The 225765-nt window shown below is 40.0% G+C and overlaps 1 protein-coding gene across 2 annotated transcripts; it reads left to right on the forward strand.

The window, feature by feature from the left end:
* The first annotated feature begins 25240 nt into the window (after nt 1-25240).
* Nucleotides 25241-211074, forward strand: ADAM23 (ADAM metallopeptidase domain 23). 2 transcript variants are annotated; one of them, XM_062190286.1, is made up of 26 exons: nt 25241-25442; nt 26616-26833; nt 67688-67764; nt 111307-111370; nt 123231-123313; nt 124372-124435; nt 135184-135256; nt 136122-136195; nt 138366-138431; nt 145659-145730; nt 148031-148194; nt 149445-149529; nt 150430-150520; nt 153485-153533; nt 156098-156197; nt 161424-161495; nt 162082-162171; nt 163925-164005; nt 170974-171024; nt 173215-173278; nt 174740-174845; nt 177492-177611; nt 179496-179664; nt 187226-187337; nt 200459-200549; nt 207640-207783. In XM_062190286.1, the coding sequence occupies exons 1-26, from the start codon at nt 25241-25243 to the stop codon at nt 207686-207688; spliced, it is 2487 nt and encodes an 828-aa protein (XP_062046270.1). In that variant the 3' UTR covers nt 207689-207783. The 2 variants fall into 2 exon arrangements, with proteins under 2 accessions (XP_062046270.1, XP_062046262.1); XM_062190278.1 differs by lacking the exon at nt 200459-200549 and having other exon boundaries at nt 207640-211074.
* The last annotated feature ends 14691 nt before the right edge of the window (nt 211075-225765 follow it).

Consider the following 225765-nt stretch of genomic DNA (forward strand, 5'->3'; position numbering starts at 1 on the left):
CAAGTGCCCACCCCTCTTTATTTAGAAAGGAACAAGTACAAAAAGTCTTCAAAAATTTCATGGACAATATAGATTGTGAAAAAAAAACTAAGTATGGATTTCAAAATTTTCACACCAGAATGAAACCTGGTTTCAAAATCCATTTTCCATGAACTGAACTTGTGTGTATGTGTGCTGTGTGTGTGTGTGTGTGTGTGGTCTGTTTCTCTGGAGAACCTGATTCTAATATAGCTCCTCTCTAATAAGAACTATCAGAGTGCTGGACTGTGAGACCACCTTTACTAAACTAAACTAGATTAAATTTTTGATGTATTCTTCTAAAGTAATAGAGTATGTAAATGTTATAGCAGAATTATTTAATCAAAATGTATAATTTCTAATCCATAACATTGGTTTTGAATTTTGCCACACAGCAATGTATTTTTATGATTAGCCTAAATTTTTTAAACTTCTAGATCTTGTTTTCAAAATCTGGTTTAGAATCTACAACTAATTTGAGGATGAGTCATTTAAATTCTCTGGGACTCACTTCTCCTAGCTATAATACAAGATGGAACTAAATGTTCTCTGAGGTTTCTTTCAGTTATAATGATCTGTGGTATTTCCAGATCTCCCGAGTTGCAAAGGAACATGGTGGCCTGTATTTTTCATAGGTCCCAATAAATAGCTCTCCGGTTTTCTTCCCAGGTTCTATAGAAATTTGACAGACAGAGGCCAAAGCATCACTCTATTACTGATGGAAAATACTGAAAGAGGAATTCTTTTCTTTATGGGTAGCTCATTCCCTCTAGGAGAAAGGAAACCTGAGCAGGAGAAAAGAAAGCCGACGTGGGCATGCCCAGTTTATTGTCTCAGATTTACTCACCAGATAAATCACTTCTGTACCCTAGATGCTGAAAGAGTAAAGGGACAGAGAAAAGCTAGGATTATAAGCTAATAGACTTTTACTCCCTTGGAAAGAAAGGTCGGGTAGGGAAGAATCATTTCCTACTAACCCTATGTTAGATCAGAAAGTATAAAACTGGAGATTTAAATAGGTACCTGGGTTGGGCCCACATACTCCTTAAATGAAGATGATAGGGGGTCATTGCAGTGATTTGAGAAGGAGCAAGATGGAAACTACGTAAAGAAAAGCCTGACCAGGGATAAATGAGTAAACAAGGCGAGTAGAGTAGAGACAAACAAAGAGTAAACAAAGAGTAGAGAGAGAGTGAATGGAAGGATTAGAAAAGTTAAGAGCTAAGTAAGAGCTAAGAAAAGCTTAGGCATTGCTTTTGGAGGACATTTTTTTTCTTGAAGGTTTTTGTTTAATGAATGCAAATTTCATATGTACAGCTTTTAGGGATATAGTGTTTCTTCCCCCTACTCCCGCCCTCCCACCCCCACTCCCATCTCACCTCCCACTCCCTCTCTCATTCCATTTTCCATTAAGATTCATTTTTAATTGACTTTATACACAGAAGACCAACTTTAAACTAAGTAGAGATTTCAACTATTTGCACTCACATAGACATACAAAGTATAAAGTACAGTTTGAAGACAAGTTTTACTGTTGATTCTCATAGTACACCTCATTAAGGACAGAGATCCTACATGGGGAGCAAGTGCACAGTAAGTCCTGTTGTTGATTTAACAACTGGGACTCTTATTTATGATGTTAGTGATCACCCATGGCTCTGGTCAAGAGCTGCTAAGGCTATGGAAGCCAGTTGAGTCCACAAATCCATCAGTTTTTACACAAGGACATATACAAAGTGGAAGTTCTCTTGGAGGACATTTTAAGAAACAAAGGCGACAGCAAGTCTGTGTTGATCTATAGGTCAGAGTTAGAGCATTAAAATTTATTTCAATATGGGCTTGAGTTCAGCATAGGGAACAGCTCCAGATCAGAGCTGCTAAGATGTGTACTGGGACTACTAGAAAGTTTTTCACAGAGCAGGAATCCCTACTGTTTGCCAGGTCTGGTCCACATTCATGTTTTCTTTGATGTTGGACTGTTTTAAAACATGAGGATGAAGAGTTAGCATTTACAAACTTTAAAGTCACCAGTTCCTATTGAAAAATTTGAAAATGGGCCAGCACCATGGCTCACTAGGCTAATCTTCTGCCTGCAGCGCCGGCACCCTGGGTTCTAGTCCTGGTTGGGGCGCTGGTTCTCTCACGGTTGCTCCTCTTCCAGTCCAGCTCTCTGCTGTGGCCCAGGAAGGCAGTGGAGGATGGCCCAAGTGCTTGGGCCCTGCACCAGCATGGGAGACCAGGAGGAAGCACCTGGCTCCTGGCTTCGGATGGGCACAGTGCACCGGCTGTAGCGGCCATTTCGGGGGTGAACCAATGGAAGGAGGACCTTTCTCTCTGTCTCTCTCTCTCACTGTCCTCTCTGCCTGTCAAAAATAAATAAATAAATAAGAAAAATTTAAAAATGTAGCCGCACTGGGCCCATTTACCTAAAGACAATGATTGTACAGAGCTGTGTAGGGGCTGCCCTAATAGACAAAGTGTGTACATCCTTGTTTGCCACTGTCCCCAGTATTCACTACAATCTGGTACCTTCACTTCTTCATTATCTGCTTGAGCCCTGAAGGCATTTGACTTTTCAGCACTTGTACAGGGATTCCCTACATCAAGGGAGAAGACAAATTCAGTGACTTTTGATGCATAGCTTTTCTGATTCTATGACCTTTGGCTATTTTATCTAACTTTGCCTCATGTTAAATATCCTTTTGTGGTGTGCTATTTTTACAAAATTCATTTTCATTGTTCTAGTGATATTTCTTCTTGCTTGGGAACAACCATGGGAGTTTTTCATCTGGCAATAAGCACAAAAACGGCCAACAGAATCTGCAGACGGGTCTGATCCCAGGCCAAATGGGGATGGGGCCAACTTTTCTGAAGGCCTTGCTTCTTCCTGTCAGCACTCCCTGGCCGAGAATGGAGGCTTTCTTGGCTCCCTTGGGTACCTGCTCTGAGAGCATTGTTGTCCCAGTTTGCCCTCCTTAGTCTCTACTTAATATGACCTCCCAGCACCCTGCATGTCTCCTGATTGGCCTATTGAACTGCTTAGCATGGTTTAATTTCTGAGAAGTGATCCCGAAGTCATGCCAGGGAGGTACAGAACATCTGCGAGGGAGGAGGTAAGTCATATGAGTTCAGAGAAACTAGAAAGAGATGCAGAGGATGGTGGTCAACGAAGTGGGGACACGGCAGGGCAAGGGAGGGACAGGACAAAGGGTGGGTGCATCACAGAATGGGTGCAGGATTTGTTTCATCATCTAAGGATTCCAATCATGTTTGTCATCTTTATGAATAATTTGGAACTGGGCTGTAGGTGGGTTCCTTTTGTGTTTGTCTCACCTTGTTGAGCAAGTACTGCTTGTATTTCATATCCTTACAGTAATGGACAGAGAACCAACAACGTAGACAAACCCTTACTACTATATTAAAGGGGAAAGGAGCCCTAGATGCGCCTATCTGCCATCAGGAATATGTGTATCAATAAAGATAAAAACCAAACTTGTATATATGCAGATACATCAAAAAGTTCACAGAAAATGCAATGAAAAAATAAGTTTATCTTTGGGCAAGATTTTTTTTTGAAATTTGCACATTTAGAGGGTCTTGAAAAGAGTCATGATAAAATGCGTATTATGAAAAATCTATCCATGGACTTTGATTTTTTTGTGTCAAATTAAACTTATCTTTCAATCCCATTTCTCATGAACTTTTTGAAGAACCCTTGCATATGCAGTGTTTTATGTCATAACATGACTGTTTAGCTCTCAAATTTTACTTCACCTTCAGGAAATGTCCCAGAAAACAAAATATGTAAGATGTGAACAGTTGGGTATCACCAAATGATAGCCTGTCATTTGTCCTGTTGCTCACATTACAATAAAGCCTGGTTTTCTTTGATGGCATAAATACTATCAAACATTAGGGATACATGCCAAACCTGTTATTTCCTTTTAATACTTTATGTCAACTTGTAAAGTAGATTTAACTAAATATAAACTTCAAAATATAATACAGGACAATTTTGTAGTGTGTTCAAAATTAATGAGTCCTCTCATATGGGTCACTTTTTAATTCCCGTTTGAGACTGTGTTAAGACATGACCTTCACGCCTTTGATGCTGAATTGCAGGCTCCTGTCACTGTCCAGTACTGCCTGTCTGCTTCTCTCAGCAATTGTTGATTTTTGCTAAAACACATTTCCTATAAGCCTTTTAATAAAGTAAATCACCACAAAGTGAACTGTGCATTCCTAAAAGAACAATGCTATAATTGAGGGTTACCTTCTTGGCTTTAGAACATAGAATTTCATATCAAATAAAAGATTGACTATCAATATTTCTCTTTAATAAATAAAATGAATTTCATAAAATGGAAATTAGTATCTATGTTGATTACACAAGGGCTCAAATACAGGGGCCTGGTGTTGTGATGCCCTGGCTTAACTGATCCAGATCTCTTAATGTATCTTGGAAGGCAGCGGATGATGGCCTAAGTACCTGGAACCCTGCCACCTACATGTGAGACCAGGTTGGAGTTTCTGGCTCCTGGTTTCAGCTTGGACCAGCCACAGGTGTTGCAGCCCTTTGGGGAAATTAAACAGTAGATAGAATCTCTCTCTCTCTCTCTCTCTCTCTCTCTCTCTGTCACTCTTTCAAAAAAATTTTTTTTAAAAGGGCTCAAATATAAAGTCTATATTAAGTCCAGAAATGTGATGTCTAATGCGAATGCTTTCTGAGTAACCATTCATTCAATGTGTAAGATAGATTTCTGTATTTTTAAAATATTTATTTATTTACTTGAGATGCATAGTTACAGACAGAGAGAGGCAGAGACACAGAGAGAGATCTTCTAATCATTGGCTCCTATCAGCTGGTTCACTCTCCAATGCCTGCAGCCAAAGCTGGATCCAGGTCTCCCATGTAGGTGACAGGAACCCAATCACTTCAGCCATCCCTGCTGCCTCTCAGGATCTGCATTAGCAGGAAGCTGAGGTCAGGATCTGGAGGCAAGTATTCAACCCAGACTCTCCAATATGGGATACAGTATTTCCAACCAGCTTCGTAACCCCTAGGCTAAATGTCTTGTTCCACCTATGTATTCTAATGTAACAGAGTACAATAGTGATATGGTTGCAGGTTTTACATTACAACTTTTAGGAAATAACCACTTTTGTAATTTTAGTTTAGTATAAAAAATGAGTATCTGCCAATATATGAAAAAATTATTAAAATATACATATTTGTGTAAAATTGGATTTTTTATAAACCTCAAACAAAATAGCACGTTAAATATAGGAACAGACATGAAAATTTCAAAAAATCAAAGTTTCAAACAATCTGGTCTCTAAAATTTCCAGAAAATGCATCAGTTTTCTAATGAAACAAAGAAAGATAATGTAAGGAGTGGGCATTTTGCCTAATGTTTAAGACACTGCTTAGATACCCCCATCCCATATTGGAGTGCTTGTGTTTTGAGGCCCACCTCTGCCCCAGATTTCACTTTCCTACTAATGCAGACCTCTGGAAGCAGTGGTAATAGCTCAAGTAGTTGGGTTCTTGCCAACCATGTGGGGGACCTAGGTTGAGTTTTTGGCTCTAGGCTTTGGCCTGGCTCAGCGCTGGCTTTTGCAGGCATTAGGGAAGTGAATCAGTGGGCCAGGTCAATCAGGAGCCAGGAATTCAACTGGGTCTTCCATGTAGGTGGCAAGAACCTAAGTACTTGGACCACCAACTGCTGCCGCTTAGGTGCACTAGCTGGAAGCTGGGTTGGAAGCAGAGGTGGCGCTCCATCCTGGCCATTCTCAAATGGGATGCAGGTGTCCTAAAGAGCGACTTAACCTGCTGTGCCATAATGCCCACCCAATTACCAATATTTTAAATAAATTAATAAATTTAAGTTATTAAAGCTATTTCAATATAAGCACCAATGAAACATGCATTTTGTGATTTTTGTATTGTCCTTTTAGACACTGAAGAACTTCTGTGGGATTATTTTTCTGATCTATATTTTTCAAAAGTTGATTTAAACAGGCAGTGACAGCATCTGTGGCAGGTTGGGTTTTCTGGGAAGCAGATTTTTAGAAACAGTTTTGCATACAGGACGCTTTTTAGGGAATTATATTGGGAGTAGTGTCTGTGGAAGTGCAAGGAGGGAAGCAGGCAGAGGGAGAAGGCTCACTGACCTGAGAGCTGCTGGGGCACACTCTGTGAGTTCCGGAGTGAGAATGGTCCATTAGAGTTCTATTGCATGGAAGCAAATCTGGTGTCGTGAGATAAGAAACAGGCCACTTTCAAAGTCTGAATGGGACATTATAAAGGATTAATTGTTCATCAGAAATTCAAATTCAACCTGGGCACCTTTTATTTTCATTTGCTCCATTTGGCAAGCCTACCCCCAAATGGCCAGACCTTTACATCCTCACTTCAGCCTGTAAATGTATGTGGATAGCCCCAGGAATAGCGTGACCCTTGGACACAATGACTCTCACCATGGGAGCAGTCCCTAAAAAAGGCTCAGAACTGAGGGCTGTCTGCTTAACACCACTCCTAGCAGCTGGGCAATAAGTCCTCCCTCAAGGGGATCTGGGCAATCCACATCCACCACACCATCCTGTTGCTATTACTATTGCTTTTAAAATCTCCTTATAGCATCAGTTTGTACCCACACAGAAACACAAAGTGTAAAAATACTGTTTCCGTACTAGTTATAGCATCACTTCACATTAGCCAACACATTAAGGACAGATCCCACATGGGATGTAAGTACACAGTGACTCCTGTTGCTGACTTAACCATTTGACACTCCTGTTCATGGCGTCAGTAATCTCCCTAGGCTCTAGTCATGAGTTGCCAGGGCTATGGAAGCCTTTAGAGTTCGCTGACTTTGATCTTATTCCGATAGGGTCATAGTCAAAGTAGAAGTTCTCTCCTCCCTTCAGAGAAAGGTACCTCCTTCTTTGATGGCCCCTTTCTTTCCACTGGGATCTCACTCACAGAGATTTTTACACTTTGTGTTTCTGTGTGGGTACAAACTGATGAGATCTTGACTAATTATATACTGAATTGATCTTCTGTATATAAAGATAATTGGAAATGAAAAAAAAAAACCTGGTGTTAAATTGGAAATGGCATAGAAAATTAATTAATTTAAAAAAATTATGTAGGATATCTGTCTTTAATGTGCTATACACTGTTATTTAATTCTATAACTAGTACTCCAACAGTATTTTTTTCACTTTGTGTTGCTATATGGGGGCAAACTGTTGAAATCTTTACCTAATATATACTAAACTGATCTTCTGTATATAAAGAGAATTGAAAATGAATCTTGATGTGATTGGAAGGGGAGAGGGAGCGGGAAAGGGGAGGGTTGCGGGTGGGAGGGAAGTTATGGGAGGGGGGAAGCCATTGTAACCCATAAGCTGTACTTTGGAAATTTATATTCATTAAATAAAAGTTTAATAAATGAAAAAAAAAATCTCCTTATAGCAATCAGAAATACCAAAAAAATCACCAAATTACTTTACAACTATAATGAAAGTGAAGAGTATTCTTTTTCAAAGCAGTCCTTAATGCTCTAACAATGGGAACATGATTTCATAAGAATAGCCATTGTCCATTCCTCCCATTGTCTCTGCCAGACATTATCTCTGTGTTTTGGAAAGGACCAGTGGATCATGTATCTGGGTGTGTCCAAGACATGCCCGGTTTATGCCTCTTTTTTAAAAAATTTATTTATTTATTTGAAAGGCAGAGTTACAGAGAGGCAGAAGCAGAGAGAGAGAAAGAGGTCTTTCTTCTGCTGATTCACTCCCCAGATGGCTGCAATGGCTGGAGTTATGTCTATCTGAAGCTAGAATCCAGGAGCAAGGAGCTTCTTCTGAGTCTCCCATGCGAGTGCAGGGGTCCAAGAACTTGGGCCATCTTCTACTGCTTTCCTAGGCCACTTCAGAGAGCTGGATTGGAAGTGGAGCAGCCGGGACTTGAACTGTGCCCATATGAGACGTTGGCACTGAAGTGGCAGCTTTACCAGCTATGCCAAAGCGATGGCCCCAGTTTATGCCTTTAGTCCTGACTTAATCCTAAAAGTGTGCTGATGTGAAAGGTGAAAGTAAATTATCTGGTCTTTCAAATTAGAACCCTCTTAATGTTGCTCACAGCAGGTAGACATCATTCACTTCTTTTATTAATTTAAGGTACACAGATTTCATTTATTTCATATATACAGATTTAGGAGCATGGTGATACTTCTCACCATCCCTCCCTCCCTCCTGCACTCCCACCCTTCTTCCTCCTCCCTTTTCCATTTCCACTCTTAATTTTTACAAACATCTATTTTAAGTTTACTTAAAATTAATTAAGATTAACTGTACACTAAGTAAAGAGTTCAAAAATATTATGAAGAAAAAAAACACTGCTCTTAAACAGTAGAGACAAGGGCTGTAAACAATCATCAAATTTCAAAATGTCAATTTCACTCCTAAACATTACATTTTAGGTACTCTATTGGTTACTGCAGATCAGGGAAAGCACGGTATTTGGTATTTGTCTTTTTGGGACTGGCTTTTTCTTTTTCTTTTTCTTTTTTTTTGACAGGCAGAGTGGACAGTGAGAGAGAGAGAGAGACAGAGAGAAAGGTCTTCCTTTTCTGTTGGTTCACCCCCCAATGGCTGTTGCGGCCAGCGCGCTGCAGCCGGCACACCACGCTGATCCAAAGGCAGGAGCCAGGTGCTTCTCCTGGTCTCCCATGCGGGTGCAGGGCCCAAGGACTTGGGCCATCCTCCACTGCCCTCCCGGGCCACAGCAGAGAGCTGGCCTGGAAGAGGAGCAACCAGGACAGAATCCAGCGCCCAGACAGGGACTAGAACCTGGTGTGCTGGTGCCAGAGGCAGAGGATTAGCCTATTGAGCCGCAGCATTGGGACTGGCTTTTTCAACTAGGTATAATGGTTTCCAATTGCATCCATTCTGTTACAAAAGATTGGATTTCAGGCCGGCGCCATGGCTTAACAGGCTAATCCTCCACCATGTGGCGCCGGCAGAATAGCTCTGGGGTGAGCTAAAACCTCATTGTAATTTTGATTTGCATTTTGCTAATGGCTAGTGAAACTGAACATTTTTTCAAGTGTCTGTCAGGCATTTGAATTTCCTCTTGAAAAATGCCTGTTCAAGCCCTTTGCCCACTTCTTTTTTTTAAATTTTTTTCTTCATTTATTAAACTTTTATTTAATGAATATAAATTTCCAAAGTACAGCTTATGGGTTACAATGGCTTCCCCCATCCCATAACTTCCCTCCCACCTGCAACCCTCCCCTTTCCCGCTCCCTCTCCCCTTCCAATCACATCAAGATTCATTTTCAATTCTCTTTATATACAGAAGATCAGTTTAGTATATATTAGGTAAAGATTTCAACAGTTTGCCCCCATATAGCAACACAAAGTGAAAAAAATACCGTTGGAGTACTAGTTATAGAATTAAATAACAGTGTACAGCACATTAAAGACAGATATCCTACATAATTTTTTTAAATTAATTAATTTTCTATGCCATTTCCAATTTAACACCAGGTTTTTTTTTTTTATTTCCAATTATCTTTATATACAGAAGATCGATTCAGTATATAATTAGTCAAGACCTCATCAGTTTGTACCCACACAGAAACAAAGTGTAAAAATACTGTTTCCGTACTAGTTATAGCATCACTTCACATTAGCCAACACATTAAGGACAGATCCCACATGGGATGTAAGTACACAGTGACTCCTGTTGCTGACTTAACCATTTGACACTCCTGTTCATGGCGTCAGAAATCTCCCTAGGCTCTAGTCATGAGTTGCCAGGGCTATGGAAGCCTTTAGAGTTCGCTGACTTTGATCTTATTCCGATAGGGTCATAGTCAAAGTGGAAGTTCTCTCCTCCCTTCAGAGAAAGGTACCTCCTTCTTTGATGGCCCCTTTCTTTCCACTGGGATCTCACTCACAGAGATCTTTCATTTAGTTTTTTTTTTTTTTTCCCCATGGTATCTTGGCTTTCCATGTCTACAATACTCTCATGGGCTCTTAAGGGCTGATTCTGAGGCCAGAGTGTTGTTTAGGACATCTGCCATTCTATGAGTCTGCTGTGTATCCCGCTTCCCATGTTGGATCGTTCTCTCCCTTTTTTATTCTATCAGTAAGTATTAGCAGATACTTGTCTTGTTTGTGTGATCCCTTTGACTCTTAGACCTATCAGAGCCATCAATTGTGAACTGAAATTGATCACTTGGACTAGTGAGATGGCATTGGTATATGCCACCTTGATGGGATTGAATTGGAATCCCCTGGCACATTTCTAACTCCACCATTTGGGGCACTTTGCCCACTTCTTCACTGGATTGTTTATTTTGTTGTGGGTGACTTTCTTGAGCTCTTTATAGATTCTGGATATTAATCCTTTATCAGTTTCATTGCTTGCAAATATTTTCTCCCATTCTGTCAGTTGCCTTTTTCACTTTGCTAAGTGTTTATTTATTTATTTATTTTTTTTGTAGCACAGAAGCGTCTCAGCTTGTTGTAATTCATTTGCCAATTTTGGCATTAATAGCCTGTGCTTCTGGGGTCTTTTCCAAGAAGTCTTGGCCTATCCAATGTCTTGCAGAGTTCCCCCGATGTTCTTTAGTATTGGGTCATTGATTTAGAGCCTTGATCCATTTTGAATGGATTTTTGTGTAAGATGTAAGGTAGGGGTCTTGTTTCATACATGCACATGGAGATCCAATTTAACCAGCCCTACTTGTTGAACAGACTATCCTTGCTCCAGGGATTGATTTTAGCTCCTTTGTCAAAGGTAAGTTGGTTGTAAATGTGCATCTACAACTTCTGTAGGATGAGAAACAGAGCTACAAAGCTTTGTATCTCCATGGACCTTTATATTCTATTCTCCTTTCCCACTTCTAGTTTAAAAAAAAAAAGTCCCATGTGACTGTTGTGCACATTGAGCCAGTTAGGTATGGCCAGAAGATGAACAGTGAATGGTCCAGCTTGGTTCAGATGCCTGACCCAATGAAAAATGAATGAGCTATGGCTGTGCTTGGGAAGGAACTGAGGGAAACAAGACCATGAGGTCTAGACAGGGCCTTGGGACCTACTTCTTAAAATGTTTTCAGAAGTAGAGAGATACCTGAGCAGGTAAGGTTTCCAAAGAGGGATCCATTATAAGTTAATTCAGTACTGTGTTTATTAAATGTCATTTACCCATTATTTCTCCCCAAAATTTCAGATGCTACTCTTTTATTAAAATATCTCAAGACTTGGATAGTTATGTTCACCTGCTTTGCACTATTCATGATTTTAAAGCCAGTGAAAATATGCTCTCCCATTCTTTTTCTTGCCAGATGGACAGATTCTTACATATGTCAGCTGTTCTCATTTGGCAGCAGCTGGGTCACTTACAATGCTTTTCCCTAGATTGTGTTCAGTTCCTTTAAAGGGAGTGTACCTCTGAGTTTGGTGTAATTCTGATAATATATTCTACTTAGTTATCAGTATTACTGTGTTGGAAGTTTTAGATGAAGCAGTTTTATTCAAATTGTATTCAATAGCAACTCCAGTCTGTTTCCTATCTTGGAGCTGAATGAGTACAGCGTGTGTGTGTGTGTGTGTGTGTGTTTGCTTGTTGGAATTTGGTTGACAATCTGCATGCAAGGTGGAATGTGTGTATACCTATTTAAATATAGTTTGGATTACTTTTTTCCAGAACTTACTTGTTGATATTAAAACTCACTTATCAGTTTTTGGCCATGTCTTATGACCTCAGAAAAATCTGTTTATAGTTTATTCCAATTCACCCAAACATCTTAGTACATGGAAGAACTTAGTGTTTTTGGAAACACAGGGAAATTTACCGTGCAATCTTTCTCCAGATAATTTATCAACATAACAAATAAAAAGTCTTAGAACTAGAGTCTCGAGAATCCTAGAGTTTATCTTTTCCTTCTGGAGAACTGATTGTTTGTCTCCATCATCTGATTCCTGTCTCTAAGCTATGTCCATTTTCATGACATGAATCGTCTAATCCCATGGCAACATAACAGAAATAATATGGCTAGTTTAGCTTTGACCTACATGGTGCAATGCACTAAATGATAATAGATGTGCAAAAGCATGTGTGTGATTTGAGAAGCTGTTTAAATGTTAGATATTCTTTTCACTTTGAACGATAGCAGAATAAAAATATTTAATAACGTCTGCAGAGGATTTAAGAGTTCATAGTTATATCTTTAGAAATCTAAACAACTAATACTTTAAAAATTAACATTTCTTGATAGGGGTTGGTTAATACATTTAGCTAATTATAATTGATCCTATTAAATTAAATGCAATGGATGGCTACATTGGGTAATTTAAAATTTAGAAAAAATTAAATTCTCTAGGAAGTGAATTGGCCTTCTTTTGAGGAATGGTACTCCAACATAAGGTACAAACATCTGGGCCATAATTAGGTTTTGTTTTGAAATCATACAAATATTTGTATAGATTGGCAATATTCAAATATTTTTGATGTGAAGTTTAGAACATATTTCAGAACAATTCTGTTTGTGGACCACTGTGAGTGGTTTTAAACAGCCACAAATTAAGCTTAAAATTGTATTATTGGCCAAACATCATGATTTCAAAATGCTATATAGTTTTCTTGAAGAGGTTGCTTCAGTTCCTTTGGGGCTAAGGTCAAATACAACACCAATGTTTTTCAGCTCTACTTTTAAACCAAGTGAATTGCTATTTAAGCTTGGAAGAATTTTAATTGTTTTTGAGGTGTGTGTGTGTATGTGTGTGTAATTTTTATTTTTCACTTAATAGGCTGATAGTGGTTGTTGAGTCATTATGATGTGGCTGGGAGTTTATGCTTTGAAGTTAGGACTAAAGCTCTGCTTTAGTTTTTAGATAAATTATTTAACTTCTCCACTGCTCAATTCCCTCATCAGTAAAATGGTGAGTAATAGTAGTGGCTCTATCAAAGGATTGCATGTAGAATAAGCGAGGTCATGGAGCTCAAGTGTCTAACACACTATCTGGCACATAGTGTGTACTACATAAATATTCTTCTCCTCACTCCTCCTTCTTGTATTATTGTTATTATTATTACTTTATTTTTATTGCCCTCCTCCTTTTTGTTTCTTGCACAATTCAATACTAGTTAAAGAAAGATTTAAGAAGCTGCACAAGTTGAGTTTTTATGAAAAATTCACGTGATGAGAAAACTGTCCTTTGGAAACAGAAAAGAGAAGAGAAATAGGAGAAAAGAAGGTATTTCATTTAGGTAGATGACATGCAAAGATGTGTAAGACCTTCTCCATGGTTCTCTTCTTTCACCTTGGGCCACCTCCATGCTGCAGTATGAGACTATTTTATGCTGCCAAGCTATGGAACTGGGATTAAAGGAATTGATGATGTGGGGTTCCAGACCTTATGTGTGTATCCTTTTTTATCTTTGCAAAGCAGCATCATGTGGGAAATCAGAAATGAATTACATTGCAGACTGACTGGAGTTTTTGCAAGTTGAGTTTTTTAAAAAAGAAAACATGTAAAAAGCATGTAAACATGTGCATGTAAAAACCACAAAAAAGAAAGTACTAGAAATCCTGAAAAGGGGAAATTAGAATCTTGGCTGTGGCACAGACCTTGACAGTAGGATAAAATTTCTATCTTTGCTCCCATAATTGAGCAGCAATGGGTTTGGATTTCTAGATGATTTCAAAGGTGACTTCTGACTAAAATGTTTTCTAATTCTGTATTTTCTTATTTTTTCTTTTTTATTCATTATTTGAAAGTCAGAGTTATATAGAGAGATTGGTCTTCTATTCATGGGACTCCAACTGATATCCACTGGGGTGCTGATGTCAGAGGTGATGGCTATTCCACAACACCAGCCCTAGTTTTCTTATTTTCTATCATTCTTCCTTCAAGGTCAAGTTGTGCTAAGACAGAAAAAGGGAAGGAGACCTTTGAAACAGCATGTGTTTCTAATTCAGGGTTCTAATTCCAGTTCTGATGATATGCAGTCATGTGACATTGGGGAGAAATCTGCCTACCCAGTGATTCTGAACTTGGGCTGAATGTTCAGTTAACCAGGAAGATTTTTAATGGCATTGGTCTCAAGACTCAGTCTTGAAAAGTCTAAATATTTAGGTACAGATTGATTGTCAGAGTTCTTGGAGGTACAAACCAAAACCACAGTGAGATATCATCTTACATCTATCCTGATTGTTATTATCAAAGACAAGAGATAACATATGTTGGTGAGGATGCAGAGAAATGGGAACCTTTGTACACTGTTGGTGGGAGCATAGATTGGTGTAGTCCTTGTGGAAGCAGTATGGGGATTCCTGAAGAAGCTAAAAATAGAACTATCATATGACCCAGAGCTCTCTTTTCTGAGCATATGCCTAAAGAAAATGAAATTACCACCTCAGGACAATACCTGCACTCCCATTTTCATTGCTACATTTTTCATGATATGGACAACTAAAGCATCTGCCAACAGAGGAACAGATAAAGAAACTGGTGTATGAGAGTAATTTAAAAAGTTGGTGCATGTGTGTATGGGGGTGGGGGACTGGTGTTGTGGCTTAGTAGGCTAAGACTCCTCCTGTGGTGCCAGCATCCCATATGAGCACCAGTTCTAGTCCTAGCTGCTCTACTTCCAATCCAGCTGTCTGCTATGGCCTGGGAAAACAGTACAGATGGCCCAAGTGCTTTGGCCCCTGCACCGCCATGGGAAACCTAAAAAAAGCTCCTGGCTCTTGGCCTGGCCCTGTCCTAACCATTGAGGCTACCTGGGGAGTGAACCAAAGGATGTAAACTATTTCACTCTCTCTGTCTCTCCCTCTCTTGCTATAACTCTGGCTTTTGATAAATAAATAAATATTTTGTTTTTTAAAGTTAAATTTAGGGACTGGTATTGTGGCACTGTGGGTTAAGCCACCATCTGAGATACCAGCATCCCATGTGAGCACCAGTGTGTGTTCTGGCTGCTCCACTTTTGATCCAGCTCTCTGATAATGCACTGAGGAAGCAGCAAAGTGACTCTACTTGGGCCCCTACATCTACATGGGAGACCCAGGCTCCAGGCTCCTGGCTTCAGCCTGGCCTAGTCCCAGCCTATTGTAGTCATTTGGGAGATGAACCAGTGATGGACAATCTCTTTATCTCTCATCTTTTTCTAACCCTGCCTTTCAGATAAAGAAATTTTTAAAATAATTTTTTGGGTGCAAAAATTTTTGAAACCCAAGCACAGGTTCTTCATAATTTGCATTTTTCTTGAACTTTTAAAAGAGCTCCTCATGTATGTGTGTGTGTGTGTGTGTATATATATATATATATATATATATAGGAATTCTAATCAAAACAAAACAGGGATATCCTGCCATTTGCTATAAAAGATTAGACTGAAGCACATGTTCACTGAAATAAGTCAGACATTGCATGATCTTATTTCTCAGTGGAATCTTGGTTTTAGATTCAGTTCTGGTCCCTGATTCCAGTTTCTTGATAATGGGAACCCTCAGAGACAGTAATGATGATTCAAGTAATTGGGTTCCTGCCACCCACATGGGATAGAGACCTGGATTGAGTTCACGGTTTCCAGCTTTGGGACCATTGCAGGCATTTGGGAAGTGAACAAGTAGATGGGAACTTGCTCTGTCTCTGCCTCTAAAATTTAAAAAAAAAATTGAAAAGTCCCCAAAATAAGACATTAAAATTCCCCTGAGAGCCTGAGGGTCCTCACATGCAAGAATCAAGGAGCAACTCCTAAGAACAGTAGTAACTGCCCTTTGTTTCACAGCATTGTTAGCACATAAAATAGTGTAGATGAAAGCACTTTGCAATGTGTAAATGCACAGTAATTATTAAGGCAGGCCTTATTAAAGAACTTGGTCATCATTATTATGCAAATTATAGAGATTATCATTACCATATTAATTCTGCTGCTGGAGTTCTAACCTTTTTGGGTAAAATTCAGTCGCTATCTCTAAAAGTAGCCACCCCACCCATTAGTCCTCGGTAATGTATTTCTGCAGAAACTCCTCACGCACTGCTCAGCGATCCAGAGAGGGCATAAGCATTACTTGTTGTCTCAGTGATTATTCGTGATAAACACAATTCTCCCAAGGTTTGTGAAGCACATGTTATGTCACAAATCATCATGACATATTTGTTTACTTCTTTGTGCCACAGCTTGCAAACACAACGGACTGTGGGATAAACAAGCCTAATGCTTGTGAAGTGGGGGCAGAAATGAACTGTTTGTCAAATGTATCCTTCCTGTCAGGAGCCCCAGTTAACCTGCATTGAGTATCATGTCCTTCATGAACTTAACTTGTGGTTCCTTCAGAGGTTACCTTTGTTGGGCTGTTTTTATACTTGACACCTGTATACATCTTCGTTCAGTTCTACCACTGGAGATGTCTGGGACCTCTGCACTTTTGGCAATGAGGACTTTTCTTTTCCCAGTTGTGTTGGCGTCGGTCACACCAGGACTTCTGTAATGGTCCCACCGTGGTCTGTCCTCCAGCCTGAGCTGTGGTGTGTTTAACACAGACTTGCAGCTTCATTTTCCACAAACTTGAAGATTGCCAGTGGCATCGTGTGTGGCTCTGTGTCTGGAATGCTCGCTCACTTCCCTGCAGTCGCTCTTCAGGATTGAGTTTGAGGAGTCAGGCAGGTCACCCACAGTGACAGGCTTTGGGAAATGCTGTCAGGGCATGTGGTACTCCATCTTTGGAACTTTCATGGCTGTAGTATCCATTCAGCATCCCTCTGCTCACCAGAAGATAGAGCTTGGCAAAACAAAAGAAAAGTCTAGTATCTTTCCAACCTGTGTATATTTTTGGAGAATGATTTCTGACATTCCCCCCACAAAACAAAAGAAAAATCTAGCATCTTTCCAGCCTGTGTATATTTTTGGAGAATGATTTCTGACATTCCCCCCATTATCTAAGACTGAGAATTAGTGCTAAAAAGAGAAATACTTCTTTCCTTAGGAATCCCTTTAGGCGATGCACATTTTTTAAGAATTTAGGCACTACTCATTTCTTAAAGGAACAGTCCAATAACAACAAAGAACAAGCTTTTCTGGAATAAGAACTATGCAGATTATTGCACAAGCTTTCTTCACTTTCCCTGTTCATAAGCACAGGACATAATGGAGCTGATAGAAAATTATAGCTTGAAGAAATATACTTATGTACCAAGTATACACTTAGTCATGTATCACTTAATCATGAACTACATTCTGAGACATGCATCATTTGCTGATTCTGTTATATGAATAACATTGTATAAACTTACACAACCCTAAATGGTACAGGTTAGTCACTCAGTGTGGCCTCTTGATTCATTCAAGAGTGGTGATGCCATGTTCCTAAAGCTGTCATTATGAAGTGTATGAAAATTTGTAAATGTAAAGCTATGTAGTTCTGCATACATTCCTATGGATGCTACAGAGTTACTTCTAAGGGTATAGTTTAAAAAGTTGCCATGGAACCCCAAATCCCTTTAAACTGGGTGGTAAAAATACCATCTTAAGTGTTAAAGTGATCATATGGATAGGGTTAAGGGTCTGGTAATAATAACAGATAGAAATAAAAAGGAGTGAATGCTCCAACGTGGGAAGCAGTCCACACAGCAGACCCATAGAATGACAATTGCTTAAATAGCACTCTGACCTCAGAATCAGCCCTTAAGGCCGTCTGGTCTGGCTGAAAGTCAGGACACTGTGGCTAAAAATTTCCTTTATGGAGAACATGGGTGGGTGAGACCCCAGTGGAAAGAAGTGATCATCAAAGAAGAAAGTACTTTTCTCTGAAGGGAGGAGAATTTCCACTTTGCTTATGGCCCTGTCTAAATACTGACAGAGTTTGTGGATTCAAGAGGCTCCCAATAGCCTAGGCAGCTCATGTCAAGAGCCTTGGGTAATCACTTATGTCATACATAAGAGTGTTAATTTTAAATTAACAACAAGAGTCACTGTGCACTAACTTCCCATGCAGGACCTCTGTCCTCAAAGAGTTGTATTATCTTTTTTTTTTTTTTTTTTTGACAGAAGAGTGGACAGTGAGAGAGAGAGACAGAGAGAAAGGTCTTCCTTTGCTGTTGGTTCACCCTCCAATGGCCGCCGCAGCCGGCACGCTGCAGCCGGCACACTGCACTGATCCGAAGGCAGGAGCCAGGTGCTTATCCTGGCAAAGAGTTGTATTATAACTATGTCTAAGTGCTGGCAAAAGATGTAACACTCTTGGGTGCATCAAGAAAGTTAATTAATTTTCTAAAAAAAGGGCTGGCACTGTGGCGCATTGGGTTAACACCCTGGCCTGAAGCACCGGCATCCCATATGGGCGCCAGTTCGAGACCTGGCTGCTCCACTTCCTGTCCAGCTCTCTGCTGTGGCCTGGGAAAGCAGTAGAAGATGGCTCAAGTCCTTGGGCTCCTGCACCCACATGGGAGACTGGGAAGAAGCTCCTGGCTCCTGGCTTTGGATCGGCACAGTGCCAGCTGTTGCAGCCATCTGGGGAGTGAGCCAGCTGATGGAAGACCTCTCTCTCGCTCTTTCTCTGCCTCTTTTCTGTGTAACTCAAATAAATAAATAAATCTTTTTTAAAAAAAGTGAAATAACTTCAAGATGCAATGACTTTGAACAACCCTTCTATTGACTGCTGAGGAACAGTTTCTTTTTTTTTTCCCAATGCAAATTATTGAACTCTTTACTTACTATAGAGTTGGTCTCTGTGTGTAAAATTAATCGAAAAATGGATCTTAGTGGAGAATGGGACTGGGAATGGGTGAGAGAGGAGGAGGGGTGGGAGAGTGGGTGGAAGGGCAGATATGGTAACAAGAATCACTGTATTCCTAAAATTGTACTTATGAAATGTATGAGGTTTGTATTCCTTAAATAATTGGTTTCTTTGGGGGGGGGGAGTAGTGATACACACAAGATGCTGCTGGTGATGGTGTAAGAGGGCAATTCTTTCATTGAAAATATTTTCATTTACTTATTTTATTCAATTTATTTGGAGACAGAGAGACACCATCTTTGGTTCATTTCCCCAAATACCCCAAACAGCCAGGGCTGGGCCAGGCTGAAGCCAGGAGCTGGAAGTTCAATTTCAGTCTGCTGTGTTGTGGCAGGGACCCAACTAATTAAGCCATCCATCATTTACTCCCTCTCAGGATCTGCATTAGCAGGAAGCTAGAATTGGGAGCAGAGTCAGGAATTCCACACTCTGATGTGGGATATTAGCATCCCAAGCAATGTCTTTAGTACATCAAACGCCTGTCCCTATAGCAAGCATTTTTATAAGGAGAAGGAGCACACTCTAAAATACTAAGAAAAATACAGTGTAGTAAACACATACGCCAATCATGTAGTCTTTGTGATCATTATCAAGTATTATAACCTGTATATAATTATACTTGCTCTACTTTTACATGATTGATAGTGCAGTAGGCTTGTTTACACCAGAATCACCACAAACACGTAGTGTCTATGACATTAGTATGGCTACAATGTCACTAGGGGAAATAAAATCTTCTGCTCCATTATGATTTTATGGGACCATCCTTGCATATGCAATCTGTCACTGAGAGAAATGTTATTTGACATGTGACTGTGTGTGTGTATGAATGCATGCATATGAAGGATTAGTAAAACGTTCATGGCAAATACTTATGAAAAAGCTTTGCATGGATTTAAAAATTCTTTGTACCAAAATAAGTTTATCTTTTATTTATTTCTGCCTGTGTTTTATTATTGATTTTTAAAAATTTTGTGTTAAAAGTTTTTTTAATAAGATTTATTTTATTTATTTGAAAGACAGAGTTAGAGAGAGAGGTAGAGACAGAGAGAGAGGTCTTCCATCCACTGGTTCACTCCTCAATTGGCCACAATGGCCAGAGCTGTGCCAGTCTTAAGCCAGGAGCCAGGAGCTTCTTCTGGGTCTCCCACGTGGGTGCAGGGGCCCAAGCACTTGGGCCATCTTCTACTGCTTTCCCAGGCCATAGCAGAGAGCTGGACTGGAAGAGGGGCAGCCACGACTAGAACTGGCGCTGATATGGGCTGATACCGGCGCCGCAGGCAGAGGATTAACCTACTGCGCCATGGCGCAGGCCCCTATCTCTTAAAATGTTTAACATGTCTTTATGAATAAAACATCCCAAATCCTATCTTCTAGTTTTTTAAATAGAAAAAAATGCCATAAATTACCATTACGTATCTCCATCCTATCGTGTAATAGAATCCTAGAACTTTTATCCCCATCTAGGCATAACCCAATACTCATTAATCACTGTTTTCCAATCCTCCACCAGCTTTTTTTTTTTTTTTTTTTTTTTTTACAGGAAGAGTTAGACAGAGAGAAAGACAGAGACAGAGACAGAGAGAAAGGTCTTCCTTTTTCCATTGGTTCACCCCCCAAAATGGCCGCTACGGCCAGCATGTTGCGGCTGAAGCCAGGAGCCAGGTGCTTCCTCCTGGTCTCCCATGCGGGTGCAGGGCCCAAGGACCTGGGCCATCCTCCACTGCACTCCTGGTCCACAGCAGAGAGCTGGACTGGAAGAGGAGTAACAGGGACAGAACCCGGTGCCCCAACTGGGACTAGAACCCGGGGTGCTGCCACCAGCTTTTTTAAAAAATTCCTTTCCAGGAACTTTTTGAAGTTGCTTCATCTGTCTGTGTGTCTGTCTGTCTGTCTATCTATCTATGTATGTATCTATCATCTAGGTGGTTAGTTGCTAGTTGAAAATTGTAGATTGACAAACCAGGGCCAATAGGCACCATGGTTTTTCACATTTAAAAAAAAGATTTAAAAAATGCAACAGAGAATATGATCCACAAAGTCTAAAATATTTATTATCTGGCCCTTTACAGAGAACACACCTGATCCCTGAAGTGGAAAACATCAGTAGAGGAGTATACACGTTTTTCACTTTCACCAAGAAATGCATTGTTTTCTCTTAGAGTATCAATCTTCACTTGTAGAATCAGACCTCACAGGCATTCTAGAAATAGACTGTGAAGCCACCTTGGGCAGAATCTGTAGCAGCTGATGGATGCAAGGTGCATCTGAGCCAGAACTGCTGCCTGTGGCCTTGTTTGTGCTGTTGCTGTCACTCCTCTGGACCTCCTTACTCTCAACGCCACCCCCCAGTTTTCTGCACACTTTTTGATTTTGGCTCATTGGCCAAATGACTATTCCACTCAAATTTCCCTGTGAGTGAGAGGTGTTACCTAGCTCTCCTTTTGCCTTTTTCCACTTTCCAAGGCCCCTCTTCTCTGATGCCTCTTCCTGCCTTCTCTCACCATATCTCAGTCTGTTGAGACAGATGCCTTCCAAATCTAAGATTTCTACTCTTAAACTTTACTTACTCCTGTCCAGGCCCAGTTTTCTCGCTGATTTCAAAGTGGGCCTAGTTCTGCCACTTGAACAAGGTTTCAGCACAGAGAGGCCTGTTGGCATCCTCCCTTACCTGATTATTTTTCTGAGCAGTGCAATTACCCTTTCTAGACATTGCTTGTATGCACCCTTCATTGTGTTTACCTGGTGAGCACATCACCTGGTATAATTTCCTTCTCATGGACCGCCTGGCCACCTGCCTTCACTTATGACCACAGAAGTTTTCCACGTCCACCACTCTCACCAAGTCACTTCAGTGGTTCTCTGATTGCCTTGGGATCCAACACACATTTGTAACCAGAGCCAGCACAGCACTCAACTTCTGATCCATTTTTGCCTGCATTCCAGTCCAGCTTGCAGAAGCCCTAGTTTCCTGCCTATGATTCCCTGTCCACTCAACACAATTTATCTCATGCTGACTCCACCAGATAACATACCAGGTTCTGGGGTATTCAATGATGTCCAAGATGCAGCCTGGCTCTCAGAATTTTATGATGGGGGAAGATACTAAGCACACACGTGAACACAGAGCAAAGAGGTAGGTGGCAGGTGATTTAAAAAGTCACTAAATATCATCAGAGCAAAGAGGGAAACATTTAAAAGTAAACTCTATAACAATAAAAATTCCGAACTACCTCATGAGAATATTACTAAATCTAACAAATGGGCTCATTAAAGGCTATTTAATTTTGTTTTTCATCAGCTTTTTAATAAATGGTAAGAGACTACACTTCTAGTAAGTTATTAAAAGTGACTTACTTTCTTTGATGTACTATCTTATTTAGACCGACATACTATCTTGCCTCTAGCAATGTCTGTGAGCTCTGTAGTTTTGTAAACAAGTGCAGTCTGATGATTAGAGTGCAGAAGACATCCTCCTTTGTAAACACCCCTATTCCTTATTAGAAACCACACTGATGGCCGGCGCCGCGGCTCAACAGGCTAATCCTCCACCTTGTGGTGCCTGCACACCGGGTTCTAGTCCCGTTCGGGGCGCTGGATTCTGTCCTGGTTGCCCCTCTTGCAGGCCAGTTCTCTGCTATGGCCCGGGAAGGCAGTGGAGGATGGCCCATGTGCTTGGGCCCTGCACCCGCATGGGAGACCAGGAGAAGCGCCTGGCTCCTGGCTTCGGATCAGCATGATGCGCCGGCCGCAGCGGCCATTGGAGGGTGAACCAACGGCAAAAAGGAAGACCTTTCTCTCTTTCTCTCTCTCACTATCCACTCTGCCTGTCAAAAAAAAAAAAAAAAAAAAAAAAAAAAAGAAACCACACTGACTCCTCCTCCCAAACCCTGAAGCGCATGGTATGGTGGGTTGCAAGTGGTGTTGTTCACTCAGTCCATGTTGGCTGGTAGGTTTATTTATTAGACCAGGTTTTGAGAGCTTGTCAGTTACAAGAGATGCTTCTTAAATAATTTATATCTGGGCACCATTCACATTTCTCTCTCCCTCTCAGGCCTAGTATGTCTCCCTTCTGGCTGCCCATTCTCCCAGGTACACATCCCACTTTTGGGAAAACCTAGCGAGGATGTGCTTCTCTGGAGGTAAGCAGCTTGAAGAACATTGACCTGCAAGGAGAACTCAGGGGAGTTTGCAGTATTCACCAGCCTGTCCCACGTGTGAGTCCTGCTGATGTGCACCACCCACTCATCACATAACCGCATCTCCCCGGAGCTCTCCCTGGGCCTCAGACTCAGCGCTGGGGCCTAGGGACACAACGTGGAGCAGGATACAATGGTGACCATCAAGGAAGACTACTGCTACCCCCATAGTAGGGAAGTAGCATCCATTACAAATAAACATGTGATAAAAGCATCCCAGTGCTGAAACAGAAAGGAAGAGCCCAGATTAGTATTTGACTCCCTAACAGCTCAGTAATCTTGGGTCTCTGTGTGTATATGTCTGCCTGTCTTTGTCCCTCTCTTCCTGGTTGTTAAGCAGGGGTGGAGAAGATGGTGAACAGTTAGTCCTGTCATGGTCATAGTGCTTGACACCCTCATTCTTTCTTTTCTTTTTTTCCTTAAGATTTATTTATTTACTTAGTTGAAAGGCTGTGTGACAGAAAGAGAGGAAAGGGGGGGGGAGTCCTCCATCCACAGGTTCACTCCCCAAATGGTGGCAACAGCCAGGAGCCAGGAGCTTCCTCCGGGTCACCCACGTGGGTGCAGGGGTCCAAACGAGTAGGCATGGGCCATCTTCCACTGCTTTCCCAGGCACATTAGCAGGGAGTTGGATTGGAAGTGGAGCAGCAGGGACACGAACTGACACCCATATGGGATGGCATTGCAGGCTGTGGCTTACCCACTAGCCCACAACGCCGGTCTCATCTCATTCTTTATTTTATTCAGGAAAGTCTCGATACCCTTTACTCCAAATCGATGCTATTATCTCCATTTTAAATACAAATAACGGAATCACGACACTGTTATTCCCCAGGCTGTCACTGGGAGGGTGGATAAACGAATGTTTGTCTTATAGGACTGTGGGGGCAGAAACATGCTGCAGCCGGATTTTAAGCCCCCAGATTCGGTGACTACTAAGCCACCTAATTCAGGGACCCTAGACTTCCTTTTCCTTGCCTTTCTTTCTTTTTTAATAGCAGAGAAGAGAGAATCCTCCCTTTTCTCTGTAGAAGGCAGAACTGGATCTCAAAAATAGCAACGTGTCCTCCTAAATCTGTGCCAACCCCCCACGGTTGACAAACGACGGATTTCCCAAGATAGCTGCCACACACTCAGTATCTAATCTCCATATTTCCTCCCCGGGTACGCCCGGTCCCTCTTTCGGAACTTTTGCGCAAACACCTTCCGGCTTCCTGTGCCTGGTTCAAAGCCCCCGAACACAGACGGGGGGACACCAGTCCGGCGCAGTGGCCCGCGCGGGGTCTCCCGGGGCTCGTGCCCGCCGCGCGCAAACGCGCTGCCCCGCCCTCGCCCCACGCGCACCTGCCGAGCCGCGGGCGGGGCCGCGCTATTTTTACCTCCCCAGCTGCAACCTTTTATATTTATTTGTAGGACGGAAATAAATAAAGGATGAAGAAGGAAGTGCTTGTCCTTTTTTTTTTTTTTTTTTTTTTTCTTTCTCCCCTGAGCAGGACAGGGATGGAATATGCGAGGTCTGGGGTGGTGGAAAACGCAGGTGAATGTCTTCGGCTCATGGCGTTCTCCCTACCAAGCCTGTCGCGGCTCCGAGAGCCCCGCACTCCCCCTTCACGCCCTCTGGCTCCCCTACCCCACCCCTTCTTCGGCGGTGCTGCCGTCCCCTCTGATGCTGCTTGGGATGCTGCATCACCCTGCCGCTTTGCCTCCCTGGCCCCACAACCGGGCATGCGCAGCGCGTTCCGTGCCGGCGGCCGCAGCAGCAGCAGCCGCCGCCGCAGCAGCAGCAGCATCAGCACTCGGAGCCCGGTCGGGCGCGCTCCCGGGGGGCGGGGCGCACGCCCGCCCCGCGCGCCCCCGCGCCGCTCGCTCCCGCGCGCCGCCTCAGCATCCTCAGGCCCGGCAGCAGCCCCCGCAGTCGCTGGAGCGGCCGCGCCCGCCGCGGGGAGGGAGCAGCCCCTGGGGAGGCTCCAAGTTGGCGGAGCGGCGAGGACCCCCGGACTCCTCGGAGGCTTGCCCCGGGAGGGGCTGAGAGGCGAGGCGGGGAGGGGGCGCCGCGCATCCCCGAGTCCCCCACCCCCGCTCCCAGCCCGCGGCGGCACCATGCGCGCCCAGCGAGCGTGACCGGCTCCGCCCGCAGCCGGCCCGCAGCCCAGCCCGGCGCTCTCGCCGGCCACACCAAGCGGCGCCCGGGAGCTATGAGCCATGAAGCCGCCCGGCAGCAGCTCCCGGCGGCCGCCCCTGGCGGGCTGCAGCCTAGCCGGCGCCTGCGGCGGCCCCACCGGCCCGGTGCCTGCCCGCGCCCCGGCCCGCGCGCCGCCCTGCCGCCTGCTCCTCGTCCTTTTCCTGCTGCCTCCGCTCGCCGCCTCGTCCCGGCCCCGCACCTGGGGGGCTACTGCTCCCAGCGGTGGGTATGGCCCCGTGCCTTTTGCATTGCCTTTCCCGGTGGGGCCCTGCAGGGGAAAGCGAAGGGCACGCGGCTCGGTGCGCTCCGGACACGTCCTCGACCCGGCCTCTCCGTGTTCTCCCTGCCTGCCTCTCCACCCTTCTCATTCCCAAACCCCCATTCATTCCAGTTCACTTTTGGAAGTCCGTTTCTGTTGAATTCACCCCAAACCTGTGCAATTACTGTCTGTTCCACTGGAGGTATTTAGTGGATCCTGGGTCCTTTGGCGATCTTGAAGCAACTTGCGGAGGGGAAACCAGTAGGTGGGAAATGGAGAGAGGGAGCAAGTTGCTTCTTGGGTGCCTTCATGTGAATGCGGGGCTGGGGCGGGGGGGAGGGGCTGTATGAGGATACGAGGGGGCTAGGGGTCCTCTTCCCAGATCTCTGACCTGGGCTATCCACTGCTGTTGGAAGTAAGGTAGGGGAGGCATGCCTCGGGGACCAAAGCCCTGAAGTGCAGAAGACACTGTGCACGACCTTTGGGTTGGGGTTTCTCAATACTTGTCTTGATAATGAACAATAAGTAATGCAGTGTCCAGTCCATCGATGGTTGGGAATCACTGAAAGCGGGAAGCCTGCTTTGGAAGGAAAATAAGGAACTGGAAAATTGCCAGCCTCCGTATCCCTCTAAGGCAAAGAATTTGCTCATCTTAAAGTTAAAAGGGACCCGGACCATCTTGTCAAAAGAATCAATTGACATTCCATGTGCATGAATTCAGCGCTCAAGCCCTGTTCGGAGCGGCCCCGGCTCTCAGATGGGATGCCAGCAGGCAGAACACAGTTGAGCCTCTGTAGGCTCAGAGATGGGCTGCAGAGGGGGTCAGGACCTCAGAGCATGTTCATCTCCTGACTCTCCCCTCCATACTTAGAAGTGTAGATTTGAGCCCGACTAGAAAATGTATCTATAAGTCAGAACATTCACAGTGCGTGGTTGTTTAAGCCTTATTGGCTAGCCCCCTAGCCAGGCCTTTCCGTTGCTGCAATAGCTTGCTCTACTGTGTCTCCTCTTGTTACCTGCTTATAAATAGAAAACTTTGTTTTGTAATTAATGGAAAAATGTGTTTTTGAACTTATGCATTGATGGGGTATATATGTGTGTGTGTGTGTCTATGTTTGTATTTCCTGCCTCTCCAGCTCCGCATTGGAATGAAACTGCAGAAAAAAATTTGGGAGTCCTGGCAGATGAAGACAATACATTGCAACAGAATAGCAGCAGTAATATCAGTAACAGCAATGCAATGCAGAGAGAAATCACACTGCCTTCAAGACTCATATATTACATCAACCAAGATTCAGAAAGCCCTTACCATGTTCTTGATACGAAGGCAAGACACCAGCAAAAACATAACAAGGTAGGCAGGAGGCGGGGTGTGCCAAAGTAGCTGCCATGAAGAGTTTCCCTTTGATTTGATTTCCTGCCAGAATCTGATTTCACAATTGTACTGCAGCACTTTATTCATAAAGCGATGACTGTTACCATAGAGGAGAAACTGGAGGGAATTGACTGGGGATCTATTTCGATAGGACTGCTATTAGTTTCTCTTCTCTGACAAAACCCAAGCTGGGATTTTCTGATGCCCTTATGAGCTGAGCAGCTGAAACATCAGGTGCACCGGGCACTGAACAATAGTTAAGTGAACCTGTGTAGGGCCCTAACTTGTTTCTGTGGGGCTTTATGTAAGGGTGCAGTATTCTATTGCCCATGACTGTTGCAGACTGCTTTCAGTCTGCACACAAAGATTGCTGTAAGAGGCTGTTTGTGTGTACTTTTCCCATTAGTTTTTCTACTTTGAAATTGAGTATTTAAATTGAAAGACCCTCTTTCTGTCTTTAATGGATCATTAGAAAAAAGCATTTTTCCTGTTACATTTTTAGTAGGTAAACAGTTTGACATTTTGAAAGATTATGGTGAATAAAAACAAATTGCAAAATAGGAAGGCCAGTTTTGGTTGGCATTGTCCTTCAGTACTTAATGTGCATTCATTGTGAGCAGTTGCTTTACTTTTAAGTTGGTTCAGAAGGTGGCACTGATTTTTGAAAACATATTCAATGGAAAACCAAGGTGCTTAATAATGAAAATGGTTTAAGAAATGTTTTTTCCTGTTTAATAGTCTTTATTTGAATCAATATTTTGAACCCCAAACACGCTGACATAATAGATTACAAATTCTTCTGTTCATTATCAGGAGAAGAAAATAGAGTCTGTATGTTACATGTTTCACTTCAAACTCTACCTGTTCTGTTGAGAACAGCAGTATCTGTCTATACATTGAGACTATGAGAAAAGTGTTTGAAGTTTGCGTCATTGTTTGGTTAATTTTCTAAAATATAAGTAAGTGCTAACAGTATTTATGTCCAGTTTTCAAGTGGAGAGATAGAAATGTAAGGCTTTTGGGTGACTTCCCCAAGGTTTAGAGCAGCTAACCTAAAACTTAGGAAGCCTGAATATTTAATTTTTACTATGTTTTTACAAGTCAGGTCTCTGTTCCCCATTAGTGTGAAGTGGCTGCTGCCCACCTCTGTTCTCTACCAGACCCTTTCTCCTTGAGCTCTCTTAGTGGGTGGAGTCTTAATGTAGATCACGTCTATCCCTTTGTCTTATTGATAGAAGGTACAGATGTTGTCTTTAAGGAAGAAAAATCCAAGGTCCTCGTGATAAAGTGAATTGGGATCTGCTTTATAGCTTTTCATATAGGCAAGGCCTTTGATGGGGAACTGGCTAGTTCTCCAACGCCTGTGCCCTTACTTGGGGTGCTGGAGGAAGAACAAAAATCTGCCTCAAGGTTGTATTTCAGAGAATGCTCAAGCCTTTCCCAGCTGAGACTCATAGAAATTTCAGTGAAATTTCTTTATAGCTCAGGTGTTGGAGGTTGTGACTAGTGCTTGCCTTATAATCTAACTGTATGTGTCTGTTGTGTTTGGTGGGCCATGGTTTGACTACCATATAGCTGACTTCCTATGATAAGCAGTGTTGTGAAACCTTTATCCATGATGTAGAGGAGTAGGTTTATCACTGTGGAACACCCACTTGCACTTGGAATGATTCAACCTTCCCCACTCTCACCCTCAGAAACTCATGGTAGATGAGTTTCTTTTAATATTTGAAAATAATGTTTACACAGGAATTTTATTTGAAAGCATTTTCTTCTTTTCTGATTAGGTTAATTCAGTGCACATTTGTTGATCATTTCTCATGTGGAAGGCTTTATGCTAAGGATTCAAAGATGAGAGATAAGCATGATCTGTCCTCCTAGAGGTACAAAAATGAGATCAATTAGATTCTAAAAAGTGCTCCTGTTCAGGTACAAGCTGTGTTATTTTTATTTGGTGGATGTCCTGAAATTTCTCTCTGTGTAGTGCGATTTCCTCTGTGCTTCTGTTTTTAAGCATCTTTTGAACTAGTTGACAAAAATGTTCCATATGCCTTCTGCTCTTAGGATGACTTGCCTAATAACAGCAAGGAAAAACACACTTGTCGGTTCAGTTGCTTTACAAATGTTTCATTGAGAAAAAGTATACAATTTCATAACATTTGCTTTAACAAAAAGAAGTTTTGATTTTGTTTGAGTGTCTTGGACCTCCCTCCCCCCTCCCCTGATTTCCCTGCATGGAGGCTCATTTTAATGAGTGCTATAGAAATGCTGAATCACGGTGTCACTCTCCTGGATCCCTAGATTGGGGTAGAAGTGCAGAAGGGAGTTCCCAAATATAGGTTGCAAGGCTGAGCTCCGCATTTATGGCTGGATAAATTTTTATCAATATTCAGTGTTGGCTAGTCCTTATTTGCTTTATAGCTGTGAAAGTTAGAATGTTTATTAACTCTTTCAAAATTGGTTTGTTTAAAAGCAGATTGTGTAAAGCATCTATGTACCTACTACTGTTTCTGAAAACCTTGGGATTTCTTTTTCAAAGAATCTTTTATTTTAAAGATGGGGAAATATTTATTTGGTTGATTTAAAATTTTTAAAAAATACTCATTTTATTTGAAAGAGAGAGAGAGAGATCTTCTATCCACTGGTTTACTCTCCAAATGTCCTGAATAAATGGAGCTGGGCCAAGCTGCAACCAGAAGCCTGGAACTGAATCTGGGCCTACCCTGTGGGTGGCAGGGCCCCAAGTACTTGGACCATCATTGCTGTCCCCCAGGAAAGCCATTAGCAGGAAGGTGAAATTGGAAATGGGCCTGGGTCTTGAACCCAGGCACTCTGGTGTGGGGTGTGCGTATCCCAAGCGGTATCTTAACTGCCGTATCAATTGTCCACTCCTAGGATTCTCTTTATCTCCAGATAGAGTGATGTGTAATCAGTTGTTCAAAATGTTTCATTTTTGAGGGTAGCTACGTGAGGATAGTAGGTATAAGACAAGGTAGCCCGGAGCAGACAGGGAGTTTAGACAGCTCACATCTAAACAGTTATGTTCCTTGATTTTGGGTGCTTACTAACATTCAGATTTCTTCATAGACAGTTTCATTTTTTAAAAATGATTCATTTATTTATTTGAAATTCAGAGTTATGGGGGTGGGAGAGAGATGGAGAGGAGGAGGAGGGTGGTTGGAGAGAGATTGAGACAGAGAGCGATCATTATGCTGGTTCACAATCTACATGGTCACAATGGCCAGGAGTGGGCCAGGCTGACGCGAGGAGCCAGGAGCTTCTTCCATGTCTCCCATATGGAATGCTTGGGAGTACCTGAGCCATCTTCTGCTATTTCCTCAGGTGCATTACCAGGGAGCTGGATCAGAAGTGGAGCAGCTGGCACAGAAACCGGCACTTATTTGAGATAACAGCATAGCTATGCCACAGTGCCAGCCCCAACAGTTTCATTTTTTAAAGTTTTATCTTAGGTAAATTTAATTTTTTATTTGATATTATCACAGTGTACTTAAAATCCTCAGAATCTTTGTAGTGACAAAATGTCTTGGCCAGTGGCTAAAGGCCTCTAGACATCCTCAGGATGGGAGACTGGTCACCAGAAAGGAAAAGCAAGACCAAGAGACGGGGTGAACATCCAGCTGGTTGCCAGTGATCAGTCATGCCTAAGCAATGATGCTTCTATCAAGGAAAGTGTTCTGCCTTATGCTGCTTTCCGAAAGGAAACTGTCCTGGGAACTCTTGGAGAGCTGACCTCATGGAAGTTCCTATAGGGTTGTGCACCTGGACAGGACTTGGGAGCTCCAGGTCTCCTTCCCCATATTTTGCCTTATGAAACTCTCCCACCTGACTGTACATCTGTACCCTTTGTAACACCTTTATAATAAGTGAGTAAACATAAGTGATATTTTCCCCTGAGTTCTGTGAGCTGCTCTTAGTGAATCAATCCAGCCTAAGGAGGGGACTGTTGACATCCTCATTTATGTGGCATAGGCCACAACCTGGGGCTTGTGATTGGCATCTGAAGTCTTGTGGGACCGAACCCTCAACCTGCAGAATCTGATGCTATCTTCAGATCGATACTGGCAGAGCTGAATTATATTTGAGGACATCTAGCTGGTGTCTATTGTTTGGCGTGTGGAGCAAAACCCATGATACAAATCGTGTCAGAAGTGATGTGTGAGAATGGAGAAGGGAAAATACTTTGCTTTTTCTTCTCTCTCTTACTTTGATATTAAGACTTATCTTCCTCACTGGTGGAAACTTTTTAAATAGATTTTTTCAAAAGATTCATTTTATTTATTTGAAAGGCAGAGTTACAGAGAGAGAGAGAGAGGAGGGGGAGAGAGAGAGAGAGATTTACTATCCATGGTTTCACTACCCAAATTGCCGCAATGGCTAGGTTTGAGCCAGACCAAACCCAGGAGCAAGGAGCTTCATCTGGGTCTCTCACATGGGTGCATGGACTCCAAGCACTTGGGCCATCTTCTGCTGCTTTCTCAGGAACATTAGCAGGGAGCTGGATTGGAAGTGGAGCAGCCAGGACTTGAACTGGTGCCCATATGGGATGCCAGCATCACAGGAGGTGGCATTTCCCACTACATCACAATGCCAGGCTCACTTGTAGAGACTTTTGAAATAACAAATGAAATTGTATGATTACTAAGCAAGCATTTTATTTTTTAATTTATTTTTTGAAAGCTTTTATTTAATAAATATAAATTTCATAGGTACAGCTTTTGGAATATAGCAGTTCTTCCACCCATTCCCACCCTCTCATCCTGATTCCCATTCCACTTCCTACTCCCTCTCACATCCCATTCTTCATTAAGATTCATTTTTAATTATATTTATATACAGAAGATCAACTCTATACTAAGTAAAGATTTCAACAGTTTGCACCCACACAGACATGCAAAGTATAAAGTACTGTTTGAAGATTAGTTTTACCATTAATTCTCATAGTACAACACATTAAGGACAGAGGTCCAACATGGGGAGCAGGTGCACAGTGACTCCTATTGTTGATTTAACAATTGACACTCTTATTTATGATGTCAGTAATCACCTGAGGCTCTTGTCATGAGCTGCCAAGGCTATGGAAGCCTTTTGAGTCCACAAACTCCGACAGTATTTAGACAGGGCCATAGTAAAGTGCAAGTTCTCGGTTGGCGCCGCAGCTCACTAGGCTGATCCTCCACCTTGTGGCAACAGCACCCCGGGTTCTAGTCCTGGTCGGGCCGCCAGATTCTGTCCTGGTTGCTCCTCTTCCAGTCCAGCTCTCTGCTGTGGCCTGGGAGTGCAGTGGAGGATGGCCCAGGTCCTTGGACCCTGCACCCGCATGGGAGACCAGGAGGAAGCACCTGGCTCCTGGCTTCAGATCAGCGCAGTGTGCCGGCGGCAATGCACCGGCTGTAGCGGCCACTTGGGGGGTGAACCAATGGAAAAAGGAAGACCTTTCTCTCTGTCTCTCTCTCTCTCTCTCACTGTCTAACTCTACCTGTCAAAAAAAAAAAAAAGTGCAAATTCTTTCCTCTCTTCAGAGAAAGGTACCTCCTTCTTTGATGGCCCCTTCTTTCCACTGGGATCTCACACACAGAGATCTTTCATGTAGGTCATTTTTTGCCACGGTGTCTTGGCTTTCCATGCCTGAATTGCTCTCATGGGCTTTTCAGCCAGATCTGAATGCCTTAAGGGCAGATTCTGAGGCCAGAATAAGTAAGCATTTTCTTAACCATTAGTGGACTATATTAATACATTGGAACATTCATTCTGAGATATTCGTATGAGGTCTGATCCTAGGAAAGTTAACCAATCTTTTCCTGAAACTTTCTTATGGTCAAGAATTACTTGTCTTGTATTCTGTTCTCCTAAGGACTTACTTTCCTCTTCCAGTTGAGAAGGGGCGGAAGAGGTGCTATGCATAGACCCAGAGTTTGAACAGGAAGAAGTGGAAAAATCCAGACAATACTGTCTCCTGCCACAGACAGGCCTTGGGTAAACGGTGCAGGTTACTGAGATACAGGTTTAAATGCATTTAGACCATGGTGATAATTTCTACTTCCCACTCTACTTTAGAATAAGACTCTTCCATATTTCTTGACTTTCCAGAAACTGCTGCTTCATTGTCCTTGGTGTGGGACAACAGAAAAAGGAGTGTGGACAAGGGGTCCCAAGTGTCTGTCCCATGAGATGGTTTCATATTGTTTTAGAATTCTGAATTATCCATATATATGTATATATATATATGTATGAAATATAAATATATATTGAAACTTATTTATTTATCTGAAAGGCAGAGTGACAGAGAGGGCGAGGGGGCAAGACAGAAAGAGATATTTCATCTGCTCATTCACTCCTAGGAACAGCTTGGGCTAGGCCAAGTCAACGCCAGGCACTTGGAATTCCATTTGAGGCTCCCACGTATGTCGCAGAGGCCCAAATACGTGGATAATCTTCTGCTGCTTTCCTAGGAGCACAGTCCTGGCTGCTCTGCTTCCAATCCACATCTCTGCTCCTTGAACTGGTGCTCCCAAGTCACAAAAGGCAACTTAATCTGTTGCCCCACATACAGGCCCCTGGAACAAATATTCTTAAGACTCTTATTAGAGATTCATCTTAAAAGAATAAATAGGAAGTCCCATACTGTGTGTATGATGTGTGGAATGTGATGAAACATGGGGATTTTTTTATCCTTCAAGTTTCTTTCACAAATACAAGTTTTATTTAGCTAAAGAACTATTTGTAAAATCTTATACAATGGACATGTCCCTGCTTTGTCCTAATTCACCTGTATGAAGTTGATTGCTTGACAAGTGTGAATTGTAAGAGGACCATTTCTCAGATTTAATAGAGTAGCAACTTATGTATTGGAATCCACAGCCTTTCCATGTTTTCCAGTTTATAGTTTATATTATTTATAAGTTTATAGTTTATATAATTCAGACTTACAATGATTTTACTTGCAATACTAGGCATCAGGGGCCTTCAGTGACTATCTGTTGAATGGATTGATGATTGAGCACTCATAGCTTAGAAGGAGTACAGTGGCTCCCATGAAATGTCATGTTATAATCATAGTAAAATTCAAAAAGACCCTTAAGATACTAAGTATTTTTAGCACAATGCCAGATCAGCAGGAGAGATAATTTTGGTCTTGAGGTTTTTTTTTTTTTTTTTTAAATCATTTTATTTATTTGAAAGACAGTTACAGAGAGAGGTAGAAACAGAGAGAGGTCTTCCTTCCGCTGGTTTACGCCCTAGATGGCTGCAATGGCTGGAGCTGTGCCGATCCGAAGCCAGAAGCCAGGAGCTTCTTCTGGGTCTCCCACGTGGGTGCTGAGGCCCAAGGACTTGGGCCATCTTCTGCTGCTCTCCCAGGCCATAGCAGAGAGCTAGATCAGAAGAGGAGCAGTCAAGACTAGAACTGGTGCCCATATGGGATGCCGGTGCTTCAGGCCAGGGCATTAACCCGCTGTGCCACAGCGCTGGACTCTGGTCTTGAGTTTTAAAAATTGATTTATTTATGTATTTGAGAGAAAGAGAAAGAGAGTGGGAGTGAGAGAGAGAGTGTGAGAGAGTTCTCCCATCTTTTGGTTCATTCCCTACATTCTTGAAATGGCAGGGGCCTGGGCCAGGGCGCGGGCAGGAATCAGGAACTCAATGCAGGTCTCCCATGCAGGTGGCAGGGATCCAACTATTTGAGTCATCTCCTACTGCCTCCCAAAGTATTCATTAGCAGGAAGCTGGAACTGAGAGCAGAGCTGGGACTTGAACACAGGCACTCTGGTATGGATTGCAGGTGTCCCAAGCAGGCATGCCAAGCTAATACAAATGCTCGCTTTTAGTCTTGTGTAAACCACAATTACTGTGTTTTTATAGTACCTATAATAGCAAAAAAATCTGTATTAAAAACTCATATTATCCTCATCAATGTTGCCCACTGTTAATGTGCTAATCAGGAGCTGACCATGTGATAGTTTTTGTCATTGTTATGGGTTAGTTGCCCAATGGTAGAGTAAGATGTGTCTGTCTACTCATATTTTCTAATAAGTCATATTTACATCTATTAGGTGTTCAGTTTTATTTGATTCAGCAAGCACTTATTGAATACCTCTTTTAAATCAGGTGCTGAGCTGAACCCTGGAAAAAATGTGATGAGTAATATTTAGTCCTTACCTTTGCTTGGTGGAAGGATGTCAGAATTCAAGCAGTTGGTGGTGTGTGGCTCGTGTCAGCACAGTTGCTTGTTATAAGAACAGAAGGAAGTCTGTGAACACCCAGAGGAAAGATAAACTTTTGAGTAGGGAAGTAAAACAAAACCACGTAAAGGAAGAAAAATTGAACTGGCCTCACAGAGCAATTAGGAGAAAGGTTTGTGCAGGAGGTAGGGAGAAGATAATTCAGAGAGCCAGCAGAGCTGAGGCTCTGGGTACAAAGGCTGCCCTGCAAGCGAATATCCCTGTGATGAGCTTGAGAAGGGGAAACCCAAGTGTGGGAAATTTCAGAGAATCACATGTTCTTTTAAATTTGTAGTCAATTCAAAAATCTACCTAATTTCTTTAAAAACCTAATGATGTGGATGCTTATAGATGTAAACATCTATAAGGTTGAGATTTAGAGTTAATGTCTCTAAAAAGTACAAACATTTGGTGAGTGACAGACAGATTTTTCCTTCACAGAGCCCAGATAGGGTGTATTGGGAATGGCAAGAGGGTGGAGGTGGAAGGTTATGAAGACTGAAGACATGAAGTGTTTGGATTTATTCCATATTAAATGATGATCCTGTGAAGTCAAGAGGTGAGCACATCCTGATTGAGCAACAGTGGCTTGTAGGTAACTCCTCAGAGAGTTCACCTTCTAATACGAGGGGAGAGACCTTAAACATGTCAGCAATAGTAACAGCAACGCAAAGGTTTCAGATATGCTATAACTAGTACTCCAACAGTATGTTTCACTTTGTGTTTCTAAGTGGGTGCAAACTGTTGAAATCTTTACTTAATATATACTAAATTTGTCTTCTGTATATAAAGAGAATTGAAAATGAATCTTGATGTGAATGGAAGGGAGAGGGAAAAGGGAGGGTTGCGGGTGGGAGGGAAGTTATGGAAGGGGGAAGCCATTGTAATCCATAAGCTGTACATTGGAAATTTATATTCATTAAATAAAAGTTAAAAAACAAAAAAAAAGAAAAAAAAAAGGTTTCAGATATTGACAGGTGCTTAAAGGCGATAGAATAGCATAGTATGGTGGAGAGTGTTGGGTGCTGTGGTTTCTCTTGAAGCGTTAGAAGATTTGGCCACCTGCTGCTGAGAAGTGGCTCCTTTTAGATGGAGTAGCATGTGCTGTTTACTCGGCTACCATTCCTTGTGCATGGTTTGAATATGTCCCTTAAAAGATCATGTGTTGCACACTTAGTTCTCAAATCCATGCGAGTGGTGTTTGGAGGTAGAGCCTCTGGGAAGTAATTAGCATTAGATGACATCACAAGGGTGGGGCTCCCATGATGGCATTAGTGATATTTTAAGAAGAGGAAGAGAGACCCCAGCTAGCATGCTTGCTGTTCCAGCATGTGATGCCCTCAGCTCTCATCAGATGTTCCTGTTATGCTCTTGGACTTTCCAGCCATCAGAGCCATAAGCTAATAAACCTCTGTTTTTTTTTTTTTTTTTAACAAACTTCCCAGTCAGTGGTATTCACTTGCAGCAACAGAAAGTGAATTAAAACATATTGTTGCCCCAAACCCACCTTTCTTCATTTCTGTTACTTGCCTGCCCCTAGGGGTGTTTGAATTTGGACTGTAGTCATTGATCCTTTTCTTCCATGAAGTCTACACCATTTTTGATCATCTCACTCTGGAGGGTTTGACTTTTACTGTGCTTTCTGGTAGTTCACAACTGAGCTGTGCTGTTGAAAGTCTTCAGCATGTGTCCCTAAATAATGCTTTCTGCTCACAGGTTGACTCATTCCTGCTAACTATGTAACTACTAGTGTCATTCTGTCTTCATTTATCCTCCGGTTTTGTTAACAGAGCGGGTCACAGTCCTTCTCTTTACAGTTAGTCAAAAAAGAACGCAGGGGCATTTTCCCAGTTGCCCAGCAGCTCTGGCGCCATCCAGTATGACCGTAATCAGGCAGGAAAAGAGCTATCCTCCCTGCCTTCTCTGTTCTCAGCAGTACTGCTGCTTTCCCAGCCATCTAACAGTGAACCTTGGAAGTCGTCTTTGACTCTTTTCTCTCCTCCGTCTTCTGCCTATAAATAGTTGCTTATTAAGTCTTGACATTTCTCCCTTGAATGCATCCCTCTTCCTCCTTCTACATTGTGCTCTTGTCATTGCCTCTTCTCTCTCTCTCTCTGTCAATCCATCAGTCCCACTGCTGACAGATTAATTTTACTGGAACACTTATTTCATCACATGACTCCTTTTATGCACATTCAACAAGCATAATTTCAGCTGGATAGATTTTCCTGTGGAGTGAAGGAGAGGATGTGCAATTCTCTCCAGCAGAAATACTACCTTCTTCCATATAGATTTCCTCTTCCTTTTTCATTTCAATATTGAATTCTTTTCTTTAAAAATTCATTTTAGAAGGAGGAGGATGAAGGAGGAGGAAAGAAAGCATTCCCACCTGCTGGTTCATACCCTGTATGCTCATAAGAGCCAGGGCTAGGGCAGGACAAGCCAGGAGCCAGGAACTCAATCCTTTGTTTCCCACATGGGTGGTAGAAAATCATCTGAGCCATTATTGCTGTCCCCAAGGATCTGTATCAGCAGGGAGCTAGAGTTGGGACCCAGAGCTAGGGATTGAGCTCAGGTCCTCTGATGTGTGATGTGGGCATCTTAATTGCTGTGCCCACTTCCTTTTCAGCATTTTTCCAGGCCAGTTGACCTAAAGGTCAGTTTGTGGGAGGAGTTTATTTTTTCTGGGTGATTCCATTTGTATCTATTCAAACTCTGGTGTTAGTTGTGTAAAACCCTTGTGATCAGTAGCAAACCCTCACCCATTGGTAATGTGTCCTTGAGCTTTTCATTTCAAACCATGTTAAATAGCTGCTTCAGAAAATCCTGCCATCTCCATCTTTAAGACCTGAGTAATAAACTGCTCTTAGAGTATGAGTTTTCTGAATGGAAACATTTTACTCCTTTCAAGAATGTACATAATCATAAGGCTTTATTCATGCAATGTATTCAGTTTATAATTGATATGGGTACCCTTTAACCTCATGAAAGACCCAGTCATTCATGTAATTCATTCACTCAAAACCCACTGAGTTTCTGAATTTTACCATTTTACAAGGGAGTCTTTGTGTTTAGAATTTACATGAATTCAGTAGAATTTTAATCAAATCTGATGCTAGAAATTCTACTACGAAGAGAGTGGATACAGCTATCATATTTTATTCACAGTAATGAGTTAAAAGCAGCCATTTTTGTCCCGAGAAATTTGGATAGCATTCTCCATCACTGGGCGTGCTGTCTATGACAGAGCTAGGTTTGTGATTAGCCCACTGCTTCAAATAAAGGTTTATGATAGAGGTGAGTTCTGTGGCTGAAGAGTGAACCGAGGCTGATTTTCTCATCTGGAATATTACAGATTAATAAATTTGTAATCTGCTTTGAATTCTATTATGGAATGTATTTATTTGGTAATAAGATCTCCCTTATCACTAAATGTTTTTCTAAGTCTTCTGTTTAGAAATGAAAAGGATGGAAATTCAAATTCAAACAAGTCTCCTCTACTGATATACATTAATTATAGAGTAGTTGAGATCACATTCAGAGAAATATAAATATAAATATTTATAAATATATAAATATGTGGCCAGTGATTGTATTGCTTTATTTATTTATTTATTTGAAGGGTAGAGTGACAGAGAGAAAGAAAGAGAGTGAGAGAGAGAGATATCTTCCATCTACTAGTTCACTCCCCAAATGACTGCAACAGCTGATACTAGTCCAGGCTGAAGCCAGGAGCCTGGAGCTGCATCTGGGTCTTCCATTTGGGTAGCAAAGGCCTAAATACTTGGGCCATCTTCTGCTGCTTTCCCAGACTCATTTGCAGGGTGCCATATTGGAAGTGGAGCAGAGGGGACTTGAAACAGCACTCTGATATGGTATGCAGGTGTTGCATCAGCTTAACCCACTAAGCCACAATACAGGCTCCTGAATCGCTCTTGAGATTGGTTCTGTAATTTTATGGTTGGGACACTCACCTCTTGCTTGTCTGAATGGCAGTGTCCACTTGCAGGAGTTCTCTTGTGACATTAAAATTTATTTATTTATTTATTTGAGAGGTGAGGCCAGGGAGGGAGAGGAGAGAGAACACTCCCATTTGCTTGTTGGCTTCCTAAATACCTGCAACAGCCGAGGCTGGGCCAAATAAGAGCCTGGGACTGCGAACCTAATCCAGGTCTCCCACGTGGGTGGTAAGAACCCAACCACTTGAATCATGCTCCCAGGATACCCATTAGCAGGAGGCTGGAATTGAGAGAACTGGGATTTGAACCCAGGCACTCCAGTATGGCCCACCGGAGTCCAAAGTATCATCTTAAAACCACCATGTCAAAGACCTGTCCCCTACCACATTTTTCATCCTGGATGGGAGTGGGAGTGGATGGGAGTCACATGTTCCTACATTACCTCTTTCTGCCCTTAGTGGGGCTAAATATGCCGCTTAGAAGTAGTCCAATCCAAGCATAGCTGGATATGCATAACAACATTGCAGAGCTGTGGAGGAATTGGGTTTTGAGTATCGATTGAATTTCACGATCTGTTGCAGAGCTTCCCTTCCCTTAGTGTGGACATTTAAGAATTTGCTGTGTCAGGTTGTAGTCTGGATTGCTTCACTGGATGCTTTGTGCTGTGTTTGTTGTAAATAGGCCTGCTACATCATATACTATGGTAGTGGTATTACAGAAGGGCTTCATTAACAATGTAAATCAGTCAATGCTTTGGGAAGTCCTGGATCCCCTACGTATTTCCTTGCCCTTTACTTTTCCAGCTTAGTAGAATGCATTAAATCAATTTGTAGCTCCTCTCTCCCAGTGCCTTGGTATTAACACATATAATAGGTAACCTTTGTATAGAACCTAAACTAGTTTTTGAGCTATGTTCATATCTATAATCTCGTGTGGTCATCACAGGATCTCTATCAAGATGATGCTGATGATGATTTCTGTGTGATGAGGAAGTTAAAAGATACTCATTTGCTGCGTGTCTTGGGAATTATTAGCACTATGAGAATAATCCCAATCTTGGTTTGTGACTTCCATTCCTGTCCCTTGTCCTTTTGTCACACATCAGTGGGTTGAATAGGGATGTTTCTAGTCCATTTAGACACCTTCTCTCTTGATAGTCCTTTTAGAACCTATGGCTAATTACATCTAAACTGTATATGGACATGCCTCAAAAGGCTTGTAGAAAATGGGATTAAAGGATAAGTTTATTTTGATTCACAGAATTTTGAAATCCATGCATATGAGGGCTGCTTAAAAAGTTAGAGGGGAACACATGTTATGAAAAGGCTATGTATAGACTTCAAAAGTTTTGCATGAGCATAAAGTTTTAATTTCATTTTCCATGAATTTCTGAAGTACTTCTTTACATACCCAGACATACCTGTTCTGGCCTTCATCTGCAATCAGCTGGGATTTTTTTTTTTAAATCTCTCCACACCCCCACCCCCACCATGAATACTCCAGATCAATAATCTTGTTTAAACTGCTAGCATTTGTAGACTATTTTGCTTATCTGCTTGCTTTTCCATATCAGTCTTCTTCAAATTTCTTTTTCCTCTAGCATAATCTTCTTCTTCCTTACGTGCTGAGTGCGGATGGTTCTGTTTGGTGTTCCCAGATTGCATATCAGACATTTGAATCATTCTCAGAATAGCATTTTTTTTGGGAAAAATATTACCTAATATAGGAGTATGGAGCTTGAAGAAGTAGATCTGTGAAACAAGCTGAATTTAATAAGACCTAATTCATTTACCCTTTATTTTTTAGCAATTAAATAAATGATGTTACACCTAATTTAAACTTTTTGTCAGAAAGGGAAATGCTGTGTAACTAGCGTTTCTACACTGACCTGGTATTTCAGTGCAAAGCAAGGACAAGGGCATTTTAATGATTCAGTTTGGCCGTTTATTTGTGGGATAAAACGAATTGTTCTCGGCTTCAGAGATTGCTCTTTGGCTTCTCTTACTGTTACTGCTGTTGCCACATAGAAGAAGAATGGTTGGGGGTTAAGAGCAGAGGTCTCCAACAGATCTGCTGTTACCGGTTATGTGTATTTGTACAAGTACCTTAACCTCTCTTAGCCCCATATTCCTTACAAATAACATGGATAAGATAGTAGTGCCCAGCCCAGAGACTGCCTGGGCCTTAATGGAAGTACTGTTCACACAGTGCCTGGAGTATAGCTAGTACTCAGTAAGTGTTACCTATTAACTCTTGACCAAAGGCCTAGTTACAAACTGCTCCTTTATGAGTGAAGGGTTTCTCTCATAAAAATAGGACAAGGGATTAGGGCTAACTGTGAAGACAACTTTGGGAGGGGTGATTCTCAGGGTTTTCCTAACTTAATGGTTGCAGTGGGCCTGGCTCGTCCACCTCTCATGGAAGTGGACTTAAAGGGTAACCCCGTGAGGATGCCATGATGTCTTCAAGGCAGAGATCTCCTGACCCACCCTGAAACCATGATGTGTAAATGCACACGTGTGTCTGGGGAGTAGAGGAGTTTTCCCTAAACCTTTGCCATAATCAGGGCACTCCAGGGCAGGCTTGAACATCAGGAATTTTAAATGTTGTAAGGCGAACTGTTTTCATCTTGGAGTGAATTGCAGAAGTGGGTAGGGTGTGGTCTAAAATACTTACACTATTAATAGAACATGTTCTTATGATCATTTCCCAAGAAGTATCCCAATTAGACACCCAGCCACAACTCTTCCCTCTCCTTCAAAACCAAACCCAAGAACCACTTTCATCTGCTATTGATGGTTTTCAGATTTTGGAATTAAATGCAACACTTAGAAACCATAAACAACAGCACAGCATGTAGACCTTCCAATCAGGAAAAGGTTAACAAAAATACTATACTTACAATTCTGCTTTTATTTGGACACTAGGATATAATTGAACATACTAGGACCAGAATGTAAAATCTTGGCTTTGCCTCTTAACTGTCTTAACCAAGAAAAATTCATGGACGTATTCCTCTCCTCTTGTAATTTATGGCTAAAAACAGTGAAGTCTCACCAATTTTCTTGTTTATGACTATAATCTGTGACTGTGTAATGTAATGAACTTTCTTCTCTGCAGAATGTCCAAACTGTAGTTAGAAGCATTTATCACTATTAGACTGCATAATCACCATCACTTCTTCCCTTCAGAACCAGTAGGGGAATTGAGATGTGTGAACTATTTATTTTTGGCTTTACAATGGTGTGTAAAACAGTTTTTGGAAATAGATAATTATTATTTCTTCCCTTTCCTATTAAATATTTCTATATTCATTCTTTTATTTGGGCAGTAAATCCTTTTAAGTCCTACTGATGCATTTTGCTTATTTATTTAGTTTAAATATTTAATTATTTATTTGAAAGGCAGAGTGACAGAGAGAGAAACATCTTCCATGCACTGGTTCACTTCCCACATGCCTACAGCAGCAAGGGCTGGTTCAGGCCAAAGCCAGGAGCCAGAAACTCTTCTTCCATGTGGGTGGTAGAGGCCCAAGCACTTGTGCCATTATCTGCTGTCTTTCTAGGTATATCAGAAGGAAGCTAGATCAGAAATGGAGCAGCTGGGACTTGAACTGGCACTCCGATATAGAATGTGGGCGTCCCAAGCAATGGCTTAACCTACCGCACCACAATATCAGCCCTGTGCTGATGCATTTTAGGATTATTTCCTAAATAGTACGTTTATAAACTATCCTGTCTGTGAAATCTTGAAATTGTCTTTCCATTTTGGTTTTCTGGAGTTCTTAGATGTTTCTACATCCTAATCTAAGTTTATAAACTTGACTTACTTGTATGAAACATTTGTTTTGTTATGTAACATTTGAGAACCTTAGTTCTTTCACAGAGAGCATAATCTATCCCTTTATACTCAGACTTGTGTATTAAACTGTTTGTCTTGTATCCTCACTGTATCTCTATTAGTCAGCTTTTCAACACTAGAACAAATACCCAAGAGAAGCTACTTATGAGGGATGGAGGTTTACCTTGGTTTATAGTTTGGGAGGTTCACAGGCCAAGGCTGGGTGGGCCTCATTGGTTCTGCCACCTGGTGAGACTGGAAGATGGCAATGGTGGAACATGCATGGAGAGAGGAGTTCATGGTGAGCCAGGTGGCAAACAGAAGCTAAGACTAACTTGGCTTTTATAACCAACCCGAGTGTGAGAACTACCTTCTGAGGGTACTCCCTCAGTGACCTAAGGACCTCCCACTTGGTCCATTCCCTAAATGCTATAATTGGGTCAAATCTTCATCCTCTTTAATACTATTACCTTATAATTTTAGCATTTAAACATTTATGTGAATTGGTAGACCCAAATCTTTTTTTATGATTTTGTTTGAGAGGTAGAGTTACAGATAGAGAGAGGGAGAGACAGAGGAAAAGGTCTTTCATCCACTGGTTCACTCCCCAAATGACCGCAATGACTGGAGCTGGGCCGATCTGAAGCAAGGAGCCAGGAGATTCTTCCTGGTCTCCCATGTAGGTACAAGGGCCCAAGATCTTGGATCATTTTCGGTTGCTTTCCTAGGTCATAGCAGAGAGCTGGATAGGAAGAGGAGCAGCTAGGACACAAACCAGTACCAATATGGGATGCTGGTGCCGCAGGCGGAAGTTTAGTCCACTATGCCACAGCGCTGACGCCGGAGACCGAAATCTTTGAAAAAAAAAATTTATTTGATAGGCAGGTGGGTGGAGAAAGAAATTCCATCTGCTGGTGCACTCCCTGCGTGCTCAGAGAGGCCTTACTAGGGCTGAAGCTGAGAGCTGGGAACTCAATCCCATCTCCTCTGTGGGTGGCAGGAATCAATTATTGGAGCTCTCCCTGCTACTTCCCGAGATTTGCTTAGGTAGGAAGCTAGAGTCAGACTGGAGCTGGGAATTGAAGCCAGGCATTCTGATATGGGTTGTAGGCATACTGACACTTTAACCACTAGGCTAACTACCCAGGGTAGCCAAGTCTTGTTCAAACCATAGAAATATATAATAGGCAGCTCAAGCTGAACATGTCAAAAATGGAACTCTTGATTCTAACATCTCCTGTGGAACCTATCCATCCCATGTTCTGCCCATCTGAGATAATGGAATTTTTTTCATACAGTTGCTCAGATCAAGAGCTTTGTATTTTCTCTTTCTCTCAAGTATTACTTCAAGTTTTCAGTTCCAGAATCAACCCCTTCTCTATTGCTGCCCACCTGGGCTGGTTGTTTATGACCTCTCACTTGCATTGTTATGATATCTTCCCAACCCTGCCTTCTCTTGACCTATCTACTCCGTGCTGGCTCCGGTCTGTGTTACACACATCAGGAAGAGGGACCCTTCTAAATTCTCATTTAGATCAAATCACTCCTCAACTCAACAATCTCCAGGGGTTTCCCAGTCTTCTCAGAGTGACCTGTTTCCCCTTCCAATCATAATGTTGTCATTGAAGAAAAGTAAGCTATTGCTGTGATTATAGTTGGAAAGTAGGACGTGCTCTTTATGTTTGCGTGTCTAAATACATAATTTAGAAACACTAATATAATTTAAATAAGCAGAATTATCTTTGTCCCATTTATATTTTAATTGAAGAATTGATTTTTCTAGTTTCGAACCATAGTCCATACAACTAGAATGGCATAGATATTTTATTATAACAGTAAACAATAAAAAACCCCAAACATATTCATTGACCCAAACATATTCATTTCAAGATTATGTTTTGCTGTCCCAAAATGTGTTTGATGTGTGATTAGCTTGTCAAAGGATTACACTTGCTTATTTGACAGAAGAGCAGACAAGATGTTCCTGAGTTCAGTGGGCTAATCAAGGGTGGGACTGTTGCTGCAGTGGCTTTGAGTAGCATAGTTTTCCTTTCCATGAAAAGGGGAAATTGAGGCCAAACAGAAACTTCATGGGAAATTCACACAATTTTCAGAGGAGCAATTTTATGTCAGAGCTAAAGGAAATGGACTGTACTGCAGTGTGGTATAAGTGGAGGTCCTGAAAAGAAAATTGCTCAGAGGTAATATCTGGACATGCTGTGTGAGAAGCAGCTGAGATTTGGTTATACAAATAAAATAAATGTGAGTAGGTTTGAGAGGAAGAAGGGTGAGTAGGTTAATTTTCACATGACTTAAAACATTGCTTTATTGTGATTAAAATGGACACAAGACACAGTGTTTTCGACAGAAAATGTACAATTTTATGTTCCCACTAGTAAGACACAAATATTCTAGTTTCTCCATATTCTCACCTACATTTGTTATTTTCTGTTTTTAATTTTTTAATACTAGCCACCCTAATGAATGTGAAGTGATATCTCATTGTGATTTTTTCCTTCTTTTGAAAAGGATTTATTTTATTTATTTGAAAGGCATGATTTCAGAGAGATATGGAGAGGCAGAGAGAGAGAGAGAGAGAGAGAGAATCTTCCATCTGCTGGTTCACATCCCAAATGGCTGCTTTTTTCGGAGCTGGGCTAATCTGAAGCCAGGAGCCTGGAGCTTCTTTAAGGTCTCCTATGTGGGTGCAGGATCCCAAGGACTTGGGCCATCTCCTGCTGATTTCTCAGGTGCTTTAGCAGGGAGCTGGATAGGAAGTGGAGTGCACAGGACTTGAACTGGCCTCCATATGGGATGCTGGCATCACAGGTGGGGGCTTTACCCACTACACTACAATGCCCTCCTCCTTTAAAAAAAAGATTTATTTATTTATTTGAAAGTGTGGGCAAAGGTAGGGGAGGAGAAAGGGAGAGAGAGAGAGAGAGAGAGAGAGAGAGAGAGAGAGAGAGAGAGAGAATCATCTTCCATCTCCTGGTTTACTCACCAAAAGGTCTCAGCAGCCAGCCTGGGTCATGCTGAAGCCAGGAGCCAGGAATAACATTCTGGTCTACCTTATGGGTGGTGGTAACCCAAGTACTTGGGCTATTATCCACTGCCTTTCCACCGGATTAGAAACAGAGTAGCCAATACTCAAACTGACTTTCCAGTATAGGATCTCAGGGTCACAAGAGGCAGCTTAATCAGTAGAACCACAACACTAGCTCCTCATTGTGGTTTTAATTTGCATTTATATAATGATTAGTGTTGTTGAACATCTTTTCCTGCCCTTATTGGTCATTTGTACATTTTATTTTTGTAAGTATCTACTTATTTATTTAAATGGAAGAGCTTTAGAGATGGAGAGACAAAGAAAGAGTGAAAGGTTTCCATTTGCTGATTCACTCCTCAAATAGCTGTATCAGTCAGAGCTGAGCCAGGCCAAAGCCAGGAGCCTGGAACTTCATCCTGGTCTCCCACATGGGTGGCAGGGGCCCAAATACTTGGGGTATCATCTGCTGCCTTCCCAGATGCAGTAGCGGTCAGCTGGATCAGAAACTGAGATGCTAGGGCTCTAACATGGGATGCTTGTGTCGCAAGCAGTGACTTAACCCGAAGTGCTATAAAATCAGATCCCATTTGTATGTTTTTTTTTTTTGCATAAATGCCTATTCAATCCTTTCTCATTTTCTAATGTGGTCATTTACTATTTTTCTTTCTTTTTTGTTTTGTTTTGTTTTGTTTTTGGACAGGCAGAGTTAGAGAGAGATAGAGCGAAAGGTCTTCCTTTTCCGTTGGTTCACCTGCAAAATGGTCGCTGTAGCTGGCGCGCTGCGCCTATCCAAAACCAGGAGCCAGATGCTTCCTCCTGGTCTCCCATGATGGTGCAGGGCCCAAGGACCTGGGCCATCCTGCACTGCCTTCCCAGGCCACAGCAGAGAGCTGGCCTGGAAGAGGGGCAACCATGACAGAATCCAGCGCCCCAACCGGGACTGGAACCCCGTGTGCCCGCACCGCAGGCAGAGGATTAGCCTAGTGAGCCGCGGCGCCGGCCATCATTTACTATTTTTCAATGGCTGTTGAGTTGTGAGAGTTCTTTGTATATTCTGGTTGTCAATACCTTATCCACTATATAATTTGCAAATATTTTCTTCCTTCTGTGGATTGAATTCTCATTCTGTTGATACTGTCCTTTGATGCAGAAAGGTTTATAATTTTGATGCCCCAAATTTATCTTTCTTTTGTAAAGTGTCATATTCAAGAAATTGCTACTTAATCATGTTACAAAATTTTCTTTCTTTTGTCATATTAGCTCTTTGTATAAAATGTTTGACCCATTTTGAGTCAAATTTTGAATTTGATGTGGAGTATGGGTCCAGTTTCATGTTCTGATAGTCAGTTATCCCAACACTATTTATTGAGAAGACCGTTCTTTCCCATTTGAATGGTCTTGGCAACTTTGTTGAAGAATATTTAAATATTTAAGTGAGGGTTTATTTGATGCACTCTGTATACCTGTCTTTATGTTGCTACCACACTGTTTTGATTTCCATAGCTTTGTAATAAGTTTTGAAATCAAGAAGTGTAAGAAGAGCTTTATTCTTTTTTGAAATTGATTTGGTTATTCATTGGAGCTTGAGATTCTGTATGAATCTTAAGATGGCTTTTTCTGTTTCTGCAAAAAATGTCATTGGGATTTTGATACGGATTGCATTGAAACTGTAGATTGCCTTTAAAATATTTTATTTATTTATTATTATTATTTTAAATATTTATTTTATTCATTTGAAAGAGTTACAGAGAGGTAGGGACAGAGAGAGGTCTTCCATCCACTGGTTCACTCCTCGAATGATTGAAACTGCCAGAACTGGCTGATCCGAAGCCAGCAGCCAAGAACTTCTTCTGGGTCTGCACATGAGTGTAGGGGCCCAAGGTCTTGGGCCAACTTCCACTGGTTTCCCAGGTGCATTAGCAGGGACCTGGATTGGAAGTAGAGCAGCTGGGACTCAAACTGGAGCCCATATGGGATGTTGGTGTTGAGGCTGGGGCTTCAACCTGCTGTGCTGCAGTGCTGGTCCCTTATTTCTTATTTTTTAAGTTAACATTTTTAACTTATGGTCAAAGGCTTATTGGCTCTACTAGATAAAGAATTCAACAAATAAAAGTAAAAATACAGGAGGCACAGGCTATAAACAATAATCAAATAAAAAGATGTTCAGCTTCACTTATATAACGTAAATTTTAAAATACAAAATCACTAAAACTATAGTAGTATCTAACTCCTATCAGTTTGACAAAATTTAAAACAAAGTTTGGCAAACACTGTATTTGCAGCAAAACTGATATATTCAGGCATTTCTTCCCTCCTTCCTTCCTTCCCTTCCTCCCTCCCTGCCTCCATCTTTCCTCATCCTTCCTTCCCTTCCTCCCCTCCTTCCTTCCTCCCCTCCTTCCTTCCTTCCTTCCTTCCTTCCTTCCTTCCTTCCTTCCTTCCTTCCTTCCTCCCTCCCTCCCTCCCTCCCTCCCTTTCTTCCTCCCTCCCTCCCTCCCTCTCTCTCTCCCTCCCTCCCTCTCTCTCCCTCCCTCCCTCTCTCTCCCTCCTTCCCTCCCTCCTTCCTTCCTCCCTCCCTCCCTTCCTTTTTTCTTTCTTAAAGCTGCAACATATAAGAGGGAACATATGGTATTTGTCTGTGTTTGGCTTATTTCGCTTACCAAGATGTCCTCTAGTTTCCAACCATTTTGCTGTAAATGATAGAATTTCATTATTTTTATAAATAAGTAATATTTCATGTGTATATACATAAGTATATACACATATGTATATATAGTCATATTTTCTTTATTCATTCATCTGAAGATGGATACCTCAGTTGTTTCCATATTTTGGCTATTGTGAACAGTACTGCTATAAACATGATAGAACAGATATCTCTAATACAATGAACTCATGTCTTGAGTATATACCCAGTAGTGAGATTGCTGAATCATAAGTCTATTTCTAGTTTTTACAGAAGTCTCCATACTGTTTTCCACAGTGGGTGTACTAATTTACATTCATAGCCAACAGTGTATATGAGTTATTTCTACACATCCTCACCAACATTTGTTGCTCTCTGTTGGATGATAGTCATTCTGATAGGAGTGAGGTGATATCTCATCGTGGTTTTTTTTTTTTTTTATTTTGACAGGTAGAGTTCTAGACAGTTAGAGAGAGAGACAGAGAGAAAGATCTTCCTTCCATTGGTTCACTCCCCAAATGGCTGCTACGGCTGGCGCTGTGCCGATCAGAAGCCAGGAGCCAGGTGCTTCTTCCTGGTTTCCCATGCAGGTGCAGGAGCCCAAGCACTTGGACCAGCCTCCACTGCCCTCCTGGGCCACAGCAGAGAGCTGGACTGGAAGAGGAGCAACCGGGACTAGAACCCAGCCCCCATATGGAATGCCAGCACCGCAGGTGGAGGATTAACCAAGTGAGCCACGGTGCTGGCCCCTCATCATGGTTTTGATTTGCATTTCCCTAATGGCTAGTGATATTGAGTGTTTTTTCATATATTTGTTGGCCATTTGTATTTCTTCTTTTGAGAACTGCCTATTGAAGTCCTTTGTCCATTTCTTAAATGGATTGGTTGTTTTTTGTTGTTGACTCTTTTGAGTTGCTGATATCTTCTGGATATTAATCCTTTGTCAGATAGGTAGCTTGCAAATACTTTTTCCCATTCTGTTGGATGTCTCTTTATTGTTTCCTTTGTAGTGCAGAACTCTAAGTTTGATATAAATCTCATTTGCCTTTGTTGCCTGTGTTTTGGGGTCTTCTCCAAGAAGTTATCACCTACACCAATGTCTTGAAGTGTTTCCCTTACATTTTATTCTAGTAGTTTCATTGACTCAGATCTAAATGGAGGTCTGTGATCTATCTTGAGTTGATTTTTGTATATGGTGAGAGGGATAAAATTCCATTCTTCCATATATGTGCATCCATTTTGGCAGCACCATTTATTGAAGAGGCTGTCCTTTCTCCAGTGCATGTTCTGGGCTCTTTTGTCAAAAATCGGTTGGCTGTAGGTGTGTGGGTTAATTTCTAGGCTCTCTGTTCTGTTCCATTGATTACGCTCATACCATGCTGCTCTAATTATGATACCTTTGTAGTATGCTTTTTAAAATTTATTTTTTATTTTTTTATTTATTTGAGAGGTAGAGTTATAGACAGAGAGAGGGAGAGATAGACAGGTCTTCCATCCTCTGGATCACTCCCCAAATGGCTGCAATGGCCAGCGCTGGGCTCATCAGAAGCCAGAGCCAGGAGCTTCTTCCAGTTCTTCCATATAGGTACAGGAGCCCAAGCACTTGGGCCATCTTCCTCTGTTTTCCTAGGTGCATTAGCAAGGAGCTGGATCAAAAATGGAGCAGCCGAGACAAAATCACCACCCATATGGGATGCCAGCACCACAGGTGGAGGCTTAGCCTGCTATGCCGGCCCCTGTAGAATGCTTTGAAATCAGGCCTTGTGATGCCTCCAGCTGGATATTTTTCTTTCCTTTTTTTCATCCAGGATTGCTTTGGCTGTGCTGGGTCTTTTGAGATTTCATATGAATTTTTGCATTGTTTTCTCTAACTCTGTCAAGAAAGTAAATCATAATCTATAGATTGGTTTAGGTAGTATAGACATTTTAACAATATTAATTCTTCCTTGGGACTGACGCCATGGCTCACTTGGTTAATCCTCCACCTGTGGCGCTGGCTTCCCTTATGGGCGCCGGTTCTAGTCCCAGCTGCTCCTCTTCCAGTCTAGCTCTCTGCTGTCGCCTGGGAGGGCAGTGGAGGCTGGCCCAAGTGCTTGGGCTCCTGCACTCGCATGGGATACTAGGAAGAAGCACCTGGCTCCTGGCTTTGGATAGGAACAGCACCAGCTGTAATGGCCATTTTGGGGGTGAACCAATGGAAGGAAGACCTTTCCCTCTGTCTCTCTCTCTGTCTATAACTCTACCTGTCAAATGAATGAAATAAAAAATAAAAATAAAAAAACCAATATTAATTCTTCCAATTCATGAGCAAGGACTATCTTTCCATTTTTTGTGGATCCTTGATGATTTCTTTCATAGTGTTTTATTATTTTCATTTTTTAGTGAAATTCATTCATAAATATTTTATTTTTTGTGGCTCTTGTGATTGGAATTTCATTCTTGATTTCTTTTGCAACAAATTTATTATTGGTGTATAAAAAAATCTACTGTTTTTGTATGTTGACTTTGTAACCTGCAAATTTACTGAATAGGTTTATTGGTTCTAACAGCTTTTTGATAGAGTACTCAGTTTTTCCATCTACAACATCATGTCCTCTGCAGGCATGAATATTTTGACTTCCTGTTTTCCAATTTCAGTGCCCTTTATTCCTTTCTCCTCTCTAACTGTTGTTGCTAATTCTTCCAATACCACGTTGAATTTATCACCAAGAAGTTCTTGGCAAGACAGTTTGTGATGAGGAAACTGCATAGAACAGTGTTGAGAAATCAGAACAGAGGACTGTTACAACAGCTGACACTGAGAACTAATCTGCATACGTGTGTATAGTTATGCATGTAAAATTGGTGTCATGTGTTGTGTAAAATTAGTGGTTACTCCGATAGATTTGTGTTTCTGGTCTAAGAATTTAGACTATAAAGGTATAAAATTAAACGTAAAAGGTTCTCTCTAGCACTCTCCAAAGGCTTCTGTTTTTAGTTCTTCTAACATTAAATAATTTATCTTTGTCTTATTTTAAGATCCATCAGCCTAAAATGGTGTCTTTTGTGTGCCTGCTGTGAAAGGTGAGGAACATATCAAACTATGAGGTATACCGTCCTTTCTTTCTCTTCCTCCTGATTTATATTTCTTACATGTTTTGAATTTTCTGCGGGTTTAGCAAGCATTTTACAGTGAAAATGCACTTGGAAGGTTAGGGCTTAGGGTTGGAATTATGTGTTAAGATGTTGTCTTCTGCCTCTTGGGAAAGAAGGAAACTTGGAAACCCAGGAAAAGCAACTGCATCACAAGTACCCGGCTTGATGAGTTGCCAAGAGCTCCAGCTCAATGTACAAGGCCTGGGATGACTGATGGTGATGGGTAGAGAGACATTTTGTGGAGAAAAAATTACGTGTTTTCTGCTTTGTTACTTTAAAAAGTAACAAAGTTGGAAGTGACCAGAGGATGAAGAGCCTGTGAGGACTTTGTTCTGGTTATCCTGGGAAGCCACTGGTGGATTTTACAGAAGGAAATATATTGTCTGCTTTGTATTTTGAAAAGATCATTCTAGCAGCTTGATGGCAGACAAACTGTGGAGGGGTAAGAGTGAAAGCAGGGAGACCTGTTAGGAGGGGCTTGCAGCTGTTCAGGGCAGAGGCCAGGTGGACTGTGTGCACTTGGGTAGCAGCAGGGGAATTGCAAGATCAGTGGATTGAGGATATATTTTACAGGGAGAGTTCTCATACTGATGGTGATATGGCGGAGTGAGGATAGGCTAGAAAAGGAGAAAGCGTGTGGTAGAAAAAAGAATGCCCCTCTCCCCCCAAAGATGTCCACACCATCATCCCCAGAACCTCTGAATATGTTACCTTCCATGGCAAAGGGACTCTGTAGATGCTGCTAAGTAAAGAATCGTGCAAAGGAAGATTATGAGGTGACCAAGAGTTCAGTAAGGGTCAGAGTCCGAGCAGGAGACGTGATGCTGGAAGCAGATGTGAGGTGAGGAGGGGCCCAGGAGTGAAGAAGAAGCTGAAGACAAGGAACGGCCTCTTCCCTGGAGTAGGGGCCAGCCCAGCCAGCACCTTCCCTCTGCACACCAGACTTCAATTTTGGACTTTTGACCTCCAGAAGTGGAAGAGAGTATTTGTGTTGTTTAAAGAGCCATAATATGTATGGAAATTTGATAGGGCAGAAATAGGACCCTTATCCAAGAGTCAATCCTCCAAGAAGGCTTTTTCTTGGGGGATAATGCTACTGTTTCTCAACACGGAGTGGCTGGGGAGAAGCGTTCAGAGAAAGGCTGAGATAAAATGAAGCCTGCTCAGCCTTGGAGGACAGCTGATCTCTTTGTGTGTACTGATGGGCTACTTGGCCCAGTCTCAGAGGCAGGTCAGGATGAGATGGAAATATGAAAGTTGTCAGCATGTAAATGGTGTTGAGAGACCTTGGGATTTCACCACGGAGAGGTTGTTACATGAATGATTGAATGACAGCATAGCAACTTCCATTAAAAAAAAATGATTTATTTTATTTATTTGAAAGAGTTACAGAAAGAGGTAGAGCCAGAGAGAAGACAGAGTTCTGGTTCACTCCCAAAATGATTACAATAGCCAAAGCTGAAGCCAGGAGCTAGGAGCTTCTTCCAGGTCTTGGGCCATCTTCCACTGCCCTCCCAGGACATAGTAGGGAGCTGGATTGGAAGTAGAGCAACCGGGACTTGAGCTGGTGTCCGTATGGGATGCTGGCACTTCAGGCCAGGGCTTTAACCCACTGCACCACAGCACCAGCCTCATCATAGCAGCTTTCAAACCAGGGCCACATACAGACCTATTCCCTCACCTATTTACAGGTGTGTATGTGTGTGTGTGTGAGGTGTGTGTGTGTGTGTGTGTGTTTGGAGTCACCAAATACCATTTCAAAAGATAATAAGAGGGGCCAGTGTTTTGGCATAGTGGGTAAAGCCACTGCCTGTGAAACTGGCATCCCATATGGGTGCTGGTTTGTGTCCTGGCTGTTCTACTTCCAGTCCAGCTCCCTGCTAATGGCTTAGGAAAAGCAGCAGAAGATGGCCCAAGGTTTTGGGCCCCTGCACCCTCCTAGGAGACCCAGATGCACCTCCTGGCTCCTGGCTTTGATCTGGCTCAGCCCTGACTGTTGCAGCCATCTAGGGTCTGGGGAGTGAACCAGTGGATGGAAGATCGCTCTTTCTCTCTCTCTCTCTCTCCCTCTCTTTCTATAACTCTGATTTTCAAACAAATGAATAAATCTGAAAAAAAAGGTAATAAGAAGCTGCCACTTTGGAAAGAAAGAAAACATATATAAAGTTTTTTTCAGTTTTATAACTTTAATCGGTAATTCTCATTCACATTGCCAGTCTAGATTTTTGAAAGCAGTGACAGGGATGTTGGTAACCAAGGTCAGAGCTTGTTTGATGAATCTCCATCCTCTTTCCATTTTCTGGACAATCTCACATGGATGTGTTATGGGACATTCCTTATTCCTTTTGCCCAGACAGCTTTGTTGAGCCTGGCATGGGGTGCACATCTGGAGTGCCCAACTCCTTGAAGGCAGACTTCCTGAGGGGCACCTTTCTTGAAGCCTACTCCTTGGATACACTCGTGAGGATTGTTGGTGTACTCTTGGTCACCACTGTGGATGACAGAACAGCCGTTTTCTTCCTGGCACCCTCTTTGCAGGAGGCATTCTGCATGGCCCAGATTGGAAAGGAGAAAGCAAGCAACCTTTTTTAGAAATATTAAATTTCTAGACTATAGAAGTTATAGTATTAGCTCATTCAAATGTATAATTTAATTTGGGGGAATTTCTATGGATATGTATGTATGTATTTATTTATTTTAAAGATTTATTTATTTATTTGGAAGTCAGAGTTACATAGAGAGAGGAGAGGCAGAGGGAGAGGTCTTCCATAGATGGTTCACTCCCCAACTGACTGCAACCGCCAGAGCTGCGCCGTTCTGAAACCAGGAGCTTCTTCCGGGTCTCCCACGCGGGTGCAGGGGCCCAAGGACTTGGGCCATCTTCTACTGCTTTCCCAGGCCATAGCAGAGAGCTGGATCAGAAGTGGAGCAGCTGGGTCTCGAACTGGCGCCCATATGGGTTGCCGGCACTGCAAGCCAGGGCGTTAACCACAGCACCGGCCCCGGATATGCATTTTTATTTTATTTTATTTTGACAGGCAGAGTTAGACAGTGAGAGAGAGAGAGAGAGACAGAGAGAAAGATCTTCCTTCTGTTGGTTCACCCCCCAAATGGCTGCCATGGCCGGCGCGCTGCGTGGATCCGAAGCCAGGAGCCAGGTGCTTCCTCCTGGTCTCCCATGCGGGTGCAGGGCCCAAGCACTTGGGCCATCCTCCACTGCCCTCCTGGGCCACAGCAGAGAGCTGGACTGGAAGAAGAGCAATCGGGACAGAACCGCTGCCCCAACTGGGACTAGAACCCAGGGTGTCAGCGCTGCAGATGGAGGATTAGCCTAGTGAGCCGCGGTGCCGGTTGGATGTGCATTTAACTTTTGAATTACCTCAAGTCCTCGTTTTCTGTTTGTATCAGTTTTCTTCATGCTGCTTTTTTTTTCAAGGGCTTTGGTGGCAGCTGAAATTCAGCTTTGGAAATAAGGTTGGATTTTATTAAAGGCAGCACACTTAGAGGAAGCTATGTAAATTCCTACATCTCCCATACATCCAGAGAAGGGCTTCTGCACCAGGCATTTGGTCTCACAGGCAGCAGCGTCTGGAGACAGTTTTGGTTGTTACAGGTGAGGGTGAGAAGGCACAAACTGGATTGCTTTCCAACACACCAGGGCTCTCAGACAGCCCCTCGCATCGAAGAAGTACCCAGGCTGAGACATCGGGTGTGCAGGGGCCGGGAAGCCCTGCCATAGAACCTGTTTGCCTGGAAGTCAGAAGCGGACGTGTTTCTGTCACTCAGCACCGTTCCTCACGTCATGTCTATTTGCACACTAGTGTTAGTCTTGTTGCCCTGACAGCAGATTCTGTGATTTTTATTTTATAAGAAACTGACCAATATAGTGTTCATTGGAATGGAAGTGAGAAAGACAAGATAAAAGGGTTATACTTATAATCTTTTATTTTTGGAAAAATATCTATGTTCTATCAGTAGATTTTATTTTGGGTTATTCACCAGTTATTAATAATAGTAATTATTAATTACTATAATAGTAATGAACCAGTTATAGTTATTTGCTGATTTTCTATAATATAAAAATCACTTGAAATAATTAATAATTGAAATGATATAAAATTATGTAACTACTTCATTCCTTTCTTATTCTTTGTCACTATTAAAATATTTTGAAGCATTGTTATTTTTAAAAAATATATTCCAGAAAAGCATCCCTGTTATTTATTGAAATAAATAGCAACCCAGGTAACAGAAGTAAGAAAGGAGAGATTTGTAAAATGCAGTGGTGACTTTTTGTTCCTAGATTTCACCATGTAAACTTTAATCACTAAATTGGTTAAGAGACTTTGAGAAACTTATGTTACTTAGTAGGATGTGGGATATACCTTAATTTCTGTGACTTAAGAGCAAGCCTCTAGCATGGGACATAGAGATACTAAATTAAAATCTGCATGTGTACACTTTTAAAAAAAAATTCTGAAATGAGAGGCTGGTGTTGTGGTGCAGTAGATTAAGCTGCTGTCAATGGCGTCGACATCCTACATGAGCACCAGTTCAAATCCTGGCTGGCCCACTTCTAATCTAACTCCCTACTAATGTGCCTGGGAAAGCAATGGAAGATGGCTCAAGTACTTGGGCCCCTGCCATCTACCTGGATAAAGTTCCTGGCTCCTGGCTTTGGTGTGGCCCAGCCCCGTGCTGGGTGAATCAGTGGATGGAAGATCTCTCTCTCCTTTTCCTCTCTCTCTGTAGCTCTCCCTTTCTAATAAATAAATAAATCTCTCAAAAAAATTCTAAAATGAAGTACATGATACTGTATACCCCAAAGCAGTGACAAGTTTGAAATATTAAATGCAAAAAAAAGAGCGACTTCTAAATATGAAGATGGAATTTTAGAAAATCAGAGATAAGCACTGTGTTGTTTCTTAGACTATTTAATCAATACACATTCATGCACATGGTGGGGGGGCCTGTATCAGTGGATTCCACATCTGTGGATTCAACAACCATGGATTGAAAAAACAAGTCTATATTGAATATGTATGGACTTTTTTCTTGTCCTTATTCAATAAACAATGTAGCATAACAACTATTTAGATAGCATTTACATAATATCAGATATTAGAAGTAATCTAGAGATGATTTAAAGCATGCTAAAAGATGTATATAGGTTCTATGCAAATACTACCCCATTTTATATAAGGGACTTGAGCACCTGCAGATTTTGGTATCTGTTGAGGGGACCAATCCCCATGGATACTGAGGGATGACTCTACCTGTGTGTATACTTTTTTCCCCCAGTTATCTTAACCTTCTTATTTAAGTCCTAGGCATATCAGACAGTAAGGTATCTGCTGAATTGTACTCTCCTCCTTAGTTAGTTTTTTTAAAGATGTATTTATCTGAAAGGAAGAATGACAGAAAGAGGGAGAGAGGGAGAGAGAGGAAAATAAGGAGAGAGAGAGATAGAGAGAGAGAGAGAGAGAGAAACAGAGAGAGAGAGGAGAGAAGAGAGAGAAGAGAGAGAGGGAGGAGAGAAGAGAAAGAGAGTGAAGACAGAGATTTATCTTCTGTTCACTGCTTTACTCCCAACTGACCCATAATAGCCAGGTTTGGTCCAGGCTGAAGCCAGGATCCAGAAACTCCATCCGGGTCTCCCACATAGGCAGCAGGGGCACAAGTACTTGGGCTATCTTCTGTTACCTTCCCAGGCACATTAACAGGGTGCTGAATTGTAAGTGGGATAACTGGGACTTGAACCGGCTTTCCAGTGTGGGAAGCCACCATTGTGAGTGGTGCCTCAATCCACTGCACTGTTATACCAGCCCTCTCCTCCACTGGATTTTTTTCAGAAACCCAACATTCATTCACTTATTCCTTCATTCATTTATACACCTAACTATTTGCTTAGCCAATGTTTCTTAATCGACTCAATCACTGTCAATATTAATTAAAACATATCTTTAATTAGTGTCAAGAATATATGCTTTCCACATCACTCCTTGGGTATGTCATGTGTGGGTCAAACTTAGTACATCCCAGAGTCCTGTATTGTCACACCTCCTTGTGCAGTCTTCACCATCTCAATTCATTGTATGCTCCTCTGCTTAATCAGGCCGAACATCTTAGTTTGTTTGCTCTATATCATTCCTAACTCATTTCTGATCTGTGAGTCTCTTGTTGACTCTGCTCTCACTTCCCATGGACTTTTTGAAGACTACCTCCTATATTCCAAAGTGCTATTCATGTTTCTACTTGTCCTCAAGGTTCCATGTAACTTATGGGCTCTTGTTTGGAAGTGGTTTTTTTTTTTTTAAGATTTATTTTTTAAGATTCATTTTTTATTTATTTGAAAGGCAGAGTTACAGATTGAGCAGTAGACATAGGGGAAAGGATCTTCTATCCACTGGTTCACTTCTCAAATTATCATAACAGTCAGGGCTGAGCCAGGCTGAAGCTAGGAGCCTGGAGCTTCTTCCAGGTCTCTCGTGGGTACAGGGGTCCAAGCACTTGGGCCATCTTCTGCTGCTTTCCCAGGTGCATTAGAAGGGAGCTGGATTGGAAGGGAGTCAGACCTTGAACCAGCACCCATATGGGAGGCTGGCACTGCAGACAGAGGCTTAATTCACTGTGCCACAGTGCCAGCCCCAATAGTTTTAATAAACCTAAAACCTTACATGCATATGGAGAGCTCTCTCATTTGCTTTCTCAAATAGGTAGGACATTCTGTATAATGGTTAATATTCTAAATGTTAGGTTTTTATTTTTAAGATTTATTTATTTGAAAGAGTTAGAGAGAGAGAGAGACAGAGAGAGAGAGAGAGAGAGAGAGAGAGAGAGAGAGAGAGACAGAATCTTCCATCCACTGTTCATTCCCCAGATGGCTGTGACATGAACCGGTACCCATATGGGATGCTGGTATTGCAGGCCATGGCTTTACCCATTGTGTAACAACACCAGCCCCTAAATGTTAATTTTTTAAAAAAAGATTTATTTATTTATTTAAATTTGAGAGGCAGAGTTACAGAAAGAGAGAAGGAGAGAAGAGAGAAAGATCTAAAAATTGTGTGTATACTGGCTGAGTAGTTGCTGTTTTTCAGAATTGTGGAGACCAGGTATTAGAGAACATGAGGCTATATCAGTATTAGCTTTTTCACATCTTTTGTGTAGTTGCATGATGGTTCTGTTGAGTGAAATTGTGCAGCAGGTCAGTTGTGAGGCTCTGTGTCCAGAAGTGGCCATAACAGTGTTACCCAGGAAGTCTAAGCTCCTGCATTTTTATAAAATGGGGAAATTATTTTTAGCCAAATCTCCTGTTTGAAAGTTACTCTTTCCATCCCATGGGGCAGGATGCAATCCATCCCCGATCATAGATAAGGTCAGAAATCAGAGAAAAGGACAAAACGAGATGCATCTGAGGACCAGAGAACACAGAACTCTCTAACCTATTGCTGTGGTCTCTGGAGCGCACAGAGGCTCTGCCCTAGTCATCTGTGGCTTGTGACATGTGTCTTGCAGAAGGCAGGGAAGAAAAGCAAAGACCTCTTAAAGATCTCATTGTCAAGCAGCTGTATATTTTTAGGGTGAACTCTGAGTAGTATTCTAAGCAGAGCCTGAAACTTTTCTGCAAATAGAAGTAAAATGCTGGTGTAGAAGTATCAACAAAAATCACTGGGCAGGAACAGTATGAGATCCACCCATGAGGAACAGGAAAATCAAGGTATTTCGAGAGAAGAGAGAACCAACCTGCACAAGTCTGCTCAGCCTCCCTTGGTTCTGTGTTGTCAGTAGTTTCCTGGTGAGGGAGAACTGCAAATTAATATTTGAATGTACTTTATAGCATTTATGGTTTGCTGGATATAACAGTGCTCAAGTGGACTGTGTAATTACCATGCCACAATTCTCATTTTGTACTTCAGACTCATTCATTCTTAACTAATCCTTATGTGATCATCAAAAAGACCTACGTTAAAGAGCCTTTTTTTTTCCTTTGCCCTGGGTAGATATTTGCATTGATGTCAGTCCACTGGACCATTGTGGATCACATTGCAAGGACCAGACTAGACAGACCGTGGTGTCAGTTTCTTGTGGAGTATTGCCGTAGGGAGGTCTTTTCCCTCCTTTCAGGGTAGTATTAACATTACATAAGCAGATTTTAAAAACTGTCAGGTAATGAGTCACAGTCTTTAAGCAAGGAGCTTGATGTCTTTTGCTTTCTAAAATGTATACCTTCTTTCTATTCTTTTATTTAAATTATTCAGTGGGTGTTCAATAATTCTGGCTAGAAAGACAAAATATGTTCTTGCTTTATGGCAAAAACATTAGAAGAGAGAGAGTTGTGCAGTTTAGTGATGTGGGAATTGATGGAGAGAAAAAACAAGGTGAATCATACTTCAGCTACGAGATTAATGCATCAAATTAAATGTTACTCTTCAGGAAGGCGGCAGGAAGAAGCCACTTCCATGGTAACTGTTGTCATAGTTGTATTTTACTTGTCTTGCAGGAAATAGATGGACGTTAAATAATACAGCTGTAGTGATACTTGTAATGCTTTATGCATTGTCAAATCACAAATTTTCAGGAGGCTTGTGATGCAAACTCTCTCTTTAGTTGGTGTTTTCAGTTTAATAACCAGCAAATATTAATCACTAAGGTACATGTATGGAAGAAATTTAGAAATTACATGCCCAAGGGAGATTTGTCAGTGAACATGTATTGTTCCAGAGTGAATTGTTACAGGGTTGTTAAATAAGCACTAGGGAAAATCTTAGTTTGAGGCCACCCACCCTCCTCCGCCCCCATAATATGAAACAGAGATTTTCTTCTTTAGCTGGCCATATAGAGTTTTTAAAAATTATTTTTAGAGAGAGAGAGAGAGAGAGAGAGAGAGAGAGAGGTCTTCCATACAGTGATTCACTCACAAAGTGGCTGCAATAGCCAGGGTTGGGCCAGACTGAAGCCAAGAAACTGGAACTCCATCCAGGTCTCCCACATGCATGTTAGAATGCCAAGTACTTGGGCCATTTTCTGCTGCTTTTCCAGGCACATCAGCAGGGAGCTGGAATGGAAGCAGAGCAGCGGAGACTCGAAACATTGCTCTGATATGAGATGCCAGTGTCACAAGTGGTGGCTTATCCTGCTGCACCACAATGTCAGCCCCTCAAAAATTTTTGCTTCAAAATAAACATAACCACTTCCATGAACTTTTTGAAGTCTCTTCTAATGTGTTCACACTACTTCGTGATCTGGGGAAATGCTGCATTTTTATGATAAACTGTCACATTAAATTCTTACCACAATCCAAATTGCAGTTTAACACTTCTGAGTGGAAGGCATCCTGTGTTTTACTTTAAAAGCGTGTTTCTTAAGCATTTATTTGCTAGCAAACACTTAGAAACACCTTGGGATTTCATCCTGCTAAATCAGTCCTAGAGCTCTCTGAATGCTGTACATCTGTTGGTGCCGAGAAAGGCTTCCCTAAAACCAGCCCAAGACTAAGTCCATGTTTTTTCAGTCCCCCACATTTGTGTTCTTCAAAATCAAATGCACTTGTTGCCTCTACTCATAATTAAGGAATTAATCATTCTTAAGTCATATGGGGCATTTTCACAAAGAATTATCATTACATTATTATTTAATTTATGTATTTTTCAGTTTTGTGGTTTCTCATTTCATTTCCCCAAGCAGATTATAAGCTTTTTGGTGAAAATGCTAATTATGTATCTTTGTATCTGCCACAGTATTTCACACAAGGCAGGTATTCAATGCAAATTTATTAGTGGGTTAACCCGTAATACTGTGAATTGGAACATGCTAGAAGGAAACATGATGATATTCTCTCCCACGAGCTACCTATTTAAATGCGTTTTGGCAGGAATGTTCAGCAAATTACCTTAATTTGCAAAACTGCCTCCATCTAACATTTGCAGCTGTTCCACTTCTCATGAAAATGATTCATATTATTTCAAAGACACGACAACTTGAACAAGGTCAAAGCATAATACATAAGGTAATTAGCAATAAAAATGGGCAGATTTTTCAATGTATGAATGTACATTTGAATTTGCTAGAAGGGAGCCAGCTAACCTGGGGGAGAACTTTAAGGTGAGGTTGAATAATATCTTTTCCAAAGTGTTAGTATATTCTCCTTTTTTCCATTTCTCCTTTTACTTTGCTGTCCCCTTCCAAAATTATTGAGCTCTTTCAGTGTTGCCAGCTTTTCCTAGGAACTTTGTTTTACATTGTTGTAAAATTCAATCCTGTATACATCCTGTTGGTAAGCCATAATTATTTATATCTTAATGACCAGGAACATTGAAGCTTTGAGATTTAAGGACTTCTGGCATAAACTTGGTATCTTTTGTCATTGAGTTAAAGCTAACACCTTGTATTACTTCCTTTGATATGTGACCTTGGACCAAAAACATCACTTAACCTCTCTGTGCCACTTAAAAATGTTTTTGCCCTATAAAAGGATAATAAGAATGTCTACTATGTTATTCTGGAAAACACTGTTTTGAGATGATTAAAATACAGGACATACAGGCGTTATTATTTTTATTATAACACAAGTCTATTTGATCATTAACTATCTTAGGATAAGGCGTTATAACCAGATTGCAATTAGAAATATCTAGTGATATTTTCTTTTGGACTTTAGAAATTCCTAAGATATATTCATATAATTGGATTTTTTGTGTTATAAAGAAAAATAATCATAGCTTCACTTTCATGTTTCTCCAGCTGCAGGATGGATTAAGATGAGTCATCCATAGAAAAGTCTCTGCAATCTAAGATATGATTTATTTTCCCCAAACTTAAATTTGAACTCAACAGTTCATTTGATACAGGTATTCAGTGATTTGGATTTCTGGATTCTGTGTCCCCTGGTTTTGTCTGAGAAGGAAAACACATTGGTTTACCAGTTGGTAAAAGGCTTTGCAGGGAAGTGTCCTCTCACTCAATCCGTGACAATGAGGTAGGCTCCTTCAAGAATCTGATCAGATGATTCTTCTTCCTTCTTATTAATTGGTGAATTTGAAATCTGTGTTCTCTGAACCAGTATAAAGTGTCCTGAATGTCAAAAGAAATTTTGTTTGAGATTTTGTGAAATTTTTCCTCTGTGTTTGAAGAAAATGGAGAAGAAACTCCTTAAGTGTCTATGAGAAAACCATTAGAGTAAAGGACAGCACGGTATGCCACCAGATACAGGAGGAGACTACTCTGAAGGGGTGTGGTTCACACATGCATGCACATCAAGTGTGCACACAGACATGTACATACAAGAGTGCGCACACATACATGTACACATGCATCCAATATTTTAAGAATCATAGAATAAACAATCATCAAAACAATGAGGGAAATAAAAATGAGAAAAAGAGACTTCCAGTCTCACTAGTCGTCAACTGTTTCATTGTTTTGTTTTCCTGTGATTCTGCCCAGTAGAGAAGACACTTCCATCAAGCCTGGCTTCAAGGTCTAATTAGTGCATATTTCTGTCTCTAGCACCCTCTTTCCAAAGCCCATGTCCACAACCCTCTTCCCTTAGAAAGCTGAGCTTGAATCATTTCCCAGTGCTGGGTGGGGCTTGCTTGATACCCTTCGGGGCTTCCCACCTCTGTTTGTGCAGCATCTTCTTGTCTTGTTCATATGCCACCAGAGTGGCATTTCCTTTATTACTTAAATGTCTCCCCAAATAAACTGGATATATCTTAAGAAAAAGGAAACAACTTCCAAATTTTCTCCTACTTCCCTGGCCTCCTGTAGTGTAGAGAGTACTAAAGCAAAACACATGTTCAGAGGACGTGGTGATAATGTAGATACTCAGTTCTCCAAGTTGCTAAGTTTATCCAGAATTATGAAATCCGGGCTCAGAACATCTTCTGAGTGCTTGTAAAGTATAGAGTTCGCATTTCCCATTTTGAGTTCTAGTTACACATGCATGCTGCAGAACCCACAAATTCTTGCCAGGTAGTGAAGAATTCTGCTTGAACACCCATTTTATGTGAAGCATAGTTGCAAGAACATACGTATGCCATGAAAATGTTTGCCTTTTATTTCTGTGAATAGATAGTTTTCTATTGTTTTCATATCTGTGTTAACTATTCCAGAATATAAATTCCAAGAAAATGTAGTGATCTCTTCAGCTTATGTAATGTAACTTAGGCAAAATTGAACATGTATGGCTGCTTGATAACATACCATTGCTTGGTGATGGGCTACAAAGCCAATCCTAGCTATAATTTAATGTTATTCTCAATAGTCTTTGCAACTTATTTAATATGATGCCATTAGGTACCATCTAGTAGAAAGAAAAAACCAGAAAAACAAAAGCACATTGTGAAGATGTGTAAGCTGCTCCCAGTGAAGGAGGTTTGTGTATATAACTGAGTTTAGTTGTTTTTGTTTATGGAGCTCCTGTAATTTCCCCATGCCAGATTCTGAGTCAAAAGAAAAATAGCAAAATGCTTAGGCAACAGCTGTTCCCGGCCCTTCAGGGTGGTAATTCTGAGCCCAGGGATGCGCTCATTCTTGTGAAATGGTGCTCTTTGGCTATAAAACCCTGTATTCGTCCCCAGTGCTATTCCAGGGAATGTCTTTACAAAAAGACTGTTTAACATGTATCCCAAGGCAGGAAATCATGGGCTCTGCCCTCATGTGTGGTACACGAACTCTCCTCTAGTATTGCTGTGATCTGATTTGTACTGCCAAACACATTTCTAAACCTCGATGTGGAGTTCCTTCTTTGAAAAGAGCCGTCCTGGAGGTTGTCTGTGCTTTTTCAGTGTTGCTGTCAGGTAGTCAGCTCTAAAATCATATTGAATGGGGCCGGTGTTGCTCAATGAATTAAGCTGCTGCCTATCATGCTGGTATCTATTTGAGACTTGATTTGAGTCCCGGCTGCTCCACTTTCAAACCAGCTGTCTGTTAATGCACCTGCGAAAGCAGCAGAACATGGCCCAATTACTTAGTCCCTGCCACCTATGTGGGAGACCAGGATGGAGTTCCAGTATCCTGGCTGTGGCCTGGCCCAGTGGCTAAAAGATCTCTCTCTCTTTCTCTCTTTGACTCTCTCTGTCACTCTCTCTCTCTCTCTCTCTGACTCTTTCTGTCTCTCTCTCTCTGTCTCCCCACTACCCCTGTAACTCTGCCTTTTAAATACATAATAAAAATTAATGTTTAAAAAATAAAATTGTATTCAATAAACCCAAAGTAATATGGTTATATATTGAAAAACTCTACTCATTCTGGCCATTCTTCTAATTTTTCTATGTTTGGAAGAGATGGGCTAATATTATATTTAAAAAGTATACCCGGCCGGCGCTGTGGCTCACAGCCACAACCTGCGGCACTGGCACCCTGGGTTCTAGTCCCAGTCGGGGCACCAGATTCTGTCCCAGTTGCTCCTCTTCCAGTCCAGCTCTCTGCTGTGGACCAGGAGTGCAGAGGATGGCCCAAGTGCTTGGGCCCTGCACCCACATGGGAGACCAGGAGAAGCACCTGGCTCCTGGCTTCGGATCAGCACAGTGTGCTGGCCGCAGCACGCTGGCTGCAGCATGCCGGCCGAGGCAACCATTGGGGGGTGAACTAATGGAAAAGGAAGACCTTTCTCTCTGTCTCTCTCTCTCACTGTGCACTCTGCCTGTAAAAGAAAAACAAAAACAAAAACAAAAAAACAAAAAGCTATACTCAACAGTATAATGTATAAAACAATAATGATAAGGACTCAATTTACCTGATTTGAAAACATATTTAGAATGTACTTTTGCCATGACTATCTGGTGCTTTGCTAAAGAAGAGTTGATGAATTGAAATGGAATAACATGGAAATTAGAAGCTAAAAACTATTGTAACTGTGTCAAAGATTGGGCAGAAAGAATGACAGGGGAAAGTAACATTTGTAATTATGTTGGTATAGAGAATAATCTGTAGCCTATATACAGTTGTAGAATGTATAGCACTGGGAAGAGAAACAGAATATAAGCAAATTAATAACATACAATATTGTATTGAAATGACTTAAAGTGGAGACAAATATGTTAGATGAACATACTGTTTCCATTTGGTCTGTGTGAGAAAAAGATGCATTTAGTGAGGTAGCCTGAAATCCGTTTGTAGAAAAACGTCTTGCTTCTTCAAGTTAAAACAAATTGAAATGTTAAAATATTTTTACTGATACAGCTAACAAAATCAAGTGTTGCTGATGCCCTGGGGATGAAGAATTCATTCCAAGAGGGTGTGGGAAGGAGGCCTTCTGGGAAAGGAACGCAGTGGGAGGCCTTTGAAGGGTGGGCAGGGTCTTGATGAAGTGGAGGGGAGAGCAAGGAGGAGCATGGAGCGGAGTGGGAGAAGATGGGGCTGGAGGCCCCAGGAGGAGAGGCCTGGTGTGTCCCACTGTGGCTCAGGCATGCAGGTTGCAGAAAGTGCAGGAGGGACCTTTGTGTGTCAGAGCAGGTGGGGAAGGTGTTGCATTTATCCTTGTCCTCTTTTATTTGATAGAGTGACAAAGGAGAGTTTTACTTGGACCAGTACTTTGACAAAACTTCGTTGATTTGTTCATTTGCATCATTCCAGATGTTTATGCAAGCCCTACTAATCTTTAACACTTAGTAAATAAGATTCACGTTTGGATGGAATTCTCTTTGAATTTTGAATTAAGGCAAATGAAGACAGTACTGGTAAATGTGTGACTTTTTAAAAAAATAGTTTTACTACTTTATTTATTTATTTTAGAAGTAGAGTTACCGACAGTGAGAGGGAGAAAGAGAGAGTTCACTCCCCAGATGGCCGCAATGGCTCGAGTTGGGCCAATTTGAAGCCAGGAGCCAGGAGCCACATCAGGGTGTCCCATGTGGGTGCAGGGGCCCAAGCACTTGGGCCTTCTTCTACTGCTTTCCCAGGCCATAACAGAGAGCTGTATCGGTAGTGGAACAGCCGGGACTCAAAGCAGTGCCCATATGGGATGCTGGTGCTGCAGGCGGAGGCTTGACCTATTCTGCCACAGTGCTGGCTCCAATGTGTGACCTTTAAAGGGGGATATCAACTCTCAGTGTTCCCAGTGGACCAGGTTCTAAGTGTTTTCTGAAGTTAGGAGGTTGTGCTATCTGATTTTACTGTCCTGTTCTGCTGATACATCATGTAAGGAAAGTTCCAGAGAATTTCCAGAGCATTTACATGAGTTTTCACTTAGGTGTGCAGGAAGAATTGGTAAGGCTTAAGCATAAAATAGGCTGAAATCAAGCTTTATTAGTCAGACTTTTGCATAATTCATTATAGTGAATTTGGAAGTCCAGCAGGATATGTTCTTGATTTTGATCTCAATGGGTTCCTGTTAAAGGACTGGTTGTTTTTTCTTAGTTTTTCCCAGCAAAGAAATGGCGACACATCTGGTCTGTTAAAGAAATGAATTGCTAGCTGGCGCCGCGGCTCACAAGGCTAATCCTCCACCTTGCGGCGCTGGCACACCGGGTTCTAGTCCCGGTTGGGGCGCCGGATTCTGTCCCGGTTGCCCCTCTTCCCGGCCAGCTCTCTGCTGTGGCCCGGGACTGCAGTGGAGTGGAGGATGGCCCAAGTGCTTGGGCCCTGCACCCCATGGGAGACCAGGAGAAGCACCTGGCTAAGCACCTGGCTCCTGCCATCGGATCAGCGCGGTGCGCCGGTCGCAGTGCGCCAACCGTGGCAGCCATTGGAGGGTGAACCAACGGCAAAGGAAGACCTTTCTCTCTGTCTCTCTCTCTCTCATTGTCCACTCTGCCTGTCAAAAAAAAGAAAAAAAAAAAAAGAAATGAATTGCTACATAAAAATACATTTATAAATGATTTAAAACATGCAAATTTATTCCTGTTGAATATTATTCTTTATATGAATATAATAAGTCTAAGAGGAAAGTAAGTTAAGGTTTTTCTGTCTTTTTGAATTCTATAGGCTGTCCATCTGGCTCAGGCAAGCTTCCAGATTGAAGCCTTTGGCTCCAAATTCATTCTTGACCTCATACTGAACAAGTAAGTATTGGGCTGTAATTGTCTCAGGGAGCAGGTGCAATAAAATTTTCTTTCCATGACACTGGTTATTCAAAAATATTGTCTGTTGTTAAAGCAACTGATATTTTCTAGCTGATTAAATGTTATAAAGCATTTAAAGAGAAATAGAAAAGTCTGCATAGTGAATTCTATCTTTTTTCTTTTCCTGAAAGGACATTTAATATTTAGTTTATTAAAACATTTAAATAAATTGAAGATCTGCCAGAATTCCAAAAAAATTAATGTATTGAATAACTCAAACGTAGCATATTATGATTTTACATGGAATAAATAGTTGAAGTAAAACTTGTTAATTAAATATTAACTGTAATCATTGCTATACCTAAAATGATAAATTACCTATTCATGTATAATTAGACTTCACTCTGGAAATTTCTTCCATTTTACCTTTTATAAAGTGATTCACATAACTTCTGTAGGAAGAACAAAGTAAGTGATGACTTGTAAATAATTATTTTGAGGTGATTTTTTTGAGATAATTCTTAACTTCCTAATTTGCTCTAATATTATTTCCTAGAATTTTTGTTCCTGATGGAAAATTTACCTAATTGTTTCTGATCATGTGTTTATGTTGATATTTAAGTCCTGTTTCCCAAGTTGGAACCAGTTGTACAGATGTCTTTGTACAAAGTGTAAACAAGAGCTGTTGATTTAACCAGTGCTCTTTGGCCTCAAGTAGAGTTAGAACTGAGCCTTTCTTTGGTGAAAATGATTTACAGCATGACTTTATTTAGTTAGAGAAACTCTAGTCAGTATTTTAAACTCTTATCAGTATTTTTACCAGGATTGTGTCTTTGCAAGAAAATATCATGTAATGCTTTTGGACACTGTATTGTAGGTGACTACAGCCAATATCTGAGAAATTGCAAAGAACTATATAGAACAACTATTAAATTTCTGTATGCCCAATTTTGTGAGCTTTGCAGAAAAAAAATGCAGAATCAGTTTGGATTCTCCTAACTCAACTATTTTTGCAGCTGTAGGTCGGAATGAATCAGCAGAACTCAGAATTCCCCATATTAGATATTGCAGGTTTGCTTCTTTGGTTGAGTTGCATTAAAACATGCTGTGTCAGCAGTGTGCCTGCCTAAGAGGTTTGTCTTGCCAACTCTTAGGCTGTGTTGAGTAGCAAGAGATGGCTAATTTTAGTTTGTTTGAATCCTCTATTCCTTTAAAGCTTGCTGCAGTGGAGATCATCATTTCAGATTGTATCTTAATTATAGAACCAACACTTCAATGAGTTTTGAACTTTAAAATATCACAGCCATGGGAGAGCCCCCTAATCAAACAGCAGATGATTAAGAAAGGCTCATATGGGGTGTTCAAGGTGCTTAGCAGAACTTATTGATCACTAGCATTTAACATGCAAAGGAATCAAGTAGAGCACCTACTATGGATAGTCTTTATCTTGAGAAATTTAGAGTTTCAGGTGGAAGAGTTTGATAGATAAATATAAATTCAGATAAGTATGACATGTGTTTTGCTAGAATTCAGTGTGGAATGTTATGGTGGTACCAAGGAGAGGCAGTTCTACATACTGAGGAGTATGAAAAGGCATCTTGAGAAAGGTGATGTTTGAGGACAAGAACCAGTCAGGAAGCAAAGTGCTGGGGATGGCAGGATGTGGTTGCAAATGGAGAAGCATGCTCTTGGCACGCAGCATCATAGTGCATACTGTGGAAGCAGAACCATATTGCATTATGGAAAGCTAAGGGACTGTGAGACTTTTGCTGAGCTGCTTTGCAAATTATGAAGTTGAGACAAGGATAAATGAGTCAGGAGACGTAGGCCTTGGGACAGCTTTACTCGTGGAATATCTTGTATTTCATTCTCAGGTTCTTGACCCTAATTCACTAGAATGTGAAAATCAAAAAAGGTGAATGCTGTCATTTGATTATTATTTGCTGAATTTATGCAGCTGTCTGAACCCTAAAACCACAAGTTGATGTCAGTGAGAGGGAGTACATTTAATCCAATATGATGTTAAGGGTGTGGAAATCCTTAATTCATTGGAGGCGTAGCTTTGAGGTGGTGAGTAATTCTCATGATAGGGTGGATTATAAAAGCCTGAGTTGGATCCAGTCTCTCTCTGTGTGATGCTTGGCTTGCCATGTGATTTTCCTTCTCACATGTGCTACCATTGCCATCCATAACCCCTGTGGGAAGTCAAACCAATAGGGGTGCCCAGTCTGGGACTTGAACCTCCAAAACTGTGGGGTAAATAAATCCTTTCTCATAAAGTTAGTTGCCTCAGGTATTTCATTTTAGTGAAAAAAATTGACTAACACTAATAAACAGAGGTTCTAAGGAAGTGCTAAGAGGCATGGTGAGGAACTCATTTCAAGAAGTCTTCTGTTGATAAAAATAATTAGGATTACTTCTAAGTGAATGACAAAACAGAGAGAAGAGTTAAAGTCACAGAGGCACCTTGATTGGACATCTGGGTGGAAGATGGGATCAAGCTGAAATGAGAAATACCAGGAACAAACAGGTTACATGGTAAAGAGAAAAGAATATGAAGTTAGAATATACATAAGAGATGTAAGGGGCTTTGGAACATGCATGGGGCCATGTCTGGGAAGTAGTTGGGTATGATTTTTGGGGTGAGGGGGTTAAGGATAGTAAGCTTGGGAGATGTTTCCATGTAAATGCTAATGAAAAATGCAGCTGTCCATGTTTTAGCACCATGAGGGTGCTTAGCAGGGGTAGGTAGAGTGAGGGAAGCATAAACTGAGAAGACAGTTAAGAGGTAGGGAGAAGAAGAAGATCCCATGAAAGAGGTTTCAAATGAGTGCTTGGAGGGATAGGAGTAGTAACAGGAGAATGAATAGGAGTTTCAGAATAGAAAGATACGGTTTATAGCTTCACATGCAATAGAATGATCTACTGTCATAGGCAGTAGATTGATTTAGGGAGGTGGGAAGCAGAAATTGCCCTTTGGATTTACCAATTGAGTGGTCACTGGTGATTTGAAGGCAGCAATTTCAATGAAGCTCTGGTGTGTGTGTGTGTGTGTGTTTGTGTGTTTGTGTGCGGAAACCAGATCCTAAGGGGCTTGGAGTAAATGAGAGGTGAAATTGTGAAGACAGAAAGTACTCATTGAGGGGGTTTGGGTGAGAAGAAAAGAGCTAGAAGACATTGGTGTCAAGGCTGGCCTTTTTAGTGATAAGGACTAAATTAATAGACTGGGAGATGGAATTGCTAAGAGTTAAATGTTGAAGATACAAAGGAGAGTGGATATAATCCACAAAACAAAATCTAGGTTGAGACTCATGGAGTGAGATCAAAGCACAGGGTGGAGTTTGGTTTTAAGCTTATAGAGACAATTTGCACCGTAATGGAATGAAGATATTAGGATGAGTGCAAGTGGATATTGATTTGATATCTGATATTTCATTCTCAGGTTCTTGACCCTTATTCACTAGACTGTGAAAATCAAGAAAGGCAAATGCTGTCATTTGATTATTATTTGCTGAATTTACCCAGATATCTAAACCCTAAAATCGCAAGTTGATGTCAGTGAGAGTGCAGGTGGATATTGATTTGATATCTGATATTTTATTCTCAGGCTCTTGACCTTTATGTAGTTAAGGAAAAGCATCTCTGAAGATCTGCATCTTGGAGACAGTATTATCTGCTATAGGGATTGGGATGGAGAGGAAGAGTGGGTTGGGGCTTGAGGAAAATGATAGAGTTTAGATTGATAGCTCAGAGGAATGGATGAGGAAACTCATCGATGTCAAGTTAAAGAATTCATGAGCAAATTGCATTAGGAACCATATGTTATATGTTGGTCTTCATGTGTGTTGTTGTAATGGGGTATTAAAAATTTTTATTTTGAAAATACCTATTGCAGTGTAGATCCAGAGTTCAATCTCTGTGGTAGCACAGAAGAGCTACAGTGGAGGCAAACCTCTTTGAATTCTGGTGAATGACTTGGATAAAGGGTCAGGACCAGTTTGAGTAAGAAAGAAATGAGATCAAGAGGAGAAAATGAGGATGGTGAGGAGAAAAGTCAGCTTAGGAGGAGGGAAACTGTGATAGCTACAATCAGGTGTTTTCATCACGTGTTGCTACTGGGTGCAGCAAGAGTGTGCAGGACCCGTGTGGCCTGGGGACAAGGGAATTGTATTAGTGCGTGAGATATGTTGCTGGGGTGGATCTCTCACTTAAATGGCTTTTAATGTCAAGGATTAACTCAAAAAGTCTATCCTTGTTACAATAAACTTGAAGTCAAGTGAATGCTTACATCAGCCACCAAGGAACCAAAAGAGCTTCTGAGAAGAGAGATCTCATTTTCACCATATGGTGTTCATAGCCTCACTATATGCCACCATTTAAAATCACCAGAGGAGGGAAACAGCAAAGCTATATGGCGAGTGTGTGGGCTCAGTGTGGGAAGGATTGAGTGCATAGGATAACAGATGTCAGAATAAACCAGAGGGCTAGTGGCTTGGAAGACCAGCCGCTGTGAGGACTATGCCAAAGGGAGTTTTCGAGAGGAGAGCCTGGACTGAACAAGGAGGCCTTGACTTGCTGAGGCAGTTTGTGTAGTGATGTATGTTTTATTCATTTGTTCAGCAAATGTTGAGTGAGCATCTGCTATGTGCCTGGATTATGGTAGGAACTGATGTTGCTGAGACTAAGATAGACAAAGGCCCTGCTTCCCCCATGAGAGTTTTATTCTGGTGCGAGTGGGAAAGCAGACAGTGCACTATTAAATAAAAACCAGTGCATTGGGCTAGGAGATGGAGAGAGGCTGCATGGGGGGTGGCCAGTGTGATGGTCAGAAGAAGCCAAAAGGCCTGTCTGAGGAGGGACATTAAGCTGAGACCTGATTGTCAAAGTGGAGCCGCCACATAACTCCGGAAGGCTGAGGGTTCCGCACAGCTAGAACAGAAGACAGGTAGTGCTGAGGAGCAGGGGGAATGTTCAAGGGCAGAGGATGGTGTGACTGGAGTGCATGGAGGAGGAGGCCGTGGAGGACTGTTGAAATGAGAGCAGAGAGGAAGCCATGGGCCAGGCTCCGTAGGACTGTGGTCCATGGTGAGAGATTTGGGTGCACAGCCAATGGAGGGCAGAAAGCACAGAGGTGACATAGTTGGATTTGCATTTTATTTAGCCCCAATGTCCCAGTGTCCCTAGGTGTGGTCTCATGGGACCTTTAGTCACATCCCACTCTCCAGGATATTCCCCTTTGGAATTTTGTTGTGTTTTGTTTTTACTTTAGAGTAACCTTTGTTTCAAGTCCCAAAAGGTTCCAGAAGGATTACTAGGTTGATCATTTGTGTGTGTGTGTGTGTGTGTGTGAGAGAGAGAGAGAGAAAGAAGCAGCATTTAAAATTATTTTTGTGTTTGCATACTCCTTCCTTGTGGTATGATTGGCATGATTGGCATGAGATCACCAGTTTTCAATGTTTGTTGGTCCCTGGAAGCCGATGGGGTCTGAGTATTGTCTCCCTCATTTGTGTGGTCATCCAAAGGCCAAAACTTCTATTACCTATAATGATACTTCTGATGTTTTTGGCAGATGTTTACTGGGAATAGCCATAATCAAAGCTGTATGTTGACTGAGAGCACAGGTGCAGAGTTAGACAGACCTGTGTTTGAATCCGAGACCTGCTATTTGATATTATGTGATTTCTGGCAAGTTTCTTAGCATCTTCTTTTTCTTCCTCCTCTGCAACCACCATCACTACCACCCTAAACCGTGAAATTCACCTCTTTAAAGTGTACCATTAAACGGTTTGTGTTATATTCATAGAATTGTAGAGTTGTCACCACAATCTAATTCCAGAACATTTCAACACCCCCAGAACACACTCTGTGCCCATGGCAGTCATCTCCCATTCCCTTCTCCCCACAAGTCTGCAGAAAACCCCTAAACTACTTTCTGTCTCTGTGGATTTGCCTGTTCTGAGAATTTCATGTAAATGGACTCATAAGATGTGTGGCTGCTTTTATTTTAGCATAATTGGTTTTAAAGTTCATCCATGTTGCAGTTGAAAACTACACAATTGTATGGAGATATATATATATATATATATATATATATATATTTAACTTCTTAAGCTTTAGTTTCCTTCTTAAGTTGCAGGTTGCTGTAGGGATTACACGAGATCATGTGTGGTATTTACAGATGTTTGTTGATAGTCATTAGGGTGAGTATTTAGCCTAGTTATTAAGCTGCTAGTTGGGATGCCCACATACTACTTCACAGTGCCTGAGGGTGATACTTGGCTCCACTCCTGACAACAGCTTCCTGCTAATGCAGACCCTGGGAGGCAGCAGTGATGGTTCAAGTACTTGGGTCACTGTCCCCTGATGTGGGAGACCTGGATTGAATTCCTGGCTCCTGGCTTTGATCCATACTGGGGCCATTGTGGGCATTTGGGGAATCAGTTGATGAGTACTCTTGGTCTATCTACCTTTCAAAAAAATAAAAGAGTAACTGATCAAAAAGAGCTTATGATCAAATTTGATTGACACAGTTTTCCTTTTGGTTTCAGTCAATGTTTCTTTCTGACTTTAGTGAGTAAGGTGGGAATGGTACACTATGTGATGTTATCCCTGCTAAAGAAAAAAATTAGGAATGATTTGGCAGGCCCTTGGTTAAAAGGCTTTCAAGGCAGTAAGTATTAAGAATTCAGGTGACATTATTCTATTGAGTTGAATTTGTATTTGTGATACACTTGGAACTTTTTCTGTTGTCAAACAGCTGCTTACTGGGTGTTCATTGAGACATGGCAAGACATGCAGGCCATTGAATATTTGGATATTTTGATTTCCAGGGTCTAAGGTGGTTGGGTCTAAGGTGACTTCCCAGGCTCTTAGCATGTTCTTCTTTTTTTGTTAAATAATTATTTTATTTATTTGAAAGAGTTACAGAGAGAAGTAGAGCCAGAGAGAGAGGTTTTCCATTCTGCTGGTACACTCCGCAAATGACCACAATAGCCAGAGCTGAGCTGATCTGAAGCCAGGAGCCAGGAGCTTCTTCTGGGTCTCCCACACAAATGTAGGGGTCCAAGGAGTTGAGCCATCTTCTACTGCTTTCCCAGGCCATAGCAGAGAACTGGATTGGAAGAGGAGCAGCCAGGACTCAACCTGGTATCCATATGGGATGCTGGCGCTGCAGGTTGGGGCTTTAACCCACTGTGCCGCAGCACCGGCCCCAGCATGCTCTTCTATTACTTGAATTGAAATAAATGCCAGTGCTCCTTTGACCTCTGCCTGGTGCACAGAAGGCAGAATTCTCAGGATGTATCAGGGTAGAACCTTGGTTAACAAGGCAATAGCATTTTCCCAAGAGAACACTACTCCCATTAGGGTATGTAGGAGTCTTGAAAGCCTTTTTTGTGCTTTTGTTTTGGATGTTATCTGAGAGAGTTCTCTCTGAGTGAAACAGTAGATTTCAGCACTGGGTGGCTGTAACTTAAAACTGGGCAGTGGAACTGCAACTTGGAGAGTGAGGACGTTGCTTTGCTTTGTTAGGAATCAAGTGAGCTGAGAGAAACAACTCTGGCATGGGATAAGGAGGGGGTAGTGGATCTGAAAGTGTATTGGGCCAGCAGGCATCTCAGAAAAGGAAAACCAGTGTAGCATCCTCAGTTCAGAGGTGTGTACAGATCTCAACTGCAACACTCTACTATGCAGAGACCATCACACTGCAGGGAAGTGTTGGAGGTGCACAATGGTGAGGGTGTACAGGAGAAAGGTGCTAGAGGCTGATGTAACAATTCACGTGATTCAAGTGGTCTCACTGTTTCTGCATGGAAAACAGGGCCTTAACCAGCTAAGTAAGAATAGAGGTGGGAATAAAAGATCAAAGAGATACATCTAGGAAAGTAATTATGGATTGAGAAAAGATCTCTGTTTTGATTTTTCTGGGAATCAGAGTTCCTTGATTGAAGATGAATATCTAGAAAATGCCAACTCAAAATATATACACGCACAGTAATTTTCCCATTAACAGTAGTTCATGCAGTGCTTTTGAAAGAAGAGCCACACTGATGTAGTTTCAGTTAGAGTAAATAAAAAGCCTGGCTTTCAAGCTGACTGACTTGGTTAATTCACTCTTTGTGTGGTCAACAAACATTGAGTATCTAGTTGGTGTTCAGATGCTGTACTGAGCAACACAGAACATTCAGAGCTGGGTGAAGCAATCCTTGCTTTCCAAGAGACCATGGCAGAGAAACAAGACTAAAATAGCATGAAGACATGGTGGAAAGTGAGTGTGAGACCTTGGGGACTAGGGAAGGTTTTGGGGGCATGATGCAGATCCTAAACCATGTATCCCTGGTTATGGACATCCTGGGAGTGGACCCCAAGGCAAAGACTTGATGAAATAAGGGAGGGAGTGGAGGAGTGAGATCAGTAAGGAAAAAAAGCTGGGGAAGGGTGAGCACACCCACTGAGGAACCGAGGGAATCCGTGGATTCTGCAGCTCATGCCTGAGAGTTATTCAGTGTGTTGTCCACCAGCTGCCCCTCTTATTGGAGGAGGGCTCTTTACAATATCACAGCTTTGATTTTGAAAGACAAAGGAGGGAGAGAAGTGTATTTTCCATGTGGAGCAGCACAGAGAAGATGTGAGAGCTGGACAGCATCATGCTCCTGCAACAAGTCAGGACTGGTGAGCCCTCTGCCCAGGGCGTTAGGGCTGTCCAGCAGCAGGAGGAAGGTGAAGCTGCTGCTGCCATCCCCTGGACTCAGAGAGGGATTTCAGCTTTGCTCTGCTGAGGTTTTTTGCAGCTCTGCAGATTTGGGGATTTGAACTTAAATTTGGTTTGTAAGAAGAAAAATGTGGAGAAAAAGTGGGTCTCCTATTCCATTTTCCTCTGTGAGTGAATAGGATCAGGGATTAGGAGCCATTGCTGGCAACAGCATGGGGTACCTTGACCTGTAACCAGCCCAGGTCATGGTGGTATTGTTGGATTCATGCACTTAATGACTCCTAGACAGATTGGCCGACCATGGTGTTGGTGCTGGCCCTCAGTTTCTCTTCTGCTCCTCACCAATCAGTCTCCCTGTGGGCATTCCTCTCATACATCTGGGACAGGTGTCAGGGAAAGCAGGGGCCTGGGAATTTGGGATTCAGACTGCCCATCTCAGCTCTGCTGCTAAGGTTGCCCTCCAACTCACTCCAGGGGCACTCTCTCTGGACTTTAATCCAAAGGAATTAGATATGACCTGTCCCCAGGTCTCCACATCAGCCTGTGTGGGTTCACAATGCTGCTAACTCAGAGATTAAATGCTTTCTTTCCTGATTCTGAAAGATATGCAGAAGAAAGTCTTTCTAATGTGATGATAATGCTGGTGATAGACCCAAGGCCAAGCTCTCTACCCATATTCTCTTATTTGAATTTTTGTAATAACTCTGTGAGGAAGATGTGCTCGTCTCCGTTTGACTGCTGAGTAACCTGAGGCCCAGTGAGACAGTCATGTGCGGGGGCTCCAGCATGAGCTGCCTCCCTGGAGCCTCCTTCATTGCAGGTATTGTGGTCGCAGCACTGGATGAACAATTTACAAGTGAGCTGATGATTGCACATCTGTTCTTATTAAGTGGAGACAAGGAATGGAACTACTTTAGTCAATTTTTAACAATATAAAGAAAATGCAGAAGGCCCCAGTAGGATTTGAAATAATCCTCTTTGTTGATCAGGACCATCTGTCATGGACTGAATTGTGTCTCTACTCAAAATTCATATATTGAAGCCCTAACCCCCAGTACCTTAGAATGTGACTGTATTTAGGATCAGGTCTTTAAAGAAGTAATTAAGTTAAAGTGAAATCTCTAGGGTGAGTTTTAATTCAGTATGATTAGCATCCAAATAAGAAGAGGAAATTTGGACATACACATGCACGTGCACAGAGGGAAGCCCACATATAGACACAGTGAGAAGGTGGCCATCTTATCTGCAAGCCAAAGGGAGAGACCTCGGAATGAAACTAACCCGGCTGACACCTTGATCTTGGACTTCTATCCTCCCGCGGTGGGAGGAATAAATTTCTGTTGTTTAAGGCATCCATAAGTAGTATGGCACTCTTAGCAAATGAATGAATCATCCTGATTCCTCTGTTGCTTACTTATTGCAGGGAGACATTTAGCATTAACTGCTGTTTGTTAATGGATGAATGTGTTTTTCTTATAACTGGTAATATTACTATAATTTCCAAATGTTGTTTTGAGAGATTATGGTCTCTTGCATTTAGGTACTGTGGGAAGATTGGAATTATTTTGGCAGTTTTGAAATAGTTTCTGGTAAGTCTTCAGAGACAAAGGTCTCCAAAGTTGCCATGAATATTGTTGCCATGGGCCATGTACAACATGGTATGGATGAATTTTGCATTTTTTAAAAGATTTATCTTTATTTATTTGAAAGACAGAGTTGTAGAGAGGTAGAGCCAGAGAGAGAGAAGGGTCTCTGCTGGTTCACTCTCCAAATGACTACAATGGACAGAGCTGAGCTGATCTGAAGCCAGGAGCTAGGAACTTCTTCCTGGTCTCCCATGCAGGCACAGGGGTCCAAGGACTTGGGCCACTTTCCGTTGCCCTTCCAGATCATAGCCGAGAGCTGGATCAGAGGAGGATCACCTGGGATTTGAGCCGGGGTCCATATGGGATGCTGGCACTGCAGGCAGGGCTTTAACCCACTGTATCACAGCGCCGGCCCTGAATTTAGCATTTTATGTGTCCTAGAGGCCCCCTAGTATTCTAAGCTTTCCAGTACTTGGAGGGACTCGTTGCTGTGGGGTTTCCCTCCTGCAGGCATTCCTTCTTGTCTGTTCATAAACATTTTGATTCTATGTGATGGATAACTCTTCTTTTTGCCATAATTTCTTGTTTAGACAAGTACCTATCAGGTCTCATCATGAACACTCTGGTTGAAGTGTTAAACCTATCTTGGATGCTTTGGATATTATCATTATTATTTGTTTTGATGCATCTTTATGCTGGTAGACTATGCCCAGAAACTCTTAAAAATTTTTTAAATAAAATAAATATTTCTAGCATTTTAGTACATTTCACTCTTATTTATTTAGGATGTTTATCCCAACTCCATTATAAATAATTTGAAAATGACTTTCACAATTAACCATAACAACAGGAGCCTTAAAAATAAAATCACAACTACGTCATGATTTATATACTGATTCTGGATTTTTGTAGGTGGACTAGATCTAGCATAACTCTTGGGGATGATGAATTGTGCATCCTACAGATTCCTTCATAATAGAATTAGTTTCCTACCTTGAAGAGAATAGAGAAATGAAAGAACAAGTTGGGCTTAGAATAGAGAAATGAGGGAGCAAGTCCTAGATCGCTTGCTGACAATAGCAATATCACATGAATACTTAGCAAACAGTTTCAACCATTAGATAACAACTTAAGAAAACATTTATCAGAAGGTCCAATGCCTTCTATAAATTTTAAGAATCATGTATTTGAAAACACCTCTTAAATATCTAACATGGTGTAGTTTGTTTAGCCAGTAAACTTAAGCACAACCATCTAAAATGTTTTTAGTTTCTTTCTACCAACAAGTCTAAAACATATGATACACAGATTCAGGTCACACCAATTAAAATGTACCTTTGATTGATTTTAGCAGCTTAAATTTATGGACAATCTTTTCTATAAGCCATTTAAAATAAAACTCTTAATAAAATTTCCCCATGTGGACATACAATATGTACACACATATAACATAGCATAATAGACCAATATAGCAATTTTAGTAATAGCTTTTAAAATCTTTAACTCTTTTTGTAGATTGCCAATTGATTTGAATTGCTTTTTCTTTTTAGTAACCTCAGTTAACCATACTTTCTCTCAGTTGGTACTGTTAATACATTATTGGCTTCATCTGTTTACAGAGCCATCCCAAAGTACTGAATACAATAAAAGTGGCTGGAAAAAGTCCATAGGAACCTATAGGAGGACAGCTAAACACAGAACCAACAACGTTTTAGTTTTATGAGCAGCAGATCATATATAACTGTGGATGACAAAAGACTTTAAGTCGCCATGTTTAAAATTATAAACTCATCAACCAACAAGAGGCACTTGCTTACTTCACAGTATTTTTGAAAGCACCTGTAGGATTTTACAAGTATTTAACCCTTTAAGCCTCTGGGGCTTTCTCATTAAGATAACTATCATGTCTAGTAACACAAGATCATTAGACTTTTTATTTTTTATTTATTTTTTTTATTTTTTTTAATTTTTTTTATTTTTTTTTTTTTATTTTTGACAGGCAGAGTGGACAGTGAGAGAGAGACAGAGAGAAAGGTCTTCCTTTTGCCGTTGGTTCACCCTCCAATGGCCGCCGCGGTAGCGCGCTGCGGCCGGCGCACCGCGCTGATCCGATGGCAGGAGCCAGGTGCTTATCCTGGTCTCCCATGGGGTGCAGGGCCCAAGGACTTGGGCCATCCTCTACTGCACTCCCTGGCCACAGCAGAGAGCTGGCCTGGAAGAGGGGCAACCGGGACAGGATTGGTGCCCCGACCGGGACTAGAACCCGGTGTGCCGGTGCTGCAAGGCGGAGGATTAGCCTAGTGAGCCGCGGCGCCGGCCGATCATTAGACTTTTTAATTCGCAAACATTTGTATTAATAGCATTTTCCATTATAGAAACTTAAAGTCTGGTACCACATCACATCTTGACAGTACTTCTAATATACTCCAAATAGACTGATTAGTTGGTGTCTCTATAAGATGAGAGACATAGGTCCTTCGATTTTTTCAGTTGGGCCCAAACTGGAAAAACCAAAGTCCAGGATTTACTGGAAATTTTAGAGACCAGATTGTTTGAAACTTTGATTTTTTGAATGCCTGTCAAGAATGCCAAGAAGGCTCAAAATCCAAAATATCTGGTTGAAATAAGATTCCTTAAGATCATGACATAACATAGACCAAATTTGATCATTGTTACAAGGTGATTATTCAAATTTTTGAAAAAAGCACATATTTAAATAACCCATAGCTCTTAATAAAAATTCAGCTGTTTTTGAACAATTAGAATTTAACAGACATCAAGAGAACATAATAGATTACTTTAACACATTGCTTTAACAGAGCATCAGAGTTTACTTCTATGTCAAAGAGAAATTGAGCTTCCTGTGATCTTTTGCTGTGAGGTTTCCTTCCTTTACCTTCTTTCATATTGGTGACCGTGTTTCTGTGTTTCTGTGTGTAACACATCTTTAAGCATCTTTTGCAGGGCAGGATGAGTGGCAACAAATTCTTTCAGTTTCTGTTTGCTATGAAAAGTCTTCATTTCACCTTCATTCACAAATGAGAGCTTTGCAGGATATAATATTCTGGGCTGGCAGTTTTTCTCTCTTAGTACCTGGGCTATATCTCGCCATTCCCTTCTAGCTTGTAGGGTTTCTGATGAGAAGTCTGCTGTGAGTCTAATTGGAGATCCTCTGAGAGTAATCTGACGTTTCTCTCTTGCACCTTTTAGAATCTTTTCTTTATGTTTCACTGTGGTGAGTTTGATTACAATGTGTCGTGGTGAGGATCTCTTTTGGTCATGTTTATTAGGGGTTCTATGAGCTTCCTGTACTAAGATGCCTCTGTCCTTCTCCAAACCTGGGAAATTTTCTGCTAGTATCTCACTGAAAAGGCCTTCTAATCCTTTCTTCCTCTCCATGCCTTCAGGAACTCCTAGAACCCGAATGTTGGGTTTTTTAATAGTATCCTGTAGATTCCTGACAATATTTTTTAGATTTCTAATTTCTTCTTCTTTTCCTTGGTTTGCCTGTTTCCTTTCCTGTTCTCTGTCTTCTAAGTCTGATATTCTCTCTTCTGCTTCGCCCATTCTGTTTTTAAGGCTCTCTAATGTGTTTGTCATTTGATCTATTGAGTTCTTCATTTCATTGTGGTTTTTTGTCACTATCATAGTTTCATGTTCTACTAGTTGTTTCATTTCATTTTGATTCCTCCTTAATATTTCATTTTCACGAGAGAGATTTTCTATCTTGTCCATTAAGGATTTCTGTAGTTCAAGAATTTGTTTTTGAGAACTTCTTAATGTTCTTATCAATGTTTTGAGATCCGCTTCTTGCATTTCTTCTATCTCATCATCTTCATAATCTTGAATTGGGGTGTCTTTTTCATTTGGGGGCGTCATAGTGTCTTCCTTGTTCTTGTTACCTCGGTTTTTGCGTTTGTTGTTTGGCATGTTGGAGATATTTGGTTTCTTCACTGTGGTGTTTTTTCTTGTTACACTATGGCTCTATATTAAGTGGACTGTCTGCTTTCGGTGGAGCCTTAGAAGCTTGAGATAAGTGTGGACTGAGAGCTGTGTTTGGTTCTTCAGGGTTGAGGGTGTGTCAAAGATGACACTCCCAGGTTAGGCGTGGTAAATCTCTCTCTTTTTTTTTTTTTTGATTCAAAAGGGAAGTAATTCCGCACAGCTGAACGTAATTGGAGGTAGTTAGCAGGCGAATGATATACCCACAGGAGCCAGAGATCGGAAGCTCTTTCCCAAGGACCACACAGGGAATCTGTGCTGCCCTCAGTGTGGGCTCCAATTCTCCTGCAGTCTCCCACTGGATTGCCAAGTTAGATCCTAATCTCCTGTTATTTCACCCCTCCCCCCCAGAGTCAGGTTTTTCTGCTAGGCTCAGGGCCGGTGCAGACCTGAGGTCGCCCTGCTTATGACGTATGTCCAAAATGGCGCCTGCTCTTTGTCTTGCTCGCCTTTGAGGGGTGAGCAGAGAGAGAGAAACTCGTGTCCGTATCGGTCATTTTTTTTTTTTTCTCTCTCTCTCTTCTAGTTAGCCTGGTGAACTTTTCCCTACGGAGTTTCAAGCCTCGTTCCCTCTAGTCTCCTCTTTCCGCTTGCCCGCTGGTGTCTCGGGCTATTGAGGTTCGGCTCACCTCGCGTTCCAGCGCTGGTGCGTTGAGTCTGCTGCTGGTGTCCCGAACTTGGGCTCCCACACTCTCCACGCAGGTGCACTGTGAATCACTAGTTCCGGAAGAGTTTCCGCTGCTGTTTCATCCCCTACTCTTCCTTGACCCTGCAGTATCTCCACTTATATTAACCTGTGTGTCTTGCTGAACTATCAATGTGCTCCCTTCCTATTCCACCCCAGAGCACTTCTTGGTCTTTTGAAGAGAAAACAATGTATAATAATCTCAACAGAAGATAATCATGACCAGAACTTGAAAAGCACTATACATTTGAGATGGATTGATTATGGTAGTCACTGAATTTAGGTATTTTCTGACACTTAAATAAGAAAGCCCACATTCTGTGTTGTATAATTCTCATTATCAGGTAAAAATTTTTACCTGGATAAAGATATAAATGTTTTCCTGTTAAGAGGAGTTTATCCATCTGACGATGATTTAATGGGACATTCAGTAGCATAATGGTTAACATGTGCAACTACAATTTTACAAATGGCCAGAAGTGTTATTGAAATGGACTTCCCATGTTGACCCCCTGAATTACAAAGTGTGTAATATTCTTTCTTACCTCAGTGAGTTGATTGAGAGACTCTATAGATGGGAACCTTTTCTGAACCATTCCAAGCACTTGTTTTTCATGTTTGTTGAGTGCCTGCCCAGTGCCAGGCACTGTCCAAGTCGTCTGAGAGAAGCTCTTCCCTTATGAAGAGTACCATGATGGGAAAATACAGGGGGCTTTTGCACGTAAAGCCAAGGCACTTAACCCAGATTAATGATGGGAGTAGTTACGCAGCTAAAGGTTTAGAGTTGAACCTTGTTACTCAGACTTAGAACTTGTTTAAGAGTTGGCATGACACAGGTTTGTAGAAGAGAGTGTGCAGGCCTGAGGGTAAGCAAAAGAACGGGGCATGGAGAGACAGAAATGGTAACTCAGAGAGAGTAACACAGTCACATAGGCAGTAACTAAAAGAGCTGGAATTAGAACCCAGGGTTGCGCATTGTCAAAGCCGGTCAGAGTTGAGAGATTAGCATAGTCCGTTTGTGCTGATATAACAAGATACCATAGATGAGGTGACTTGTCAGGAATAGAAATTTACTTCTCACACTTCTGGAGCCTGGGAGGTCTAAAGTCAAGGTGCCCACAGATTCGGGGTCAGCTGAGGAGGGATCTCTGCTCCCAAGATTGTGTCTTGTGACTGTGTCTTCATGTGGCAGGAAGGCAAAGAGGATAGATGCTTTGTCCTTACATGGGGGAAGATGTGACAGGGCCAGGAAGCTCTCTAAAGCCTCTTTTATGCAAATATTAATCAACACTCATGCAGGCTCTGCCCTCATGACTGAATCACCCAAGGGCCGCACCTCTTACTGACATCACCTTGGAGTTTAAGTTCCATCAGGAGTGTATGTAAAACATACATTCAAACCAGAGTAGACTTTTTTTTCAATTAAAAATCCCACTGAAGTTGCATTTGAGAAGATTTACAAATGTGAGTTTGAGAGAAGTAAAAGTTTTCTAATTTTTTTTTTTTTTTGACAGGCAGAGTGGACAGTGAGAGAGAGAGAGACAGAGAGAAAGGTCTTCCTTTGCCGTTGGTTCACCCCCCAATGGCCGCTGCAGACGGCGCGCTGTGGCCGGCGCACGCAGGAGCCAGGTGCTTCTCCTGGTCTCCCCATGGGGTGCAAGGCCCAAGCACTTGGGCCATCCTCCACTGCACTCCCTGGCCACAGCAGAGAACTGGCCTGGAAGAGGGGCAACCGGGACAGGATCAGTGCCCCGACCGGGACTAGAACCTGGTGTGCTGGCGCCGCAAGGCGGATGATTAGCCTGTTGAGCCACGGCGCTGGCCTCTGTCTAATTTTTTTTTCCATCTTACTTTATTTTCACTACTATCTCTTGCATAATTCTGTCATCAAACAACTACTTATTAAAATTTCCTGTTGATTCTATGTAGATTTGTATAAAGTAGGGACTTGATGTCAGGTGATATGATTCAGTAAGATTTACTTTTCGTAGTTCTGGAGGTGAGAAGTCCAAAACCAAGCTGCAGGCAGATTTGGTGCTGGATGAGGAGTCTCTGCTTGCAGGTTACTTGCTACTACGTCCTCCTGTGTTAGGAAGGTAAAAGGGCTGAATGCTCTTTCCTCACACAGGGGAAGACAGGGGAGGGCCAGGCAGCTACCACAAGCCTCTCTTATTAGGGCGTTCATCAACTAGGTCCAGGACAGGCTGAAGTCAGGAGCCAAGAACTCAAGCTGGGTCCCCAGTGAGTGTAGGAGGGACCCAAGCACTTGAGCCGTCACCTGCTCTCTCCCAGGGTACACATTAGCAGGAAGCCGGAATGGAGAGAGGAGCCAGGACTCAAACTCAAATACTCCAATATGGGATGCGGGCACCCCAAGTGGTAACTTAACAGCTGAACCACCCACCCACCCATAGAACAGTTTTTTTTAATGATTTATAATCATAATGTAGAATCATTTCCGCAAATCTTCTAAAGTTAATCAAAATTAGAATTCCTAATACTAGAATTCTGATTATGATTTATTATGATTTGTTTATAAAAGTGCTTTCTTTAAAACATCAGTTCTAATTCATCTTCTTTGATGATATCCATGTGCTTTAGTATCCATATTGTTTTTAAAAAAGAAATCTATATAGGCTTTTATAGAAGCCCTTTCTGAAAAAAGTTTCAAGTCATTCCTTAAATTAAAATGCTTCAAAATATGTTAACCTTTTCTGCAGGGATATTTTCCCCACAAGAGTCTGAAAATCATGAGCACATCATAGAATACATATTTCATTTCTTCTTTTATTTTTTGCCCAAGTGACTTCACACATGTAATAAGTCAGACTGAACTATGTGACTAGAAGGGTCTCACAGATCCTCACAGTCTGAGGACAGACTATATCTTTTATAAATCCCTATAATTCCTTTAAAAAAAAAAAAACTTCCCAGCTTTATTGAGGTATGTAGTTGGCAAGCTACTGTTGTACGTATTCAAAGTGAGTCGTTCAAGGAAGAAGAATTTGGTACTTTTGAATGTGATCAAGAACACCGATTGTTTTTGAGCATGTTTATTTCTGTTGGTGAGCCAATGTTTGCTGGGGAGCATCTACTGTGTATACGGGTAATGGACCATGGACCCAGGGTAGCTGTTTTGCATCTTTTTTCTCACTAGTAGCTCCACCTGATACAGTTTTAACACTTTATAAACCGCAAAAATGTAAGATTGATAATTTCTTTTATAGATTAGTTCCAGGCTTCCTTTGCAATATTTATTTATTTATTTATTTATCATTTATCCGATAGGCGTATTGCAGGCATTTTCAGATAGAAGATTTATGTTTCTCTGAAGTAGTGATAATTTAACTGAGGCAAAATATGCATCTGTGCCGTATTCCTTTGGGACGTTTGGTTCCCTTTGTCCGTTGTTCACTTACTCATGACCAAATATAAACATCTGGTGGCAGCAGTACTTTCTGGAGAAAGTAATACATGTTTTCATTCAGCTTGAATTCCAGAATTCCTTGTGTATTTTTGATGTGGTGAACTTGGAAAAATGAGTGAACTATAAGACACCGTTAGATACGTTTTTCCATAAAGCAGTCTGAGGTAAGGTTTCCAGTATGTGGGTTAGAAGCAGCTGTTATTCCTATCATGAACAAAAGGCCATGCTACAGTTCCATTGTTTTAAGTTTATAAGCTCTCCTCAAGATATGTTGTTTGAAAGTATATTTTTATGATAAGGTAATGCATGACTTGCTTAAAAAGGTATTTTTGATGAAAAAAAAATTCTTTCTTCTTTTAAGATTTGCTGTAAAGTGCTTGCTTAATGCCTGGTTGTATTGTGTAACTATTGCTACCAGTGTAGAAGTCTCATACCCGTTGTCGTGTGTAGTACCTATCATTGTGTGGCCAAATCATATAGAAAGTCACATGAAAATCAGTACTTTGGGTACTTCCTGATAAATAATAATTAAATTACATGATTCTCAAGGTACAAAAGAGCCAAATGCCTTAGATATTGCTCAGCTTGTATGTAGTACAGGTGCGTGGGTCATTATAACGGACGATATTGCATTCATGAAAAGTGGGTGCTCCAAAGTGGCATTTAGGAAGGAAATAAAACGTTTTATGTAGCAGAATTTATCTCCACCTCAGCAGTGGAAGACACAGGGTCTGGCATCAACATGTTTTTCTTACCATACATAATTTGACTAAGAGTTCTCTACGGAATGCTTTTTGTAGAGCAGCATAGACGTCACCTCCTCTGTTTTATGCATGGTATGGAGGGGCAGTCTTGTCCTTGCTCTGCCCTTGGCATCAGTGGGGGTGTCAGGAACCCAAGGTTGTGTGTCTTTTGCGTGTGTCTACTGATGTCTGCTAACACCCGTGAGGAGAAGTCTTGGTAACTGGGGGACAGCATTGTTGATGCTCTCTCACCTTCCACCTCTGTAGGGCTTTGAATGTAGCAGCCTCTCACTTCATTTTTTTAAACAGAAGATGAAGTTTTCTTACAGTTGAAGAAAGCATGAACCAGCTTGTCTTTTGAGAGTTGGTTTTAGCCAAATTATATTTCCGATTCTGGTATTTTTCTAAGTTTAAAGTTAAGATACAAATTTCTTTTTTCAAGGTCTGCTTTCTAGCATTAGAAGAGGCTAACAAGTGAACTACTGCTTTTCTTTCTTTCTTTTTTGCTTTTTTGACTTGGTTAAGTGCGTTACTTTTGAACCTCTACTTTGAAGTTGGAGAGGTTTTGTAAAGTTTGCTGAAGTGATGAAAAGAGCTTTAATTTTGTCAACTTAGTGAAAATGGTTACATGTAAATTTCTGTATTTGATTTCTGTGTCTAAGAACAATTTGTAGCATTTTTCCCTCTAACATCGGGGTTAGATAAATCCTTTAAACTCATGAAAGCCAATTCTAGCAGATTCTAAAAATCCTTTCTTATTTGCCTTTGAGAAATCTTCTAGTGTGTTCCAGAAAAACTTCAGAGCTGAGGTTATTGACTCTTCGGCTGTGCTGCCTGCCATTGAGCCCCCTTTTCTGTATTTCTGCAACTTTTTATGCCAGGTTTCCAGTTTTTGTGTTTAAAAGCCTCTCACCCACATAGAAAATCAGACTACTCATTCAATTGTCAGCACTTTTGGAAAATTGGTTCCTGAGATGGCTATCGTCTCCCCCAAATAGCCAAAATCTCTTCATGTATGTTCACCTGAATACAAAATAAGAATATAGATCATTTTGTATGAAGAAAAGGTTGGAAAGTTATAAAAAGAATTTTCTAATACATGAAAAATACTATATTTTAAACATGTGAGAAGTTATTTCTAGTTCCTACCTGCCAGTGTTCAGTTATGTTAAACAGCAGGAGATTTTTGTAGTCCAGAAATGGGTATTTTGAAGCCTGTAAGAACTTTCTGCAAGGTGAAAACAATTTCAGGTTGAATTCTGCTTGACTTTTACTGTCTCAATATGTTTTTCCAGATGAGCTGAACTTAATACAGTCCATTACCATACTTTTGCTTTTATTATTTATTATATTTATCATCGTTATTACATCTACCTTCCAAATCTGATTGAAAACTTCCTGTTTCCGTTCACACAAAAGCAGCTGTGTATCCGGACAGGCTGTTTGAACTGGCCATTTGACCACTGTCTTTGTTCAAAATAGATCACCTTCTGCTGACTTTATGTAAAAACGTTTCATAAATAACTATAGTTATTTTCTCTTTTCTTACCTGTGAGGTAGTAGAAACTTTTCATCTGAGTTCATGCACTTAAAAGTGTTTTGTTTTTGTAATTATAACATTCCATTTTTTGAATCTCTAATATATAATATAAATATTGGTGGTGAAAATCAGTATTTTTCTGTTAACTTTGAAGAACAATGGAAGTCCATGACTCATGAGGAGCATGTTTTAGTGGTTATTAACTAATATTCCTATAGGTTTTAAATGAACTTCAGATATACAAGGTTGAGTCAGTCATCTTTCTCATTGATCAGAAAGGGCCCAATATTGTTCTTTCTTGTCAATCTCTAGTCCCTCTCTTATTTTCCCCTGCCCAAATTCTTTCTTTTGTTACTTTTCCTAATGAGGCAACCATCTTCATCTGTTTCACATAATCTTCTATTTATATGTGTTCATAAACTATATATGTGAGAAATTTAAAAAGTTCATGGATATTTCACATTATCTTTGAATTCCATTTCCTCACAAATGTTTAGAAGTGTTCTTGTATTATGATTTTGTGGGCATGTAATTTTATTTCATATAATGGTGTTATACTGTGGCTCTCTACTCAACATAATATTCAAAGACCTGTGTCTATAACCATGTATAACTTTTTCATTATGTTTAACTGTGACAGAGAATTCTATGGAATGTGCCCAACACTACTCTACTCCCTAAAGGGAGAACTCTACTTTCCATTTGGCCTTCTTATAACCACAAGCCATATTATAATGCTTATGTATAACTGAGCATAAGTATAGCCTATGGACCTGTGTGAGAATATCTCTGGTGTTCTTGGGAACAGAATTGCAGGACTACAGGACAAGTATATAATTAATTTGCTGGTATACTATAGACTTATTCTCAGAAAAACTGCACTGGCTTTTTCTTGAGTAAAACATGGTGCTTGGTAGAGTTCAAAACTCATATTCAGTTTTGGGGTGGACCAAGTGACTTTTTTTCCAAGCATACTTATTATCTATTGAGAACTTAATGACTTAATGGCTGATTTTTATTGGTGAATGATTTCATAACTAATGTTTATTCCCAATATGTTAAATTTTTTTTCAGAAAAGAATCACTTTTGAAAACAATCTTCTTCTTCTTCTTCTTTTTTTTTTTTTGACAGGCAGAGTGGACAGTGAGAGAGAGAGACAGAGAGAAAGGTCTTCCTTTTTTGCCGTTGGTTCACCCTCCAATGGCTGCCGCGGCCGGTGCACCACGCTGATCCGATGGCAGGAGCCAGGTGTTTATCCCAGTCTCCCATGGGGTGCAGGGCCCAAGTACTTGGGCCATCCTCCACTGCACTCCCGGGCCACAACAGAGAGCTGGCCGGGAAGAGGGGCAACCGGGACAGAATCCGGCACCCCGACCGGAACTAGAACCCGGTGTGCTGGCGCCGCAAGGCAGAGGATTAACCTATTGAGCCGCGGCGCCGGCTGAAAACAATCTTCTAAAATGTTCTTAGATAGATTGGATGTCATTAAATACAAGATTATTGTTTTGTGTACTTGAACAGTGATAAAATAGATTTTGTGGTTTTCTTGCTGTAAGCTGTCACATCTGCCCTCAGTGAACCTGTTGCTTCAGTCCAGCTCTTAGTAATGTGTTCCCCTTCAATATGTTAGAACCAGCATAAGAAATAGCCAAAAATTGTCAACATTTTATGCAAGTGAAGAATTAGTAACTTTCAGGGACTGGTGAGGCATAGTGGGTTAAGCCTCTGTTTGTGATACTGGCATCCCATAACAGAGTGTTTATTCAAGTCCATCTGCTCTGCCTTCCATCCAGCTTTCTCTAAAGTGCTGGGAAGACAGCAGAAGATTGTCCAAGCATTTGGGCCATTGCCAGCCATGTGGGAGACCAGGATGGAGTTCTGGGATCCTAGTTTTGGCTTGGTCCAGACCTGACTGTTGCAGCCATTTGGGAAGTAAACCAGCAGATGGAAAATCTCTCTCTCTCTCTCTCTCTCTCTCTCTCTCTCTCTCTCTCTCTCTCTCTGAGTTCTTTCTTTATAACTCTTTCAAATAAATAAATAAATATTTAAAAAAAGAATTAGTAATCTTGAATAAAGACTTGAGGTCTTCTCTGGCCAGGTGCAAGAGGTGCCCTGCCTTTAAAACAGTGATTTTGAGTGCTCTCTGAAACTGTTTTTTTTGTTGTTGTTGTTTTGTTTTTGCCTTGTGTCCTGGATGCTGGCCATGTTCCAGGTGCTTAAGGATTGAAGACATGTAAGGGCTGGAGAACAGGTTTTGTTTTACTTTATAGCAGGATAACTTTAGACATGTAGTTATTGATTTGACACATACCTTTTAATTTGTAGAATCATGGAATTTGCACCAGATTCTACATTTACAGGTGAAGACTCCTGAAAATCAGTAATGAACTCTTCTGCCCAAGGTCACCCTAGGATATGTTAAGTCCTAGAGCCCAGACCTGCAGACTTCCAGTCCATAACTCTGATTCCCCTTTTCTAACCTGGAGACTCTTGTCTGTGGGGTCTTATGTATATAATTATGTACAAGGAATTATTGCGCAGAGTGTTCTAAGTTTTCAGAATATTTAAATAGTATAGAGACAGTAGGAGAGATAATGAGCATGTAAGAAATTTGATGAATATTCTGGGACTTAGAATGTAGGTTTTGAGGTTAAATGCCGTATTTCATTTTTTCAAATTTTCCTCTCCTGAATTCACTCAAGCTGGGTGGCTTGCAGTGCAAGATGGGACTCTCAGACCTACTAATTATTTAATTTGCAAGCAAGATACATATTTGCAAAGTGAAGTTGTGATGATTTAGATCTGATTTTTACCTTCAGAATTACCAACAAAAGAATAAATAATTTAGCTTAGATGAAGCCAGCAGGACTTGAATTTGAGCAAAAATCGCCTTAATCATCTACTTACTGAGTATCTCCAGTGTGGTGTATGGCAGTGCACAAAGTCCCTTATGTGAGCTTACTCGTTTAATCCTTGCAATAACTCAGGAGATAGGTACTGCTATTGTCCCTGTGTATAGATGATGAAACTGAGGCATGGAGGAGTTAGTTGTGTTCACATCTGGCTGGCGACAGCCCTGGGGTTTAGTCAGGGCTCTGGCTCTACAGTTTCATTGACTTTTTAAAGAAAGGCCCCATCTGTAAGTGCAAAGGAGATCCAGATCTGCACCCAGCATTTTCCTGTCCTCTAGAGAGAGAGAGTTTAGTGTTCTGTGGGCAATGCAAATTCACAATGATTCCTTGGTTACTCTCATCTTTTTTAGATGTGTGTTGACTCTTTGTAAAATGGATAACTACATCAAGAAGGGTGAGGTTTAAAGTTCAGGGTTCTCATATAAGACAGAACCACTTCTTTCCTCTTAATCTTTTTTAAAGATTTATATATTTATTTGAAAGTCAGAGTCAGAGAGAGAGAGAGAGAAAGGGAGAGGGAGAGACAGTGAACAAGAGAGAGATCTTCCATCCTTAGCTGGTTCACTCCCCAGATAGCCTTACAGTCAGGGCTGGGCCAGGCTGAAGCCAGGAGGCAGGAGCTTCTTCCTGGTCTCTCACCTTGGTGGCATGGTCCCAAACACTTGGGCCATCTTCTTTGCTTTCCCAGGAACTTAGCAGGAAGCTGGATCAGAAGTGGAGCAGCTGTGACACCAATCGGCACCCATATGGGATGCCATCATGGCAGACAGCCTCTTTACTTGCTATACCACAACACTGGCCCCCTCCTCTTAAATTAACAAAGGCCTTTCCTAAGCAAGTTTTGCAGTTGAAAGGGCTTGTGAGAAGGGTTGAGTTACCACGTGCTGATTTGGACTGGATGGGATGGGGTTGGGGTAGGGTAGCAGTAAAGTGGAAATGGGGTGAGGTGTGCAAGCAATAGTAACTTCAGTGAAAAAATGGAACAGGTCCAGCCTGTGCTGGGTGTTTTGCTAGGTGGAGCAGAACTTCAGTGTAGGGTTCTTTTCCAGCACTAGTGCACCTGCTCACAATCCCAGCCATCACATATCTCAATATGCCTGGGTTCCCACCCTCTCGTCTTTAATCTTTCAAACATTTCCTCAGTAACAGACTGAAATCTGTACCCACATGTCAAGGTAAATAAATGACCAGGTCTGGAGTTTGCCTTCTAGGATTGCAGGTCCAGTCTTTTGTTCTTATGGACGCTTGCTGTCTGAAGGGTTAAGGTTCTTATTCTTTATTGCCATTTGCAAGTTTTTTTTAAAAAAATTCTCTGTTGCTCACAAAACAGTCTAACTCTTCAGCAAGTGTGTAGATATAGTCTTTAGTTTTCTCTAAATGGAATGAGAAAAGTCTTGTTTTTCAGTTCATCATGCTTTTATTTTGACATTGAACAGCAGGCATTTGTCAAAATTAATGGTTGTGTGAACCTAAAAGTGTAAGTGAAAGGGAGTGGGATGGCTAAAATCATTTTTTTAAAATGCAAAAAGGTGAACAGAGCATCTGAAAAACACTGAGATTAGATTGTACCTTATCTTACAATAAAAGGTGCTTCCATCTATTTTAAGGATGCTTGCTTTTAACAGTTGTGTAATGAGCGATGAATTCAGTGCTGTTATAACTATTAGAAAGTATGTTTAAAAGCTTTGACAATTGATAGAGCCATGACATTCTCTGTGAAAAGTTTAAGTCAGACTCCTGCATGGTAAGACTTAAACTGTGTGGCCTTTTCCCAGTTTTGTCGTTCAAAAGGGTACTTTTCTGAAATGGGATTTTGTCTGTCTGATGCTGTGTATTTTCCAGTCATACTTTCAGACTTGTGTTTGGTCTCAATGACATAAAAAATGTACCACGTGCCTTTTAACTTCTTAGGTGTCTTCTAGGAGGAGTATTTTTTTTTTTCCTGATAGATTTGATTTTGGTCCTTATACTGCTGTTATAAATGGTGTGCAGGTAAGGAGTGTAGAGCACAGATCTACAGGTCACTTATCATCATGCAGCCTGTTTGGTCTTGCTTCTAGGTCTGTTTTCTGGTGGAGGTAAGGAAATGGGGGAATGAGGAAGAGGAGGTTTCTCCTTTAAAAAAATCATCTAGTTCATCTTAAATGACTTTACTAACAGACCTTAGAAAAGCAAAGGGATCCTTTGTCGATATCACTTAATTAAGGTAAGACTGTAGCACTTATCAAGTTCTGGGTGCTGAAGTAGACATTTTGTATTTAAGTAATAAAGATCTTGCTTTATGTTTAATAAGTCAGCAGCAGCTTAAGACTTGTAACAGAGTAACCTTGTAGATTTTTGGATAATTCTCTCAAAGATGACTGGCTGGCTCCATCTTATTGACTTCCATCCAAATGCAAGGGCTCATTAACATGGAAGCTTGCCATGTTGAAGCTATGGATAGCCCAAGCTTCTTTTCCTTTTTTTTTTTTAAAGAAGGTACTTCTTTTTTTCTTTTTCACCTTCCCCCCAGGAACCTTTTATTTAAAGTATACAAATTTCATGCATATTACAAATACAAATTTAAGAATATAGTGATTTTTCCCATTCTACCCTTCCTCCCACCCACACTCCCACCCTTCTTCCGCCACCTTCTCCTATTCCCATTCTTATTTTTTACTAATATCTATTTTCAATTAAATTTATACACAGAAGATTAACCCTACACTAAGTACAGAGTTCAACAAATAGTATTTAAGAAAAAAAAAAAAAAAAGCCCTGTTCCTCAACAGTCAAGACAAGGGCTGTTCAAAGTCATCTCATCTCAAAGTGTCAATGTCACTTCTATAGATTACTTTTTAGGTGTTCTATTAGTCACTTCAATTTTTTTTTTAATTTTTAATTTTATTTTTTAAATTTATTTGACAGAGTTAGAGAGAGAGAGAGAGATAGAGAAAGGTCTTCCTTCCGTTGGTTCACCCCCAAATGGCCACTACCGCTGGAGCTATGCTGATCTGAAGCCAGGAGCCAGGTGCTTCCTCCTGGTCTCCCATACAGGTTCAGGTGCCCAAGCACTTTGACCATCCTCCACTGCCCTCCCGGGCCACAGCAGAGAGCTGGATTGGAAGAGGAGCAACCGGGACTAGAACCTGGTGCCCATATGGGATGCCAGTGCCGCAGGCTGATGATTAACTTAGTGAGCCACAGCGCTGGCCTATTAGTTACTTCAGATCATGGAGACCATATGGTATTTGTCTTTTTGGGACTGGCTTATTTCACTAAGTATAATGTTGTTAGTTGAATCCATTTTGTTGCAAAAAACACATTTTTTTTTTTTAATCACTGTGCAGTATTCCATGGTGTATATTGGGCTTTTTAGGTTTTCTATGTCTTCATGGCTCAATTTTGGTAGATTATCTGTGTCCAGGGATCTATCCATTTGTTCTGTGTTTCCTGATTTTTTGGCATACAGGTATTTGTAGTAATTCCTGATGATTCTTTTTATTTCCATGGTATCGTTATATTTCCTTTTTAATCTCTACCTTTATTGATTTGGGTCTTCATCTTTTTTTTTGGTAAAGTTGGGCCAATGATGTTTTCATTTTGTTTATTTTTTCAAAAAACAAGCTCTTCATTTCACTGATCATTTGTATTTTTTTTTCAGTTTTGTTTATTTGTTTCTAATTTTAATTATTTCTTTTTTTCTTACAAGTTTTGAGTTTGGTTTGCTGTTGTTTTTCTAGGTCCTTGATGTGCATTGATAGCTCATTTGTTATTCTAATTTCTTGACGTATGCAACAATTGCTATAAACTTTCCTGTTAACACTGCTTTTTCTGTATCCCATAAGTTTTGATATGTTTTATCATCATCTTAATTTGTTTCTAGAAATTTTTTTGTTTCTCTTTAGATTTTTTTCTATGACCCACTGTTCATTCAGTAACATGTAGGTCAGTCTCTATGTGTTAGTGTGTGTTCTAGAGATTTTTGAGTTGTTGATTTCCAGCAGCTTCATTCCATTGTGTTCAGAGAAGATGGATGGTGTGATTTTTACTTTTTTGAATTTATTGAGGCTTGCTGTATGGCCTGATATGTATGTGGTTTATCCTAGAGAAAGTTCCATTCACTGGTGAGAAGAATGTGTATTCTGCAACTGTAGGATGAAAAGTTCTGTAGATATCTGTTAGGTCCATTTGGTCTATAGTGTCGATTAACTCTGTTGTTCCTTGCTCATTTTGCCTAGTTTATCTATCCATTGCTGAAAGTGGGGTATTGAAGTCCCCCATTACTTTTGTATTAGAGTCTGTGTCTCCCTTTAGATCCATTAACATTTCTTTTAAATAGCCAGGTGCCCTAAGTGCATATGCCAAATACCTACACCAATTCCAGGTGCCCTGTATTGGTTGCATATTTGCTTATTATAGTCACACGTTCCTGTTGAATTGATCCCTTAATCATTAGTGTTCTTCTTTGTCTCTTTTAACATTTTTTGTGTTAAAGTGTATTTTGTCTGATATTAGGATGACTACACTAGCTTTTTCTTTGGTTTCTGATAGCATGGAATATCTTTTTCCATCTTTTTACTTTCAATCTGTGTGTATCTTTGAGGTGAGATGAGTTTCTTGTAAGCAGCCAATAGATGGGTCTTGTTTTTTAATCCATTCAGCCAGTCTGTGCCATTTGACTGGAGAGTTGAGCAACTTACTCCAGGTGACTATTGATAAGTAACAGCTTGGCCCAGACATTTTCCCATAAATATTCTTATTGTTTATTTTGTATTTCTTTTGTATTTTTACTGGAAGATTTTCTGCCTTCACCTTGTTTCTGTGTGTAGCTATCCTTAAGCATCTTTTGTATGGCTGCATGAGCAGTAACAACTTCCTTTAATTTCTGTTTGTTATAGAAGGTCTGTATTTCACCTTCATTCATAAATGAGAGCTTTGCAGGGTACAATATTCTGGGTTGACAGGTTTTTTTTTTTTTCTCTTAAGACTTGGAATATCTCTTGCTATTCTCTTCTAGCCTATAGGGTTTCTGATATGAGAAGTCAGCTCTGAGTCTAATTAGAGATCCTCTGAAAGTAATCTGGCACTTCTCTCATGCAAATTTTAGAATCTTTTCTTTATGTTTTACTGTGGAAAGTCTGATTATGATGTGTTGTGGTGAAGATCTTTTCTAGTCATGTTTACTAGGAGTTCTCTGTTCTTGCTGTGCTTGGACACCCCTTTGTTTCTCCAAATGGGGCGAGTTTTTTGTTATTTTTGCACTAAAAGGCCTTCTAATCCATTCTCTCTTTCCATGCCTTCTCGAACTCCTAAGTTCCGTTTTTTGGGTCATTTGATAGTATCCCATAAATCTCCAACATTGTTTTTAATTTTTCTAATTTCTTCTCCTTCTCCTTCTTCTTCTTTTGCTGATTGTAAACTTTCCAGAGGTTTGTCCTCTAACTTGGATATTCTTTCTTCTGCCTCATCAAGTCTGTTGTTAAGGCTTTCCACTGAATTTTTTACTCGATCTATTGAATACTTCATTTCTAATATTTCATTTTGATTTCTCTTTAAAATCTCAATTTCATGGGAAAAATTTCATTCTTATCATCTATGAATTTCTTTAATTCATGGATTTGCTTCTGATTATTTCTAAGTAATCCTACAATTAATTTTTTTGAATTCTGTTTTTGGCATTTCTTCAATCTCTTCATCTTCATATTCTAGTATTGAAATGTTATTTTCCTTTGGGACCACCATGTTGTCCTCTTTATTCTTGTTTTTTGAATTTCTGAATTTATTTTATTTTATTTTAAAGATTTATTTATTAATTTAAAAGGCAGAGTTACAGAAAGGCAGAGGCAGAGAGAGAGTGAGAAGTCTTCCATCCACTGGTTTACTCCCCAAATGGCTGCAATGGCCAGAGCAGGACTGATCTGAAGCCAGGAGCCAGGAGCTTCTTCTGGGTCTCCCATCTAGGTGCAGAGGCCCAAGAACTCGGGCCATTTTCCACTGCTTCCTGAGGCCATAGAAGAAAGCTATCAGAAATGGAACAACAACAACAACAAAAAAACGAAGTGGAGCAGCTGGGCAGCTGGGACTCGAACCAGTGCCCATATGGGATGCTAGCATTGTAGGCGGTGGCTTTACCTGCAGTTCCACAGTGCTGGCCCCTTCTGCATTTATTTTTAGGCATTTGTGGATATAATTCCCCTGCCCCATGACCTTTATCTTGTCCTATGCCTCTGTGGGCCAGTGGTGTGTCTGCTCTGTCAAAGAATACCTAGAGTCATGTGCTGGATGTGGCCAGGAAGCTATGTTCAGTGCTCCAGGGTGAGAGGAGTGTCCAAGGTGACAAGTTAGGGGTGGTAAATCTCTCTTTTGTTTTAATCATAGGGGAGTGTTTGATCACCTCTGTTGGTGTAGTCTCACACTCACATCCTCTCCTCCAAGGTGATCAGTGCCTGGATGTTAGCCCCAGTGAGTGCAATATTCATCCTGAACTATACAAAGGATCTGTGGTGTCCTCAGTGTGAGCAGGGATCCTGCAGCAATGACCTTCCCCAGTGATCTCTGAGCATTGGATTCACCCACGGCGACTGCCCAGAGACCCAGCCACACCCTGTGCCCTCCCACGCAGCCAGTGTTTTCACAGTCCCAGCACACATGGCTCCCACAGTCATAGGTTCCGAGCCCATTGTCAGTTCTCCCATCCAGACTCAGGCGTCTTCTCTCGGCTGCTTGCTGGGCATGTGGACGCAAGCTGGTACAGCTGTTAGTTACATGTCTCCAAAATAGCACCTGTCCTCTCTCAGCTAGTTACAGGACATTGTTGTCAGGTGGTCGGTGAGAGAGAAATGTGCCTCTTTTCCCCCTCTATGTTGGCAGGGACACTGTCCCCCACAAGGCTCCAAGCCGGACTCACACCAGGCTGTTCCCGCTGCTGTATCGCCGGTGGCATGGGCTCCTGCCATCTGGTTTCACCTCACTCCCTAAAGCTGATGCTGAAACTTTCAGTTGCTGGGGTCCATGTCTGTGCTGCATGCCCACACCCTCCACGTAGATCCACAATGTTCTTCTAACTTGCCTGGAGTTTCCACTGCGGTTTTTGAAAGGCCACCACAAAATACACCAAACACTGGAGTTAAAGGAAGCGTTTATTGTTGGGGGCAGGCAGACTGCTAGGCTGGAGGGAGAGGGTGAAAAAGAAGGCCCGAGAAAGCAGGTCTTGTTATAGCCTTGCAGCGATAATGAAGTGGGAGCAGAGAATCCCGTCAGGGTGGGGGTGGCGTTGACACTTGTGGTTGGGCCATTTGGACGGCTGACTTCTAGTAACCCAGGCTGGATTTTGGAAAGGCTGAAACTTCCTGTACAAGGTGGAGACTGGGCCAGAGCCTAAGATGGTGCCTGGAGCTTAGAATGGCACTGGAATCACTAACAGTTTTCTCCCTAACTCTTACCTGAGATTGCACTCTCTCTTACCTTTTTTCTTTTTCCAAAAAAGATTAATTGATTTATTTGAAAGGCAGAGTTACAGAGAGAAGGGGAGAGACAGAGAGCTCTTTCATCTACTGGTTTATTTCCCAAATAGCTACCACAGCTGTGGCTGGGACAGGCCTCAGCCTGTCTAGATCTCCATCCAGATTTCCTGTGTGGGTGGAAGGGGCCCATGTACTGGGCCATCTTTGGTTACTCTGCGAGGTACATTAGCAGGGAGCTCAATTGGAAGTAGAGCAACAAGGACTTGAATCAGTGCTTATACTGGATCCCTGCATGACAGGTGGGGCTTTAACCTGCTGTGCCACAACACTGGCCCCTATCCCGTGTCTTGCTCCTCCTTAATGTTGAAGTTATGGGTGGTTTGTCACTGAACTGTCATCTGGAAAGCAGTTCATGGTGGGTAGTTAGTTCCCTTTTCATTGTCAGAAATCTTTGTCCTGAGACACAGAAGAGTAGCTGCTAAATCAAAAGGGAGTTTTTGAAAGAAATATTCTATTGTTTTAATTAAATGATACCATTCAGTATAAAATTTTAAATCAACACAAAAGAAGTGCAAAGAAAAACAAAACATGGGTTACCATTGGGGCAGGCTTTGGTGCAGCAGCCCAGGTCATCTCTTGGGTCACCTGCAACCCACATGGGAGGGTCTTTTTTAGTTACCGGTTCCTATACTTTTGGTCCAGCTTCCAATTAATGTGCACTGTGGGAGGCAACAGGTGATGGCTCAAGTTCTTGGTTCCTGCCACCATGTGATAAGCCCAGATTGAGTTCTAGGTTCCTGACTTTGACTTGACCCAGCCCTGGCTTTTGTGGACATTTGGGGGGGGGGGGGTGAGTCAGTGGATGGAAGATCTCGCTCTTGCTCTCTGTCTTGTCTTTCAAATAAGATGAAAGTACATAAATAAAAAATATTTTTAAAAAGATCACTGCTGAGAAGTAACCAATATTGTTTTTAAATGTAATTTAGTGAACTTTCTATATATACTGATAGAAGCCTTGTTAGATAATTTACAAAAATGGAATTATTCTGTAATGATATTGTAAGTATAAATGATTAAATCTAATAAAATATGAATTTAATAAACATTAAGTTTTAGAAAATAAGTAAAATGAAAGGAATTGGTGAAGTTCAGATGAGTATTTTTTTATAACGATAGATATCACTTGTTTTAGAAAGTCCCAAAGTTAAGAAAAATATTGTTTGGATTTAGTTAAAAAGAAATGTCTCAAATTTAAAAGAAGAAATTTATATACTGGTAGTTTTTCTGTTTTCCTTCATCCTTATGAGTTATACTATGCATTTTATACTTTCAAGGTTTCTAAGATTTGCATTTTATTTAGTAACCACGATTCCCACAATAAGTATTAATTCTTTATTTAAAATAAGTTGAGGGGTGGGTGTTTAGCCCTAGTGGTTAAGATGTAGGTTAAGATGCCTGCGTCCTACATTGGAGTACCTGGATTTGATTTCCAGCTCCCACTCCTGACTCCAGCTGCCTGCTAATGTAGACCTTGGGAAACAGCAGTGGTGGCTGAAGTAATTGGGTTCCTTCCATCCATGTGGAAGAGTTTGATCGAGTTCCCAGCTCCAGGCTTCAGCTCTGGCCCAGACACAGCTACTGTGTGCATTAGGGGAGTGAACAAGTGAATTGAGCACTCTCTCTCTGTCTCTCAAAATAAGTAAATAATTAAAAAGTTACTTAAAAGACCCAAATGAATACTTTTATTTTGATTTCTCCTTTTTTTTCCTGAGTTGTGTTTTGCTTGACTGTATTAATTGAAAAATACATTGTTTGGGAGAGAGGGTTCAGTATTGTGTTTCAAGTTCCTGAACATTTGAAAATGTTTATTGCCTCAAGACTGCAGGAGTAACTTGGCTACATATGAAGCTTTTTTTTTTTTTTTAAGATTTATTTATTTGAAAGGCAGAGGCAGAAAGAGAGAGGGAGAGAGAGAAAGAGAGAGAGAGAGAGAGTTCTTCCATCCACTGGTTTACTCCCCAAATGGCTGCAATGGCCCAGCTAGGCCAATTCAAAGCCAGAAGCCTGGAGCTTCTTCCAGGTCTCCCAAGTGGCTACAGTGGCCTAAGGACTTGGGCTGTCTTCCCAGGCCATAGCAGAAAATTGGATGGGAAGTGGAGCAGCCAGGACTCGAAATGGAGCCCATATGGGAAGCCGGCACTGCAGTAGGCGGCTTTACCTGCTACCCCACGGCCCTGGTACTTATATGAAGCTTTTCAATCTTACTTCCCAGAGTCGTCATAGAAATGGCCCCACTCTGCTTGGGTTTGGGAGTTGCTATGGATGAGTCTGTGGCAACCTCTTTTTCCCTCTTCAGAGAGCTCCCCCCCCCCCCACCTTAGAGGGACGGGTCATTTTTCCTTGTTGCTCACTTCCCCAGGATTGATAACATTCTTTGTGTTAATGTTGCTTTGTCCATTTTCCTGGAACATGATTTGCCTTTGTGAATTGCAAATTCAAGTCCTTCTTTGACGTTAGAAAAGTTATGTCCTTTTACATTTTTGTTTATTTTTTCTACTCTATATGTTTGATTCTCTTATTCAGGAACATTAATAATGCGTACATGTTATTTTGTCATTTGTCATTTTTCAATCATTTTGTCATTCGTTCCTGTCTGTACTTTCATTGTTTGTGCTTTTCCTGTTTCTAACTTGATTTCCATCCTCAAAATATTTGTCATTTCATTTTTTCTCATCTGAACCTTGCTAGCTTCCTCTTTATCTTTTATGATGTTTCTTTGAACTCTGTTAAAAAGAAGTTATTTATATACTTGCTGTGGAGCCACAGTATTGAATGCATCTCCTCCATCTCCCCTGAGCTTTGGTGCTTTGCTTCTTTCCTCCCTCAGAATCTATGCCCGGGTCCATCTTCTTTTCTTTTTCATTGTGATTCAGCAGTTGTTTGTGGGGAGGAGAGTGCATGGAGACGGGAGGGAAGAACCAACCAGGACCTCACAGCTCCAGCAAGGCTTGCTACTTGGTTTTTGTTTGCTAGTCTTCGGAGAAGTGCATCTTTGACTGACTGTGGGCAGCACAGGGTCAACAGATTTCAGAGCAGAGCCTCCTTGGGGCTGTGTATGGTGAGTAGGGGTTGCACTTCCATCCTGCCTCACCTCACTTTGGAAAGGTCCTGGGACCTGCTCAAAATCTGGGGTCTGGCCAGCATTGTGCAGTGAGTTAAGCTGCTACTGCCAGCATCTCATATGAGTGCCAGTTCGAGTCCCGGCTGCTCCATTTCCAATCCAGCTCCCTGCTCATGCTCCTGGGAAAGCAGCAGAAGATGACTTTAGGAATTGGTTGCCTGCCACACACATCGGAGACCTGGATGGAGTCTCAGGAGCAGCCGTGGACCCATCCCTGGCCATTGCGGCCTCTTGAGGGAGTGAACCAGCTGAAGGAAGATCTTTTTCTCTCTTTCTTCCCTTCTGTCTCTGTAACTCTGACTTTCAAATAAAAAATCTGGGGAGGTATGTGTAGCCCCAGATGACACAAAATTTAACTTCCTAGGTTTTAGTAGCTTGAGATGAGGGTCATTTCTTTTGGTAGGAAATACGTAGAAGTTTTTTGATCCTCTTTTGAAAGATTCTTTTGTTGTTATTTTTGAGAAATTTTTGTGATTAAGGAATCTTTACATGAAGAAAATAAAAAAAGTCTAGGACAGTGAAAGGGAGGGAAATGTTTTCAGTCCCTGTAAGTATTTCGACCATTATTTGTTTCTCCTAAGTATATTACGTGGCAGTAGCCTTGCACTTGTAGGGTGGGTGACAGGGTAGCAGTGAGGGTCTGTTCCCTAGGATGGCTACTGAATTATCCAACACTAGGTAGAAATGATTGGGATTTGGGGTATTTGGGACATGCTTTAAATGTCACATGTGATGAAACTCAGGCAAGTCTGGGAAATGAAGCAATGTCTATGCAGATAAAGAGCTAAAGAGAACTAATGCCCTCATGCTCTTGCCTGCATTTATGGGATGAAACATTAGACTTATCTTTCAATTTTCTGAATAAGCTATTTAATATCCTCTTAAAGGATGAACTACCTAAAATTCTTTTCTACTTAAGAATTACAGGAATGATAGCGCACAAGGCTCAGAAAAAAGGAAAAAGGCCTCATTATGTCATTACTTCACTCATCCTTTGATTTTGGATTGCAGCTTAGAGTGGGTTTAGTGTTTAAATTATTAGTCATTTCACAAATGTCCTCTGGTTTCAGATATTATTAGTCATCTGAAAAGGCTATTAATTGCTATTCCATGGCCTTAAGATTTCAAAAGAAATCATGTAAAAACAGGGTAATTTATAATACTTATCTGACCTCTCTGAGTATGCCTGTGAAAACTCTCTGAAATAGCCCTCTTCAAAATTATCGGATGTTCTAATCTAACATTGAAAGACATTGTCTTTGATTATCTAAAGAAAGTTGGAACTCAGAGAAACTTTTCTTAAAAGCCTAACTCTTATAGCTGTGTGCCTTAGTATAATCATGATCGCAAGTTGTGCTTTTCCTTAGACACTCTGTTATCATCCATGAATTCTACCTTGTTGTGTACAAACATCACTTCATCTAGTGGAAAAATGTGGCAGTGAGAACGCATGACATTTGTTGTCATTATGAATTCAGAAATAGTGTTTTCAGTGACTATTGAAACAAATGAGATTAGTATTCTCCAGCCGTGACAGTTTTGGTGACGAAAATAAGATTTATGTTTTTTAAATTGCATTTAGGTTTGTAGGTTCTCCCAGTGAAGGATATAGGGTGCATCATTTTCGTCTTTATCTTGAAGCTAGTTTTGCCGTGTGCTGTACTCAGTGTTGCACCACCCACCGTCCCGCTTCTGTGTCCTGACATGGGAAACCAGTGGAGGGAAGCATTCTGTTTGTCTCACTCTTTTAATCTCCTGCCCCCTTGGCCGTTCAGTCTAAGTTAACTTTGTCAGGAAAGATGTCGGATATGGTTCAAATCCTGTCTGATGTATTATTTGGAGAAATTTCTAAATTTCTTCCTCGCCATGGTTTGCTATCTTCTAAGAACTTTTCCCTTTCTAAGTTGTAGTCTCTTAGTAGAAATGGAATCTTACATGAATGCTGCAGTCTAAAAGGGGCTTAATGGGCCTGCTATTCTTAGAGGAGGAGAAGGTTGCCTCTGTTCTCTGTGCCCTTCACCTCCCACAGGTTCCCTAGAGTTTGCCCTGCCTTGTACTGACAGCCTTCTAACTCCAGCTGCTTCTTCCCAGCCCTCTTTCTGGATTGGTGTGTCTCAGATGTCAGAATTAGACTGGGCTCTTCAATTTCTGTTATCTATAGGTATCCTGAGTTCCTTTCTCTCTAATTTATTAAAATTATGAAATATACTTATGAAGGAGTGGAAAATATACTTGTGCAGCTTAAACATCAATAATAAAAAAGACATTAGAATATTCTCTTCATCCAGATTGAGAAACAGAACATTCTAGGGTCTTAGAAGTACTCTCTGTCACTTGGGCTCCACGCCTACCTCCTACCCTAATTAACCTCTCAACTCAAAGTTTATACATAAAAAATTTGGAAATTTTCACCAAAAAAAGAAAAACAGTGATAAAAGCAATCAAAATAGACTTTTCAGGGTAAAAAAGAAAATATAGAAGGATGTTTGTTCCTAGCATTCCATAAAGAATTTGTTGAGGATTGAGGGAGAAAAAACACTTTGTCTCAGTCTGCTCAGGTTGCTCTCTCTCCCCCTCCTCTCTCAGATCTCTCTTTCTCTCTCCCTCCTTCCCTCTCCCTCCCCCTCCTTCTATCCTTCCCTCCCTCCCTCTCTCCTTCTCAAAATTTTAAAAGCAAAAGAAAACATGAGAATATTGCTCTGAAGGTGCCTATACCAAGTGTTGTGCATGTGGTACCTGCCTTCTCTACGGAATGGTGTTTGGAGTATTGCCTTTGTTTGTCTAGTATGACTGGCTGGTGTGACATCTGGCTGCTGTAGGGATTCAACTCCTCAATACCTCTTGACACAAGTTTTTCACTCTACAGGTGTTTAGTGTATGGGTTTTTCCTGGAGTAGTCCTCTCCATTTTCTACCCCAGTCACAAGTTAGCAGTCTTGATAAGGCTTTCCTGGATGTGAATCCATCCATTGAGAGTCCTGCTATTTTTTGATCACCTCCCATCGTAACGAATCATGATCTTGAAACTTATGTTAGTTCTTAGTGAATTTGCCACCTTGGCTCACATGCAGTTAATGTTAGAATTTCCACCAGGCTCTAAAAAATGTCTGGCTTTAAGATTAAACTAAAAATAGTCCCTCAGAAAGACCTAAATAGAATAGTCTCTCCATTTTTCTGTGTCAGTCTCTCTGGGATATGGCTGCTTCTGGAATCTTATAAAGGTTTGCTTTTGATCCAAACACTGAGAGGCACTTTGTGAATGTGAGTAAAATTTAAGGCCATTTAGCGAAAATTGTCTGGCTGGAAGATAAAAAGCCGTTTATAGAAATTGTCTGAAACTCTGATTTATAGATCTATTGTTCTGTATTTTCTACCACCAGTGATTTGTGTTTATTATTGTATGTCATATAAACATTGACACAGAAGAAACCTGTCTGTGTATAAATTATTTATGATGATGTTTTAGACACATATTTAGAACATTAAGTGCAAATAATTAATGATCTAAGTAGTTTTTAAAGGGTAAGTATTTAGTTTTACTCTTATGAAAAATGTCTGCACTTTGCAATTATACTGAAGTGGATTAAAATACTTATGTCTAATTACTATTTTATACATATCTTTCAAAGTAACATCAGTTATCATCCAGTTTGCTTATTGTAAGAAACTTTCCCAGGATGCATAGTTATTGTCCTGTGATAGTTTCTGTCTCTTACGATAAAGCATTCAGTATGATTCTTAGGTGTTTGTTTTAGTGGCAATTAAGTGATGCTTCGGTGGTTGGTTTGATTTTTTTGCAGATCAATTAAATAGGTTGGTGTTGGCACAGATGTACTTTTAGCAAATATGGATTAGGTCTCACGTTAATGTCTATGTAAGTTTTTTTGTTAAGTGTTAACTAAATCTGTAGAAAAATGTATCACTTTAATATCTTGGAAGTTTGAAGTACATAGAAATATGTAGCATTAGAAAAAAAAAAACCATAAACAACTCCTCACAGTATATAAATAACACAGATGGAGCTGTTCTTTCAACACCTTCTAGAAGGATTGGCCTGAAGTCATCCCTATACCTACAGCCGATTACTGACAAAACATGTACCAAAGAGACGGGATGTGTGCGCTAACAATTTCCAGGCTTCAGATTGGTGCTATGTATGCAGAGTGAAAGATAACAGTCATACTGACAGTCATGATTTGAGACTTGGAGTTTCTGTAGCTATCCTATAATACAGTTCCTGGTTTGTGTAAGGAACAAAACCAGCTCTACGGTTTTGGGGACTTAGCTCTGAAGTCACAGAGGCCATCAGCTCCTGGGTCCCTCTTAGTTGAGTCATTCTTTCATGGCTGAGAATGGGACAGCGAGCTGAAGGAGAAAAGCCCAATTTGTAATAAACTGCACTGAGTCTGGAAGTCCGCACGAGTTGGAAGAATTCCCCTTTCCAAAGAAGCTGCAAACTAACAAACAAAAAAGCAAAAAATGGATTTTTTCCCAATAAATTCTATACTATTTCGAGTTCTGTTATCTTGTTACTGTTTTGAAATGGTACATAATTTGAGAGAATAAAAATATCTTTAGTTGGGGAAATTAGTTATGCTTTAGGTAAATTGTAACCTTTTTTTTTTTTAAATTAAAGGCCCAGGGAATAATTTGAAAAACAGAATTATTTATTAAGGCATAGCAATATATATAGATAGAGAGAGACAGACAGACAGACAGAAATGGCACCCATCTGCTGGTTCACTTCCCAAATGCAAGCAACATCTGGGCCTGGGCTGGGGTCCAAGCTGTCTCTCAGGGTCTGCGTAGACCAGAAGCTGGAGCCAGGAATTAAACTCAGGCACTTTGATACGGCAAATAGGCATCTTAACCACTAGGCCCATCACCTGCCCCAGACCATTGCTTCTTATTGCAGACTGTTTTTAGAGTATTTAAAGAAATGGAAAGATATAGGTGAAATTAATATTTGATTTCTGTTAATTATTTTTAAAATTCTCATCAGTTTTTTTTTTTTCCTTTTCATTCAGTCTCAGCCATTAATTGAATGAGTAAAGGAAAGTTAAAGTACAGGTTTTCATATGTGGAAAGTCCCCTTCTTCATGTCTTTGCTCATTTCTTGCTGTTCTGTCCTGCTGCTAATGTTAATTACTTTGCTGATGGCTCTAATTGACCCAGTAAGAGGACTGTAGCTCTTTTCAGCCAGGGCTTACCTGATGCTCTGGACTAGAAAGCATTGTTCGCTTTTAGCTTTTAGAAATAGCCTTCCAAGTCCTGAGATCCTGTCCTAGAGTGCCCTTCCCTTTGCAGCTTCCAGTACCTTCCTTGCCTGTGTACTGTCTGGTTCCAAACTTGTCTCTCCAGCATCATCTCCCTTCTCACTGATGCCCTGGCCAAGCTGCAGTTCCCCTGAATATGCCGCCCTGCCTTTTCCTGGCTCCTGTGTTTGTACACATTGGTTCTTGTCTACAGGATCTGTCCTTTCTTGCCTACATTTCCTTGCCCTAATTCTGTCATGGAAACTGCACAAGCCCAGCTTCTGCACTAACGTTTCATCAGATTAGCTGAAATTAATGTCCCCTTTTAGGAACTGCTTGATGCTTTATTGTTTGTGCTGTTTACAGTAATGCTGTCTTGTCTTTTTTAGCAATGAGATTATAATCACCTTGAGAGTGGGGACTGGGTTTATTTCTCTTTCTGTCCTCAACCCCTCCTTCCATCATGAACACCCTGTGGTGCTCAGGCAATATCCATCTCATTGAGTTGAAGGAGATGCAAACAGTGCGCTGCCCACTGCTCTGTGCATGGTTGCTGTTGATATTGTGAATGTCTCTGATTCTTTTGCCTTTCCTGGAGCTGAAATTAGTTATCAGTTCCTTTATTAATGGAGGTATACTTCTTTTCATTAAAAAATACAGCTTTTACCTTGGCTTCTCATTAAAAAGGCAATACACATTTATTGTAAAAACTTTAGGAAACAGGCAAGTACAAGGAAGAAAAATTGACTGTTGCAGGTTCTATAGGAAACAGTAGCTGTGGTTAGATTTTGGAGTATATCATTTCAGAAGGTTTTCTATTTGTGAATATTTATATAAACACACACTTAAAATTCACCAACCATAGTATTCTCTCATTTCTTTTTTTCGTTGAGTGGTATTGAAAAGATCTTTCCAAATGTCTGTAAAAGTTCATATAAAGCTAATTAAAATATGTCTCTGTGTGTGTGTAATGTGATTGTATGTGTGTGTGTGTGTTCTGTTTGCTCACATTTTTATTGGGTTGTGTGTTTTTATTTGGTTTTGGTTTTTAAAAGCTCCTGATGTTAAGGATAGTCATGCCTTGTTTTTCATATATTTGGCAATTATTTCTTCTAAATTTTCCTTGACATTTTTATGGTATCTTTTTATTATTCACAAAGTTGAAACATATTTAATGTATTATCTATTTTTATGACTTCTGGTTTTAATATAGCACTTATAAGGCTTCTCTCTAATATTCAATTTGTACTTTTATAGTAAATTTGTTGCTTTATTTTAAAACATATGTAGCTTAAATGCTTATATCAGTCGTTGGTTATGAGACGTGATTGAGTGATTTAACTTTCTTTTCCCAAATGTTTACTCACTTGTCCCAAACATATTTATTGTTTCTTTTCTTAAAGATTTAAAATGGTATTATTACTATATAGTAAAATTTTTTAAAGGATTAATTTTATTTATTTATGAGTCAGAATTACAGAAAGAGAGGGAGAGAGGGAGAAGGAGAGGGAGAGAGAGAGAGAAAGTGCTTCCCTCAGCTGGTTTACTCCCCAGATGGCTGCAACATTCTGGGCTGAGTCAGGTAGAAGCCAGGAGCTTCTTTTGGGTCTCCAACGTGGGTGCAGGGGCCCAAGCATTGGGCCGTCCTCCACTGCTTTCCCTGGCACATTATCAGGGAGCTGGATCGAAGTGGAACAGCCAGGACTCGAAGTGGTGCTCATACGTGATGCAGCTTCGCTGCGGATGGCAGCTTAACCCTCTGTGCCACAGTGCTGGCCCCTAGAAATTAAACTTCTGGTATCAACTTGAAAGCTTTTCTGGACTTTCTGGTCTGCCCTTCAGTTGTCTATCTAATGAGATCACCACTGTAAAATTTTAGTTACTGTGCTAGTGCCTTTTTGTTACTCCTTTAAAAAAAATATTCGGGCTAGTCTTACGCATTTTTTACTTTAAGATGAATTTTCAAAAGTTAAAAATCTTTCTGAGATGTTATTTGGAATTACATTAGAACTGTAATTGGGTGAGGTTAACAGACATCTTCATGACACTAATGTTTTCCTGGAGAATCAGGGACTATGATTCATGTACTCGTGACTTCTGTGTTTCTCATGAGGACTGCCAGTTTATTTCAGAGTCACATATCCTCACATTCATTTAAACCCAAGTTTATTCTTCATTATTTATATATGTTTTAGAGATATGCCAGGGGTCTTCAATATTTTCATGAAAAATGGAATTAAAAGATAAGTTTATTTTGATGCAAAAATTGGAAATCTATGTATATTAAAAAGTGTGTGTGTGCAAATTGTTGAAATATTTACTTAGTATAAAGTTGATCTTCTATGTATAAAGTTACTTGAAAATGAATATAATGAAGAATGGGACTGGAAATGGGAGAGAAAGGAGGAGGGGTGGGAGAGCAGGTATGGGTGGAAGAATAATTATATTCCTAAAGTTGTACTTATGAAATTTGTACTCATTAAATAAAAGGTTTCTTTGGAAAAAAAAAGTTAATGAAGAAATGTGTATTGTCAAAAACTGCATGGATTTTACATAGTAAGAAAACAAACTTATTAATTCCATTTTTATGAATTGTTAAAATATGTGTATATGTGTATATATATTTTTAAAATATTTATTTATTTATTTGAGAGGTAGTGTGACAGAGACTGGGGGAGGAGGAGAGAGAGAGAATCTTACATCCACTTGTTCACTCCCCAAGTGGCTGTGACACTGAGCTCAATAAACTTCAGTGAAGTTTGTGCACCGAAGCATTTCAGTCATATGTAATTGAGTTCAAAATTTACCATCTTTATCTGGATTCAGTTTTCCTAATGTTTAAAATTTATTTTTGTTTCATGACATATGGGGGTAAAAGTAAATTGTAAAAGTGACCACAATTGTATTATTGAGGAATCACATAATTACTGCTGATTGGCAGAGACATTGGTAGCCACAACTAGCAATGTGTTAGCTACTTCATAGAGTCTGGCTTTATGGGGCAGGGAATTAAATGTATTTCATTTTTATTTAGTTGAAGATTTCTCTATTAGAAGGGAACTCTGCATGGGCTATTATTCTCTGATCCAGAGGTACAGATTGCCTGTTCCTGCTCAGTTGAGAAGAACTGAGTGCGTGTGTGTGGTGGGGCTGGGAACACATAGTTAGCTAATAAAATCTTGCTTTTCTTTCCTGGTATTTTTTTTATTACCTTGAAATGGTATATTGTAATTACCGTCTTAAATCATGTGAGGAAAGCTGGAAACACATTATTCACAAATAATATTCCCAAATCAAATCAGTTTGGTGCTGGTCTCCAAAAGAGAATACATTAAAGTCTTGCTTGTCTGTGTTGTTTGTCCATCATCAGGAAATTCAGTGATTTCAACAATACTTCAAGACTTGTAGCATTAATCCACTTTCAGGGAGATTATAAGTAATATCTTAGGGTACACATTTGCACTGGTTTAGCTTAATTTCAGTGTTAGGGGATTGCATTCTTCAATCTCATTTGTTCCAGCACGGGGGATGCAGCAGATGTTGGTGGATATTTGACCTGCCAGCAGCCTTCTAAGTGGTAGGCATTAGGCCAGGTACTGGGGACCCAGTGATGAGTGACAGAAGCAGTTTCAAAGACTGACAGTGGTCAGACAGAACAGAAGGATGGGGCTGTGTGCAGTTCTTCCTGCCTGCTCTTCCTCAGTGATGACATTTTATACAATTCCGATTATTTAGGGTATGGTTGTGGGACTTTTCTAGGGTCATTTCCTTTGGTTACTTGCCTTTTAGTTTGTTCCAGGTTAATTAGTATATCAATCTGATGTTCTAGCGTGTATAAAAGGATCACCTTTAAATTGTCTGTGTCTTGTCTCTTTTATTGGCAGATGAAGGAATGGTTTGTTATTGGATTCTGTCAGAGATTTTCATGATAACCTGTGTTTTGCTGTCTGGAAAACTGCAGCCATTTTTGGATTACATGTCCCTCACATCTTTTTATTGAGCTGACTATTATTAAAGCTCCAAGTGTCTTATAACACTGTTTTCTTTCCTTTGTAGTGGTTTGCTGTCTTCTGACTATGTGGAGATTCACTATGAAAATGGGAAACCACAGTACTCAAAGGTATGGTTGACAACGTGTGGAAATCCTGTACTATGAGTATATTTACCCTAAAGCTTCTCAACACACACCTACAATGCATTGTGCTAATGTCTGTCTCACTTAAGTCACCTGTGCTCTTACAAGGGTTCTCTTTTCAGTGGGGAGAAATTGATTAAAATTTAAAATGTTGGAGACGACATTAGAGGTCCTATACAATCAGTACTAGGCATGATTATTGTTTTGGTTACTCATACAATATCTGATATGATGCTATGAAGAGTGTATAGTTCCATATTCACCCCTGAAAGTGGTAGATAAAGAAGAGCCAGGTACCTGGGGTTAGGATTTGAATTGTGACTGGATGGGCTATTAGAATGACAAGTGCAAGAGACTTTGGTGGCCAAGAAGGATCCAGGACATGAGGGGACAGTAGGAGTCAGAGACTGCTTTCCTTTCTAACCTGCACAACAATTCCATGAGGTTGATACTATTATTATTCCCATCATTCAAAAGGAAAGCTGAGGCAAAGAAAGGACAAACAAACCTGCCTAAGACGACTGACTGCACGTTGTAATACAGAGGTAATTGGGGGGTTGAGTTGGTTTAGATTATAGCAAGAGACACTACTTGTGAGAAACAGTGGCCTCAATGGCAACAGAAAGAAACTCTGATTTTTAGGTAGGCAGCAGAGTGTCCTGAAACTGAACAATGCTCATGAATACCCCAGGAAGGGGAGAGGGGAGAAGCAGGGAAACAAAACAAAGTGGGGAAATGTCTTGGGGTTAGTTTTCTCCCCTCGATTGCTAGCAGTTGTCAGCATAAAGGAGTACTTTTCGTGTGTCAAGGTGAGTTGTGCAGAATAAGAACGGAGATTTCCAGTCTGTTAGCCTCGCAATGAATATTTACAGGTGGCCTTAACTGTAAGTCCACTCAGGGGGCATGGCATTTGGAGAGTTTATACCTGTCCAATTAACACTGGGCACCTTTGTAATTTGATGTGTATTTCAGTCTTTGACTCTTATGGCACCAATGAAGAATTTTCATAAATTATTCTTACTGTTTGTCAGTTCTTGCTGTAGGCTGCAACTTGGGGCTTGGTGAATCTCCCAAAAAGTTAGTGCTGTGAAAGTGAGCAGGGATGCTAAATCGAGTACAGGAATGGTGCTCCCTGGCATTTGTACAAACCAGAGCTGCTGTCAGCTGTGCCGGTGCCCCAAGCACTGCGGATGCTGACTCATGAGCTTGCCTGGAGGAGACAAGGCTGCTTGGGAACTTTATAGACTCAGCAGATGAGCACCTTGGCGGGTTGCAGTAACCTGATCCAAACCTCTCACCCTGAAGTTCAGCCCATTTTTTTAAGAAGCAGAACAGCCAACTGGCCTCCAGAGGTCATTTGAGGTGCCCAAAGTAGTCCTTGTCATTACTAAGAAGCACCAAATCTCACAGTGCTTACAACTAAAATTTAAAACAAAGGATATTTCAACTCTGGAAGAGAAGCTGTGTTCATTGCAGCTGATTGTTGTCTTCATTGCTTTTTTCTCATTTAAGACCCATTTTCTTGAAATAGCTATTATGCCCAAACTTACTTGCTTCATAGATTATGAATTAAAGGTAACAGTCTGTTTCGTGTTTGTGCTTATATATATATGTACCCTCTCCCAGGAAACCAAGATGATGCAATACACACGATTTCATAGCAGGATTTTAAAAATGTAACAGTGTTATAAGCATTTTATCATGCATTAAAAAATCTTCTAAACTTTTATCTTAAAAAATTGTATAATTGACCGGCGCCGCGGCTCACTTGGCTAATCCTCCACCTGCGGCACCGGCACCCTGGGTTCTAGTCCTGGTTGGGATGCTGGATTCTGTCTTGGTTGCTCCTCTTCCAGTCCAGCTCTCTGCTGTGGCCCGGGAGTGCAGTGGAGGATGGCCCAGGTCCTTGGACCCTGCACCCGCATGGGAGTCCAGGAGGAAGCACCTGGCTCCTGGCTTCGGATTGGCACAGCACGCTGGCCGTAGCAACCATTTAGGAGGTGAACCAACAGAAGAGGAAGACCTCTCTCTCTGTCTCTCTTTCTCACTATCTAACTCTGCCTGTCAAAAAAAAATTGTATAATATTCCTTGCCATTATTTGTTATAGTCTCTTTTTTATTTTTTAAACTTTATTTAATAAATATTAATTTCCAAAGTACAGCTTTTGGATTACAGTGGCTTTTTCCCCCTTAACCTTCTTCCCACCCTCAACCATCCCGTCTCCCACTCCCTCTCCCATCCCATTCACATTAAGATTCATTTTCAATTATCTTTATATACAGAAGATCAATTTAGCATATATTAAGTAAAGATTTCAACAGTTTGCACCCACACAGAAGCACAAAGTGTAAAGTACTGTTTGAGTACTAGTTATAGCATTAATTCACATTGTACAGCATATTTTTTTAACTTTTATTTAATGAATATAAATTTCCAAAGTATAGCTTATGGATTACAATGGCTTTCTTCCCCCCCCCATAACTTCCCTCCCACCCGCAACCCTCCCATTTCCCTCTCCCTCTCCCCTCCCATTAACATCATGATTCATTTTCAATTCTCTTTATATACAGAAGATCAGTTTAGTATATATTAAGTGAAGATTTCAACAGTTTGCATCCACATAGAAACACAAAGTGAAAAATACTGTTTGAGTACTAGTTATAGCATTAAATCACAATGTACAGCACATTAAGGACGGAGATCCTACATGAGGAGTAAGTGCACAGTGACTCCTGTTGTTGACTTAACAAATTGACACTCTTATTTATGGCATCAGTAATCACCCTAGGCTCTTGTCATGAGTTGCCAAGGCTATAGAAGTCTTTTGAGTTCACCAACTCTGATCATATTTAGACAAGGTCATAGTCAAAGTGGAAGTTCTTTCCTCTCTTGAGAGAAAGGTACCTCCTTCTTTGATGACCTGTTCTTTCCACTGGGATCTCACTCACTGGAGATCTTTCATTTAGTTTTTTTTTTTTTTTTTTTGCCAGAATGTCTTGGCTTTCCCTGCCTGCAATACTCTCATTCATGGGCTTTTAAGCCAGATCCGAATGCCATAAGGGCTGATTCTGAGGCCAGAGTGCTGTTTAGGACATCTGCCATTCTCTGAGTCTGCTGTGTATCTCACTTCCCATGTTGGATCATTCTCTTCCTTTTTTATTCTATCACTTAGTATTTGCATACACTAGTCTTGTTTATGTGATCCCTTTGATTCTTAGTCCTATCATTATGATCAATTGTGAACAGAAATTGATCACTTGGACTAGTGAGATGGCATTGGTGTGTGCCACCTTGATGGGATTGAATTGGAATCCCCTGGTATGTTTCTAACTCTACTGTTTGGGGCAAGGCAGCTTGAGTATGTCCCAAATTGCACATTGTACAACATATTAAGGACAGAGATCCTACATGGGGAGTAAGTGCACAGTGATTCCTGTTGTTGATTTAACAATTGACACTCTTGTTTAAGGCGTCAGTAATTACCCGAGGCTCTTGTCATGAGTTGCCAAGGCTATGGAAGCCTCATGAGTTCGCCAACTCTGATCTTATTTAGACATGGCCATAGTCAAAGTGGAAGTTCTTTCCTTCCTTCAGAGAAAGGTACTTCCTTCTTTGATGGCCCATTCTTTCTGCTGGGATCTCACTCACAGAGATCTTTCATTTAGGGATTTTTTTTTTTTTTTGTCAGAATGTCTTGGCTTTCCCTGCCTGCAATACTTTCATTCATGGGCTTTTAAGCCAGATCCGAATGCCTTAAGGGCTGATTCTGAGGCCAGAGTGCTGTTTAGGACATCTTGCCATTCTATGAGTCTGCTGTGTATCCCACTTCCCATGTTGGATCATTTTCTCCTTTTTAATTCTATCAGTTAGTATTAGTAGACATTTGTTTTGTTTATGTGATCCCTTTGTGTTAAAGTCTCTTTTTTAAAAAATTTTTTGACAGGCAGAGTTAGACAATGAGAGAGAGAGAAGAGAGAGTTCTAGACAGTGAGAGAGAGACAGAGAGAGGTCTTCCTTCCATTGGTTCACTCCCCTAATGACCTCCACGGCTGGCGCTGCGCCGATCCAAAGCCAGGAGCTGGGTGCTTCCTCCTGGTCTCCCATGTGGGTGCAGGGATCCAAGCACTTGGGCCATCCTCCACTGCCTTCCCGGGCCACAGCAGAGAGCTGGACTGGAAGAGCACCAACTAGAACTAGTACCTGGCGCCCCAACAGGGACTAGAACCTGGGGTGCCCGTGCCACGTGTGGAGGATTAGCCAAGTGAGCCATGGTGCTGGCTGTGTTATAGTCTCTTTTAAAACCCCATAGTAATAAACATTTATTAGATTTTCCCCCATCTTTCACTATGCAAATAACTTGAAAGAAAAGCTTTCTAGATACATTTTTTTAACATGTCCTTTTTTTTTTTTAATATACGGAAGATCAGTTTAGTATATATTAAGTAAAGATTTCAACAGTTTGCCCCCATATAGCAACACAAAGTTAAAAAAAATACTGTTGGAGTACTAGTTATAGCATTAAATAACAGTGTACAGCACATTAAAGACAGAGATCCTACATAATATTTTTTAAAAAATTAATTAATTTTCTATGCCATTTCCAATTTAACACCAGGTTTTTTTTTTCATTTCCAATTATCTTTATATACAGAAGATCAATTCAGTATATAATTAGTAAAGATTTCATCAGTTTGTACCCACACAGAAACACAATGTGTAGAAATACTGTTTCAGTACTAGTTATAGCATCACTGCACATTAGACAACACATTAAGGATAGATCCCACATGGGATGTAAGTACACAGTGACTCCTGTTGCTGACTTAACAATTTGACTCTTGTTTATGGCGTCAGTAATCTCCCTAGGCTCTAGTCATGAGTTGCCAAGGCTATGGAAGCCTTTATTACTTAAGGACTAATTCTGAGAATGTGATTTTTTGGGTCAAAGAGTTGACACATTTTTTAAAAAGGTTTTTGATATATTTTTTAGATTTATTTATTTGAAAGACAGAGTTTTAGAGAGAGGAGAGGCATGCATGCGTGTTTGCTCACAAAGAGAGAGCGAGAGCGAGAGAGAGAGAGTGAGGGAGCTCCCTCCTATCTGTTGGTTTACTCTCCAAATGGCCACATCAGCCAGGCTTGGGCCAGGCTGAAGCCAGGAGCTAGGAGTATTATCCAGGTCCCCCAGGTGGGATGCAGGGACCCAAACACTTGGGCTATATTCTGCTGCTTCCCAGGCACATTAAAAGTCCACACACACACAAATGTACGCACATACACAGTATCATTTACATCACTAGAGAAGAACAGAATCACAATCAGTTTGGCTTTGAAGTGATATGCATATAGAACATTAGTAATATTCTGGGAATTAGTTGCAAACAAAATGATGAATCCACTTTTTATGGTTTTCTATTTTTTTTCTCCCTTGCTAAAAGCTAGCGAGAGAGAAATTGTACTTCTAGCTAAGAAGAGATTATGTCTTGTCTTTTCCTTTTATTGACCAAGGGCTTCTTTCCATGTGAAATGAATACAGGACTATAGGGGTAAAAAAGTTTAAATATAATGTGGGTGCTAAGTATCAGTTGACACATTTGAAAGCTTTGTTCTGCATTTGACTGAGCAATGGCTTTTATTAGAGTTCCTATCTCAGCGCTTTGCACCTAATATGCAATAGGACAACTTTGTTGATTCTTTTTTACAATTTTTTTAACTTTTATTTAATAAATATAAATTTCCAAAGTACAACTTATGGATTACAGTGGCTTTTCCCCCCCATAACTTGCCTCCCACCCGCAACCCTCCCATTTCCCGCTCCCTCTCCCATCCCATTCACATCAGGATTCATTTTCAATTATCTTTATATACAGAAGATCAATTTAGTATATACTAAGTAAAGATTTCAACAGTTTGCACCTACACAGAAACACCAAGTGTAAAGTACTGTTTGAGTACTAGTTATAGCGTTAATTCACATGGTACAACACATTAAGGACAGATATCCTACATGGGGAGTAAGTGCACAATGACTCCTGTTGTTGATTTAACAATTGACACTCTTGTTTATGGCGTCAGTAATCACCCGAGGCTTTTGTCATGAGTTGCCAAGGCTATGTCTTTTTTACAGATTTTAAAGGTAACTTATTTATTTTCTTCTTTTCTTTTGCTTAAACCAGTTAATTGGTATATAATTTATAAACTATAAAATGTGCAATTTAATTTTTATATTTACAGAATATTTAATATAAATATGTGGATCAACATAATCTAATTTTAGGAGATTTTCAGCACCCCACAAAGAAAACCAAACCTATTGTCATTTACTCTCATAGCCACTAATCTATTTTCTGCTTCAATTTACCTATTCTGGAGATGAGTGAAATCATATAATATGTGGTGTTTTCTGAATGCTTCATTTTTTCCAGTTATATTACAAGACAAATGAAAAATGGGAATTATATATATATACATATATATAAATATTTAAGTTGCACAAAGCATCTTATTTCGATCTATTTTATAAACTGCGAAGCAGTCACCACACTTAAGCTAAGTAACACATCCATCACCTCATAGTTATTGTTTTTGTGGTTAGAATATTTAAGATTTATGCTGTTAGCAAATTTCAAGTGCATGATACAGTATTATTAACTCTGGTCATCATGCTGATATCCAGAACTCATTCATCTTCCAAAACTGAGATGTTGTACCCTTTGACCAACATCTCATCAGCCCCTAGCAATCTCCATTTTCCTTTTTCCTTCTGAGTTTAACTATTTTGGGTTCTGTATATAAGTGAGATCACGTCTTGTCTTCCTGAGCCTTGTTTATTTCACTTAGCATAATGTCCTCCAGGTAAATTCATGATATTGCAATTGGCAGGATTTCTTTCTTTTTTAAAGACTAAAAATTATTGTTATATATGTATATGTATATGTATACACACACGCACACACCCACACACACACACTTGTGTATGTTAGGGTATTTTCTAGTCTTTCAGTTACCAGTGGGTTTCTTTAAAAAGTTGCTTACCACTGGAATAGTAAGAAAATGAAGTAACAATAGGTAAAACAGAACTTCCCACTGTCAGCCACTTATATTAGATTCGTGATTATCAGTTATTTAAATTTTGAACTTAAAGTTGAAATTATTATTGTTGATGTTTCAAAATATTGCCCTGATTGATAATATTATGAGTACATTACAGTCTATGAAAGAAGCATGGGGTTACCAAATGTCTCCAATGGAATCAAGAGAACAGACAATGCTGGCTCCTCACAAAGCTATTTTAAGTTTGAATGGTATAATTTATATGAACTATTAAAAATTTATATAGCATTGGTACAGCCAAACTGTTCTAATACTTTATTAATTAAAGTACCACAGGAACATTTTTCCCCCGTTGAATTTAATGAAAGTAAATAATTAAACTGGTGTTGGGGTCTCAAGTTTCTCAATTCTCTGAAATTATTCTATTCATTTCCTTATTCTGCAGTATTCACATCAAGGCATATGCATCCAATTATGAATATTTTTCTTCTATTTCCCTTTTTCTGCTAGCCTACGGATTTTAAAAATAGATTGGCATGCCCTGCTAGTTGATAAATTTGAATTATTTAAAGATGTGAATGTAGAGTAATGATTTGAATATAGCATCACAGTTTTTATTATTGTATTCAGAATCTTGATATCATAATATACACGTTTCTTAGCTTAAGGCCTATGTATTAATTTTTAGATGTTTATCTGACCTTTAGGAATCAATGGAAAATATCAGTTCTTTGTCACCGTGTATGTTCAGGTTTCTGGAAAAATCTTAATAACTGATGGATGGAGCATTACTGAAGCAGATGAGATAATTAATTAAACTGAGACAAAAGTGGGACAATTAAAAAAAGTCAATGAAAACCATAGGTTTCCTGCTGTTTCCTCATCACAGGTCTATACTAAATCAGAAACTGCCAAGTTGCTGATAGTAGTTAATATAACTACAAAATTTAGATTGTAAACTTTCTTATTATAAACATTGGAGACTGGATAATACCTCAAGTCTCATTTTAGGTCTGGAAAATATGGTGATCCACATTCAAAAATACGGAGAACTCAGTCCCTTCAGATACTATCCTATCTTTATTCAGAGGTACCAATGACCTTGATGGTGCACATCAACCTTCAGTCTCCAATGCAAGTGAAAGCTTAAATCTAAGAAAGCACTTCAAAATATTTATAGGGAAAGGAGAATATTTTTAGTAAAATCTGGAAATAGCTTTTCTTAGAAAGGTCAAGTAAATATGATGGTATTTGCTCTACATTTACTTCTAATAATCACTTGACTTGAAATAGACTTTTGGTGTGATTTGGAGTACTAAAGAACGACTCTGATGAAATTTAATGTTACCTGTGGTTATTTTTATAATGTGAATAGTCTGAATTTAATTGTGAATCTTGACCTCAGTATTGATTCTCAAGCTTCTGAAATATGTGATGCCATTTGTTCTTATAAATTCTAGAGTTGAATATGCAAATAGAGCTTGGCATAACACATACATCAATATTTATATAAAAATTTGCTATTTGGGAACAGAAAAGCAATCCTTTATTTTATCCATATGTGTATAATATATGTGTGTGTGTGTGTGTGTGTGTGTATATATATATATATATATATATATGTAAGTATTTATGCTTATAGGTAAGGGTTATTTAATTCTGTTCCCTCCCAGGAACCAACTCACATGTAAGGGAGAAGAAAAAGATATGAATCCACAAGTATGAAGATAGGGGAAGAGAAAACAGCAGATGAGAGATCCATAAAATTTCAAGAGATAGAAAGCAGTTAGATGAGAATAACTGTCCCAGATTTTACCTTTTCTGCTCTGCCAAGTTCTGTTGGGGGGAAACCCAACAGAATGCAGGCCAACTCATATAACTTAACCCAGAGTAGCAGAGGAATTGAGGGTATCTAAAAACAGAAAGGTTGGTTGAAAGTGTATCTGGAGAGTGGTTAATTCCTGACTTACTCCCCACCCCATATAGCCAGTTGGCTATCTCTTTCCTAGTCTAGTAGAGAAATGAGTTATGGATAAAAATGGAAAGGTAGAAAGTATCAGAGAAATCATAATAACAGATAGCCTCCCAGCCCTGAAGTGCATGGTTTTCTTGATTACAAGGTATGACAGAGTGTCTGGGCAAAAGGAACAAAGACCTACACAAACATGTATCTTGGGTGTTCATTAAAATGGGGCTGCATAAAATTTCCTGAGGTGTACCTGAAGGAGGAAGAACATATTTTATAGAAAACATCTAACATTAGACTATTATCCAACATGTAACAGCAACATTAGACACTGGATGACTGTGCACATTGCCTTTAAAATGCTGAGGAAAAATCAGTTCTCTACCCATTCAAATTAAGGGTCCAGTGTGAAGGCTGAAAAAGAAATTTCATTCATGCAAATTCTAACCAAACTTATCTTCCATGAATACTTTTTCAGGGAAGTACTGGAGAATCTGTGCCTCCAAAAAAGGATAGCAGTGATCCAAGAATGGAGATGATATGGGACCTAAGATCCCATAGAGAAGGAGGGCAAAGGGAACTCTGGGAATAATGCTGCAGACAAGTGGATGGCCATTGGGCATGGGCCTAGAGAGCAGCTGGGTGGACTGAAGCAGGAGGCAGAAGGGAAATAAGAGGAGCATCTCCTGGAGCAAAGTAGGCACCACTGTTACATGATTCACTGGACCCTATTTAGAGGGGCTTTAGAGTCCTCTCAAATAATAGGGGTAGACAAGTACTCACTACATGGAAAAATAAGGAAATAACTCAGGATCACCAGCATTCAGGAAAATGCAAATCAAAACCATGATGAGGTTTCACCTTTCTCCAGTTAGAATGGCTTTCATACAGAAATCAACAAATTACAAATATTGGCGAGAATGTGGGGAAAAAGGTACCCTGGTCCACTGTTGGTGGGAATGTAAACTGGTACAGCCACTATGGAAGACAGTATGGAGATACCTCAGAAATCTGAATATAGACCTACCATATGACCCAGTCATCCCACTCCTGGGAATTTACCCAAACCAAAAGAAATCAGTGTATGAAAGAGTTATCTTTACCCCCATGTTCATTGCAGCACAATTCATAATAGCTAAGACATGGAGTCAAGAAATTATTGGATATATACACTATGGAGTACTGCTCAGCTGTAAAAAAAAAAAAAATGAAATCCTGTCTTTTGCAACAAGATTATGGCAACTGGAAACCATTATACTTAGTGAAATAAGTCAGTCCCCAAAAGACAGATACCATATGTTTTCCCTGATGCAAGGTAATTAACAGAGTACCTGAAATGCTATGTATTGGACTGAAATGGACATTTTGAGATTCCATGATTGCTTATAGCTTTTGTCTCTTCCATTGAGGAACAGTGTTTTTGTTTTGCTTTGTTTTCTTTCTTTTCATGCTATTTGTTGAACTCTTTTACTTAGAGTAGGGATAACTATATGATCATTAAGTATACTGAAAATAGAACATTGTAAAAATTAAGAGTGGGAATGTGAGAGGAAGGGAGAGGAAGGGTTAGAGCATGGGCGGGAGGGAGGGTGGGGGGGAAGTGCCACTATATTCCTCAATCTGTATATAAGAAATACATGAAACTTGTATAACTTAAATTTAAAAAATACAAAAAAGATTCAGGTGCTGTAGAAACATTATTTTCTATGTGAGGGAGCTTGCAGATTATGCTATTTCTAAAACTTATCCACTGTGAATGAACTGGTTTGGAACCACTGCAAACATTGGAAGGCTAAGATTGTTTTCTGAAGCATGTATTTATGACATTAATTAAACAGAATACAAGATGCTACTGGCAAAAAAAGAGAAGTAACTACTACTAATACTTACCATGTATCCATCTATGTATTTTCCTTTGTATTTGTGTTTGAATGTATTCCTGTGGGGTCTGCAAAAGTCTGTGAAAAATTTGTGTTATGAAAAAATTATGCATGGATTTCATAACTTTTACACCAAATAAATGTATCTTTTAATTCTAAAAGAAAAATAAGGAAATCAAAAAATGGAGCAAGTAAGAAATGTAACAGTGGTGGGATACCTGAGAACTGTATTGGCGTTTTAACATTATAAACATTATTGATCTCACCCAAGACTGGTTATGTGTATTCGAATGTATTGCGGACAGAAAAATGTTCAGTACTCTAGATTAAGAAGATAATTTCCAAGGTAGAATAAGTCAGGACTTAGCAGTATACATATTCTATTAAAATGCATAGATAAACCCCAGAATCAACAGCTAACGGGAAAATGGTTGCTCTGTGGAGGTAGGGAGGGAGAAAGGAAACTGCTGTGTATTTTAAAATGTAGTAATTTACAGTTTGTATTTTGTTTTGAAAACTAAGTTCAAGTGCTGTTTCTGAAAACTTAAAAAACTAATTTAAAAAGATAAGAAAGTAAATAATCAGTTTATGTATCATTTTATATAAAAATAATTATGAACAACACCTTAAAGTTCTCTTGTGCAGCAGTCTTTACTCCATAGCAACATCTGGTAGGGACAACCCCTGTAAGACAAGTTTGAGAGATGTGTATGTTTTATCATTCCTTTAAAGCCTTTTCTTCTGCACTCAATTTAATGCACACCTACTTGTTTTAGAAAATCTGAAATCTTGTTTGTGATTTCGTAAAGGAGGAGTTTCTAGGTTTATCAATACACACTGCAAACACATTCCCATCCTTGCATTGCTTTTTGCTTGAAAGAAGCATCCAAAGAGCAGACCATGATGTGGGAAATACAATCAATTAAATCTTCTTCTGCTTTGTAGGGTGGAGAGCACTGTTACTACCATGGAAGCATCAGAGGTGTCAAAGACTCCAAGGTGGCGCTGTCTACCTGCAATGGACTTCAGTACGTGGGAACCTCACGGGTCCTCCTGCCCTCCAGCTGGCTTTCTTCCAATCACCCTTTCCAGTTTTTCTTTCACCAATATTTATTTGTGACTCTTCTGTACCAGTCCCATGTTAGGGATTGGGTATGGAGTGGTGCACAGAAGGACAAAGTCCCTGCTCTCTTTAGCACTTCAGTTGCAAGAGATTCAGAAAGTAAACAGATGATTACACTGATTAATATTGAATTTCCATTTTGGAAGGTGCTTACTCTAGAAGGGAAATATGAGGGTTTATAGGGTGACCAAACTGGTCCACAAAGGTTTCCTGACAGCTGATCAGTTAGATTAGCTTAGAGATGAAGTGGACTAGCCAGACAAGAGTCAGGTAACAGGAGAGGAGCTCATGAATTGGCCTAGAGGCGAGCTCTAAAAATATTACCATTAGTCACCTTTTAGAGCTGAACACAGCAGCACCTTGTGTACAGATCTAATTTTGGCCATGTGTAGATCTTGAAATTCTTCTTTTTACCCTTATAAACAAAATTCTGTGTATTTCAAAAGTATGTGTGATTAATATGAAACAAATCATACTGCTTGAAGGAAATTCACAACTGACAAACATAAAAGTACTTCTTCTGGTATTTGCCTCTTCAGAATCAGATGGCTTTAGATTATTCTTATACATGAAGGACCTGTCTGTTTTCTTACAAATGGTACTGGATTTGCATAGTTATAAATTTATACTAGTTGTACATGGTTCTGGAATTATAACCTGAGGTACTACTGTCATGAATAGTCCTGGCCCAGCTTAGTCTTATGATTTGTCCAGTTATTTTCAAAGGCTGATTGTATCAGATATAATTTGTATGCACTTAGTGTATACTCTTAAACTTCATGTAATTGGTGTGCTGTGTTGGGCATAGGATCTCATATAGACATGTAAGTTTCATTTGGGGCAGTATAGTGGTGTTTGTTCAGTTGCACTCCTTGTAAAGACACAGTAACAAAGCAAACTTGCTGTTTCCTACCATTGGCTGTATTTGCTAATCCTTTCCTTGTGTGGTTTCTTATGCTACAGTGGTATGTTTGAAGATAGTACCTTTGTGTATATGATAGAGCCACTGGAACTGATTCATGATGAGGTGAGTCTGAGACATCCCTTTCTTTATGGTATTTAACTCTTCTAGCATCTTTGCCTTTAAGCAAGAAAGAGAAAAAAAATAAAGTAGTCCCTAACCATGGTTTCAGTTACCCACAGACAAAAAAATTAAGTGGAAAAACCCAGAAGTAACCAGAGAGACCATGTTTGTGTAACTTGTGTTCTAAGTATTCCATTTTATTACCAGTGATTGTTAATCTCTTACTTTCCCAATGTATAAATTCAGCTCTATCATAGATATGTATGTGTAGGAAAAAACATAGTTTATGTAGGGTTTGGTACCGTCATTGGTTTCAGGAATTCACTGGGCTTCTAGAACATATCCCTGGTGGGTAACGGGGGAGTCTAATGAGTTTGTTTCAAAGTACTTATACATGCTGTCTTATTTTAAACTTAGAGTTGTACCATGAGTTTTGAACTTCAAGCTGCTCATGCCAGGTCCACATACCTATAAAGATAAGAGGCATCAAACCCAGGTTTTCTGAAGTGAAGGCCAGTTGTTTCCCATCCATGGGGAGAGCAGAGAGATCATTGTGCATTATGGGAACCAACTTCTCCTTTATTAAGCTAGTCTTCATTCTCAGTGTCTTCAGTGACTGTACACATGTAGTTAACTTTTCCAGGCCTAAGACTCTTCAGTGGGGAAATTTGTAGTCTGAAATATAATTACATGATATAGTGTCTATTTTCTGTAGAGATAGGGAAGAAAACACTGTTTAGTTATACACAGGCCATGAAAAGAAATCACCTAGACAGGAAATCCCAATGTTTAATTGGATTGCTTGCTAATGGACTGCAACCAAACATAAAATCCAATATATATTAATCAAATATTGTACCAAGGATTTACTAAAGGACGGTACTATTTTAGGTGCTGAGATATGTTAGTGATAAAAAAGCCTGAGCCTAGTGGAGCTTTAAGTTTCCAGGACCAATGGAAATACACAGAGTGCATAAGTATATGTGGTGTATTAAGTATCGATACATGCAGAGGAGAAAAAGTGAAGCAAGGCAGGTGGAGAGGAGAGTCAAGGTTTTATACACCCTGTCCAGGGAAGGCCCCGCAGAGAAGATGAGCTTGGAATAAAGACCTTAAGGAAACAGAGCTGGAAGAACATTTCAGGAGCAAAACACACAAAGGCCTTGAAGCTTAGGTGGGGCCTAGTGTATTCCAGAATCTTTGGGGGACCTGGCTAGGCTGGAGAGGAGTGAACAGGGGGGAGTGGTGGGTGATGAAGCCAGGAGAGGTAACAGCAGAGAAGTCAGATCCATCAAAAGAGCTGCTAATGCTAAACAATGTAAACTAAGAGCAACAAAAGATAGGAGTGGGAGTTTGGCACAGTGGTTAATATGACACTTGGGATGCCTGCATCCCATATGCGAGTGCCTGAGTTTGAATCTCAGATCTGTTTCCAATTCCAGCTTCCTACCAACCTTAGAGGCAGGAAGTGATGGTTCAAGAGCTTAGGTACCTGCCAGTCTTGTGGGATACGTGGATTGAGTTCCTGCCCTCCGGCTTTTACCTGGCCCAACCCTGGTTGTTGGGGGCATTTGGGGAGTGAACCAGCTCATGGGAGATCTCTGTCTATTTTTCTGCCTTTCAAATAAAATGAAAGTAAATAAATAAAATTTGTTTAAAGATATATTCATTTATTTGAAAGAGCTACACCTAAGAGAAGGAGAGGCAGAGAAAGAGAGAGAGAGAGAGAGAGAGAGAGAGAGAGGTCTTCCATCCACTGGTTCACTCTCCAATTGGCCGCCATGGCCAGACCTACACCGATCTGAAGCCAGGAGCCAGGAGCCTCTTCCAGGTCTCCCACATGGATGCAGGTGCCCAAGGACTTGGGTCATCCTCCACTGCTTTCCCAGGCCATAGCAGAGAGCCGGATTGGAAGTGGAGCAGCTGGGTCTCAAACTGGCGCCCACATGGGATGCCGGCACTGCAGGCGGTGGCTTTACCCGCTATGCCACAGTGCCGGCCCTGATAATAAAAAAATTTTAAAAAGAATTGCTAGTGGGAGGAGGAAGCCATTGTAATCCATAAGCTGTACATTGGAAATTTATACTCATTAAATAAAAAAAAAGGAATTGCTAGTGAGAAAATTATATATATATATATTTTATTTTTTTTCCTTTTTTTTTTTTTTGACAGGCAGAGTGGACAGTGAGAGAGAGAGACAGAGAGAAAGGTCTTCCTTTGCCATTGGTTCACCTTCCAATGGCCGCCGCGGTTGGCGCGCTGCGGCCGGCGCACCGCGCTGATCCGAAGCCAGGAGCCAGGTACTTCTCCTGGTCTCCCATGGGGTGCAGGGCCCAAGCACTTGGGCCATCCTCCACTGCACTCCCTGGCCACAGCAGAGAGCTGGCCTGGAAGAGGGGCATCCAGGACAGAATCCGGTGCCCCGACCGGGACTAGAACCCGGTGTGCCGGCGCCGCAAGGCGGAGGATTAGCCTAGTGAGCTGCGGTGCCGGCCCGAGAAAATTATATTTTGAGATTAATAAAGTTGACGAGAAGCAAAAAATATTTTTTCTCTTTAATGATTTCAAATTTAGGTAAAATAAATTTTATAACATAATATTTAGGCTATTGATAATAATAGTTTAACAGATGAACATTTTTCTTAGCTGTAGCAATGTATGTGTGAATATTGGATAAATATAAAATTTGATATAGTAAAGGAAATTTAAATTGTAAATGGTTGATATTTGAATATGCCTACGAGTTCTTAAATAGTAATTATAAAAGTTACCAGGTAATGCAGGCAAGTCAACTTAGGTAAAGACATTTTGATTAAGTAAAATCTTTTTCCTTTATTCACTGTTAGGTAGGTAACTTGCATGTGGCAAAATTATTTTAGTCATTCAGAAAAATATTTGATTTTAATTTCTGGTTTTGGTTAATGGCCTTGTTACCACCGTCCTCCCACCAGATCCCAAGGAGCAAAAGAAAAAATCCAAGCCTGAGAGGTTTTTTTAAATGTTTATTTATTTATTTTTTATTTTTTTGAAGGCAGAGTGGATAGTGAGAGAGAGAGAGACAGAGAGAAAGGTCTTCCTTTACTGTTGGTTCACCCTCCAATGGCCACCGCGGCTGGCGCACCACGCTGATCCGAAGGCTGGAGCCAGGTGCTTCTCCTGGTCTCCCATGGGGGTGCAGGGCCCAAGCACGTGGGCCATCCTCCTCTGCACTCCCGGGCCACAGCAGAGAGCTGGCCTGGAAGAGGGGCAACCGGGACAGAATCCGGCGCCCCGACCGGGACTAGAACCCGGTGTGCTGGTGCCGCTAGGTGGAGGATTAGCCTGTTGAGCCACGGCGCCGGCCTTAAATGTTTATTTTTATCTACTTGAAAGGCAGGGTGATAGAGAGAGTGAGAGATTTCATTCATCAGCTGGCTCACTCCCCAAATGCCTACAGCAGTGGGACCAGGAACTCCATCTGGGTCTCTCCTGTGGGTGGCAGGAAGTCAAGCACTTGAGCAACTGCTGTTTCCCTGGGTGCACTAGCAGGAAGCCGGGTCAGAAGTGGAGGTGCCAGGGCTTGACCTGGCACTCTGATATGGGATGCAGGTGTCCCAGGTACTGGCTCAACCCTCTGTACTACCATGTCTGCTCCCTGAGAGTTTTTTAAGTGTAAATGAGCTAATTTTGCAATGCACCCCATTAGAGCAATTTTGCAGATTCAGAGAATGAATGAACATATGTGACAGTGTTTGTTAAACTGTTGACAAGATTTATAAACTATCACTATTGTAGTGTTTAGCAAACATTTTGCATGTTACACCCATGAGCATGGTGTTCAGGGGCTGATTGTCTCCTCCTGCCTACCTTTGTTTGTATAACAATTTGTTTTCATCCTCCCCGTGAGGGAAAGGAGCAGTGCTTGAAGCTTTAAATTAGTTTTGAAAATTGTGTTGCTGATTCAGTTGTGAGTGTCATTATTTTAGATATCTTTTCACCTGAATTAAGAGCCTAATATAATTGAATTTTTGGGGGGAGTTTATAAATTATTATTAATTTTAACATGCTTTATGACCAGTTAAGTAGTAAGGATTAAGGATAGGATACTTTTTTTTTTAAGAATTATTTTTTTATTTTATTTGAGAGGTAGAGTTACAGACAGTGAGAGGGAGACAGAGAGAAAGGTCTTCCTTCCGTTGGTTCACCCCCAAAATGGCCGCAATGGCCAGAGCCATGCTGGTCCAAAGCCAAGAGCCAGGAGCTTCTTCCAGGTCTCCCATGCAGGTGCAGGGTCCCAAGGACCTGGGCCATCTTCTACTGCTTTCTCAGGCCATAGCAGAGAGCTGGATTGGAAGAGGAGCAGTTGGGACTAGAACCAGTGCCCATTTGGGATGCTGGCCCCGCAGGCAGAGGATTAACCTACTGTGCCATGGCGCTGGCCCCAGGATAGGATATTTCTCTTTTTTTTTTTTTTAATTTTTTTTTAACTTTTATTTAATGAATATAAATTTCCAGTGTACAGCTTATGGATTACAATGGCTTCCCCCTCCCATAACTTCCCTCCCACCCGCAACCCTCCCCTCTCCCGCTCCCTCTCCCCTTCCATTTGCATCAAGATTCATTGTCAATTCTCTTTATATACAGAAGATCAATTTAGTATAAAGATTTCAACAGTTTGCACCCACATAGAAACACAAAGTGAAACATACTGTTTGAGTACTAGTTATAGCATTAAATCACAATGTACAGCACATTAAGGACAGAGATTCCACATGAGGAGCAAGTGCACAGTGGCTCCTGTTGTTGACCCAACAAATTGACACTCTAGTTTATGGCGCCAGTAACCATCCTAGGCTGTCGTCATGAGTTGCCAAGGCTATGGAAGCCTTCCAAGTTTGCCGACTCTGATCATATTTAGACAAGGTCATAAAAGACAGAGTGAGGATAGTAACGAATGATCCTAAGAGTGGCATTTACCAGGTTTGAACAATTATACAGCATTAAGTGGGGAAGAGGACCATCAGTACACACAGGTTGGGAGTAGAGCCATTGGTGGTAGAGTAGAGGTTATGATTACAAAGGAATGAGGCCCAAGTGCGCTAGACAGGGCCTAGAACAAAGGACAGAGTCATTATTAGAGGAGCTAAGAAAGGTGCTGTCTAAGCTACAATTAAGTTTTCTGATTGAGAGGCAAATAGAACCTGATAGAAGGGGCTTGATAATAATCTGGTGGGCTTTAGGCCTTGTAAATTCAGAGGCCCAGACCTATCTATCTCTTCACATGGGGTACATCCTAAGGGAGGTGTGAACCTCCTAGGGGAAGGCACTCTGTTGACTTTCATTACTTGGCTGGCCTGGGAGGAGAGCTGGCCAGGTAAAGGCAGGGGGCATCTCTAACAAGAAATTTACAGTTCTGCCTGCAATGTTGCTGACCCTACTTGACCATCCCCTCAGCTGCAGTGGTCACTTTGGAAGTTGGGCTGAGTGAAGGGCTTTTCAGCTTAGAGCCAATAAGATCTGTGGCTCTGACCTGGGCATCCTTCGACTCCAGGGCAGGTCCATTTCCAGTGATCCAACTCTTGGCAGAGCTGCCAGGGCTCTTCACAAGCTGACTTCTGCTGAAGCCCAGGCTTACCACATTGAAAGCCACTGCAGTGGACTGGCCTGTTGGGTCTCCTTGAGGGCAGATCACTGTACAGATCAGCCATTAATAGGCCTGCCACCCATTGCTTCTGATGCCAAGCTTTCTTTTCCTCCTGGTTTGTGTTAAAGCAGACCAGAGGATGCAAGTCAAGGGAGTGCCCAAGTCCCATCTCTAATCTTCGGTGGCCTGAACGACAAGTCTATAGTCACAGGCATGTTCTGTAGTAGTTTTTCTAAGGTAGACAATGCCCATGAGGAAAATTATATTCTCACTTTAAAACTTTCTTTCCCTTTGGTCTGAAAGGGAGGTTTTTTCTACTTACTGTATACTTCGCTGATGGCGAAGTGAATCTAGCTATGAGATTATTATTTAAGTTCTTATTTTGGCTATGCTATTACAGAAAAATGTTAGCCATCTCTTTTATAAGGTCTAAAGATTAAATTGTGCATCCTACAGATTCCTTCATAATAGAATTAGTTTCCTACCTTGAAGAGAATAGAGAAATGAAAGAACAAGTTGGGTTTAGAATAGAGAAATGAGGGAGCAAGTCCTAGATCGCTTGCTGACAATAGCAATATCACATGAATACTTAGCAAACCGTTTCAACCATTAGATAACAACTTAAGAAAACATTTACCAGAAGGTCCAATGCCTTCTATAAATTTTAAGACTCATATATTTGAAAACACCTCTTAAATATCTAACATGGTGTAGTTTAGCCAGTAAACTTAAGCACAACCATCTAAAATGTTTTTAGTTTCTTTCTACCAACAAGTCTAAAACATATGATACACAGATTCAGGTCCCACAAATTAAAATGTATCTTTGATTGATTTTAGCAGCTTAAATTTATGGACAATCTTATCTATAAGCCATTTAAAATAAAACTCTTAATAAAATTTCCCCATGTGGACATACAATATGTACACACATATAATATAGCATAATAGACCAATATAGCAATTTTAATAATAGCTTTTAAAATCTTTAACTCTTTTTGTAGATTGCCAATTGATTTGAATTGCTTTTTCTTTTTAGTAACCTCAGTTAACCATACTTTCTCTCAGTTGGTACTGTTAATACATTATTGGCTTCATCTGTTTACAGAGCCATCCCAAAATACTGAATACAATAAAAGTGGCTGGAAAAAGTCCATAGGAACCTATAGGAGCACAGCTAAACACAGAACCAACAACACTTTAGTTTTATGAGCAGCAGATCATATATAACTGTGGATGACAAAAGACTTTAAGTCGCCATGTTTAAAATTATAAACTCATCAACCAACAAGAGGCACTTGCTTACTTCACAGTATTTTTGAAAGCACCTGTAGGATTTTACAAGTATTTAACCCTTTAAGCCTCTGGGGCTTTCTCATTAAGATAACTATCATGTCTAGTAACACAAAATCATTAGACTTTTTAATTCTCAAACATTTGTATTAATAGCATTTTCCATTATAGAAACTTAAAGTCTGGTACCACATCACATCTTGACAGTCCTTCTAATATACTCCAAATAGACTGATTAGTTGGTGTCTCTATAAGATGAGAGACATAGGTCCTTCGATTTTTTCAGTTGTGCCCAAACTGGAAAAACCAGAGTCCAGGATTTACTGAAAATTTTAGAGACCAGATTGTTTGAAACTTTGATTTTTTGAATGCCTGTCAAGAATACAAGAAGGCTCAAAATCCAAAATAGCTGCTTGAAATAAGATTCCTTAAAATCATGACATAACATAGACCAAATTTGATCATTGTTACAAGGTGATTATTCAAATCTTTGAAAAAAGCACATGTTTAAATAACCCATAGCTCTTAATAAAAATTCAGCTGTTTTTGAACAATTAGAATTTAACAGACATCAAGAGAACATAATAGATTACTTTAACACATTGCTTTAACAGAGCATCAGAGTTTAATTCTATGTCAAAGAGAAATTGAGCTTCCTGTGATCTTTTGCTGTGAGGTTTCCTTCCTTTACCTTCTTTCATATTGGTGACCATGTTTCTGTGTTTCTGTGTGTAAGACATCTTTAAGCATCTTTTGCAGGGCAGGATGAGTGGCAACAAATTCTTTCAGTTTCTGTTTGCTATGAAAAGTCTTAATTTCACCTTCATTCACAAATGAGAGCTTTGCAGGATATAGTATTCTGGGCTGGCAGTTGTTCTCTCTTAGTACCCGGGCTATGTCTCGCCATTCCCTTCTAGCTTGTAGGGTTTCTGATGAGAAGTCTGCTGTGAGTCTAATTGGAGATCCTCTAAGAGTGATCTGACATTTCTCTCTTGCACCTTTTAGGATCTTTTCTTTATGTTTCACTGTGGTGAGTTTGATTACAACATGTCGTGTTGAGGATCTCTTTTGGTCATGTTTATTAGGGGTTCTATAAGCTTCCTGTACTAAGATGCCTCTGTCCTTCTCCAAACCTGGGAAATTTTCTGCTAGTATCTCACTGAAAATGCCTTCTAATCCTTTCTCCCTCTCCATGCCTTCAGGAACTCCTAGAACCTGAATGTTGGGTTTTTTAATAGTATCCTGTAGATTCCCAACAATATTTTTTAGATTTCTAATTTCTTCTTCTTTTCTTTGGTTTGCCTGTTTCCTTTCCTGTTCTCTGTCTTCTAAGTCTGATATTCTCTCTTCTGCTTCGCCCATTCTGTTTTTAAGGCTCTCTAATGTGTTTGTCATTTGATCTATTGAACTCTTCATTTCATTATGATTTCTAGTCACTATCAGAGTTTCTTGTTCCACTAGTTGTTTCATTTCATTTTGATTCCTCCTTAATATTTCACTTTCACGAGAGAGATTTTCTATCTTGTCCATGAAGGATTTCTGTAGTTCAAGAATTTGTTTTTGAGAACTTCTTAATGTTCTTATCAATGTTTTGAGATCCGCTTCTTGCATTTCTTCAATCTCATCATCTTCATAGTCTTGAATTGGGGTGTCTTTTTCATTTGGGGGCGTCATAGTGTCTTCCTTGTTCTTCTTAGCTTGGTTTTTGCATTTGTTGTTTGGCATGTTGGAGATATTTGGTTTCTTCACTGTGGTGTTTTTTCTTGTTACGCTATGGCTCTATATTAAGTGGACTGTCTGCTTTCAGTGGAGCCTTAGAGGCTTGAGATGAGTGTGGACTGAGAGCTGTGTTTGGTTCCTCAGGGTTGAGGGTGTGTCAAGGATGACACTCCCAGGCTAGGCGTGGTAAATCTCTCTTTCTTTTTTTGATTTAAAAGGGAAGTAATTCCGCACAGCTGAACGTAATTGGAGGTAGTTAGCAGGCAAATGATATACCCACAGGAGCCAGAGATCGGAAGCTCTTTCCCAAGGACCTCACAGGGAATCTGTGCTGCCCTCAGTGTGGGCTCCAATTCTCCTGCAGTCTCCCACTGGGTTGCCAAGTTAGATGCTAATCTCCTGTTATTTCACCCCTCCCCACAGAGTCAGGTTTTTCTGCTAGGCTCAGGGCTGGTGCAGACCTGAGGTCGCCCGGCTTATGACGTATGTCCAAAATGGCGCCTGCTCTGTCTTGCTCGCCTTTGAGAGGTGAGCGGAGAGAGAGAAACTTGTGTCCGTATCAGTCACTTTTTTTATTTTTTTTTCCTCTCTCTTCTAGTTAGCCTGGTGAACTTTTCCCCACGGAGTTTCAAGCCTCGTTCCCTCTAGCCTCCTCTTTCCGCTTGCCCGCTGGTATCTCGGGCTATGGAGGTTCGGCTCACCTCGCGTTCCAGCGCTGGTGCGTTGAGTCTGCCGCTGGTGTCCCGAACTTGGGCTCCCACGCTCTCCACGCAGGTCCACTGTGAATCACTAGTTCCGGAAGAGTTTCCTCTGCTGTTTCATCCCCTACTCTTCCTTGACCCTGCAGTATCTCCACTTATATTAAACTTTCTTTCCCCCCGGACTAAGTGTGCTCCCTGCCTATTCCGCCATCTTGCCGCTGACCCAGGATAGGATATTTCTAATGAGAATTCACGTTCTCTCTGATAAAAAATGAATAGTAAAGCTCTTAATTGTCTTTTATAGAATCTATTAAGCAGAATTATTTTATAGTTATTTTTATGATTATGAAAATAGTACATTATAGGAAGAGATGGGCAGAGACACATAGAGTGATCTATCTGTTGGTTCACCCCCCAAAAGCCTACAACAGCCAGGGCTGGTCCAGGCCAAAGGCAGGAGCCTGTTAGCAGGGATCCAACTACTGGAGCCGACACTGACTGCCTAGCAGGATGCATATTCAGCAGTGGAACTCAAACTCAGGCACTCTGATATGGGATGTGAGTGTCCCAAGCAGTGTCTTAGCTACCAGACCAAGCAACCTTCCCTGTTTCAGTTTTTCATTGATACATTCTAATGTATATTCCTAAATAAATTAGGTCAATATTTTTAGCATACATTAACTCAATAATATATCTCAGAATTTTAATGTCTTTATTTATAAAATGGAGATAAATTGTGTACTGTATGAGGTTCTTGTAACAAATAAAAATTGGGTAATGTGTATGTGAACATTACCTGGCACACAACTATGCACTCAGCAATGGGAGTAATAGGAATAATAGTAATGGTAATAAGACATTCCTAAAAGGACAATTTCTAAGACAAAGAATTTGAGTATTTTCAGGATAGTTGTTAGACATTGCTAAATTTCTCTCTCAAACTATGTTAGCAATTTACTCCCACCAGTCATGTATGTGAGTGCTTTTTTACTGTAATTAATTGTGGGTATCATAATTTGCAAACCTTTGTCAATTTGGTAGCAAAAGTTGGTATTTCATTTAAAAATTTGCATTTTAAAAGGAGTAGTGAAGTACTCAGCATTTTTCATTTTTTTTAAATACTCACCAGCTTTCTGGGTTTATTTCTTTCTTGTGAATTTCCTATTCATGGCTTTAAGAAAGTTAAGGTTGAGGAGTAGTTAATATAACTGTGCTTTTATCTAAATTGTGGCAATTGTATGATGCTCTATTTAAAATTAAAATTTCAGTGAGACATGCTTTTCATTTTTGATAGCTAAAAAAATTGAAATAAATGTTCCCACTTTAGGAAGAACATTAGAGAAAGTTCTAACACTATTCAATAAAGGCTCATTCACATCTTGCTTTTTTCATTGCCTATAATTGTTTTTGTTGCAGAAAAGTGCTGGTCGACCACATGTAATCCAGAAAATCAGGGCGGGACAATATTCTAAACAAATGAAGAATCTCAGTAAGTGTTAATTAGAGTGGCCATCACAGTTAATGTAGTAGGAGCTGTGACTTGGTAGAACTCAAAAGATACAAAGGCTTATTGGGGAGTGTAGTGGGCTGAGCACTGTGTCTGGCTGTGGAGTGAACTGTGGCTTTCGTGCAAAGAGGCACGGAGAATTGTTTGAATGGAAAGACCGAATCATGAAGTCCAGAAGCAAAGCCATGTTAGGAACTGAACCAGATGTAGCAGAGGGATTTACAGCAAGTTTCATCTTAAATTTTCCTGGTGGCTGGATGCTCTTTAGCCAGCTTGCATCACTTCCCTCTCAGGCTCTGCTCCTGAGGCGTCTTAAGTAAGCTAATGTCGGCAAAAGCTTCTTTGGGATTATTGAGTGGATGATATTATGCTGTCTGTTAATGCCAAGCATCTTCAATAATTTATGCAAAAATGAATGCCATATTTTAAATTCTAAAATGAACTCAACACGTAGAATTCTCTTAAATTTTCAGATGTTGTCAAGGTTGTAGGTCAAATAGGCATCCTGTAATGAATCTTGGATAGCTCATTATGTTTGGGAGATAATTGCCTGTTTGTGTGACCATGGGAGTGTGAAATATTTAATGATCAGTGTACTTTTTTCACTTTGGTTTATCTTGTTCTTGAGAAGACATTTATCAATGCCCGAAGGGGAGAGGGAGCGGGAGAGGGGAGGGTTGCGGGTGGGAGGGAAGTTGTGGGAGGGGGAAGCCATTGTAATCCATAAGCTGTACATTGGAAATTTATATTCATTAAATAAAAGTTTAAAAAAAAAGAAAAAGAAAACCATGCTACCATTGGAATTCAGTCAAGCATCAATGTTAGTATTCATTTTTCTCTTACACAGGTATGGAAGGCAGTGCGCAGTGGCCCTTTCTGTCTGAATTACAGTGGCTGAAAAGAAGGAAGAGAGCAGTGAATGTGAGTGTGGCCCTGAGCCAGAGGTGGGGCTGTTGTCTCAGTTGAGTCATCAGACAGTATCTGTGTGCATCCCCAATAGCTTAGACTCAAGAGCTTCTCCCTAAAAACAGTACCAAAGCACGAAATCTCTTTGATTTCTACCTTAACAGCCTACTGCTTTGCATTCATTTTCCTATTAGTGAGTCAAACTGATTTTGATGATCTGTAATTCCTGATGGCATGTAAGAATGTGTGATATCATATGAAGATTATAGTGTAAAGCGTTTTTTTCTAGTGAGAGTATAGCAGGCCTTTTTGGGGGTGGTGGTGAATATATGGCTTATATAACATATAAAACATTTCTGTTAGTAAAAGATGTAGGAGGAAGAATTAAGTTCTGAAATATTGGTAATTATGCTTATTTTTATTTCTTCTAAATTAAAAACTCTGTTGAGCTCAACCTTAAAGTAGGATGTGATTTTCAGAATGGAATGAATCTGTTTGGGCACTACCAATATGGCAGTGACTAAATAAAAACCATGTAATTATATAATCAGCAACTGTCCTATACCTCACATGTACTGATAAACGTAGATGGGCTTTGTAACTGAAATTATGTCTCTCGTGTTCTTCATAATAGAATAGCAAGCTGTAATGATGGGGACTGTTTAGTAATTACATGGTCAATGCTATGTAACCAGGAATTAATTCCACAGTTTATAGATTACATGGTAATTTACTAGATAACTTAATGAGCAACTGTAGTGGAAATTGCATATTTTAGATAATGTTTTGCTGAATGTAATTTTTTGTGAAAAAATTAGACCACTAGCTATCAAAAACTTAGTTCAAGTTTGAATTATCTTCTCTCTTATGAGCCCCTGTTAGTATTATGCTGACGATGGATATAATTTATTTTTTGGACGCAGAGGTGCTGTTTTGCTTGTTTTTGAGGATCTGGTTGGTAATGTTTTAGCTAGGTTGCTTTCCTCTCACCAAGGTCCATCCCTAAACTTGTATGAAGGAAAAAGGGCTACTGATATTAATTTTCCAACCATGAAAAAAAAAGTCTAAATGAGGACTAAAATACAATGAATCTTTAAAAAGTTAATGGAAAAATACATATTATGAAAAAATTGCATGGATTTAAAAAATTTGCAGCAAAATAAACACATCTTTTAATTTTATTTTCCTTGAACTTTTAAAAATACCTTTGACTTTGCCTTTACTCTTTAAGGATTATCTAGTAAAAATCAAAATTTAGAATACTTTAGAATATAATAATTGTCAATGTTTGTTCCTTTGAGAAGTTGTGTGGTTGAGAATTGGACATGATTATCAGAATTTCCCTCCAGTGAGTTAATGTTTCTTTTAGACTACATTGACCCTGTTTCAGATCTACCTGGAGGTAATTATAATTTATTCTATTATTAAATAAATTTTATGTAGATTTTCTTTGAAATTTTAAGCAGATATTAGTATGTTTTCACATTTTAATGCTAAAGAAATGAGATTTATTTGAGCAGAATTTTGTTATATATTTTGCCTGTCAAATATTTTGACATATAAAAATAATCTAAAAACAACATGGCTGTGCCCTATCTTGGTGAATGCTTTAGTAGTGATTAAATGCAGTCCTTTTCAGAGTATTTGGATGTCTACCCACCTTTTGTGTTTCTTCATTTGTATTTCCATAGCCAACTTTCTTCTAGAGTGTTTTGACAGGCAGAGTTAGACAGTGAGAGAGAGAGAGAGAGAGAGAGAGAGAGAGAGAGATGGAGAAAAAAGTCTTCCTTCTGTTGGTTCACTCCCCCCCAAATGGCCGCCATGGCTGGTGCACTGCGCCGATCCGAAGCCAGGAGCCAGGTGCTTCCTCCTGGTCTCCCATGCAGGTACAGGGCCCAAGGACTTGGACCATCCTCCACTGCACTCCCAGGCCACAGCAGAGAGCTGGACTGGAAGAGGAGCAACCAGGACAGAACCGGCGCCCCAACCGCGACTAGAACCCGGGGTGCTGGCACCGCAGGCAGAGGATTAGCCTAGTGAGCCGTGGTGCCGGCTTCTTCTAGAGTGTTTATAAATAAAGTAGGCAGCAAAGAGTTCTTCTGAAATTCAAAGCTGATCACTTAACAATGAACATTGATATTTTAACTCAGTTTGTATTCTGACCATATATTTCTCTTTTCCACAGCCATCTCGTGGGGTGTTTGAAGAAATGAAATATTTGGAACTTATGATTGTTAATGATCACAAAACGGTAAGAATATAATACACTGAGTTTTAGGCTCAATAGCTTGCATCATAAGGAATGCATTTTACCGTATACTTAATCAGTATTTGTTACTTATTAAAGCCGAGATGTTTAGATAATATTGTTTTAGAGATATTGAATGCCATGATTTATTTCTTGATGTTTGGAGGCAGTGGGTTTTATAGAATTTTCGTAACTCTAAACTTTCCATCTGTTTAAAATGATCATAATGAATAGATCTACCTATTTGGCACTTTTTACTTATCTTCATTTAAAATTCTTATTCTTTACATTTTTACATGTATGCATGTATTTACATCATATATATTTGGCCGCTGTTTCCTACTTTTTCTCCATGTCTTTGTTCTGCTAATGTGTTATTTTCTCCTTGCTAATTATTATTATTTGCAATAAATCTATAGGAGATTTACATGTATAATAAATGTGTTTGTAAAAGTATTATTTTTAACTCATAATTTATTTCTTTAAATATTGGAAAAATGAATAATTTTGTGTTACTTCTGTGGAATTAAAATGTGATTGAGTGTGTCATTTCAGTAACACATGAAATATAAAAAACAATCCTTGCTCCACTTGTCCCTCTTAAAGATAGAATAGAGACTTTTAGCTGTACTCCACCAATTTCCCTTATAAAATATCTTAGTTGAAGGCCAGAGTATGCTGAAGTCTTGGACAGTAGGTTACATGCTAGTAGTGAATGTGCCATATTAGTCAGTGGTGAATTTTAACACCTGGCTTTCTAGGGGAAAAAAAAGCCTGTGTTTACAATGTTTGCTGATATTCATGGTATAAATAGTCCCACTATGGATTTCATGCTCTCAAAGTGAGACCACTGACTGAAGAACTGTGCCCAGTTGGCTCTTGTAAGCTGGTAGAAGCTGGCTTCAGCAATCACTATGATACTCCTCCACATATTTAGGCCAGTGGTAATTTTTGGTGTAGTTTTACTTCTAAAAATTGAATATGCTAACAGTAGTTCTTATGAAATGAAGTTACATTTCTGGAAAGACTTTATAAAGGGGAAAATCTTTAAAAATGCTTTAAAATCAGGTGGGTGAAAAGCTTATAAAATATTGAAGTGAAAATTCAGATTGATTTGCAAGTATCTTTAAGTTCTTGTTTTATTTTAAAGAACCCCAAATTGGATTAGCAGACTGTATGTTTTCTGCTAAAATGACAGTGTGAAATTCTAATTCACAGTCCTTACTTTGAAATGTGAATTTTTTAAAAATGCTGTCAATTTATATTTAAACTTTATTTGAATAACTCTTCTTTAATAAATGCTTTCCATTAATTGCCAAATATGAATTTTGTGTTGAATATAACATTTTTCAATAGAATACCTTCTTCTTTGTATAAAGATTAATTTTCTGTATCAGTAGTTTTAAAAAATATTGCTTGAGATATGTTAGCATATTAGTCATCCTTTCTTTAGTATAGAGAAATACTTGAGACAGGTTAACTTTGTAAAGAAAAGAGGTTTGTTCTGACACGTGGTTCTGGAAGCCCATAGTCCAGGATCAGGTAGTCACTGCTGCTTCAGCCTCTTCTGATGGTGTTCTTGCTGGCACAGTGCAGAAGTGGAACAGAGCATCATATGGCCAGAGACATAGCATGCCCATCTGTTTCTAACTCTATCTTAAAATGCCGCTAGGATTCAATCACGGGGGCTCCACCTAGCAATCTAAGTCAATCCCAAAGGGCCCACCTCTCAACATGATAGTTGGATTAAGTTTCAACTCCCTAAGTACCATTAATTTTTGACATTGAGGTTTAAATTTCTGCATGAGTTCAGGGACCATTCAAACCATAGCAGTTAGTAAAGAGCAGACTTTATCAGAGTTACATACGATGTAGGAGTAGTCTTCCCTGAAGGGAAGGAAAGCCAAATGTGTGGGCAGTTGGTTTAGGCAATGAAGGCTAACATGTCAGATTTTAAAGCATGTTAATTTGCTTAGACAAGATAATTTTTAATCTGAATTAATTTTTTTAGATTCATTTTTATTTATTTGCAAGGCAGAGTTACAGAATGAAAGAGAAAGAGAGAGAGCGAGAGAGCAAGAGTGATCTTCATTGCACTGATTTACTCCCCAGATGGCTACAGTGGTTGGGCTGTGCCAGGCGGAAGCTAGGTGCCCAAAGATTTTTCCAGGTCTCCCACTTCGGTGTAGGGATCTGAGTACTTAGGCAATCTTCTGCTGCTTTTCCTGGTGCCATATGGGATGCCGGTTTCACAGGCAGTGGCTTAACCCACTGTGCCACAGTGTCAGCCCCCATCTGAATTATTTTTGATTATTGGAATGTTAAGATTTTTTTCAGCTACTTCTCAATCATGAGCATTGTGGCATGTTGTGAAATTATGACTTGAGGAGCGTAAGCTTTTCCCAACATCCATTATTCAAATGCTTTTAAAGTAGTGAAATAATGATTAAGATATATACAGTGTCTTTGAATGCACAAAGTGCATTCCAAAGTAGCTGGTAATCAATAGATTCAATTCTTCAACCTTGTCTTGCAATTCCAAATCTCTTGTTCCATTAGACTATTTTTGGGAAGGCACACAAAGCAATCTGAGGGGAGATCTCAGTAACTATAAAAAATGGGACCCCTCTTAAAATGTTTTATAGATGGAAAATTTCTGTAGATTCCTCCATGTATCCTGTGAAGAAGCTACTCTGTTCAGCCTATCAACTCTTTAATTAATAATCCACCTTTTATCAGTAACTTTTAGTAGTTCATTACAATTATCATGGCAAAGAACTAATGGTCATTTGTACTGGTAAATTTAGAGAGAATATATGTTTTAAAATAAAAAAAGACAAAGCTTTTGTTTTTGAGTAGCAGTAATGCCTAAAGTAAAAAGAATCTGCCTAAGAAGATTTTTACAATTTAAGGAACTATTACTCCTGCACTAACAAAACAGAACTAAGTATATTCCTTTCACTTTAAACCGGGTTATGTTTTAGCTCATAATAGTTCCAAATAAGAGTCATAAAGATTTTTTTAGGGTTGAGAAAAGTTCCTTTTTGAGGAATATTTTTCATGAGGTGAAGATAGTTTTTGAATTTGCCTCAAAAAAGTAGTAAATCAAAACCCAGAACAAAGTACTTAAATTCACATATTAAAAGTAAAACTGAGCAGAAAAATTAATCCATCTAATATTTCATATTTGAATATTTGCTGTTGGGCTTTAGAACACTCATCGACTGAGAGTTCTCATCTTATTTTCATACTGTATGAAGCAATGCAGTTATTTTGATAACTTATGCCTTTGGGCTGATTGTCAACTTCTAATTTTAATTATTTTCAAGAGTCAGATTTCTTAAGAATTTGCATTTGTTCAGGGAAGAAAAGTAAATTTGCCAGTTCAAGTATAAGTTGTTTTCAGTGATCAGAAATTGTGAAAGTAAGTTTTGTCATAGATAAAGATTGCACACTTTTCTTTATATGCAAAATTAGTTCTCCTTCATACAAGAAATAGAAATATGTTGCCTACATTTGCATTCAAGCTTACTTACCACTTTAACTAAGAGTAAGCTAACATTGGCTGCCTGAGAAAATGCACTTATTTTCAACAGCTGTCACATTATTAGTCGCTTTCAATTAGAAACAAACAAACAAAAAATCCCTCAATTTTGTAGAAATCATCTTGGTACCTGGCTGACAGAACCCAATTTGTGAGCCAATAATAGCCTTGATAAGAGTCTGCAGACATTTCTCCAAGACACTTAAGTTAAAAATAAATATTAAAAACTCTAGTCTAATGGAAAACTGGTTAGGATGTGTTAATGTACATGAAAGGCAAATGGTTTGCCTGCCTTTTTGTTATATATTGTTAAGTATAGGTCAATAAGTATACATATGTGCTGAGAATACACATATTTTTCAATAATCCCCATTTGTTTTTTCTTACTTAAAAACCACTCTATTTTATGTACACGTAACAAATTATGGCTTCCTACCAATAATGATGACTTGTTAGGAATACATATGAACTATTTAGTAGGAATCATTGACTGAAAAAGTTCATCACCCACCTCAGTCCAGAGAAGGCTTTGAGCTCCAGCTGCGTGACCTTGGATGTTTTCTGGGTAAGACAAAACCCACTTCATAGAGTCGTGAGGGCAGATATTTGGTGTAGGAGAAACTCATTGTAGTTCCTAGTAAATCCTAGTGCTCAGTTAAACAGCTCTTCAGATGAAAAGTCTGGTGGTCACTCTTCTGTCCTTATCTTATTCTCTCAGCATCATTGGGCAGTCAGTTTTTTGAAGCATTGTCTTCATTACTCAACTTCCATGACACACAACTCCCAACACCTACTCATGTCTCTATTGCAATAGTTGATAGGAATATTGCATTTGACATTTATTTTTTAAAAAGATTTATTTACTTATCTGAAGGTCAGAGCTACAGAAAGGGGGCAAGATGGAGAGGGAGAGAGAGAGAATCTTCCATCCATTGGTTGACTCCGCAGGTGGCCACAATGGCCAGGAATGAGCCACGCCAAAGCTAGGAGCCAGGAGCTTCTTTTAGATCTCCCACATGGGTAGCAGGGGCCCAAGCACTTGGGCTATCTTTTGCTGCTTTCCCTAGGTGCATTTGCAGGTAGCTGGATTGAAAGTGGAGCAGCTGGGACACCAACTGGTGCCCATCTGAGATGCCAGCACTGCAGGCCGCAGCTTTACCTGCTACGCCACAGTGCTAGGCCCACATTTAACATTTCTAAATCAGAACTCTTAGCTCCCTAGTCCTAAACTTCTTTCCGTAGTCTTTGTCATTATTTTAAATGGCACCACCATTTTCCATCTATTCAATTTCAAAGCCTAGAAGTCATCTTTTGTGCATCTCTTTCCTCACATTTCACATCTTACACATGGGCAAGTCTTGGGGGATCTCCCTTCATCATGCTTCTGGAATCTGCCCCCTCTCTCTATGGCTGTCCGGTCCCTATGACCTCTTGCCTGAGTGATTGCAGCAATTTCCCAGCAGGTCTGTCTGCTCTCATTCTTGATGTCCTCTGAGTCCCTTACTATACACAGCACAGTGATCTTTGTGAAAAGAAAATCAGAGACTTGAATATTAAAACTATGCAATAAATGAAGTAAGAGCTTATTTGGATAGACTTTGCAAAGACCTCATTTTATTTATTTTAAACGTGTAATTTTTCCTTTGATTATTATAATATAGGAAGAAATCTCTAAAAGGGAAAAATTAATATTCAGAAATAAAATAAAATTCATTTTAATGGGTGTTTAACACCACTCTGTTAGAATAGGTGTTATCTAATGTTTGTACTTTCTTTTTGTAACATGTGTTTTGTAATACTAAGACTTTTTTTTTAAGTCTACAATTTGGTGGCATTTTTGTACCTTCACAATGTTGTAGAATTGCTAGTTACCTCTGTCTAGTCCCAAAACTTTTCATCACCCCGAAGAAACTTTTAATCGTAAAGGTATCTGAGATTTTTCAGCTTGTGGAACTTGCTAGGCAATTTAAAATATGGAGCTATTACAGAAACTTCTTTTTGCTAAGTGTAGAAAACTCATTACAGTGATTGAAAATTTTAGATTAATATGATGTTTTATAAACCAATTGCATGCATATATTGAAGTTCAGTTTGAAAGAACACAAAGACAGTTTTGGTCAGATTGTCATGCACAGTGGTAGCAATAACATGAATAATAATATTATACCAAATCGTTATGAATTAGTGAATACTACTAATAGCATATTAATTAATTTATTACACATTTATCATCAGCCACAGCAGTCTTGGTGTAATAAAAACTAGACATCAGATGTGTAAGCGTTGAGACATATATCCCTTGTTTAAAATATGTAGACATAAGAGTAGAGAAAGAGGCGGGCGCCACAGCTCAATAGGCTAATCCTCCGCCTTTGGCGCCGGCACCCCGGGTTCTGGTCCTGGTCAGGGCACAGGGCACTGGATTCTGTCCCGGTTGCTCCTCTTCCAGTCCAGCTCTCTGCTGTGGACCGGGAAGGCAGTGGAGGATGGCCCAAGTGCTTGGGCCCTGCACCTGCATGGGAGACCAGGAGAAGCACCTGGCTCCTGCCTTCGGATCAGTGCAGTGTGCCGGCCGCAGCAGCCATTGGGGGGTGAACCAATGGAAAAGGAAGACCTTTCTCTCTGTCTCGCTGGTTCACTGTCCACTCTGCTTGTCAAAAAAAAAAAAAAAAATAGTAGAGAAAGAAGTGAAAAGAAGGGTTTCTGACAAAATCATACGGTAAAAGTAGGACAAAGGGAAAATGAAAATATTATTTTCCAATATATAAATATTTTTAATTTTCATGAAAATGCATTATTTAGTAATTATAATTAAAGATTAGTTTCGAAGGCTTGTGTGAATCTGTGAGTTTCCATTACGCTTCTGTTTCGTATTGTAAAACATAATATCCTCGTGGACCAGTAGAGGGCGTGATCTTCCTGCGGTAGACATCAGTTTTCAAGTGTCTTTTTAAAGACGCATTGAGCAAAATAAACTAGTCTTTGCTAAAAACATAGCTCTCTAACTGTTGTTATAGAAGTATTAGTTACTTTGCTTTTATTTATATTCTTAAATAATCATAAATAATCTTAATCTATTGGGAGAATTCTTTTGTATTTTTTGACTTCCTTTTTGCTCTGATTTGAGCAGTCGAGCAAAAGGTTGCATTTGGAGCAGGCGTTCCTCTCAAGAATTGTATTCAACGCATGACAAATCCTTTTCATATTGGGGGCAGTATCAAAGTGCTGCCCAAGACACTTTCTTTTTAAAAATAATTTTATTTATTTCCTTTATGAGAGAGAGAGACAGAGAAAGAGAAAGAGAGAGAGAAACACTCCTATTCATTGACTCACTGCCCAAATGCCTGCAACAAGTAAGGCTGAGCCAGGCTGAAGCCAGAGGCCTGGAACTCCATGTGGGTGGCAGAGACACAGGTACTTGAGCCATCACTGCGGCTTCCTAGGGTGTGCACCAGCAGGAAGCTGCCATCAGGAGTGGAGCCAGGTCTGACACTCAGGTGCTCTGATATGATACGTGGGCATCCCACGTGTCCCAAGTACTTATCCCTAAATTCTGTGTTTTCAAACAGCATGTTCACTGCTGCTACGAGATTTACGTTTTACAGAATTGTGAGATTTACCTTCAGATTGTGAGTTAGCAGTGACTGTTACATTTTTCTTCTTCCCACCTTCTCCTCCCTCCCCAGTATAAGAAGCATCGCTCTTCTCATGCACATACCAACAACTTTGCAAAGTCTGTGGTCAACCTTGTGGATTCTGTAAGTATCTCCGTTTTCTTGAACTGGTTGTTACCCATATGGAATGGTTTAAATATCTACCCCTCTTTGCTTACTTATTACTTCAGTTATTTCCTGCACAAAGTAAAAATGCAGGCCTGAAGTTCATCTGGCTAAGACATGATGGGACAGGCTGCTTCACAGGGGACTGGTAGTTCTTCTTGTAATCCCAAAGACGCATTAGTAATGCTTCTCAATCATGGCTGGGCCTTGTTGTCACCAGGGGACAAAGGCAGCCAGGAGAGCTAGCTCCCAGGAGAGTGTGAGTTACAGTAGGCACATGACACTCCTGATGGTCAGTTGTACTTCTCTTAAATATATGGTGTTAGCAGAACAGAATCATTAGATTGAGGCAGCGATGTATATAGGTAACAGCATTTGTGGAGTACTTGTTTTATTAAGGACACAAATGAGTGTTCCCAGTGGTGAAATGTTTGATATTTTATTTCTAGGTCACAGACTTAAGTGCAGGCCCAGAATAAAACTAATGTGAAGCAGTAAATGACTTCTAATTCTACAAACCTTTTATATTGATATGATTTCTCCTCTCATACCGAACGATACACAGAATGATGTTAAGCTTTTCTTCCTTTTTCTTCCCTTAAGTAGGACTCCGTAGATCTGGATAGTATACATTATGTTCCAATGAACAATTCAATTTGACTAGTTATACATAGATAAAATATAGCACACTACTTTATATATTCTAATGTGAAATGCTATTATATTCAACTAAATGTATTTTATCTGATATTTATGGTACATTTCCTCTTAACTTGAAAAAAAGACTCTTTATAAATTGCCAACCATCTAAATAGTCTTTATGTACTCCAAACAGTTGTTCTTTTAAAAATATTTATTTATTTGAAAGGTAGAGAGAAAGAGAGAGAGAGAGAGAGAAGGAGAGAATCTTCCATCTGCTGGTTTATTCCCCAAATGGCCACAGCAGCAGATCTAGGTTAGGTCGAAGCCAGGAGCCAGGAGCCAGGAACGCCATCCTGGTTCTCCTACCTGGGTACAGGGGCTCAAGCACTTACTTGGGCCATCCTCCACTGCCTTTCCAGGCACATTCACAGAAATGGAGCATGTGGGGCTGGCACTGGCCTTCTGATGTGGAATGCTGTGTCACAGGCAGTGGCTTCACCTTGTGTGCCACAACACCAGACTCGTTTCTGCTTTTTCAGTGGTCCAGAAACATTCAATCATGCAGCTACTAATAAACCTATTTGTGTCTGGTAGGCACAGATGTGCAAAAGAATATCAGATGGAGTTAGGATTGAACCTCTGAGAGCCAGTTATACTTGTTTTATTAATTTTCTTTAATTTCAGTTTTTATTAGTGTTCTCAGAGGAAAAATATAAGTGAATATGGAAAAGAGAATTGAAATACATTGCCTCTGCAAACACTGTTCAGTTGTTAGCAGTTGTGGAGTACGTCAGGTTAGCACATGTTCTGCTCCATGTAATGATTTATTTTGGGTTACCATTTAAGGTTCTGAGGCAGTCATTCACTTTTAAGAGACATTATACATGGCATTCCTCATCTTCAGTGTATTCAAAGATCATTCACTGTTTCCTTAATTAGTCTGACAATAGGACAAAATCACAACATTCAAAGATGCTTAATTGCATCGATTTAGTTACTGGGCCAAAGTAGAGCAAGAGAGCAAAAAGGTAGCAATTCAGGTTTTGTTGAGAGTGAGATGAGGAACATAAATAAACTCTTTTGTCTTTTGACCTTGGAGCAGTGATTCTCTCCCAGTGTTACTTTACTTTTCACGTAACGTGATCTCCAAGGGCAAGCCAGCCGTGTTATTTGGTTCTTGTCCAAAGAGTTAGTGATGTATTCCAGGCCTGTTGGGATATCTAGTTGTACTGCCCTTACTCCAACCTGGTATATCAAGTTCCAACCTGTTAACTTCCTAGGAGGTTTGGAAAGATGATTTTACTGCATCTTATCCTCAATTTATGTCCTAACTTTCAAATCGTGACATTCCTGCTGTCCAGCCCCTGATAAAATGCCAGACCGCTAACTATGCTGATCTGGATTGAAATAAGGAGAGTTGGTGACATGAGAATGAATGATGTGTTTGATTGTTTTCTCTTTCTTTACTTTTGCTCTTGATTAGGAGAAAGAAAAGGAAGATTCTCTGTGATGAGCTAATTATGACCCCATGTTCTCCTCTCACCTCTCCCTTCCTGTCCTTCCACTGACTAACTCACTGAACGTGCATGTTTGACCCAGTGTTTTCCTCCTGCACCTGTCCTGTTGTATACCCTCAGATTTATAAGGAGCAGCTCAACACCAGGGTTGTCCTGGTGGCTGTGGAGACCTGGACTGAGAAGGATCACATTGACATCACCAACAACCCTGTGCAGATGCTCCATGAGTTCTCCAAATACCGGCAGCGTATCAAGCAGCACGCGGACGCTGTGCACCTCATCTCGTATGTACCCACCACAGCTTTGATTGTAGTCTTTAGTTTGACATTGATCTTTATCCCTTTGTTGCACTAGTTAAGTTACATATCAGGAAGTAGTGACTTGAACAAGATTTCTGTTGGGTCCTCTCTCTGACATATAAAAAGCGTGGAGGTAGGATGTCCAGCGCTGAGATGCTACTGGTTCCACAGCGGCTAATTCCAGAGCATGTACCTTCCATCCTCAAGCTGGAACACCTGATCCAAGATAGCTGCTGGAACTGTTGCCTTTGTTACAGTCTTAAGAATGACAGGCAGGGGAAGGGGCAAAAAGGCACTTCTTCCAGCTTAGTTGGCTCCCATAAAGCAGACTTCTTGAGTCAGTTCATCAATAGATCATTTGCTAGAGAATAGTGATAAGGCTAGACCCAACTGTAAAAGAATAGAAAATGTAGACTTTTTAGAAGAACTAGAGAATAAAATGGACTTTTCCTTACTAAGAAAAAGGGTGCCACATGTATAGATGTTTTCAGACAGTCCTCTAAGATTCGACTCTGGACTCAAACCAAAATACTTCTTATTTCCCTCTCGATTTTGCCCTTTTCTCCTTGGTTTTCTCTCTTTTTTTTAAAGATTTTATTTACTTATTTGAAAGTCATAGAGTTACACAGAGAAAAGAGAGGCAGAGAAAGAGAGAGGTCTTCCATCCAATGGTTCACTCCCCAACTGGCCACAATGGCTGGAGCTGTGCCAATCTGAAGCCAGGAGCCAGGAGCTTCCTCTAGGTCTCCCACGTGGGAGCAGGGTCCCAAGGACTTAGGCCATCTTCTACTGTTTTCCCAGTCCATAGCAGAGAGCTAGATCAGAAGAGGGGTAGCCAGGACTAGAACCGGCGCCCATATGGGATGCCGGTGCTTCAGTCCAGGGCGTTAATCCACTGCACCACAGTGCCAGCCCCTTCTCTGTCTTTAATCAGCAATGTATAGTGATATTTTGCTATATACATCATACTAAAAAAAAGTCAAGGGTTGTGATCTCTTTTATCTTTGTGTCTTCAATTTCTGTGCCAGAATCTGATGTTCAGTTAATACTTGCTCAGCTGAAATTTTTCAATATAATGTAACTTTAAAGGCAACTATAACAACATATATTTAAAATGCAATTTTTGATTCATTGGAGGGGGATGGTTTGGGGATGTTCGGAGTAGAAGAGTGTTTGTGTTTGGGGAGAGTTTAATAATGATCACTGTTTTTCTAATAGCACTTTTTTTTTTAAAGGCGTGTGACATTCCACTATAAGAGAAGCAGTCTGAGTTTCTTTGGAGGGGTCTGTTCTCGCACAAGAGGAGTTGGTGTGAATGAGGTAAATTTTGTCAATATTCATAAAATAGACCCTTTTCTTTCTTCCCTATTGCTCAGTTTACATTCCTTCTTATGTCTGTTAGAATGATGACATTGAGAATGTAGCGTGAGTGGCTTTTACTATCAGATGTAACCCAAAGTGGTTTCTTAGGTTCATAATGATATTTTTGGGTATCACAGTGGTAGTTTTTTATATTTATCAGAAAAATACAAGCCAAAGGTTGGCCCAGAGATTTTTAGGGCTCTGTAGATAAGGAGTTTAGTTTTTATAGGCTTCTAATTCCCCCCTTTTTAATTATAATACTCTTCTACCCATGCTAGATTTAACTCGTTTAAATCAATGGGTTTATAGTGTTAGCATCTTTTCCTTCTTTCAACTAAAATCTTTATTCATTCCTTCTACCTACTCGTGGAACAGGTTGAAAGAAATTTTTTGGCTTAATTTCATTTTTTAATTTTGATGCTTCATTTTTCTAAAGGGAATTCTTAGTTGGCAATAGAAACCAAAAAAACCTAACCAATTATATCTTAATTATATCTGATTGACACTGGAATGTGTGGTATCAGCCTATCCCAGTAGCTGTAATTCAGCAGGGACCTCTCTTTATGTATCTGTAGTAAGTTGAATATATTCTTGGTGGAGCACAACCTTCTGTGATTTGTATTTTATGTTTCTATGTGTAAGAATTCCAGGTTCTAAGAGCTGCCACACAGTGAGCAGGGCTTCCTGCTTCTTGGGCCCAGTTGCAAGGAAGAAGTGATAAGGAGCATATGCCATCCTTAGATGCTGTGAAGCTGTGCTTAGGGAACTGAGATGATACATGGTGACAATTAAGAAATAATAACTAGCTCTGTGCACTCTCTCAAATGTTTCCCACACACTTTCAACTCTGAAAAACAGTATGGTCTTCCAATGGCAGTGGCACAAGTATTATCGCAGAGCCTGGCTCAAAACCTTGGAATCCAATGGGAACCTTCTAGCAGAAAGCCAAGTACGTACATTGACCTTCTTACTCACTTTTATGTGTCATTCTCTCTGTACAATGCATGTCCAGTCACTAAATACTCTCCACTCTAAGTCATTATAGGTTAATTGTAGTGTATCACTTTCCTCTAAAAGATTTATAAGATGAGCAACTTGAGGTCATTCTTAATCTGTTTAGGGTGCAGAACTTTCAGAATTCTTAAATCATATCCAGTTTCTCAGCACATGCATTAGCTCTTTCTCACACTGAACAATGTTGGACCTGGAGATGGTAAATACTTATCCTCTGGCCTCTAACCAGTTGAGTAGACACAAGACACTAGATGAAGCTCCATCACAAATTTAGCAATAGTATCATTAGATTGGGAAATAACTTAGACTTGGAGTCCAAAAAGAGCTCAGATTTAAACTCTGATTAAACTCCATCTGATTGCATCAGAAAAGTTAGAGGAGGTGCTACAGGAAGATCCTGCCCCCTGGGCCTTTTAAGCATACAGGTAGTAGAGGCTAGGATTCTCCTCTTGTGGGGGAGGGTGGAGATGAGTGAGAGGGAGTAGAGCCAGAGATCCCTTCCAGCAGGAAAGTGTGTCGCGTGACTGTTAGCTGTCACTTTTTTCACTAATCAGATGAGAGGTAGAAGGAAAGAGGGGCTGACTGGTTGTGTGGGCAAAAGATCTAGGACCCAATGTCATTTCTTTAAAGATTTATTTATTAATCTGAAAGACAGAGTTACAGAGAAAGAGAGAGAGAGAGAGAGAGAGAGAGAGAGAGAGAGAGAAGTAGAGAGAGAGATCGTCCATCCACTGGCTTACTCCTAAAATGGCCACAGTGGTCAGGATTGATATGGACCAGGCTGAAGCCAGGAGCCAGGAACTCCATCCAGGTCTCTCACATGGGAGGCAGGGACCCAAGGACTTGGGCCATCTTCTCTGCCTTCTCAGGCGTACAAGCAGGAAGCTGGAGCAAAAGTTGAGCAGCCAGAATTGGAAGTGGAACAGCTGGGACTCAAACCAACACTCATATGGGACATTGGTGCTGTAGGCAGCAGCTTAACCTGCTGCACCAGGCTTCATGGACTCAACATAATTTTAGGAGTCCATGAAAAATTTTAATTTCTTTAAAAATCAGAATATACTCCAACTTGGGTGGTATACCTCTTTATACAAACGTGGTAGTACATCATAATTTTTAGCATATTTTTGTGGTGTCAGGGTCTACAAATGTTATGATATGATCTTGTAGAAAGACAGATCATTGTGTTTGCCTGAACTATCCAGTTAAGTGGAAGTCCCCTTCCTTCTGTGAAAATATGAGATGTTGGGAATAAGGGTCTCCCTTCCCAACCCTACTTCCCTAGTGAAGAAAAGGGCAAAATCCACCTGAACATGCCTGCATTTCATACTTTTATGTCAATAATGCATAATATTAGGAAAAATTGAAATAAAATGTGTGTCCATTGGCTTCTTGATTTCCTTAAGGGATATATTATCATCAAGTTACATGGTTATCACAGGTGTCTAGTGCTTTTTGCAGATTCCCACATTCATTTATTAGTATCTCACTCAAAGTATTTGCTTTCCCGAGGAAACACCCAGTACATATTAAAGGTGATGTTGGAGTTTCATCAGCTGACAAAGATGTCTCACAATTAGAAAGAAGTATAATTAGGTTTATTACCTTGTTTGAAAACCTTGGGGCCAGCAAGAGGCCAGTGGTAGGGTCAGCTTAGAGGTGTTACTCCATTGGATAGCGGAGTATGATAAGAAATAAAGTTCATCCCTGATGGCTTCCCAAAAATTCTTAATTATTTTGTCAACTGTGTAGGCAGCTAATTCACTAGCTTTGAATTGTGAATTTTTAAAAATGCACTTGTAGGTCTTTTTTTAAAAAATATCTTTCCTCATGATAGAACACAGAATAGGAAAATACAAATGAAGAGACAAGCCTATCATGATATTAAAATGTAAATCTCTAGTATCTGAGTAAGCTCTATTTATGTTTGTTATTTAATTTAGGTAATTATATACCCTTCTATTTTAGATTGCTCTCTTATACTAAACTTTCATCAAGTCCCTGGCAGATCCTTGCTTTGCCTCTAGCAAATTGAATTCTTTAATTTCCAGTGCTCTCTGTTATAAGGACTTCAGTGATGATTCATTGCATTTGGGCTGCATAGTTTCACAGTTTATGGAGAGCACATAGGCACACTATCACGTATAAACCTCATTGCTCTGGGGAATAGGCTCAGTATAGAGATGGAAGCATTGATATCCATGAAATATTGTCACTTGCCTATTAACTTGAACTAGAACATAGGCATTCACTTGTCTTTTTAAAAAATTTTTTTATTTGATAGGTAGAGTTATAGACACAGAGAGAGAGACAGAGAGAAAGGTCTTCCTTCTGTTGGTTCACTCCCCAAACGGCCACTAGGGCCGGATCTATGCCGATCCGAAGCCAGGAGCCAGGAGCTTCTTCCTGGTCTCTCATGCGGGTGTGGGGGCCCAAGTACTTGGGCCATCCTCCACTGTCCTCCCCAGCCACAGCAGAGAGCTGGACTGGAAGAGGAGCAACCGGGACTAGAACCCGGCGCCCAGATAGGATGCCAGCACCACAGGCAGAGGATTAACCAAGTGAGCCATGGTGCCAGCCCCGAACATAGGCTTTCTAGTTTCTAGATCAAGGTATATGTCGCTGGTTGTTGGAACTGGGAATGTAATTGAATTTTTTGAGTTATAAAAATGAAATAATAATTTTATTTATTGTAGATTGGTTTCTTAGCCAGCAACCTATACTTCTAAAAAGGATAAGGACATATTAATTTAAAAGAAATCAATCTTGTTCTATGAGACTTTGCATTCTGTTTTTATTTGGCATGGAATTGGCAATACGGAATTCTTACAAGGGATCTGAAGATGTAAATTTTGTTGTTTCCTTTTTCCTCTGCTGCTTTTATTGTTTGTTGGACTAGAATGTGACTGCACAGAATCCTGGGGTGGCTGCATCATGGAGGAGACAGGGTAAGATTTTATTATGTCTGTATTTGATACATGCTTTCTGCTAAAATTGTTACACAGAGACAAGCTTTCAGGTATTGGTCTTTTAGCTAAGCACTTAGTGTAAATCCAGTAATTAATTGCCTGTATCTTAAAACAGAAAGGACTAATTCATTTTATGTTTTAATTTTTTAATTTAAGGTTGGTGATAAAAGCAAAGTGTTGTAGCTCCTTTACTTCTCATTAACCCTTAAGGAAGCACGTTACTAAATGCTTCTAAGTTTAGGGAAGACATTAATTTTTTAGTACACTTAGAATAAAAGCTGGTTGTCTACCTGACACAGGCAGTGAAAATCAATTTAGTCATCAACTTACATTTTAAGGAACTTGTAAATATATATTTACAGCAATAAAATACTACTATAATGCTTCTCTAATCCATGAAACTTTTTAATTATTAAGACAGATTTGTGTCTAAATTAGGCAGTCTTCTATGAAAGAACTTGAACATCCCCTCATCTATCCTCTCTTCTGTCTGGCAGATACTCTGGGAACTAGAGCAACTTCCCCAGAGCTGTGATTGCTTCAGTGAACCAAGGCCTGGAAACATTGCCCCCTTTCCCAGAGGTCTTTGCCTCCATGGAACCACTATACCCCACTGCCCCTAAGCTCTATAGCCCAGTCCTAGTAGATAGAGAGGTTTCTTCACCCCTGTGCCTCTCCTGTTTTCTTTGCCTTATTGGACACCTGCCCAGCACATTTTTCCTTTCTGGCCCTACCCCCATGCCTGGGCCAGAGAACCTGCCCTGCTATGCAGAGCCCTTCCTGATTCTCCTAGCAGACCCTCCCAGTAGTGCAGCTCCTGGGGAGAAGCAGAATATCAAAGTGAGGGTTTGCTAGAGTCAGCCATTATTCCCTCTGCCTTAGAATATGTTTCTAGAAGTGTAGTTAAAACTTGAAACAGTTTCCATGGTCCCCTTACTGTTGTTCCATGGTTAAGAATTAATGGTGTACACATACTTTGCAGAGAACTGCTGTAAGAATATAGCAGCATTGGTTTCTATAAGAAGTCTTCTCTCTTTTACACTCCCAATTTCTAAGTGAGTCTTTGGACTGACGATCTGTAGAATATAATAAAACTATTTAAAGTTATATTTACTCTTTTAAGTACATATTTCCATATAGTCCTGGTAAGAGATCACACATAAACTACCCTTATCCATCAGGACACATTAACCCATTGGATTATTTCCCAGAGGAAGTGTTCTGCCATTCTCAAATTAAATATTCCTAAGGAATCACTGTCTATGATTCAGCTGACCCTTGACCTTGTGTAGGATATCCACCTGTGTACTGACATAGAGATATTAATTTGATTAAGTAAATTGCAGAGAGACTCATTTTATGTTCTTGCTAAATCCTGATTACCACCAAGTGGAATTAGAAATTAAGAACAAGGAGTTGTTATCCATGGCCACTCACCCTAATTCTATTTTCATTGTATGTTTACATACACACTAAAGACATATGTACATATGTACCGGGGTACTTCCAAAAGTTTATGGAAAGCAGGATTGAAAGATAAGTTAATTTGGTGAGAAAAATTCTGAAATTCATGCAGATAGTTATCAAAAATTTCACAGAAAATGTGTATTGTGAAAAATAATGCATAGATTTTAAAATTTTCTTGCACAGGCGGGCGTCGCGGCTCAATAGGCTAATCCTCCACCTGTGGCGCCGGCACACCGGGTTCTAGTACCGGTCGAGGCGCCGGATTCTGTCCCGGTTGCCCCTCTTCCAGGCCAGCTCTCTGCTATGGCCCAGGAGTGCAGTGGAGGATGGCCCAAGTGCTTGGGCGCTGCACCCACATAGGAGACCAGGAGAAGCACCTGGTTCCTGGCTTCGGATCAGCGCAGTGCGCCAGCCACAGCGTGCCGGCTGCAGCGGCCATTGCGGGGTGAACCAACGGAAAAGGAAGACCTTTCTCTCTGTCTCTCTCTCACTGTCCACTCTGCCTGTCAAAAAAATTTTTTTTCTTGCACCAAAATAAACTTATATTCCATTTTTCTCAAAAATTTTCATGTACCCTCATATGTAACATCTCTTTAGGGTTTCCTTAATAACCCGAGTTGCATTATAAAAGCCTGCAATACATTGTCTTTAATAAACTGACCCTCACAACTCTTCTGATTGGGACATGAGCTCCTTTTATTCTGGAGAGAGGCAGCACAGCCTTTGCTGAGACAGCAAATAGAAATAATCACACTTTAAAATAGAGCCTCGGTAAGACATTTGTGATGAATTTTTGAAAAACATCGTTTCAAGCTGTGTTGCAAAAGGGTTTAACTACTGAGAAGGTTGTAATCTAGCCCCCAATTCTGTGATTTTTCTATGAACTACTTTTTTTTTTTTTTTTTTTTTTTTTGCAAATTCTAACACACGAACTCTCTTGACAGTTTGACTATCAGTACCTTGCCCAAAATATGTACATTTATCTGAATCCAGAGTGACGTTCTAATTCAGGGGTTTTCATCTCTGATGACTGCTTTTGGCAAGCTGTTTACATGATTGATTCTTTGTTTCCTCAGAGTATCTCATTCCCGAAAATTTTCAAAATGCAGCATTTTGGAGTACAGAGACTTTCTGCTGAGAGGGGGTGGAGCCTGTCTATTCAATAGGCCAACAAAGGTTAGTAACTTAGAAAGTGTGATCATTTCTGCAATGTTTAACAGTGAAACAGTGCTGAAGATCAGATACTTGTCTTGGAAAGAGGGTTTCTTGTCCGTCAGATTCATACTTGATTACACAATGTTGAAGACTGAGTCTTATTTAAATGAGTAAAAAACTATAGATTCAGTCTTCAGAGTCCCCCAAATCCTCCCCCCACCAAAGCAAAAGTCCTTTCATTAAAATATCCTTGAAATTTTCTTTTTGGGATTTTTACCCTGCTGCTAAGAGATAGGTTTGGTTAAGATGAAATACAAGGAGCTTTCACAAACCTGGTGGAAATGTATATTGTGAAAAAATTATGCGTGGATTTCAAAAAAATTTTAGCACCTAAATAAGCTCATCTTTTAATTCCATCTTCCATGAACTGTTCGAAGAACCAGTATATTATTGTAGCTCGTTTATCTGATAACATTCCTTCTAGGAGCATAACTGATTTTTAATTTAAAATACTTTATTTAAAAATGTTTTGAATTACATGTAATGTCTGTAAATTTTTATGGGATATGGTACAATATTTCAATACATATAAAGTGTAAGATAATCAAACTATCTCACTGTCCACTCTGCCTGTAAAAAAAAAAAAAAAGATAATCAAACTAGGCAGCTAGCTTTTCCATTTCCTAATCTTATTGTTTGGAACTTACCAACCCCTCTTTTCCAATTCTTTGCACAGTGTATGATACATTGTTGTGAACTTTAGTCACCACACCATGCTAGAGCACTAGAACTTATTTCTCTGTGTTTTGTTATCTGTTATACAACTTCCCTTTATCCTTCCTCAATCCGCTCTTCCCAAAGTCTAATAATCATTATCTAAGATCAGATTGACTGTTTTTTTTTTATTTCCACATATGATGCATAAGGTATAGCATTTGTCTTTCTGTAACTGTCTTATTTAACTTAACATAAAGATTTCCAGTTCCATCCATGTTTCTGAAAATGATAGGACTTCATTCTTTTATGGCAGAATGATACTCCATTGTGTAGGTATACATTTTCTTCATCCATCTATCCATTAGTAGACATCTAGTTTGCTTCCATATCTTCACTACTATGAATAGTGCTGCAGTCAAACATTGGCATATAGGTATTTCTTTCACATGCTGGTTTCATTTTCTTTAGATGTATATCCAGAAATGGAGTAGCTGGGTCATATGGTTGATCTATTTTAATTTTTTGAGGAACCTCTATACTGTTCTCTATAGTGGTTATGCTAATTTGTATTCTCAACATCAGTATTTAAGGGTTCCCTTTTCTCCCATCCTTACCAGCCAGCATTTACTTATTTATTTATTTTTTTTCATAATAGCCATTCTAACTGGAGTGACATATTTCATCGTGGTTTTGATTTGCATTTCCCTTGTGGCTAGTGATATTGAGGAATTTTCTTGTATTTATTGGTCATTTGTATTTTTTCTTCTGAGAAATATCTATCAGATCCTTTGTCCAATACTTAACTAGATTGCGTTTAAAAATTTTTTTCGGTGCTGAGTGTTTTGAGTTCCTTATATATTTTTATATTAATCCTTTGTCAGATGAATAGTTTGAAAATATTTTCTTCCATTCTCTCAGTTGTTTCTTCATTCTTTTGATTGTTTTCTTCCTGTATAAACTTTTTAATTTTTGATATAATTCCACTTGCCTCTTTTACTACTTGTGCAATTGAGGTCTTAGCCAGAAACATCATTGCCTGTACAAATGTCTTGAAGTGTTTCCATATGTCTTCCAGTAGTTTGGTGTCTAATCTTTAGATATTTGGTCTATTTTGTGTTGCTTTTTTTTTTAAATACAGTGAGGGGTGGTGGGGTCATGTTTCAGTCTTATGTGTATGAATATCCAGTTTTCTAGCACCATTTATTGAAGAGGCAGTCATTCTCTAGTGTATGTTTTTGGCACTTTTGTCAAACATCATTTGGTTGTTGATATGTGGATTAATTTCTGGAATCTATTCCATCGGGGTGTGTGTATGTGGCCTGTTTTCTTAATGCTGTCTAGAAAATTGTCCAAGGTATTTATGGATGCCATAAATACATATATGTATTTATATTGCATAGTCTCTTTACCTGAGGGGGTTCATCTTGTCAACTGACATTTCATCAAAATTTGTATACACAATGTCACAGTCCCTTATCCAAAAATTCTTAATTTAAAAACTGAAAATTTCTAGAATTCTTTATGAGCTCTCAGAAAAACATATTTGACAGTAAAACTCGTTCCAAACTGAAAATCTTCATTCCTCATAGTATAAATATTCATAAGTTTTACTGCAGAAATGTGAATGTTTTTATTTATAGGATGAGCCCCAGGCTTCTTGGGACTATTACACAGAATGTTGTAAATACATCATACTGTCTAAAATCCAGCAAAGCCATAATTCTCAAACTCATTGGCTGTACAGCTTGTGGATACATCTGTGGACCTATGATATAGTAACATTTTTGGAAATGGAAGTGACTCAACAGGCAGAAAGAGAGGATTATTGCTAATTGGTAGATAGTAGAGAAATTCTAACATGGCAAATTTCATATTTCCTTTAACAATGCTATTTTGAAATCATACATAGTTCATTGCAACATGAAATGTTTAATATTCTGCAATGAGAGAGCAGTAAAATCATGTTAACTTTTTTTAAAATCAGTGACTCACGTGGATAAATGACAGAAAAATTTATTTCATACCCATAATTGAGTGGTACTGCTGTAGTCAGGGAATGAGAACTTGATGCCTGACATCTTTATAAAATCTCAGAAAGGCTACAGAAAAATAAATTGGACTGTTGAAATGACCTTGCGTCATTGAAGTAGGCAGCCTGCCTTTCACGGCATCAATCTCATTGCAGCAGAAATCTGAAAGCTTCAATGTGTTTAAATGGGTGAAATAAGCGAATGTGAGCTTCTAGCATTTTAAATTATAATGTGCTTGGCTAATTCTACTTACCTTGGAGTTTATCAGCTAATTAACAGTATCATGCCTGAGAAAACAGCACTCTCTTGGTTGGATATGAAAGTGTCTGGTTTAAGCCCAAGGGTCCATCATTGGATTTCTGAAATTGCCTGTAGATAGGAAGAAGATTATTCCAGTAACATGGGAACTAAGTAAAATTAACTACACATCTTCTATTTTTAAAGTTAGTGAATAGAGAATTATTACATTGTAATGTTAAAGCATTACATGATGTGGCCACAAATTCAGAAGTTTGAATTCCGAGACAATAGCGACCTCTCATAACAATAATTAAGCAAAAACTTATTGTTATAGAAGAACAAAGGAAAGCATGGAGAGACTGTTCCATCACCAGATGGGACAGCAAGGAACACCTGAAGCGAAGGGCTGGGTAGTACTGAAGACAGCATTCGGGGTCCGACTGGGGAAGTTCCCGGTGTCCTCCTTGCAGATGAGGTTCCAACTTGCATGGAACTGGGGGGACTTAAATACTAGTTTCATATGAAAGTGATATTCCTTTCATTATTTATGTTTGTTCATACGTGACTTGGCTCTGGTGGTCTATGTCAAAACTGGCCGGGTTCTGACAGAGACCATGTATGCAAGAAAAATGCTTTGTCAAGAGTACGTTTTTCCTGGGGAGAAGAGCCAATTCTTCCAAGGGAACTGCACACTTCTCTTATTAATCTTTACCGATGAGGCTACATTGCAGACAGAAACATAGAGAATTCTTAAAAACTATTTTTATTAACTCTTTAGACATATAATATTAATATTACAAAGATTTTTTTAAAAACCTGTGAATTTCAGGAAATAATTTATCTGTAAACATCAAAGAAATGACTTTTTCCCAAGTGTTCTTGGAGAGTGAGTGTCTGTGTTTGCACATGTTTTGTGTTATCTTCACAGTATCTATGTATACGTTTTCTGTGCTTTGGGATTCTTCTATGTGCCATGTTTTCTTTTTTCTTTTTAAACTTTTATTTAATGAATATAAATTTCCAAAGTACAGCTTATGGATTACAATGGCTCCCCCCCCCCCATAACTTCCCTCCCACCCGCAACCCTCCCCTTTCCCGCTCCTTCTCCCCTTCCATTCACATCAAGATTCATTTTCAGTTCTCTTTATGTGCCATGTTTTCCATCTGGTTTGACAGTGACCTATCTCAGGATGGAGGAAATATCCTGAGGGTGAAAGGATGAGAATCCTGATACAAAGTGCTTGTCGTGGCCTTTCCCTTTTCCATTCTCCCCCTGCCTGCTGATCAAAATCCCACAGAGACTGGGACTGCTGATTTGGACTTTCCCCTGGGGAGTCCCACCCAAGTTGTCTGGGAACCTTATTTGCTTCTTAGGATAGCCTTGGCTTTCTGGAAATAGAAGGTGGATCCAGTCTTTCTCAGGTGACCTCATGGAAGGCAACCCTTTGTGGGGGTGTGACCAGCTGCTGGGTAAAGAACCTCTTTCTCCCTCTAATATTCATGTCTCTGGCATTTGGGTTGAGATATGCTGTCTTGCTCTTCACCCAGGAGTGGTGATCATGCCCAGGGAGCTCCTGCCCTGACTGGTGAGAAGTAGATGTTTTTCTCATGTAATAGAGTTTATTTGGCAAGCAACTTCATGGTGTCAGTAGGGTGGATTGTTCTTGAAATTACATCCATGCATGTGTCTGCACATTGAGTTAAGAAGTATCAGACAGAGCAGATTTTTTTTTCATGAGAATAATGGGATTGGATTTGTATAACCGTTTTTTCCCCTAAATTTGTTTGCATTTACTCGATTGTACATTTCACAATCGGCAGTGACTGAAACATACTTAATTTTTTGACAATTTTTATGTCTTCTCAGCTGCTTTGAGACACGTCAGCAAGTTAGATGTCTGTAAGTCTTATTAGCAATGCATTTTAGTTCCATTAGCAAAAATGAAAAGTGATCCACTCCTCTTGACAGCTTCTCTCCGTAAAGAGTGCCTCTAATGCTGGAGGGCATCTCCAGGGCCTACCACTAGAGAATCCCTGAGAGATATTATCCCCCCTTTCAATAGGTTTTTTTTTTTTCAGAAGTGTTGTTAATGAGTGAACAGTATTTCCCACAAATACATCATCGATAAGATGCCATAACAATAGATCACGGAAGAATAGCACGTGATAGTTGATTGTATGGCTGTGTTTGTGAACTGGTTGGTGTGTTTTTCTGTGATAAATTAAAGCATTTTACCTCCCCCTCCCTAATCTCTTTCAGCTGTTTGAGCCCACAGAATGTGGAAATGGATATGTAGAGGCTGGGGAGGAATGTGATTGCGGTTTCCATGTGGTACGTATAAGAGGCCTTCCTTTTGTTCAGTACAGCTCTTACCCAGAGCTAACTAGAGTAGCATTAGTGAGAGGTTTATGCTATTATTCCTTGTGGTTTTGCTGCTCTCCTTTCTGATCTCCCAGATCAATGCTTAATCCCAGCTCAAACACATTAGATTTAGTCATATGCTTATGGCCTTGTCTGAAAAATCCTAATGGATTCTTTTAATCAGATTCCTTACCTCTTAAAATTTCATACTGTAATATTCAGCTTGGACAAATTGTTCCAAATTATGAAACATTTTCCCTGTGTTGTGTACTATTTTTGTTGTTACAGAACTAGGTTGTTTATTAAGAGTATAGTAGACCTAACCAGGAGTGGGTTGCCTACCTAGAAGTAAGCACAGCTCTCAGTGGATAGGCTCGGTCTAGAAGATCACATTTGGTTGGGAATATGACAGATGGGAGTCTACCATGTTTTAAAGTGATTATTTACTAAAATGTTTGCTTATGCTTATACAAATCTGATCATTAGCATTATTCATAGAGTCTCATGTGGGGAGAATGTTGAACAAGTAGTCACTAAGGTTCTTTCTTTTCCCAAGGAATGCTATGGATTGTGCTGTAAGAAATGCTCCCTCTCCAATGGAGCCCACTGCAGCGATGGGCCCTGCTGTAACAATACCTCATGTCTTGTGAGTCTCCTGATGGTTGCATCTTTCTTTTATTTGTCAGATTAGCCAAATATCTCAAGGTGTACATTGATCTTGTCACCAATTTGTTGGTTACGTTGTGCATATTTGCCTAGCAGCTTTGTAGAGTCAATAAGTCTTTCAAATTCAGTGGGTCACAACATTGATCTTTATTATTATTCACTATTGACCATCTTATCCTCTGATGCCTCCTTAAGAAAATATACTAAGATTGCTTCAAAAATAAACATTGACAGTTACCCTACTAGCACAGTTGAAAACCAAATTAAATTGTTAAATAGAAGAGGGACAATTCCTATGGTCTTTTAAATAATATGACCTACTTATAACATTTTCTTCAAAACTTGTCCCAACTTATTTTAAACCTAGAGCATAAAAAGTAGTGCTCATATTTTTCCATTTTACTTTTTAAAAGATATTTATTTCAAAGGCAGAGGGAGAGAGAGAGAGAGATCTTCCATCTTCTGGTTCACTTCCCAAATGCCCACAAATAGCTAAGGCTGGGCCAGGTCAAAGCCAGGAGCCCAAGTACTTGGATCTTCACCAGCTACCTCTCAGGGTACACATAAACAGGAAGCTGGAATAGAAAAGGGAGCAAGGACTTGAACCCAGGTACTCTGATATGAGATGTGTGCATCCTAAGAGGTTGTAAACACCTACCCCCGGCCCTTTTATTTTTTAAATTTATTTTGGGAGAGAGAGAGAGAGAGAGAGAGTTGGCAGGGACCCAACTACTTTAGCCATCACCTGCTGCTTTCTAGGGTGTGTATTAGCAGGAAAGTAGAATTTGGAATGGAGCTAGAACGTGAACTTGGGCACTTTGATGTGGGAATCTCAAGTGGCAGCTTAACTGTTGTACCAAATGCCTGTCTCCAATTTGGCTTTTTAAATTTCCTATAAAGGCAGGAACCCAAATGAGGAAGTAATTGTGTAAGTTTATTTGTGTATACATACACAGTTTGTGTGTCTGTGTACATATGGACTCTAATATCTATGTGGCCTCCAGTTATTTTTGAAAAGTCATTTTTTAAATCTTCCTTTTTCCTGTGTACAAAACCTCTAATGTTCCTTATAGCAGTAAAATTGTATGATTTTGTCTTTTGTTTTTGTTTTTTGCTTTGTTTTCTGTACCAAGAGGCACTATGCATTGTGGTGCTCTGGAAGATTCTAGCTCAGTTTATACTGGTTTTGTGTTCCCTCCCAGACTATCGATTGCTTGATGCTAATGTACTTCCTTCACTTTTTACCGAATCCTGCCCAAAACAAGCAAAATGTCTTGTATGTGATAGGCATTCATGGGTATCACTGACTCATATGAATTCATAAAATTTTATTTTGTGTGGTTAACTAGGGCAAGACTAATATCCCAGCTAATAGGTAAATAGGGAAGGTTGAACATGTATGTCAAACATTTAGAAAGATCTTAATTGTTTGTAATATGATATTTTGCTATGTTGTCTTAAGCCAAACCATAATTTGTTCCTTACATATATATTTTTTTAAACTAATGTTCTGAGACAGTGGATTTTGAGATCTGAACATTTAATGCCTTGGTGTTGATTCATCTTTATATAGAGATTAGCCTCAAAGCCTTATTAATATTCTGTAACTATCTTGATTCTTCATAAAAATAATGTGATGATTATGAGAATATAAGAATTGTTGATGAGGAGATGAATGTTAATTTTGAAATATTAATGAGTTGTAGCTTCTAATATTGAGTTTTGGTTTGCAGTTTCAGCCACGTGGGTATGAATGCCGGGATGCTGTGAATGGGTGTGACATTACTGAGTACTGCACCGGAGATTCCGGCCAGGTATGGCAAACTGAGTTTTAGGAAACGCAGTTCACTTTTGAAGCTTTCAATATAGATTACAGATGTAAATAGCTTTGGTTTCTTTTGTTTTGCTTTTCTTTCTGGTTACTTCTAGCCCTTCCCTGTGTCTTTATTTTAGAAAGGTTTGAGGGGTGTGTGTGTGTGTGTGTGTGTGATTTTCTTTAAATATTAATCTCTCTTTCTTCCAATGTTTCCCATCATAATTAGTCCATACTCAAGTAATTGGCTTTACTGTTCTCTTCTCCACATCTTAGGTGGTGCACTCATATTGATGCCACACTGATATATTGTTTTAAAATATTTTAAGGCCACAACCCCCTTTAAAAAAATTTGGATAGAAACCAATGGGGCAAACAAGGAAACCAGCCTCACTGCTTTGTTTGAGATGGGACTGGGAGCAGTATGCACGGTTCTTAGTTCACTGTTGCCACTTCTGTCCTACATCCATGGCCCTGGCTTCATGGCTCTTACCCTTTGGCATGATTTGGTTCCCATTAAAATTAATGTTTCTTTCTAAAATTCCCTTCTCGTATGATTAGTGTTTTTATTTGTGGTGTATTATTTTAAATTTTCCTTTGTTCAGACGCACATTTGTTGAGCATACTCTGTGTCAACATTGCTGTAAATTCTAGAATGTAGTAGGGGACAAAGCGAGTATTTTTTTTGCCTTCCTGGACCTTATCTTCTACCAGGTGTAGAAACAGAAATAAATAAAGCAAAGCCAGATGGTAATAAGTGCCAAACATAAAATAAAATGCTGTGAAAATAACAGTGGGGGGAGGTCATCAGAGGGAGGAGCAGCTGTATATTCCTGGAGAAGGTGGCATTTAACTAGAGACACTGGGTAAAAAGGAGCTACTCAGTTAACAGTATGCATGGACACATGGCTTCTTTAATAAATGGAGTGAAACCCAGGATAGCTGGAGAATCATGGAAAAGATTAAAAAAATAGATTAAAAAATGAAGTCAGGAATCAAGGCAAATAGGGACTTGTAAGACTATCGTAAGAATTTTGGATTTCATTCCACTTTCAGATTCAATCTGACATCACCTCAAAAGCATTTTCCTATACTATTACACCACATTTAGAAATACCATTTTCATGATTGCATTATATCTATTATATGGCTTAATCTGTTGATTTTTCCCTAGTAGTGGATATTTAGATTCTGGCAGATTTTCATTACTATAATTACTATAGTGTATATCATCATGTGTTTTTTTTTTTTAAGATTTCATTTACTCATTTGAGAGGTAGAGTTATAGAAGTGAGAGAGACAGAGAGAAAGGTCTTCCTTCCATTGGTTCACTCCCCAAATGGCCACAAAGGCTGGAGCTGCGCCAATCCAAAGCCAGGAGCCAGGAGCTTCTTCCAGGTCTCCCACGTGGGTGCAGGGGCCCAAGGACTTGGGCCATCTTCCATTGCTTTCCCAGGCCACAGCAGAGAGCTGGATTGGAAGAGGAACAGCCGGGACTAGAACTGGCGCCCGTATGGGACGCCAGTGCCGCAGGCGGAGGGTTACCCTACTGCACCATGGCGCCAGCCCCATCATTGTGTGTTTTTAAGAGTGTTCCTGTTTAAGATTGTTCCTTATGATAAGTGTTCAAGAGTGAGGTTACCAATTTCTAGGTGTTATGTTTTCCAAAGGGCTCCCAACAAATAGAGTATCACCTTCATTATAAAAATGGCTATGTTGAAGGCCATTGCTTAAGGTAAGGGCTACGTACTACTCTGTCTAGACCCCAGTTCAGGCTATAACAATAGGCTATTGCTAGAACTGGAGCCAAAACAATTTCTGCTTACAGAAATGGGCCCTTGCATAGTGCATGGCTTGGAGAACAGTAGAGCATGCATGTTTATGTGTATAAGCTTGTCTTGAAGAGAATGACAGGACTGGCTAGAATGCTAGTTGCTCTTGCTAAGCTTATCATTCAGTCACTCCACATCCCAGTGACAGAAGTGAACAAAGGAGCGGAGGGGCTGGAGTTGCACTGGTTCCTTGCAGTGGAAGGGGACATGAGGAGAGGGAAAAAAGGTTCCTGGTTAACCTTTTTGGGAAGATCTTTATGTATATTATCTGAGGCTCAATTCCAGTTCAGTTCTCTTTTAGGATATGGTACAATGAGATATGTTCTGGCTTTAAAGATTTTTTTATGCATATCTGTTTATTATATTTAAAAATATAAGGCTTATTTGTAATTTCACTCTAATATAATGACACAGTTTAAGAATTATGAGTTCTGTGTTTAATGAGACCTGCACTGACAATTCTGATATATTGTTTCACTGCATTATATATATATATATATATATGTTTTTTTAAAAAAGATTTATTTATTTACTTGAGAGGAAGAGTTACAGGCAGAGAGAGGGAGAGACAGAGAGAAAGGTCTTCTATCTGCTGGTTCACTCCCCAAATGGCTGCAATGGACAGGGGCTGGGTGGATCCAAAGCCAGCAGCCAGGGGCTTCTTCCAGGTCTGCCATTTGGGTGCAGGGGCCCAAGCACATGGGCCATCTTTCACTGCTTTCCCAGGCCATTAGCAGGGAGCTGGATTGGAAGTGGAGAAGCTGGGACTCAAACTGGCACCTATATGGGATGCCTGAACTAGAGACGAATGCATAAGCTACCATGCCACATCACTGGCCCTACTGCTTTACATTTTAGTTTTGTAGAATAATACTATCTTTATATCCCCCATATACAGTTTAGTTCTCTGTATTCAGTCCTTCTAAAAGTGTAGTTTTTCATTTCTTTAACTCCTAGATTGCCATAAAATTTGCTGGAAGCAAGGTTTTTATAATGAGGACTACTTGTTGTGTAATTAAAACTTTCTTATCTAATGTGTCTAAGGTAAAAATGGTCCTGTTACATTAATTTCTCAGTGGCATATTGGAATAGAATGTTTTATTATTAATAACTTCTTAATATGATCAGAATGAACTCAAAAGAGACCATTGAAGTAGAGGCAGTTAAAGTTCCACAAAATTCTTCTACTGTGTAAGAGACAATGGACATTGGATTTAAGTTATACTAACGATGACTAAGAAAATGAAATCTTTGCATCTCTGAGAATCAGTGTCTACAGTCAACATTTTGTCTGGTTTTGGTTATACCTCACAGTATGTTTTATTTAATTTTGATATTTGCATTTACTGATGACTTTTCAGAATTTATGCCAAATAAACAATATTTGTGGTGGTGGCACTTTGGAGTAGTGGGTTAAGCCACTACCTGTCACACTGTCATCCCAGATGAGTGCTGGGTTCAAGTTCTGGCTGCTCCACTTCTCATCCAACTCATTGCTAATGCACCTGGGAAAGCAGTGGAAGATGGCCCAAATGCTTGGGCCCCTGCACCCATGTGGGAGACCCAGGTGAAGCTCCTGGATCCTGGCTTCAGCCTGGCCCAGCCCTAGCCATTGTAACCATTTAGAGATTGAACCAGTAGATGGAAGATCTCTCTCTCTGTCTCTGTCTCTCCCTCTCTCTCTCCCTGCCAGTAACTCTGCCTTTCAAATATATAATAAATCTCTTTTAAAAAAAATGAACAGTACTTGTGCAGTGGGGAGAAGTCCTTGGCAAATGGTCCTGGATGGTATAATGAAGATATTTAAAAGATGTGAGAAATGGTTTTTGGTAGTACTGTAAACTATGGCATCTAAATGCGTGGGATAGCAAAACATAATTTAAAATGAACACATGTAATTATGTTGCACTGTTGGAGCCAGGCTCCAGTGACCCTTCTCATTCTGTATAAAACTGGGTCTGGAATGACCCTGAGAACAGAATCCCAAGCTCTCCTCCGAGGCAGAGTAAAATACACAGATTTGTGATTCTCTCTCCCAATTTAAATGTCACTAGAGAACATAAGAGCACCCATAATTTTTCAGTTATACATTTCAGTGATAAACAGCTGGCTTTTATTAGCCTAAACTAAAAACAAATAGTTTAAAAATCTTGTCATTTGTGGCTATGATAGTATGAGGTTTTTTTTATTTGTAAAGAATTCTGAAGTTTTTTTTCCTTATTAAAACATCACAAAAATGAACTATGACAAGATTAGGCCCTGATATGCCTATTCTGGAAGCAACATTTCTTGTACACTTCTCTTCATGTAGTTGCCTTCATTTTAGAGTTAGTGAATAATTAATAGTGGTCAATTAATGAGATAATTACTGTATGTTGAATGAATTCAGATGGATGAAAGAGACCACAGAGATCTCTGTTTTTGTGCAGTTGGCCCCCACTCCAAGTTTTAGTGCTGATAATTACAACCTTCAAATACTCACAAACACAAAATCAAAATTTGTGGTCAATGGAGCTTGTATGAGAGTCATTTATTCTTTAGAAAGACATAGAACCAAAGCATATTTATTTACATAAGAGGTGGGGGGTGGGGCGTGGGCATGGGGGAGGGGAGAGAGAGAGAGAGAGAGAGAGAGAGAGAGAGAGAGGAAGAGATCAGTTATCTCTGGTTTACTATCTAAATGCCTGCATGGCCAGGGCTGGGCCCGGCTGAAGTGAGGGGTCAGGGACTCAATGTTTGAGAAGATGGATATGCTTACCTTCATTTGGGCATTATGCAAATATTCATGTATCAGAACATCACACGTACCCCATGTACAATATTTACATGATTGCTGGAGGAGGTGCTCAGCCTCCCAGTTAAGATGCTGATTCAGACACCTGTGTTCTGTATCACATCACCTGAGTCCTGACTCCACCTTCCTGTTAATGCAGACCTCTGGGAAGCATTGGTGATGGCTCAAGTCATTGGGTTCCTGCCATCCATGTGAGAGATTGGATTGAATTCCTGGATCCTTGCTTTGATGAGACCCAGCCCTGGTCTTTGCAGGCATTTGGAGAGTCAACCAACCAGCAGATGGCAGCTGTGTCTATCTGTCTCTATACTTCTAAATAAATTATTTTAATGAAAGAAAAATATATAGTACATTATCATTTTCTATAGTCATCCTACTGTGTAATGGAACATCAGAACTTTTCTCCTAACTATAACTTAGTAAATTAGTTAATCTATTTTATCAATAAATTAATTAATCTATTTTATTAATCTATTAATTTATCTCTCCCCAAACCCTGGTAATCATCATTCTACTTTCCACTTCTATGAGATCAACTTTTTTGGGATTCCATGGGCCAAAGTAGTTTTACTATGAAATGTTCTTCATAAGTTGCTACTAGGCAGGAAAACTAAATTAGTTCTATTGTCTTTCTGCGGTGAACTTCGTCCACAGCTTGATATATGCAGAATGGGATACTTAATTGGATCAGAATGGGTCATTCATTTGCTTTCTCATTCAGTGAATAGTAATTGAGCATACATCACATGTTCAGTATTGTTCTAAGTACTAGAAAAGCAACTTAGAACAAAAAAAAATCTAAAATCCTGCCAGCAGGGAGCTCGCTGGTGATGGGGACAACAATTAACAGAAAAGTAGAATGTACTCACAGGACTTGTCAGTGCTGATAAGTGCAATGGAGAGAAGAGTAGCAATGGGGAATGGAATGTCAGCATGGGAGAGAGGTTATGGCTTTTAAAAAAGATTTATTTACTTATTTGAAAGTCGGAGTTACAGAGAGAGAGAGGCAGAGAAAGGAGGTGAGAGACAGAGAGGTCTTCCATTGGTTGGTTCAGTCCCCAGTTGGCTGCAAGAGCCAGGACTGAGCCGGGCTAAATGGAGCCTGGGACTTCATCCGGGTCTCCCACGTGAGTGACAGGGGTCAAGCACCTGGCCTACCTTTTACTGCTTGCCATGCACATTAGCAGGGAGCTATGGGACTTGAACCAGCACTCTGATATAGGATGCTGTGTTGTAAATAACAACTTAACCAGCTGTGCCACAATACTGGCCTCTGGTATTTAGATGCTAAAAGGGGCCACACTGGTAGTAACATAGGCTGTAAGGAGAGTAAAGTGAAGCAGGGGACTTCGGAGTTAGAGAGGGTGGTGATTTGGTCCCAGGTGTTAGGGGTGGAGATGGAGAAAATTTGGGTCAGATTGTGACATTTTGATTGTGGAGCTAATAGGATTTGGGGCAGACAAGATAGAAGGTGTGAGAGAAAGAGGAGTGGAGAATGATTCTCTGGTTTTTAGGCTGAACAATTGGAAGGATGGAATATCATTTACTGAGAAGGCGAAGATTGAGGGAGAACTTTTGTGTACATTGCTGTGTGTCTTATTCACCTGCCACACCTGTGCGTCTTATATTTGCTTTGATACAAGGTAGAGCCTTTGATTTGACTTTTTTTTTGTTTTGTTTTCAGTTCATTTAAATGTGGCAAATAAAAATGCACAGAGGAAAAAAATCATTTATTCAGGGCAACTTTTGGGGAAAAGGAAGTATATTTTAAAGAGTGATTTTATAAAAAATCTATAAAAAAACAAATATCAGTCACATCACAGACTGATCTTGGCTTGAGAGGTCAAATCACAGGTTGTTTATGGTTTGGAGATTCGTCACTTACGATGAGTTGGAAGACAGACTGTTTTCTGTGTCTCAGTATAGTAGTCTGTAAATGAGCATCATGGTGTCAGATGCAGATTTGATGTTTTCACAGAGCAGAGCAGGGCCTTGTGAATTAGTTTCTGAATGTGTTCAGTCCTCCATAACAAGCTGATTCATTTCCTTTGCTGTTGACTTTAATCCCTTTTACTTTTAACTTGGTAGTGAGTGAATCACCTCACAGTAAACATGGAAACATACAAAAAGCATCTATTGCATGGTGCCAATTTGTTAATTAATTGTTTTACCAATACTAGGGTTAATTTGAATTAACCTACTTGAAAAGTTACATGTCCTTTTCTAATTGCTCCTACTTATATAGTCACCATTCCTCCATTTTGTTTTGCATTTTAACATTGTTCACATTATCTGAAGGTACTTAACCTGCCAAACATTAATTAAATTGATTTTATTTTTCAGTGCCCACCAAATCTTCATAAGCAAGATGGATATGCATGCAATCAGAATCAGGTATACTGGGGCATAAGTTACAAGTGTAGTTTAAGAAAGAATTAGTTTTTTAAAATTTTTGATGAGTAAAACTTCGAAATTTCTCCAAATAAAGTATTATAGTGGGGTTATAATTCAGAGCTGCTTCATCTTATACCAAATATTACAAATATTCTATTTGACTCTGATGACAAATTATCCAGATTATAAGAACAGAAAAAAATGTAAAGGTTGAAGGGTTAAGAATATTTCAGACCAAAGGGAAAGAAAGTTTTAAAGTGAGAATATAATTTTCCTCATGGGCATTGTCTACCTTAGAAAAACTACTACAGAACATGCCTGTGACTAGAGACTTGTAGTTCAGGCCACCAAAGATTAGAGATGGGACACGGGCACTCCCTTGACTTGCATCGTCTGGTCTGCTTTAACACAAACCAGGAGGAAAAGAAAGCTAGGCATCAGAAGCAATGGGTGGCAGGCCTATTAATGGCTGATCTGTACAGTGATCTGCCCTCAAGGAGACCCAACAGGCCAGTCCACTGCAGTGGCTTTCAATGTGGTAAGCCTGGGCTTCAGCAGAAGTCAGCTTGTGAAGAGCCCTGGCAGCTCTGCCAAGAGTTGGATCACTGGAAATGGACCTGCCCTGGAATCGAAGGATGCCCAGGTCAGAGCCACAGATCTTATTGGCTCCAAGCTGAAAAGCCCTTCACTCAGCCCAACTTCCAAAGTGACCACTGCAGCTGAGGGTATGGTCAAGTAGGGTCAGCAACATTGCAGGCAGAACTGTAATTTTCTTGTTAGAGATGCCCCCTGCCTTTACCTGGCCAGCTCTCCTCCCAGGCCAGCCAAGTAATGAAAGTCAACAGAGTGCCTTCCCCTAGGAGGTTCACACCTCCCTTAGGATATACCCCATGTGAAGAGATAGATAGGTCTGGGCCTCTTCACTTACAAGGCCTAAAGCCCACCAGATTATTATCAAGCCCCTTCTATCAGGTTCTATTTGCCTCTCAATCAGAAAACTTAATTGTAGCTTGGACAGCACCTTTCTTAGCTCCTCTAATAATGACTCTGTCCTTTGTTCTAGACCCTGTCTAGTCCACTTGGGCCTCATTCCTTTGTAATCATAACCTCTACTCTACCACCAATGGCTCTACTCCCAACCTGTGTGTACTGATGGTCCTCTTCCCCACTTAATGCTGTATAATTGTTCAAACCTGGTTAAGGCCACTCTTAGGATCATTGGTTACTATCCTCACTCTGTCTTTTATGACCTTGTCTAAATATGATCAGAGTCGGGGAACTTGGAAGGCTTCCATAGCCTTGGCAACTCATGACGACAGCCTAGGGTGGTTACTGGCGCCATAAACTAGAGTGTCAATTTGTTGGGTCAACAACAGGAGCCACTGTGCGCTTGCTCCTGATGTGGGATCTCTGTCCTTAATGTACTGTACATTTTGTTTTAATGCTATAACTAGTACTCAAACAGTATGTTTCACTTTGTGTTTCTATGTGGGTGCAAACTGTTGAAGTATTTATACTAAATTGATCTTCTGTATATAAATAGAATTGAAAATGAATCTTGATGTGAATGGAAAGGGAGAGGGAGCGGGAGAGGGGAGGGTTGCGGGTGGGAGGGAAATTATGGGAAGGGGAAGCCATTGTAATCCATAAGCTGTACACTGGAAATTTATATTCATTAAATAAAAGTTAAAAAAATAAAAAAAAAAAGAATGTAATATTTTGAGTTGTGATCATCTTTCAATCAGTTTATATTTTTCAATTAGTTTATATTTAAAGAATTGTACCATGCAGTCTCTAGTGAGTTTTATATTTTGGTTTATTCTTATGCCTCTCAAGATGATTATGGCTCTTATTGGTCCTTTGAAAATATTAGGATGCAGAAATTTTTTTTTATTTTCAAAATTTATATTTATTAAATAAAATTTTTCTTTTTTTACTTTTATTTAGTAAATATAAATTTCCAAAGTACAGTTTATGGATTACAATGGCTTCCCCCCCATAACTTCCCTCCCACTCACACCCCTCCCATCTCCCGCTCCCTCTCCCATTCCATTCACATCAAGATTCATTTTCAGAAGTTAAAAAAAAAAAAAAGACCTCTAAATTTGCTAGAAGCAGACCTTGTAGGCAAAATTTTGGGAAAATGGAACTGGCTCATGTGTTTCACAGTGCACGTGCTCTTGTCCTCAGGGTCGCTGCTACAATGGCGAGTGCAAGACCAGGGACAACCAGTGTCAATTCATCTGGGGAACAAGTAGGTCACACCTTCCTGCTTGAAGGTCACACCTGTAGTTTTCTCTTAATATTGTTCTCTGCCAGTCTCGCTGAGAGTAATGCTTAAAAAATCTAGAAATGGGTGAGAATACAGAAGACTGTGAATCTTATAAGAACTATACAAAAGAACAAGAGCTATACAAACAGCTGCTCAAGGTAGGGAGTCATCATAAGTGACAGCATCTCCCACTGATTGTGGCTTTCAGAGGAAGAACATTGCATCTGCTTGTCAGAACTGGGTTGACTGCAGAAGTCATATTCATTATTCTTTCCCTTGGATGAGGCACCATGTACCTTGCATTTAGCATTTACTCTGGCCCCTGCCAAGTTAGCTGTCTTTTTTTTTTTTAACCCCAAGGATAGTACTAGAATTATTTTCTAAAGTTTGTAATTTACCATCTCAGTTCAGAGAATACAAATATTTCCCAAGGTGTGAGCAGGTTATGAGTCTCAGTAGATGGGGGGGGCGGGTGCTTCAAAAAGTTCATGGAAATGTCTATTATGAACAGAACCTATGCTTGATTTTTTTCACTACAATAAAGTTATCTTTTTAAATCTGTTCTCTTTGTATTAATACTACATTAACAAGAATTGTTGAGAACTGTGTTGTAGTAATTTTCACACATTTGTTGTGACCGTGTTAATATAATGTTTTAATAAGTTTTTTAAAAATAAAAATGATTTTACAAAGATAAAAAAGATCCATTATTCCATGAACACTTTGAAGTCCTCCTGTACATTCATTAAATGATCATATCCATATCTCTTCCCGACATTTGCTGTGCTTCTCCAAAGGACTCGAGTTCCCAGGGGCCAGGTGGGAACCATGAGAAAGGAGCCTACCTTGTGATGGAGGCTGGGTCACCCCAAAGGAGAAGAAAGCACAGACAGGGCTCTGGCATGAGTGATTTTCATGTTTGGCTGATAATATTTATCTGGGTGATTTACAATCAGTGGTTTAGTTTTGACAGAGAAAATGAAATAGACACGTAAATATCAAAGCCCAAGGGCCAACATGAAATCTCAGTGGGCTAAGACTTTGTGATTAATCTCCTAATGTTAACATAAGACAGGATTAGGAATGTTTAGTAGTTTTCTACATGTCACTTCACTGATTACTGCTAATGATCCTTCTTACTTTCCTCCCTGAATCCACAGACAAGAATTGGGAAGAAATGTATTTCTCATGTTGAAAAAATGATGTTGTGTTGGGATTGTTTGGTATTAGCTGGTAAGAGCCAGTTATTTAATTTTCAGGAGTTTTACAAGCCCTAGGACATCACGTGCAATATTTACTCCATTTCTATGAAATTGGCAAATGCTACAAATCAGGATTTTTCGTGCTTCTTCTGGAGAACAAATGGTTAAATATTTTCACAATGCTGGTTATAGACAACAAAAAGAAGTAAAATTAATTTTTTCCCTTGCCTACTTCCAAAAGAGGCCACAGGGTCTGACAAGTTCTGTTACGAAAAGCTGAATACGGAAGGCACTGAGAAGGGCAACTGTGGGAAGGATGGAGACCGATGGATCCAGTGCAGCAAACAGTGAGTGGCTGGTTGTGGGGAGCACACGACCCAGAAGTGCTTGGAAGCTCTGATGCCAATGCAAAATGAGCACAAATTCAATGTTAATAAATATTACTGATTTTTTAAATTGTTCACTTACTCAAAAATGTGAAGTATGTGTTCTACATTCTAGTGTATCTAGAGGCACATGCTGTGAGCTAAACTGATACCCTGCTACGGACTCACACCATTTCTATAAAATCCAGAAATTGTCTCGGATGCTGTTTTTTTTTTTTTTTTTTTTTTTTTTACTTGATTCTTGTTCTGAAGAGATACAAGTTATAGGCCAAAGCTCCTCTACAGCATGGAAGATTCTCCTCCCAATTTTGAAGCAGAACAAGAATTTAAGGGAAACTTTTTTGTTTTTGTTTCTGTTTTTGTTTTTAAACAATAATCTTTTTTGCTGTAGTATTTGAAACTTTGACATTCCATGTAGCCTTTGATGGTGGATCAAGCCTTAGGCAAGTAATCTTTGATTATAATTTCTTTAAAATTACATAAAAATAATGGACAATAAAGCTTCCCACTGGCAATTCATGAATGAGATACAGATGATGTTGATCCTCAGTTCTTGGGGCCAAGGAGTAGGAGGAAGGAGGGTCAGAAACAGTCAACATCCACAAGGTTGAGTGCCTCTCAATTTGATTAGTTTATGTCATTAACTTTGTGTCCTAGACAAATCTGATCATTTCTATTTGTTTCTATGCCTTCAGAAGAATTGAAAGTATGTTATTGCAAAAAGTTAAAGAAAAAAAAAGAAAGGATAAAGGGGGATTGAGGGAGAGAGGAAGTATAATTGTCTTCTTAGAATTGTATCTATGAAATACATGAAATCTGCTCTGTATGTTAATAAAATGAAAATAATTTAAAAAATAGTTGAGGAATTAGTATTGAATTAGATCATTGTAGAAGTTAGTTTTTTACTATCTGGCAATATGATATCCAACCCTCAATGAGTTAAGGAAAATTAATATATTTTTTAGAAAATTTTAAAAATTGTGAAAAAATAATGTATAATAAAAGTAAATAATGCACCATATACATTTCAACAAATAAATATAAGGTGAACTTCCTTGTAAGCTTACCTGAGTCAAGAAATAGAACATTGCAGCATCTGAGAAGTAATGTATCCTTCCCCATCACTGTCTCCCATCTTCTATTCAGAAGGAAATTTCATCCTGAATTCATGGCTGTAGCTTTTCTTTTATTTAGAATTGTTTGTTTGTGTTTGGCTAAGTTTTTATCCCTAGTAGTTTGTGCATTACATTGTATTTTGCTTTAGAATTTCAGCATTTTTAAGAGTTTTCTTTGGTGTGTGTAGCTGTTTTTCATGTTGTTGTTCATTTGTTTCCTTTTCATAGCTACACATGTAAATATAATACAATTTAGTTCTCCATTCTGCATTGATGGGCATTTGGGTCGTTTCCGTATTTTGGCTGTTAAGAACTGTGCTACTGTGAACTCTGTTACACATGTGATCTAATACACATTCATACGTGTTTTCTACAAGGTCTGTACCTAATAGAAAAATCACCAGATCATAGTGGATGTGTGTTTTCAATGTCACCAGTAGATGTCAAATTGTTTTCTAAAATGATCATAATAAACTCTACCGTCAATAATATATACATAAGAATGATAATAACAACACTTGGTACCATCAGACTTTTTTTTAACTTTAATATGTTCTCATGAGTATGAACTGCTATAGCATTGTGGTTTTCATATACATTTCTCATATTGCAAATGGAACCTAACACATGTTCACACATTTATTAGACATGGATTTCCCTTTTTTGTTACGTGCCGCTTCAGGTCGGTGCCCATTTCTTAGCGCTCATTGTTTATTTAGCAGAGAATCTGGAGTTAGTTGCTCTCATGGTGGATTAGTCATTTAACAATGATTTCTGCCCCTTGGCTGTATAATCTTTAGCATGTTGAGTTCCTTTTTTTTTTTATGGCTATAAACTCATAATTGCAAGGTAGATGCACAAGCTATATATTCAAAGATAGGAAGTAGGATAGGAATAAAAGACTATAATCTTTTATCTAGAAAACATAATCCTCACCAGCAGCTCCCTAGCTGGCTTCTCTTCACATCAGGCCTCTTTTAGTTCTCAGAGGAAGAGGGGGAGGATGGGTAGGAAGGTCAGTGGAGGGAATGGGAGTGGCATTAAGTAGCTCACACACCAGTTATGAACCATCTTCCAGGGCTAGACACCTTGCTGCCCCAAATAAAAGAGCAATTCAAAAAATCAGGGGAAAATGAAATTTAGAGAACAAATTTATTTTAGTACAAAAATTTTATGAAACCCATGCATATGAGAAATCTTCAAAAATTTCATGGAAAATGTATATTATGGAAAAACTATACTTGGATTTCAAATTTTTTTTGCACCAAGATAAGGTTGTCTTTTAATCATATTTTCCATGAACTTTTTGAAGTCTGGGTTAAACTGGTCTTCTTGGCAAGGAAACAAGGAGGAGGTCTTAGCCAACTAACAATATCTGAATATATGCATTTTTTACAAGTAGGGTTTTTAAACATTTTGAATAGATGAGTTTATGGACTAAATACTCATGATTGAGTCTGATTCCTCCTGTCTTCTTCCATTTTCTTCTCAGTGATGTGTTCTGTGGATTTTTACTCTGTGCCAATCTCACTCGTGCTCCACGCATTGGTCAGCTTCAGGGTGAGATCATACCAACTTCCTTCTACCATCAAGGTCGGGTGATTGATTGCAGGTAACATGTTAAATGTTGGAAACTAATGAAATTGAGACTTTCAACCTCCAAACATCAAATTTTTAAAAAAGATTAAAGATTTTCTAGTTCTTGCAAAAAGAAAGTTGACTTAGATTTTAAGACGTAGGTTTCATGCTGAGAGTCACTTAAAAAGTAGTTATATATTGATTTGAAAGTTGCATTTGTGGGGCCTGCATTGTAGCATAGCAGGATAAGCCACTGCTTGCATTGCTAATATCTCATATGGATGCCAGTTTGAGTCTCAGTTGCTCCACTTCCAATTTAATCCCTACTAATAGTTTGGGAAAACAGTTGAAGACTGGCCCAAATACTTGGGTCCCTGTACCCACGTGAGAGATGCAGATAAACTCTTGGCTTCAACCTGGCCCAGCAACAGCCATTGCAGCCACTTGAGGAGTGAACCAGTAGATGGAAGATCTCTCTATATATAACTCTGCCTTTCAAATAAATAAATAAACCTTTTCTAAAAAGAAGAAAATTATATTTGCTCAAAATTATACTAGTTGTTAATAGTAAGGCATTTTTTGTAATCATATTCTTTTTTTATTGAAGTGTTGTAATCTTATTTTTAAAAGTAGAATTATAGTATCCATAAATATGATTAAAATTTTGTGCCCTGGAAATACCATTATTTGATCCCTGTGTTTTAATTTTATGACCATAAAAGGAAAAAGAGTTTAAGCTATACTTTCTGTAGCATGCATCTACAGATACATAATTACCCAAATTACATTTAGAAAATAGTAAAATAGTATTTGTTGTTATAAGCAAAGATTTGATACCTAATTGTCTGTGAGTACAAGGCACATAGGTATGTGGCCTATTTTTTTTTTTTAGCCAAGGAGTCATATTATATTCGCAAAAAAGTATTCCCTTCATAGTGGTCATAATACTAAGATTGGCTCAAACACTTTGGAGATTTCCCCTACAGAACTGTTTGTGTGTGTGTGTGTGTGTGTTGGCAAAGTTATTTTTAATATCCCTAGAATAGCAATTATTCATCTTATTTGAGTACACATAAGATTTGGAATGATACTAATGTGAGTTCGAACACATTTTAGTAACTGAGCACACAATTGCATAATGCTGTCTTGGTCAAATGATTGTTTCTCTGTCTTTTTCTTTTTACCTTTTTTTTTATTTTTGACAGGCAGAGTGGACAGTGAGAGAGAGAGAGAGAGACAGAGAGAAAGGTCTTCCTTTGCCGTTGGTTCACCCTCCAATGGCTCCTGCGGCTAGCGCGCTGTGCTGATCTGAAGCCAAGAGCCAGGTGCTTCTCCTGGTCTCCCATGCGGGTGCAGGGCCCAAGGACTTGGGCCATCCTCCACTGCACTCCCGGGCCATAGCAGAGAGCTGGCCTGGAAGAGGGGCAACCGGGACAGAATCCGGCGCCCTGACCAGGACTAGAACCCGGTGTGCCGGTGCTGCCGGCGGAGGATTAGTCTGTTGAGCCGCGGTGCCGGCCAATAATTTTCAACAATATTTTTATTTTGTACTTTTACTCAACATTTGCTTTTTTCTACCACACCACATCTGAAAGTCTTAAGGAGCTAATGATATAGTTTCTTCCTTTGTTCTTAGGCAAATACTTCTCTAATCTTAATGTTGATTTTAGAAACAAGTGAAGGTTTAGAATGTACTGTGTGCAAATGACATTTTCATGATGATGTGCAGTATAATAAGGATAGTGACAAGTAGTTTCTTTTTCCTGCTGTTTTATTAAAGGGAAAAAGTGGGAAAATTCTGGGAGAAACTCAAATTGACCAACAGTCTCTCCATTTTCAGGAAGACAAGCTTCATGTGGGTTGATGTTATACTTCTCAGTGTGGTGATAATGGTGCGTGGATATCTTTCTTCTTTTAGTGGTGCTCACGTAGTTTTAGATGATGACACAGATGTGGGCTATGTAGAAGATGGAACACCATGTGGCCCATCTATGATGTGTTTAGATCGGAAGTGCCTACAGATTCAAGCCCTCAATATGAGCAGCTGTCCCCTTGATTCCAAGGGTAAAGTCTGTTCAGGCCATGGGGTAAGTAGATATCTATGTTCCAGCTTGAAGTGTCCATGTCTAGCATCCTCAAAGTTCATGTGGTTAGATTTCCAGTTCAGTTCTCCTATCATGGTTATTGTCAAGATCTGTGCACTGATTTTAACATTTATTTAGTGTCCCTATCTGCTAAGAATGTCCTCTGTATTCATATGGTTTTGTCTTTGTTGTTTCTTGTATCACTGGCTATTCATATTTACCACATTCTCAGTATGACTTGCTATCTGTACCAGTCAGGAGTATCCAGAGAAACAGAACCAATGGGAGATGCTCTCTGCCTAGGTAAATGGGAGACTTGTTCTTAGGAATTGGCTCACGTGATTGTGGAGGCTGGGAAGTCCCACAATTGCTGTCTTGACAATTGAGAGCATGGAAAGTTGGTGGTGCAGTGGAGTTTGAGTCCAGATGGGAGAAGTGGTAGAACTGCTGGGGTGAATCCCAGTCCCAAGGCTAGAGAAGATGATATGAGATGTTCCCGCTCCAGCAGTGAAGCAGGATAAACAAAGAGATGGACCCCCTCCTCCTCCTTCATGTTCTATTGAGGCCCTCAGTGGTTTGGGTGATGCCTGTTTACATTCAGGAAGGCCATGTACCCATGCACTTTATAGAGTCCAGTGACTGAAATGCTAATCTCATCTAGAAACACCCTCAGAGACACACCTCAAAATGATGTTTATTTGGGGCACCCCATGGCTGCATCAGGTTGGCATATAAAATTAACCATCATAACATCAAAAGACTGGAGGAAAATTGGTGCTACTCCTAAAGGAACTCCATGTGATCGTTTTGTACAATTCAAAACAAACCATCTCAGCAATTCACTTTCAGCTACTCAGTGTGCATATTGTTTATCTACAAGTATGTGTACCAGATCATGCTAAACTAGGTGTTGGGTCAATGGTGTGAATCACAAGGCTGAAATTATATAGTTATTCTTGGATCACTGTCAGCCAAGGAGAAGATGCTGTACCTATTCTCGCCTGCCCATCTCTTTAATTCTGACAACAAAGTATTTGGGCAAGTTGTCCTTACTGGCAAACTTAGACTTCATATCCAAAAATGATCTTTAAATATTAACATTAGTTTAATAAATTAGGATTAGCAAAAGGAAGGTATCTCAAAAATTTATATAGACCAGAAATAGAAAAAAAAGAGACATTAAGAAACGGAGCAATCATCAAAAAGCGAGATGCTAAAATAAAGATAAAACTATTGCAAAATAGAAAAGCGGCAAGATGGCGGAATAGGCAGGGAGCACACTATTAGTCTGGGGGAGAGATAGTTTAATATAAGTGGAGATACTGCAGGGTCAAGGAAGAGTAGGGGATGAAACAGCAGAGGAAACTCTTCCGGAACTAGTGATTCACAGTGGACCTGCGTGGAGAGCGTGGGAGCCCAAGTTCGGGACACCAGCAGCAGACTCAACACACCAGCGCTGGAACGCGAGGTGAGCCGAACCTCAATAACCCGAGACACCAGCGGGCAAGCGGAAAGAGGAGGCTAGAGGGAACGAGGCTTAAAACTCCGTGGGGAAAAATTCACCAGGCTAACTAGAAGAGAGAGAGGAAAAAAATTTAAAAAAAAAAAGTGACTGATACGGACACAAGTTTCTCTCCACTCACCTCTCAAAGGCGAGCAAGACAGAGCAGGCACCATTTTGGACATACGTCATAAGCAGGGCGACCTCAGGTCTGCACCGGCCCTGAGCCTAGCAGAAACACCTGACTCTGGGGGGAGGGGTGAAATAACAGGAGATTAGCATCTAACTTGGCAACCCAGTGGGAGACTGCAGGAGAATTGGAGCCCACACTGAGGGCAGCAGAGATTCCCTGTGTGGTCCTTGGGAAAGAGCTTCCAATCTCTGGCTCCTGTGGGTATATCATTCACCCGCTAACTACTTCCAATTACGTTCAGCTGTGCGGAATTACTTCCCTTTTGAATCAAAAAAAGAAAGAGAGATTTACCACACCTAACCTGGGAGTGTCATCTTTGACACACCCTCAACCCTGAGGAACCAAACACAGCTCTCAGTCCACACTCATCTCAAGCCTCTAAGGCTCCACCGAAAGCAGACAGTCCACTTAATATAGAGCCATAGTGTAACAAGAAAAAACACCACAGTGAAGAAACCAAATATCTCCAACATGCCAAACAACAAATGCAAAAACCAAGCTAACAAGAACAAGGAAGACACTATGACGCCCCCAAATGAGAAAGACACCCAAATTCAAGATTATGAAGATGATGAGATCGAAGAAATGCAAGAAGCCGATCTCAAAAAATTGATAAGAATATTAAGAAGTTCTCAAAAACAAATTCTTGAACTACAGAAATCCTTAATGGACAAGATAGAAAATCTCTCTCGTGAAAATGAAATATTAAGGAGGAATCAAAATGAAATGAAACAACTAGTGGAACAAGAAACTGTGATAGTGACGAAAAATCATAATGAAATGAAGAATTCAATAAATCAAATGACAAACACATTAGAGAGCCTTAAAAAAAAGAATGGGCGAAGCAGAAGAGAGAATATCAGACTTAGAAGACAGAGAACAGGAAAGGAAACAGGCAAACCAAAGAAAAGAAGAAGAAATTAGAAATCTAAAAAATATTGTCGGGAATCTACAGGATACTATTAAAAAACCCAACATTCGGGTTCTAGGAGTTCCTGAAGGCATGGAGAGGGAGAAAGGATTAGAAGGCATTTACAGTGACATACTAGCAGAAAATTTCCCAGGTTTGGAGAAGGACAGAGGCATCTTAGTACAGGAAGCTTATAGAACCCCTAATAAACATGACCAAAAGAGATCCTCACCACGACATGTTGTAATCAAACTCACCACAGTGAAACATAAAGAAAAGATCCTAAAATGTGCAAGAGAGAAACGTCAGATTACTCTTAGAGGATCTCCAATTAGACTCACAGCAGACTTCTCATCAGAAACCCTACAAGCTAGAAGGGAATGGCGAGACATAACCCAGGTACTAAGAGAGAAAAACTGCCAGCCCAGAATACTATATCCTGCAAAGCTCTCCTTTGTGAATGAAGGTGAAATTAAGACCTTTCATAGCAAACAGAAACTGAAAGAATTTGTTGCCACTCATCCTGCCCTGCAAAAGATGCTTAAAGATGTGTTACACACAGAAACACAGAAACATGGTCACCAATATGAAAGAAGGTAAAGGAAGGAAACCTCACAGCAAAAGATCACAGGAAGCTCAATTTCTCTTTGACATAGAATTAAACTCTGATGCTCTGTTAAATCAATGTGTTAAAGTAATCTATTATGTTCTCTTGATGTCTGTTAAATTCTAATTGTTCAAAAACAGCTGAATTTTTATTAAGAGCTATGGGTTATTTAAATATGTGCTTATTTTCAAAGATTTGAATAATCACCTTGTAACAATGATCAAATTTGGTCTATGTTATGTCATGATTTTAAGGAATCTTATATCAACCAGATATTTTGGATTTTGAGCCTTCTTGGCATTCTTGACAGGCATTCAAAAAATCAAAGTTTCAAACAATCTGGTCTCTAAAATTTCCAGTAAATCCTGGACTTTGGTTTTTCCAGTTTGGGCCCAACTGAAAAAATCGAAGGACCTATGTCTCTCATCTTATAGAGACACCAACTAATCAGTCTATTTGGATTATATTAGAAGGACTGTCAAGATGTGATGTGGTACCAAACTTTAAGTTTCTATAATGGAAAATGCTATTAATACAAATGTTTGAGAATTTAAAAGTCTAATGATCTTGTGTTACTAGACATGATAGTTATCTTAATGAGAAAGCCCCAGAGGCCTAAAGGGTTATATACTTGTAAAATCCTACAGGTGCTTTCAAAAATACTGTGAAGTAAGCACGTGCCTCTTGTTGGTTGATGAGTTTATAATTTTAAACATGGCGACTTAAAGTCTTTTGTCATCCATAGTTATATATGATGTGCTGCTCATAAAACTAAAGCGTTGTTGGTTCTGTGTTTAGCTGTCCTCCTATAGGTTCCTATGGACTTTTTCCAGCCACTTTTATTGTATTCAGTACTTTGGGATGGCTCTGTAAACAGATGAAGCCAATAATGTATTAACAGTACCAACTGAGAGAAAGTATGGTTAACTGAGGTTACTAAAAACAAAAAGCAATTCAAATCAATTTGCAATCTACAAAAAGAGTTAAAGATTTTAAAAGCTATTATTAAAATTGCTATATTGGTCTATTATGCTATGTTATATGTGTGTACATATTGTATGTCCACATGGGGAAATTTTATTCAGAGTTTTATTTTAAATGGCTTATAGATAAGATTGTTCATAAATTTAAGCTGCTAAAATCAATCAAAGATACATTTTAATTTGTGGGACCTGAATCTGTGTATCATATGTTTTAAACGTGTTGGTAGAAAGAAACTAAAAACATTTTAGATGGTTGTGCTTAAGTTTACTGGTTAAACAAACTACACCATCTTAGATATTTAAGAGGTGTTTCCAAATACATGATTCTTAAAATTTATAGAAGGCATTGGACTTTCTGGTAAATGTTTTCTTAAGTTGTTATCTAATGGTTGAAACGGTTTGCTAAGTATTCATGCAATATTGCTATTGTCAGCAAGCGATCTAGGACTTGCTCCCTCATTTCTCTATTCTAAGCCCAACTTGTTCTTTCATTTCTCTATTCTCTTCAAGGTAGGAAACTAATTCTATTATGAAGGAATCTGTAGGACACACAATTTAATCTTTAGACCTTATGAAAGAGATGGCTAACATTTTTCTGCAATAGCATAGCCAAAATAAGAACTTAAATAATAATCTCATAGCTAGATTCACTTCGCCATCAGCGAAGTATACAGTAAGTAGAAAAAACCTCCCTTTCAGACCAAAGGGAAAGAAAGTTTTAAAGTGAGAATATAATTTTCCTCATGGGCATTGTCTACCTTAGAAAAACTACTACAGAACATGCCTGTGACTATAGACTTGTAGTTCAGGCCACCGAAGATTAGAGATGGGACTTGGGCACTCCCTTGACTTGCATCCTCTGGTCTGCTTTAACACAAACCAGGAGGAAAAGAAAGCTAGGCATCAGAAGCAATGGGTGGCAGGCCTATTAATGGCTGATCTGTACAGTGATCTGCCCTCAAGGAGACCCAACAGGCCAGTGCACTGCAGTGGCTTTTAATGTGGTAAGCCTGGGCTTCAGCAGAAGTCAGCTTGTGAAGAGCCCTGGCAGCTCTGCCAAGAGTTGGATCACTGGAAATAGACCTGCCCTGGAGTCGAAGGATGCCCAGGTCAGAGCCACAGATCTTATTGGCTCTAAGCTGAAAAGCCCTTCACTCAGCCCAACTTCCAAAGTGACCACCGCAGCTGAGGGGACAGCCAAGTAGGGTCAGCAACATTGCAGGCGAACTGTAAATTTCTTGTTAGAGATGCCCCCTGCCTTTACCTGGCCAGCTCTCCTCCCAGGCCAGCCAAGTAATGAAAGTCAACAGAGTGCCTTCCCCTAGGAGGTTCATACCTCCTTTAGGATATACCCCATGTGAAGAGATAGATAGGCCTGGGCCTCTGAATTTACAAGGCCTAAAGCCCACCAGATTATTATCAAGCCCCTTCTATCAGGTTCTATTTGCTTCTCAATCAGAAAAATTACTTGTAGCTTAGATAGCACCTTTCTTAGCTCCTCTAATAATGACTCTGTCCTTTGTTCTAGGCCCTGTCTAGTGCACTTGGGCCTCATTCCTTTGTAATCATAACCTCTACTCTACCACCAATGGCTCTACTCCCAACATGTGTGTACTGATGGTCCTCTTCCCCACTTAATGCTGTATAATTGTTCAAACCTGGTAAATGCCACTCTTAGGATCATTGGTTACTATCCTCACTCTGTCTTTTATGACCTTGTCTAAATATGATCAGAGTCGGCAAACTTGGAAGGCTTCCATAGCCTTGGCAACTCATGACGACAGCCTAGGGTGGTTACTGGCGCCATAAACTAGAGTGTCAATTTGTTGGGTCAACAACAGGAGTCACTGTGCACTTGCTCTTCATGTGGGATCTCTGGATCTCTGTCCTTTATGTGTTGTACATTTTGATTAAATGCTATAACTAGTACTCAAACAGTATGTTTCACTTTGTGTTTCTATGTGGGTGCAAACTGTTGAAATCTTTATACTAAATTGATCTTCTGTATATAAAGAGAATTGAAAATGAATCTTGATGCAAATGGAAGGGGAGAGGGAGCGGGAGAGGGGAGGGTTGCGGGTGGGAGGGAAGTTATGGGAGGGGGAAGCCATTGTAATCCATAAGCTGTACACTGGAAATTTATATTCATTAAATAAAAGTTAAAAAAAAAACTATTGCAAAATAGATTGATAGGCAGGTGATAGAAAAAGATGGAAGGCCCCAAGAACCTGTGCCTGCTACTGTCTACGATTTGAGGTTTGGTTGAATCTTAGGCTCATAGGAAAGAAAGCCTAATGATTAGGAGCATAGATTTAGGTACTGCAAAGAGTCATGGATTTGATTCCTGGTTCTGCTCCTCGCAGTCTCAATGACTTTTGACAAGTCATTTAACATCTCTTGGTCATCAGGGTGCTGGTGTGAGGATTGAATGAGATGCTTTTACATAAAGCACATAGTATAGGTTCCTGGCACTTAGTATTTCTACATAAGTAAAATAACTAGGCAACCTTTTCAGCTGTTGCTCTGAAAACATAAAACTTAATGCATAAAAGGGGCCCTTACTTCTGTCCTCCTACCCCTGTCACTTTCTCATCTTGATAAAAAAGTTGGAATTCAGCTTTGTTAATAATAATCATGGTATTATAATGTTACAGATTAAAAAGCTTCTAATTTTATCATCTCTAATTATCTCTCAGTGTATTTCACAGAGGAATAAGGGTTTAAACTCCCTGTCTGCTTTTCAGATGGCTGCTTATTTATGTTAGATGTCCATTCTAGCCTACAGCCTGGAACCCATGGGAAGGCAAAGATTCTCCTGGGGTCTTCAGCCTGGCTGACTGAGCAAAGAGTACTCAGGGACTGGCAGTGAAGGTGGGAGGGCTGCTTACTGGGCAGGGAAAGTGCCACCAAATGTCTGGTGTTGGACATGGTGAGGTAATGCAGTGTGTTGCTGACTTAGGTCTTCTGTCTTAATGTCTCTTGAACCCAGAGTCTTTTACCTCTGGCAAAGTCCTCTGAGAACAGTATCTGCGAATTTGTTGAATTAAGCATATATACTTTGAAGTATGTTTCTGGAAATGAAACTACGGTTGGACATTGATATAAATAAATTATATCAACATGGGTCATTCAGATATAATTTACACATGTGTTCTTATTGACCTTTATTTTTCTATAATTAATAGAAAATATCGCTCAACAATATCATCTGTGCATTGTTTCTCTATATCTAGTGCTCAAAACCAAAGGAATCTTAAAAAGTTACAAGTGGTTTTCAAAGCTTTCTCCTTGCTGCTGTGACTTGCATTTGTCACCGTTATTCTGCTAAGCCCTGTCAAAATGCCCCATCTCTGCTCTTTTTCCTTGACAGGTGTGTAGTAATGAGGCCACCTGCATCTGTGATTTCACCTGGGCAGGGACAGACTGCAGTATCCGGGATCCGGTTAGGAACCTTCCCTCTCCCAAGGATGAAGGACCCAAGGGTTTGTGTGATTTCACTTTCCATTCATTTCAGACTGAATTCATTATCACTCTTCCAATGCACCAATATAACACTTCCATAGATTTCATAGAGAACATATCAGAATACCTCTCTTGCCATTAAATGATGTCATTCACATTACTGGTGAACTGGGGATTTTGTGTCTTACTTAAGAAAAGTTTGAATTGCCTTCTAGATTATAACTGAGATTAGGAAGAAATACATATGCGGATTTCCATTAATCCAGTTTTCTTTCTTTCCTTTAAAACTCATTTTATATAGAATTGCAAATTCTAGTTATTTTATAGTTTGTCTAAGCCATGCCAGTTCTCTAATATATAAAGCATCTTTTTTGCTGACATGAGACTGGTTATTCCCTTAATATGTGAATTCCTCCAGTAGGAAATCGTAGCCTTCCATGCTATTTTTAAACACTCTTTTGATTAAGAAGGAGTTAGGAGTTTTTCAAAGACCTTTTAATTCTTCAAAGAAGAACCTTTGTTTTAGTCAGCGGTTAAGAGGAGAGAAGTCAGAAGTTTCACTTAGGAGTGTCAGTGCCACCCAGAAGAACACTCAGTTTGTAGCTGAGCGTGCCCAGCCATGGTCGTTACTCATGTAATGAGAGACTGGGCTGGGACCAAGACTCTGGCCTGACACTCATGCTCTCTTCCATTGTGTCATGTTATGTCTGTGCCATCATGAATAGGGTAGTCAGTTGCTCGTTATTCTCCCCATTTTCCACCCTTCATACAATTCTCAAAGATCTAGAAAAGTCGTAAGTCACAATATGCTTATTGTAGCATACGTGAGAAACCAAGGAATACTAGAACCGATTTTAACATATATAATGATGTTGTATACCTACTTCTTCACGGTGCTATTAACAGTTTTTATAAATAACTACCCTGCTTTTCTTCTACAGGAGGGAAAATACATACAGAAATAGAATCATTTTGAACTGCTTAGTTTTGCCTGAAGGTTCATTTAAACTCTCTGCTCTTCAGTGTAGTCCACATTGGAAAATATTACTTCAAAAGCAGACGAAGCTCTGTAGTCCTCAATTCCTGAAGAGCTTTAGGCTGATTCAGTTGCATGTGAGTTGTTTGGTAATAGTGGAGTGTTAAGTTACATTTTGTGCAATTTTTATATGCCCATGATTTAAAGTTCTATAAGAATCATAATCACACCCCCACAGTCTATTTCTGTGCTTCTATTTCTAAAAGGGAGCCTATTCCAGTTTTACATTTAGTCTTTTGTTGCTTAAAACTGGAACAAAAAAATTTTGGCTCCACCTTCACAAGTTAGATTTAGGCTCTGACAAGAGGGTCAGTCTTTCCTTAGCATGTCTGTGGTACTTTTAAAGACCTAGATGCTATTTCCTCGGGCAAGGTCTAAAGCCCTCTATATAAAGAGTTGATGGATAAGCAGAGCTACGTTTGCTTAGGCTCTGTCCTCTTCTTTAGGTGGGAAGGGGATAATTAATTGTCTGTTGCTGTCTATTCCCCTTTCCTTCACCCACCTATCCCAAGAAAACCGTTTGGAGACATAAGCAACTATATTTGAGAGAAGTTGCCTTTTGTTTTGTTTTGATTTCTCCTCATTTAATGTTTTGGTTTTATATTAACTTTTAAAAATAACTTTTTTAATATTTCAAGTAATGTACATTTATCACAGAAAGATAGAGAAATAGAGAAAAGATTAAAAAGAAAATAAAAATCACCCTTAATTCCACAACACAAGAACACCAATGTAAGCACTCTTGCATATTTCTTTCCTCTGTCTCCTTATTTCACTCTTTTTTAAAAATAAATCTATTATTTATTTATTTATTTATATTTATTTGAGAGGCAGAGAGGGAGGTCTTCCATCCATTGGTTCACTTCCCAAATGACTGCAATGGCTGACGTTGAGCCAATCTGAGGCCAGGAGCCAGGAGCTTCTTCTAGGTCTCCCACGCGGGTGCAGGGGCCCAAGCACTTGGGCCATCTTCTACTGCTTTCCCAGGCCATAGCAGAAAGCTGCATCATAAAAGGAACAGCTGGAACACAAACCGACTCCATATGGGATGTGGGCACCATGGGCAGAGGCTTAACCTACTATGCCACAGTGCTGGTCTCTCTCTTTTCATTCTTAATTAAGACATGGAGTCACTAGAGTAAAGGCCACTGTTCTAAAATTATTAAAATCCTTGTTAATCTCTAATAATTTTGATTACATTGAAAATGTCATTGATATAAGTGAAGATCAAATATTTCTTTATTGTTTCTAGAAAAATAAAGCAGCTTTAGAACAACTAAATCACAACCCCATCAATAATAGTTTTTTATATCTTTTAACCTCTGTAGAAGAGTTTATTTTTTTTAATTTTATTTATTTTTTATTTTTTGACAGGCAGAGTAGACAGTGAGAGAGAGAGAGAGACAGAGAGAAAGGTCTTCCTTTACCGTTGGTTCACCCTCCAATGGCCACTGCGGCTGGCATGCTGCGGCTGGCGCGCCGCGCTGATCCGAAGCCAGGAGCCAGGTGCTTCTCCTGGTCTCCTATGCGGGTGCAGGGCCCAAGGACTTGGGCCATCCTCCACTGCACTCCCTGGCCACAGCAGAGAGCTGGCCTGGAAGAGGAGCAACCGGGACAGAATCCGGCGCCCCGACCGGGACTAGAACTCGGTGTGCCAGCGCCGCAGGCGGAGGGCTAGCCTAGTGAGCCACAGCGCCGGCCTGTAGAAGAGTTTATTAATATTTTAGTAAAATGGGAAACAATATAAATCATGTATTTTAATACTTTGTTGTAGGTTTTATGATTTTATTTTTGATATTTTGGATAAAAGAAGGTGCTCATGTACTTTACTTTGTTTTCATCCATTTGGTAAATATTTACTGACTGTTCTGCATCTTCGCCACCTAGCCAGTGGTCTACACATACTTTGTCTCTTTCCTTTGGAAATATGTGAAGGAAAGGAAATGCTTCATGTTAGTGCTAAATTTCAGTTTAATCATAGCCATTTGTTGTATTGCCTGGCTGAAGAGTAACAGGTAATAAACTCAATATATCGAAACAAGTAGTGCATTCCTGACTGTAGGGTTAGCAGTGTGTGAGGTGCCAAGGTTTTCAGAACTGCACCCTGGATCTTCTTGTTATGATCCAGCTGGTTTGGTTAGCACTTACCACACTGAGTGCTGTGTTTGGGCCCTTCCAAACACTTAGCATTTGTAGTGAGCAACACTCACAGGGCATCAATAGCTGACGCTTTTCCATACAGATGCAGTGAGGAGGTATTGGAAAATACTTAGTTTGACTTATTTTGGCATACTTCCTTGGCGTGGAGAGAGAAGTTCAAGAATGTAATGAAAATATTTGCCTTTAAAGAAAAAGATTTATTTATTTATTAGAAAGGAAGAGTTACAGAGAGAGGGAGAGACAGAGAGAGGCAGCTTCCATCCACTGGTTCACTCCCCAAATGGCCTCAATGGCCCAGGCTGGGCCAGCCAAACCCAGGAGCTTGGAATCCCATATGGGTCTCTGATATGAGAAACAGAGGCCCAGGCGCTTGAGACATCTTCTGCTGCTTTCCCAGGTGCATTAGTAGGGAGCTGGACGGAAAGTGGAGCAGCTAGGAATCAGAACAGAACTCAGATGGGACACCAGCATTGCAGGTGGTGGCTTAACCCACTGCACCCCAAATCTGTCACTAAATGTTTGTCTTTTTAGAATCATGAATATGGGCACACAAGATAAATTGTACCCAATTATTGTCCTTTGGATCAATACCAAATTTATACAAATAAAGGCTAATTCTGCAATTCCATATCCATTGATTTGAGAATGTCAGAAATGAGCTGATGTGTTTGTGTATTACTTTGTTTTAACTATAAGTTTTTGGAGCAGTAAGAAATACAACCTCTCCATCAGGGCAGTGACTCAAAACATCGTGAGATCATTGCCATGGTTGTCTGTCTGCAAAATTTCTAGTTGTTTAAAACATGCAAGATTGTTCTTTCCAATGTCTCAAACCAAAATCATTGAAAGACAAGGAATAGAATCCCAAAGCTCAAAGCATGTGAACAAGGAGTTTTTTTTTAAAAAAGATTTCTATTGTACACTATTTTTCCTCCATTGTAATTTATTTCATATAGGAAAACTCTTTTGGTTTCTCTTCTCTCAACTTGTTTCCATTGAAATTATTGAAAGAAATTATTTTCTTTGTTCTACAAGGATGGGATACTTTAACTCTATTTAAAAGACCTAGATTTCCCACCTGCTATAGGAAGATCCATGTTAAATATCCTTGAGTTTTTTTTTCAAATTGTGGACAGCTTTGCCTGAGTCTTTTTATGTGGAATACAATGTAGGTTTTATCTTTTGGTGGTTTATAGCACATGTCAGATGTTTTCAGTGATATGTCTGGGCAGAGACATTGTTGGGAAACTTTGGTCAGACCCTTTCATCACCACCTTAATCATAAAATCAGAAATGGAAAGTGCCTTACAGGCAATCAGTGCAGGCCAATGGTTTTGCAAATGAGAAAACTAAGTTAATTATTAGGATTAGCAGTTAGTGGAAGAGCCAAGAATAAAATGTTATCACCTGATCTGAGTCCAGTGGTTTTCTGTTATTCCACATTCCATCATTTAAAGCTGAATATTGAGTTACTCTGCTAGTTTTTATAGCACACTAATAAGAAGAAACAATAACCAAGTAATGATTAAGCTTATTAACCAACTCACTACTTGCCAATGATCTTATTATGAAATTGAAAAAGAGGGAAGTATTGTATTATCAGTGTTTAGAATTTTGAAAATAGTGGTTTCTAAGTCTTAATACCCAGGAGAGAATTGTTTCCTGTTTATGTTTATTTTTTCCATCTTCCTTTGGGAGACTTTCTTTGTGTGTGTACATGTCTTTCATTTTGCATTTCAGATGATTGGACTTGAGACATCATGGTTATCTTATGTGACCATGCTCTTGTTTACATGTCACCTAGGGGTTTCTCTCATTAACAATGGCCTCATCATAACTTAGAGATTTACCAAGTTAAAAAAAAATTAGTAACTATCAGTTTATTTTGCTTGAGTTTAGAAAAACTGTATATTTTCATTGACTGCATAAACTGAGTAAAATAATATTCTCAAATGAAGTAATCTGTTTTGCTTTCTTTTAAGCATTTTCCCAATTCATCCAAAAATGAACTTGATATTTTTTATTTCATGGAGAAGAGTAAAGAGATCTGATAATGTGTCTAACATGTTGAAATATGGAGGCAGATTTCTATTTGTAATGCCAAAATTTACTTTGAAATATAAAGAGCTTTGTATTATTTCAAATCTCTATAATAAAATATGGAAATAGTAAATTCTGCAGACTGAACTTTGGGCCAGAGAATACAGATGATGGCCTTGTTGCTTCCCACCTTTGAGGGAGTAAGGGATGCAGGTTAGCTAGCCCCTTTTGCCTCATGGGAATTACATGGATGAAATCATGCACCTTCCTATATCAGAAACTCTTGTAAGTGTAAGAAAAACAGGGGGATAAACCACAGAGTAAAATTTTGAAATGTAACTTCCATGTGAATTGTCTGGGGGAAGACGTCTACATATAAAATAGAAAATCTTAGAAAAAGAAGAAAATGTATAGTTTGTATCTTGCTATTTAAAATTCTACCTTTTAGCATAAATAGCAGGAACCAAGACTAAAAATAATAAGCCAACAAGCAGCAGAAATAAACCTGAAAACATATTGCTAGGTAACAATCAGGTTCCACAGTGAAGTGTGTCGTCCAGGAGCAAAGTGAAGTTCCTGTTATGAAGATTTGTTATCAGCTAGAAGCTTTAAAAGGATGGTAGGATGAGAAGCTGTATCTGTCTATCTGTATCTTATATGTACAATTGTGTGCCCAGCATAGTTCCTTGAAGATAGGCTACATAATAAATAAATTGGTATAGAAGTAAAGTTAGACTATAAGCCCTTAACGATCCAAGGAAAAATTTTTCTGTCAGATAAATTCTTTGTGCTGTGAAAAGCAGCTCCAACCTCCAGTCTCAAACCTGTCCTCTATAAAAATCCAGCTACCTGTGAGCCACTCTGTTTATTCATGTCAGTTTGAAAACAGGTTGAGTAATTATTGAGGAGATAACCCTGCTAGGTACATAATGGCAAAGAATGGACTGAATCACTCTGTATGTTTTCAGTATTCCATAACAAAAAGCAATGAGAAGGAGGGAGAACAAGAACTGTAGAACAAGCTTTTGAAAAGGCCGTTTCCCCCTTTATTTTCTCTTGCTTTGTGTTAATAGTACCTGTTGGTTAAAAATTTCAAGATCATTATTGTTCAGTGGAGAGTACCAACTATACTGTTTATATTGAATATGTATTTGAAGCAAATCTGGAAATTTCTTGTTCCTCAGGTTGAAGTTTTAACACCTGCATGGTGGATTGCCAGTCTCTTGTTTCTGCCTTGAGAAATTACACCATAGCAAATACAAAAACTTTTTAAATTGTTATTTTTATTCCTCTTTCAAGCAGTTATAATTTTAAAAAAATCAACATTTAGCATCACATGAGGGGTTTTTCTCCCATCATAAGGCTGTTATAAAAAAAATGAAGATGTAATCAGACTCTATGTCATGGTTTTTAGCTCTGATAGCTAATGCCTAAAATTCAGCAAAAATAGAGTTATAAAGTAATAAAGTATCCTTGGTTAATTTAGGATTTTGAAATCAATGATTCTGCAAGGTCTTAAAAAAAAATTTGGAAGACGTCTCCATCTCAGTATCTGCCTCTGTGTTTTGAAAATCTGAGCTGTAATTCAGGTTCTGTTGTGTTAACGATGCATTCTTGCATTTAGGCAACATTACTGCCATTTTATATGTTGGTCTCCTTCTCTTCCCCCTCACTGCTTTAAGTAGACCTCTCCTGTTTTCTGTCGTGTCCTTATCTCTCTTTGTGTTTTGAGAACAAGTCAGATTGTGCTTAGTGACAGCACTGGACTCTGTCACTCACATTGCTGACTCTGTGATATGGTCAAGTAATTGTACAGTTGCTCAACAGGGCTAGAGATTCAACACTCCTGCTCTTCCTTTGAGAGTGTTTAGCTGCCAAGGTCATAGCCCAATGCTATGCCTTAAAAGAGTAGTGACATAGTATACCATCTCTGTAAAGTATAGCCTCATTGAAGCACATCTCTGTTATCATTGGTAAGATGATTTGAAGCCAGTACTTTTGGTTCATATAGAAAGGTGATATACACTGTAGATATGCACACAGACACACACAGCCCTAAATAATCAGCCTCCTTGCTTTAGCATCAAACTTCCTCTTGCAGGAGTAGTGAAACCTGGGGAATGTCTAACCATTCAAGGCCCATTTTCCAATGAACAGAAGGTACACTCAGACGTGGTGATGCACAGGTGGAAATTCCACTTTGTAGGAATCTACCACTTGGTGGTCAGTAGCAATTGATACAGTTTCCTGGAGACCCCAGCTTTCTCCTAGTTCATAATTTATATATTGGAGAATATAAACAAAAAACTAAATGTGCATATACTACAGTAGAAATCTAAACTTTGCAGAGTTATTTGAAATACGTTTTTCATTAACTTCTTAGGTAAAAGTACACTTAATTTTAAAGTTGCTTTGAAAAATTTTTAAAGATTTTCATAAAACTGACTGATATCTTCTAAATTTTAAAATGATGTGTCTTCTTGGGCATATTTTGCAGTTTGAAAATTCATAAAATCCTAAAAATAAAGATTTGCTGCTATGCAATTTAAGCTACATTTGATTTTATCTCACACCTGGTAGGAACTATAAGGGAAATTGGTTTATTTATGTGTTTAAAAGTATTTGCAAGAGATTTTGCTTTAAAAATATATCCTAAAAATAGGATATATGGAATTTGAAGATAGATTTAAAATTATCCTCAAATATATTTAATGTGTATGCAAATCTTGCTTTCAAATCTTGAAGCAAAGTTTCCAATAGTTAATTGGCTCTCAAAGAGTTTTCTGACTAGATTCTTTTTTAATTCAGTTTGTCATTTCTTTTGTTAAAAGATCTCCCTTTTCCCTCCACACAGTGAACTTGGCCACAAGCAGGCTAATAGGGGCCGTGGCGGGCACCATTCTGGCCCTGGGGGTGATTTTTGGAGGCACAGGGTGGGGAATAGAGTAAGCATCTTTATGAGTTTCCCAGTGTTTCTGTGTGGTGCCTGGTGTGTGAGGTGATGCCTGATACTTTTCCAAGTTTTGTCTTGTGGACTCTGTTTCCTGTGGTTGTGCAACTCGTGGTGTGATTTGGACTTATTTGTGTATTTGTGTCTGTGGTTTTCTTGTGTATTTTTGTAGAACCTTCTCCTGTCTGGAACAATGTGGGGCATACAATGATGTTGGAGGTGCTTATGACACGTTCCCAATTAAGGCAACAGTCCAAAACTTCCATTACTCCTTTACTTATAAAATAAATTTTCAAATAAGAACTTCACTTTTTTCTTTTATTATTTAATGGCAAAAATGCTTCTATGTGAGTATTTTATTAGGATTGTTATAATGAATTTAATCTTCACCAGTTCAACAGATCCACATATACAGCTAGGAATTACGAATCTTTGTAGCACTTTTTAAAGATAAGAATGATAATCATTAATACTTTCTCTCATTTATTTAGGATGACATAGGAGACTTTTGTTCATAGAAGATGTTGAGGATATGGCCATCGTTTTGTTCTTATAAGATGGGTTAATAACTCAAATTTGAAGTTTACATAAATATTTGGGAGCAAGGAGCATTAAGAATGAAAAGTAATTTAATCTAAACATGCATAACTCTAAGAGAACATCTGCAATTCATTTACTGGGTTTGTCTCCAAAGAATCCAGGGTATAAATAAATATGTTCTGTGCCACTTGCCCATTAAGCTCTCACACAAATACAACTCTTGTGGTGCCTTTATTTAGATTGCTCCATACTTGATCCACATCCCCAGAATAGCATCAAGTTCTCCATGGGATGCTGCTTCATGAGATTGCTAATCTGCAGACTAAAAGATTATTATGATTTTTTCCTCTCTCTCTAATTACAGAGAAAACATTTATGAATGACAGAAATAGTCCTTCACACATGGTCTTTTCTGTTTGCTGTGGTGATAGTGGTAACACTTCACAGTGGTGTAGGAATGAATTTCCAGTATCTTAAGGTATCACCAGATATCCTTTACCAACGAGCCCAAATCATGGGCAAATTGGTACTATCAGAGATGTTCCTCCTTAGTCTCATTAGTTGCAGCACCTGGGTGCTCTTCTTACATGCTGAGAGACTCCAGTACCAGGAGAATATTAAGAGAGAAGCAGGTCCATAGGTCACATTTGTGTTGAAGATGTCTTGACCCTCCTCTGCCCTAGTTTGGAGGACGTTGGTCAGCTTTGGATCTTTTTATTTTAAAGATTTATTTGTTAATGTGAAAGAGTTATACAGAGAGAGAAAAGGAGAGGCAGAGAGAGTCCTCCATCACTGGTTCACTTCCCAATTGGCCGCAACAGCCGGAGCTGCGCCGATCCAAAGCCAGGAGCCAGGAGCTTCTTCCGGGTCTCCCATGTGGGTGCAGGGGCCCAAGGACTTGAGCCATCCTCCACTGCTTTCCCAGGCCATAGCAGAGAGCTGGATCAGAAGTGGAGCAGCCGGGTCTCAAACTGGCATCCATATGGGATGCCGGCACTGCAGGTAGCCGCTTTACCTGCTACACCACAGCACCGGCCCCAGCTTTGGATCTTTTAACCAACTTTTCAACATTATAAACTATGAAGTGAGACAGCCAGGAACGTTAAAAACACTAGAAAATAGATTTTTGTTTCCTCTTACTTGTTAGAAAATACAGTATAGAATGCAGGTAAAAATATTTAGAGAGAACGAGAACTTTGTCCTATAAAGTATGACCTTAGTTCTGTTGACTGGATTATATGCAGGATTCCTGTTCCTTTTCTAAGGCCAATTCAATACATACATCTACGTGACCCTTGTCCTTGAAAAAGGGTAGTTTTCTAAAAATCAACCCGGATGCATTTTTTTTCCAGTAAGTGGAAACTTTGTTGTTTCTTTGTTTTGCAAAGTGAAAGTGACGCATCTCATCTGGGAGGAGGTGAGATGGAGTGCCACAGTGGGACACTGGTTTTCAGAAAGTACACTGGGTCTTTAAGGCTCTCTTGTTTTCTTGTTGGGTCTTCCTATGGGGGTGCCCATTGAATAGGGGTTTCACATACTGTATGCTCATTGACTTGGGGCCTATAGTGATAGTAGGTTTGTTTTGTTTTGTTTTTGTTTTTTTGTGACAGCTCACATGGGAGTTTCTAAAAGCTATCTTCCTCTTTTGGTGGCTTCAGCCCCCTCTCTGCTAGTTCTGAGTGGAAAATCGCACCTCGTTTGAAGATGTGGTCAAAACCAGGGTCTGTAACACAGGATGTTACAATGGGGAGAGGTATGAGCAAGTCTCCCAGCAAACCTCTCTGTCACAGCTTACAGCTCAAGACATTCTGCTAAAGCCGGAGGGGCCCACGGACGCCCAGCCCAGCTGGACAGCCTCACCGTATGGGCACTGGTTCACATCCTGGCTGCTTCACTTTTTTTTTTTTCCTTCGTTTTGTTTTTGTTGTAACATGTTTGCTTAATTTACAGCAAGCAGAAAATAAGCTGGGTCTTATTTTGATCCAAACATTCCGAATGCATTTTAAAAATATCATCTATTGACAATAATTTTGGCTTGCTGAAATGTCCTAATTGAAGGGATGAATTTTAACACTCCTTTCTTTGAGTCTTAGACATAGAAAAAATAAAAAAGGCCTTTGTTTTAAGACATAGTCTTTGTTACCAACGTTCGTTTTCGTCAATCCTTTCTAGTGTTGTTGGTTTGTGACTGTTTCTGGTTGTGACAGGTAAGTCCATAAAAGTGTGTATACATTTGTGCTAAAATAGTCTTGTTATTTATTAATCTTCACTTACACACTGTTCTTGTGTACTAGTTTATTGATTTTTCAATTTCTGACCTTTGCCATAACTGTTTAAAAAGTTTCTTAAAAATAAAATTCATGTATACAGTATAGATTAACACTAATTAGTCTAATTAATATTCTAATGTACATTTTGGCACTAAGGATTTTTTTCCTAATTTAAAAAATTGTATTCTTTGCTTTGTAATTGTGAATCAGAAATCATTTATCATGGATTATGTGTTGAGTCTAACCCCAATCTGTGTTTTCTGAACTGACACAGTGTAGATTATATCTAAACCATAGTATCTCACGAATGCTTGCTTTAATGTGTGATTGCCTCTTGAAATGTGGGGAGGGAACACATGTAACAGGAATAAAGTATCATCTGAGCAGGGGTTAGCAAACTGTGTCAGGAGTCACATGGCTTTAGCTGTCAAGGCTACAGGGTAAATGTTAGAACCTCTAACAATGTTGTCTTAGCATGACAACAGCCATAGCAATATGGAAATTAAAAAGCGTGGCTAGGTTCCAATAAAATGTCTTTGCAAAAACAGGCAGTGGGGCTCGATTTGGTCTGTAGGCTGTCGTTACTGACCCTTGTTTATACCGTAGGTTTCAGAGTCAGACAAATCTGTGTTCAAATCTTGCTTCCATCACTTATTAACATCTAGAAGCTTCTGTTCCTTCATCTGTTGAACAGGGATAGTCATAGTTCCTATTTCATATGGCTTTTGTGAGATGAAATGAGATAGTATATGTCAAGTGCTCAGAACTGCCCCTGGCAGATAGTAAGTGCTCCATGTACACGAGCTTAACTGCTTTTATTGCTCTCACCATTTATGTATTATCATGGAAGATCTCTAAAGCCACTGAGATTTGTGTTCTGGGAGGTCTCAGTGGTATAATGGGCATGCCACAAGTCCAACAGACTGGAGAGACCTACATTCCTCAGGGTCCATTGCACCTGTCCTCCCATGCCATTCACACCCAAAAGCACTGGGTGGTCTCTGGGCACACACTTTTAATGCTGCCAAAGGTGGCATCCATTTATGTACACAGTCGAGGGCACTGATGTGAGCAGGAAAGAGAATTTTTTTTTTTACACAGAATGTATATGCAACCTCAAGGATTTTAGAGAAACTAGTAAAATTGGCATTGTGACTTCTGGAGTAGGAATGTGTAGGACTGAAAGTATTTTGTTATCAGGAGATACTACCTCTGCATAATAGCATCCTCAAGGGATGAGATATTTAAAAGAATTATTGCACTAAGTTTAACATTACTTAGATTTTAAAAATGCTAAGCTAAGGAGAGTAGTGAGTGAGTGGGGGTATTACTGCAGTACATATTGATTCTTAACAATTGGTAGATATTCACCTTATATTTCCTTTCTTGCTTTCCTCTGGCTCTCTTATTCTTTTTTTTTTTTCCTCTCTCTCTGGCTCTCTTCTTATATCTCCAAGTCTTAAATTTTTCTTAGTGATAAGTGCAAATTTGAAATATATCCTCAATTAAATCTATGGAATTCTTTTTTCCATTTCTCCAGAATTACCCAAATGAGTTTTATGTCTCCTTTATATCTTGCAGTTGGAACCCCAATTTGGTGTTTAAAACTCTCGAGTATTATGAAGGAATATTTCTTTGAGAGCAGGCTTTCAAAGTCAGGTCTTTATTGCTAATCTCCTCTGACATACAAATTTTAACAGTCTCCAAGTGAGGAATAAAATGTTACCATTTAGACAACTTTGTGTGTTCGTTTCTTGCCTTCATTTGTCAGTCAGGTTGAACGAATTCTAATACAGTTGTGTTCTTTATGTACTTTTACTTGTTTGAGTCATGATACTGGGAAACAGAGAAGAGGACTTGTAACAATAGTGAATGGGGCATTTGCTTCAAATAATGCAGAAGTTGAATTTAATGGAATCTGTTCATCAGTGGTGCAGAAACTTTAGATTTAAAACTATGCAAATCCAAGCAGTTGCTGACCATAGCATCTAAAGTACAATCAAACTAAGTAAATGAAAGCGATTTAACCATTCAGCTATCTTAATGCTGGGTATTTACTTCCTGAAACCACTTAATTGCCTTTTCCCCTGAGGTAATGAAAGTAGTTGGCTCATATGACTTTCTTCCCATGGTCCTTTGTCACAGGTCCTAGTGCCACCAATCTCATAATAGGCTCCATCGCTGGTGCCATCCTGGTAGCAGCTATTGTCCTTGGGGGCACAGGCTGGGGATTTAAGTAAGCAACGCCGCATGTCTTCTTCTAAGTGGCTCTGGCACTTCTCTTTTCTGCTTACATAACCAAGTTTTGAGTTCCTGCTACAAGATTTTAAGTTTTAATAGGAAAACTACAACGAATAAATATTTTTACTCAGAAATGGGTTAGAAAAAAAGAAACACAGAACCTTAAATGTCATCTTCTGGCAAGAGGTAAAACATGAAATATAGAAAGAGTTCATATGCACTCATTTAAAGGGGAACAAAGTAGAAATTCTTAAGTGAAAGACATTGCAGCTCACAGGAGCAAGAGGAGAAACATGCTGTTGGGTGTAAATAAGTTCCTTTATCTGTTCAAAAGTGTTTGATGATTCATTGATACTTGCACATTTCATAGCCTGTGGTCATTATTTTTCACATGTAACACATTATATGTAACTTTGTAATTTGAAAAGCTTATTTAAATGAAAAAGATTTTTTAATGGTTTTATTAATTTACTAACCATCCGAATTAGTTTCAAATTGGCATTTAAAATCTATGGCATTAGAATGGTTAGTATTCTCTAATCAATGGCCAGTGCTGACATAAGTGGTAAGCCTGGTGTGTTTTCATTAATGGATTTCATAACTTGGATTGCACATTGATCAAGTATAGTTGTTTAAATAGACCATACCAGATAATCACAAATAAACCTTAATGATCAAACCTTATGATCAAAATGTTTAAAGCTAATTTATCTAGTTTGTTTCCATGCCTCAGATTCATTGGATAACCACTTTTTGTACGTTTCCTGCTCTGCTGACTTGATTATTATGATTTGTAGGCAAGTCCTCTTATGCCAAATATTCCCCATGATAAATTAATTTTTGATAACATGTATGGAACAATTAAGAGGGGAAATAAGACCATTATCAATCGTCAAAACCCTCTCCTCCTTTATTTGTTTACTCAGAGGAATCTGAATAATTGCCATAATTATGCATTGCATTTTACATTTGAAATCCTGAATTCATATATTTAAATCAATTAAAATGTTATTATTAGAAGCTGATTGATTAGGAAATAAAAGCAACCAAAAGATTATTTGAGTAAATTCAATTCTTTCTGCTAATTTGTTGTCATATGAAGATTTCATGAGTAAGCCTACAGTTTTTGAGTGGTTTTGACCTGGAAAGGTATTATCAAATGGTACTTCTTTTCAACAGAGATATTTGTTAAAGCTGAACTCAGAGAGTTCAAGGAGTACCTTTGGCAACACTGTGTTCTCAAAGACACACATGCAAAGTGGGTAGCTCACATTTGAATTTCTCATCTTGGTATTAACAAAATGTGGCTCAGATAGTGAGACAACTATGATGTGGCAGCTAATGAAAAATATATTTTCCTTTGTGCTGGCTTAATTCAAGCTAAAACATCTTAGTGTCTCACTATTGTAAAGTCATTGGCCTCTACAGAAACACTATACCCTCTTATTTATCGTACAATATTCCCTTGAGCCTTTTCATAAATATGCCTCAAGAAAAACAGATTTGGCCCATGTCCAAGCTTTTGCCTTCTTGGCATGGAGAAACCTGAGTGCCAAAATCCTGGAAAACTGTCTGTTCTGCACCCTTCCATCCAGCCACCTGCAATACCAAATTTATCATTTCAGCATTTGGAGATCAGAGTCCACTGTTCTGTAGCAGGACCTCAAAACAGCAGCCTGGCCTAGCTCACAGCTTGAATTGCATGTTTCTTTGGGGAAAACTGAAAAACCTTTATCACTGTGTATATAAGTGGATTAGGCCCGGTACAGGTGATTTATATCTGAGACAGATATCTAATCAACAGAGAAGCAGGAAAATAAAAGTGGGGGATTGACAGTCACTCATTGAGCTGACTGCCACACAGGGCTATTTGTGCAGGTATACGTGCTGCTGAACCAAGTCACAGTTGCTGCCCATGCCCTGTGACTACATTATTCACTGTAAGAGAAAACTTTGTAGAAAGGTACATGATAGTATGAAGTCAGTATTTCATGCCCTGAAGCAAAAGAAGAAGAAGAAGGAAAGACGACAGTGAGGACTAGACTAAGACTAATTCTTGAATGTACAACTCAAGGAGTTTAAATTTGGGAAGTGATGGCTCTTCATGCTAACTATTGGTTCCACATGAAGATCTTAATGTGCTGTAGACTTTAAAAGTAGTTATGTGGCTTGTATTAAACTTTAAGTAATTTTACCTTATGATAAAAGAATTTTTGTGCTAATGAAATGTTTAGGTTTCCTATCAATTGAGCAATTTTGGAGACTATTAGTCTAAAGGTAATTTAAAATTATAATTATTTGTTGGTTGAAATGAAAGCCTTTAAGTGTTTCATTGATTTCAGTGTAAATAAAAGATATTCCTTTAGAATTAGAGATTGGAAATAGTTTGTTGAAGAATTGCTCAAAATACCATACAGAATCTCTCCTTAAGTCAGGTTTTTTATTATTGGAAGAAGAGTTCACAGAGCAGCCTAAAGAATGTGAGGGTATGTATATGTTTAGTGTGAAGGAAAATACATTAACTACGCAGGGAAATATTGCTTCTTCCTAATGTCACATTTCTTTCTTTTTTTTTTTTTTTTTTTTTTTTGATAGGCAGAGTGGACAGTGAGAGAGAGACAGAGAGAAAGGTCTTCCTTTTGCTGTTGGTTCACCCTCCAATGGCCGCCGCGGTAGGTGCGCTGTGGCCGGCGCACTGCGCTGATCCGATGGCAGGAGCCAGGTGCTTCTCCTGGTCTCCCATGGGGTGCAGGGCCCAAGGACTTGGGCCATCCTCCACTGCACTCCCTGGCCACAGCAGAGAGCTGGCCTGGAAGAGGGGCAACCGGGACAGGATCGGTGCCCCGACCAGGACTAGAACCCGGTGTGCCGGCGCCGCAAGGCGGAGGATTAGCCTAGTGAGCCGCGGCGCCAGCTTTAATGTCACATTTCTTTAGGTGTTAACTCTGTGGGTAATTTGTATGTGGAAGATGTGCCATACCCTACGTGATCTGCTCAAGCATGAATGAGAAATACAGCTTTGCCCTGATGTTGTCTCTTGTTCTTCATGGTTCTTTTCCTGAAAGCATGACTATTTGTATATGTGAATATGTGCACATTTGTGTGGCTAAAGTGATAAAGATTTATAAAAAAATGTAATATAGAAATAATATAAATTTGGATTACTTATTTTAGCAGAGTAGTAGTCAGAAAGCTTTGATTAGTGCAAAGGAGATGTCCACAAGCAAGGTTGTAGAATTTGTGAAAACAAAAAAAAAGTGCTTTCTTATCTATTTGGACATATTGGCTAATGTGGCAGGTATACACTAGTAACTTTGGTTAATACTATACTCCAGAAATATAAGGATGTTAAGAGATGACTTAGTCCATGGATACTCAGGAGTTTGGGGTCTTGAAATTTCCCTGAGAAATCCTGTGTGCATAGGCACATGGCTCCAAGTTATCTCATTTGCCCCTATGTTTGCATTGATTTTTGCTCATGCCATGCTCCCTTACCCCCACACACAGGTAAAGTTATGAACTGAGGTGCTAAGAAGTGCCAGCGCCTATCCTGGTTGACTCGTAGAGACTCCATATATCCACTCTAAGTTTAATAGCAGTGTTGCTCAGTGAGAGTTGCTCTTCTCGGACACTGGGAAATGTTGAGCTAATGATGTGTCATTTTAGTAGTGTCTTCCCCAAAGCTTAGGGAAGAGGAAAGGAGAATTTCCAATCTCCACTTAAAATGAACAGAATTGCCATCATTTCTCTGGATGTGGCTTTATATTTGACATTCCCTAAATGTGAATACAGGAATTTAGATGTGAGCAATTTGGTCATGATGGTGTAGGTAAACAGAAGTTCTAGGGGATGCTAAGAGAAGAACCTGAAGATAATAGCAACATAGTTTGTTGACAGGTCAAGTCACCAGGATCCCTGAATGAATGAGCTCTGTAGTTTGTGTACTATCACATGCCTCACCATCCCACCACTAGCCTGTCCATGGGATTCAGTGGCAAAGTGGGTTTCCACTACCATCAACAATGGCCTGGCAGAGTGGTTCCTTATGTGGAAGGTCTTAGTTTAATACAATTGTATCATTATCATAGGTGGTTTCCTCTCTCTGGGGTTACAGGTACATGCTGAACCTGGCTTTAGCTGATACTGCATTTTGTTGGACATGCTGGGAAAAAAAATCCATTTATATCAATACATAAAATAAAATATAAAGGAATATGGCTAAATTATCAGCAAGGAAGTTAACTGAGTTGCTTGAATGTCAAATTGTATGAAATTTGAAAGGAATTTAATATTGCTGATTGTATTTTCTCAGAAGAATAAATGTCTTTTAGCTAAGTCTTCCTCTGAAGAGATAGCCAAAGTGCTGCTTCAGTGAATTCCATGGCAGGTCCCAGTGCAAAATAAACAGCAGGACTCCCTTAGTGCCTGTGTCTCCAGTGTTAAACACTTCCTCATTCAGACCTTAGCAGGTGGAGATGGTGGCAGACTCAGAGTGTTTCCCTGACTCAGCCAAGTAAGGAGGTAAATCCAGTGTAAGGTGGTTTAGGAAGGGGTGGCTAAGGGGATTTTGATGGGAGTGGGGAGACTCAGCATCAGAAGGTAAGACTGTGATAGCAATGGGGAAATAAATATCCTTGATAGAAGAGCTAAAGGCTTTAGAGCTCTAAGATGGATATTGTTACTGTTTTGTTTTAATTTTATATATAGACGCTTCATGGGAAGTGTGTATTATGAAAAAAACTAGGTGTGAATTTCAAGCTTTTTTACATCAAAATAAACTTACCTTTTAATAGCATTTTTTGTGAGCTTTTCCAAGCCCCTCATATGTTGTGGACAATAGTACAGATTTTCCACAAATAATAAAGATTGATGGAAACTATGTCCAATGTAAAGTTTGTGGATTGCACTGATATTTTATTATGATCTAGAAATACCCTGCAAATTATAATGAGAAAGTTAATTGCATTTAGAATCCTAGTGAGCAGAAAGGTGTTCAGAGGAAGTAATTTTGGAAGAGGCCTACCCACAATACTTATAGTTTTCACATTAAAATTGAACAAAAATAATTTTATATAAAAAATTCAGGACAGACAGTTCTCAAGAGTTGTTTTACAGTTTATTTGTGAAGAGGCTAGTGTTTCACAAAGGCATCTCTCTCTGCCCTTATCACTGGCTTCCCTCCCCCTGACTCCAGCCTGCTGTCTGCCTGCTGGAGTCTGGAAGACATACAACTCTTGAAATTGGTGTTTTCCCAAAAATTATAAGGTTCTACAGGCAGTTTGGTCTCGTGGTCTGACCCAATGACCCTGTAGATCATTGTTCATAAAAAGTGCAATATGAGTTTCAAAAACCAACTTTTAAAAGGAACACACACTTTTGGACACTAGGGGTTGCCAGGGTGCCAAGCTGAAATGGAATTTCCTATCTCCATTTAAAAATAAACCACGTTGCTCTTGTGACCTTGGACATGGCAGTTTATCTGGCATCCTCTGCACTTGAGTGAAGGAATTTAGATGTGGGCAGTATAGTCATTTACATGCACAGTGCGAGCTTGGCTTGTTCTTGCCTCTGCCTGCATTGAGGAGTCGCTAGTTTAACATTTCTCCTGAGTTTCAGCAACACAAAGCTAACTGGGTTGGTGCCACTGGTCCTTTAGGGTCATTTCACAAAGTTGGACAGTCTCCATTTCTCCTCTCTGATTCCTTGAGCATCCACTGGAAGAATAGTTGCAAATAACGTTTGCTGTGATAAATTACCTGCTAGGTTAATGCACCATGTACATAGGCCATTCATGAAGGTGTTTTAATTAAAAATTTAAGAAAAGAAAAGGAAGGTTTTCTCTAGAGCTTTTTGTGTTTGGTATTTAAAAAGAAAAACATCAAAGTCATCATCCTGGGAAAAATAAGAACTTGGTAGAATACCTTTATACATATTTTAAACTTGGGCAGTGTTTTTCTTTTGGATTACATATGGGTAGGAGGAATACATTGTAATCTTTTTGATGCTTAGGGCCTATAAGGGTATCCAGCTGGCCCTGAGTGAGTGTGCAGGGGGATGATGAATTTGGAGACTCCTCCGTCTCCAGTTTTGCATGATGCCTCGGTGGCAGCAGCATTGCACCTGCCAGAATGCAGACTAATGCATGAGTCCCTTGCTTGATGCCCCACATGAAGCCAGACCATGGGGAAGTTGCAACCAATTTTTGTTATTGCCTTGTAATGTCTTGCTGGTTCTTTTTTTACTCTGTTCAAACTTAGGACTCACTTTTTAGGAGACTGGACACTGTGAGCAAGGCATTTTAACTTGCTGCTTCTCAACAAAGCTGAACTGCTGCATTTGCTTAACTAACCCAAGCCTGTGTCCAGTCTTCTTTGAGTGTACTGTCTAACTGTGCACTCTTTCTTCAGCTTTCTAGATATGAAAAGAGCTTGTTCTGGAGTGGGGTAAGAGCTCACACATCAAGGCAGAAGGACAACTGAGTAGAACAAGGCTTGGTTGTCACCTTTATTGCAAAGGCCAGTTCACTGATACAGATCTCTGAACACTTGAAGGGAAGTAGCTACAAGACCTTCAGAGTCTTTCTCATAAAGAGCCCTCTAGTGGAAGAGGCCTCTCAGTAATAATTTTCCTCTGGTGAATTAATGTTGTTTACTTCTGAAATCAGTGACAAATTGGGCTACAAAGTCTTCCTCTGATTTAAAGTAAACAACTTAAAATTCAGAGTATCTTCAAAAGTTCATGGAAGACAGAATTAATGTATAAATTTATTTTTGTGTAAAATGTTCCTGAAGTCCATGCATAGTTTTTCTCATGAACTTTTTGAAGACCTCCATCCCCTGCTGGTACGCCAGTGGGAATCTATAAATACCTTCCCAAATGTTAGCTGTTCTGTGTTTCAATGCAACTTTCAATGTTGCATTGTTTGTATTGCAAAGTTTCAATGGAGACTGCCTCTGTGTGAGTTGATTACTTAGCTCTGGAACTAGCATTATTGTCATTTTCAACACCTTCTGTCATCACCTCTGATTAATATTGTGGATTTCCCCCCTCCCCTGCTCTTATCTTCTTTTGATGCACTCTGGAAGAAATGTCAAGAAGAGGAGGTTTGACCCTACTCAGCAAGGCCCCATCTGAATCAGCGGCACTGGATGGACACCACCTTGCTCTCTTGAGTTCTGAGTACGACATATTTGCAACAGTGGTATTGGAACGTGAAGTCTATAAACAGCACTGGGTGGTACTGCCTACAGGACTGAAGTTGGGGTGACAGTGACAGGGTAAAAGAAAACTGTCGCCTTTGGAAATAATTTCAAAGAACCTCTCCCATCAGTTGTCAATAAAGGGGGGTGCAAAAGACCATGTTATAAAAGGAACTGTTTCAGAATCTTTTTTTTTTCTAACTAAAGGAGAAAGAAGCAAACAAAATTAAGTGCAATAAAAGAACCATTTAAAAAATAGCAAATGATTTTTTCCCTCAGCCTGCTGGCACTTAACTATCTTCAAAATGATTTGGCATGATTTTTTTCTCTTACTACCAATGACAAACTCCAGTGGCATGAAGATCAAATTTTCGAAAGGATAAAAACATGCATGGCATATACACAACAACAAGCTAGCAAGCCAATCCCCAGCAAAACCTGCAATGGAATTCCTAAGGTGAAGAAGACCAATAAACACCCCAAAGCTGCCCAAGCCTCCTCAATGCCTCCCAACTCCCCGTGCCCCACCCTCTTAATACCACCTCCAATCCCCCACCCCTTGTAATGCCTACACCCCATCCTAGACTCGACCCTGGCAGAACTCCACGGACCATGCTCTTGTTGATTGACTTTCCCCATTATTGTTTTTTTTTTTTTTTTTCCCTCCTGGACCAAGCATCCTTTGGAAATGGGAGCTGGAATTTGAACAATGATGCTATTGTATAGTTCTTTTTTAAATGTACATATAGAAATAAGAGATTTTGACACATCACTTTCACTTGTCTGTGTTGAAATATTTTTCTTGTGAAGATTCTCTGTAAATTTGAGTTTATTGTTTGCTCCCCATGTGTTTGGCTCCCTTTCTGTCTTTCCTTCTTTGTTTCTGTCCGTCTTTCTTTTAATATGTTGCACAATGATTGTTGGGCTTGCTTAAGAAAAAAGATGTAGCCACAGACACAGGGAGTTTGGTCACAAAATGGGCAAATGAAAGTTGGTTTATGCTTGAAACCAAATATAAACAAAATTGGGGGGGGACACAAACAATAAAATAACCCATATGAAAAACAAAAAAATAATGTAAATGCAAATGTATGTACTGACAAGTCTAAAGATTTTTGATGTCATTATAAACACATGTATATAATGTAAGAAAGTAGACACCCTCTCAAATTAATCACAAAAGTGCCAAGCTCATTATTTTAGTTTTTTATTTTGATGATTTTCTTTCCCTGTCTTTAATGTGAAAGGAGGATAAACTTCAAGCCTTAAATAAAAAATAATAATTTTTAAATTTTGAAAGCTTGGAAAAAAAGTTAAGCTTTCCACTTTATTTGTGTCTATTATTGTCAATATTTCATTCATGCTTCATCTTCCAGCCTCAAAATCTATATGGTAGAAACCCATTGCCAAATGGTATGGGCGTGGAGGTGGCAATGCCTTCATTGCCAGAATTGTCATATTAGGCTTTGAGTCTGTGACTGGTGTTTTCAAGAAAGCTTGCATGACCCACAGCGTTTTGCTGACCCATGGAATGTTGCACTGGATGATAATGGGATTCTGCAATATATACAACCATGTTCCATCCAAAAGCAGAGTTGCAAATGGAATCTGGAGTTCCCAAGTCCCTCTGAGTTTCCTTCACTTTCTCCAGTTGTCAGCTTCTGTTCAAATGTCAAGTATACAAATTAAATAAGAAATATGGTCCCAGCTTTGTTTTTGTTATACAAAACTGTTCCCTTCAATGCTTGCTTCCTTCAATGCACATCTCTCCTGAGCCCAGCTTGCCTGAGGGCCTCAGAGAGCCCCTGCTTCCCTAACACCCTCATGTTAGGTACAGGATGCTCAGTGCTATTGACTTTTTCATGAGGCTCAATCAGTTGTTAGATTTAGTTCTCAGACCCTTTTCAGCAAGATTCATGACATCAGACTTACAGCTTTTTCTTTGACCTTGGAAAGGATTATCTCCCTAAAAATGCACTGTTCAAAACAATGGGGGTTCTTTCCCCCAAGGCATCTTAAATATGGAAGTATTGCAGTTGAAAGAGCAGAAAACTTAAGTTCTATATGCTACAGTAGACCTGACATCTTAATCCTATCATTGCTTTCTGAGTAATAGGTGCTACACAATCAAGCAGTCTTTCTCTCCCACTAGCTCTGGTTATATTCTAGTAATAGGGCTCTCTACATGCTTTATCCACCTTATTTCTGGCTTCATGAGGCACAGATTGTATCCATCTACCTAGTGGCAATGGCTCTTTAAGTTCGGAGGAAAGTTGAAGGAAACTCAGATTACTTGGTATCTCTTCTTTTTGCTGTATTGCTTAGTGTCTCCTTGTTGCTGAGTCCGACTCACTGGGAGATACCAAGCTGCTGCCAACTACACCATACACATTTCACTACCATAAGCACCATGGTGACTTAATAGACACAAAGCCATGGTGGTTACAGAATATGTTAACTTTTGAGCATTTCACAAACAACATTGTAAATGTGCGATGTTATGTTTTAAATCAGACCACAGTGGTCCCCAAATATTATGTACATATGGCAAATGTTGGTGTAACTTTTTGTTACACTTGCAATTTCATAGGTAACCAAACCTATGCTCCAATGTTGAATTATTTGTGTGTATATGTAAAATGCACAAGCTTTAAGCTGTGTGTATGAATATGAAAGGGAATGCAACCATATCAACCATCAACAAGGGGTTATAATTATTTTTGATGGTATTAGGTTATGTAGTTTCAAACTCTCCTGTTTGTTCTTTGCACATGCCATTCATTTGCTAATTTCTGTGGTGTGAACAGTCCTTTTTATTCATTTGAGCTCAAAGCACAAGCATATCATTTTATGTGGCCCAATAAGAGTTAGTGTTAAGTGATGACCAAGTTCCCATTTCACCTGCCATATTTTTGCTGTGTTAAGTAATGACACCTGGATGAGAAGACATGCGCTAACTTCATTGCTCACCTGGGATAGTGCATGAGCCCACTGAATTAGAGCTACTCTTACTAGATAAATGAGCAGTACACATAGGTGCATGTTATCAAACATGAATCACATAGAGCTGTGGAGTTTTACCAAGTGGTGTGTGTGGTTTTAGTTTTTTACTATGCAAAGATGGAAAATGCACAAACTAATGTCTGGAAAATTTACAAACAATACTTGAACCATTTCTTTAAGATCATCTCATCATGTTTTAAAGTCATTGTTGCTTCCATTGTTAATTTTCATTTCTAAATGGTTTGTAATTTTTAAAGTGCAAAACCTGAAGTTTTGTTTGAAGTTAATAAATTCATTCGTATCTTGTTGGCTGCCTATGAATGGAGATTCAGTAGTCATTGTATGCATCTTTTGGTCAGGTGTATATTAAAACTTTTCTTAATGTAGAATAGCTTTATGCTCTGATCATTTTTAAGCCCCTTTTCTGTGTTCTTTTGTATTATTTATTAAATGCGATGCACTTGATATCATCAGTTTTAGCACCAATCTCAATCAAAAGGTTAATGAAAACTTAAGCAGGCGATGGAGCAAAATAAAATTTGTAATGCTAAATATATTCCTGATTAGGGTTCAGTTTAATCATGAAATTAAATTAGGAAATTATTTGCCTTTTACAAATCAGAAAACAATAGCACCTTAGGATCATACTGTTGATATTTTTCTTTAGTGTCTCCTGAGTTTATAGAGCAGATGGCTATTTCCCCTGATAAATTTACAATCAAGCTATAAAGAAAATACTGCTACACAAACTATATTATTAAAAGCATTCTGAGAAAAGTATTTCCTCATAGCTCACACAGATTTGACCCCCAAATCATATTTCTTCATCATGCTTGTTTTCAGTAGGCCTCCTGTCCACCCCCACTGCGGTGCCTTGGTCCAGCCTCTTGTTATCTCACATGTAGATCTGGGTGAGACTGCTCTCCTATCCTTCCTCTGATCAAACCTTGCGGGGCTGTTTCTTTCTTGTAGGATACATTGCAAACTGAACAACGTGACTTGAAGTTCTGCCTGCCTTTCATGGACTGACTCCTGTTTATTTTTCTAACTTCACAAACTCTCATCCTCTAGTTCCTCTAAAAAAGCCACTTCTTTCCAAGTCTGAATTATCTTTACACTTTATGTTCTCTAGAATTTATTTGTTTTGATGCCATTTTATGTCATAAAAAAAAACTTTAAAATGACATGAATATTATACTGAAAGTAAGATAACCTGTTAGAATGTCACTTAGATTTGATATTTAAAGAATGATCTGATTTTTGGATTATGTCATCCCTTAAATCTTTCTGGTTTTGAGATTGACATTAAAGTGAATTGTGCTCCATGCTTTCTTGGTAACTGATTGAGAAAGGTGACTCAGGAACCAGAAACTCATTAGAAAATAAAACAGAAGCCCTAGAATTGCAAATTTGCTGTCAATAATAAAGTAGGTAATCTACATTCCCATAGTGGACCTACATAAGTCTTACATTTTTAAGTAGGCATCATTTAGATTATATGCAAGAGTTAGGGATTTCTTAATCGTTAATTTATTCACCCAACAAATATTTATTAAACCTCCGTTAAGAAGTACTAGAAATGGAAGAAACAAAAAGAAAATTCTTTTTTTTTATTGACAGGCAGAGTTAGACAGTGAGAGAGAGAGACAGAAAGGTCTTCCTTCCATTGGTTCACCCCCCAAATGGCAGCCACGGCCAGTGCACTATGCTGATCTGAAGCCAGGTGCTGCCTCCTGGTCTCCCAAGGGGTGGCAGGGCCCAAGCACTTGGGCCATCCTCCACTGCCTTCCCTGGGGCCACAGCAGAGAGCTGGACTGGAAGAGGAGCAACCGGGAGAGAACCAGCGCCCCAAGCTAGAACCCAGGGTGCTGGCACTGCAGGAGGAGGATTAGCCTATTGAGCCGCAGCGCTGGCCAAAAATTCTTGACATGAAGTTGTTCACAATTTAGCAGGAAGAGATATACAAAGAAAAGCATATATTGAGCCCAATGTGATAAACCAACTGAGCCAATTGTGTTCTACAAGTATTAAGAAGAGATATGATAGGCAGAAAAGAGGAATGCAGGAGAATTCCTGAAAAAAGTTGAGTTTTGAATTATCTTGAAAGACCCATCAGGAGGATTCCAGGCCCTTTGGGTGAGTACAGCTAAGTGATCCCATTCAGCTTTTATGTCTGTCTATTTGCCCTCTGTTTCTCCCTCTCTCACTCCTTCCTCTCTTTTTTCCTTCTTACCTTTCACACACACTTGATCTATATGAATTCTGGGGTATTGTGGTAGCCCCCAAGGATGCAGTTAACTTTTAAATGAAATGTGATCAGTGCCATAATAGACATAAGTATAAGGCACTTCTGAAGAAAGAGGAAGGCTGTATGCCTAATCTTGCCAGTGGAAGCAACATTTGAGCAAAATGCTTGTGTGCTAGGACCCAATATAGCAATTCCCTGTAGTTATGTTTAAGTACAGGGTTAAACATTTTGATGGGAAGGAAGACCCTTCATATATGTCTTCGAGGTAGAACAATCTACAATGTTTGGGTGTAATTGTCTACTCCAGATCTCTGAGTGTCTTATGATGGTGTGAAGTATTATTTTTGTTAGGACTTTATAGTTTTAAATATTTCCCACTGATGGACTAATCAGTAATCAGTCTTAAAGGTTTGAGGCTGTCATTAGTGACAAAGAGAGATCTTTATTATTATTATTATTTTGACAGGCAGAATGGACAGTGAGAGAGAGAGAGACAGAGAGAAAGGTCTTCCTTTTTGCCGTTGGTTCACCCTCTAATGGCCGCCGCAGCCGGCGCGCTGCGGCCGGCGCACCGCGCTGATCCGAAGGCAGGAGCCAGGTGCTTCTCCTGGTCTCCCATGCAGGTGCAGGGCCCAAGCACGTGGGCCATCCTCCTCTGCACTCCCGGGCCACAGCAGAGAGCTGGCCTGGAAGAGGGGCAACCGGGACAGAATCTGGCGCCCCGACCGGGACTAGAACCCGGTGTGCCGGCGCCGCTAGGCGGAGGATTAGCCTGTTGAGCCATGGCACCGGCCAAGAGATCTTAATTTTTTTTAAAAAAGATTTATTTATTTATTTGAAAGACAAAGTTACAGAGAGGCAGAGGCAGAGAGAGATAGAGGTCTTCTATTTGCTGGTTCACTCCCAGATGGCCATAATAGCTGGAACTATACTGATCTGAAACCAGGAGCCAGGAGATTCTTCTGGGTCTCCCAGGTGGGTGCAGAGGCCCAAGGGCTTGGATCATCTTCTACTGCTTTCCCATGCCATAGAAGAGAGCTGGATGATAAGTGGAGCAGCCAGAACTCAAACTGGTGCCTATATGGGATGCTGGAACTGCAGGTGGTGGCTTCACCTGCTTGTGGCATAGTGCCAGCCCCAAGACCTCCTTAACCTGATCTGTAAGTCCCTAATGTCTTCTTAGGGTAAAGATTCCTTGCCATTTTCCTTCTGGAGTGAAGAGATGGGTAAGAAGAACCTACAGTCCTTTAATGCGTCATTGAGAAAGTCCTCCCATTATGAGGGGTCAAAATCTTTTTCCAAGTCCACTTGCACTTCCAATCAACAAAAATCTGCATTTACCTATTACACCTTGAGAGAAGGTTTCCATTCTTCAGTCTTTTAAGAAACCCACCAGTGCGTCTGGCTCCTTGACTAGAATGAGTTCTTCGTCACGTGTGTGACTTCTGCAGGGAAAGGAAATGTCGTGGTCTCTGCTGATCACATAAAAACAGTCATCCTGCTGGGCGCTGCGGATGCTCTTTGCTAGCTGATGGTGCACACACACTTGCCCTGCTGTGACTGTAAAAACCACGCAGAGTCTACCATTAGGATAACCCTTATCAGTGATGATCACTGAAAGTCAAATTGGCCCAGTAAATCAATTGGGCCTATAAAAATAAGGCAAGACAAAACAAAAATCCTCTATAAGAGTGATCAAGAGTATACTGAGAGTTCTTCAGATCTTTTTAGGGCTTTAAATAGCTTCCAGCCTTCAGGAGGTAAATGAGCTTGCAGCTGAGCTCCTTGCTTTTTTAGGCCTAGGTCTTCAGCTGAAGACACAAGACAATAACTTGGATTTTAAATGAAATCATGGAGGCCTATGCTTTGCAGCAAGACGTGGCTTGTAAAGCCATATAGCTCCCTCAGAGATAGTGATTGAAATGTATGCAATCCGTCTAAGTGACTTTTTCTATATCACTGAAGAGGTTACAAAACAAGGGTCACATAGCCTAAGGTATGCAGAAGCCAATCAGTTTTCAAAATGAGCAGGACAGGGAGGGCAGGGTAGGTGAGTGAGAGAGGCTGAGCTGGAGGGCACACACTCTGTCCTCATGGGAGCAGCTCCTCGTAGCACCTGCCAGTTGCCACTATGGGAAAAATCGGACCCATCATTACCCAGTCCCTTTATTTTTCCAAGAGAAGCCATAATTCCAGATTTTGATAGTATAATGTCCTAGCTTTTTAATTGTGAAGCCATTCATATTGTTAGAAAAACAGTGGGGGGGGGGGGCGGCGCCAAGGCACAGTAGGTTAATCCTCCTCCTGTGGTGCCAGCATCTCATATGGGTGCCAGTTCTAGTCCTGGCTGCTCCTCTTCCAATCTAGCTCTCTGCTATGGCCTGGGAAAGCAGTACAAGATGGCCCAAGTGGGAGACCGGGAAGAAGAACCTGGCTCCCAGCTTCAGATCAGCGCAACTCCGACAGTTGCAGCCATCTGGGGAGTGAACCAACAGAAGGAAGACCTCTCTCTGTCTCTCTTTCTCACTGTCTGTAACTCTACCTCTCAAATAAATAAAATCTTTTAAAAAAGAAAGAAAATAAAAACACTGGGGCTGGTGCTGTGGCATAGTGGGTAAAGCCACCTCCTGCAGGGCCAGCATCCCATACAAGCACCGGTTGGCATCCTGGCTGCTCCATTTCCGATCCAGCTGTCTGCTATGGCCTGGGAAAGCAGTGGAAGATGGCCCAAGTCCTTAGGCCCCTGAACCAACGTGGGAGACCCAGAAGAACCTCCTGGCTCCTGGCTTGGGATCGGCACAGCTTTGGCCTTTGTGGCCAATTGGGGAGTGAACCAGCGGATGTAAGACCTCTCTCTTTCTCGGCCTCTCCTTCTCTGTTTGGCTCTACCTTTCAAATAAATAAATAAATCTTAAAAGAAAAGAAGAGAAAAGAAAAGAAAAACATTATGTGTCTCCAGATGGTGCAAACAGCCATTTTCACCTAAGATTAAGCCTATTGGCCTCCAGGATATAACTTTTACCTAAAATAATAGACCATTTTTGTGCTTGGCCTTCTGTCTGATGGCTCTGCTGTGTATAGAGACATGGCCTTGTTGCCACGTGAAGAGTCATGCAGTGCTCTTCATGAGTTGACATTTTACACCGTTGCTTTGTCAGATTAGGACCAGCCACTGAAGGTCATGGAACTTCAAGGAACGTTTGCCTTGAGATACTTCATTTTGATGGTGCTTAATGTACCAAGCTTATTCACATGTGCCCATCAGTAGGAGATGAACTAAACCTGTGTTGTCTAATGCTCATTCCTCAATGATCAGTAAGGCTTTGTCCCAATGTTCACTAAAACAGCTTAGTGGTTGCTAGGATCCTGCACCATGTCTACTGTCTGGTAGAGTGTGCTGTGGTTGATGATGGATGCCTGTTACCTAGCAACCAGTAATACCTGATTTGATCCATATAAGTCTTAACAGTCTTTTATTTTTTTTCTGTATTCAACTCTTAAGGCCAATTGGAAATAGAAATCATTCATTCAATCTGACTATTCCAGAGGTCCCCAGGTATATTTTCTGGATCTAGGGAAATAAACAGAGAAATGCAAAAACTGAAAAACCCAGGAGGAAAGGTCCATGGCTTATTTTTTATAAGTTTTCTTTTTCTGATAAATTATGAGACCCTGAATTTTTATTGCTGAACATTTGGAAAGGAAACATCTAAAGAAGATAATCACTATAATTATAATGACTATGATGTAATATCCATTGATATTGTGTCAATTTCTTGAATTATTTATTGTATTGGTATTTTTCATAATCATAGAAGCAGCCTGATTCTAGGCAGCCAGTGGTTCTGAGAGGGTTTGCATTTCCATTCCCCTACTCATTTGTGTGTGTGTGTGTGCATGCACACGTGCATGTGTGTCCATCCCATGGGCCATGTTCCATGTTCTACCAGCTCCAAGACAGTCTCTCTAGGGCAAAGAAGTACTTTGTAGCCTCCTGTCCATGGCTCAGTCCATTTCCACTTCTGGAATCCTTCACCTCCCTCCCATGGTGAAAGTTAAACTCCCATTCACCCTAAGGTGTTACTTTCATAAAATCCTTCCTGACCTTTCTTCAGTTAGGAGCTCCAGTTCTTGGTGGAGCTGGGGTGAAACCTCAAGTATTTTAGGCTCCATTGTCCTTTTGATTCCCGTTTTATGGTTGAAAAATAACCTCAAAACTGGAGAATTCTTGTACCTTCCTTGATGTCATCATTGTAGTAAGTGACAAGGCCAGAATCATGGCACAGGCAGTCCAATTGTGCAACTTTTCTGGACCCAGGAGGACACAGAACATAACACACATGATACAAGAAAGGATCAGGAGGGTAGAAACAGATCCTCAGAGGGACTCACTTCCTGCCTACCTCTGTGGGCTGATTCTGCCGATAGTACTGCTGGGACCATGACTCAGGGCATCCGACAGGAGGGAGGGAGTGTCTGGGGTTAGGGAATTTGTTTTGTAAACACTTAACTCTCTAAATGTAAATTCCAAGCTTTTGTTAGAACTGGGAGGGAGGAGGGGAGAGAGACAGAGACAGAGGGAGAGATCTGTAATATCAGCAGGGATAAGTGACAGAAGGAATGGGAATTTTGTTACCTCTGATGAGTGAAGCAGTTTTCTGTTACAAACGTGATGAGTGGAGAATTATAGGAATGCTTATTTGAACCCTGTGTTAAAAAGACCTTCATTGAGTCAATACCTAATACAATATCTACTAAGAAAAATACTAGCTCTTGGATATGGTGGGTTACTTTTAAATGAAACTCTTTTAAATAAAACACTCAAATTGGTCACTTTTAACAGTTTCTCTTTACACGCATTTACTTGCTACTGAAAATTGAAATAACAGATCAAAATGTCCTTTTTAAACAATCCAAAGGATAAAAGCAAAAAAACCTATCTGCCCCAACATGGCCCTTTAGTACAGTAAAGTTTGACAAAGGAGCTGAGATATGGGGAAGAATTCCATGTCTTTATTATTTATTTATTCATTTGAAAGGCAGAGTTACAGAGAGAGGTAGAGACAGAGAGAAATAGAGGTTTTCCATCCACTCGTTCACTCCCCAAATGGCCGCAATGACTGGGGTTGGGCCAGGCCAAAGCTAGGAATCAGGAACTTCTTTTAGGTCTCCTATGTGGATGCAGGGACCCAAGGCTTGGGCCATCCTCCACTGCTTCCCCAGGTACATTAGCAGGAAATTGGATTGGAAGTGGAGAAGCTGGGACTTGAACTGGCACCCATATGGATGCTGGTTGCTGAAGGCCAGGGCTTTAACCAACTGCACCACAGTGCTGACCCCAAAGAATACCATTTCTGATGAAAGTGACATACCAGGTAAGGAAAATACAGGTAAATAACTACAGAATGTCAACAGAAGAAAATACTACTTCCTGCTCTAGGGGTTTAGGTAGGAGATCAACAAAATTCAGTTGAGGAGGTAGCATTTGAGCTGGTTTTTGAACAATTGAATAGACTTACAGAAATAAGTAGAAAAGTATTGCTGCTGGAGCTCTGTAGGATACACTAGTTGAATTAACAGTGACCAAAATATCAGCGGCTTATACAAGATAGAAGCTTTTCTCTCTTCGTGTGAACAGACCACAGCTCTTATTGTGGCTCCACACACCTTCCACCTTCTTCCTGTGCAGTCTTTAGCACAAGCTTCTATCTCATGGAACAAAGGAGTTGTCCCGGTTCCCAGCATCCTATCTGCCTTCCCAGAAGCAAGAGTGTGTGAGAAATTAATGGATGGCTGCCATGATGAGCTGCTCAGATTTGCTTACCTTTTTCCTTTTTTTTTTTTTAAATTATAACACCATCTGATACTAAAGCAGTGATATTTATTTATTTTAAAATTGTATTTATTTGAGTGACACATGTGGAAACACAGATAGAGAGCTTCAAACTGCTGCTTCACTCCCCAGATAGGCCTAGGCGGATGCTGAAGCTGGGGGTTCAGGACCAATCCAGGTCTCATGTGTGTGGTAGAAACCCAGCTACTTGGACCATCACCACTGTCTCCCAGGTTCTACATTGCCAGGATGTTAGAGTCAGGAGCTGAACCCGGGAATTGAACTCAGGTACTCCAATATGAGAGTTGGTGTCTCAACCAGTGTCCTAACCACTAGGCCAAATATCTGCCCCAGATTTACTTTGTTTAAATGAAATACTCATATAGATTTTCTATTTACACGTTTATTTGCTCCTGAAAATTGAAGTAGTGCCTCAAAATTTCCTTTTATGGGCCGGCGCCGTGGCTCACTTGGCTAATCCTCCACCTGTGGCGCCGGCACCCCGGGTTCTAGTCCCGGTTGGGGTGCCGGGTACTAGTCCCGGTTGCTCCTCTCCCAGTCCAGCTCTCTGCTGTGGCTCAGGAGAGCAGTGTTTGGGTTCCTCCACCAACATGGGAGACCGGGAGGAAGTACCCAGCTCCTGGCTTCGGATCGGTGTGCAGTGCTGGCCCTGGCGGCCATTAGGGGAATGAACCAATGGAAGGAAGACCTTTCTCTCTGTCTCACTCTCACTGTCTATAACTCTCTCTCTTTGTCTCTCTCTCTCACTAACTCTGCCTGTCAAAAAAAAAAATTTCCTTTTATGTAATTCAAAATTTGTTAGCAGAAAACCTAACCATCTACCCTAAGTATTAGGAAATATCAAAGTACCCAATTTTTTTATTCCTTCTCCAAAAGTATGCTTTGCTACAGATTCTTAATGTTTAGGTTCATCTCACTGACTTCAGGCTTATAAAACACAGGAGAGGGACCGACACTGTGGCATAGCAGGTAAAAGCCACTGCTTGCGGCGCCAACATACCATATGGGCACCAGTTTGAGTCCCAACTGCACTTCCAACCCAACTCCCTGCTAACGTGCCTGGGAAGCAGCAGAGGATTGCTCAAGAGCTTGGCCCCAGCACTCATGTGGGAGACCTGGATTAAGCTCCAGGCTCCTGGCTTCGGCCTGGACTGGCTCCAGCCATTATGGCCATTTGAGGAGTGAACCACTAGATGGAAGACTCCTCTCTCTCTCTCTTTCTCTTTTTTTTTTTTTTTTTGACAGGCAGAGTGGACAGTGAGAGAGAGACAGAGAGAAAGGTCTTCCTTTGCCGTTGGTTCACCCTCCAATGGCCACCGTGGCTGGCGCGCTGCGGCTGGCGCACCGCGCCGATCCGATGGCAGGAGCCAGGTGTTTCTCCTGGTCTCCCATGGGGTGCAGGGCCCAAGCACTTGGGCCATCCTCCACTGCACTCCCTGGCCACAGCAGAGAGCTGGCCTGGAAGAGGGGCAACCGGGACAGAATCCGGTGCCCCGACTGGGACTAGAACCCGGTATGCCAGCGCTGCAAGGTGGAGGATTATTAGCCTAGTGAGCCGCGGCGCCAGCCAACTCCTCTCTCTTTATCTCTGTGTGTCTCTCTCCAACTCTGCCTTTCAAATAAATAAATATTTTTTAAAAATGCAGAAGATCCTTGAGAACTCTTAGTGCTTCATTGAACTAAAGTTTATTGAAGTCATTCAAATACATATAAATCACACAAATTTCTTAAATATTGTTGATATCTTTCGGAAAGGATACCAGAAGAAAAATACATCACAGAATTCATATCATAGGTTATTAATATTTTTGGTATGCAAACTATACTAGCATAGAGTTGCTTTCTCAACCTGATCCATGAAATTACCAGCAACAATGAGCAGTATAAGACAGTATGGTTCCATTTACATAAGGTGTTTAGAGTATCCAAATCATAGAGACAGAGATGAAATGAATAGAAGGCACCAGGGAGTGGAAGGAAATGGGCCATTATTATTTAATGGATACAGTGTTTCAATTTTACAAAATTCAAAGAATTTTGGAGATTGATAGTGGTGTTGGTTATACAGCATTATGAATGCATATAATGCCACTGATCCATACCATTTAAAAATGGTTAAAATTGGGCCAGCGCTGTGGCTCACTTGGTTAATCCTCCGCCTGCAGCGCCTGCATCCCATATAGGCACTGGGTTCTAGTCCTGGTTGCTCCTCTTCCAGTCCAGCTCTCTGCTGTGGCCTGGGAGGGCAGTGGAGGATGGCCCAAGTGTTTGGCCCCTGCACCCACATGGGAGACCAGAAAAAAGCACCTGGCTCCTGGCTTCGGATTGGCATAGTGGCCGATCCATAGTGGCCATTTGGGGGGTGAACCAATGGAAGGAAGACCTTTCTCTCTGTCTCTCTCTTTTACTGTCTATAACTCTTACCTGTCAAATAAATTTTAAAAATGGTTACAATTACAAATTCTTTAATATTTTTTATTTTTCATCAATCATACAATGGGAAGATGGGATGAATGTTCAGTTCAGTGTTCAAGACGATGCTTGGGACAACAGTATCACATATCAGATTTTCTGGTTCAAGTCCTGGCTCTGTTTCTGATCTGGCTTCCTGCTAAAGCACATCCTGGAAGACAGTAGGTGATGGTCCCTGCTACCCATGTGGGAGATATAGATTGTGTTCTGGGGTCCTGGCTTTGGTCTGGTCCAAATCAAAATGTTGTGGGTACTTGTGGAGTGAACCAGTGGAAAGATTATCTTTCTGGATTGCTCTCGCTCTCTGTATGTGTGCGTGTGTATCTCTTACTCTTTGTCTCTTTTTCCCTCCCCTTCAAGTAAAGAAACTTTAAAAGGGGGGAGCTTTTTTAAAAAGACCAGTGTATGAATAAAGTTTATGCCTAAATCAACTCAGTGTTATAATTATCCCCATTCCAGCATTCTAAGAAGAATCCCATCAATAACACAGGCAATAACTGTAGCCACATTTAAATATGTCGTTTCTTGATTCATTCTGAACTGGCTTAAACCCTGTGTCTCTTAGTTGCTCTCTTTCAAACCCAAAAAACCTGCTAAGAGATACCTCACTTTTACCATCCTTTCTTTCTTCACAGAAAACAATGTCCTTAATTGCCCCACTCCTACTGGAGAAACTACTTCTGACCTGTAAGATCTTAACTCTTCTCTTCTGCTGTTGGGGTGTATCTTCTGGTATAGGTGCAGAGAGTTTGATGCCAGAGTTGAGAATCTTTCAGTGGACATATGAGAAGGTTCTGTGGCAAGGTTGAATTAAACTTTTGTAATGGGTCCATTATTGCTCTATTCATAGCTCTATGTTTATTCTGGACCTTTGGGTCCAGTGTAAGGTGATGCTGAACCCTTGAATTGTTTCAAGATAGTCTTGAGAGTACTAAATAGTCTAGAAAGAGCCTGCAAACACAAACTCCAACAAATGGTGGTGAAATAACCAAATCAGATTCATTTTTGAGGAATAAAAAGCTATAAAGTGTTTATTTCTCCATCTTCAATAGCCATCAGCTGTTGGCCCTTTTTGGGATAAAGACAATTGCTCTCTCCAAAGTAGTCTGCATCCAGTGATGGAAAAATTTGGGTTATCAAGGTCATTCCCTTCTCAGCCTGACTCAAGACAGCTTTGAAAAGTCATACCAGCTCCAAACTCTCTTCTTTTGTTTAACCTGCATGCAAACTCACCCCACTCTGCAATCCTGCTTCCTTCCCTCACCCTTTACAGCTGTAGAAAAGTATTCCTGGGGCCAGCGTTGTGGCGTAGTGGGTAAAGCTGCTGCCTGCAGTGCCTGCATCCCATATGGGCACTGGTTGGAGTCCCGGCTGCTCCACTTCCAATCCAGCTCTCTGCTATGGCCTGAGAAAGCAGTGGAAGATGGCCCAAGTCCTTGGGCCCCTGCACCCATGTGGAATACCTGGAAGAAGCTCCTGGCTCCTGGCTTTGAATTGGCACAACTCCTGCTATTGCAGCCAACAGGGGAGTGAACCAGTGGGTGGAAGACCTTTCTCCTTTTCTGCCTCTACTTCTCTGTAACTCTGCCTTTCAAATAAATAAGTAAATCTTTTTTTTTTTTTTTTAAAGCACTCCTTAAGAAACATCTGTGTCATAGAGACTGCTTCCTGGGAAACTCTTTCTGGAACAACTACCAAACAGCTTGGTTTTCTTCAGAGTAGAATGTGTAAAGAGGAAAGGAAGAAGAGAGGAATGAACTATAGCCGTGGGTGAGGTGGTAGACCTCCTGAACTTTTGCATGTGAGTTGATTCTGCAAGTAGATATGAGCATGTTGTGAGGGTCACAGTAACGGCAGCTCTCTGACAGTAATGTGCAATATGTTGTGTTGTTAAGAGAGACAAGAAACAGACAAACATATTAGGATACCAGGGCCATACCACAGATCCAAGAAAATGAACAAGTAACACAGGATTTTGCCAGTGCAAAATGGAGAAGGGATAAGCATATCATACAGATAGGAGCAGAAGATCTGGGCAGTCCATTGCAGGAAACAAGATAGATTGAAGGAGGAGCAAAAGGTGGTGGCCATAATTGGGATGATGGGAATAGTCTCCAGGAGATCCTTATTTACGGAGCAACAATGTATTCCATGTGGACTTGCTGGAGTTGAGGGGCTGAAGGTAATTTAGGTGAAGACTTACAAATGGCTACTGAAATGAGGAACTCATCAGCAGGATTAGGATAGCAATATTTAATTGACAACCAACTATAGATGGGAGATTTAAGTCACAATTTAAGATTTAATACTTTAAGCCATAAAAATTAAGAAGCAATACCTAAGAGCAATACCATAGAAAGAGAAAGGAAGAGAAAGGTTTAGAGAGAGAGTTAAAGAGATTGGGAGAAAACACGGGACGGATGCTGCAAGGAACCTTTACTTCCAATAGGTGGGTACTGTGTTCTAAAAGATGGCTGATAGCTAATTGAATTCTGTTAGTCCCAAGAACAGATTTTTTTAAAACTTTTATTTAGTAAATATAAATTTGCAAAGTACAGTTTATGGATTACAATGGCTTCCCCCCCATAACTTCCCTCTCACTCACAACCCTCCCATCTCCCACTCCCTCTCCAATTCCATTCACATCAAGATTCATTTTCAATTATCTTTATATACAGAAGATCGATTTAGTATATATTAAGTAAAGATTTCATCAGTTTGCACCCATACAGAAATACAAAGTGTAAAATACTGTTATAGCATTAGTATATAGTATATATAGCATATAGTAAAATACTAGTTATAGCATTACTTCACATTGGACAACACATTAAGGACAGAGATCCCACATGAGGAGTAAGTACACAGTGACTCCTTAGTTGACTTAACAATTTGACACTCTTATTTATGGCGCCAGTAATCTCCCTAGGCTCTAGTCATGAGTTGCCAAGGCTATAGAAACCTTTTGAGTTCACCGACTCCAGTCTTATTTAGACAAAGTCATAGTCAAAGTGGAAGTTCTCTTCTCCCTTCAGAGAAAGGTACCCCCTTCTTTGATGGTCCCTTCTTTCTACTGGGATCTCACTCACAGAGATCTTTCATTTAGGTCCTCTTTTTTTTTTTTTTTCCAGAGTGTCTTGGCTTTCCATGCCTAAAATACTCTCATGGGCTCTTCAGCCAGATCTGAATGCCTTAAGGGCTGATTCTGAGGTCAGAATGCTGTTTAGGACATCTGCCATTCTATGAGTCTGCTGTGTATCTGCTTCCCATGATGGATCGTTCTCTCCCTTTTTTATTCTTTTTTTTTTTTTTTTTGACAGGTAGAGTGGATAGTGAGAGAGAGAGACAGAGAGAAAGGTCTTCCTTTTTGCCGTTGGTTCACCCTCCAATGGCTGCTGCGGCCGGCACATTGTGCTGATCCGAAGCCAGGAGCCACGTGCTTCTCCTGGTCTCCCATGCAGGTGCAGGGCCCAAGCACGTGGGCCATCCTCCTCTGCACTCCCGGGCCATAGCAGAGAGCTGGCCTGGAAGAGGGGCAACCGGGATAGAATCCGGCGCCCCAACCGGGACTAGAACCCCGTGTGCCGGCGCCGCAGGCAGAGGATTAGCCTGTTAAGCCATGGCGCCGGCCTCTCCCTTTTTTATTCTATCAGTTAGTATTAGCAGACACTAATCTTGTTTGTGTGATCCCTTTGACTCTTAGACCTGTAAGTGTGATCAATTGTGAACTGAATTTGATCACTTGGACTAGTGAGATGGCATTAGTACATGCCACCTTGATGGGATTGTATTGGAATCTCCTGGCACATTTCTAACTCTACCATTTGGGGCAAGTGCGATTGAGCATGTCCCAAATTGTACATCTCCTCCCTCTCTTATTCCCACTCTTATATTTAACAGGGATCTCTTTTCAGTTAAATTTCAACACCTAAGAATAATTGTGTGTTAATTACAGAGTTCAACCAATAGTATTAAGTAGAACAAAAAAAAATACTAAAAGGGATAAAGTATTAAATTGTACATCAACAGTCAGGACAAGGGCTGATCACTTCACTGTTTCTCATAGTGTCCATTTCACTTCAACAGGTTTCCTTTTTGGTGCTCAGTTAGTTGTCACCGATCAGGGAGAACATATGATATTTGTCCCTTTGGGACTGGCTTAATTCACTCAGTATGATGTTTTCCAGATCCCTCCATTTTGTTGCAAATGACCGTATTTCATTGTTTTTGACTGCTGTATAGTATTCTACAAAGTACATGTCCCATAATTTCTTTACCCAGTCTACTGTTGATGGGCATTTGGGTTGATTCCAGTTCTTAGCTATTGTGAATTGAGCTGCAATAAACATTAAGGTGCAGACCGCTTTTTGTTTGCCAATTTAATTTCCTTTGGGTAAATTCCAAGGAGTGGGATGGCTGGGTCCCAAGAACAAAT

The sequence above is a fragment of the Lepus europaeus genome, chromosome 1 (assembly GCF_033115175.1).
Source record: "Lepus europaeus isolate LE1 chromosome 1, mLepTim1.pri, whole genome shotgun sequence".
NCBI classification, from domain to species: domain Eukaryota; kingdom Metazoa; phylum Chordata; class Mammalia; order Lagomorpha; family Leporidae; genus Lepus; species Lepus europaeus.

Excerpts from the sequence above, each read along its gene's own strand:
- ADAM23 (XM_062190278.1), top strand. The coding sequence starts at position 25,241 with ATGAAGCCGCCCGGCAGCAGCTCCCGGCGGCCGCCCCTGGCGGGCTGC. Across the intron at positions 135,257-136,121 it reads TAAACAAATGAAGAATCTCA|GTATGGAAGGCAGTGCGCAG; the intron begins GTAAGTGTTAAT and ends TCTCTTACACAG. Across the intron at positions 171,025-173,214 it reads ATGCATGCAATCAGAATCAG|GGTCGCTGCTACAATGGCGA; the intron begins GTATACTGGGGC and ends TCTTGTCCTCAG.